The following is a 288,358-nucleotide window of genomic DNA, read 5'->3' on the forward strand; positions in this document are numbered from 1 at the left end:
ATGTTGGAAGTCTTATAAAAGATTTTGAAATGCACAAAAGAAATTACATTTCATGAACTACAGGGCATTTTGTGAGATGTATACCTTTGCTTTGACTACATTACTATATAACTGTGTAGAGACAAAGATTACGTTTAGGAAGTTGATAGGTACACATAAAAATCTGATACCCATAACAATGAATATGATTCCTAAACACAGGATGAAAAAGATATTGTGTGATAGAGAATATAAGTTTTTACAAATGGTATTTTCTTAGAATCATTTTGAATATCCCTATTGGTTTCCTTATTAATGGGTGAGTTTGGTAACTTATTTGGAACATTTTGTTTGCATAATATTCTTTAAAAAAAAACTTTAGAGTATCTTCTATTATTATTATCATTATTATTATTTTATTGTGTGGAGGGGTACATGTGCCATGACATGGGGTCAGAGGTCAACTTTGTGGAGGGGGTTCTCTTCTTTAATAATTATATGGGTTCCAGGGATGGACCACCAGGTCATCAGGCTTTACTTGCTAAGCAATCTCACCAACCCTACTTTTACCTCTTTGAAAAATGTTTTTCTTTTCATTTAAAAATTATATTAATTAGCTAGGTGGTGGTGGTACACACCTTTAATCCCAGCACTCTGGAGGCAGAGGCAGGTGGATCTCTGTGAATTCAAGGCCAGCCTGGTCTACAGAGTGAGTTCCAAGACAGGCAGGGCTACACAGACCTTGTCTTGAAAAACTGGGGAAAATTTATTTAACACACATGCAGTGTATGTGTGTGTGTGTGTGTGTGTGTGTGTGTGTGTGTGTGTGTGTGTGTCCATTTCCACCCATGCTTGTGGGTGCCACCCTGTGTGGGTGGAGGTCAGAGGACAACTTTCTAGAGTTGGATCTCTCCTTCCATTACATGGATCCTGGAGATCAAACACAGTCCACAGGCTCATAGGCAAGCACCTTTATCTGCTGAGCCCTCTAGACATGTTCTAAATTTATCATTTTCACTAAGTTTCCAGAGAGAACTCATACACCATATTACTGATGAGCACATTAAGGTTGTTTAAACTTAAATGTCTTTTCCCCTTCTTGGGTCCTAGAAGGTGAATGCTAAGTTGAGGGCACTGTTCCTCTAGCTTCTTTTTCTTCTTTCTAATGATTTTCAGTTCTTCTTTCTGATTTACTCATGGCTGGTTAGTTTACTTCCCTTCCACTCATAGTAACAACAGTCAGAAAATTGGTTTTACCAGCCATTTGGTAATCCTTCTAAGGGAACTAATAGTTTATAGAAGGATGATCCCTAGGTGAGAGGTGTCAGCAAATCTAGTTTAGTAGTGTTCTCTGGCTGTCTCTGTCATTTTATAAGACTCCCATACTAGCTGGGAAGAACAGTTTCTTTTTCTCTACTGCACCAAACTCTTTAATGTTTCCACATTTCTTTTTGACCTGGGGCTGAAACTGTAGAACTAACACTACATTCTTTATATGTCAATGTGTCTGGCTAGAATGAAAAAAGACTTGCACCCATTACTATGAGAGGACAGGAGATCGTGCTACCCTTGTCAAGTCATAATAAGTCAAATCATCATTTCTCCAATTAAAGGAGGATCTTTGTTACAGAAACAAGTACACTCTTTTTGTTTCTTCGGTTTTTCGAGACAGGGTTTCTCTATGTAGCTTTGTGCCTTTCCTGGAACTTACTCTGTAGCCCAGGCTGGCCTCAAACTCACAGAGATCCGTCTGCCTCCACCTCCCGAGTGCTGGGAATAAAGACGTGCGCCACCACGGCCCAGAGTACAAGTACCCTCTTATATAAATCAAATACTTCTAAAATTCCCCCAAATAAGGACATTCAATCTCTAGTATTTTGAACATGCAATTTGAGAAATACTCTTCCAACAGAAATTATTGGGGCAGAAATAATCCAGGTTCAAAAACTTAAGGGAAATCTTTGACAAATAAAATATTAATTTTTGTTATAAAAAGGTTATTTGCAAAGAAAATCTATTACATATAATGCACTATTATATTTTATTTTACTTGGACATGAAGAGATTACTTTGAGTTTCCCAAACATACTTAAGGTTATAAATAAGCTATTGTTAACATTAACTAATGTTTAAGATGATAAAAAAATGTACATTTGTTAAAAAATGAATTGTTATTCTGATAAGATCATTATGCAAATAGTAATAACCCTTATTAATGTCTACTTAAATAAATCCTATGGTTTGTAGTACTTTAAAAACTTTGACTTACCTGGGTGTGATGGCCTGCGTTTTTTAATGCCAACACTCAGGAGGCACTGGACAGCAGCGGAAAGCCGATTTTTATGAGTGCCAGGACAGCCAGAACTACAGTTAGGCCCTGTTTGAAAGAACTTTTTGAATTAATAAAAAATTGGGCTATTTAATGGATACTCTTTGTATGACTAAACATGTCAGCATACATTTAAGATTTTAGAGTTTTGGGGTTGGAAAGTTGGTTCAGTGGTTGAATGTGTACTACTGGAGTTCAGTTCCCTGCACCCATGTTAGGGGGTTGGCAACTGACTGTAACTCTAGTTCCATGGGGTCCCATGTTCTCTTCTGGCCTCTGTAGGCACTGCACACTCATGCACACACAAGCATACACTGACACATAGGTAGGCATAGTTAAAAGTCAATGTTTAAAAAAGATTTGAGAGTTTTGTTTCTTGGTTATTTAGAAAGACCGCATCTCTGGTTAAGATGAACTTTTTTTTTTTCCACTTGTAAGAAAGTGTAAAATGACTGTGGCAGTCACAGAAATTTGTGTTCCCCATACAAACGGACTCTTTTAGTCTCCTAAAGTGCTTGAATAGGACTGTACCCAATTACACATCCTTGTTGGAGAATGACAGGAAGATGAAAACAGTCTCTTTTGGGCAAAGGAGAAGGGCAAGTTTTGTTATGTGAAAAGAGAGTAACTGCACCTGCCAAGCCCCTTCCCGATGGCTGACCGCCTCTTCCGGACAACTTCGGGTTCTTCTGGGGCTACACGTCACTGTTCTCGCTTCCCGGTAACTAAGGTGACAGGAGGGACTTCCCTCTGAGGCAAACAGGAGTCGTGTTGTGTCAGGGCGGACGCCCGAGGAGCGCGGGATGCGTTTGGATGAGGGCCCACAGGCGCCGAGCTTCTGTGCAGGAGAAACTTTTAGGGATATATTCGAGAAAGTATGCACCCTAAGAAACTCTGAATTTCCAAGTTTGAAGTGTGAGAAACTACGGCTTTGCCCTATTCAAAGATGGCGGCGCAGCGTTTCTGACTGTTTCGCTTTTACTCGTCAGCCAGAGAAGCGCGCTCTGATTGGCTAGAACATGGCGCCGTAGAATGACGTATTGGAGCACTGACCAATCGACTGTGAGCTGAGGTGGACTTGGTGGTGGAAGCCAGAGCCGAGTTCTGGGTGTCCGTGGGGCGCGGAAGACTCTGTCCAGGTGAGCGGCTCCGGACAGGTGAGCGGCCCTGCTCTGTTGAATGGGCGCTTAGGAGGCGAGAGATGCCGGGGCAAGGGGGGCTGCTTCTGGGAGGAGTCCTGTTCTCGTCAGGCTGAGCAGTCAGAGGAACTTGATGAACCAGAAGCCGGATGAAATGCCTGATGGCAGAGGACCGGCTTCTGACTCCTTAGCCTGCGGAATTGGGGTGGTGGTAGTGGCGTGAACATCCGGAAGGACCGAATCCCCATGAAAACCTTGAGTTTTGCTTTTTGATAAGTAAAACCAGAACCCAGATCTTCAGTACAGGATTAGGTGTTGTTTAGCCGTGTCTACAGATGGTTACTAAGTCCTGGAAAGTTATGTCCTGGAGAGGTGAGAGCCTGGAGAGTGGCTCAGATGTTTTATTGGATGCCTTTCTAGGCCTTTTATTCATTCATTCACTCATTCATTCATTCACTCACTCACATATTTACTTCTTCAGATATCCTTACATGTTGAGAATTTGATATGAGCAGTGGACTTAAAAATGTACATTTTCTCGACACATAGAATTTAATGAAAGAAGCCGGGCGGTGGTGGCGCACGCCTTTAATCCCAGCACTCGGGAGGCAGAGCCAGGCGGATCTCTGTGAGTTCGAGGCCAGCCTGGACTACCAAGTGAGTTCCAGGAAAGGCGCAAAGCTACACAGAGAAACCCTGTCTCGAAAAACCAAAAAAAAAAAAAAAAAGAATTTAATGAAAGTACATAGAACTAAAAAGGATTCATGAATTCATTGGAATCGTCTGTGCGTTATGTGTGCAGTATTAAGAAACCGTGGTCTAGAAGGGTCAGGAAAGGAGGCCATGGGAAACAGGGAGCAGATTTTAATATGTAGATACTTGGGGACCTGTACCTTTAAATAAAGAACTTTAAAGAGAGGTTACCGTTATTTAATGGGGTTTGCTGAAGTAGTTGCTAAAAGTGGTGATATTAGAATGTATGTACCTGTGATTTATTTATTTATTTGGCCCCCAGGAAGGTACATAGTGCTTTCTTCGTAGTCAATGTTTCAGCTTCCTGTGTTTGCCAGAAATAACAAATAGATGCCTTAGAGTCTCAGTTGGAACAGACATTTGGGATTTTTTGTTGTGTGGATTCTGTATGGTAGAATAATTAATTTGCTTTTCTGGGCATGTAAAATTGCCCTTATCCAAGTTATTTGTAGTATGGTATTCCTCAAAGGAGACAGTTGTTATCAAGCACTTTTGTCATTAAAAGCCACTTTAGTATTTTATATATACAAAATATTACACACACACATACACACACACATACACACACACATATTTCCTTTTTTTTTTTTTTTTTTTTGGTAGGATCCCCCTGTGTAACCCAGGAGGCTTTGAACTCCTTTGGTTCTTCTGCCTCAACCTCTCAAATATGGATATTACAAGAATTTGTCCCTCCACCCCCATTCTCATCTTATAGATTCCATTTTCTTGCTTTCCTTTTTCTTTGTCTTATTTATTTATTTATTTGTGTGATCATGTGCATGATGTGTGTGCACCTGTCAACTCACCCATGTTTAGGGCAGAAGGGTAATGCTGTAGTATTGGGACTCTCCTTATACCTTTATGTGGGATCTGAGGACCAAACTCAGGTTGTCAGACTTGTGGGGCAAGCACTTTATCCACTGGGCCATCTTGCCAGTCCTTGCTTGTGTTCCTAAAGGGCTTGTTCAGTGGAACCTCAGTAACTTCTGGGACAATCAGTGTATTTTAGATCACAAAAGGATGCATCCACTCAACAACATTGGGGTTATCTGAGTCTGAAAGCTTAGTGTGAAGGACTGATTTACCAGGGTCTTTCAAGGATGAGCATGAGCAAACATGGTCAGGAAGGAGGACAAGGTGAGACCCAGTACAAAAGCAAACTCCCCTTCATAGTTTTGGTATGCACACTAGAAATGCTTGAGTGCCTGGCTGCTCCCATTAGTAACCGGTTTCTCAAATCAGCATGCAGTTCTTTTCTCCACAGTGAGCAAAGTGTTTGTATGTGTGTGTGTGGGGGTGGGGGGGGGCAGCACAAAGGCTAAGGTTACTTGGAATGTAACATTTCATACAGTGTTTACTTTGATTTATAAAGAAAGGAAGGGAAGTAGGAAAATTGCTGGCTGATGAAACAGAGTTTGAGACTTACCTTTGGACACGTGATTGAAATTGGCTTGTATGAGGAATTTAGCTCAGTGGTAGAGTGCTTGCCAAGCATGCACAAGGCCCTGGATTTAACCCTTAGCATCACAATCAAATAACTAAATAGTAGTAATATCCAACTACACACAGCTGACAAATGGTCAAGCAGTTCAACCTTTAATCTCTTTGACTAATTTTCTTTTGAAGTTCTGCAGAGATGGTTTGAGAAAGTGGCCTGATTAGTTTTTTTTGCCAACTTGACACAAGCCATTGTCATTTGAGAAGTGGGGGACCTCAATTAAGAAAATGCTCCTATCAGGTAGGCCTGTGGGGCATTTTCTTGATTGATGATTGATGTATAGGGGTCCAGCCCACTATAGGCAGTACTACCCCTGGGCAGGTGGTCCTAAGTTGTATAAGAAAGCAGGCTGAGCAAGCCTTGAGGAATGAGCCAGTGAGTGGTGTTCTTCCATGGTGTCTGTATTAGTTCCTGTCATGAGCTCTTGCTCTGGCTTTCCTGGAAGATGATGGACTATAGGAGTAAACTGAAATAAACCCTTTCCTCCCCACATTGCTTTTGGTCATGGTCTTTTTTGTTTGTTTGTTTTTTGAGACAGGTTTTCTCTGTGTAATAGTCCTGGCTGTCCTAGAACTTGCTTTGTAGACCAGGCTGGCCTCGAACTGCACAGAGATCCACCTGCCTTTGCCTCCCAAGGGCTGGGATCAAAGATGTGCACCACCATACTCGTCTTGGTCATGATCTTTAGCATAGCAGTAGAGAGCTAAGTATTCAACTTTGGGGTTCTGAGAGAAGAAAGTTGCTGTTTTCCTACAGTGACAGGTTTTTCCATACTATGTTTGTGAAACACTATGTTGTAAGATCATCTCTTTGTTTGGGATTGAGTGCTGGATTTCTGGTGTGAACCACTGCACCTGGCTTGGGGCCTTCTTTTATTTTTTGAAGATCAGCTGAGAATGTTGCATATAATAATTAAAGCTTTATTTTTAGTTTCTTCTTAGACTATGGCAACATATCTGGAGTTCATTCAGCAGAATGAAGAACGAGATGGCGTGCGTTTCAGTTGGAATGTGTGGCCTTCTAGCCGCCTTGAAGCCACAAGGATGGTTGTGCCCTTGGCTTGTCTCCTCACTCCTCTGAAGGAACGCCCAGACCTCCCTCCTGTGCAGTACGAACCTGTGCTTTGCAGCAGGCCGACCTGCAAAGCTATTCTCAATCCCCTGTGGTACGCATTCCTTAAAAGCACTGGTCAAAATGATAAGTGCAGTAAATTGTCATCTTTATGCAGTCCTCATAAAAGTCACTTGATTGCTATAGAAGAGTTTCCAGTTTGAGATGAGAGTAAGTAGATGTTGAGATTCTTAGAGGATGAGTGCTCATGGAAACTTCTGCTGTGATACTTCAGAGGAAATTGGAATCTTTTTTTTTTTTTTTTTTTTGAGGCAGGTCTCTCTACCCAGCCCTGGCTGTCCTGGACTCATTATGTAGACTGGCCTCCACCTCACAGAGATCTTCTTCCTCTGCCTTCCAAATGCTGGGATTAAAGTGTCCCTTGAAGGAAATTGGAATCTTATTTGAACAAGGGGAGGATAGAACAAGGGGAGAGTTTGGAATTGTCCCTCCATCCATCCCTCCCTTCCACCCCCCAGATTAGCAGTTTGCTTCTGGCTTTTTTTTTTTTTTTTTTTTTTTTTCTGTGACAGGGTTTCTCTGTATACTTTTGGAGCCTGTCCTGGAACTTGCTCTATAGACCAGGCTGGCCTTGAACTCACAGAGATTTGCCTGCCTCTGCCTCCTGAGTGTTGGGATTAAAGGTGTGCGCCATCGTCGCCCAGCCAAGGGATGGCTTTTAAAGTATTAAAAAATCTTTTTGTATATACCCTATATGATGATGTAGTATGTCTGGAAGAAGTAGTAGACAGAAGAATTTGTGTGTGTATGTGTGTGTGTGTGTGTGTGTGTGTGTGTGTGTGTGTGTGTGCTTACATGAGTGGACATGCATATGTGTATGCCATTTGCATGTAGGTACCTGTGGAGGGCAGAAGAGGGAGTTGAATTTCTTGGAGCTGGAGTTGCAGGAGATGAGGGTTACCTCGCATGGATATTAGGAACTAAACTTTGTTTCTCTACAAGAGCAGCAAGTTAACCACTAAGCCATTGCTCCAGCCTGGCAGAAGAAATTTTGACTCCCAATAATTTTACTGTTGAGTGAACTTTTTTAAACCTGAGATTCTATTCTATTCATATTTGGGCACTATTGGGAATAAATTTTTCCATTATTTGTTGAGGTAGAGTGTCCATGTTGCATAACTTGGTCTCAAACTCTAGGGCTTGTGTGGCCGTCTGGCATCTGGGAGGATATGAGACTGCAGAAGTGTACCACCATGCATGGCTGAAGGAACTTTGACGCAAGTTGAGAGTGTTAGAATTTTGTATGCAGGAGCGCTCTTTCCTTTATTTCCCTTTGCTTTTCTTTCCAAGCCCATATTAGGAAAGTCTCTACCCTGCTTATAAAATGATAACCGTTGCCTCGTAATATCCTAAGTGCAGGAAGGGAGAAGAAGCAATAGAAGCTTTATCATGAACCCTTTCTAGCAGCTTTACCCACCTGGAAACATGCTTTCTGTGGTCTTAGTGTGAAATGTGCTTTTATTATTGAAATTAAGAGGTTTTATATAGGGACTGGAGATAGGTGGCTCAGTGGTTAAGTGTACTTGCTACTCCTGCAGAGACCCATGGTCATGTTCCCAGCACCTACATGTTAGCTCAGCCTTCTGTAACTGCGGTATCAGGGGATCCTTTGCCCTCTTCTGGCTTCTGCTAGACAAGAATGTGCTGCATATACATACAGGCAAAACACAGATACACATAAAATAAGACTAAACAGATCTTTTAAAAAAATTTTTTTCATTGTTGAACAATAAAAATGTTGGATATATCTTGACAAACAGGTTAAAATGAAGGCAAAAGGAAATAGCTTATAGTTTATGTGAGTGAAAAATATCTTAAAACATGATCATAGAACTGGAAAATAGAATTTACTAAGTACAAATATTTGAGGGAAATTTTTGGTGTACTTGATAGCCAGTTTTCCCTGCAGCGCAATTTCACAAACCCTTCTGTATATGCACACTCATAGAAACACATTCCTGTTTAATTTATGGAACTTTAAATCTACATGTGATTGCTTTCTAGCTTGAAAATAAATATAATATCTGTTTGTGATATTTATTTATCTTTTTTACAGTCAAGTTGATTATCGAGCAAAACTTTGGGCTTGCAATTTCTGTTTTCAAAGAAATCAGGTATGTAATTTAAGACTCCATATATATTTATATTTATATGTTTTGTCTTTGTTGTACTACACTGGAAAAGATTACATGAACCTGAATTTCTTCTTCTTTTTTTTTTTTTTTTGAAATGAGAAAATTTTTTCATTCATTTTACATACCAATCAAAGATCCCCCTCTTCCCTCCTCCTGCCCCCCGCCCCCAGCCTCCTCCTCCTGACCCACTTTCCTCTCCCACCCACAAGAAGGCAAGGCCTCCCATGGGGAGGCACATTCAGTAGAAGCAAGTCCAAGCCCTTCACCCTGCCTCAAGGCTACACGAAATGTCCCATCATAGGTAGTGGGCTCCAAAAAGCCCACTCATGCACCAGAGATGGATTCTGATCCTACTGCCAGGGGGCCTCCCAAGCAGATCAAGCTGCACAACTGTCTCACCATGTAGAGGTCCTAGTCCAGTCCCATGTAGGCTCCACAGCCATTGACCCATCTTTCATGAATTCCCTCTTGTTTGGTTTAGTCATCCTTGCTTGTTTCCCCATCATGATCCTGATGTACTTGCTCATAGAATCCCTCTTCTCTTTGACTGGACTCCTGGAGCTCTGTCTGGTGATTGGCTGTGGATCTCTGCATCTGCTTCCATCAGTCATTGGAGAAAAACTCATGTTTGTCCTTCTGAGTCTAGGTTACCTCACTCAGGATGATATTTTCTATTTCCATCCATTTGCCTGCAAATTTCATGATGTCATTGTTTTTCTCTGCTGAGTAGTACTCCATTGTGTATATGTACCACATTTTCTTAATCCATTCTTCAGTTGAGAGGCATCTAGGTTGTTTCTAGGTTTTGGCTATTACGAGTAATGCTACTGTGAACATAGTTGAGTATGTGTCCTTGTGTGGTTGAACATTCCTTGGGTATATGCCCAAGAGTGTTATAGCTGGGTCTTGAGGTCAATTGATTCCCAATTTTCTGAGAAACCGCCATACTGATTTCCAGTTTGCACTCCCACCAACAGTGGAGGAGTGTTCCCCTTGCTCCACATCTTCTCCAACATAAGCTGTCTGCAGTGCTTTTGATCTTAGTCATTCTGACAGATGAACCTGAATTTCTGTCTACACTGATAATTAGCAGTTTTTGGTGATCTCAGGTAATGGCTTTTGTTAGGCACATTTGTGTTGAATAGTAGGGGACATAGAATTCTCTTATTTTTGTAAGTTTTCTATAGGAAGTGAATATGTTACCTAAAGAAAATAGATCTGCTGTGTAGCATGAATCTTAGAAGGTCTTATTAATAAAATCAAACCTGAGGCCAGTTATTGGGGTTAACACTGGAAGTTCAGAGAGACAGAATAAGCCACAGCTAACCTCACTTGGCCAACTTCTCAGTTGGTTTTGTTTCCTCAGCCTGGAAGCTTCTGTGTCCTTATCCCAATGGCTCTCAGCTGAACTGCTGCTCGAAAGCCTGAAGCTTAACCAGCTAAAAGCTTAACCAGCCAAATGCTTCTAGTTTCTGGTCCTCACACTTTATATACCTTTCTGCTTTCTACCATCACTCCCTGGGATTAAAGACTCGCTTTCTGGGATTAAAGGTGTGAGTCGCCATGCTTGGCTGTATCCTTGAACAGATGGATTTCTGCCTCTGGAATGGTAGGATTAAAGGCGTGTGCTACCACTGCCTATCCTAAGTATCTAGTGGCTTTTCTGTTCTCTGACCCCAGATAAGTTTATTAGGGTACACAATATTTTGGGGAACACAATACCACTACACTGCTGTTTATATTTTACTGGACTACATTAATTTTCTAATTAGATGGTACATAGTATTGAATTTTCATCATCTTGTAACTTTAGGGTTCCAGTAGCAGTGTTGAGCTCCTTCTGCTTTAAAAGAATTGCTGGGCGGTGGTGGTGCACACCTTTAATCCCAGCACTCCCAGGTGTATCTCAGAGTTTGAGGCCAGCCTGGTCCACAGAGTGAGTCCTAAGACAGCCAGAGCTACAGAGAAACCCTGTCTCAAAAAAACAAACTAATAAGTGTCATTGTTGTCCCTCCCTGCAATAGGGTTTTTCTGTGTAGCCCTGGCTGTCCTGGAACTCAGAGATCTGCCTAGCTATTGGCTGTTTAGCTTTTAATTACACCATTCAGGTGCCTTGGGTAGGCAAGGTGAAACAGTAACACATCTTTACATAATTAAACAAATGCAGTATAAACAAATGCACCACATCTTTACACAGTTAAAGTACTATTCCACAGCAGTGCCCTTGACCTCTCTGGCTCCTATAATCCTTTTTCCTCCTCCTTCAGGTTTCCCCCAGCTTGGCCTAATGTTTGCCTGTGGGTCTCTGTATTTGTTTCCATCAGTTGCTGGATGAAGCCTCTCTGATGACAGTTGGGCTAGGCACCAATCTATGTGTATAGCAGACTATTGTTAGAAATTATATTGACATTTTTTTCCCCCTCCAGTCATATTTGGTTCTCTCCTAGATCTCTGGGTCATCCAGCCTGTGGTTCCTGGCACTCCAGGCAGTGTCAGGGGTGGGCTTACTCTCCTGGCATGGGTTTTGGCTAGCCTTTTGGCTAAGATCAAGTATAGTATCTGTTTTTATCAGTAAATCTTTTTGAAGGTTATATGGTCATAGACATGTAAGAGAATTAGAAGCTTTGAGTGCTAATATTTGTGTTTTAGCAACATGTTTTATATTTTGTGCATTCAGAATTAACATGGTCATTTTATAAATGACCAGTTTTATAAATGGAAAATAAGTGTATCATGCATAGCTGGGGCTCGAGCTGGCGCTCAGTAGTGGTGCGCTTGCCCATTCCTAGGCTTAGTCTCCAGGATAAAGAAAAAAGTGGAACACAAATCACTTTTAGCCCTTATTAAATGTTGTTTTGTTTTCTTATTAGTTCCCTCCAGCATATACAGGCATATCGGAGATGAATCAGCCTGCTGAATTGATGCCTCAGTTTTCAACAATTGAGTACATGATCCAGGTAATTTTGTCATGTGTTTGATGAACACCGTTAAAATTGAGTTTCTTTTGAAATACTTGAAGTGATACAGATCTCTAATCTGTCCGTGAAAGGTAAAGCTGGTGTCCTAGGAGCGGGATTCTAGACAGTATGTTATAGTACATTTGTGTTACTGCATTATTTTCAGGTCTGAAAGGCTTCAAAAAATGTGGAATTGACTAAATTTAAAGCCTGTCTCCACAACCTTCTCCATTTCACCTGAGACACTTCATCAGCTTAAAAAATGTATAGCTCCTTTCCTGTCTGAGGGTCCTTGTATGCTAGAAGGAGAGATGGGCTTGCAAGGATCATCTTGCCCTGAATGTAAATCCTGCAGTCTGTTTTCTTTCCCACCTCCCTGCTCTTAGCTGCATCCTCTGGATCTCCCTACGCATTCTGAGACTTAGGCTCCTCACACACCCTGCTCATGATCTTCCTATCTTGAGAATGAGTTCAGTGAAATCAGCAAACCAAATGCATCTGAGGAGATGAATAGTAGTGGAGGCTAGCCTGGGCTAGAAAAGTTAGACCCCCTCCTTCCTATTCTCATCATTGACTTCTTTCTTCCACATCCCCTATCTCATTTAGTAGACCATCCATTGACATACTATTCAGAACATACCTAGATTCCATCTGCCATACCTTCCCCATCCCTAGCATCCTGGGCCACCTACCTCCTCTCACTAGATACACTGACAGTCTCTTAGCTGTTCTCCCTCATTTACCTTTGCCTGTTTGTATTTTATTCGTAACCCAACAGCCAGTGTAACTCTAGAAACATATGTCGTGTTACTTCTCTGCTCAGAAGCCTCCACTGATGGACTGAATTGGCCCCTCCTCACTCAAAGCAAAAGATAGTCTTCAAGGCCTCGTGTCTCATCTCCCCCTAGTGTCCTTGTTCAGCCCCATGGGCCTTCTTGACTCCTTAAGTGTCACACCTGCCAGAGGGTGTTTGATCTGTCTCTGTCCTCAGGTTGGAGCTCTTTTTCACTCTCTTTCTGTGTTGCTCCCCACTGCCCTGCCCTCTTCCTCCCCATAACCATGATTTGTTAATGTATTTGTTTGTTTATGTGTGTATGTGTATGGATACACATGTGGAGGTCAGAGGATAATTTGTGGAAGCCAGTACTTCTACCTTGTGGGTTCTGGGGATTGAATGCAGGTCATCAGGCTTGGTTTGGCTTTTATCTGTTGAGCCATCTTGTCCCCTCAAATTTTACCTTCTTCCTGAAGCTACCCTTTTCTCTCTCTTTCTCTTTTATTTTCATTTTTTATTTATTTACTTTTTGAGACAGGGTCTCACTATGCAGTCCTGGCTGCCCTAGAACTCAGCCGATAGACCAGGCTGGTCTCACACTCACAGATCCATCTGCCTCTGCCTCCTAAGTGTGGAGATTAAAGGCATGTGCCACCATCCCCGGCCCTGATCTCTGTTTAACACAGGGGTCTGCCACCTTCCTCCATCTTAGATGTGGCTGCCCCCTGGCCTCCCCGCCCAGGTTTGTTCCTTTTGGCTGGCAGGAATCTGTTCTTTCTGTTCAGTGATGTTTCCCAAGGTCTGCAGTAATGCCTGGCACATAGTGGGTATTAAATATTAAATACGTTTTTAGATATATGTTTGTTTTGATGTACTCTGGGTCATTTGATGAGGTAATTAGAAGCTGGTGTGGATCTTTAGCTACACAGTTTGTATCCTCCTGAATATTTACAGGTATAAAGACTGGCTGTTTTGTACTGATTGGCTCTGTGCTAGCTGGTTATATCTATGTATATACTGATCATGATGCCCTTTTTCTCTGCCCAAAGCGAGGTGCTCGAACCCCTCTGATCTTTCTCTATGTGGTTGACACATGTTTGGAGGAAGATGACCTTCAAGCACTCAAGGAGTCCCTGCAGATGTCCTTGAGTCTCCTTCCCCCGGATGCTCTGGTTGGTCTTATCACTTTTGGGAGGATGGTGCAGGTTCACGAGCTAAGCTGTGAAGGAATCTCCAAGAGTTATGTCTTCCGAGGGACCAAGGATTTAACTGCCAAGCAAATACAGGTTTGTGCCTTGTACAGAAGCAGGACCCAGGGCAGATCTATGATGCTTATTATTTCCTTTTAGAGTTAGTGGAAACTGGATCTTCCTGTTTTTCCTTTTCAGGATATGCTGGGCCTGACCAAGTCAGCTATGCCCATGCAGCAAGTGAGACCTGCTCAACCTCAGGAGCAGCCTTTTGTTTCCAGCAGGTGAGCGAGATATCAGTATAGAGGGTTACATGTTCTGTGGTGGGCATGCCCGACAGCTCAGGAGAGCAGGAAGAGCGATGCTGGAACTTCTGGTTCCACAGTTCTAAGACAAAGAATTAAAGACTAGGCCCGGTTGTTATTCAGTTCCATTGGTCCCCTCCTCTTTGGCACATGGCTGTTGTCCTTGATCTTTAAGTAAAGCTGACAAAATAAAAAACACTTTTTTTTTTTTTTCTAGACAGGGTTTCTCTGTGTAGTTTTGGTGCCTGTCCTGGATCTCACTCTGTGGACCAGGCTGGCCTCGAACTTACAGTGATCTGCCTGGCTCTGCCTCCCAAATGCTGGGATTAAAGGTGTGCGCCACCACCGCCCGGCTAAGAACCACTTCTTTTGGGTACTTTCAAATGAACCCATGAGCAGGCACTCACTTCATTCAGTTGACTGAAAGCCTATGGTTGCCTCAGGCCAGGTTAGCAGCCAGCAAATTCAGTACAACACATCTGATGTGCTAATATGCTGGAGACAGTCTTCACTCTGGTGGGAAAGCAGAGTGTTTCTCTCTACACAGCTTCTAAGGCTCAGGAGGCATGCAAACAGAAGCTTCAGCATGATAGAGATAAACAGACCTAAACAAACCGGATCCACACTAGGTTAATTACTAGGATTAAAATTTCATCCTTTAAATTTAATCCAACTGACTTTTTCCTTTTCAATTTGATTTTTTTATGATACATGCATCAATTTGTGATTAAATTAGATTTTATAGTATATTTCACATTGAAATTGCTTAGGATTGCTTTTGTGTTCATAGAGATAATTTTGAAGGAAAAAGTTGGAGTTTTTCCTATTGGATACTTGTTTTGAAAAGCAGTTAACTGCTGACCTAGGGTTGAAGGTCAAGGTATTTATTAAATCACAACTGATGTGCCCTTTTGAAATCCTACAGATTTCTGCAGCCCGTTCATAAGATTGACATGAACCTCACAGATCTTCTCGGGGAGCTGCAGAGGGACCCATGGCCAGTAACTCAGGGGAAGAGACCTCTGCGATCCACTGGCGTTGCTTTGTCCATTGCTGTTGGCTTGTTGGAGGTAAATCAGATTTGTCCAGCGACCTCTCACATCATACAAGCTGTTCTCGTTAGCTTTTTAGAAAATTTCTTGTGCCTTAAGTCAGCCCGTTGTCTGTGCATCAGAAAGTGTTTTAGTCATTGTTGTTCACACTGAGGAGGCACTCGGTATTTTGAAAATACCAAAAAGTTTTTATGAAGAACTAAGGGGATGGGAGCAGTGGAGAGTGCTTTCACTAAAGTGAGAAAAGTGTAAAGCCATCTGGCTGGGAGGAAGTCATCTCTGTCGTGTGTGTCAGCGTGTGTCACTCTGCAGCGCCACTAGTGCCGAGAGCAGGGGAGGAGGCAGGAAAGTGACGAGTCATCTTTGGAGTATTTTATACATAAATGGAAACCACACTCAGAGGTGGAACTGTATGTTTCTGCCATGATCTTTACTCTCTCTTTAGGGCACTTTTCCCAACACTGGCGCCCGGATCATGCTGTTCACTGGAGGCCCTCCCACCCAAGGACCTGGCATGGTGGTTGGAGATGAACTGAAGACTCCTATCCGCTCCTGGCACGACATTGAAAAAGATAATGCACGGTTCATGAAAAAGGCAACCAAGGTAGGTGCCATTGGAGTCCAGCTGTGAGCGTAGTCATGCAGCAGTGTGGACTGCTCTGGGTGAGTGATGGCTGCTTTGCTGACGTCAGAAGGTGTGCGTAGAGTGACACTCCTCCAGATCTTGGCTCCTGTTCACTTACTGTCCCCGTCTATTTCTCCGGTTAGAGAGAATGGTTCTAGAGTGTTTAAAGAGCTTTGAATCTAAAGCTGTATTCTTTTTCATGGCTGTTTTATAGGCAGCAAATTCCATGCTTCTATTTTTGATTACATCCTTAGGTGTATTAAGGCGTGCCTTGGGAACTCTGCTTCTGTTTTCTAAAGACAGTTTTCTTTTTTTACTTACAGCATTATGAGATGCTGGCTAATCGGACTGCGACAAACGGTCACTGCATTGATATTTATGCTTGTGCCCTTGATCAAACTGGACTTCTGGAGATGAAGTGCTGTCCGAATCTTACAGGGTATGTTGACATTGAACACCTAGGAACTGTGTTGAGGGAAGAAATGAATGATGGAGTCATAGGGGTGAGTGAGGCTAACTTGGGAGTTTTCAGGTCACTCAGTTTTGGGTTCACTGGCTGGAAAGGGGGTGGGGCCTGTGGAGGAAGAAGCGGTGCTTAGCAGGAGGAGGTCTTGGTGTCACTGGAAACAAGCCCCATCAGAGTAACTGTTTCTTCTTTGGAGTTGTCAAACTCCGAAGACCAGGCGTAGTGCTAGTGTGGAGTCCCCAGTCTTCGGCTGTGCACTTCGTTGTGATAGGCGAGTAGTAGCATCTGAGTGTCAGAGTGTCATGCAATTAGAAGAAACTTGACCTGGCTAAGAGACTCTGTGACTAGTGCAAGTTACACACCGAGTCAGTACTGTCCTCAACTGAAAACGTAGAAGGAATTCTCAGCTTGCAGTGATAACTGGACTAGGAACCGTAGGGCTCATGGAACAGATTAGAAATGTTCTTTGGCTTTCCTCAGACCTTCTGAATCAAAAGCTCTTGCAGCAGCTGTCTAGATTTGGGTGCTTATGAAAGCTCAAGAAGCACTGAGGTGAAGCCCTGATCTGAAGCTCAGCTACACTCTAGTGTCAACTAGGGCACTTCCAAGACTCAAGTAAAAAAGAAAGTAAGGAGCCAAACAAGCTACTTTGTCTGTCTTGTCCCCTGGTATAATTAACATGGGGCATGGCTTGGGCATCAGCGTTCTTCCAGATTTTCCTCCAGTGAGTCTAACATGAAGTAGAGTTGGAGCACACACAGCCTTGGTTTCTCTGGGAGCTCATTAGAAGTGTAGCCTCTTGCTGAATCAGAACCTACATTTGCCCAAGATCCTATGGACTGGAATACCTGGCAAAGTTTGAGGAGCATCTACAGAGAGCCATGGGTGGGGCCGGAGAGTCTGCATTTCTTTCCCTTAACTTAAATTTTATTTATTTATTTGTTTGTTTGTTTCTTTTTTTTTTTTTTTTTTTTTGGTTTTTTTCGAGACAGGGTTTCTCTGTGTGGCTTTGCGCCTTTTCTGGAACTCACTTGGTAGCCCAGGCTGGCCTTGAACTCACAGAGATCCGCCTGGCTCTGCCTCCCGAGTGCTGGGATTAAAGGCGTGCGCCACCACCGCCCAGCTTGTTTGTTTCTTTATGTGTGCACATGTGTGTGTGTCAGTGCACACATGTGGAGGCCTGAGGACACTTTGCAAGAGTTAGTTGTCTTCTTCCAGTGGGTGGAGCCCAGGGATTGAACGTAGGTTGTCAGACTTGGTGGCAAGCACCTTTACCTGTTTACCATCTCCCTGGTCCAGGTTTCTGCTTTTCTAATCAACCTCCTAGTGGTTCTTCTGTGTTTTCTTAGGGGAGGGCGTAGGAAGAAGAATCTGAGCCACTTGAACCTGTTTTGGAGAGCAGGACAGATTATTAGACGTGGGATTAGGTCCCTCTTGATATGCATCATTGGATCAGTTGTAATAAGTTGAGTTCTCAATGGACCTGGTAGGCACAGCTGTAAAACTTAGCACTCTGGAGGATCTTGAGTTCAAAGGTAGCCTGGGCTGTATAGCAAGAAGTTGACTTTAAAAAGAAAAGCCTCCCCCGCCCCCCCCCCCCCCCCAAAAAAAAAAAAACAAACCAATAGCATACGTGCTGGCAAGCTGGCTCAGCAGGTAAAGGTGCCTGCCTGCCACCAAGCCTCAGACTTGAGTTCAGTCCCAAGACTCATGTGGAAGGAAACAACCAACTCCTGCAGGTTGTCCTCTGACCTCTGTACCCTCTGTGGCATATGTACACCTATACATAAACGTACAAACACACATACATAGAGATGGAGACATGTAATCCCACCCCCACCCAAACCCCCCCAAAAGAAGAAGTTTCAGAACGATCTTGAGAACAAGAGAAGCCCAGGTTCTGGTTGAGTAGGAAGACCTCAGGCAAAGGCATGGTGAGCCCAGGCTGGACTAGAGGAGTAGTAGACGGTTTTCCAGGAAACTCAGTGATTCCCTTAGTGCTTGTTCTCCCTGCTGAGATGATGCGCTTTGCCCTTTGAGCATTCAGTTTAAAGGGGCCACATGAGGACCTGGAGGTACCCTAAGGGGAAGGAGGGAATGCTGGGAACTGCTCAAAACATTTTAGGTGGAGAATGATGAGAGAGAGAGAGAGAAAACGAACCCCAAACATGTTTACTGTCTGCAGCCATGTATGTGCATGAGTGCACATGTGTGTGTGTGTGTGTGAGGGAGGGAGGGAGAGGGAGGGAGAGGATTGTACCGTCTCTGGAGATTGGTTGGCATCTCAAAATCTTTTAGAATATTTTTACATTTACTTTTTTGGTATATGTGTGTGTGTGTGTGTGTGTGTGTGTGTGTGTGTGTGTGTGTCTGTGGATGCACACATGTGTGGCACTTGTATGGACGTCTGAGGGCCATCTGTGGGAGTTGGTTCCCTTCCTCTACCATGTGGGTCCTGGGATTGATCGAACTGAAGTTATCAGACTTAGCAGTACCCTTATGCGCTGAGCCACCTTCCCAGCCCCCTAGAACTGTTTTAAGGATTCTTTGTTTAATGTTTTTGAGGTAGTTTCTTTCCTAAGTACCAGTTGAACTTGGTATTTTTCATTTAAGTTAGTCAGTAGCACGTGTGTGGGCATGGTTTTCTTTGTGTGTGTTAATTATCGTTTGTGAATCCTAAGGGAACAACCAAATGGTTTCTAGTCCTCTTAAATGTGTACTTTCTCCCTTTCTCCCTTAGAGGCCACATGGTGATGGGAGACTCTTTCAACACTTCTCTTTTCAAGCAGACATTCCAAAGAATTTTTAGTAAAGACTTCAACGGAGATTTCAGAATGGCGTTTGGTGCTACATTGGATGTAAAGGTACAAGGCTTTTAGAAAAGTTTTATTTTAAATTAGCTTATATAATTAGTTTATGGAATTTTCATATATACATGATAAACATTTATTATTTATTTGAGGCAGGGTCTCACTGTGTATCCTCAGCTGGCCTGGAACTTGCCATACAGACCAGGCTGGCCTCGAACTCACAAAGATTCACCTGCCTCGTGCTCTACTGTACCCAACCATATTATAGACTTTTGAAACTCTACTGGGTTTAGTGTTGTGACTGGTTCAGTTTGGACACTGGCAGCCTCAGCCCGTAGATACAAGCTTTAAAGACCACTTAAAAGGATTCAACAAGATGGCTATCACCAAGTATATTGCCTGCCGTGGTCCTTTTCTTCTCAAGGATGACATATGTATTGATTAAGTTCTAAACAGAACGTTCCTTGTCCCCCTCAGGCCCTGCTCCGCTCTGCTCCGTCCCACTGTAGGATAGGTGGAGTTAGAGGGGCTTGGGGACAGGCAGTCACACATGGTCAGTATCCACCCAGCCATTGGTGTGAGTCCCTGCCTTACAGTGTAGTCAGACTTTTCTGTGGGCCACCAGCTCACAAATAATGACATGGAGACTTACTATTGATATGAAAGCTTGGCCTTAGCTTGGGCTTTTTCTCAGCTAGCTCTTGTAACTTAAATTAACCCATATTTTTCAGTCTATGTTCGGCCACGTGGCTTGGTTACCGGGTTACCTCTCCTCTGTGCTGTATGTCGGACTTCTTCAGTGTCTTGCTTGTGTCTCCGCCTCTCTTCTTCCAGAATCCCCTCTCTCCCCAGTAGTCCCGTCTATTCTCTCCTGCCTAGCTATTGACCATTCAGCTCTTTCCTAAACCAATCACAGTGACACATCTTCACACAGTGTGAACAAATATTCTGCAACAGCACAGAGTAGGGTTTGTATTTAAGAAGAACCCAGGTGTTCTAAGAGCATCATGAGCTGAAGTCTGTATTTCTTTATAGGAATTCATAGTCCTAGACGGCTGACTCTTAAGTCATTGAGAAACCTTTGAAAGAGACCCTTAGAAACTATGATTAGAATTAGAGAAAAGCATTAAGTTATCTAGGATAACCTTTAAACAGCATTTTTAAATGTTTGAGGGGTTTATTTAGCAGAGTTGGAGGTAATGAAAAAAGAAAGGGGTGGAAGACAGCTCAGTAGGCCAAGTGCTGTTGTTTAGGTGTGAGTACTGGGCTTAGTACCCCAGCATCCATGTAGAAGTGTGTGTGTGCTTGAGGGCTTTTTCTTTTTAGATAAAGAGGAATAGACTGAGCACAGGCCTTTAATCTCAGCACTCGGGAGTCAGAGGCAGGTAGATCTTTGAGTTCAAGGCCGGCCTGGTTTATAGAGCAAGTTCCAGAATAGCCAGGACTACACAGAGAAACCCTTTCTCAAAACCTTGCCCACCCCCAAACAAAAAGGAATGGATGGAATTCACCTTATTGTGTAAGTCTGAATTCACTTCAATAAAGTGAGTTCAGTCTTAAAAATCTCCATTTTTTGGGGTTGGAGAGATGGCTCAATGGTTAAGAGCATGGGCTGTTCTTCCAGAGGACCTGGCTTCAGTTCTCAACACCCCCACGGCAGCTCACGACTGTCTGTAACGCCAGTTCCAGGGGATCTGACACCTTCACACCAATGTACATAAACTAAATAAACAAAACAAAACAAAAAAACAACTTCATTTGTTTAAAAAAAATCCAGAGGCAGGAGAATCTGTGAAGTCTAGGCCAGGCTGTTCCAGTGAGTTCCGGAACAGCCAGGACTATAGAGGCCCTGTCTCACCAAAAAAAAAAAAAAAAGGGTGGGGTGGGGTGGGGAGAGGAAATATCCATTGGTCTTATCATTATGTTGAAATTTGTGAATTAAATATTTTTAAACTACTTTTACTGATCAGAAATATGTAAGTAAGTATGAATATGCATGGTGTTTGGAAAAGAATGTAGTATATTTGGTAGAATTGTTATCTTTAATGAGTATAATAATTTCAAAGGTTCAAAAGTGATTTAAGAGTTGAAAATGTCCCCTGGCCAGGAGTGGTGGTGCATACCTGTATCCCAGCACTTAGGCAGAGGCAGGAGGATTGTGAGTATGCGCTCACTTGAGCTGTGTAGGGATTTCCAGGTTAGTCTCAGTTACTTCTTAGGGATCCTACTTCAAACAAATGAATGGTGTGAAAACGATACCATACTGTGTCTTTGTTTGTTTCTTTGTTTTTTGAGACAGGGTTTCTCTGAGTAACCGCCCTGGCTGGGCTGTCCTGGAATTCGATTTGTAGACCAGGCTGGCCTCATACAGCACAGAGGAGAGATCTACCTGCTTCTGCCTCTGAGTGCTGGGATTAAAGGCGTGCGATACCATACTCAGCTACTCTTGGTTTGTTTTTGTTTCTACTGTGCCTTTTTGTCTTGATTTTTGAGGCAGTCTCATGAATTCAAGCTGGTCACAGATTTGCTGTATAGTGAGACTGGCCTTGAACTCAGGATCTTTTGCCTTAGCCTGCTGAGTATTACTACCACACCACTACACCTGTTTTTTTTATGTTTTCCAAGGTGAATTTTGTTGAAGCTTTGATCAATACCTAGTGTTCCTGGAAAAGCTGGAGTGGGCATTTGGATAGTGTAATTCATTAGCGATTTTCTCTGTGGGAATTTTCTCTAGGCTGTTATGTGATCATGGTGACAGCAGATTGGCTCTTAACTTACTGTGTAATTTGTTGTAGACCTCTCGGGAACTGAAGATTGCAGGAGCTATCGGTCCATGTGTATCTCTGAATGTGAAAGGACCATGTGTGTCAGAAAATGTAAGGAAAATCATCACCCTCACCTGCCCTGGAGTAAACTCATTAGCTAAGTCACACACTGATGATCTTGCTTTGTGTCACCTGTGAGGTGTACCTGTGTGAGAGCTCTAATCCTCATTGATGACAACTCCAAGAGGTAGTGTCATCTGTCTTTCTGTCCCTCAGTCTGTCTGAAAGACCAGAGCGGTTAAGTTAACCCTTGCTCAGGGTTGAAGCTGACCCAGAGGAGCTCTGTCTTATGTTCCTCTGACTACATGTGATGTATGGATGCTGTCCCACTGAGAACAAAAAGCCATTCCCTTCAGCAAAGGCAGACATTCAGAATTCTTCCAGAATAACCTGTGTGCCTCATAACTTACAGTTGGTACCCTTGTCTCACTCAGCTGATAAGGAGCTTACTACAAGGGACCCTGAGTTGGTCAGACAGTGGATGACGCAGATACATATGTTATTATATTGTTAATATATTAGAGCAAAGGTCAGTCATCCCTTGGGGTAAATGGCTTTGCTGATGGCCCACATGCTGGGAGTATGCTTTAGCTGAAAAGGCACAGCATCTGGTTTATGAGGTTTCTTCTGCATTGGTCACATGCTTTAATTATAACCTCAGAAGTATGAAAATGCATCAGTGTTGCATCAAGGAATGAAATCATAGACATCCTCTGTGATTAATTTGATCGAGAAGAAGCCCAAGTTTGAATTCTCCACTTCTCTCTTCTGTGTCTTTTGTCTGTCTGTAGTTTGTGGTTACTGCCTATCTGTAATCTCAGCAGTATGTGTCTGTGCCTGTCTGAATGCTGTCTGGTGTCTCACTGTCCCTGTGTCTGTCTGTCTCTGTTGTATTTATTGAACAACACAGAAAGGATCCCATTGGAAAGTAATGAGGGCTTCTTTACAGAAATCACTAACTGTTTTACAAGGGGAAAGGTCATTTTACTGACCCCAACTGACCCGGAAGTGCTCAGTACTACAAACAAACTGTGTCTGTATATTGTTTCTAACATGTATGGTAAATATTTGCTGTATAGGTTGTTTCCAGCCTATTGGGTGTTTTCAGCAAATGATTACAAATATGTATGTTAATACGTACATATATACATTACTCTGGGTCAGGGGCATGGAGGCGTACTTAGTTTAAGATTAAAGCTATGCATTAGCTTAGGTTGTAAAAGCTCATTCTTGGGCTATCCAAGCCAAGTAAGGTTGGTTGTTCCATTGTTCTTTAAGGTTACACTTAAACAGACTGAACACACAGTAGGATGGTCTGTGACCAAGAGGTGTATTTGACTGTGAGGTCTGACAAAAGTTGAGTCTTTCTGAATGCAAGAGCTGTTTTCATGAAAGTGTATCACTGTGGTCTCTGAGGTAGTCTGGGGGTATTGTTCCACAGTCCTGTCTTCCTCTTGTCGTCTTCTTGTCATCCACAGTGGGAGGGTGGGCTCTAGAGTTGTTGCGGAGTTAGGGTGCATAGCTACTTCTTGGTAGCTGAGTAGCTTGGGAAAAATTCTTAATGCTCTGTAATTCAGTGTTTTTAGAAAATGGGAAAGTAACAGTGCCTGCTTAAGAACGTTAGGATTAGCCAGGCGGTGGTGGCGCACGCCTTTAATCCCAGCACTCAGGAGGCAGAGGCAGGTGGATCTCTGTGAGTTCGAGGCCAGCCTGGTCTACAGAGTGAGTTCTAGGAAAGGCACCAAAGCTACACAGAGAAACCCTGTCTTGAAAAACCAAAAAAAAAAAAAACGAATGTTAGGATTAAATGAGGCTGGTCAAATGGAGCACTTTGAATAAGTGGAGCCCTATACGAATTGTCTGTCTATGTCAGAACAGACATTGACAGTGATTATATAAATGAAAGTTTTGCCAAGTTTGGCAGGGGGTTACTGTTTGTATAAACCTCTGTAGTCCTTGGATGAGGCAGTTCTTCCCCAAAGCCCATCTGAAGATTATCTCATTACCTCAGTGTGCTAAGTGACTTGCCCGACCCCTGTTTTTCTGGAAGGGCTTTGGAAGGCTGCCCCATCTGTGAGCTTTAAAGTCTCCCTGATGAAACTTCCTGGAGTAGTTTAAAAAGATACTTTAAAAAATTGGAAAACACTGATTAGCCTTCCAGTCAAATTCAGCATTGTAAGTTTTGGTTGGGGGTTAAGGATGCAAGCAAAGGAAAGCATTCTTCAAGCATGCGGTGGTCTGAGAAGGAATACACTTCCTTTAGCACCCCAGGTGGTGTTGGTATGCCACAGCTGTTGGTGCCACAGCTGCCCTCCCTGTGGAGTTACGATCTCCTGGTGTATTTGCTTTACCAACACTATTTACAGAACCTTTGAAAATAATTTTCAGACATCATGATGCTTGGTTCTTAAGTAATACAATGTGCATATTCTAAAAATAAGGATGTTATACTCTTTTCTTATTGTCAAGTCTGAGAAAATGAACAGTAATCTCGCAGAATGGCATTTAGTCTGCATTCTTTGCCCAGTTTCTTCCTGATGGCCCCCTGTGGCGATTGCCAGTCCCATTCCTTTCAGCATTCCTTTCAGTACCATGTCCTTAGTTTTTGAAACCCTAGACTAGCCCTCATCTTTTGGTTTATTCTCTGTTTCTGTGACACTGATGTGTTGAAGGCAGTGTCCAGTGTCTTCTCTAGAGTAATCTACAGTCTTGGTGTGTCTGCTTCCACACAGTGGTGTTTAAGCTGTTACTCTCCTCCTTGTACTTGAGTGAAGTGGAAGTTAGGTTTAAAGATAAAACTACAGTGTAGATGGGCGAACCTCTCCCACCCTCCTGTTCCTGAATAACCAGTCAGAGGCTTACTATTAATTACAAACTGTTTGGCCTATGGCTCAGGCTTATTACTAGCTAGTTCTTACATCTTAAATTAACCTATTTCTATTAATCTGTGTATTACCACGTGGCCAGTGGCTTACCAGTGCTTTCATGTCTTGCTTCTGGGGTGGTTTGCTGGCATCTCCCAGACTCTGCTCTCTTCTCCCTGTATCTTGGCTTAAACTTTCTGCCTGGCTCTATTCTATCTTGCCATAGGCCAAAGCAGCTTTATTTATTAACCAATGGAAGCAACACATGTTCAGAGTACAGAAAGACAACCCACAGCACTAAAGTCTGATAAAGCTTTTGTCTGTTACATGTATTTTCTGGGTGATTTACAGCTCGCTATTTCTTATTCTAATAGTGATGCAAAAAGCACATGCAACTTTCAAACCAATAGATTATTCTTCCTCTGTATTCCTCCAACCTTGATATGATTCTTTGTTGACTTCAGTATTAATATACTATATATATAGATATGTTATATGTATGCTACATTAAAATAATTTAGAGTGTCAGTATAAAACACTTAATTTAAAAGTGCTGTAAATATAAACATTAAGATCCCGACTGGGCCATAATTACACATTTCCTGGACATTTAACATTTTCACATTTTCACTGGAATTTAAAGTTTCAGCTTAAGTAAATGTTACGAGTGACCTGCTGTGCTCCTGTGTGGCTTTTCACCAGTGGTTTGCTTTGGGGTTTGTTTTTGTATATATCTTTTTGAAATTCCACTTCTCTTCTCTAGGAGCTTGGTGTTGGTGGCACAAGTCAGTGGAAAATCTGTGGCCTAGATCCCACGTCTACTCTTGGCATCTACTTTGAAGTTGTCAATCAGGTGGGCGTCCATTTTTTTTTCACGTTATAATATCTTCTGATTTATTAGAAGGTACTCTCTCTCCATCCTGATAATACTTTGGTATCATATTAGACATTATGCTAATCTGGTGTGCTCTTTTTAATTCCCTCCAGCATTTAGTGAGAATCAAACAACAAATTACTTTGTCCCTTTACTGTCGAGCTGACAAGGCCTTCAGATGAGTACTGGCTTTTCCCAGCCATCTTAATAATACTCATGAATTTTTGAGGGTGTCAGTCTTTCCCCAATATTTTGTTATGAAAAATTACAAAGACTTGTACATGCAACACCTGCAAAAACACTAGCTAGATTCTGTAATCAGCTTTTTACTACAGTTGCATTGTTAAAGTTAAATATCTGTTGCTCTGTTTTATTTTTGATGCTTTTATGGGTAGAGGGGAGATGAGACAAGGTGTCTTTGAGACCTGGGTGGCCTTGGACCTCTGATCCTTCTGCTTCCATGTTCAAAATGCTGGGAGTACAGGTGTGTGTCACCACACCTGGCTTGTTTTTGATGTAATTCAGAGCAACTTGAAGTCATCAGTGGTTTTTACCTCTAAATAGTTTGGCACCAATATCATTAATTGGATCCATTTTTATTCCTTCTGTTCCTGAAGATGAGCCCAGGGCCTCTTGAGTTGTATGCACATGAGCCACACACCCAGCCCCAATTCATATGAATGTACTAATGTTCCTCCTCCTCCTCACTTCTGCCTTTTAGGTAAGAGTTAATGTACAATGATCCCATGCAGGTTTTAAGTGTACCATTGAAATGTACCAAGAACCCTACCTGAGTGCTTTAGAAGGGCTGTGTTTAAGTCATGTCTTTGACAGTAACCAGATGTGGTCTCCCACCCCACAGCACAATGCTCCAATTCCCCAGGGAGGCAGAGGTGCCATCCAGTTCGTCACACAGTATCAGCATTCCAGCACTCAGAAGCGCATTCGAGTGACCACCATTGCCCGCAAGTGAGCATCTTGTTTCCTTCTTCTTGAGCCAAGGCTGTGAGAGTTAACTTCTTTGAGTTTGTCTTTCTGATTCCCTTAGATGGCTCTCCCAGCTCCTCACTGACTCATTGATCAGCCACGGATCAGCCATTCTTGGCTAACCCAATTGAACTTTTACACACTTACCTAGAAGAATCAGCTTTCAGTAGAAATTTAGTTTATTAAAAATTATCTTTCATATTTTATTTGCTAGATAAGTAAGTCATGCTTCCTGTTAAAGATGTAAACAGAACATAAGTGCTGTTGGCCCTCTGTATCCCTCAGTTTCACATTCATAAATTTAGCCAAATTGGAATGGAAAATATTTTTTAACCTTACATCTGTATTGAACATGTATGGACTTTTAAAAAAATTATTATTGCATAAGCATTACAGTTTAACAGCTGTTTTGTATAGTATTTACATTGTCAGTGATAACATAGAGATGAGTGAGTGTATGTAGGAGAATGTATTTAGATGTTACAAATACCATGACATTTTATTTACAGTTACTTATTTATTTATTGAGATAGGATCTCACTATGTAGCCCTAGCTGACCTAAAGTTACTGTGTAGACCACACTGGCCTTGAAATCACATAGATCTGCTGTCTCTGCCTCCTGAGTGCTGGGATTACAGACATGTACCACAATGCTCAGGTGTACTATGCCATTTTATATCAGTGGCTTGAGCATCCACAAATTTTGATATCTGAGGAAGTGTGTCCTGGAATGAGTCCCCAGTGGATACTGAGAAATAACTATTTACTTATGAGTATCTTTACTTTCCCTTCCCAGAGTTAAGTCTATGTAAATTTAACTGCACACCCCATTTCTGTGCTCCTGTATACCATATATGTATGGCAGCTTATTTCTCATGTCTATGTACTTACATCTCTGTGTGTGTTTATCTCTGGTTTGCATCTCGTTTATATTAATGCTCACACACTATTGCGTAGGTTGCAAGCGATGCTGCCTTTGTTAAAGGGACTTCATGTGCTTCTCCAGCAGTGCTGCTTTTGTATTTGATTTTTAGGGATTCACATATTCTAGTATTTTTTCTTCTCCTTTTTTAAATATTTTTGGTGATATTATTCTCCACATGACTGGGGATTGAACCTAGGTCCTCTCTCTCATACTCTTTCACTTTACCATTGAGCTACAGCCTCAGCCCCAAGTATATTGCTTGTCGGCCCTTTCATAGGTTGAAATTTTATATATTGCAAACCTACTATCCTCAGAGGCTGATATGTTTTCCTTGGTATGGTCAGGAGAGTACCCACTACCTCATTAGTAGTGGATATTAATATTTAAATGCAAACAATAATACCTCATTTTCGTTTGTATTCCCCATTCATCAATGAGCCGAGTACTTCATGCTGTTTCTTCTGAAAAACTCTTAAACATGCTCTTATTTCATTTTTCCAAGGAGATGACAATGAGAAGTCATTTTGTAAAGTTGTAAACGCTTAGATTTTTGTAAGGATTGGCCTAGAGGAAGGGGCATTGGATTCAGACTTAGCTTTTGGGTGTCTACTGTTGTGTCTGCTGGATTATGGGGAAGTTTTTCTTTTGTGCTTCTAGCCTTCAGACAGCACCTGAGGGTGACCAAAATGATTGTCAAACTTCCTTATGAATATGTAGTGCCACCTTGTCTTCGACAAAGGAACGGGATCTGGGCTCACCTGAGCAGAGGTCTAGCCTCTGGTAGCTCCTGATCAGAAGTGCAGCACTAACTCTGGATTGTCAGTTGGGCAGATGCACAGAGTCAGCTGAGGCACATAGAAGCAGCATTTGACCAGGAGGCTGCAGCAGTCTTGATGGCGCGGCTTGGAGTGTTCCGGGCAGAGTCCGAGGAGGGACCTGATGTGCTCCGCTGGCTGGATCGACAACTCATCCGACTGGTAAACTGGGAACAATGGCATTGAGTTTAGTCCTTGTGTCTCTTCTACCTTTGAGAAAAGAAAATTCCCACTTAAGCCTGTTATTTTTTAATTTTTAAAACCACTTATTTATTTATTTATTTGTGTGTGTGTGTGTGTGTGTGTGTGTGTGTGTGTGTGTGTGTGTGTGTGTGTGTGTGTGTATGCCATGGTGTACAAGTGGAGGTCAGAGGATGATCTGTGGAAATTGGTTTTCATCTTCCACCATATGGATTCCAGGGATCAGAACTCAGTTTGTCAGATTTGGTGGCAAGTACCTGTCCCTGCTGAGCCATTGTACTGGCTTCAGGAGATAGTTTTAAGGAGTTTGGAAAGCCATGAGGCTAATACTGCTAGGAAGCTAAAGAAGATGAGAACTAGGAAAGGTCATCAGCTTTGACAGGAGAAATCTAATTGTTAGGAATAGGGCTTTCTGAACACCCCAGGGCCTAGTCTCTAGTGTCTGGAGGGAATGTTTGATCAGAAATAAAGGCAAGGCTGGACATGGTGATGCATAACTATAATCTCAGCACTTGGAAGGCAGAATCACCTTGTCTTTAGGCTAATATGACCCTGTCTCAAAAAGCATAAATAACTAGCTAACTGACTAACTAACTAATTAGCTAAATATATAAATAAAGCAGGAATACATTCGGATTCAGAAACCTACCATTGAAAGGAAGAAGAAAATTGAGTTGTAATAGCAGAGAACAGCAAGGTTGATCTGTAATTGCTAGTTTTCATGGTCTCTCAGGGTTTTCATATGGAGAGGTGCCTCCGAGAGCTTGCTGAACACATGTGTGATTAGGGTGGTCCTCAGGCCACCATTGCCTCCCGTTGGTTGGAGATTTAGAATCTCCCACTCTTCCCCTAGAGTGACTCCCTCCTACCTACTTTGAATCCTGGGGATGAATCCGGGGCTTTGAGCATGCTAAGTAAGTGTTCTACCACTGAACTCTCTCTCTAGTCATCAGGGTCTGTGTTTTAACAAGACCTGGTGATTTGTCTGCCCTTCATGCCTGAGAGATGCTGGTCTAGAATTTATGAGAAGTAGCACACTGCGTAGCTCTTTGGTCTGGGACTTTTCTAGGTGACACTAACTTAGACTCTTTTTTTTAAAATTTTCTTCCCTATTTTCTTTCAACAGTGTCAGAAGTTTGGGCAGTATAACAAAGAAGACCCCACGTCTTTCAGATTGTCAGACTCTTTTTCTCTGTATCCTCAGGTAAGAAATATGGTTTTAAAGTTAACTATAGAAGAATGAATTGTTAGAACTGAACTTTTCTGTGCTTGAGAGCAAAGGAAGACTTGTAATTTGAGACTAACTAATAGCAGGCTATCCCACCTCTTTTGAACCACAGTTGAAGCCAGCCAAGTGTACAGCACTTGCATTGTGCTTTGTACTTGTAAGCAGCCAATAGCTGGGGTGCTGGGACTTTCAGGTGCCTGTGTCTGAGCAGGTGAGGATGGGTAGTGGTGTGAAAGAACCCTGGCCAGTCGGGGTGATGGCCAGCACTGGCCCTGTTGCTGCTCCTGGATGAGACCTCTGTGAGTCCTTGCTTCCTCCTCTTTAGAAAGAAGGAGTTGGTCTGAAGCAGTGATTTGAAGTCTCTCTAAAGCTGTAAAATCCTTACCAGCAGAGGACTCTCCTTCAAAAGCCTGTGTGAAAAGCAGACAGATCTGAAGCTTCTCTGGTTGTACCTAACACCTGGATCCACTGGATACCATCAGAGCCTCCACCCTCTAGGGTCCCTGATCTGGAGAGGCCCTACACTCTCCAGTGACTTACTCAAGAGAACGAATATCTGTTCCCAAGGAAAATAAGCCCAGCGGGGCAAAGCACATTTGAGGTTTTGAGGGTTGAGCACAGTGTAAGAGAGTCCTCCTACCTTAGAATGCTCTGTAGATGAAATCATAAAAGCCTTCTTAGCTGGTGTTTCCATACTGTGCTCCTTCATGTGGGAGTTCTTTAAAAACAAACAAAATAATTTTAGCTGGGGGCTGGGCAAATGGCTTAGACTAAGAATGGTTGCTGCCTTTAGGGGACCTAAGTTGGGTTCCCAGTACCTACATCAGGTGGCTCACAACTGCTTGTGGCTCCAACTCCAAAGACCCAACACCCTCTGTGGCGTTCTTGGGCACCCACATGTGACATACAAACACACAGGCACACATATGTAAAATAAAAATAAAGTAAATTTTAGAAATCTGTCTGGAAGGGTTAGAGAGGTGGCTCAGTTGTTAAAGAGTGCATACTATTCTTTTCAGAGGGCCTGAGTTCAGTTCTCAGCACCCATGTCAGGTGACTCACAATTACAGATAACTCCATCTCCAGGAGATCTGACACTTTTGGACTCTGGACACCTACACTCACATACACATGTCTCCGCCCCATAATTAAAAGTAAAATAAATCTTTAAGGGGTCAAAGAGATGGCTGAGCAGTTAAGACCACTGATTGCTCTTCTAGAGGATACAGGTTCAATTCCCAGCACCTATATGGCAACTAAGAACCGTCTATAACTCCAGTTCCAGGGGATCTGTCTTCTTGCCTCCTTGGGGACTGCATGCACATAGTGCATGGACATAAATGAAAGCAAACACCCATACATGTAAAATAAAACAAAATAAAATAACAAACAATCGAACAAATACTAAAAAAGGGCCAAGTCATTAGAAAAACAGCTCTTTCCTGGGCATAATTCCATACACCTATAATCCTAACACTTGGGAAGTGGAGGCAGGAAGATTAGGAGTTCAAGGTTAGCCCAGGCTACATGATCCTTGTCTTTAAAAAACAAAACTAAAAACCAAAAATACCCAAAAGTGACACTTAAAGCAGCAATTGTAAGACATTTTTAAAATTGTGGTTAAAAAAAAAAAAGACAAAATTTATCATCTTGGGGCCTAAGGAGATCCCTAGTCCCCATGTAAAAGCTGGGTAAGTGTGGTGGCTAATTATAATCCCAGTGCTCAGGAGTCAGAGATGGGATCTCCAGGGCACGCTGGCTAACTAGGGTAGCCTATCGGCAAGCTCTGGGTTCAAATCCGAGAAACTGCCTCAATAAGTAGAAATACACCACATGTTTTTGCCTAAAAACTTCCCTTTTTTTTTTCTGATTTTTTGAGATATGGTTTCTCCGTCCTGGAACTCACTCTGTAGACCACGTTGCCCTTGAACTCAGAGATCCGCCTGCCTCTGCTTCCCAAGTGCTAGAATTAAAGGTGTGAGCCGGGGGCTGGAGAGATGGCTCAGAGGTTAAGAGCACTGACTGCTCTTCCAGAGGTCCTGAGTTCAATTCCCAGCACCCACATGGTGGCTCACAACCATCTGTAATGAGATCTGGCACCCTCTCCTGTATACATAATAAATAAATAAGTCTTTAAAGATGTGAGCCACCACCACCACCCAGCAAAAAAAGTTACCATTTTTTAAAAAAGATTTAATTTGTATGTGGAGGGATATGTGTGGTTATGCACACAAGAGTGCAGTGCCTTCAGGGAGGGCAGTGGATCCCCAGGGTAGTTGTGAGCCACCTGACTTGGATGCTGAACTGGGAGCTGAACTCAGATCCTCTGCAGGAGCAGCAACTCTCCAGCCTCAAGTTTATCATCTTATCCCTTTTGAAATATATAATTGTGTGCTATTACATCCATTTACATTCTTTTTTATGATTTATTGATTTTTATTTTGGTGCATTGGTGTTTTACCTGCATATATGTCTGGTCCCCTGCAACTAGAGTTACAGACGGTTGTGAGCTGCCATATGGGTGCTGAGAATGGAACCCTGGTCCCCTGGAAGAGTAGCCAGTGCTCTTAACTGCTGAGCCATCTCTTCAGTCCCCACATTCACATTCTTGTGTACCAGAGTGCTGTAATTTTCTTTTTTTTAATCTTTACTGAGCCAGATGTGGTGACACATGCTTGTAATTTCAGCACTTGGAGGGTTGAGGCAGGACCATCTCAGGTTTGAGGCCAGACACATAATATCATTATGTCATAAAGCAAGCAAACCCACTTGGAATTGTATACCCAGTAAAGGTACTCCCCATTTCCCTCTTCCACCAGCTCTGCCACCGCCCTTTGGTGTCTCTGTGAACCCACAGATAATTATCTCAGAGTCCAGGTTTCATGTTTTCGAGATCCAGAGTAGATGGCTCTGCATGTCCAGCATCACAGATGGATTCTTTTGTCTTTCTTTTGTGAATGCAGTTCATGTTTCATCTGAGAAGATCTCCATTTCTTCAAGTGTTTAACAACAGTCCTGATGAGTCCTCCTATTATAGACACCATTTTGCCAGGCAGGATCTGACTCAGTCCCTCATCATGATCCAGCCCATTCTCTACTCTTACTCCTTCCATGGACCACCAGAGGTAAGGCTGGATGGACATGCTTTTCTGAGAGTGGATGACTTAATCACAAGGGGTTTTGTTTTCCTTTACCAAATATAGTCTTAGAGCAGAACTGTAAAATCTTGAGTTTATTGTAACTTTATATTGTTTCTAAGTATTAAAAAACAGGAAAAGTCAGAAGATATACTAAAGCTGTTTTTGGTGTGGAAAGCAGAAATAAACTGAGGAAAAAAAAACCCACAATGTTATGAGTTCACATTCTTTGCCCAGTAATTCCAGCCCTTGTAAAGTATCTAAAAGAAATAAGAGTATGAAAATAGAAAAGGTTTTATGCAAAGAAACAAGAAAATGAACAACTATAAGAGAATTTGGGGCGGGTAGAGAGCTTGCCTTGAATGCATGAGGACCTGGTTCTGGCACTGAAAAAAAAAGAGGAACCAGAGGGCAATCCAAGTACTCAGTAGAAGAAAAATAGTTAAGTATTCTAAGAAATAGTCACATAATTTATATAACATAGTAAAATGTAAAAATGTTACATGGTAAGAAAAGAAAAAATTCAGTAGAAATTATTTAGTATAGTAAAGAATGCCTATTGAAAACAGGCTGGAAAATGCCATAGCCTTAAAACCTAACTGTGCAATATGTGAGCAAAAGCAAAACCATCCTGAGACAGTGCAGGAGTGGAGACAAATAATGTAAAGGAAGAAGTGAAAAGATGCTTGTGGAGCGAATCACTGGCACACAGTGGCAGATTGCCCTGGCTCTAGCAGGCTCCACTTGGTGCTGTTGGTGAGGCGAGTGGAACCAAAGCAGAAACGCCTTGAAAACTTTATGGAGTGGAATGTTGCCCAACTTGCAAATAAAACTAAGAAAGATTTTAAACTAAAAAGGAATAACAACAAAATAGATTCTAAGTTTACATGTACTAAAAGCCTATAAAAATAAAGAACAATATTGAAGTAAACCAAGATAATCAGTATTTCTTGTTTTCAACTATAGATTTTCTGAAACGTGTACAAGTATTGTTATTATTGAAATAAAAATTTGTAATGAAATATATTTTGTGGTAAACTTTGAAAACTTGCATTAAACATTAAATTCTTTCATAAGGCACTCTCTTTTTTTAAGATTTATTTTATTTATTATGTATGCAGTGTTGTTTTCTTTTTTTAACGTATACAGTATTCTGCCTGTATGTATCCCTGCAGGCCAGAAGAGGGCATCAGATCTCATTAGAGATGATTGTGAGCCACCATGTGGTTGCTGGGAATTAAACTCAAGACCTCTGGAAGAGTAGCCAGTGCTCTTAACCTCTGAGCCATCTCTCCAGCCCTGTACAAGCATTCATTTCATTCTAGCTGTAGCTGCAGTAGTTGAGAAAAGATCAGCTGACTAAGAGTAGTTCTGGCCGGGCGGTGGTCCCAGCTCTCGGGAGGCAGAGGTAGGCGGATCTCTGTGAGTTCGAGGCCAGCCTGGTCTACAGAGTGAGTTCCAGGACAGTCAGGGCTACACAGAAAAACCCTGTCTCGAAAAAACAAACAAACAAACAGACAGACAGACAAACAAAGAACAGAAGAGAGGAAGCTCTTGTTATGTTCTGGCTTCTGGACCACAAGCTAGCCTCAGTGTCTGTCCCCGGTTGATGGAGGAGTGTCAGTGGCCTGTGTCGTCTACAAAACTGAGATTTAGAGCTGTCAGTTTGGGGAGTGGAACGTAGCAATGTGTGAAGAGGGGCAGCCCTGTGCTGGAACCATTTGTAAATAGCTTCTTAGCTCTTTTGTGGATACACATGTGGGGCTGGAGTGGCTGTTGTGTAGAGTGGGAGGACCAACGCCATCTGTCCTCTTCCGTAGCCTGTACTCCTGGACAGCAGCAGCATTCTAGCTGACCGAATTCTGCTGATGGATACTTTCTTCCAAATTGTCATTTATCTTGGTGAGGTAAGATGATATCATCAGTTTCTCTCTTGACTCTTGTTTTGTTTTGTTTTCCTGTTATTTACTTTGATGTATTGTGCATGTGTGTGAACCTATGGTCAGAGGACAGAGGGGGAGTTATTTCTCTTTCCAACATCACAGACTTCTTCACTGGCAGCCTGTTTCGGATGGTGCTAGTGGAAGAATGTCACAAGTGTTGGTGAAGGCTGCTGTCAGCACTTCAACAGCAGTTTTGGTTGCTTTGTTTTGGTGTAGACCATAGCCCAGTGGCGGAAAGCTGGATACCAGGACATGCCTGAGTATGAAAACTTCAAGCACCTTCTGCAGGCACCACTGGATGATGCGCAGGAGATCCTGCAAGCACGCTTCCCAATGCCGCGTTATATCAACACAGAGCACGGTGGCAGTCAGGTGGGTGGGCCCCATTCTAGCTCTAATAGTTTTTTTTTTATTGTGTGATGATTTATTTTATGGATATTAATGGTTATAATTTTATGTGGTGGCATAAATTTACATACAGATATTCTTTCAGCTATGATTTTTGTTTAGATTTAGTTGTTTATTTTACTTCCAGGCTGGCCTGAGACTTACTGTGTAGTGCAGGTTGGTCTCAAACTCATGATCCTCATACATCAGTTTCCTATGTGTCTTGGTGAGTGCTCTATTGCTGTGAAGAGACACCATGACCATGGCAATTCTTATAAAGGAAAAAAATTTAATTGGGTGGCTTACAGTTCAGAGGTTTAGTCTATCATCATTATGGTGGTACATGGTGGCATGCAGGCAGGCATGGTGCTGGAGAAGGAGCTGAGAGTGGAGATGGAGCTACATATTGATCCTCAGGCAACAGGAAGTGAACTCAACTAGGCATAGCTTGAGCATAGGTGACCTCAAAGCCTGCCCCTCCAGTGATACACTTCCTCCAACAAGGCCACACTTACTTCAACAAAGCCACACCTCCTAATAGTGCCACTCCCTATGAGCTTATGGGGACCAATTACATTCAAACTACCACACGTGTGCCTCACTATGCCTAGTGGTGACTTCTTATTAGATGAATGTACTAATATGAAAGTATAAGATTATCAGTATGTCTGGATCATTTGTAGATGGGGAGCCAGTGGATTTAAGATAAAAGCAATAGATTTCTAAACAGCAGAGAGAGAGAGAGAGAGAGAGAGAGAGAGATAAAAGAAATCAATTTAAACAAATAATATAAAATCTTTACTTTTTTGTACACTGATACTACTTTTAATTTTTAAAATCTTTTTATTTTTAAAGGCTCGATTCCTGTTGTCTAAAGTTAACCCATCTCAGACACACAATAACTTGTATGCTTGGGGACAGGTAAGAATTGCTGGGTTTCTGGGGAGAAGGTCAAATTGCTTTCATTTAAAGCTTGTTTGAGCCTATAAATTGAACCTGTTTTGGTTCAGACAGAATGACTGTTGGGGTGTTGGCTGCAAGTAACACAGTTATATTATGGGTGTGAGTAGGGTACTACCTGTGTGAGTCTCCTGCACACAGCTTACTGTGTGTTCCAGGGGCAGCATGCATCACTGTGGCCTCTGTGTACAAGTACACATAGCTTACTGTGTGTTCCAGGGGCAGCATGCTCCACTGTGGCCTCTGTGCATCTCTCCTCATGCACGTGGAGGATGGTATTAAGTCCTATCTCTTGCCTACAGGGCATCTCCTGCTCCCTATTGATCTATTGTCTCTTCACTTTCGGCCTTACTTCTTTGCCTAATTATTCTCTAAATTTGTTTCTCTTTCAATGATTCTTAAAATTTTTAGATTATACTTGGTTTTTGAGATAACTGTAAGTTTATCTGCAGTTATAAGAAATAATACAAAAAGTTGAGCATGTGGCACATGTCTTCAATTTCAGTATCCAGCAGACAGAAGCAGGTGGATTTCTGAGTTCCAGGATAGCCAGGGCTAGTAATGTCCTGTCTCATGAAAATCAAATCATAATAAACACCAAGAGATCTCCTGTAACTAATTTTTAAATTAATGGTTACATTCTGAAAAATAATAATTCAATATAGTACCCAGGATATTGTCAATGACACAGAAATTTCCATCACAATGATGATCTCTCATATTGCCTTTCATAACCATTACCACCCTCCCCCATCCTTAGCATTTGGCACTTACTAATCTGCTCAGCGTTTCTATATTCCTTATTCAGACTATTAGGTAGGGCTAGAAATATAGGCCAGTGGGCCAGTGGTAGAGCACTTGCCTAGTATGCATAAGTTCCTGGGTTCTATCTTAGCAACACACACACACACACACACACACATACACACACACACACACATACACACACACACACACACAAACACATATACACACATACACAAACACATACATACACACAAACACATACACACACACACACTAAAAAAAACACTATACGGTCATACAAGCTGTTAGGTTGTTTTTTTTTTTCACTCAAGTGTAATTATCTATAGATTACTCCATGCCATTATGTGTGTTAATAATCCATTCCTTTTAATTTGCAGAGTAATAATCCACAGTATAAATACACATATCATACTTTGTTTGGTTATGCATCTATTTAAGGACATCTAAGGTGTTTGTAGTTTTGAGCTCTTAGGAATAAAATTGCTACAAACAAACAATTAAATACAGGTTTCATTTGAACAGGACTTCATTTCTCTGAGATAGAGGCACAGAGTATATTTGATAGATTCTGTGATAGTTGTGTGCTTAGTGTTTTAAAGAAACTGCCACACTTTTGGAGAGCAGCTACACCTCTTCACATCCCTACTAGCAGTGGGATGCAGTGATGTAGTTTGGTGGCCAGTATTTGGTGTTGTCATTTCTTGTATTTTGGCTATTCATGTAGCTGTCTAGTGCTCTGTCGTTTTGGGTATTTTCTTTTCAGTGCCAGAGGTTGAACCAGGGCCTCTGTAATACGTCAGCACTGTGCCACTGAGCTGCATCTCCAGCTCTTGGCTATTTGAGACAAAGGCCTCACACTGTGATTTTCTTACCTCAGCCTTTACTATGCTGGCATTCTAGGTGTGTGCCCTAACTCAGCTATCACTGGCTTTAATTTATATTTTCCTAATGACTGATGATGTTGAACATCTTTTCTTGTTCAACACAAGTGGCTCATGTGCCATCTGTTTATCTTCTGTGAAGTGTGTCTGTATCATTTGTGGTCTAATCAGATCATTTGCTTTCCTACTGTTGTTGAGACCAAGGGTTCCACTGCATAGCCCTGGCTGTCTTGGAACCCACTCTGTAGACCAGGCTGGCCTGGAATTCACAGAGATCTATCTGCCTCTGCCTCCCAAGTGCTGGGATTAAAAGTGTGCACCACCACCATCCAGCTGAGACTGAGGGTTCTTTACGTGTCCTAGATGCTCCTCCTTTTTCAGGTGTGTCACTTGTAAGTACTTTTATTTGTAACTTAGCTGTTCATTCTCTTTACAAGGCAGAAGTTTTAAATGTTTACATAGTTTACTTATCCGTTTTCCCTGCTGTGGATTGTGCTTTTGGTGTAAGATTTAAGCTTAAGATCTAGTCTTAGATCCTGTCTAGTTACTTGTGTATTTCTGTCACAAAACACAATGATCAAAGCAACTTATAAAAGAAAGCATTTGCTGGCCAGTATTGGTGCATGCCTTTAATCCCAGCACTTGGGAGGCAAAGGCAGGCGGATCTCTGTGAGTTCAAGGCCAGCTTGGATGGTGGAACAAAGGCATGGTGGCAGCAATAGGCGAGAGCTCACATCTTGTTCTGCAAATAGGAAGCATAGAGATAACTGAGTGGTAGTCGTCTTTCGAAACCTCAAACCCAGTTACATACCTTCTCCAACAAGACCACACTTCCTGATCCTCCCCAAACAGCCAGCAACTGCAGACTAAGAATTCAGATATGGCCAGGCGGTGGTGGCGCACGCCTTTAATCCCAGCACTGGGGAGACAGAGGCAGGCGGATCTCTGTGAGTTCGAGGCCAGCCTGGTCTCCAAAGTGAGTTCCAGGAAAGGTGCAAAGCTACACAGAGAAACCCTGTCTCGAAAAACAAAAACAAAAAAACAAAGAATTCAGATATGTGCCTTTGGGGGCCATTCTCATTCAAATGGCCACAGATCCCAAAGATTTTCTTGTTTTCCTGTCTTTCCCCCCTATAGTCTTTTAAAAATAGTTTTATGCGGCCGAGCGTGGTGGCGCATGCCTTTAATCCCAGCACTTGGGAGGCAGAGCCAGGCGGATCTCTGTGAGTTCGAGGCCAGACTGGGCTACCAAGTGAGTTCCAGGAAAGGCGCAAAGCTACACAGACCCTGTCTCCAAAAAAAAAAAAAAAAAAAAAAAAAATAGTTTTATGTTGCATTTTAGGCAATAATTCATTTTGATTTATTTATTATTTTTATTATTATTTTGAGACAGGAGTCTCTCTTCATATCCCTGGCTTTCCTGGAACTCACTATGTAGACTAGGCTGATCTTGAACTCACAGAAATCCACCTATCTCTACCTTCCAAGTGCTGGGAGTAAAGGCGTGAGTCACCATGGCCAGCTTTGAGGAATTTTTTTTTTTAATGTGAAGGTAGCTGGTGATTTCTTCTCCACATGGATATCTAATGGCTTTGGTATCATTTATGGGAAAGGCTGTTTCTAGGATTGCTTTTGTATCTTTGTCAAAGATCACAGTAGGATGTAGGAGTGAGTCCATTTCTTGGTTTTCTGTTGTTTTACTGATCTGTGCTTATATCCCAATACCAATACTAGAGCTTTAAAACCACAGACTATATATATTCTTTGCACTTTCTTCTTTTGAAAAAAAAAAGTAAAACAAAAAAGCCCCTCTTATTATAGTTCTTTTGCTTTTCTTTATGAATTTTAGAATAATCCTGTTTATGTCTTTAAACATACTAGTAGAGGTTTTGTAAGGATTTCATTAAGCCCATTTGAAGATAATTTGACTGTGAACTTGGTTTGACTCTCCTTGTACTAAATCTCTTGATTCCTTTTTTTCAATATATATGTGAATGGATATAAAATGGAAATATACATGTATTTCCATTTTAAAAGGTGGTTGTGAGTGGTGTCTCACATTTTTTTTTACTTACTTTGTTTTGTTTTGAAGCAAAACCCTGGTAGTTGTACAGCTGACCTTGGACTCAATCTTCCTGCCTTGGCCTCCTGGGTCCTGAGATTACTGGTGTTCTCTATTCCTTGCAATGTTTTATTTTTAATTTTAATGTCTGATTTCATTGCTAATACATAGAAAAACAAGCATGGTGTATGCTCATCTAGTATTCTGTGAACTGTCAGTGGTTTCTTGAGATTGTCTTCTGAAACAGGCATATTATCTGCAAGCAGGGACGGTTTTATTTCTCTTTCAGTTGGAATGACTTGTTTCCTTAGGAACTCTTGCAGTGAGAACTGCTAATACCAGGGCATTCTTCCCGAGACCGCAAGCTTATGGGACAAGCATTCTGCCTTTCACCACTGAGTACAGTGATAGCTGTAGGCTTTTCTAGATCTCTTTATCAAATTCTGGAAGGCCTCTCTATTGGTATTTTTCTGAGATTCTTTGTCATAAGTGAGTGTTGAATATTGAAGTATTTTTAAATGTATTCTTTGGTATAATCATGATTTTTCCTTTTTAAGCCTTTTACTAAGGCAGATTATATTGATATTTTTTAATATTAAGCCAATCTTCTCTCTCTCTTTCTGTTTCTTTTTTTTCTTCTGTGTAGCCCTGGCTATCCTGAAACTTGCTCTATAGAACAGGCCAGCTTCAAACTCAGAGATCTGCCTACCTCTGCCTCCCAAATGTTGGAATTAAAGGCATAAGCTGTCATTGCCCGGCTTTTTTTTCCTTTTTTTGAGACAGGGTCTCACTGTGTAGTTCTGTCTGTCTTAGAGCTGTCTTTATAGATCAGGCTGGTCTTGAACTCACAGAGATTTGCCTCCCTCTGCCTCCTGAGTGCTGGGATTAAAGTCATGTGCCATCATGCCTGTCTTGGGGATTAATTCCTGAGAAATTTGCTGGAATTTTCCAGTGAAACCATCAGAGCATAGAGATTTCTTTTACATTACTAATTTCACTTTCTATAGTTGTTACAGGGGTATTCAAATTATCTTTTCCATATTGAGTAATTTGGCAGTTGTATGCTTTCAGGAATTGTTTTTGTTGAGCTATCAAACGCATACACACACAGACATACACACACACACTCTTATAATTCCTTAGATGTCTGTAGATCCTTTAGCTTCATTCTTTATGTTAGTAAGTTTTATCTTCTTCCCTGTCTTGCTAGAAGTTTGGAAGTTTACTTATCTTCAAAAGTACTGTTGATCCCACCAGTTGAGGATAAGACCACTACCATAATTTAAAGCCAAAATTGAAGCAAGCTTTAATTAAATACTGACTAGGTTGATGGGCTCTGGCCAGGTCCATCTCTGGGTTTCCAGGAAATGGTCCAGAATCAAGAATAGGAAGGATTTAGGAAGGAAAACCCATAATTCATTGCATTTCTCATCAGGTCCAATCGGGCAAGCATATATCCTGACATGCCTCCAGCCTACCATCCAGTCAGGGGCAAGCATACATCCTGATGTATTTCCTGCCCATGAACCTCCTGCCCACATGTGACCAAGCACATCTGGTGCAGATGGCTCAAACAAGCTTGTTTAGGGAGTGAAAACATGTGGCTTGTTATCTCCCATAAACAGTAGCCTCCAGCATTTCAGGCTTGGGCAGGAGGCTTGCAGATCAGAAACATTTTTGTCTCATGGATCTCTTAGGCATAGTAATTAAAACTTAAAAGGTAACTTTGGCTCTCACAGTACCAGTGCTTAATTTCACTGACTTTTTTAGTTATCTCTTTATTTTCAGCCCAACTGACTTCTGTTGTGTTTGTTGTTACCTCCTTCTGTTTGCTTTAGATTTCTTTTACTCTGATGATAGAGCTTAGATTGTTGGGGCGTGGGCCTGAAGAGATGGCTCAGTGGTGAAGAGCACTGACTGCTCTTCAGGAGAATCCCACTTTGGTTCCCAGCGCCCATATGGTGGGACCAACCATCCTTAACTCCAATCCTATGTGATCCAGTGTCCTCTTCTGGCCACCAAGGGCACTGCATGTGCATGGCACAGACATGCATGCAGGTAAAACACCTATACATGGAAATAAGTAAGAAATGAAAATAAATGAATGAAAACTTGTCAGTGTGAGGCTGTCCCCCTTCTCATTAGTGTTGTTTGCTGTCAGCACTGCCACAGCTGTGGCTCTCAAGTTCAGTGCATGTTGATTGTCTCCAACTACGCAGCGTTTTCCTCGTTTTTTGTTACTGATTTCTCTGTAGATTCCATTTTGGTTGGGAACACACTTTGTATGATTTCAGTTCTCTTATACTTGTTGAAGTTTGTTTTGTGATCTGGGACATGATCTGTCTTGGTTTCCGTTCCATGGTCACTTGAAAAGAAAGACTGTTGTGCAGCTATTTGGTGGACTGTCCTATCAGTCAGTGTTAATTGGATCCTGTTACAGTTGGTGGCATTACTGAGTTCTCATACATCCTTACCAGTTCTCTGGGTTGTTCTACCGGTTTGTGAATGAATTTTCCAGCCCCAGCTCTGGCTTCTCTGTGACTCTTCTTCACTTCCATTAGTTGTTCCTCACATGCCTTGCACCTCTGTTTGATGTGTACTTAGTGTGTTGGCCCATTTATCCTAAGTTATGTCCTTCTGTGTCTCTAATAATTTTCTTTGCAATGACAGTAATAAAGGCATTGCTTAGGTAATGCAATGTGACTAGTTTGTGTCTGTGACTGTGGTGCTATAATATATTTGGAATTGTTGTACCTCTATCATCATAGCTTTTTGCTCAGGATTACTGAATTTTAGGGAAGAAAGAAATAAATTACCTATAACCACTCTTCCTAGCTACTTCCTAGGTAATGAAAACTAAATATTTCATGATGTACATATGTTGTTTCTTTAGAAATTTGAGATCTTGCTGCAAACTGCCCTTTCTACCCAGTCTTTTTCCCCAGAGCATTACTTAAATCGTGTTTCTGATGTTACAGATAGCATCTGTTGGTGGTGTCACTCATTCACTTGCCTGTGACACCTTTCTGTTATAGCACAGTGCTTTAGAGATAGGTGTGGTGCTGGCAGTGGTGTGCCACAGAGGGGGTGGTGTACAGGCCTTGGAGGGCTCACAGCTGGTGGGAGCTCTGGATGGTTTGAGACGGGTCTGAAGGACTCTGGGAAGGGATGAAATAGGCAGCCATATACTCATATACTGTCGGCAGTGGGCAGGCATGGCCAGATCTCAGGAAGGGGTTTAGAGAAAAGTGTGCTTCTGGTGAATGGAATTAGCAAGACAGAGGACAGGGTGGTGAGGAACAAAGGTGGCACCCATGGATGTCCCCAGGCAGAAGGTACTGAGCAGCTGGGGATCCTAAGTGGCTGTTGAGGTCTTTGTCAGTAAGCCTTTGTGGTTGTCTTTCAGGAAACTGGAGCACCCATCCTGACGGATGATGTCAGCCTGCAGGTGTTCATGGATCACTTGAAGAAGCTGGCTGTGTCCAGTGCCTCTTAAACTGACAGTGCAGCCCGGCAGTGGAGGACAGCACTGTCAGATTCTGCTCACACTGTTGATATCACCTTAGCAACATTCCTTTCACCTTTCTGGAAGATTCTAATAAATAACCCAAGGAATTTTTTTATATGTATGTCTTCAGGTTATAATATGTCTTCAGGTTATAATTTATTTGTGTTCCTTCTCTGCCTGTTTTCCTACACATGAAATTGTATAAGGTCATACATGTTCTGCTAATTGTAGATGTTTACTTACTTTTTGTACCTTAATGTTTTAGAGTCTTTATAAAATCAGAGTTTATGTATTTTTGGCTGCTTAAGTGAGCCTTAATGATCATAAAGGAAATAAATCTGGATGAGAAGACCATTGGCCAAAATAATCATGCAGATTTTATCTGTGTGTGTGTGTGTGTGTGTGTGTGTGTGTGTGTGTGTGTGTGTGTGTGTGTATGTGTGTGAGGGGGGGGGGAGGATGTATGTATCTTGGGGGTGTTCCTCAAGGGCTATTTTCTGACTTTGATCTTCATTCATCATCTAAATGTTAAGGAACTATTGTATGAAATGTGTGAAGCAAGATCTTTGTCGGTGTGGTTTGCAGGGCACATCCCTGATTCACTGGTCACTGCCGTATCAACAGTCCAGCCCAGGTGGACCTCAAGAGATGGCTGATGGGCCTAAGACGCTTCAACGGAGTAATGCTACATTTGTCCTGACACCAAACAAACTACCTGGAATGAGTTCTGTTTTTAATAAAAAATTTTACACACACACACACACACACACACAAACACACATATATATATATATATATGCTTCTATGTATATGTGTGTGTCGCACACACAAATATGTCAAAACAAAATCTTTATCCTAAAGAGCTTATACTAAATAAATACCCTCCATTTCCTAAACCCAGGCCAGTTCTTCAGAAGTAACAGTGTGCCACCTTCTCTTCCATGTGTTTTGTTGGTGATGTATTTGGTTTTAGCCACTGTCTTTCAGTTCCTGCTTTTGTTCCATGAGGATGTTAAGAAATTCCTCCCTACCCTCCAGTTTTTGTTAGTTGTACTTTTACTTTTGTATTATCAAGACTTATATAATGTATGTTTTAACCTCTAGCCATAATTCTATTTTTCATGTGGAAGTTGATTGTAAAATCTAAAGAAAGCATTTGTCCAGTTGTGATGATGTAAATATCGTTCATGCTGGGGCCAGGTATTACTGTCTCACCCCTTGTTCCTACAGTGGTTTATCAGTCGTTTCTCAGGCCACTTGAAGGAAAACTTTCCAGATGATCAATGTCACTTTCATTTTTAACACTGATATGTGTGTGTAACAGAGGGAGGGGAGGGAGAGGAGGAGGGAGGGAGAAAGAGAAAGAGAGGAGAGAGAGAGAGAGAGAGAGAGAGAGAGAGAGAGAGAGAGAGAGAGAGAGAGAGCATGCATGCTCATGGAGATGAGGGAACATTGTATAGGAGGTGGTTCTCGTCTTCCACCTTGTGGGTCCCAGAAATAAAACTCCGGCCATCAGTCTTGGCAACAAGGCCTTTACATACTGAGCCATCTTGCCAGCCCCAAAGGGAAGAGGAAAGTGAGTCCTAAGTAGAGACTGAAAGAGAACCATGAAGTGGATGTTAGGCCAACCGGACTGATTGTAGCTTTCTGCCTTTTGAGTTCATACTTGTGCTCCTTTGTCTCTGTGTTTTAGAAGCATTTACTGTGTAACAGTTATATTTTAAATTAAAGAGTTTATATAATATTTCCTTTTCTAGAGGATATTTTTATGTAATTTTCAACTACATAAATGTAAAAGGAACCCTGGAAGATAAGAGGGAAAATGTTTTTGAAGCCACCAAAGAAGCATGCAGGGTCAATGGTGTCATTTACTTTAGAAGTCAAATTTGGGTAAGGCTGAAATAGTCAAAGCAGGTTACCCAGCCCGCTCCTGGTAAACACCTCAGGCCTGTTCTCGGATTATTCAGTCTACTGGCGTGCAGGCAAATTATGCCTGGAAGAAGTGTATGAATAAGAAAAGCAGTCGATGAAATCGAAGGCTTTTATTTTTTAAGATCTTTGTATGAAGGAAGATGAAAGCCAATAGGAGAAAAGCCGCAGTGGTGGGCGATAGAGTGCAATTGGGAAAGGACCAAGGGAGCCCCAAAGAACTGGACCTGGTACATCAGAAAAAAGCAAGTTGCAGACACAGTGTCTTCCAAAATGTGACAGCCGTTAAAGGAAATTGGAGTTGCCATTTCAAATACCGTCCGACATATGGAGAGCAGGGATTACAACTTTGCAAGTGAGGAAGTTCAAGTCGCCATCTGCTCCCCATCACATAGTGTATAAAGAGTAGTCCCCAGCTGGCAGCTGAACGCCTAAACTATGGTCCCCTAGATTAAAGCCTTCAGTTCTAGCTTGGATTAACTGTGGACTACGAGTCCCTAAATGCATCGCGGCGGAGCAGGAAGTAGCTAGGGGTGGCTACCTATTAGTGGCTGGTGCGACACACTGATTGGAAGGGCTTCCTCCGCGCAAACTCTGTGGCTCTCCCCTATGGCGCCATGCATCCTGAACAGGCTACGGTGTGGTACCGGCGGATGTCTGTGGTCTACGCAATGGGCGCCTGGTCAGTGCTGGGCTCGGCGATTTTTCTTACAAGGAACCAGAAAGCTTCAGGTAGGGTCCCCCGGCGAGATCGGCCTCGCAGCCGCCGCTTCCTGCTCATCGCCCTGGGAGTCACCGAAGCGACCTTCAGGGCTTGAACCCTGGGGTAATGCAAAACTGCTGCAAACGGGTACTTAGATAATTTGCGGCGATGGAATCTGCAAAGAGCAAGACTCTTCCAGGAACTATTAAGTATTGTCGCCTGGACCTTATATATTGATTGACTAACACTGTTCCCATGTTCACTTGGAACATGTGAATTCACCTTAAGTGCCTGGGGGATCCCAGGGGCTCGGACAGTGGCCCGAATGCTGCTCATTTCCTTGAGACCCTGTTGCATACGGCGAGCAAGCAGTTTAAGGCCTTAACAGCAACCGAGGAGTATTAAAATCATCCCAGTTATTGGGTGGAAAAGGAATTCCCTGAACCTTCAAATACGTGCTGGAAATCGAAGGAGCCCGAAAGTCAGTTGGTGTAATCGTTAGTGGCTGAAAATACTCTAAATCAGTTGTGGTGCTGGGTTGCCCAGACCGAACAGACTAAAAGCCACTGAATTGTGCTTTGTGAAAGGAATTTGTTTGATATGTTAGATATATCTCAATAAAGCCATTGTGTAAAAACTGGAAATTCTACTTGGTCAGGAAGATCGTTAGTGGTTTGAAAGTTCACACGGTCATCATGTATGCCGGTTTTTGTCTCTGCTTTTTCTTTTTGAAAGAAAGATAATGACAATAGACATCCGATATGCATAATCATACCATGCACTATGCCCAAGACTTTAATGACTGGTGTGTAAGTTAGTAATTGAGGCTCTTTTCTGTTTTTAAGGTGATGGAGCAGAGCCAAAGGATGATGGCTCAAGGAATGAATTGCCTGTGTCCGACCTAGAAAGGGACATAAATGAGCCTATTGAAGGGCTTTCTGTGAAAACATATGTAAAGTATTCAGAAAATTTTGTTCCAGTTACTCAAAGGATCATGGACTATCTGCGGTCATGGACCGGCGGGCCTGGACCAGAATCTTGATCGGCTACTGAATTCGGAAAACAAGGACTTGGCTCAGTACTTGATAGATGCCTTGATTTTTTTCCATTTCATGTTTGTGGAAAGAATGTATTTGTTTTGATTTTACAAAATATAATCACTAATGTGCAACAACTGAATTCTTGGGGGGAACTGAATAAATTCAAGAAGCAGCCTTCTATGTTTACATGGCTGAAAGGTTGATAAAAACCATTACATTTTTTTTTGTTGTTGTTCGAGACAGGGTTTCTCTGTGTAGCTTTGGTGCCTTTCCTGCAACTCACTCTGTACCCAAGCTGGTCTCGAACTCACAGAGATCCACCTGCCTCTGCCTCCTGTTGCTGGAAATAAAGGCGTGCGCCACTACCGCCCAGCTAACCATTAAATTTTTAAAATTATAGTTATTTGTGAATAATGTGTGTGTGTGTGTGTGTGTGTGTGTGTGTGTATGTATGTATGTATGTATGTGTATGCATGCTGTATGTGTGCATGGAGGTCAGAGGACAGTTTCCACTGTGGTTCCAGGGATCAAACTCAGGTCATCAGGCACCTGCTGAACCATCTCACTGGCCCTGAAATTTCAGTTTTGAAAAATTTACTTATGGGGTTGGAGAGATGGCTCAGCAGTTAAGAGTACTTGCTGCTCTTCCAGAGGACCAGGGTTTAGTTCTCAGTATCTACATCAGGCACCTCAGTCATCTGTGACTCCAGCTGTGGGGGATCTGATGCCTTTGGTCTCAGCGGGCACCTGCCCTCAAGTGCACATACCCGATTGCAGATGCACACACTTGTATGTAATTAAAAGTAATAAAAACAAATTTAAAAATTTGTGTGTGTACATGTTTGTACCTGAGGGCAGACACATGCCACAGCATGGGTGTGGAGGTCAGAGGACAACTGTAAATGCTGGTCCTGGTCCTAACCTTCCACCTTGTTTGAAATAGGATCTCTCTTTGTTGCTGTGCTGGGTACCCTAGGCTAACTGTACTGCAGGCTTTGGGGAGATTCTCTTGTCTCTGCTGTAGGAGTGCTGGGATTAGACACAAGCTGCTGAGTCAGACTTTTCACATGGGATCACAACATCAAACATGTTGATTTACTGAGTAATCTCTCTGGCCCTGATAATGAAAATTATATCAACTTCTATAAGCTAAGTTTTCCGAGAGTGGCTTATATAACGTATATTTTTCACGCTACTATCAGAAAATACTTTAGGTGTCCCACTAAGGTTAGACTGAGGAAAATCTCCATGTTCAGCTGGGGCATTCAAAGCAGCCCTCTACCAGGTACCAGTGGGTACTGGATAACTTACAAATTAGAATATAACTCCTAGATTAGATAGACTTGACCCGTTCTTTGGTACTTTTGCCTGCATAGGTATATATGCGTACCACATGCATGACTGGTGTCTAAGCAGGTCAGAAGAGGGTGTCAGATCCCCTGGAACTTGAATTGCAGACAGTTGTGAGCTACCGTGTGGGTGCTGGGAATTGAGCCTCTTAACCACTGAGCCATCTCTACCCCTGGGTAGTGTCTTCCTTCCTTCCTTTCTTCCTTCCTTCCTTCTTTTTTTTCTTTTGGTGTTTTTGAGACCTGGTCTTTTCTCTGTAACCCTGTAACTCGCCACGCAGACTAGGCTGGCTTCAAACCTTCCTGCCTGCCTCTGTCTTTCAAGTGCTGGCATCAAAGGCATGCACCCCCACCGCCTGGATCTAGGTAGTGTTTTAAACTCACAGCTACATGAGACCCTGTGGAACAGAGGGATGAATGGTCGTAAGACTCTCAACTGTTGGGCTATCCCACCCCAGGCCAAGTAAGAATCTCAACTGTTGGGCTATCCCACCCCAGGCCAAGTAAGAATCTCAACTGTTGGGCTATCCCACCCCAGGCCAAGTAAGAATCTCAACTGTTGGGCTATCTACCCCAGGCCAAGAACCAGTCGGTACTAATTGAATATATTGGAACAGTGTGGTGGGCATCAAATTGAATGACCAAGAAGCAGCCTAAAACAGGAAGGGGAGCATGATGGGAAGAAGGGGTGAGCTGGGATTGTGCCTCTGGTAGAGTGCTTTCTTAGTGTAAACAAGGCCCTGGGTTAAGTCCTCAGTACTTGGGAAACATTTAAAAAAAAAAAAAAAAAAAAAGTAAAGCAAGGTTGGGGATAACAACAGGTACCTTACAAAAATGTCTCCCCCATCTTTGGGGATTTCCAGGATAATAAAGGGCAAGAGCTGAGGGGCTGTAGCATCTGGAAGGATAGAGCTGTTAAGAGATCACTGTAGGATAAACTGCTGGACCAGTTCTACTCACACCAGGCAGTAGAATAGTGTGAGAATAGAGCATAAGGGGCAGGAGAATGGCTCAGGGGTTAGGAGCACTTGCTGTCCTTCCAGAGGACCTGAGCTAAATTCCCAGCACCTGCATAAAACCATTTGTGACTCCAATCCGAGGGGATCCGGTACCCTTTTCTGGTAGGCACTACAAATACTACTACTGACAGCAAGCTAGATTTTTTTTTTTTAAATTGGGAAGAACCAAACTGATAACACCTGTAGGCCAGTTATTCAAAGAAAGGTTCTCTTTCTAATCAGATAGGAATCATTTGTAATGAAACCACATTTAATAAAGAGTGCTTTCCTGAATTCAGTGGATTGGTTATATCAACTCAGAGGGTGTTACTGTTATCATCTCAATGATAACTCTCTCCCTTTCCTTTTTTTCTGGCCAGGATGTTCCCAAGTCCATGCATAGTACTCCTCTTTCATATATTTTATTTCTTTATTTTGTGTGCATGTATGTGGACATGAATTTGCATGTGACAGGATAATTGTGGAGCTCAGAGGACATCTAGTGAGACTTGTCCTCTCCTTCTACCTGTGGGGGCCGTGGGATCAAGCTCAGGTCATCCGGCTTGGCAGCATGTGCCTTTACCCATTACTCTTTGACACCCCTGTCTCTTCTAACTTCTCATTTACTCTGGAACAGTCTTTAGACTTTCTTTTCCTGGATGTGAAAAACTGACTACTTGGTAGAATGTTCCTAATTTAGGTTTTTTAAAAATTAGATTTAGGTACAGAGTCTCATGCAGTCCAGACTGCACTGCCCTTGCTGTATGGTCGGTCATCCTTGAACTGGTCCTCCTGCCTCTCTATCTCGGGTTCTGGGATTCCAGGTAGGCGCCACCATCCCTGGTTTATGTAGCACTGAGGACTGAACCTAGGACTTTATACATGGTAGGCAAATACTACATCAACTGAGCTCCATTTCTAGCCCCAGGTTGAACTTGGTTGTTGCAGAATTACTATTGTGTTCTTCAGTACAGTATCAGGAAACACGTGAAGCCCATTTATCTCATCGCTGCTGCTGGTTTATCTTTGACAATTTAATACAGGCAGTTTTGCATTCAGTATTTAATATTTAGGCATACTGCAATAGGTTGCCAGACCTTAGTAGGCACCCAGACCTTTGCACATTGACTCCATGATGGAAGTGCCATTCAGGCCATAAAACTCAGCATGTAGACAGTATCACCTGCCAAAATGAAAATAAAGACCTAATCCATCAAAGTCCATAGTTCTGGGAAAGTCTCTAAATGTACTAACCTTGATTTTTGGCTTCTGTAGTTCCACTTTGGGCTAACTGTTCTTGTTAATTGAAATATTCAACCCAGGATATTTTTTTTGTGCATAAAAGCTCACCCTGGGGGCTGGAGAGATGGCTCAGCTGTTAAGAGCACTGACTGCTCTTCCAGAGGACCCGGGTTCAATTCCCAGTACCCACACGGTGGCTCACAACTGTCTGTAACTCCTGTTCTAAGGGACTCAACATCTGAACACAGACATACATGCAGGCAAAACACCAATGCACGTAAGAAAAACAAAAACAAAAAAAACCAAAACTCATCCTGAAAAAGGGTCAGGGCTTCATTGGGATCCTGAACACCCAGTGTAGTTGCTGGCTGGCTAATAAAGACTTTCTATTGGCTTAAACCCATGTCTGAGTAGTCTTCTCTGGTGGACACCTGACAATAGTACTAGTTTGTAGGCTTTTTTGTTGTTTTTGAGATAATGTCTCACTCCATATCCCAGGCTGGCCTTGAACTTCTGCCTCCAGAATGCTTGGTTCACAGACATTGGGCCACCATTCCTTGGGGTCTTCTGGGCAAATGACAGTTCCTTGCTTTCTGTCAAATGCTTTTCTGAATATACCAATCCTAGTAGAGGCCTTCAAAGTGAAGACATTCTGAAATAGGTGAACTTTTTCTGATATCCCCATTTCTTTTTCTAGGAAGAGTCTCATCATATTGCCCACACTGGTGGTCTTCAACTCATGGCCTTAAAACACTCTCCTGCTTCATCCTGAGTAACTGAGATGCTCTCTGCTCTCTTTCTCCTCCCTCCCTTTCTTCCTTCTCTTTGTTGTTTTCTTTGTAAACACGTGCTCTACAACTGGGCACAAAGATACTTTTTAGTAATGAAAACTTGCTAGAGTAATAGCTATAGCCTTCTAAGCACCTTTACAGTCTCTTTCATTCAAACTTCCCAACAATTCTATGATTGGTCTAAGTATTAGATTTGTATTAGGAAGGAATTAGAATTTTGGACTCATATACCTATTTGCAATTGTGATGTGTCTAAGATAAATTAATAGTTATATAATTAAATTGCTATTTTAGCAGCAGATCCTTTTGTATTTAGCAACAGGCTTGCTGCTGAAGGCAAAGTTGAGGGAGAAAGAAACTGGAGCAGAAATTAAGGTGTCATCTCGGCACAGTGAAGTCTGGGCTAGCAGTTTGGGACTAGCCAAGGGCTTAGGGTGCAGCTCAGCTGTGGATGGGGCGGGGCCTAACACGGATGGGCGAGGTTATGGATAGGTGGCAGGTGAGCGTGATTGACACGGGCGGGACCAATTGGTGGGTAGGTGTGGCCGACGTGGGCGGGCCGCTGCTCAATATAATGGGTCTTCCCGGAGCGCTTCCGGGTGTTACCGGCAGAGGGCGCCGGCCGAGGAGCTGCCGGCGGAGTCGCAAGGTCTGACCACACGGCCTGTCCCAGTAGCCACAACCGCCGCCATGAAGGCCGTGGTGCAGCGCGTCACCCGGGCTAGCGTCACAGGTCAGTCGGGCGGGGCCGGGCCCGGGAGGAGCAGCCTCTGACCCCCGCGACCCGTTGTTCCGTGTGAGGGTTCCCCGCAGCCCAGAGTTGCCGGGCAGCTCCGGGGCAGCGCCGTGGCCGAGAAAACCCGGCACGTGCTTGGCCGCTCACGGGCTCAGGCTCCGTTGCTTTGGGTGCAGCATAAATCGTCGTCATCATCATTATAATCATCATCATCTTTGTTTGTGTGTGTGTGTGCGTGTCTCGCACAGACAAGGTGGCCAAACGTGCTAGCATCCCTAGGGCCCGTTCATGAATGCACTGTTGCACAAACAACACATTTCTGGAGCGCACTCCCTGTCGAAATGCTGTATTTTAGTACCTCCTTTTGCGTATCTTTTCTTTTCTTTTTTTTTTTTTTAACGATACTTGGCTCATGAAAAAATGTACAGATGAGGAATAGCTTATTGTTTGAGCTCTGACACTTGTGTGCAAATACATTAAGGCATCCCAACTAGATGCATAAGCGTCCCTTGCATCTGGATGTCTGTCTCTGAACCCTTCCTTCAGCCATGGTTCAAAACCACAGAATTCAAGATGACATCTTTCTTTTTCGGCTAATTAATGTGGACCAAGATGTTCAACCGTTAGCCAATGGTTGAATGTGGTAGTCTAGTTGAAGCAACCAGGTTCCAGATGATTATTATACCTACTGTAGTTATTTGAAAAGTATTAAAAAAAAATTGAAATGACAGGTGTCACACTTTTAGTTTTTTAAGTTAAAAAAAGACATTTATTTAGTGTGTGTGTGTGTGTGTGTGTGTGTGTGTGTGTGTGTGTGTGTCTGCATGTAACAGGACACTGGTGTCTGGACCAGAGGACAATTTAGAAGTGTCACTACCTTGTAGGTCCTTGGGATTCAACTCAGGGCATCAGGCTTGGCAGCAAGTGCCTTCACCTGCTGATCCATCACCTATCTATTGTTTTAATTATATATATATGAAGAATTACATTTTTAGGTCAGATGCTGTGGCAAGCACATGCACTCACAGCCACTTTGGAGGCTGAGGCAGGAGGATCCCTTAAGCCCAGGAGTTCAAAGCAGACTGGACAGCAAAAGAGACCCAATGACCCTCCCTGCCACAGTTTCAGTTCAAGTAATAGAATTATCTTTTTCTTCAAGCCATTTTATAACAAATTCATGTCTTTGAGTCTACAAAGTATAAATTTAAACTCAAGATTCCTCCTCTACCAAGTACCTAAAGCATATATTTATGTAGCATGAATCTTAGAAGGTTTTACTAATAAAATCAAGCCTGAGGCCTGTTATTGGGGTAAATGCTGGAAGATCGGAGAAGCAGAACAAGCCACAGCTTCCACACCTTGCCAATTTTTCAGCTGATCCTGTTTCCTCAGACTGGAAGCTTCTGTATCCTCATCCCAATGGATCTCAGCTGAACTGCTGCTCGAAAGCCTGAAGCTTAACCAGCCAAATGCTTCTTGTTTCTGATCCTCACACCTTATATACCTTTCTGCTTTCTACCACCACTCCCTGGGATTAAAGGCTCGCTTTCTGGGATTAAAGGCGTGTGTCACCATGCCTGTCCTTTCCAATGTGGCCTTGAACTCACAGAGATCCAGAGGGATTTCTGTCTCTGGAATGCTAGGATTAAAGTTGTGAGTGCCACCGTTTTCTAGCCTTTGTATCTAGTGGCTGTTCTGTCTCTGACCCCAGATAAATTTATTAGGGTGCACAATATTTTGGGGAACACAATACCACAACATATTTAGGCCTAGGAGTCCACGTTTTAGTTCCACTTAGTGGTTTGCAAGTTGCTCTGTAAACTTTGGTTTTAGGAATCATCCTGATTAATAAGGAGTAGAATAGGACTTGAGTTTATGGGACTTTAATAATATTTCGGTAAATATTCAAGTACATGAAAACTGGGAGAATTCATTGATGAGAGATTGTTTTGCTCTTTTGAGGAAAATTTGTCTGTTTTATGTGGTCATCCCCAACATACTTAAATTTTGAGCTTTGGTCCCTTAAGCCTCCATCCTGCTGATCTGGAGTTCGGAAAATGTACCTTTGATTGTAGATGGTGGCCCATCTCGATTCCAGCACTCTGGGGGCAGAGGTAGGGGGGCAGAGGTAGGAGTCTCTAGTTTGAGTCCAACATGGGCTAACTGGTGAGTTGAAGGCCAGACTGAACTACATAGTGAAACCCTGTCCTATAAAACCAAGGCCTGGGGGTGTGCTGGTATAGCATGGACAAGGCCGTGGGCTGGTACTTGCATGAAGTGTCTAACACCCTTAGAAATTCCCTTAGGGAGCCCTTTGATCATACCTGAGCTTAAGCTAATGAGACAATTCAGGATAAGAGTTAGTGAGTGACCTGAATAACAGTCAGTTGCCTAGAGTGCTTGGACCCATTGCCTGTAGTTTCCAGATGTTTTCCGGGTTGTGTTTGAGTAGTAATGGGGCATTATCAAGAAGTTGCCAAGGAGAGCAACTTATTTCCATTGTTTGAAGCAATTAAACAGGGCCTATGTGACGGCTTAGCCAGGAAAAAACATTTGCCACCAAATCTGAGGACCTGAAGAAAGAACCAACTCCTACAAGTTGTCCTTTGACAACTTGTGCTGTGGTACAAACATGCGCACACATCTGTGTCACACAAACTGATAAATAAATGTATAAGAAATCAGTCAGTTGTAATAATGTAAATAAATCGCCACAGTTAACAAATAAGTCTGGTATACATGCAGTCTGTGCAGGTGGGGTCCTAGGCTGCTAAAAGTTTGCTAGGTGCATTGTTCAGAGAAGCATGTGTGCAAAGTTCGAACCAAGTAGAGTCCCAGTTTGCTAAACTGTTCCCTATGCTTGCCTGCCTCGTTACTTTGATACTTATTTGCTGAAGAATAATAGTAGGAAATACTAGAAGTCGTTCTTTGCTATAAGCCATGATGTTTTTGTAAGAGCATAAAACTTGGTGTGTTCTATAAAAACAATACAACTGATGCATGTGATAGTCTCAAATCTGAGTAGAGGTGTTTCGGGCAGTGTTTGTTGTTGCTTGGCATGTATGCATGTTGTGTGTTCAGAACCAAGGCTGCATTAAAGGGGCATGATGCAATGATGTAGCATGAATGAGTACTGCCAGAAGCACTTTGGACACACGTTATATGTTCAGTTTTGCATTAAGTTTTGATGTTTGCACATTCAGAAACCTGTTGTTGCCAGTTTTTTTTTTTCTTGTGACACCTGCCTTTGGTTATGTGATTCCATATGTGATCACAAGCCAGAGCTTAGTCCACACTCTCTTGTTAGGGATATTTGCAGATATTATTGCATAACAGAAGCAAAACACACACACACACACACACACACACACACACACACACACACACACACACACAGATGGCAGAGTTCATTCTTCTATTCCTGACTGGAACATTAGGTCAGTACAAAACAAAACAATAGTAATATAATGAAGTTGGGCAAAAAAGAGAAAATGATCAAAGTTGCCACTTAAAATATGGGTGTAATTTCACCATCATAATGATGAATGTTAGTCTAAATACTGTGCCAACATTTGAGATGTTGGCTAAAGGTAGTAGGGAGTACATTTGACTATAAATACATACACAGATATTATCATGATGTTCTTAGAGTTTTGTTTTGCTTTTTTTATGGACAAAGTGCATGATTCAAAAAGCTTTAGAGGTTATTGGCTTAGTATGCCACTTTGTTAACATGCTGGGAGATGACAGCAGTTTCTGTAGTGACACTTAACGTGTAAGTCATAGTGTTATGGATAATGAATTTACCTTTGCAGTAAGCAGGAAAACATATTTGTTTTATGCCATGGACATTTTCCATTCTATGCCGTCTGTGTTTTGTGTTACTAGATTTGTTGATTTACAAGAAAATCCGATATCTCCTTTCTGAGAATTAGTCTTGCTTAGCTGGAATCTCTGGGGGAGGAAATCAGTGTTCTTGTTTTCAGATGTATGAGACTGTGGAAAGTTCTAGGTATTGTATCCAAAGTTGCAGATAAGATCCTGTGCTAAAATCCTGCTTAAAGATTATTCACCTTCCAGCTCTCATTTGTTCCAGATAAGAAACCAGAGTGAGGGGCTGGAGAGATGGCTCAGCGGTTAAGAGCACTGGCTGCTCTTCCAAAGGTTCTGAGTTCAATTCCCAGCACCCACATGGTGGCTCACAACCATCTGTAATGAGATCTGGTGTCCTCTTCTGGCCTGTAGGCATACATTCAGGCAGAACACTGTATGAATAAACAAATAAATCTAAAAAAAAAATAGAAACCAGAGTGAATGGGAGTTATTGGCTCATATACTCACTGACTTTAACAAAAGAAGTTGTAAGAAGGATGTGTGATGTTAAGAATGGTCGTAGAGTGACTGAAAAATGCTTCACAATGCCTGATTACATCTAAGTCTTTTCTCCTTTTTGGTTCCTGGTAGTTGGAGGAGAGCAGATAAGTGCCATTGGACGGGGCATCTGTGTGTTGCTGGGTATATCCATGGAAGATTCACAGAAGGAACTGGAACACATGTAAGATTTGGATTTCTAAGTCATTGCTAAGTCATGGGCTATGTGCTGGCCATGCCAGCCACTTCTGTAATATTTTGTGCTAATAATCCGAGCCTGTGTTGATTTTAACCATTGTTCCATGTAGGTAAGACTGAGGAAGAGCAATGTGCCCAACCTCGGTCACTGTCAGCAGTGGAGTAGGACCCCAATTTGCCTTATCCCCCCGTGCAGACAATGTTTCTTTCTCATAGATGTTGGGCACCTTCTGTCTGATTTCTCTTTAACGAGGGGCAATATGACTTGAGTACTCTTTAAGCAAAATGCCCAGTCGTTCACCATCATGTAAGGCTTGGAGCTCAGGTTCATTTCCTTGTTCCAGGGTGTGGTGGACATCTCGTCCCATAAAAACTTGAACCTGAATTAGAGTCTGGGCCGGCCCCCATGAAGCCAGTGCTGGTTTCACTCAGGCAAGGAAGGGAGTGTGCCATTGCTGCTGCCAGGCTGGCTGTCTCAGTAGATCAGTCTCCATCTGTAACTGCTTTTCCCCTAGCACCACCGGCTGTATCACTCCATAGGCTGCCCCTCGATGCCCAGAGCCTCAGTATAGCTCTGTCCTACTGTCCTGTTGTTATTACATTAAAAGTCAGGCTCAGAACCTAATCCCTGCTAAGATGGTGATGCCTAATAAGGGCAGTTTTGATGCTTCAGAGATGGTGGTATTGATAGAGTGAGTCCCTTAGGAACTCCTATGGAGTAGAGTGGGAGAGTGGATAATAATTGGTTCTGGGTCTAGATTTTTTTAATGCTGGGATGGCTAATCTTGATCATCTGTTTGATTGGATTGAGATGTTCATAGGAGATTAGTGAGGCACACCTCTGAGTATGTTTGTGAGTGTCTTTCCAGAGAGGAATAACTAACGGAAAGGCCCCTGAGTAGATACAGATAGCTGTTGCACGAATCTTAGTTGGTGTTAAAATGAAAACCAAGAGCCAGATATTGGGGTAAATTTTAAAGATCAGAGGAAACAAGCCACAGCCACTTCTCACCTCGCCGACTCCTCAGATGAAAGTGAGGCAAGATCCTGTCTCCACGAGTCCTCTGACTGAATGTCCCTGAGCCCTCAACCGAAAGGGCACTGAACTCCTGTCTCCTCCTGCCTTATATTCCTTTCTCCACTCAGCCGTATCACTTCCTGTCTCAACCTTCCTAGTGCTGGGACTAAAGGCGTGCGCCACCACCGCTTGGCCTTTTTTTAGTTTTTTATACAATCCGTTTTTACCATATTCTTTCCCTTCCTCCAACTCCTCTTAGATCCTCTCCTCCCTTCTCACTCAACTTTGTTCTCTCTCTCACAAACAAAAACAAAACAAAAATAAAATAAAAAAAAATCCACCCTAAAACAATAGGACAAAACAAAAAGTACACACACACACACACACACACACACACACACACACACTCTCTCTCTCTCTCTCTCCATGGAGTCTGTTTTGTGTTGCTAACTGCTTCCTGGAGTGTCATTGATAAACTCAGTGACTCTCTAGTGGGGAAGATAGGTTTTTCCTTTCCCACAGGTATCAATTGCCAATAGGCTCTTGGTTAGTCCACTTGCCCTTCTCCATGCTGGGATTTTGTCTTGATTGAACCCGTGCAGGCCCTGTGCATGCTGTCACAGTACTGTGAGTTGATATGTGTGTCAGTCCTGTTGTGTCTGGAAGACGCTGTTTCTTGGGATCAACACTTAAATCTTTCTGCCTGCTCCTCTGCATAGCTCCCTGAGCCTTGAGGGAAGGGGTTTGATGAAGACATCCCACTTTAGGACTGAGTGCTCCAAAGTTTCTCACCCTCCGCACATTGTCCAATTGGGTCTGTGCGTTAATTACTACCTCTGTGATGACTGAACGATGCACTGATCTATGGCTAGAGTGATATGTCTGTCAGTAAGTCATTTTATTTCTATGTTCCTTTAACAGTAGATTTCCCCCTAGGGCCCATGGCCTACCTAATCTCATGTTCTTGGTCACTTTAGCAATGTCAGATATGGGCTCCATTTCATGGAGTGGGCCTTAAATCCGGTCAGAAAGTGGTTGGTTCCTCCCATAAAATTTGTGTCCCTATTTCATGAATATGTACTACAGGCTGCTTGCTATTGCAGGTCACATGGTTGTAGCTGGGTGATATTGACTATTGCTTTTCTCCTCCAGTAGAGTGCAGAGTACCTTCCAGCACCATATGCTAGTCGAAGCTTCTAGTAGGGCATTAGTTTGATTTCTCCATGTTCAATGACATAAGTAAGTGATGTCTTCAGCAATGGGGCATCAGGTTGTGGAGAGTAACCAATAGCCTTGGCAATAGTCTGTGATGTTTGGAGGGGTTTGTGGAACCCTTAACCAACAACTCAATAAGATATAGCCCATTCTTGGCCTGGAGGTTTTACTTGGTGGCATAAGGTATCTAGTTGAGGCATTGTTTCCCCCATTATATTGCAACTCCATTTAAATTCCTTTCATATATGTATATATCTTAGGAAGCTTCTACAGAAGTAGGTTTCCACATGACTTAAAAAAATTTTTTTTGTAGATTTGTTTATTTTATGTGTTTTGTCTGCATGTATGAATTTGTATCATGTGTGTTCCTGTTACTTATAGAAGCCTGAAAATGTATATTCCTGGTCACTGGGTTTAGGGATGGTTGTGAATGATAATTCATATGGCTTTTCTAAAGGCCTTTAGGGATCGGCATGGTGGCTCAGGCCTTTAATCTCAGTTGGGAAGGAAGAGACAGGAGGATCTCTGTGATTTCAAGGCTAGCCTGGTCTACATAATGAATTCCAGGATAGCCCAAACAAACAAACAAACAAACAAAGAAATCCTTTAGTGTTACTTGTCCACATTCCCTGCTCTACCCTGCCATCCCATCACCTCCCCCATTCTATCCCTTTATAACATAATATTCTACGTCCTCTTCCTTGGAATATTCCCCTCTTTTCCCCTGGTCCCTTACTACCTACCTAACCTCTGTGGATATTCTGATTGTAGCAAACATATCAAAAGCTTAAATGCTAGCATCTACATGTAAGAGAAAACATGTAATCTTTGTCATTTTGGGTCTGGTTTAACTCACTCAGGATGATTGTTTCTAGATCTATCCATATACCTGCAAATTTCATAATTAACAGCTGAATAATATTCCACTGTTGTAACTATACCATGTTTTCATTATCCATTCATCAAATGATGGACATCTAGAGTATTTCTAGTTTCTGGTTATTTATGACTAGAACAGCAGTGAACATGGATGAATGGATATCTCTGTAGTAGAATGAATAGTCCTTTGGGTATATGCCCAAGAGTGGTATATTGGGATCTTGAGGTTGGTCTATTCCTAGCTTCCTAAGGAACTGCCACACTGATTTCCATAGTGGGTACCAGTTTGCATTCTTGTCAATGATTAAGTGTTCCCCTCTCTCCGCATCCTTGCTGGCATGTACTGTCATTTGTTTTGTTGATCTTGGCCATTCTGACAGGGGTCAGATAAAATATCAAAGTAGTTGTATTTCCCTGATGACTAAGGATTTTGAACATTTTATTTTGTTTCTCAGTCATTTGTGTTTCATCTTTTGAGAACTCTGTTTAGTTCTATACTCCATCTTTAAATTTGGTTATTTGCTTCTTGATGTTCAGACTTCTTAGTTCTCTCTATATATTCTGGATACTAACCCTATATTAGAAATATGGTTGATAAATATTTTTTCCTATTTTGTAGGCTGTTTCTTGAATTTGGCTTACAAATACTTATTGAGAATTTCTGCATCTGTGTTTATAAAGGACATTGGTCTATAATTTTCTTTTTTGTTGGGTCTTTTTGTAGTTTTTGGTATCAGGGTATTAGTGGTTTCATAAAGAGAATTAGAAAATGTTCCTTTAGTGTCTATTTTTTGGAATAATTTGAGGGGTATTGGCATTAATTCTTCTTTGAAGGTCTTGTAGAATTCTGACTCCATCTAGCCTTGGGGTTTTTTTGTTGGGGATATTTTTATTTACTGCTTCTATTTCACTAGGAGTTATGAATCTGTTTAAATTGTTTATCTGATCTTGATTTAACTTTGGTAGGTGGTATATAACAAGAAATTTATCCATTTTTTCTAGGTTTGTTTTAGGTTAGTTTGGTGGAATACATTATTTTTAAAGTTATGTCCTTATGAGTCCTTGGTGTCTGTTGTAATGTCTCCCTTTTCACCTCTATTTCTTATTAATTTGAGTTTTCTCTCTTTAGCTTTTGGTTAATTTAGCTAAATATTTGTCAGTCTTGTTGATTTTCTTGAATAACCAACACTTTGTTTCATTGATTCTTGGTGTGTCCATTTCATTGATTTCAGTCCTGTGTTTGATTATTTCTTCCTGTCTACTCTTTTTGGGTATTATTTCTTCTTGCTGTTCTAGAGCTTTCAAGTGCATCTTTAAGTTACTAATATGTGATCTCTTCAGATTTTTGATGTAGGCACTTAATGCTAAGAATTTGCTTCATAGAACCACCTTCATTGTGTCCCATAGGTTAGAGTATATTGTGTTTTCATTTTAATTCAATTCTAAAAAGTTTTAGCTTTCCTGCTTGATTTCTGTCTTGTCCCAATTTGTAGGTAGACTTTTCCTGTCTAAACAGCCACTCTCAAATAACCACTTAGAGATTTAATATTAATTATAAATGCTCAGCTGATAGCTCAGGCTTATTACTAACTAGCTCTTACAAATTAAATTAACCCATCTCTATTAATCTATGTGTTGCCCCAAGGCATAGGGGACAGGTATTTTAGACATCAATTTAAATGTTATAGGGACAAGTGTCTCCTTTGGCAACGTGCTGGTGGGCAGTCTCCAGACCTCACCACATGAGTAGTTTGGTAGAACCATTAAGTATAGGTTTCTTGAACCTTTGAAATCTTAATATAACAATATCATAGAGGAAGAAAGAAATCTGAAACATTTTTTCATTACCTTAAGACACTTTCTTATACCTTTAGAACTTTCATAAGCTCTCGTATCCTCAGACTGTACACTGTCTTAGACTCTCAGAGCTTACGAGAGCTTTCACCAGTAGTCTCTCCTGGGCTGTCTTTAGGAACTTCAGTCCTGCTGCACAGTGCCAAGTCTTAGTTTCTCTCCATTACCCATTCATGTCTTTTTAAAACTAATACCACCCAGATGACTCTTATAAAGTTCGACTACCAGTATAAGGTACATCCTTGCATGAGTACATGGAGGTGCAACTTTAATACCTCATTAAATAAGCATTGTTTTAAAAAAATCTTATAATCTGTGTTTTTATGATTTTTGTTTTCAGGACAGGAATTATTATACAAAAATAGAGAAAACAGGCATGGGGGTAAGCCTCAGTGAAGGAGAGATGGATAAGGGAGTTATAGGGAACTGAATCTGCCTTTGACAGCCTGATATAGAGCAATTTCTCTGCTCTGTTAGCATGGGCAGTTGGTTAGAGGTGGGGGTCTCCTTATATAAGAGCTACCCTGGACAGGTGTAGACAGGAAGAAATAGAGGAGGGGAGAGCAAGTCTAGATATAAAAGATTTTCAGATCATTTGTGCAGTGGCAGAAGTTGCCACCATTGAAAATTGAGCATGCCACTTTAGGTCATCGAAATGTCCTGAGGCCAAGCTGTTTGTGGTAACAGCGTGAGGCCTTACTAAAATCTGAGTTTGTGGAGGAAAAGAGGAAAGGTTGCAAATGAACTTCGCTGGAGGGAGTTTCTGTAAGCTCCAAGTGGGAGCTGAGAGGCAAGAGAGAAGCCCAGGAGGGCTTCTAGGATGGAGCTGAGAGACAGGAGGGACAAGGTCACAGAGGCCCAAAAGGGCTTAAAGAAGCTGCAGGACATAGCAGGCAGCTCCTAGGCAGAGGAGGCAAGAAAACAGGGAGGGTTCTAATAGAGAGAGAGGAGAAAATGTCTTAGTAACTAGAGGGTTGCCCATAGGGTGGGTCCTGGAGGGTGTAGCAGGCTCCAGGAGCCAGAGAGAGGACACTTACTGAGTAGGGGAGGAGAGATGGAAGGATAGAGTAGGTGGAGGGAAGAAACGGCTGAAGACTTGGTGGACTCTAGAATTTGGAATTGAAGATGGTGGAGGCAGAAGCCAGCAGAAACAATAATCTATACACACCTTAAGAGAGTCAAATCAGCAACTTGAGTCAGTTTGAAGTGTTGAGATGTGGGCATGAATGAAAATAAGTGTAGCATCTTCTGCCAGTGCTACCTGAAGAGAGAGAACTCTGGAAGTGAGTAGTGTTTGGAGACTCATATATGTTAGGAAATGGGACAGGTGGTGAAGAGAGAAGACAGTTGTAACACAAATCTTTTTTTTTTTCATTTTTTTTTATTAAGAAATTTTCGCCGGGCGGTGGTGGCGCACGCCTTTAATCCCAGCACTCGGGAGGCAGAGGCAGGCGGATCTCTGTGAGTTCGAGGCCAGCCTGGTCTCCAAAGCGAGTTCCAGGACAGGCGCAAAGCTACACAGAGAAACCCTGTCTTGAAAAAAAAAAAAAAAAAGAAATTTTCTACTCACTCCACATGCTATCCACAGAACCCCCCTCCTTCCTCCCAACGCCCCACCCTCTTTCCCAAGCCACCTCACATCCCCACAACCCCAAATCAAGGTCTCCCATGGGGAGTCAGCAGAGCCCAGCTCACTGAGCCTGGGCAGGTCCAAGCCCCTTCCCACTGCACCAAGGCTGTGCAAGGTGTCACACAACAGGCACCAGATTCCAGAAGCCTACCCATAGACCAGGGACAGATCTCGATCCCCCTGCCTGGGTGCCCCCCAAACAGTTCGAGCCAAACAACTGTCTTCCGTATCCAGAGGGCCAAGTCCAATCCTATGGGGGCTCCACAGCCACCAGCCCACAGTTCATGGGCTTCCACTAGTGTAACACAAATCTTAAAAGGTCTTATAATAAAAAACCCACAGCCAGATATTGGGGTAAAAGCTGAAAGATCAGAGAAGCAGAACAGCCAGCCACTAGCTTACCTCTATGAAATCCTCAGCCTTAGGAGAGTGGTTTACTGTTTCCTCATGCCTTATATACCTTTTTGAAGGCATAGGTCACCACTGCCTGGTTCTGGTTCTCTTATGTAGCCCAGTGTGGCCTTGAATTCACAAAGATCCAGACGGATCTCTGCCTCCCGAGTGACAGGGTGAAAGGTTTGTGCCACTACTGCCTGACCTCTATGTCTAATTTAGTGGCTGACTCTGTCCTCTGATCCCCAGACAAGTTTTACTGGGGGTACACAATATATCAATATATCACCACAGACAGTAGTGGTTGACCTGAAGATCAATCTTTTTTATTCAAATATAAGAAGTTTGGGGATGGCCAGAGCATACACTCAAGGTGCTCATCCTTGGACAGTATGCTCTAATTTTTTGCTAAGTATGCAACAGACATAAAGGAAGTTCCCAGTTAGTGACCCAGGACCCTGATAGTATATCATCCCTTCTTTTCTGTAACCTGAAGAGAGGAGAGAGTTAAGTCCAGAAGATGTTGGGCCGGAGCCTGGAGGAGGGCCTACTGAAACTTATGAAGTGGCTTAGTAATGGGTACAAGAAGGGGTTAATGTGAAGGGTCGAGGGCCACTTTATGTAGTGGGCAGTCTAGAAGAGAGAAAGAAGGAATCCAAGAGCGTAAGAAGCTGGCCTTTCCTAGGAAGGATAGAATTTCATTCTTGGTGGTAGGGACTGTGAGTGACTGAAATGTTTTCTATCTAGGGTAACAGTCTTGTGAGTTGGAGTGATAGCTAATCCCAGATAAGTAACAGTAGGACCTTAGAGAGTGAGACCTCACATTCCTGGCTGGACAGAAAGTTTAATAAGGTAGAGGTGTTGGCCTGGCTAATTTGTGAGGGTGGACTACAAAGGAGAAGATCAGCTGTGTATTGTGTGAGCTTGGCTTTAGGAAGAGACAGAGAGGACAAGTCAGAGGCCAGAGCCTGGCCAAATAGATGTGGGATTTTCTAGGACGGGTAGGACAGTCCAGGATAGTTGTTGTTGGGATGGACTCTAATTTGGTGAGAGTAAGCTCAAGTGAAGAGTAAGCTTAGTAAGTGAAGTCACCCATTGGTACCTTGGTATTATTTTATCTTTGTCTTTGTTGGGTTGTTTTAGTTCCCCTATCTTATCTTCAAGCACTAATTCTGTTCTCTCCTTGGGCCATTGTGTTGCTGAGACTTTCCACAGAGTTTTGTTATCTCCAGAATTTCAGACTGGCTTTTCTTCACTATTTCTACCTCTTTGCTGAATTCCTCTTTCATGACTTCTATTATGTGCCTTGTTTAGCTGTATGTGTCTTTGAACATACTCATAATCATTATTTTGAGTTTGCTGTCTGGAATTTCATCTTACTAACTGCCATTATTGCAGAGTTAGTCATTTTTTTGAGAATTATGTGTCTTGGCTTTTATGTACCTTGCTATTGTATTGAGATTTATGCATCTGGTGTTATTTCTTTGCTTTTTAAAGTAGCGATATTCTTTCAGTTGAAGTATTTGCAGTGTTCAGACGGGACATGGTTGGACATGGCAGGGTTAGTGTAATTGAGAAAACAGTTCCTTAGTCCAGGAGTTCAGGATGCCTGGTACAAACTCTGTGTTGTTCCATCAGAGCAGCCAGTTGGATATGACCACTGTGCAGCTGTTGTACTAGCCAGTTAACAGTAGTGGCCTTTTGACTTCAGTAACTGTTGGAGGATAAACATCCAAGGACAGTATGGAGTACACTGGGGTTTTAGTAAGATTAGGATTGAGAGGGAAGTAGAGTGGGTGAGGATAGGGATGAGTATTAGGTTGACTTTGAAATGAAAAAAAAAATCCACCAATGACTGCTATGAATTAGAGGAGCTGTCAAAAAGAAGTCACAGAGCAGGCCTCTCTAGCTAGACTGTTATTACCGAGAATATAGGTGAGGAAATGCGGCATGGCTCACTAATGTGCCGGTATTGCAGCTTCTGTGAGTGATGGAGTCATTGAGAATCCTTCTTTGGAGTATGGAACATGTTGGTGGCCTTGTGATTCTTCAGGTAGCTCTCACTGTTCTCTTTCCCCATAGGGTTCGAAAGATTTTAAATCTGCGTGTGTTTGAGGACGAGAGTGGGAAACACTGGTCCAAGAGTGTGATGGATAAACAATACGAGATACTGTGTGTCAGCCAGTTCACCCTCCAGTGTGTCCTCAAGGGGAACAAGCCTGACTTCCACCTGGCGATGCCCACAGAGCAGGCGGAGAGCTTCTACAACAGCTTCCTGGAACAGCTACGCAAGAGCTACAGGCCAGAGCTCATCAGAGGTAGGTGGGCAGGCTCAGGAAGCTCAGTGGCAGGACACCCAATAGACTGTGTGAGGCCCTGGGCTCACACTGAAAAAAAGACACTAGAGCAAGCAAGGTCCTGGGTTCAATTCCCCGGCATCAAAACAACATCCCTTCCCCAAATAAAAAGAAACAAGTGAAATTAATTATAAAAATGTTTAGAAGGTTTATTTTAAAATTATGTGTGTGTCTGTGTACGTATGTGCATGTGAGTACAGATGTGCATGCAGGTCAGAAGTGCATCAGATCCCACGAAGCAGGAGTTACATACAGTTGTGAGTTGCCTGACATGGATACTGGGAACTGAACTCCAGTTCTTTGCAAGAGCAGCAAAAGCTCTTAAGCCCTGAGCCATCTCTCTAGCCTTGTAGACATATTTTTATTTGGTTTAATATATGTAGAATATTGTGGTATTAGGGAGGTAATCAGTAATAGGTTTTTTTCTACCCCGACAGTAGGTTTCTCCACAGATGCAGCAAAGCCAGATCAAGCCAAATTGAAAAAGTAAAAGAACAGTTTTATTTTGAGCAAAGCAACTTCTGGGTGAGTCCTCCAGCCCCCAGAGATGGAGGTGGGAGAAGGAGCAGGAGAAAGTCACATGGCTGAACTAAAGCAGGGCACTTCTGTACCCTGTAGTCAGCGGTGATGACACAAGCCTGAGTATAGTACTCTTCTTCGGGTGGAGACTTGAGGGGAGGAGCTACAGTAGCCACCAAGAATGCAGGACTGGGCTTTTCGGAGCCTTCCCTTTGTTGAAGATACTCTGAGAGGGTGGGGTTTAGAGAGGCAGGAATGGGGCTTTTACAGGGGTGAGCTGGAAGTTGCAGCTGAACAATCAGTACAAAAAGTTCTGAGATTCTCTGTCTCTGTCTCTCTCTATATATATTCTGCATGTGCTTGAAGACAAGAGTGGGAAACACTGGTATAATGGGTAAGGTATAAAGTATAAGGTGCTGTGTGTCAGCCAGTTCACCCTCCAGTGTGTCCTCAGGGGAACACACACACACACACACACACACACACACACACACACACACACATATGTTTTAAATGTATGTGTGCATATGCACATCTGTATAAAAAGGACTTTTTAAAAGAATAGTAGAATTCAGAGGCTGGGGATAGGTTAGTGGGTAAGAGTGCCTGCCTGCTGTGAAAGCAAGAGTTTGGATCTCAGCACATACATAAAAAAGGTGACCATGGTCATGATACAGCTTAGGGGGTCTTGATTGAGTTCATTTTCTCTGCCAGTTAAAGAACTAAAAAGCAGGAAAAATCTGAAGCACGACAGGCGGCCGCAGAGAAATCTCAAGCACCGCAGACAGGATGAGCAGTTGAAGAAAGGTGTGCATTGGGGGTGAGGGAACAGGCACATGGCAGACACACAGAGAAAAAGACCCTCTGCCGAGCAGAGCGGGGATCAGGAAGCTGAAAATCCAGTATCTGCTTGAGGTCTTGGGGTTTTAAATCCCCTAAGAGCGTTCTTCCCTACTTTAGGGCTGGTCAATTTGAAGATAGATAGGATGCTTGATTAGTCCACAACTGTTGTGTGCTGAGTGAAAGGGAGCCCCCACATAGCAGGGGCTCCCTTTCAGACCCAGGATTAGGCACAAACCACACCCAAACACCTGTTTTCACTGAGAGATCCCTTATTAAGTGGGAAGAAAAGTTAAAGTGGCTGCTTTCTGACTCAGGCAGAAAACAGCAGCAGATGACCTTGCAGGGGCCATTCTTAAGAGGAGAAGGAGGGGAGAAAGGGTAGAATGGGCTAGGATGTGGTGGGAAAGGAGATGGGGAGAAGGGGGAGGGGACAAGGCGAAGGGGACAGGGATATTTGCCCTGCAGGGACAAAGGACTGCCTCTGGGTAGAGGGGAGACATATGGCACATAGCAAATGGTAGTTTGTTGTTTTTGGTATTTTACTCTTTTTTTGGGGGGGCTACTACCCAGCTCCCAGAATAAATCACACACAGAGGCTTTTTCTTAATTATCAGTGCCCGGCCTTAGCGTGGCTTAGTTTCTTGCCAGCTTTCCTGACTCCGTGACTTAGCCTGACTACGACCTTTTGCCTCTGGGCGTTTCCTTTTCTCTTTCTTCTGTAAATCTTAAAATCTTACTCTTACTCTGTTGCTGGTTATGTAACTGGGTGGCTGGCCCCTGATGTCCTCCTCCTCCTCCTCTGGCTCCTTCTCGATCTCTCTTTCCAGATTTCTCCCTTTATATATTCCCTCTGCCTGCCAGCCCCACCTCTCCTTTCTCCTGCCTTGCTATTGGCCATTTCTTTATTAGACCATCAGGTGATTTAGACAGTTACAGTAACACAGCTTCACAGAGTTAAACAAATGCAACATAAACAAAAGTAACACACCTTAAAATAATATTCTACAGCGGTTTATAAAGGTAAAGGGGAAAAACCCCCGTGTTAGGATGAGGTGTTTAATTTTAATTGGGCATGTTAATTAGGTGAGCCAAATGGGGCTTCTGATTGCTGGATTTTGGTAGTCAGCCTCAGGAGGAGGAAGTGGCCAAATAAGGGAATAGACCTTGGTGGCTAGCTTTAGGGATAGTTTTTTAGCAAGACAGAGGGAATGGGGAGAAGGGCAAGACCTGCCAGAGCCACATGTTCGAGTGGGCTGGTGTCCCTTCAACCGGTCCTGAGCAAGCCTTGAACTCATTGAGACAGTTCATCAGCAGGAGGCCTTTGTTTTAAGCTGCCAGGCTTTTGTCTCAGATGGGGAGGGTGAGGAAGAAGTTGGCCATTTTCTTCTAACTGTTTCACCCTCTCTTTATTATTGTATGTATGTATGTGGGTGTGTTTCTTTTAATTCTCTTCCTTGAAAAATGTGTCTATTTGTCATGAAGAAACATAATACAGCATTTTTGTGCTTTAAATCAAATCCCAGCCTTTTCTTGGGTTCTGATAGAGGAGAATAGTTCTGCCTCTTCTGGAAATGGCCTCGTTTAGAACCCCATTCATAAGACAGCCCGTGCATACATCTCTTGGGTCCTCTGACCTAGCTTTGCTAAGCATGCTTCTTTATTGAGTGAGCGATTAAGTCAGGTCCCTGAGGGATTACTTCTTTGCAGAGCCAGGGATTGGGAACTGTCAGCGTTGTCGTCCTTGCTGCTGGATGTTCATGGAGTCATCCCATTTCCGAGAACTCTCTGATGTATTTCAGGGGCACTTTCAATGGGGGGCATCGGCACTGCTTATGAAATGCTTGACTGAATGCAGAACAGCTTTCATCTAGTCCTTAGAGAGGAGTGCTTCCTAGATTATTAGATGCTTTCGGTTTTGGAGTGGTGTGGATTTTTATCCAGGACATTATATGAAGGGCCTGCAGTAGTATGCTGTAAACAATGTCATTTTATAATGGGTCAGAATTTAAACTCACGGGATATGATTTGTCTAATTACTTTTATGAAACATGACCTGAATTTTTAATCAAAAAGTGCAGAGTTGTAGCCAAAATCTCTGTAACTTTTGGACTTTCCGAAGGCCTCTGGTTTTGTCAACAGAGCTTCTCTGTCTTCTGGCCTTAGTTCTTCTCCAGCCGCAGTGGAAAGAGTGTAGTATGTTCTCCATGCTCTCCGCCTTTGAGACTTTGTGAAAATCTGGCTTCCAGCTTCATGGGAAGCCTTTGAGCTGAAGAGATGTGTGAATGCAAACGAACTGCTGAATATATTTTCTTCATTTTAGCATTTTTCAGGGCCACTTCCGCAACTTTAAAATGGAAAGTAGTTTAACTAGTTTTAACATTTTTTCCCCACTTCCTTCTTCTTTCATGGTTGAGCATTTATTTTACATTTATAATTTGTTCCTTCACATTCCCAACAAGTGTCCATTGGATTGCATTCATTTTCTTGACAGTTAGATTACATACATTTTCTTCCCACTCAGACCAGCAGTGAGTGGTTCATGTGCTAGGCAGTGAAGTCTATTGTCTCACTTCCCATTGTTTGTGATGTTGATGTAACCTTGAGCTCTTTCCCTGGATCTACATAGAATGGGAGCACCCACGGGCAAGCTAGTTATATTACCCCCACTTTATTATTGTCAATCCATAGCATGTCTTATTAGGGGTTTGGATCTTCTAGGCTCTGTGCAGAGTTAGCACTTCCCATTGATTATCCACTTGTATTTTCACAACAAATGAAGAACCAGTCTGTCTCCATCTTAGGCTTGAAAGTCATCTTACAGTAAAGACAAACTTGGTTCATTCCTGTTTATGATTAAACCTGTTTCCCAAGGATTGGGCTCTGCCCTGCCTCTTAACTACACATGGTTCTGTGCTGCTTGTTCCAGGAATGACAATCATCTCTTTGTTTCAGAAAGTTGTTTATAACCATCTTGCAATCCTATCTTTGCTTCAAAAGGGTTGTTATGTCTACCTTGTTATGCTCACCTTGCAACCATGGCTTTGTTTCAGGAGGTCATTATGACTAACTTGTTATGATGTTCTTCTACTGTAACCTTATTTGCCTGCCAAATCTGCCATTTGGAAACCCCCTACCCCTGAGCTATAAAAACTTTGTCTTCCTCACATCCAAAGTTGACTCCTCGAGCCCCACCTTAGGGGAAGGCAGCCTATGGTTGCGAATAAAAAAGCTTGCTTTAATTAATTGCTTACTTTAATTAATTTGACCACAATGATTTGAGTGGTGGTCCTTCTGTCATCTTTGGGATTAACACAACCCTATTAGGTAGGCAAGACATTACCTTCATTTTACAGATGAAGATGCTGAGGTACATCAGGTAACCCATGGGAGGCTACTCAGTGAATGACAGAGCCTGAGATCAAGTGAGCATCCATCCCTAGAGGCTGATGTCACTGATGTGTTCAGTTCACTGTGAAACGCACACCTGGCCTCTCTGGCCTTCTCTCCTATCCTTCTGCCTTCATCAGGTCTATGGGGACTTTTCTGCCCTCTGTGCTGTGCTCAGGGAATTCAGCGAAGGGTTTGAACCCCATGAAGGTTTTGTAAGAGAGCAATAAGCCTGGTTTGTCTTTTAACTGAGAGATTTTGTTTACCCAGGTTTTTAGGTCTTCTTCCTACTGCAAGGCATTGTACTGTTTCCACTAAGGTAGCTGTTGTGATTTCTCTATCAGTGAGATGCTGTCCAGCAGGCCTGGCCTGGGCTGGGTACAGAGCACAGCAGGAAGGAGACTGTCCTTGTCTAAAGCAGCTTACTGCCTGTGTGGAAGACAGACACTTGAGTGCGTGGAGCTAGTCCTCACCACGGCATGTGTTCTGAAAGCCTCATGCTCTGCAGAGCTGCTGGAACTCCCAGTGCTTGTGGGGAAAATGGGAGAAGCAGCAAACTGCTGAGCCAGGTGGTGGTGGTGTACACTTTTAATCCCAGCACTCGGGAGGCAGAAGCAGGTGAATCTCTGTGAGTTTGAGGCCAGCCGGGTCTACAGAGCAAGTTCCAGGACAGCCATGGCTACACGGAGAAATGCTGTCTTGAAAAACCAAAAAACAAAAACAGCTGAGGACTTGTGATTGCGCTGGCAGCAGGAGTCGCTTCCTTGTCTTTTTCATAAAATACAGTAGAAGCTTCTGTCAGAGCTGAGAGCTTTCTTCTTTCCTCTGCAGGTGGCCATTTTGTTCTTGTACTGCCCTCCTTGCCTAAGCAGCTGACCTCTGCTTTCATGTAGCCTGTGTGTAAATGCACTCTTTAGTATCTATTTATTTATAGACATGGTTTTGCTGTGTAGCTCAGGCTGGCCTTGAACTTGTGATCTTATTGTCTCAGCCTCCCTTTCCCAAGTTCTGGGGTCTTAGGTGGGTGTCACCACATCTGGCTTCTGTAGTCTTTCTTTTTTATCATTAGGTACAAAGAAATTCTCACATCAGAAACCATTGTCATGGGAGCCTCCTATAATGACTGGTGCTCATGCCTTGAGCAGGCGTAGGTGCAAGGAGGCCTGGCTGTGTTCTTGTTTTTGTTCTTTTTTAAAAAACTTTTTATTGATTCTTTGTGGATTTCACATTATGCTTCCTGATCCCACTCATCTCCTTGTCCCCTTGTATCCACTCTCTGCCCTTGCAATCTCTCCTCCAAAACAAAACAAAATTTAAAAGAACAACCCAAAACCAACCAGCCAAACAAGCAAACAAAAAATTATCAGCATGGAAGTTGTAGTGTTGCCCAGTGAGTCACACATTGTACCTTTTAGTTCATACATCTTTACTTCTAAGTGTTCATTGCTATGAGTCATTGGTCTGGCTCGAGGCCTCTGGCTTCTGCTGTACTATTGATAATGGGCTCTTTCTGAGGCTCCTCTTGGATATCCTGTTGTTGTCCTGTGCCATGGAGATCCTGCAGTTTTGGATCTGTAGGTCTGGCCCCTTCATATGCTCCTGCAGTTCATAGATGAGGTGGATGTTGGGTGGGTTAACTCATAGCCCTGGTTCTGGGTCTGGGTGGTAGCTGGGTTGGTCACCCTGCCAGCTTTCTCTAGTCATCTAGAGGTGAGCTCTCCAGCACTGCCTCAGCTAGCTCATCCAATGCACCAGGCAGCAAGGGGCAGGGCAAGTTCTTCCGCTCTCACATCCTCTCAGGTCTGGCTCACCTGCACGCACATCACTAGGGCCAGCTCACTGTTTTGCAAGGTGCAGGGCCTGCTCTCCAGATTGCTGTATAGAGCTTATGGAGTGTGTATGTGTGTGGGGGGGTCAGCTATCCTGATGTCATATCCTCAGGGCAGCTCACCTGCATTCCCAACAGAGTCAGCTCTAGTGCACTGCCTAGGCGAGGTGTAGGACTCACCTAGTGCTACACCTCCTGAGTGCTGCAGCCGGTGAGGGGCGGGGTCAGCTCTCCCACTCTCGTGACCCATGGACCAGCCTTTGCCGCATGCTGTAGGTGTCGAGGAGTGGAGGGGTGTTATCTCTCCCTTAACCCCGCCATCACGTGACAGACCGTGGGGCTAGTTCTCTCACTCTCCCCCTTTCAGGGCTGCTTCACCCCTACCCGGCCAATGAAGATAGCTCTGTTGTGTTGCCCAGGTGAGGTGAAGGGCTCACTCTCCCAAGTGCTGTAGTTGGTGAGGGGCAGGGCCAGTTCTCCCTAGTGCTGCAGCCAGTGAAGGGTGGGGCCAACTCTGTACAGCCCTATCCTTACTGCCTTTGGTGGTAACAGGAGCCACGGACTTCAACATAGACTACGACTGCAGCAGGGCCACAGACCCAGACATGGCCCTTGGTATCAGCTCAGGCCCGTACAACGCCATGGTCACTCAGGTCTGTATGGGCCCAGTAGTGGCACAGACCTTGGACACCAATGTGGCCAGAGGTGGTGGCCCAGATCCCATGTGGCCTTTGGTAGCAACACGGGCCATGGACATCAACATAGACTCCAGCTGTGAAAGGACCACGAACCCAGACATGGTCCTTGTCAGCAGCCTGGGCCTGGATGTCATTGTGGCACTACTGGCATCACAGGTCACCCAGATGAGCATGGCCCCAGTGGCAGCGCAGTCCCCAAATGCCAACATTTCCCCAGGTAGCAAGGCATCCTCTTGTCCTTTGATAGTAAGAGGAGTCATGGCTATCAATCAGACCGTGGCTACGGTAGGGCCACGGACCCAGACATGGCCTTTGGCCACAGTTTGGGTCCAGATGACACTATGGCCCCAGGTGGCAGCACAGGCAATCCAGATCTTTATGGTTCTGAGGGGCAGCTTGACCCTCAAAAGACCAACATGGCCTCAGAACACAGAGAGCCTGGCTGTACTCCTTGGTGGACCCCGGAGCAGGTGATAGCCTCAGTGCAGCATGCACAAATGCACTCCTCTTTGCATTGGAGCTGAGGTAGGGATTAGGATGAGCATCAGAGCAGGAGGAATGGGGGTGTACCTTTGCTGGAGGAACCACAGAGCACGTGGCCAAGTCTCTAGGAAAGTTGCAGGCATGCCACACTGGCCCATGTGTGACTGGCCCGAAGGCTCCGAGAGCTTCAGAGAGTTGTGGACAGAGATGTTGAGAAGACCACAGTGCTGAAAACATGGTTGGAAATATGACAACTTGGCCTCTATATTTGTTAGCAGCCAAGACATTTAAGCTGAGACCAGAGGGTAAGGGAAGATGCAAACTATGCTCTTAGAGTGTGTGTTTGTGTGACCCGTTGAGAGGTTTCTGGCGTGTTCCAGTGAGCTTCCTTAGGTATGCACACTTTTCTCTTCCCTCCCTGCTGTCTGCTTGCCTTCCTGCTAAGGTGGCCTTGTTACAGTTATCTACTCCCTCTTTGGAGTCATGCCTGCCTCACCTCATCCCCCTGGGCTCCCTGCATTGCCAGAGCTTCTCAGAAGCGGCTGATCTCAGTGTACTTGAATTCCTTATGTGGTGCTGGCTTTCTCTGGAGCAAGGATTCTGAGAACAGGTGTCCCAAGACAGGAAATGGAAATATCAGGTCTGGAAAGTGGGGGCAGCTTCACTTCTGCCACATACAATTGGTCCCAGCAGTCTCCCAGCTCACTGGGGAGGGAGATAGAGAGGGAAGCGAGCCCGGTGCTGCAGGAAGTAATGTCAAACTGTTTAGGGCCATCTCTTCCATTTCACAGCTCATGACCCTGGTGCTTTCTCACTGTCTGGCTCTTCTGCAGATGACTGCTTAGAGGAAAAAATCCTAGTGCACCAATTTGACAAGCTTACCCCTCTGTTTTAGAATGAGCTACAGTTATGAAGTAGCAACGAAAAGAATTTCATGATTGGGGAGAAACTGTATTAAAGGGTTGTAGCATTAGAAAGGTTGAGAACTACTGCTCCAGATTGACTGAGTGACCCCTGGAATGAAGTCAGTGGTGGCTTCTGCTGCCACCCAGGGGTCTCCAGCTTGGGATGAATGTTGGAAGCATGTTTGGCAGGGGGCATGGAACACTCTAAGTTGAGTGCTAAGTAGACGTTGTTTTATAATTATGGAGAAATAAATGTTATAACAGCCTGAAGTGGTTGAAAAGAAAGGGCCTACCCTTCTAAGCTTCTAATTCCAGTGCTGAGTCATGTGTGGCAGGACCTAAGAAGATCTCACAAGGAAATCAGAAGTTACTATAGTGTGAAGAGCTCCCTATGCACTTGCTGTAGGGTCTTATCTGTCATGGGCAAAGAGCTAGAGCAATGTGGACAGGCACTAAAGGAAGGTGGCAGCTAATGATTGGCCAGCTCTGCACCCTGCATGGAACATCCATTATGTCTAAGCCTCCTGCAGCTTCATAATGCAAGGAGAAGGTGCTGGGAGCCAGGAGACCACATCTTGTTCTTGCTTTGTGGTTAGTAGTTAATGCCTATGGATTTGTCTAATTTCCTACCCTTCTCACTACTTAAATCATTTTAGCAGCATGAGTGAACTTTCAGCAGATGCTGGCTTTGGCAAGGACTGGGAGGCAAAGTCATTATTCTGAATATAAATTTAGGAAATTACAGCGTGGGTCTGGTCTTTACTGTTCATAAGTGGCAAGGGTGGCTGACTGTGGGATGGGCACATGCCCCTGGGAGGAAGTTTGGTACCAGTGTGTGACTGCCTTTTCTTTTTTTCTAAATTGGTTCGTGTTTTCTGTCACTCAACTCTTTCCCTTCCCTCCTCAGTAATTGCTTTCTTTTTTATTCCTGCATGTCTCTGGTTTTAGACTTAGCTCACATCATTTCGTGACTATACTTCAGCCTTCTTCCCAAAGGGGGAACTGCTTCCACTTTCGTCCTTAATGCCTATCTTTCGATGATTTCCTTTACTGATTTTGCGTAGTGAAGAACAACTTAATCTTACCAGTTCCTTTTCTTACCTACAGTAGGTGTCTGTGGTGGCCTTCAATCCGGTGCCCCTGTTGTCATGGTCTTATCTGGTGTGAGGGGATGAGGACAGGCTCATGTGGGTGATTGCTGTCTCATGCATTTTTTTTCCTTTGGAAGTTTGGAACTTGAATGTCTCCCAAAGGCCCATTTATTAATGATATTAAAGATTTGTTTTCTAGCTGTGACTCTCATGGGAGGTAGTGGAAACTTTAGGAGGTGAGGCCCAGTGGAAGGAAGTGAGGTCACTGAGGGGCATGCCTTTGAAGGGGATACTGGAACATAAGCCCCCCCTTAAAGAATGTTTTATTTTACTTCATTTGTGTGTGTGTGTGTGTGTGTGTGTGTGTGTGTGTGTATGATATATATGTGTGAGTGCCCTTGGAGTCCAGGAGAGGTGTTTGAGTGCCTGAAGCTGGGGTTACAGGTGATTACGAGCTGCTGGATGTAGGTGCTGGAAACCAAACACAGGTCCTCTGGAAAAACAGGAAGTTCTACCAATCTCTGAACCCCTTACCCCTTTCTTCCTGTTTCCTTGAGATAAGCAGCTTTGTTCTGTTCTGTGCTCCCTGTCATGGTGCTTTGTCCTGCCACAGGCTCCTAGTGCTAGGAATTGGAGACCATGGCTGGAAACCTCAGACCATGGCTAAAGCAGTCTCTCCTTGTGAGGTGAACGTCTCAGGTGTTTTGTTATAGTAGCAGATACCTGACAAACACACGCCTCCTCTTCCTTTCTGCTCTCCTTTTCCTCCATCTTTTATTTGTTTATTTTTAATCTCATATCCTTAGCTCCCTCTGCGCTTCTGATCATGAATTGCAGGCCCAGCTCTTTCTTCACAGTCTATAATGGTAGTTCAGTTTAAAGAAATAAGGACGGTATTTTATTTCTTTTAACTTTCTTTTTTATTTATTCTTTGTGTCTTTCACGTCATGCATTCTGATCGCATCCATCTCTCATTCCCTCGAATCTGCTCTCTGCCTCTGCACCCTCTCCACCAAAATAAAAGAAAATAAAATTTAAGATTAAAAAGGGGGGGAGAAGGAAGAAAGGGAAAGTCTTGTCATGAGAGCTGCAGTGTGACACAGTGAGTCATGCAGTTAACCCCTGTACGGGACAGTATTTTAAAAGACGAAAGAGGCGTAGGTGGGAAGAAACTGCTCATCACTGTAGAGTTCAAGTACTCCACAGACTTGGGATGAGGAAACAAGACTCACTCACTCAGCAGGAGTCATAAGAAGGATTCAAAACCTTATTGATCCAGAGTCTGGAAATACAGAACTATTGATGAATTTGTTGATTTTTTTATGTTCTTCACACCCACGCTTTACTGAAGAAGTGAATGTACATGTGCCTTTTTATCATTCTTTACTGTGTCCTGAGGGATCCACCCGGTTGGTGTGTGGGTTCTTCCTGTTGTTTAGCCCTTCACCATCCTCTGAGTTAAACACCAATCCTTTATTTCTGCTTCTATGTCTGCGAGCACACACACAACCTAGGAGTCCGTTTAGTGTTGTTTGTCTGTGTGTGCTTAAGGCTGACCACTTGAGATGGGGTAGCCTATCGGTGGCGGCGGGGGGGGGGGGGGGACTGTCTCTAAAGATTCTCTTCCTCTCTGTTGCCAGTTGATTGCCTGTAGCTCTTTATCTGGGGCTGGGACCTTGTGTAATTTCCCCTGCCCTCATTGGCATGTCAGCTTGTGTTGGCATTAAGCAAGTCTTGCTTAGGCAGCCATGTTGTTGAGATTTCCTGGGTGTGGCTTCCTTGCCGTGTTTAGATGACACTATCTCACAGCAGGTGCCCTGGTCCTCTGGTTCTTACAGTCTTTCCTGCTCTTCCCTTCGGTGAGTTTCCTGAGCCTTTGGTGTAGGGCTGCATTATAGCTGTGTCCGTTGGGAGTGGGTCCCCCCTCCACAGTCACTGATTCTCTGCATTTTGACCAGTTGTTGCTGTCTGTAGTGATCTCCATCCACTGCGAAAAGAACAGTTTTACTTGAAACACCTATGTAGGTTCTTGTTTGTTTTGGTTTTGGGGGTTTATTTCTAGACTCCTAGTTTCATTTCATTCTTCTGTCCTTATGCCAGAATCACCATTTTGATTTGTAGTAAAATTTGAAATTGGGACATCTGAGTCCTCTTTGGTCTTCTGATTAGTATTTGAATAGGTAGTTTGATGCTGAGGTTCAAACATGCACAGTCCCACAATGGAAAGTTTACCCCCCTTATCCCTGCCCAACCTTGCTCCTCTAGCTTTCTACACATAATTAATTTTGTTACTTTTTCTGTTTATCTATTGTCTATGCAGATGCAAACAAATGTGAGTGTTTGGTTTTTAGCGTAAAAGGTAGCATGCAGTCAGCCATTTTTATGTCCCGTTCTCATGTGCCCTAGGCGGTCTCCCACACCAGTTTAGCCCGATGTCCTCACATCTTTTTGTTGTCAGCCAGGCAATGCTTACAGCAGAGCATACTGTGGCTTACTGGTGCTTCTGTTGTTGGATTATTGGATTTTTAAAAATTTGGGTCTTTTTCATCTGTATTCTTTGACAATGTCACACATGCATGAATGAACGCATGTATGCCACATGTCTTGATCATATCTACTCTCAATCTCATAACAATTCCTCCTGGGACCAGACCAGTCACATCTTCCTCCCAATTTTATGACCCCGTTTTATAATTACTTAGTTTGATTTATTTTTTAGCTCCCTGAATCCTGCTCATGTGCCTGGGGTCATCCACTGGGGCACGTGAAGCCTTCCAGTGGCCACCCTCCTAGAGAAAAGTGATTCTCCCTTCCCCAGCAGCCAGCAGCTGCCAGAAGCTCTTCAACTAGGGTGGGATCTTAGGATCCTCTTCTTCCTTGCTGGAACTTGGAACTGGCTTGATCTTGTACAGACCTTGTGTAGCTAGCCACTGCTGCTGCGGGGTCATGTGTCGTGCCCAGAGTAGTTTTTGTCTCTTAACAACAGTAGTGGGGCCAGTGAGCCGGCTCCGTGGGTTCAAGTGCTCCCTCCCCGTAGTCCTGGTGACTTGAGTCTGATCTTCAGAACCCACATGGAAGGAGAGGACTGACTCCTGGGAGTTGTCCTCTCATCTCCATGCCATTCGCTCATGTTCGTACCCCCCCCCCCCCCCGACACACACTAAAACAATACAACCCCCAAAGTGATGCAAAAAAATACTTTTGTATATACACCACTTTCTGTGGAGGGCGTATACCCAGGATGAGATTGACGGATGTGTCAGAAGGGTGCTGGTGACCTCCTTCCTTTCTTCATAGCTCTGTCAACAGAGTGTATTTTAATTTCTAAAATCTTTTCCACCTGTTTGATAATCTCACTTTTTTTGGGGGGGAGTTTCAAGATGGGGTTTCTCTGTGTAGTTTTGGAGACTGTCCTAGAGCTCACTCTGTAGACCAGGCTGGCCTCGAACTCACAGAGATCTGCCTGCCTCTGCCTCCCGAGTGCTGGGATTAAAGGCGTGCGCCACCACCGCCCGGCGCTCATTGTAGTTTTAATGTGCAGAATGTGGTTGAACATTTTTTCAGATTATTTTTAGTGTTTTTATTATTTTTCTTTTCTGAAAAGTACCTCTTAGTTGACCTGGTACTTCTTTTATTCCATTGTTTTACTTTAATCTTCAGGCTTCTCATGTCTTCTTCACTTTTTTTGTTGTGTGGTCTATTTGTTGTCGATTGGTTCCTTATTTCGTTTAGTTTTTTAGTTTTGCTAAATAATAAATTCGTGGTCTGAAAATGTCAGAATTTTGCATGGCTCCTTTTTACCACATCTGATCCCTTAGCAAATTGTCCAAGGCTCTCTGTTGACATGTGCATGAAACATGATGCTATTTCTTGCTGGAGCTACTCCAATCCAAGATGTCAGAGTCTACCATCTTAACTATTGTGACAGCTTCTCCCTCCTGCCTCCAGCTGAGTCTCCTTCAGGCAATACTCCCAACAGTTAGCATTTCCCTGTAGAAGTTTAGGTTGGGAAAGCTTTGAATGATTATGCTTACTTCTTAACAGTAATTACAAGGATAACTCTGTGTGTGTGTGTGTGTGTGTGTGTGTGTGTGTGTGTGTGTGTGTGTCAGGGTGTCTCTCTCTGTGTGTGTGTGTCTGTGTTCATGTGAGGGGTGGGGAATGGGGGAGAAGGCATTATGCCTTCTTGAGAACTGATGTTCTCTTCCTGGGGGGACAGGAACAGATGGAGGGTGGTTCTGAGCAGAGATGCCCTCTGGCCATGGGGCCTCCCTGTTTGGGAGATGGACACAGCTCCAGTCCTCTTGGTCCACCTTTGAGCCTCTGAGGTTATTCCTGCCGTGTGTCCTTTGTCCCTAAAGTTCTAACCTGGTCTTGATGTGAAGCCGCTCCGAGGCCACATGCTCCCCAGGGGAAAGACTTACCTCTAGGTGGTTTCCTGTGCTGCAGCCAGCCATCTTGACCAGCTCTGCCCAGCTCTGCCCAGCTCTGCCCAGCTCTGCCCAGCCTGGCAGAGGTTCTGCTGGGAGGTTAAAGGACTGTTTGACTAGAGCACACCTCTGAATAAGATCTATGAGCCAACCACCTTCAGTGTCAGCAGTGTGGACGTGCGTCCAAGTTGAATGTTCCCCTCTACCTTTCTCGTAGACCTGGGGAGAAATGACAGACCAAGATTAAATTCTGTATCACATTCAAGTTCAAAAAAATAGAAGTCTGAGCTCAGAAGAGCTTCCCCGGTTTCTTACCCAGTTTCTGTCAGAGGAGGGGTGTCCATGGCCGGTCTGATGTGGGTTCATTCAGCAGCCATGTCCAACATATTTGCATACTTGTGTTACAAAGGTGTCCTCATAGGTCCTTCAGGGCCTTGAACACTGCAGCATTCCCACATAGGCTCCTGTGTATCTCCTTTAGCAGGTGAGGTGGCCTTATACTTTCTGTGAGGCTTTCTAAACAGAATGTTGTTAGGGACTGCAGAAGAACACAAAGATGTCTGAGCAAAGGCCAGTAGTCAGAGACATTGCCTAGAATCTCCACTTCCCTCCTTCCTTGGTGCCTCCCCCACCCCTCTGTTCTTAGGAGTTGGACCCAGCCTGCTCCCAGGCAAATGCCCGTTCTAATGATCTATGATGTAACTCTTTCCCAGAATCATGTTCTATGACTTTAACTCATCACTGTGACACTATAGGGCCAGGGGTCAGGTGTCACTGCCTCCCTTAGCAGACTCATCTTAAGGAATCTCGAATTGGGTGGTCAGCAGGTTTTCCCTCTATTAGACAAGATGAGCTTCCTTGACGTTATGAATCCATGATTCCAGCACCTAAGCTCAGTATCATAACTGCACAGCTGAGCTGAATTTTTGCCCTAGGTGTTTACCAGCCAAATGGTTATTTCCTTCAGAAACAAACTTTTGGATTTGTGGTTTATGGTTGAGGGTGGCTCCATCCTATAACTTGGCATTTTTTATCTTGGACCACAGGTGTATCCCCTTCTCTAGTACCTCTTGCCATGAAATCCTGGGCTTGGGACACCTCAATGCACAGAGGTAGCACAGCCAAGCAGAACACTTTCAGAAGGGGAGCTTGGGCCTGGAAGAATCTGCAAGGGTCTAGGGTTTGCCCCTCTTGATCCCTCCATGGCCTCCATTATAGGATGGAGTTCTATACTCAGGCGGGCTCTGAGAAGCTCTGTTACCCATACTGTCCCCATGTGCTGACAGGCCTGAGGAGGTGTCTTTCCTGGAGACTGGTTTCTGCTGAAGGTTCCTAGAGCCCTCGCCACTGCCTTAGGTTGCCTGTGTTGTAATCATTGTCCCAGTGTGGTGCACGGCTGTTGCCATGTCCTCTGAGGAGGCAGGGATCCTGAGAAGCACTGCTGTCTCCATGGAAGCAGGCTCTGCTCATGAGGATAGAGCTGCTCCAGATGCCAGCAGCCTGCCAGTACCATTCCCATGAGCTCTGCCCACACAGTCCCGGGATGCAGATCAAGCTCTGCAGCTTAACTTTCCATGGCCTGATTTTTGAATGCGCTCTTTTTCCCCATGCCGTTCTGCTTGATGTTGTCATGTCTCAAACCTGTGCACCTAGTGTTGGGGTTTCCAGTAGTGACTCCTCCTTCCCCAACTGGGCTCTGAACAGATCCAAAGTGGAACAGAAAAGAAGTCTGGCTGGTGAGAGCACTTCCTGGGTGGCAGGGAACTTTCTATAGGAGATGGGCTTGGTTCAGGCTAGTCCAAAGCTCTTATCTAGTATCATGTCCCCTAACAGTCTTAAGAGTGGGCCAATTCCCCGTGGGTCATGGTCATGCTCTGGACAGTAGAGCGTTCATTTAACCAGGCCAAGAAGCAGCAGCACATGCCCTTGGTTCACTCCATTTTTCTTCAATGACATTCATTGTTGTTTTCCTGGTAGATTGACTGGGCTGTTCTCCAGACTGACCGCATACTGTCATGGCCAGTGATAGGCATGTTAGTACTAGTGACCAAGGCTTCTTGTACTCTCATTGCATTCATGATGACTGTCCTGTTGGGTCACAGATGAGCAGTGTGGGCCTTCTTGGTGTGTGGTGAGAGTCAGAGGGGCATGGATACTAACCAGCTGCACAGGTAAATAGTGAATCCTGATGTCAAGTGCTCAACTTCCAGCCTGCTTGGGAGGGGCCTTGACCAGCTGCTGTTGGAGGCCAGTTTGTCGATGCTGGACCCCAGCTGCGTGTTTTCGTGCTTGAAACATGTGGCATAAACATGTTGGACATGTGCTTGTCCTGTAGCTCTGGGTGGAACCCTGAGACTTATATTTAAGAACAACTCGATTATATCACCACATGAAACCAGATGTAATTTTGTAGATATGTTCTTGTCTTATTTTTAAAAGTGTATTTGTTTTCCCTGGCCAGTGTAATTTTTCTTGGGGACTTTACCCTTTGATCTGGACTGGAAAAAATGTTACCATTTTAAGACCTCTTAAAACCTGTCTTAGGATTTAGTGTGTGTACAAATGGAAATTCAGATAATAGTTCTGTTCCCAACTGAAGAAAAACAGGAAAAGAAAAATAATTTCTCACCACTTGGAATGAGAACCATGGTGAAGCATGTGCCGTATATCCTGGCAACAGAAATTCAAGGTTGTAAGTCATTTCCTTCCTCCTGAGTCTGCCTGCAGCTTCCCGGAGGAGTGTAGATGGTGAAATTTGCTACTAATTGTAGCCATAATTTTAGCATGCAATTAAACACATGATTTCCTTCCCAGCTGATGTCTTTTTAGCTAGTGTGACATAGATAAAACAAAGGCTCTGTTGATTTGAATGGCCACTTTAATCATAGGAGGTCACAGAAAGTCACTACTATTTGGGCACATTTGGCTCCCCATCAGGAACCAGATTATCTTGCCTATAAAGATGGCGGACTGATTGGGTGCTTTGACTACTGTCTCCAGTGTGACTGTCTGCACTGAAGAACACCAGTGTTGGTTTGTCTGTTTTTCCTCTCGAGATCAGGAGGAAGCAGACTGGGTGGGAAGAACCAGGGGGAAAACTGTGATGTGGTGGTGGAAGCCATGGCGCCTGCAGAAAGGAGTCACAAGGCTGCCTCAAGCCCAGTGGGCCAGAGAGTGGGGATGGATGAGAAGAGCCTTTACCAGATAGGGGGCTAAAATGGCCTCCCTCAGTGGCTGTGCCAGTTTGCCTTCCTGCCAGGTACACCTGTTCATGCTGTGTGTCTTTCTTGGTGTTACCAGGTCTTTCTTGCCAGTTCTCCAGGGCAGGCTGTAACATCGGTGCTGTTTACCTGCCTCTCCCTCCCATACCCTCCATGGGCTGGCCATGGGCTGGCCATTTTGCCTTGTGTTGACTGGCAGGTCCCACTGCCCAGGTTTTTTTTTTTTTTTTTACATTGTTGTACATGTGGTCTTTGGACAGATAAACCTGGGGTCTCCAACTCTTGAATTTGTTTGAATTGTTCTTTCAGATGGCAAGTTTGGTGCCTACATGCAGGTGCACATTCAGAACGATGGACCAGTGACTATAGAACTGGAGTCCCCTGCTCCTGGAGCTGCTAACTCCGACCCAAAACAGGTAAGCCTGAAGTCTGGAGATGGCATCTGTCTCATGGGTGTAAGTAATGTGCCTTGCCTTGACTTGGTCTCTGCAGTAATCCTCATCTTGAAGTGGAGGAAACACCTCATGGATGCAGCCTCAAACTTATTTTAATTTCACTCTTCTCAAGAATGTGTGTTTACACTATCACTCCTGAGCATGTGGCAGGCTTGAACATGAAGAGAGAGTGTTTTTAGAAGGGTCTGGTTCTTCCTTTTAGGTTGCTCTTGGACTAGGTATGGCACCCGATTGCCACTAGGTGGCAGCAGAGGAGCAGCCCTGGCCGTACCCAGTCAGAGTAGTTACCTGGATTGGGTTTTGTCCAAGGTGTGGGTAGATGAGCCACTCAAGAGTCTTTATAAATCTTTAATTACAGTTGTCATTTCTCCTTTGTCTTGTCTAATCTGTGACAGTTCCTTGGTCTTTCCGTGTGCTTCATGACCTTGACACTTTCCATATGTGCTGTATGTTTTATAGATCATTTCTCTATTTTGTTTTTGGGGTTATAGCAAGGCATTGTGGTATGGCAGGAATCACAGCTTGTTCAAAAATGATCTTCTTCTCTTCTTAGTGCCTATTGAGGAGGTATATGACACTGGTTTGTCTCACCATGGTGATGTTAACCTTGCCATCTGGTTAAGGTGGTGTCTCACCATGGTGATGTTAACCTTGCCACCTGGCTAGAGTGGTGTCTCACCATGGTGATGTTAACCTTGCCATCTGGTTAAGGTGGTGTCTCACCATGGTGATGCTAATCTTGCCACCTGGTTAGAGTGGTGTCTCACCATGGTGATGCTAACCTTGCCACCTGGTTAGAGTGGTGTCTCACCATGGTGATGCTAACCTTGCCACCTGGTTAGAGTGTTGTCTCACCATGGTGATGCTAACCTTGCCACCTGGTTAGAGTGTTGTCTCACCATGGTGATGCTAACCTTGCCACCTGGTTAAGGTGATGTCTCACCATGGTGATGCTAATCTTGCCACCTGGTTAAGGTGATGTCTCACCATGATGATGTTAACCTTGCCACCTGGTTAAGGTGGAGTCTACCAGATTTCTCCATCCTTTTCGAAATCCTTACCCCTCCTCCTATCTGTCTTCCTTCTGGTCATGACAGACAGTTCTCTTTCTTCTTTGCAGGGAAAAAGGTCAGCAGATAACATCAGTCCTGCTCCCCCCCTGCCCCCCAAGTATAGCAGCAAAGCTTCCTTTCCTGTACCAAGGCCAGCCTCTCCTTTTGGGCCAGAGCCAAAGTGAACTGAAAATAAGGACCCCATTCAAAGCATCTTAGGATGGGCTGGAGAGATGGCTCAGAGGTTAAGAGCACTGACTGCTCGTCCAGAAGACCTGAGTTCAATTCCCAGCAACCACATGGCAGCTCACAACTGCCAGTAATGCCAGTTTCAGGGGACCTGACACCCATGGCAAAACACCAATGCATATTAAAATAAATAAATACAAATAAAATTAATACTAAATAAAAACTTAAAAACAACAATAACAGCAAAAACGAAAACAAACAAACAAAAAAACGTCTAGGATGGCTTCCTTCGTACCACCTGGCTTCTCCAATAGCAGCTTTTCCCTTCTTCCTAGGTAGTTCTCTTAGAATCAGAGGTTCCTTCATTAAGGATTCTAAACTTTGTGATATCTCTGAGAAATAAGACAATATGTTTGAAAAAGAAAAGAATTTCAAGGTGGCAACAGAGTAGGGGCTTCTTGAACATAGACCTTTTGTGGTGGTAGAGGTCACATCTGGTGCAGCCAGTATGGCTTGGGCTGGACTCGCCCTTTCCATGCTCTCAGCAGCCTGGCAGAGCTCCCTGGCCATGTTTACTCATCTTCTTGTTCTTACTGGCTTTCTATTGGGTGATTTATTAAGGCAACTCCACGTAGTTAAAAAGGACGTTTTATTTTGGGGTAACTTAAAGCCAGTAAAGGGGTTGGTTATAGGATCCAGGAGAGGTGAAGTGCAGTTTAGCAGTGTTCTCTGGAGAACTCTGCTCGGTCTACCATCCAGGATCACGAGGAACCAAGAGAGCCAGCACATCCAGATCGCCTCAGGGGCAGGTCATAGGTAGTCGTGGCAGTTACTGAAGCCTCACTGGGGTGGTACTTCCAGGTCAAAGCTGGAACAGCTGCCCAGTGCAGCTGCCCCTCCTCTGGTGCTGGGAACTGATCCCAGTGTCCCATGCATGCTAGGCACGTGTTGTACCACTGACATTCTTGGTCCTCCATGGGCTTTCAACTGTGCTTGAAGACCTAGAGCGAGCGCCTTCTACTCTGCCCTCAGAGGGCTCAAGGTCCCCACTGTCTTCTGGTGGCCCTGCTTCATGACAGCTTTCGTGTCCTCTTCCTTGTCCTTCCTCCCAGCCATTCCCGCCACTGTGGTCTGCTTTGTCCTGGAAGCCACCTTTTTTACAGGATGGCAGTCTGTCTGGGCTTTCCTCCTGCTTCCAGCTGTTCCTTTGGTTTTATGTGACTGATATGCTGTGGTTTTTGATGCATTGTTCTATTATAGCTGTATTTGGGGAAAATTTTAGTTAGGAAGCTTTTTTACTCATTCCCAACAGTTTTTTTGAAATGGCATGTTGTACACCTATAATATATACCATAAACCCCGCAAAGAACCCCAGTGAGATTCAAATGGTGTCCTTTAAACATCTAAGGGAATTATGTTAATTTATTAGGTCAAGGAAGACTTTCTGAGTCCTAAAGGTCCTCTCTGTTTAAATTCATGTATTGTCCAATTTCACATCTGTAGCTTTTCCTGACCCTAGAAATTCATGCAGGTTTCCATCCTCTGGCTCTCCAGCAGGTGGCAGCCATCAGGCACAGAAGGGCCAAGGTGACCATGGTGCTTTTCTCTGCCTGTGGCCTCCCTTGGATTTTCCCCTTCAGCTAGAGGGGCTTCCTCCCACCGCAGACAGTGTTTTGGCTTGCTTCTGTGTGGGCAGGAAGAGCACAGCCAAATTTGTTTTACTGATAGAAAAACATGTGTTTCTGTCAAGCAAGCTTTTAATTCTAAGTGTTTTATTTCCCCATTATATTCCAAATTTCTACAATTGCATTATGGAAAAAGCATTCATTTGGCAAGTTTCTGTGTTACAGAAAAATGATTCTTTTGGCCAGTTCTTAAGAAATATCAGCTCTGTAAGCCAGCTGTGCAGATGAATAAGGTGTGTTTGTGTGCAAGCTTGGGAGTGCCTGTGCGTGTGTGTACTTTTAGGTGTATGATGGTGTGCTGGGTACTGTGAGGAGGGGCAGACATGCTGTCTGCCACCTGATCCTTGCTCTTGGACATGGATTTAGAGTAACATAAACCAGGAAGGTCAGAGACCATGAAAGAGATCCAGTTAGCATTGGACACCACAGGGAATGTCACAGCCATACAGCTCAGGCCTTCCTAAAGCATGGGGTAGTTAATCCTAGTTTTTTCTGTCCCCAAGGCTGGAGGGTCTCTCTGGCCTCTCTGGCCATCCCGTCTGGTGTGCACTGGCGTGCTCACCTTCCCGTGCTGCACTCACGTGTTCCCTCTCCAGTTCAAGCAGAGGACAAGCAGGTCCGTTTCTCAGAGGAGGAGCTTCTCCATACCCTTCAGTCCAGTGACGCCCCCAGGCACTGTCACACTGCCTTGGTGACTGCCCCGAGGACTTGTTGCCATCTGTCAATGTCTTCTTGCTTCTCTGCTTATCCACCTTCGTCACCGCTCCTAAGATGTGTGCGTTGTGTCTTGTTTAATGCCACGCGGGCTTGCAGGAAGTGTGTCAGGGATGTGTCATTTGAGTGTGTAGGCTGTTGGTCTGTGCTGTCTGTGAATGTCCTGAGGTCTTTCTTTTTAATTCATAGAAATATTTATTGCATTGAACACATAGTTCAGATATAAAGGTTTCTTTAAAAATTTATTGACAATTTTATAATTCATATAATGAGTTTTGGTTATTTTTACCCCATTACCTTATCTTATCCCTTTCCCTGTCCTGAGAAACCCTTCCTCTTCCCAACAAGCTTCTCACCTGTGTGCATGTGCGTGTGTGTGTGTGTGTGTGTGTGTGTGTGCGCGCGCGCGCGCGCATGTGTGTGTGCGTGTGCGTGTGTGTGTGTGTGTGTGTGTGTGTGTGTGTGTGTGTGTATGTGTTACACTGAATTTCATTATGGCTACTTGCATAGGCATGAGTGAGGCGTTATTTACTGGAGCATGGACAACTTACTATGACCAGAAATGATACTCCTTTCTCAGAGTCATTGCTCCCCCGTTTTCCCTTAATGAGGGGTGGGGGCCTCACAAGCTCCTCCCCTACGAATTGTCTTGAGTTCTAAGAAGGCTACTACCATTGCTGCTGCTACTGAGCTGGGCCAGCCTCTCAGGGAGCAGGAGGCCTCAGCTGAGGTTCACAATGAAGAGAGAAGGGATTCTCAGTTGTTTTCAAACTTGCACTCGAAGCGAGGGTAGATTGTTGTTTTCAGAAATCCCAGGGTTTCACTAATGGGCGGTGAGTGGGTGGAGATTGAGCTGGTAGAGGTAGCCAGCAGAACTCTGCTTGTTTCTGAGACTGACCACTGGAGTGTCTGTGTCATCCCTACAGTCACACCAGCAGCATGCGTGTCTGTTTTATAGGCTGCAGGATGGGTCCCATGATATGTCGTGGTGGTGAGAAGACGCTGGAAGAAGAGCATCCATTCTTCCTTTGTGTGGCATTTGCAAAGGTCCAGTAATGCTTCTTTGAGTGCCTCTGTTGCTTTGCTTACAACTTCCTCTGTATGCTTCTCAGCCAAGGTCTAACCCTGTACCGGGACCTTGGAGTGTGGACCTTGGAGCCTGTCAGGAGGATCTGGAGAATTTGTAGGGTAGAACAGGGAATGAACTTTTTAGAAAAGTCCTTTTGGCTCATTTGCTTATCCTTCTGGTTATGGGAGCAGCCTTTAATCAGTGCTATGGGATTCAGGTGATACAGACAGACTAGGACAGTATGGCTTCTGCCAGACAGCCTTGTGCAGGTGTCTAGACAGCCTGTCCTTCTGTGGAGCTGCAGTTGAGGGACCTATCCAGTGAGAAGTTCTGTCTAGAAGGAAGAGTCACATGGGTGCCTGTAGTGGATACCTGTTCTATCTATGTATGACCTTGAAGTACCAGCCCCTGGGGCGTGGCCTTAGGGCTACCCTTAAAACCTCAGATGCACTTAGGCTGCTCCCTACTCTCCCTCGTGGGCTTGGATGGTGTGGGACAGTACCTCAGCCTTCCAGGACCCCGTGACGATTCTCTTACTCTGTTTAGTGAGTTTCAGTCTTTTAACCCCATGTGGACAGTTGTCCCGAGTCACTCCACTGTAGTCTTAAGTCTTTCCAGGACTCATGTGACTGTGCCATCTGCTTGAGAGTCCGCTGATTTATGGTTGGATCAATTGACTTTCCTCCTACCATCTTGAATCTATAGCGCATGTTAATACAATTGCAGAAATTGAAGAGTTTGTTCCTAGTGATTGGAATTTGGATGGCTTCACTGCACCGTTTCTAATTGCACTAAGACAGAGCATCTATTTTGCTTTAAACTATCTCTCAGGACACTAATGGGTTGGTGCCTGAAAGTTAAAGCACTTCATTTGTTCCTGCATGTGGACTTGGGGCAGCGTTTTAGTTATTTTGTCCTCTGGTTTCAGTTGTGGTAGGTGAACAATGAACCCTCATCTGCTGACTTGATCTGTCCAAGAGTACAGCATCCTTTTTGTTTCTAAGGATTTGTCAATTCTGTTTTTCCCTGGGCTCATGTTTTGAACATAGCAATAAATGCATCACAGAGACTCAAGATTTTAGTAATGAATCCTTAACTTTGTAAGTGATTTATCAGGAGTCCTAGGTAATTGTAAGAGCTGTTCTGCCGTTCAGTGGTGTTTTGTAGAACACTCACTGTGTTAAAGCACCTCAGCATGGGAACAGGAATGGTCTGGAAGGGATAGGAATGCAGTGTTTGCTATAGTTGCTTTAAAGATGTGCTCAATACATAAAACACTGAATTGCACAAAGGTTTTTGCCAAAACAATACATTTTGGGGTCAGTTTAATGACTGAAAAGGCATTTGCTATTTTAAATTTAGCCAATCTTTAAGAGACTATTGGCTAAAGTGGGCTTTTGGAGGTTCACAAACTGTTCTGAGCTCAGCCTCGTGTGTGTGTGTGTGTGTGTGTGTGTGTGTGTGTGTGTGTGTGTGTGTGTGTGTGAGAGAGAGAGAGAGAGAGAGAGAGAGAGAGAGAGAGAGAGAGAGAGAGAGAGAGGAGTTTCAAGGACTTCTGTCACATTTTCCAATGGCCTGGAAAATGCTCATGGACTGGGGGCTGCTGTGGTGTCTCTGGGGGCTGCTGTGTCTCTCTCCATCAGAGTCATCAACAGGCTGCTGAGAGCATTCTTCGAGGGGTGGGCTCAGGACTCAGGCCATACAGGTACCTGGGGTACTTGCTAAAATGCAGAGTTCCAGGCCTACCCACATTTTCTGAACTAGAGCTCTGGGCATGTGTGGGTGTAGGGTACAGAAGACGAATAGATTTCTGTTTCTAATCATGTTTTCCACAAGCACACAGACATTTAAGAGCAGCTGGACCACAGGGAATCTGACAGTGCCGTTTCCATCTGGTTCAGGTGTTGGTCTCCTCCAGGCTACCCTTCCCTCCCCCCCTGCTGCATTGTGTCTAAAAATACTCTGCAACCCATGTTTGTGCAGCTGCTGTGGAACAAGATGGCTGGCTGGACTAGATTATTGAGGTCACACATGAAGCTGTTCTCCTTTGTCTGTGCCCCCTGAGTCTCCTAACTCCATTCCCATCCATGCAGTGATGAAAATGCCCCCTGCGTATGGTGCCTCTTGCCCGACTACAGATGTGTTCGGGGAAATCCAGTAGAGCACAACAACCTCCTACATTAGTGACTGAGGAGTGGCCACTCCCCTGAGTGACACAGGCGTGTGCTAGTGCAGCCACTTGCTCCTTGAAAGCAATGAACTCAACATGGGCATTGCTCAATGGCCACATGGCGGGGGTCGTTTCTCAAAAAGTGATGCATAGTTCTCTCTTTTTTGGATGGAGGTACTGGGTATTGATTGCCTTACTCTTCTGTTGACTTATTAATGGGACTAGAATAAAACCCCTGGATGATCCACATCTTAGTCTTTGCATGGAAATTGCAATTTCTTGAAAGCCATGAATGCTGATGTTCCCCTGGGCAGTTGGTGATCATTTACATTTAAACTCATACTAGGCGTTGTTAAATGTTCCTGTTTTATAGGTATTGTTACCTATGAAGTTCATGGTAAAAGCTTTCCTCAGCCAATTGTAAACCAGGTTCCTGCAGTTATTTGCTGGTTGTTAAACAAGCATTATGATTTTTTTCCCACCAGCGTATTTCTATTCATCCATGTGAAGTGAATTCTGTCTCATATTGACATATTCACTTTTTATTATTAGTGTGTGTGTGTGTGTGTGAGCATGCCACAGTGCATGTGTGGAGGAGGTCAGAGGACAGCTTTTGGGAGTTGGTTCTCTCCTCCCACCATGTTTTGAGATAGAGTGTCTGTTGCCTCTGATTGTCCTTGTGCTGAGTGTTCCAGGCAAGCGGCCTCCAAGCTTCTGGACCATTTCCCTCTCGGCCTCCCATCTTATTGTGGAAGTACTGGCATTACAGATGCATGCCACTATATCTGCGTTTTACTTAGTCTGTGGGGATCCAACTCAGGTCATCAGGCTTGTGCTTTTCCCTATGGACTGAGCCATCTTGCTGGCCTCAATATTCCCCGTCTTTTAGAATCCATTGCAGATAGTGTTTCATTCATGCTGTTTACCTCGGTTCCTCCAGATGCACGTTCCTTGCTTTGAATCTCCTCTGTGTGGTGCGGACTGTGTTCCCTAGCGGAAATGCACTTGGGTAGAAGTCCACATGCATTCACTTTTTAGTTTACTTGTTGACTTATTCACTTATATATATATATACCCATGTGTCCAACAAGCTGTCTACTCATATATCAGTCACTTAACCATCTACTTATATAGCCCTTCAACAGCTGCTTATAAGATACGTACTCTGTGCTGGTCCTACATGTAGGTTTAACACTGAACCTCAAGCATGTTCTAAAGGGACTCATGTACTAGTGGAGAAACATACAAAATGAGTAAAATTAAAATTGTGACAACATTAAGAAATAAAATGGAATTAGATATAGAAAATGTTGCTATCTCAAAAGCACCAGTGCTGAGGAGGGACACTGAGCTCAGAGGAGCAAGCTACATGCAAAGCTGGAGGAAGAATGTGCATGAGCAAATCCAGACTCCAGGCCAGTGTAACTGGAGCAGTAGGTACCATGGAGGCAGTAGGAAATGAGGCTCTGACTTGGTCTGATGGAACAAGGCATCTAGGACCAGGTGGCGCAAGCAGTTTTGATTGTGGCATTAGTGGGCTGGAGAGTTACTAGAACAATAAGAGCTTGCACATGTCCATGGATGGGTGATGCTGTGGATTTAGGAAGATGGGATACGTAGACAAGGTGTCAAGGAGAACACTGAAAGGTTGCAATAGCAGGTGGGTGAGTGAATGAGATTCTAAGTGTAATGTGGAGGCGTATAATCTCCCACAAAAAAGTTTTTTTTTTCTTCAATGATTCATGCCAGAATTCTTTCATACTGTGGTCTGAACATCAGGACAGACTGTGAAGTCTTACCTTCCATGGTTCATTACAAGAAAGACCCCATTCCTCATGGCCAGGGTACTGGAGGTAGTCCATTGTGCATCTATGACAAGATCATGCGTTTGGAATCAAGGGTGTATTTTTGTATGCCCTGGGGCATAGGCTGGGCACAAAGTCAGAACACCCATCTGATGGAGCTAAGCAGGCAGTTCCAGGGATGCAGCTCCTCCTTTAAGTTCAGTGGGAAGCCAGATGTCTCACTGCTGCCCACTTCCCCTAAAATGCAAACCAACCTTTGAATTATACAGAGTATTATAAAATACATTTATATTGAATTTGATTTATGTATACCATTTTAGCTGATATTGTCAGAATCTAAATTTTTGGAGCTTGTCAGAGAGAGAAAAAGAGATTTATTTTCAGAAAAGTATGTTCCCTGGTGTTCATTGATCTTGGAAATTGCAGGAAATAATTATCAGAAGGGAGGTGGCAGCTAGAGAGGTGCAGCAGCCGTGCAGGACGGAGGCCATGGGCTCTAGAGTCCTTCCTGCAGTGGCAGGTCCAGTCTTGGCCTCACAGGATGCTTCCTACCCCACTGGTTCTGCCATCTCACATTCCTGCCCCACTGGTTCTGCCATCTCACAGGCCACTTCCTGCCCCACTGGTTCTGCCATCTCACAGGCCACTTCCTGCCCCACTGGTTCCGCCATCTTGGTGATTTTTTTTTTTTTTTTATTGTCAGTGTGGAACACAAAAGCATTGCACTTTTGTGAAGATTCTTCACATGAAATTTATTCCTTTGACTACTTTCCATAAAATGTGAAGTCAATTTCTTTTTCTATTTTTAATCATGAAAGTGAAGCCCGGAAGCCTCAATTTCTGTGTAATGGAAAGATCTAAGTTTGTGGCCTTGTTTCCATTCTCTGCCCCTCCTCCTCCTCTGTCAGGAACACGATACCCACATCATATCCCCGGGCAGTGGCTCTGTTAAGAAATGCCACCGCTGTTAGACTGCAGAGGGAGGGCAAAGGCTTTTATTAACTGCTGGTGTCATTGTTGGGTCACGAAACCTTCGGGGGATAAATACAGTTCCTATAGAATTTCGTTCAAACTCCAGACTGGGTCTCTGGGGGGGTTTCCTGCCCCCCCCCCCCCATTTTCATGTTGTCCCTTTACCCCATTCATTTCCCCTGGGATGAGTCTCTTATTATTGTAATTATTATTATTTTTAAATTTGTAATGAGCAAGCATGTAATGAATGGAAAGTACCAATTTAGAAAAGTTATTTTTAACAGTGAGCTTTTAATAGTATTCCTGGGTAGAAAGGTATTTTTATAGAAACAGTTCTTTTTCCATCATTTATTTTTCTTGTGAGCCCAGAAGATAGCATTTTTGTATCAGTTTTTTTTGTTACACATAATACATAAAATCAATATCTTTGAAAAATTAAGGAGTTTAAGATACATCAAAAACACTTGATTCTAATCTTTCATTCTCTGAGGTAGCACTATTGATGAGTGAGTGCCATTGATTTCTTTCTAGACTTAATAAAATATGCTGTTTTTCTCTGTTCATGGAGAATATGTAGTGTCCCTTGGTATATAGACAGAAGTTTTATATGTTGTGGTGGAACATAGATAACACAGAACTTGCTGTTCACCCATTTTGAGCACACAGTTCAGTGGCAGTAGTCCACCCATGTTGTCTGCAGCATTATTACAGCTGTCAGTCACAGAGCCCTGCCAGTTTTCAGAACTGAGACTGCATTCATTAAGTAATAATTCCATTTCTCCTCTCTGCCCTGGCAGTGATGACTCCTCTTTGAGTTTGGCTACTGTATGTATCATCTGAGTGAAACCACACAATACATACCATTTTGTAACTGGCTTACTTTATCATGATGGCTTCAGGGCTCATCCATGTCAAACCTTATGCACTGGTCAAAATTTTAATGGCATAATAATAGTCCACTGTATATATATTTTGTATTTTGTTTATCTGTCATGGCTGTTTGAGTTAATGTTCATATGTGAGGTCAACTATTCATACTTTTCTACTTACAGACAAGTTGGCAGAACATTGCTGAGAACTTTTCTTTTTTTTTGTGGGACCATTTAAAAGTAAGTTGTTGATGCTTCTGGCCCCTACACTCATTAATATATTTCCTGAAAATAAGGACATTCTCTCATAGAACTCCTAAACTCCCACAGAAATCAGAAAATTATCATTATTTTACTAGAATTCAATCCTCAGATCCCTTTCACATCTCACTACCTTTACCAAAAAGTCTTTTATAGTGGAAAGCTCCAGTTCAGAACCATGCTTTGTACTGAATTGTCATGTATCTTCAGTGGCCTCCATTCTGAGCTAGTTTATCCTTTTATATGACCCTGATTTGGTAGGATACAGCATTGTTTTGAAGACTGTCTTCCGGTTTGGTTTGTATGATGTTCTTCTAGGGTTCGATGCTGTGGGCATCTCTGTGTGTGCGTGCACACATATGTTGTGTGTCTTATGTGTGCACACTCAGAAGCTCTTGGCCTAAGTGGTACGGTACCATGACAACATTGTTCTAAAGCTTGCTCTCGCCCACCCTGCAGCATCACTTGTTCTGTTCTGCACAGCTGGTTCCTTCATCTCAAGTGCAAGACAGGTCCATTTTATGAATGGACTGTGTTTTGTTTAGCTAGTCTCCTTTTGGTGGATTTTTGGAGTCATTGGAAAGCTTTTGCTATTATTAAAGTGATGCAAAAATTATTGTGGATATTTTCCTTTGTAGATTTAGATTTTCAATGTAATAGAAAATTGCTTCTCTGTAATATTTGTTATTTAAAAAAATCAAGATATTTAAAACTTGCTAAAGGTACAGAGAAATATAACAACACCTAGCTGTACAAATGCTGATATTGGCTCTGGAATCTTTAAGTTGTTAAATTAGCATCCCATTCAATAAAGGATGAACCAAAGAGCTTTTCTGGGTCTTATTCTAAGTTAGTATCTTACTGAGTGAGAATTGTTATTAGTGATAAAATTGCCTCAAATGTGCATAGCCTTTTCAAAAGAAAGATATTTTGGGGAAGTTAGTCAGATTTAAAAAAAAAAAAAAAAAAACTCAACAGAAAATGTGAGCTTACTCTCCAGACACGACCTGTGAATACAATACCAGGTAGGCTCAGCCAACTTTTCCTTTAGATTTCTTTCATGTCTATCTTAATAGGATTTAATAAAATGAAACAGGAGGAGAATCCTCAAAGGTTAAGAATAACAAGCCTGAAAGAATTGCTTGGAACCTGCCTAGAGTCATTCCTCATCTTGGATCCTTTGCTTGCTTGATGGTGAGATGAAACACACACAGGAAAGCATCCTGAACCATTTCAGTCCCAGGATAGACTTGTGGTAAATCAGTTTTGTAACCATGAGTGGCAGCAGGCAAGCCAAGGGAGGAGAAGAACCAGGTTGGCCTTCAGCTTAACCATGGGAAATGGAATTCTCTGGAGATAAGCAAATTAATTAATTGGTCTGGGATTTGGAGAAGTGGTAATAACAGTGTAAGGAGTTGTACTGAGCTGAAGGAGGATCCTGTTTCCTAATTTACACACCTGCAGGAAGAAGTGAATGTGGCCCACCATCGCTGAACTGCCTGCAGCAAGCACATGGCTCCAAGGACATCATATTCCCCCAAGTTCTGGACAAAGGCCATTATCACTTAGGTACCAGCTCTAACCAGCTTTGGAGATGTGTTCTCAAGACCTAGAACAAAGTTTGCACACCTGCCTTAGTGGAGGTTTTGTAGGTCTTTCAATTGCTGTTTTGAGATGTAGCAATCATACATATTTATAAAGTACAGTGTGACACACACACACACTCACTCACGCTCATGTACACAAATATGAGAGAAGGACAGAGAGAGAATGAATGAGAATAAGAGTGAATCCCAGGCTTGCCTGTAACTTGTAAACCTACTGCTTCAGCCCTATGAGTGTCACATACCACTCCATCCTGTACAATGTGACATTTCAATGTATACACTATATAATGATCAGATCCAGGTAACTGGCATAGCTACCACCTTCAACATCTGTTATTTTGTTGTGTTGGGAGCGCTCAGAACCCTTCCCATTGGCTGCTTTGCACTGGATGGTTAGTCATTGCCAATCATAGCTGCTGCACTGTGCTACAGAACATCGCAAGTTCTAGGAACCTAGCATCTGCTGACCTATCCCCAGCACGTTCCTGAGACACTGGTAACCACTGTTTTCTCCTCCCCTGTGAGGTCAACTTACTGTCTTCTGCATGGAAGTAAGAATATGAAGTGTTTGCCTTTCTGTGCCTGACTCATTCCACTTGACATAATGCCATTCAGTTCCATCCATGTTGCCACAAACCACAGTTCCTCCTTTAATGGCTGAATGATATTCTGTTGTATATATGAATTCATGGCACGCTTTGTCTATTCCTTTTCTGTGGAGGACAGTGATGTTGAGTGTTATCTTGGCCATTATGAATAAACACAGGGCTATATTTGCCTCTTCAATATACAACAACTTCCTTTATAAGAGGCTAAATTATATTGTAAAAAAAAAAAAAGTGTCATTATGGACTTGAAACGAATGACCTTTTTCATGCTGTAAAACACACTGGGATGCCCAGACCTTGCTTGTTGTCAGTATGTTGGTGCAGTGGGCCACAGACTCCCTGGGCTCCTTGTGGCCTGGGTACAGTATTCACCCCATTTCCTCTTCCAAAGACTGGGGGAATGCACACAATGTCCAGTGGATCTTCCCCCTTTGTTTTCCCTCATAAAGGCCATTCAGGAGCTGAGAGCAGAAGAGTCGATCAAAGCAAGGCTGATAGCTAGGTTCTTAGGAATTCCAGGCCATGTGGCCCTGTCACAGACCTGCTGATTCCTTGTCCTAGCATCAGGATGGAGGTTTGGGTCTCTATTGTTTAGAAACCTGCCTGTCTGTGGTGTTGATTCTTGGCCTCATGAGGACTTCTTGGTTGCTTAGCTGCCGCCTTTTGCCTTCTGCTGATACATTTTCCTTGGGCCGTTGTTCTCAAGAAGAAACGGACAGCCCAGAATGGCTTCGAAATCTCCTCAGGGGACTCTTGTGGCTTTGCAAGCTTTAGTCTCTATACCTTGATGGAAATCAGATGTCAGAAGAGAGGGGCATGCATGTTAATGAGCCATATGGGCCTGATTGCATTTCAGGCTCATCAGCCCTGACCTTCTGAGATGAACCACTTATACTTGGCGTTAACTCGAACTCAACAGAACAAAGTGAAGCCCCGAATGTGAGGGAAAGGAATTCCTACCTTTTTTACCCTTCTAATTAATCAACCCCAAACTCTCAAAGGCCAAGTATTTCAGAAATAGCCAATGCAAATAACTTTACGTTTGTACTGTAAATGTATTTCTCCCAGAAGAGATCGGTGCTTTCATTGGCCTTGAGTTGGAGTCTAACCTCTAAACTTGACCCACAACCATATGTGTACAGATTGGCACAGTTGCCTGTATTTGTTTCCTTTTACAAATATTTGCTGGCAGCTTTTTTTTTTTTTTTTTTTTGGAATATTTATTTACTTACTATGTAGAGTGTTCTGCCTGCATGTATGCCTGCAGGCCAGAAGAGGGCACCAGATCTCATTACAGATGGTTGTGGAGCCACCATGTGGTTGCTGGGAATTGATCTCAGGACCTCTGGACGAATAGCCAGTGCTCTTAACCTCTGAGCCATCTCTCCAGCCCCATGCTGACAAGCATTTTATGTCAGTTTCTTCATCATGGAAAGAGAAGTACGGCATGGCTTCTTTCTCCAAGAGGCTCCTATTTTAGTGGGACAGAAGTCATATTGAGGAAGTTCTTAGAGGATGCTCTTTGGGCTTAGGGAGCAAGTGGATACACAGAGCGTGCAGTGAGATGTGGTTGTCAGGACAGGTGTGCATGAGCCTCTAATAGACATGGGTGAGAAGTAGCCAGGTGTGTTGGTTAGTCTTATGTCAACTTGACACACTAACTAGAGTTATCTGAAAGGAGGGAACCTCAATTGAGAAGATGCCTCTATAAGATCTGGCTGTAAGGCATTTTCTTACTTAGTGATTGATGGGAGAAGGCCCAGCCCATGGTTGATGGTTCCATCCCTGGGCTGGTGGTCCTATGTTCTATAAGAAAGCAGGTTGAGCAAGCCAGAGGTCACAAGCCAGTGAGCAGCACCCCTCCATGGCCTCTGCATCAGCTCTTACCCTCAGGTTCCTGCCCTGCTTGAGTTCCTCTGCTGACTTCCTTCAATGATGAACAGTGATATAGAAGTGTAAGCTGAATAAACCCTTTCCTCCCCTACTTGCTTTTTGGCCATGGTGTTTTATCACTGCAATAGAAACCTTAACTAAGTCATCAGGAAGTGCTATGCCTTTCTGGAAGAGTGGGAGCAAGGATTATATGGTGGAAGAAGAAATAGTAGGTCTGTTGGTACAAGAAAGCTATAGATGGGGAGAAGGACAATGGCTATCAGATGATTGTGACATTCAAAGTGTTGGCATGGAACTTTCACTTGGCCCTTGGGTGCTCTGCAGCCACTGAAGAGAGTTAAACAGGGCTGAGTGGGCAGATGTGTTCTGTAGCTATCACCTTGCAGCAGAGTGTCAGACGGGTTGGACTGGACATGGCAGGGCACCTGCACCTGAAGGAGAGTGGCAGAGCAGGAGACGAATGGACTGGGATGACAAGCAGAGTGAGATTGTCAGCCTAGATAATCCAGGACCTAGATGGGGTCCACAGTGGGTGCAGTGCTCTCTCTCTCTCTCTCTCTCTCTCTCTCTCTCTCTCTCTCTCTCTCTCTCTCTCTCTCTCTCTGCATATATGTATGTCTGCATGCATGCATGTATGATTTTTAACTATTTTCTTTTACGTGTATGGGTATTTTGCCTGCATGTTTGTCTGTACACCATGTGCATGCCTGGTGCTGTCGACCAGAAGACAACATCAGATTCCAGGGGACTGGAGTTACAGATGGTTTTGAGTGGCCATGTGAGTGCTAGTAATCAAACCTGGGTCCTTTGGAAGAGCAGACAGTGTTCTTAACTGCTGAGCTATCTCTTCATCCCTGGGCAGTGCTATTCAAAGGGCTCTGCTGATCTCTGAATTGATGTGGCTCCTACAGGACCAATTGTTCTTCTATTCTTTTACTGTCATTACTGGGGTGTCCCCCAACAAAACCACACTGCCTGTGGGTTGGTAAAGGGATAGGAGAAAATAAACCTACTCCAGAGATGGTTTCAGGGAACAGTGTCTGCTTTATTGCCCTTGAGCAACCTCTTATAAAGTGGAAGCCTATCGACTGTGATTGGTTAGTGCATTACCTTGGACTGGATAGTGAGCACTCATACCACCAGAGTTTCCATGCAGAAGAAGCACATTAAAGGAGACATGGAGAGTGCAGACTCATCCGTAGACCAGCTACTGGCTACTCACGCTTCCTCAGAATTCAGTGTTCTGACTTCAGGAGCATGGTGTGCCATGCTTCTTATTTAGAAAGTGCAATGTGCCAAGTAGGTGGCCGCCAGGTCATGCCTGCATTTCTCCTACATCCTTTCTGTTTGTTTTAATTTTTTTCAAGATCTGCTGTAATCTGGACACAAAATGCTGCCCCTCCATGTACTTAAGACTTGCTCTCTAGCTAGCCACCTGTGGCATAAGTGTTAGGTCGAGACCTTTAGGAAATGATGCTTGGTGGAATGCAGTTGGTGGTATGCTCTTACATGGGATATTGGGACCCCAGCCCTTTCCCATCTCTGTTTGCTTTCTGTTGACCAGGAGGTGAACAAGCCATATAATTCTTGTCATGCTTTGCTGCCTCACTCCCAGCTCAAAACAGTGGGACCAAACAACTTTGACCTAGATCTCCTGAAACTGAGTCAAAATGATCTTTTCTTCCTTGTTGGCTGCCCATCTCAGGCATCGTCACAGAGTGCCCAGTGGCCCTTGTTCCCTAGGATTTGTTTGTTTCTGTTGTTATGACAAACACATGAAAAAAAAGCAGCTTTGGAAGGAAAGGGTTCATTTGGTTTACAGCTTGCAGTCCATTATGAAGGGCATTCAGGGCAGGAACTTAAGGCAGGAACTGAAGCATAGACCATGGAGGAGTGCTGCTTACTGATTTGCTTGCTAGGTCACATTCAGCTACTTTTCTTTATTTTATTATTTATTAATTAATATGAATTTTTTCATTTATTTTACATACCAGCCACAGTTTTCCCTCCCCCACGTTCCATGTACTATCCCTGCCCCCCCCTCCATTCAGAAAGGGGCACGCCTCCCATAGGAGTCAACAAAGCCTGGCATATCAAGTTGAGGCAGGACCAAGCTCCTCCCCCTGCATCAAGGCTGGGCAAGGCATTCTAGCGTGGGGAATAGGTTCCAAAAAGCCAGCTCGTGCACCGGGGACAGGTCCTGATCCCATTGCTAGGGGCCCCGCAAACAGACCAAGCTACACAACTGTCACTCACATACATAGGGCCTAGGTCCTGTGCAGACTCTCTAGCAGTCAGTCTAGAATCCCTGAGCTCCCACAAGCTCAGGTCAGCTGTATCTATGGGTTCACCTGTCATGATCTTGACCCACTCCCCTTGCTTGTACAATCCCTCCTCTCTCTCTCTTCAACTGGACTCCCAGAGTTCGGCCCTGTGCTTGGCTGTGGATCTCTGCATCTGCTTCCATCAGTTACTGGATGAAGGCTCTCTGATGACAATTAGGGTAGTCACCAATCTGATTACAGGAGAAGGCCAGTTCAGGTACCCTCTCCACTATTGCTAGGTGTCTTAGCTGGGGTCATCCTTGTGGATTCCTTGGAGTTTCCCTGACATCAGGTTTCTCCTTAAACCCGAAATGGCTCCATCTAACAAGATATCTCTTTCATTGCTCTCCCTCTCCATCCTGCCCCTAACTCGACCAACTGGATCCTGCATGTTCCCAATACCCCATCCTCTCCCCCCAACACTCCCCACCCAGTTTACCCAGGAGATCTCATCTATTTCTCCTTCCCTGGGAAATCCATGCATCCCTCTTAGGGTCCCCCTTGTTACCTAGCTTCTCTGGGGCTGGGGATTGTAGCCTGGTTATCCTTTGCTTTACATTTAATATCCACTTATGAGTGAGTACATAACTTATTTGTCCTTCTGTGTCTGGGTTATCTCACTCAGGATATTTTCTAGGTTCATCCATTTGCCTGCAAATTTCATGATGTCATTGTTTTTCACCTCTGAGTAATACTCCATTGTGTATATGTACCACATTTTCTTTATCCATTCTTTGGTTGAGGGGCATCAGGTTCTGGCTATTACAAATAATGCTGCTGTGAACATAGTTGAGTGTCCCGGCCAGCGGGATCTTCAGCAGAGACCCTAGAAGGGGGAATGGCAAATGAAGGGACAAGAGACACAAAGAATTGACAGCAAGACAGTATTCTGATCAAGCTGCAAAATTTTATTTTTCTCAGGTGGGTTTTATAGTAAGCAGACCAGGAAACTTTCTTTGGGAAAAGATCAGGGGACTGTTGAGTTGCCAAGCAACCCAACCAAGCAACCTAACCACAAAACATTGTTACTAATGGTCACTGTAGCAGAAAGATAAGGAAATGTTAAGTTATTTTCTAATAACTCAGGACTTGTCCAGGCATGTCAAAAGTTTCTGGTTAGTGGCTCAATACTGGACAACAGAAACTTAACTCAGGCAGGCAATATGGCATGGCTCTTAAAATTGTCCTCAGCAGTTGAGCAAGTGTCCTTGTGGTATGATTGAGCATCCTTTGGGTGTATACCCAGCTACCTTTCTTATACATCCAGGAGCACCTGCCTAGGGGTGGCCATACTCACAGTGGCTATTCCCTCCCATATCAATCATTAATCAAGAAAATGCTTCATAAAGTTACATACAATCTAATCTGATGGAGGCATTTTCTCAGTTTAGGTTCCCTCTTTCTAGATGACCCTAGTTTGTGTCAAGTTGACAAAAACTAGCCAACGCATCTTAGGTGTGGATAAAGGACCAGAAGCTATTGTGTTTTTCTTCTGGTGCTACCGTAGGCCTTGCTAGAAAGGCTTCTGTTTAAGCTACACTTTTTAACCCTGGGTATGCAGTTACCGATCACCAAGGCTGCACCCTAAACCAGTGGCAGCAGACTTTCTGGGAGGGGCCAGACTGGTTCCAGTCAGAAGTAGAGTTTGAGATCACAGATCTGGGTAGGACAAGGATGGACCATGAGGATAGGCTGATGCTCTAACCCAGTGTCTTGACAGGGTTGAATGGATCTTTTTCAGGGCTCACTGAAGAATGAAAATGCCAGATTCCTTGATCAAAAGGCATGGGGTTGTGGTGCTGGTAGTGCCCCTAAATGCACTAAAATGCCAACTTTCTCTTTCTCTCATGAGCTCCTCAGTATTTGTCATGGTGCCTTTTCCATTAATGTCATTCTAGCAAAAGAAGAATAAAACATTGATGATATTAGCATGGGTTTTACCCTTAGAGTATGCAGTGACAGTTTTAAACGTATTTGTTAATCATCAAAACTATACAATTTGTATTTTGTAGTTCAAGCATGGAGATTGTGCAGTTCATTTCTACCATAATGGTAGGAATTGATTTATCTGGTTTGGCTCATTACTCGTCGCACACATGTCTGACCAACAGCCCCCTCCATTTACTAAGGAGTAATGAAAGGAAAGGGGCCAGAAAAGGAGCTGCAAGCACCTTGTTTTCCTTCTGTGTTAGTGCATCCAAGGTGGGTAGTAACTCAGACAGATGGCAGTGATTGGTGGAAAGGCAGTGCCGAGGCTTGGGTGTCTTAGAGCGCAGTGGCCCTTTCCGGTCAGGCAGTTCTTTTTTTTTTTTTTTTGGAGATGGGGTTCTCTGTGTAGTTTTGGTGCCTGTCCTGGATCCTGCTCTGTAGACCAGGCTGGCCTCGAACTCACAGAGATCCACCTGGCTCTGCCTCCTGAGTGCTGGGATTAAAGACATGTGTCACCACTGCCCGTCTCTGTTCAGGCAATTCTGATTCAAAGGGAAACTGTGGCCCTAGGGCTTCCAACCTTGCTTTCTCCATCATGGATTTGACTCTCCTATACTATACTTAATTTGAGTGTCGCAGGCATTGTGAGTCCCATGGGGACTCTGTTTGTGACACACCCCGAAAGCTGTGTGTTGACCAGCAGCAGGGGAAGACAGAAGAAGCTCACACTGTGGATGTCTCCTTTGTGCATGAGCGTGTGTCATGGCTTCCTAAGACTTCACCAGTGAGAAGCAGGTTCATAGGTAAGCATTAAGAATTTCAAGATGGTAATGGTGGAGCAGTGAACAAATGCAGACCTTTATGAGTGTGGAGACTATGTGCTTGTCCAGTTCCCATGCCTGTGAGCTCAGCCCTGCCACCCTCCCTCCCACTGGCCTCCCTCCCCACCCTCCTGGCCTCTCACTCCATCCTGGGGCTGCTCTGTGCCTCATTCCCAGGGTCCCACACTATTTCCCCCATTCTTTTGTCAGATTTATTACCTCTAAATGTTTCTTCTGGTTATTTCACCTTTGAAGTTTGTTGTCTAGAATGTCAGTTCTCCAAGAGAACTTAGCCCACTTAGGGGTAGACAAGAGGCAGTTTAGGATGGAATATATGCCCCTCCCTACAGAAGTTTGGGCTGTGTGACAGAGTAGGCATCATACATTCATGGCAGATGGAAGATTTCTCAGGAAGTCGTAACTGGGCAACTGGTTGGCAATTATGGAAAATTAATCATTTCAGATCCTTAGTTTATGCTACCCCTTAGAATACATTTGAGCGGAGTTAAAGAGATAAATGTAATTTAAAAGAATCTCACAGAGGGTCCTGGCCTTCCTAAATATCAAAATGTATTACACCACTGTAGTAATGAAAGCAGATGGTGCTGGCAGAGTGGGAGAGAAAGCCATTAGAAGACTAGATGAAAGACCCGAGAGAGAATCCGATTATTTATGTAGAGTTGGACTCTCATAAAAGGGGTAGTATTTCAGATTAGTGGTCAGAGGTGGATTTTCAGAAAAGGCGTTAGGACATCTATTCAATGATTTTTAAAAATTGAGTGAATAGTAGGAAAAATACAGTATATACACCATTATATGAAAGAAATAGATCTCTAAAGAATATATGTAGTGCCATTCTATTTATGTCAAAACAGAAACCATCTGTTGGTACATAATCAGTCTGGCTACCTCTCACTATTGTGGATCCCTCGTGTCTAGCACATTCTGGTAAAGAGAGTTTTTATTCCACCCCGTTTTTTTGAGATACAGTTTTAGATATGTAGCACAGGCTGACCACAAACTACGGACTCTACTGCCTATGTGTTCTGAGTGCTAGGGTTGCAGGTATGTGCTGCTGTGCCCAACCAGGAGAGGGTTTACTGTGAACCCCTTATGGCCATCCTGTTGTGAGTTGCTGTACTGAATTTTATGGCCTTTCTGCACAGCTCTGCTGTTGTACTCCTGGTTGGTGTTAGAATTCCCAGGTCCTAGCACAGACAGGGCTGAGCCTGGGTAGCTGAACTGCACCCTGACAGATCAGTGTACTCTGAGTGACTCCTTTGCATAGCTAAAGCTATGCTCTTATCCATCTGGCATCTCGAGGGGGTGTAATTCAGGATCTAGTCTAAGAACACTGTTTAAAGGCTGAAGTCATCAAACTAACACATTTTTTATTCATACTGGGATGCAGAATGCCTGCCAGTTGTCTGTCCAGAGGATTCAAGATGAAGCCTAGCCACTGATTCTCACCCTCATGGTTTTCATGGCTTCTGAGAAAGCCTTGTGACAAAAAGATCAGTGATCAGGCAGCATCTACATGGAGCTGTCTGAGGTGGATGTGATGCAGGAGACAGGCTGGGGGCACTCCTAAGTATCCATATTTCAGTATTTATACATAAGTATGTCATTCTTAAAGTTAAGGCTTCTTCTAGGCTTTTGGAGGGTCCTCAGTAAATATCTGGTTGCAGAAAGAGTTTCTAAAGTGATGAGAGAAACGCCCTTTTTAGCTTTCCGTTCTCAGTCTGGTGGAGTAGCTCCTAGGAACAGTAAATTTCAACCAAAATCTCAGGAAATCTCTTCACAGAAGAGTTCCTACTTGCTCCTGTTCAGGAACTATCAGGCTGTCCAGAGAAGCCCCTCTAGGTTTTGGTCCAAGCTGTGGACAGCTCGAGGGCCTCAGGGCTAGCACAGGGTTGCAGCCCGCCCAGGGAAGCAGGAGACAAAACTCTGGCTCCGGTTGTGATGTTGTCTGGGCTGCTTTATCCTTTCATCCCTTAGATAGGGAATCAGGTGTTGACTAGGCTGTCCTCAAAGTCCTAGGCTCAAATGATCCTCCTGCCACAGCCTCTTTGAGTGGGTGGGACTACAGGTGTAGACCACCATTCATCTTGGATGTAGCTTTAAGGAGCAGCATGTGAGGGGTGCTGTGTATTAGTTGTTTTTCTCAATGCTGTGACCAATTACTTGGCAAGAAACAGCTTAAGGGAGGAAGGGTTGTTTGGCTCTAGTTAAGAAGTGATAATCATCCGTGATGGCAGAGAAGGCGTGGTGGCAAATGTCAAGAAACAGAAAAGGACAGAAGATGGGCAAACTCAGCAAACTCCGTGCTTACCCTCAGGGACCCACTTTCCCAGGTAGACCCCACCACAAGGATCCCCTCAGCTGGGGATCAAAATGGGGAACATTTCACATTTCAAACCACAGCATTCTGGTTTCATGGGATCTTGGCCATCTCATCTAACAAAATGCATTCATTCCAAATTCGAAAGTCCTTGTAGTCTTTAACACTTCCAACACTGTTAGAAACCCAAAGTTTCTTTTGACACTCGAGGCAGCTTCTTCATCATAAGCATGTTTTTTAAAAGTAACTTTTTAAAAATTTGTTTATTTTACCTTATAGTATATGAATGTTTTGCAAGCATTTGTGTATGTGCACCATGTGTGTGCCTGCTGGAGAGCTGTGAGTCACCATGGGTGCTGGGAATCTAACTCAGGTCTTCTGCATTTTGTTTTAAACAACTACAAGCTATACATCCCAAACATAATGCATAAGGTGTCAAAGGAGGTATTGGTGGGGCGGCAGTGCACATAACAAAGAAGATCAGACCCAGTAAGACTGAAACCCAGCAGGGCAAACACCAAATTCTGCTCTCTATGTCTGCCTAGCACCTGGGGCTTGTGACGAAACTCTGAGCTCCAAAGGGTTTGGGTAACTAGCACCCCCCCCCCCCCCCCCCCAGCTCTATTGCCTGTAGAACACATAGCTTCTCTCTTGGGCTGACTCTGTTCTATGCTTACAGCGTTCCTTGGTGGATATCCCCTGGTCCTGTCATCTCCGACATTCTGGACTCCTTATTGTAATTTAGACTTTACCATCACAACTCCATGCAATGGCCTTTTCAGCCCTCTTTGTAGGAAATCCAATGCTACCACACATTGTCTGGCCTTAGAGGCTTTCTGGAACCTTGGTGCAAGCCTCCTTGACCTCCTCATTCTTGCAGTTTCCATTCCTGCAAAAATAGTAGTGTGTGAATATTACCAAGTTTTGCTGACAGCTCAAGACAACAGTGGTGGTGGCTTCTGTATGCTTTTTGTGCAGCAAGTCCCTACAGCAATATTTTCAGTTTATACTCTCTTCTTTCAAATACATTTGCATTTTTTTTACAAGATGGAACCTTTGTCCCAGTGCAGAACAATGCTTCTCTTTAGAGCTGTCATCTTTAATAATTATAGCTGCTTTCTCACCATCCACCCTGTCTATAACTTCACATTCCCTCACAGTATTTTCCTCACCAAGCTAGACACTTTTTACATTTTTCTGTTTCACTTATTGGTGTCTCTTATCACAATTCAGTGAGCAGAGGCTGTCGATGCAGTTCATTTGATAGAGTGTTTGCCTTTCATTCACAGAGTTCTGGGTTTGATTTCCAGCATCACATAAAGCTAGGCACAGTGGCACATATAATTCCAGTACTTAGGAGGTAGCTGGCGGGAGGGTGAGAAGTTCAGTGTCATCCCAGGATACATAGCAAGTTTGAGGCCAGCCTGGGCTACATGAAACCTTGTCTTAAATAATCAAAATCAAAACCAAAACCAAGAGGCAGGCATATCTCTATGAGTTCGAGGCCAGCCTGGGTTACAGAGTGAGTTCCAGGAAAGGCGCAAAGCTACACAGAGAAAACCTGTCTTGAAAAACCAAAAATCAAAACCAAAACCAAAAACAACAACAACAACAACAACAAAAAACAAACCAAACAAACAAACAAGAAAAAACCAAAAACAAAAAGCAGTGTGCAGTAAACCTGGACATGATCCTGTCTTGCAGTTCCCTCTGGAAAAGTCTATTATTTAAATTTTTAGATTTTATTGTACACATATGTATGTGTACCACATGTGTGTCTGCAGAAGGTAGAAGAGGGCTTCGGGCTCCATGGAACAGGAGTACAGATGGTTGTGAGCTACTATGTGGGTGCTGGGGATTGAACTTGGGTCTACTGTGGAAGAGCAGCCTATGCTCTGAACTGCTGAGCCATCTCTCCAGCCCCCAAGCCATTTCTCTTTAAGTCAGTCTCACTTTTATTTCTTAGGACATAGGCAGAGCAAAGCAGTCACTTGGTCAGAATATGACACAAATGTAAATGGTCTCGAACTCCATTCCCAACAAATTCCTTGCCTACCCCTCACCCCCAACACCACAAACCTTTCTCAAAGGCTGGTAAACTACATGCTCAGGTTTATGACAGCAGCAACCTCTCTTCTCGGGGCTGTGACCAAATTCCTGACAAGGAACAATTTAAGGAGGAAGGGTGTGTTTTGATTACACTTTAAGCAGAGGTACAATTTGGGATGGTGAGGAAAGCGTTGTCAGCAGGAGATTGAGGCAACTGGTTCCATTATGTCTGCAAAGAGAGGACAGGAAATGGCAACAGGCTAAGACAGGTCAAGACCTGCCCTCAGTGACCCATTTCCTCAAGTAGACCCTACTGCAAGAGCCTCCACTGTCGTGGACCAAGTGCTCAGACACAGAAGCCTATGGGAGATGTTTCACATTAGATCAAAGTAGGAGCCTATGCTGTAAGCAGTGCTCTGTCACTGTGACAAAATGCCTGAGCAAATCACTTTATAAGGAGGAAAAGTTGACTTTGGCTCGCAGTCTGTGGTCAGTTGGCTTGTTGCTTTTGGGCCTCTAGTGAGACATCACAGCATGATGGGAGTGTGAAACAGAAGAAGCCAAGAAAGAAGAAGAGGGGCGGGGGTTATATCTTTTTCATGGACATTCCCCAGTGACCTAACTTCCTCCCCTTAGGCTCCATATCCTCAAAGCTCCATCAGCTTCAGGTAGCAACACAGACTAGGGCTCATGCTTTAGACATTCAAGATCCAGACTACAACACCCACAAAGGAGCCCAGCATGAGGTTTCCTGCTTGTTGGAGCCCTTGGGGGAGGGGATGCACTGACTTGAGTTTCTGCCTGGGAGGAAGCACATCAGAACCTGCTTCAGTATGAAGCAGAAGAAATGGGACATGGAAGGAAAAGCGTTGTATAGACTGCAGAAGTCTATGGCTATGCTGGGTATCATTGAAAACAAGAAGGGAGATGGCAGGCTGTTTCTAGAAGGAACTATTATGTGTGTGCTCACATGACATGTGCATGTGGCTGTGTGTTCTATGCCTGTGGAGGTCAGAGGACAACTTTGTGGAGTTGGTCCTTCCACCTTCTCCTGGCTTCTGGGGATGGAGCTTAGGATTTGTGTGGCAAGTACCTCTCCTGGCTGAGCCAACTCCACAGCCCATGGTTGGATGGGGTTGAAAAAGAACTGTGGAAGCTCTCAAATGTGCCTGGGGACTAACTGACCTCAGGGTTTGGAGCACGGAGGTGCTTGGGAACAGGTGTTGACTCACTTTCTTAAGATACAATTTCTTTTGCTAGCCTGCGCGAGACTTCTTTAAGCAAGAATGGTGTATTAGCCATGTCTGGGGTTCTTTTTTTTTTTTTGGTTTTTCGAGACAGGGTTTCTCTGTGTAGCTTTGCGCCTCTCCTGGAACTCACTTGGTAGCCCAAGCTGGCCTCGAACTCACAGAGATCCGCCTGGCTCTGCCTCCCGAGTGCTGGGATTAAAGGCGTGCGCCACCAATGTCTGGGGTTCTTAACAATCAAACTGTGGCTCGATCCCATCCTACTTGATAAATTGAAGAACAATTAGAAGATTCATAAATTAGTTTTCTTTGAACTTAACTATTAATTTAAAGTATATTAATATATGAAAGTAGTTGTCAAGTTTGACTTTGGAGTATGAAATAAGAATACTCCAAAAATTAAAGCAGCTTTTGAAATCTGAATAATTCTACTTATTAGTGGCTTATAATTAATGTAAGAGGAGTATAAGCTGCAAACAAATGGCATGTTTAAAAATGAGCTTCCAACTCATAAAATGCTAATTAGCTTTCTCTCTCTGGATAATGGCTGTGACATTCTTCCCCCAAATTTCCTTTCTGTTTTTAAGTCAAATGTTAGGGGCTGTTTTGGAGAAATTTATAACTTTAAAATTAAGCTTTGCCTTTGAAAAAATGGAAGTAATTATACCTGAAAGAGGGCATTATTAAAGAACAGATCATGGTTATTAATAAGTCACACTGAGAACCAACAGTTTATAGGTTTCATAGCCTCATAGCCACACACCAGACCTGCGCAGTCACTGTGGAAGGGAAAAGTTTAGTTATCCTTGTCAACGACTAGGTCAAAGTCAATGGCGTAGCCGTTAGGTGAGAGAGAGGCTCTAACGGAGACATCTTTCAGGCCGCATTGGCTCAGTTTCTTCTGCTTGTGCCTTTCTCATTTTGAAGACAGTCTATTTAGACAGCTAGCGTCTTGTCACCGCTCAGGTCAGCAAGTGGCAACTGATGCCCTAGGAGTCAGCTGCTCCACAAAGTTTTTATGTTCTTGCTGTTTGTCACATGGGTGGTTGAGTTCCCTTAAAGTGCAGGGGGTGGCCAGGTCTGTGTGTGGCCTTCCTCTGCAAAGGCGGGGTGAGGCTGAGAGTCTCTCGGCATCTGCTTGTGGATCCTCTTCAGCTGTCACTTCTGCTGTGTTTCTTCCAGGCCAGAGCCCGGAGAGTACCACTGGCCAGCCCCCGGCACTGTGCATCCCACTGTGACAACACTGCCTGTATTTGACAGGTTGGAAAAAATGGTTGAGGGAAAGGTTAACTAAATTAAGGCCTGCAACTTTATACATGTACAAACAAAAGCTTTTTATGGTATTAAAAGAACCACCTCTTTTGAGCATTAGTCAGTATCAGTGGTGTTCTTTTGGTGAGGTTACACTGTTACTTAAAAAAAGTAACCATGACTTAGAAAATGAGTGTTTATGGTTCATACTTCTGCCTTTCATTTTAGTGTGAATTTAAAATAGGAAGTTATTTTGAAGGGTGCTTTTGGTTGTTAGAATGTTTACTATGTTATGATAATCCCATTTCAGCTTAATTTCAGTAATGACAAAACAAGAATCCAGAATTTTAGGGTCAATAATAGTCTAGGGAATAAGCATCTAATGTGGATGTTTCCAATTTGGTGTCCCTGTTTTTCAAACAAGGTCATGAACTCTGGTAAATTAATCTAGATACAAATAGCTTCGATTACCCACAGAATTTATGTGAGTGATGACAGTAGGCTAATGAGCTAATCCATTAGAAGCCTACTCCAACCACGGATGCCTTCGCCCAATCGCTTTCTCTGCCTGAATTCATTTTCTTGCTTCTTGTAGTGAGGGCAATAATTTCTGTTTATCACAAGGGTTAGTCTGTTTTAATTATAGCAATTTTTCTGAGATACTTATCTTTCTAATTCTGTATTATAGAAAGCCTGAAACTAGAAGTAGAGAAGATAATGTAACAGATTGCCATCCTTGTATCAGTGATTATCTGCTGTCCAAAAATGCACACTTGAGATGTCCCTGTGTGTGGCAGGGCTGTAAATACTAATGATTGAAGCCCAATTAGAAGAAGTGTGGTCAGAATCCATGGTAGGGGAATGGGAGGGACCTCAAGAGAGTATTTCATTGAGTGTATTTCTATGTTTGATGTATTTAGTTTGTCTCAATAGATAGCCTTCTCCATAAATATTTGTATTTTCTAGGCTAGCAGAGGAAACATCTATTAGTCTGGGCGGCCTGGATAATTTCAGTCTCCCAGGGAGATGTTATTATGGTCTGGTAACTTGGCAAATTAGGGCTTTATCTTAGAAGTTCAAGGTTAATGGTTCTCTGAATGGATATACATTTATTGTGATTATGATAGATGTTAGCTGCTACAGCAGACAAACCTGGACATCTCACTGGCGTAACACTGTGTAAGTTCATCTTATCAATGCACTACCTGGCTCACATGTTTTTAAACTTAAACTTTTGATTCTTTTGAGAGTTTCATACATGAGTACTGTATTTATATAATTTCTATCTCTTCCTTCCCCCTTTCAACTCAACTCCTCCCATGTCCCCCTACTCCTTTTCAAATGTATGATTTATTTTTCTTTAATAAACACACATACAATGTATACACACAAATGCATACATACATACACACACAAACATACACGTATACACATACTTAGTTATTTTAGTGTGCTCGTATACACATGTATGTAGGACTTACCGTTTGTGATTGGTTAACCTATGGAAGGGGACTTGTCCCTGGAGAAAACTCATTCTCCCTCTCTCAGCAGCCATTGACTGCCTTTAGCTCTTCAGTTAGGGATAGAGCTTTGTGAAATTTCTCCGTTCACGTTGGCTTGTCACCTGGTGTTGTCATTAAGCAGGGCTTGTTTAGACAGCCATGTTGTTGAGATTTCATGGGTATAGCTTCCCTGCCATGTCTAAATGATACTATCTTGCAGCAGGTGCCCTGGTCCTCTGGCTCTTTCCTGCTTTCCTTCTTCTGTGAGTTTCCTGAGCCTTAGGTGTAGGGCTACATTATAGATACATTGTTTGGGGTAGGCACCCATGGTTGCTTGTTCTCTGCATTTTGTGAATTTCTGTAATGACCAGTTGTGGATTTCTGTAATAACCTTCATCTTCTGCAAAAAGAAGCTTCTTTGATGAGAGGTGAGAGGACACAAGGATAACTATTTAGAATGATTAGAAATTATATTGGTTTAGGAAAATGGAAGTAGTTGGTGCTCCTCTGGGATCTGTGACCTCTTCAGCTACAGGCTGTTGGCTAAGTTTCTAGTACCAGGCACAGATTCTCTCCTGTTAAGTGGGCCTTGAGTTTAATTAGATGGCTGGTTACCTTCAAGCTAAAAGTGCCACCGTGGCACCACTGGGGCTGTCTTGCTATGCCGGTCATTGCTGTGGTTCATAGTCTTTAGTGCTATGTAGGACTACTGATTGCTTCTCTCCCTTGGTAGCTTGCACAACACCTTTAGATACTATGAGAGTTTGTCTGTAGGGAGGCGGCTTCCAGGTCATTTCCAGCTAGATTCCTCTAACTCCTGTGTCTCGAGTGTATGGTGTCTTCAGCAATAGGGGATTACCGTCAAGTTCTGGGAGGCAATGACAGTAGCCATATTGTTTCAAGAGTCTTGTGATCTCCCCTGACCAACAATTGGAGGGAGGTTTCCCATCCTAGCTTTAATTTAAATGGCATTAACCCTGTTCCTTGAAGGGCTGTGGTACCAGTTTTCCAAAATGTACTTTCGGGAGTCTCCTTCATCTGCTTACTCAGGAATCCCCCTCCTTTCAGAGTGCATTGCCCAGCTTCCCTGCCAAGGTACCAGAAGGTTGGAAACACCTTGCCAGCTGTTAGAGTCGCCTCTGTTCATGTTTCCCTGTGACTCCTTTATTGCATGAGAAGGGGTACTTGACTATTGGAGAGGGGGTTCTGCATCTGAGTTCTTCTCCAGTTGTCAAGGTGCTGTGCTGTGATGTGGTGGTATTGTGTTCCCCAAAATATTGTGCACCCTAATAAATTTATCTGGGGTCAGAGAACAGACAGCCACTAGATACAGAGGCTAGAAAATGGTGGCACTCATGCCTTTAATCCTAGCTTTCCAGAGACAGAAATCCCTCTGGATCTCTGTGAGTTCAAGGCCACATTGGAAACAGCCAGGCATGGTGACACATGCCTTTAATCCCAGAAAGCAGCCTTTAATCCCAGGGAGTGGTGGTAGAAGGCAGAAAGATATATAAGGCGTGAGGACCAGGAACTAGAAGCATTTGACTGGTTAAATGTTCAGGCTTTCGAGCAGCAGTTCAGCTGAGAGCCTTTGGGATGAGGACACAGAAGCTTCCAGTCTGAGGAAACAAGACCAGCTGAGAAAACAAGACCAGCTGAGAAGTTGGCCAGGTGAGGTTAGCTGTGGCTTGTTCTGTCTCTCTGATCTTCCAGTGTTCAACCCAATACCTGGCTCAGGTTTGATTTTATTAATAAGAACTTTTAAGATTCCTGCTACACTGTGAGGCCCCCACATATGACACAACACGCACACAATTAGTAGAGAATGGGAGGTTTGGAATCAAGCTGAAACCCCCACATCTCAGAGCCTTCCATTCTGGAAAACTGTCGCCAGAGTCCTTCAAAGAATAGCTTAATGTTGTTTAAATTTATTCCAATGTTTTTGTTGTTATTACTTTAAGATGAATTTTGTTTTCAAAACTTTTAAATTTCAAAATAGCTGATTATAGGCTGGGCGTGGTGGCACCTGCCTATATCCCTACTCGGGAGGCAGAGGCAGTCGTATCTACACGAGTTCAAGTGGTTTACAAAGAGAGTTCCCAGACAGCTAGGGCTACACAGAGAAACCCTGTCTTGAAAAACCAACCAACCAATCAGTCAACCAACCAACCAACCAACCAACCAAACAAAAACAAAATAACTAGTTGTGCAAAAAAAATTACAAAAATAGAACACAGACTACCTGTGCACCTTCACACACTTCATTTTCTGCTACTGTCCCACAGCTGTAGTATAACGATCCAAAATAGAAAATTAGTGTGGATCTGATACCTGTAGGTCTTTAATGAATTTTGTCAAAGGTAATTCTTTCATAAGTAAGGTCATGGTCAGGTTCCTGTTTGTGTTCTACATTACTCTTGAGTAAATACACAGGACACATTGAGAATCTCTCAAAACGTTGCCCTCTGTGACCTGTGCCCCTTAGTAACTACAGCCCTAGTACTGGGCCTCTTTACATGAGGCTACGTGAATCTGTGACTGTTGGCAAAAACCAAACCAAACAAAATGAACATGGGGGAGGTGGGGTGTGTGGCAAAAACAGCCTTTTTTATTTTTAGGAAATAGACAAAGAATCCCCAGTAGTTTTTAAGATTTTTAAGATAAATACTGCCTAAAACTCTACTTTGACCTTTATTTTTTCATAATCTTCTCAAGTTATATATGGCCACAGACAACACCTCTAACCTTAATGAGTTACACAGATAGTGGCTTGGTCACAAATGAGGAGATGAAAGTATCCAGATGAATCAAAAATTATTTTGGTATTGCCTCATTCAAATCAACAAGCATTTATTGTCTGTTGAGCTCCTGGAGTCCTAGAAAGATATGGGTATGCTTGCCATCATCACACTAACACATTCTAAACTTACTGACTCAAAACAATTCATATGTACTATCTCATACTGTTTCTGTAGGGAGAAATTTAAGAGAGGTTTTGCTTGGGCCCTCTAGGACTGGGGGGTCTCGTGAGGATGCAATGAAGCTCTCTGCTCTTTGCTTGGCTGCCATTCTCTGATGATTTGATGAGACTGGAGGCTTCATCTCCCAGGTAGCTCATTCAAATGGGGCGTAGTTTGTGGCTGGCTATTGGTGGAAAGCTTCAGTTCTTTTCTACAAGAGTCTCCATGCAGAGAGGCTTCATGTGGCTCAAGAGACAAGGTGGAGGCCACAGTGCCTTCAGGGTCTATCTCACAAATCACTCATGTGTCCTCTTGGTTACATACATCAAGGTCATTCAGTATTGGGTGGGACTACACAGGCCTGAATGTCAGAAAGTGATGGACCTTGGGGTCCATTTTGGAGGAGGCTACAGCAGTTGGGAGAAAGAAATGACAAGGCCCTGGCCACTGAATTTGCCATTTATTGAAAAGATTGAAGGACTGGGTATGTTGATTAGCAGAGTGCTTACCTAGGATATGTGAAGCCCTGGATTCCATTCCTGACACTGCAGGGGGAAAATAAAATATTCTATAGCTGAGGAGGTATGCCTTTGTGGGCATTGTGGTATTTTGAATTTAGTGAAAAAATGAAACCAAGCCAAGAACCATCCAAAGATGGTAAGAAGGAGACTGTTCAGGATAAGAAGGGGCCTGCAGGATGAGGCATAGTGGACTGGAGGGGGCGGTGGGGTGGTAATCAAAACACACTGTTTACACATATGAAAACGTCATGGTGAAACCCATTACCTTATGTGATTCAAATATACTAATAAAAATAAATTGTCATCACTCTAGAGGTGGTGGGACCTGGAAGAATGGAGTGGAAAATGAGGTGAACTAAAGCCTCAGGCAATAGTCAACTTTATTCATAGCCTCAGACTGTTTATGCTCTGAGGGTTAAGGATGGTCATGTGAGTAAAGTTCTTAGGAGTTCAACCTGTACTTGAACAAGGACAGGTTGCATGTGGCAAAAACATGTTTTTCCATAAAGACATATAAAGGATAATTTAAATATTTATTTAAATATGTAATTTAAATAAATAACATTCATTTGAATTATATGGCAATATAACTATATTGTTGTATAAATCATATCAATTATATAACAATAATGATGAGTAATCTGGAATAAACTCACTCCTATCAGTTACACCTGAGAAAAGCATGAAAACACATTCTAAGAACAATTCTGTTGGTGTGTTCTCACAAGCACTCAGAATTCTCCTTACATAACTCCATTCCTGGGCCTTGTCCCAGCAATAAATAGCATGAAAACATGAGATTCTTTCATAGTGGACTTTAAGTCAGAGGCTTGGGTATCATCATCAGCTTCTGCTTCCTGCAGGTGAACATAAAGGACCAGCATTTCCTAAGGCTTCCTCTCTGTAGCTGGGGTGGTAATGCTGGCCCTGCAGTTTTCACAGACTGATGGGAAGGAAGTCATGCAGGAATGGAGCATGAGTGATGCAGTGTGTTCTGGGAAAGTTAATTATGATAATAAGAGTTTTTCAGTGCATGCAGTTGTGCTTGATATCTAAACCTGAAGCAACTGCGAATATTTTTCAAACTGAGTATTTTAAGATTGAGCTTTATTTTATTGTATTTTTTTGTGCTAGATGAACATACCAGGGACTGAATTCTATTGTTTTGAAGAGTTGTATCATCCAAACCTTAGGGCTGGGATGAGGTGTTCAGGAAGGAGACTTAAATCTTTTTGACAGCTCCATTAGAGGCTTCTACAAAGCCTTTCCATGGAGATGGACCTTTACCCTGCCCACCACTACCATCTGGGCAATCCTGAGTTCTTGTCTGATGTTCCTTCATAGGTCAGTGTTTCAAATTTAAGAATTCTGTCAAGATTCTTTTATTATGAGGAGGCAAGAACTCAGTGGTGTCTGATAGATGGGCTTAGCCAGCAAATTGCTTCCTGGCAGCATGAGGATCCAAGGTCAGATTCCCTAGCATGCACACACAAAAGCCAGGCATGGGTGTTGTATGTCTGTAACCCAAGTGCTGAGGGAACAAAGACAGGCAATCCTCAGACCTGGCTGACCAGCCAGTCTAGCTAAATCAGTGGACTTCAGTTTAGTGAGAGATGCTATCTCAAAAAAGGTAAAGATGAGTTGAGAAGATGGCTCATGTGTTAAGAGTACTTGTAACTCTTGTAGAGTATGTATGTTCAGTTCCCAACACCCACATGGTGGCTCACAACCATCTGTAACTCCACATTCAGGGATTTGATGTCCTCTTCTGAGCTCTGTGGACACTAGGCATACATGTGGTTCACATACTTACATGTAAAAAAATAGTCATACAAAATAAATAATCTAAAAAATAGATGGAAAACAATAAAGGAAGACATTTGATAGTAACCTCTGGCCTCTGCATACATCTGTGCACTAACATGTACACATGCACCCCCACCAAACTCACTTAGGACCCTTACCCTCATGGTTCATAATGTTGGTCACTGAGCATGTGAAGGCAATGGCTGTGATATCTGTCACCCCACTGGTGTGATTTAGCAAGCTAGACATGTATGCCTTTCATTCTACATGGTCCCATGTGCATCCCTTCCTCAGCTTCCTGCTTGTTCAAAGAGAACAGTCTTCTCAACAGAGGAGGGCTGTTTGGACAAAGGTGTCCTGTTGCAGAATATTTGATCACACTGTGAGCCCTGAGATTGTGCTATTTACTGGAAAAACCTGTTTCTAGTTATGGTGTGGCTCAGCCCTAGCATACACTTTTAATTCAAGAGCTTTCTGCTTATTGTAAACAGGATTAAATAGAGTCAACCTCAAGAAGTGGAGCAAGCAACCAGTTAACAGAAAGTGAACAAGAAAAAACCATAGTGAGAGTGAGTCAGGAGGATGGGTAGAGAGACGCACAGGAAGTAGAAGGGAGGGACGTTCAGTTTGAGGAGTTTTGTTTGAGATGGTAGAAGAAAGTTCTTTCTGGGACATTGGTGGAGGAGGAAGGTCAGCTGGGTGCTTTCTCTGCCTCTCTGAGCTAGCAGGTTTTCACCCTAGCATCCGTTTCCTGAGTCCATACAATTGAACAGTTGAGATTTTGTTAAAAACAACAGTGTTCACATAGCTACTGTCTCATTTTAGAACCTCCAAACAAACTTGCACAGTCCATGCTGTGGGTGAATGTTTCAGGGAGTTCTGAAAGCCAGGACTAATGCAACATGGATTTAATATTCCCTGAGGACATAGTATTTACAGTGGTACTCTTAATACCTACATCAGGTCAGAGTTATAACAGGCAAGGATTTATGAAAATGCATATTGTGAATAGGAAAAGTTTGAATAAATACATTTGGGGTCCAATATTTTAAGATAGATTTTCCTTATTAAACTTTATGTCTATCTATACAAATTAGAAACATTCCATGTTGATATCTGGGGTGGGGGGTAGGGGGAGAACATTCCAGGCATAAGGCACAGAAGTCTGACATGTCTATATTTTGTTATTGTTAAGAGTTAACTATAGGTCTAGATGTGAAACAGTAGTCAGTCCTTCTTTTGTTAGTAATTAACTTTTACTAATAAAAAGTTTATGCTTTATGTCTTTGCCATAGATACCAGTATATAAAACATGCTGGTAAAATTTGACTAAATTTTCTGAAATCAGAGGACACTAACCATTAATTTTCTGAATTTCTCAGTGGCCAATATAGTTTGTACTTTGGGGACAACCCTTGGTAGACATACTTTGGTTGGTTAAGTCAAAGAAGCAAAGGGTCTCTGGCTTCACATTTTATTAATTCTAAGGAGATTGATTTGGATATATCTGTGTTCTTATTCATAAGAGAGATTCAGCATAGCATACTCCTTGTTAGGATCAATGCAGGCAGCTTATCCAGCCGCTGCAGTTGCAGCTGCAGCTGAAGCACCTGAGTCTGTACTTTGAGCACCTGCACTGCAGCCCAGGTTTTCATGTGGCATCTGCTCATTTTGCTCAGGTTGCTCATCTGCTCATGTGGAAAGCAGGTGAAGTCGCTGGAGTAGCATGTGGTGCCTTTTCAAGTCTGGAAATAGAACTAGATTGTTTGTAGTTCTGATTAAGATTTGAAATATTCTAGTGTATGCCCTTTTTTTTTTTTTTTTTTTGGTTTTTTGAGACAGGGTTTCTCTGTATAGCTTTGCACCTTTCCTGGAACTTACTTGGTAGCCCAGGCTGGCCTCAAACTCACAGAGATCTGCCTGGCTCTGCCTCCCGAGTGCTGGGATTAAAGGCGTGCGCCACCACCGCCCGGCACCCTTTCTTTTTTAAAATAACTTTCAAAATTTATTTATTTATCCATCCATCCATCCATCCATCCTATCTACCTACCCACCTATAGGCATTAACCTCAGATGTCATTCTTCAGGAGCTGTTCACCATATTTTTTGAGACAAAGCTCTCTTACTGGGTCCTGGGGCTCACTGATTTGACTAGGCTGGCTGACTAGTGAGCCCCAGGGATCAACTCTCTCCATCTCCCCTGTGCCAGAACTACAAGCATGTGTCCATATGTCTGGCTTTTCATGTGAATGCTGGGGATAGAATTCAGTTATTCATGCTTGGAAGGCAAAATACTTTACTTACTGAGCTATGTCCCTATCTCCAAAATAATGAACTCTTACACTGTGATAGGCATATTTTACCAACATGGCATGCATTGTTTCATTAAAAAAAACCCTTTTTATTGATTCTTTGTGGATTTCACATCATGTATCCTGATCCCATTCGTCTCCCTGTCTCTTCACATCCACCCTCTGCCCTTGCAACCTAACCCCCAAAATAAAATAAAATTTAGAAGAAAAACAAAAACAAACAAAAAGTCTCAGCATAGAAGCTGTAGCAGGCAGCAAGGCAGCAAGGAGCTCTGATATTCTCCTGACTTTACAGGACCTTTCTCTTCCTAACCTCATGAGCTTATGCATGCAGTTTCCCACTGTGTCATGATGTTTAACTTCTCTTTTCTTGTCATGTCAACTTAAATTTGAAATTGAGATCACATAAGCATCATTCTCTCCAGGTCATAGCCAGGTTTGCTGAATTTTGTCTTTTATAAGGTTTGTTATAGCTAATTTTAAAAAGACTTTAAAAAATGATAAAAAGACTTTAACACAGAGATAGAGTTTCTGTTCATCAATCACATAAACACAGGGCACATAAAAATAAAAATAAATTTAACTATATAAACATTAAGCTTAGCTTTATCATAAACTTAGAAGAAAACAATTAGATATGAGAAAATATTTGGAATTTTTAAAAATTTGAGGCAGGGTCTTGTGTAGTAGTTTCCTCTAAGTTGAAATCTTCTGTCCTAAAGAAGGTCTCCTTAAGACTCAGGAAGTAAACAACTCACAAGTCTCAGGGAGTCCCTGAGGCTTTTCTAGATGCACAGGGTCTCTTTCCTTTCATGTTATATAAGTACAGACTTCTGAAAAGAAACCTTTTCTGTAGAGCCACCTGCAAATTGTATAGAGAGCTTCAGGGTTCCAGTTTTCACGAGTCACCACCTATGTTGGGTTGGGCTTTGGTGATGCAGCTGCCTTTGAGTTGTCCAGGCTTCTGTAAGTGACCTGACCCCATATGCTGTAAGTAGCCTCAGTAAACTCATTGCTTCACTAAGTTGGGTTTTGGTGGTATCATTATTTTTATTGATTTCCCATCCAGGGCCAGTAGACATTTCTTTATGTTTCTCCAGGACAACAGGTCTTGTAGCCCAGGCTGGCCTAGAACTCATTATGTAGTTGAGAATGACCTTGAATTTCTGATCCTCTTGCCTCTGCTTCTCAAGTTTTAGGATTATGGGTGTCTTTCCCCATGCTCAGTGTTGCAGTATTTTTTTTTTTTTTTCGAGACGGTTTCTCCGTTTTGGTGTCTGCCCTGGATCTCGTGCTGTAGACCAGGCTGGCCTTGAACTCACAGAGATCCGCCTGCCTCTGCCTCCCGAGTGCCACTGCCACCCAGCATGTTGCAGTATTTTTAGCTGAGTTTTTTTAAATTGATAATTATAGGATCACATAAATTTCTATGAAACAATATGCTGAGGGGCTGGGGTTTGACTCTGTCATAATATTTGTCTTGCATAGCATTCATGGGCCCCCGGGTTCCATCTCCAACACTACATAAAATGTGAGAACCTTTGTCCATTTCCCCCAATGGAAGCATCTTTTAAGCTGTGGTATAGATAGTATCACAGCAAGGATCTTGGCACTGATCCATTTTGACCAGAGCTTCTTTCTTGCCCCCGTCCTTCCAGCCCTGTGTCATGTCAGACTCCCAGAACTTCAACTTCAGCATTAGCCAACAGGCACCATTGCCTTCTGATTGGGTTGTATTCATTCTGTGACTCTGTCTATCCTTTCCATGTGGTCCTGTAAGGTTTTTCCATGGTGTCTCAAAGTTAAAGCTTTTTTGTTTGTTTGTTTGTTTTTGAGACAGGGTTTCACCTATACAGTTTTGGCTGTCCCTGGAACTCACTATGTAGACCATGCTAGCATTGAACTCACAGAGATCTGCCTGCTTCTGCCTCCCAAGTGCTGGGATTAAAGGCGTGCGCCACTATGCTTGGCTCAAAGTAAAAGCTTTAAGTGGAAAAAAAAAAGATTTGAAAAGATGCTCAATGTTATTGAAGATCCAGAAAATGCAAATCATTAGGTGCATTTGTTTTGCTTATTTATATTGGTAAAAACTGAAAATTGTTAATATTCACAAGACATTTGGACTGGAGGGATGGCTCTGTGGTGATGAGTACTTGCTGCTCTTCTAGAGGACCCAAATTCAGTTCTAAACACTCATGTTGGGTGACTCAACTGTGTGTAACTCCATCTCCAGGGGATCCTTGGGCACTGTACTCATGTGCACATGCCTGCAAACAGACACATACATTACACATAATTAAAATAAATTTAAAAAAGATTATTGACATACATGCAAGGAAATAGGCACTTTGGGACATTCTCGGTGAGCACAAGCTGGTGAAGCCTTTTTTGGAAGGCCGTTATTAGTACTGACCAAGGTGAAGAGCACACTAGTTAATCTGTCTTAGGTTTGTAGAGCCCACTAGAAATATGCAATATTGATATGAGGGTGCTCAGCCCAGTGTCCCTTAAACAAACAGTAGAGGAGACATTAGACACGTGCTGTCCCACACACAGTGGAGAATACTGTGCACAGTTAAAAAGGAGAAGGTTTGTTTACCCAAGTCCACTGACATTTCAAAATAGGGAAGGATGGGAGGTGGCAGCTGCTCCCACTTCTTCAGTGTAGGAAAGCCCTTGGTGAGTCCAGCCTTTTTGGTCCCATGCTGAACATACAGCTGCTTCAGATAACTCAGTTCTGACCAGGGAGGTGAGGTCACCAAAGTACAGTTTCTTCTCTGACTCTACTGGACAACCACTTTGATTGCTGTCACTGTGAAGGAGGGTCCGTGTCTGGAGGAGCCATGACTAAGGTGTCCAGCTGTGTAGAGTGGCCTTGTGCTCTCTGTTTTCGGTCCCTGGGGTTTTCTGCTCAGGGTGGAAGGGTGCTGATAGTCCCTGATGAACCTGTTGGGCTAGCATCCTGGAGTCTTGCTTTCACCATCCAGTTTGTGAAGAAAGTTCATAAAAAATATCCATTTAATAAGTAATTAAAAATAGTTCATTTAATTGAATAAATTAAGCCATTTTTTCATAAAATGGCTTCTGTGAGCCAAGCTCATTTTGTATGTGTTCTTTTCACTTTTTCCCAGTTAAAATCTTTATCATGAATTATTATTTAAGATATAGAACAAATGATAATGGCACATTTGTGCACTTACCTTTCAGTATGAGGAAGGGTTTTGCTCATTTGTACATTCTTCTAGGATGTCCTAATGACAAGCTAACTGGCCATTGTAATGCCTCTCAAGCTACTGCTTTCTAACCAAATACTGGTGCTCAAGTCTCAGTTTCATGCTGTTTCTTATAGCATCCTCAGTGTATTTTATGTGTATGGGTGTTTTGTGTGCCACATGAGTGCAGTGCCTCAGGAGGTAATGAAAAGGTACTGGGTTCCATGGAATGGAGTTACTGATGATTAGGAGCCTCTATGGAGGTTCTGGGAATGAAACCAGAGTCTTCTGGAAGCAACCATTGCTCTTATCTGCTGAACCATCTCTCTAGCCCCTTCTAGCTTGTTTTAGGCAGTGTGTGTGTGTGTGTGTGTGTGTGTGTGTGTGTGTGTGTGTGTTAGTAGTCTCCCATTTCCATGAGAGAGATATTCTAACATCCCTAGTAGATGCTTGAAAAGAGGTATAGTACCAAGCCCTGGCTGGGCACAGTAGTACATGCCTGTAATCCTAGCACTTGGGAGGCAGAAGGCAGAGACAAAAAGTAGGAGGATTTGATTTCAAGCCAGCCTGGGCTGTATAGCAAATCCTACCCCCTGAAACAGAAAACCCTATGAGATCAAGCTCTATCTAGTGTATACTTTTCTTATATACAGTGTAATATGGGTATGTTGGCAAAAGAATAATTCACACTCTGGGACTTATTTCATCATTTAATATTAGAATATCACACAATTTATAACTTATGAATTGTTTATTTCTGGAATTCTCCATTTGCTATTTTTGGACTGCAGCTGACCATGAGTAACCAAATCAAGGGAACCGGAGCCGTGGATACGGAAGAACTACTGTGTGTTCATGTCTGTGTGTATACATAAGGATATTCATGTACACTGGGGAGGGGAGGGAACGTGTGTGTGTGTGTGTGTGTGTGTGTGTGTGTGTGTGTGTGTGTGTGTGTGTGTCCACTCCAAGGTGAGAACTTACTGTGTAACTGAGAAGGGCAACTAAATTATTTTCTTTATTGCTAGGCAACAAAATACCTCAAAACTTAGTGACTGCAGAATGTGAAGAGCAGACTGGTGGGTATTTGTGTATCTTAGTCTCTATGGGGCTGCCATCAGGGTGTCAGTCAGGGCCACAGTCATTGAAAGTCCCAACCAGGGGTAGCGTGCCCACTTTCAGGTCACCATCCACTTGACTGGCAGGTGGACATTGGCTTTTGGCAGGAAGTCTCCCCTGGCTGCCTGAGCATCCCAGGACAAACTTCCATGGCTTCCCTATGGCAAGAACAAGGAGGAAGCTGTGCTGCCTCTTGTGATGTAGCCTCAGAAGTGCAGTGGCTGTCATTTCCTGCAGTGTCCTGTGACTCTCTAGGCCATTACTATGAATGGTGGCCATGCAGGGGGACTCCGTAAAGGCACAGATACTAGGAGTAAAGGCCCTTTCAGAAGCCACTGTGTAGAATGGTCCTGGGTCTGTAGCTTGGGCATTGATTTGGTTGATACCCTTGGGGCAGGGAGCATATAACATTTTAAGCACCTTCTGTTCATTGTTATGGTCTTGGGGAATGCTGGAAGGATTTTTAACAGAAAAATGACATGTTCACTTGGCGTTTTCAGCCATACTCAAAGAGGTGGGAGGCAGTTATGTGACTACAAGGCTGTAGATAGGCTCTCCTTAGAGGCCTACAGTCTTACCCAGCCTGAACATCTGGAGTGAGATAGAGCCTCCTAGTGCCTCAAATCCCCCTTCCCCATCTTCCTCAAGCAAAACCCAGGGTATAGTGAATGGTGCTTGGGACTTAAGCTAGCAGCTACTAAAGTGCCTTTGTTGGGAAAAAGCTGCCAGAGTGTGGGAAGTATATATCACTCCTTATATGTTGCTTATTTTCTAAAATTCCTATGTTTTAGATATCCTTTTATAGTGTCATTAAATGTAAATGGCATAGAAGACATTGTTTATAAGAACCAAATGTGTATCACTGGAACCATGAACACCTCTTCTTACTAGTAAAGTGGGGGCATCACTCAGTTTAGATAATGCTGAGAGCGCATGGGTCTGGGGGCCATTGGCAGCTGTGCTCAGTGTCTGCTTCTGGAACTGGCTGGCCCTTCCCTGGAGGACCCGAGCACTAGTCAGGCTTCCATCACTGTGACAAAATATGTGGGCTAGCAGCTTATATGGAGGAGAGCTTTATTCTGATGCACAGTTTCTGAAGTTTCAGTTCCTGGTAAGCTGGCCCTGTCACTGTGCCTGTGGTGGCATGGTACATCGTAATGGAGCACATGGTAGAGAAGCTTTGTACTTCATGACAGTCAGGATGTGAAAGAGACAGGACCTTCAAGGACATATTCGTATCAACCCAACTTTATTCCCAACTTCATTCTGCTAGGCCCCATCTCCTGAAGGTTCCACCACCTCCCATTTGTACCATGGGCTGGGGATGGAGCCTTCAAATGGACCTCTCGGAGACTTCAGAGATCCAAACTATAATACCCTGATATCTCCAGCAGCCATCCTCTGGTTGTGGAGTCAGAGTGGCAGAGTCCCAGCAGGCTCACAAGTGTCTGATTCTGCCTGTCAGGTTAGCTGTTTTGTGGGTGTATACCAAGGACCAGTGCAGACTCCCTGACAGTGCCCAAGGCAGGAACTTCAGGGGCTGGGAAGGAGCCTGCTGTTGCCTTTACCACCATGCTGTCTCTAGATCCTCAGGCCTCAGGAACAAGCTGAGTTCTAGGAGGAGACTGGTCCACCCACCTTAGTTACATTTCCATCAAATGCTGGGCTGAGCTAAAAATTCGACAAGTAGCTGGGATAATAGTGTGACATGTCCTTGGCATTTGGGACAGCCGCTCCTGTCATGTTTGATGAAGTACTCATACTTTACAGCCTCGTTTGCAAGGATTACTTTGAGAATTTTACAAAATGAGCTATGTCAGTTTTTGTAACCTTTACAGGAACTGTGAGATGTCTTTGTACAAGAATTCCTGTGGTCTGCTGGTATAGTTTTTAGAATCTTTTGCATGCTACATGCAAAGTGCATCTTAAAAAAAAATTTTATTTTGAAATAATAATTTTAGATGATGGAAAAGTTGCAAAAACACTAATAGGAATTTCCCATATGAACAAAGCTCATATCTTTCCTGAGCATAGCTGAATTATCAAAAGTAAGAAATTCATTATCTAGTTTTTGTTTGTTTGGTTAGTTTTTTTTGAGACAGTGTTTCTCTGTTTAGTCCTGGATATCTTGGAACTTGCTCTGTTGACTAGGCTGGCTTCAAACTCACATAGATCCATCTGCCTCAGTCTCCCGAGTGCTGGGATTAAAGGCATGCGTCCCTATGCCCAGCTCTGGCTAGTTTTTAACCCTTCTTCAAACTGCCCCCCAATGATTCTTTTTCTGCTTCAGGATTCAAAACATCTTCCTTCCTTCCTTCCTTCCTTCCTTCCTTCCTTCCTTCCTTCCTTCCTTCCTTCCTTCCTTCCTTTTACATGGGTTGCACAGATCTAACTGATTGCTGGGCTTGGGCAACAGGCTCCTTTACCAGCTGAGCATCTTGCTTGCCCTCCTCCGATTTCTTTACATTTGATTTGGCTTAGACAGGGCAGGCTTTTATTTGGGGACAAACCCGCACAGGGGATGGGGGGCTCTGTAAGAACCAGAACCCACATCCGCTTGTAAGCTGGGGCAGTTATAGGGTGGGAGGGGAAGGAGGTTGTAAAGTTTCCTTCTTGACTGACATTAGCTTTTGCTAGAAGAGACTGAAAGAATGTCAGGTGGATGGAGTCCATTTGATTTTTAAAAAAATAAATGTTTATTTTGAGTAATTTTGGATCAATGGGGATGTTGCTAACAGTGCAGAGGGTTTCCATACACCCATCATCCATCCTCTCCAGTTGGTACCATTTTATATCTCCTCAGCCCAGAATTCAGAAATGGACATTGGGCATATTGGTACCAATTAAAAATGAATTGTATCTCACTGGTTTTCCATCATATCCTCTTTATGTTTGTTCTAGGACCCATTTGGGCCACTACAGAGTACTTCCTTGTCTGTGGCAGTCTCAGTCTGTGGGGAGTACTGTGGCAGTCGTGGGGAGCATTGGCTGACACTGTGCTTTGGAGAGGAATGCTAAGATTAAGTGCCCTCTGTTTCCTCTTGACGTCCCTGCATGTTAATATTAATCACCTAGAGCATGCAGTATGGACCTAGTCCCTCCACTGTGAAGTCACTGTGATTCCCTTTCCTTATTCTGATCTTTGAGACCAAGTCACTAATCATAGCCTACCCTCAAAGAGTTTAGGAGGAGGACATGCCTACCTCCCAGAGGAGAAGTACCTATATCTCTTATCTGTAGGGTTGCAGGATGTCCGGATAAGTTTGATTTTCAGATAAACAAGGATTAATCTTTTTTGGGGGAGAGGTCCTAGGGAGCGACACTAGACTTTCTTATAAGCTAGGTAAGTGCCCTCACTGAATCACACCCCTTAGCCCAACAGTGAATAATTTTAAGTGTGTATTCCTTGTACTGTTAGAACTTTAGATTTAACTGAGCATCCTGTATTCTGTAATGTCTGGCCACCCTAACTGTTTGAAATGTGTTTGTAAGAAAGATTCTTCTCTTCCCCGTGGCCTTTGAGTTCATCATCTCCCTGTACAGTCTCCTTCCCACTCACCGTCTTCCTTTACCAGAGTGTGATATGCTTTAGTGGTGGTACTTTGTCTACTTAATTTCCTTTTAAAGCAACATGGAAAATAGCTTTGTTTCTTTGAAAAAGGAATTAGTTTGTGTGTGTGTGTTTTAATAAAAAGATTTTTCTCATTACATGAGCCAAAAAGCACATTTGTTTCCAGGCCCCATAAATGAAACCCGGAGTTGAAGGAAACAAGAGATTTGTGCAGAATTTCCAAGTGCTGATCATGGGTGGGGCAAGGAGGAGACACTAGTGTCTCTTTAAGCAGCACCGGAGGCTACAGCAGCAGCTAGCAAATGGATTCCCTCAAACTCGGCAGTGCGAGGCACTTGCGATTGCTTAAGATCCCGGACTTCTAGCAGGTGTGAGAGAATTCTAAGTGGATATAGAAATGAAGAAGTGTGTGGGGAGTGGGTGGAATGCTGAAGGGATCCGTGCAGTTTGCTTTTAAAAGAAAAGCAGACCTCTGATTTCCTGGAAGTGCACCTAGCCCATCAAATAGTGTTGCTTTTCATTAAAGCAGCAGTTTTGCAGCTGTGATTACCTTGGGGGTTTTGTTCTCAGCAGCTGGTACCCATCAAATCAGAGTCTGCTTTTCATCACCAGCAGGTGTTCCAGGAAGCAACAGTGACTGCAGAACTCAAAAGATGCCTCAGTTCCTCCTGAAGGAGAGATGGTACCGTCACAGGGTTCCCCGTGAATGGCTTGAGGGCCTGCTGATCAGGCCAGGCAGAGATGGATGTTTTGTTTTATCGGTTCATGTGAGAGAAGGGTGGTACTGGAGAGATGCCTGGCAGTTGAAGCTGGAACACTACGTGCATGCAGCAGGCATTTTATTAGTTCGTTGCTGCAATGAGGGCATTCATTTTGTTTTTGTTTTTGTTTTTGCCCTGTCACAATCCTTAGAGACTGTGATCTGGATCTGTCCACTTCACCTGCACTGTCCATGGGCTTCTGTGTTAAGGGCATCAATCATTTGTCATTTCTAACTTAAGCCAGTTTTTCTGAGCCCTGGGGCCTGGGACCTGACTCTGTTGGTCTCCACAGACACCCTTAGTTTGTCGCCCCCTTGCCTGGCACCTTTTAATCCTGGTGCTCGTCCCTTCTGCCCAGGCTTGTTCCTAGGCTTCTGCCTTGCCTTGCTCTTTCTGCTGCCATATCTTCAGTAGCTGACACATGACTTGATGTGCAGAAGGCCTTTGTCAGATACATGGTGAATTAACGACTCCCTACCTCAGGGTAGAACGCTTGCCTATCCCAAATCATAAACACTTAGAAGCCCGAGATGTCCAGCGCAGTGCATTCCAATGGCTGCACCTACGGAGAGTCGTTAATCAGTGCAGTCTGGGGCTGCCAGTTCCTTGTCGGTAAGAAAACAAGCATTGCTTACTTGTAGCACGGCTTCCCGAAGGTGTTCTAAATGTCTCTGTTTGGGTCTCATAATGCTCTTGAACAGAATAACATATGTTTGTCCATGTGTTTAGACTTTTAAGATGCCAGATGTCTGTAGTGCCAGTTCTTATTGTCTGTTTTTGAATTATGTTTTGAAGCTTAACACATTTTGGGATACTGCTATAGAAATGAGTACTGAGCACTACCTGATTGTAGGCTATAGTTTGGCAAGCATTTTGAATTTTCCTGAATTTCTGTTTGTAGGACACAAGTGTGTCAAATATGCAAATTGTAAACCATGAGGCCACCTCCTGATAATTCTAGAAAAAAGCAGGCAGTTGTGTTTCCTGTGAGGACTTTGAGTATAAATGTGACCTAAAGAATGGCAGCTGGATCCTGCCATTGCTTTTTTTTTTTTTGGAGGGGGCATCGTGTATGTCAGCAGACCATACCTGCAGGAAGCATCATCCTGAGTGATCAACAGAGGGCTTGGAGCAGGCACCACTGTCCAAGGTCGGGGGTAGAAGCTGAGGTCTCTAGGGATTGTAGTGAGGTGTGTCCTGGGTGGGGACCCTTCCCTTTGGGGTTTAGAGTGGACTTGTGGACAAAAGCGGGGTTCTTGTTACTCGGGCCACAGTGTGAGCTGAGCTACATGCTCTTCTATGAGGAAAGTTAGATAGCTTCACCTGCCCTTTCCAGCTGGTTCTGCTTCTCCACCTTCACACCTGCAGGTGAGGGCTTCAGGAGGGCTCCTTTTAGCTTTAATGGCATGGAATTGAGCAGTTTGCAGCTGTGGCCTCTTTGCTTTCAGGTATCTGCTTCCCTTTGTTCCAGCTAACAAGCTCTCTGAGGTCCTGCCTCCCCTGGTGTGTCTGTGGGAAGCGGAGCTTCATAGCTTCCAGTGAAGGAGGGGAATGCACAGAGCACTTATGTCTAAACTGTATTGGCAGGGGACCTTCACTAGACATCTAATTATATCTGGACCCCAGTGAACAACAGGAGCCATTCTTAGAGTGGAGATTTGGGGGTGGTGATGTGGCAGGAGCTCAGAGCCATGCCTTTGGGGATGTGCCAGCAAAGGGCTTCTCCAGAGTGACCTCGAGGAACCTTTGGTCACAATGAGACCAGATAGCCTCATCTCTGGAGTCAGGCATGCATCGGCATGTTGGTCAAGGGCCTGTCCTCAGTGCTGCCTCATACTGTCCCTCAGATTCCACTATCTGGTACAGCCACTGCCTCCCTCTGAGGTCTCCCTCTGGGCTGCATTAAATTATGGGCCAGCTGTCTCTGCTTAGAAGAAAGGCACTCTTGCTGTTCCTCTGCTGGCTTCCTCTTTCCCTGTCCTCAGAGCTGCCATTGGCTCAGGCTTCTTAGACCTACGCCACTTCCTTGGCTCCCTCCACCTTCCTCAAAGGCCTGTTTATCTGCATCTTGGTAATAATAAATACAGCTTTAGAAGTAAATGCTGGTTGAGCCCTTGCTCCCCGTTAGTGCTCTGCTCATCCGTCACCAAGCCTCTTGATGGTACATGAACACGCCCCACATTCTCCATTTTTGGTGTCACTGTTCAAGATGAGCGGAAACCTCTTCAGAACAGTTGTTCTAATTGCTGCCCTGGCTCTGCATGCAGGGACTCCTGCGATGCGCCAGCTGGCCACAGGCTCCTTGGTGCGCTTTGAGTTCTTGCATCATAACAGTCTCCCCTGCAAGTCCTTGTGGATCTGTTTCCTGGGGGTGAACATCAAACTGAAACCCATCGGGGCTGCGTCTCCAGTGCGTCCCCCACTGTTTCCCTGTGGGTGTCATCAGCACATACATGTTTGTCTTGTCATGAGCCTGCACCTTCAGCTTTCCCCTGCCTGGATGCATGTTTGTGCCCTTTCCTTCTGCCCTCCCTTTGCAGGCATGAGTGTGTCTCAGCCTTGGTTGCAAATGGCATTTGTGGCCACATGTGGAGACTACTGACATGAGCAGCTATTTGTTAACACTCCCTTGTCTCAAAATGTAGTCATCTCTATTTAACTTCTTAAGAGCACATCTCTTGTTATGCAATTAAATTATGGACTCCTTAAGACAAGAGTCAGCCAGAACTTAAACATCCCAAGGCACAGAGCAGGCATTGACAAATATTTGCATTCCATTTCGGTTTTAAAGCAATTTATTATGAGAGATAAAGAAGCCTTGTCTTTGGCTGTGGTAAGGCTAATTCTCATGCTCTTCTCTAGCCTGTGCTTCACGGGTTTACCAGAGCCTCACTCAGAGCTAAGCAAGCAGAAGGACAGAGGCTAGTGGCGCAGAGCCCCTTACGATCTCTGTTGGGACAGTGAGTCACTGGCGTCACCAGTGCGGTCTGTCTCTAACGGGAAGGCGTCTGCAGTGCTACTGCATCCATGATCGTCTGCGTCATTTCTTTCAGAGTTAGTCACGTGAATGGATTCTGCAGGCTCTTGGGTGTGCTGGCCATGGAGCTGTGGGTCACAACCTTGTGGGCGTGAGAAATGAGGGATGCTTTGTTACTTCTCAGTTAGTGCTGTGGGAGACAGTCTGCCCTGGGTAAATTCACTTGAACATATGGCACACAGGGGCTAATGTAGCTCAGTAGAATAAAGGAATAGGGCGGGGTGGGGGAGATGGGGCAGGAGAGACTTCATACACAGTTTTAGTCTGAGGGCTTCTTTTTCTCTTGCATTTACTCATCTGAGACCTTGGCTCATTACTGTTTCAAACTTCTTTTCCCACTTTAGCAGCTTGTTTAATTGAAAGCATTTCAATGAGAGAATGTTTAAAACATAGCAATTGTAAAGGATCTGGGGTCATTCGGAGGTTTTAATTGATTCCTGTGATGAACGTTATACTCCCCAGCAATGGCCTCCTTTTCATTATTTCTCAAGGCCCTTATCCCAGTCACAAGGCACGGAGCTGCTTAATGTTTCTGGCCGTTTGTGCTCTGAATTATATTGCCTTTTTTTTTAAGCATTGACTTTGCAAGCCAGAGTTGAAGCCAGAGTAAGCTGGATAACTTACTCCTATGCTTTTTATTGCATCAGGCATTAACGCAGCACCAGCATGGTCATCTGTTTTGCTTCTCACAGGCGCTGTCATCACTTTATTTGGCTGTTGTTAGAACAGATGTTTTAAAGGGACTATTTTGGCCTGGCCATGTTTGCTTAATTTCTGGTGACTGTAGTGTGAGTGTGTGTGTGAGTGTGTGCATGTGTGCATGTATGTGTGTATTTTTTAATGGAGAGTTGAGTATTGTGGAAACAGACTAGTCCTTTTGCCCTTAACAGACCTGGTCCCAGAAAGAGACAATGGGGTTTTTGGGGAAGAGGTTTGGGCACAGGATCCTGAACTTGAAAAGCTAGGCTTAGTTTGCAGCCAACAGAGTGTTCAACAGCAACTAAATGTCAAGCTGTCTTAGAAGATGGCTCTTAAGAAGTTTATGTCAAAGCCAAGTTACAGCTGTTTAAAAGTAAGCAAAACCCAAAAGAAAACTGTGAATCTGTTTAGAGAGAGCGTGTGAACTAATCAAGGTCCTACAATCTCACTAGTTTTGTGAAGCCATGAATTGTTCTCAGACTTGGATGTTCATTTCATACGCCACACCCAATGTCTTAGTGAGTTTAAATGATTAGTTTAAGTCTGAGTTTAGGCATTGACAGTGAAGTGTATCAGTACTGTTGTAGCTTCATTTCTGTTGCTTGATGAGATACCATGACCAAAGCAACTGAGGGGAGGGAAGGGTTTAGTTCCACTTCCAGGCTACAGCCTATCACTAAGGCAGTAACTCAGGTAGCTAGTCCGTAGTCAAGAGCAGAGGGAAATGCATGCGTCCATGCTGCCAGCTTGCTTGCTTCTGTGTCCAGTTAGCTTTCTTCATTCATACAGTTCAGGGCCCTGAATAGAGAATGGTGCTGCCCACAGTGAGTTCCATCACTTAACAGCCAGACAGTCTCCCACAGACATGCCTACAGGCCAACCTGTTCTAGACACTTTTTCAGTTGAGAGTCTCTTCTCTGGTGATTCTAGATCAAGGCAAGTTGACTAAAACTAACCACCCATCACACATACTAATAAAAAAAATAGGTTTGTTTCCATGCAGAAGTTGAAATGTATTCCCCAAATTGCTATTTCATATCAATGCTTGCAGAATAATATTATAACAACCAGAAGATTTAGATTCAGAGGAAGTCACTAAGGATGAAAGAATTATTTTACAGAGTCTTTCCCCTTATATTACTTGAATCATTTTCTATCTCCTTTTGGATCCTGAAGAGTCCAGAAAATTGCTTTTTAATTGATATAGGAGCTGATTTGGGCTGCACCATATGATTGTAAATTCTTGTAGTCAGTTATGAGTCAGACAGATGCTGCTAAATTCATAGTGAGACTTGTTACTGCTGACTGTGTACTGAGCAGGAGGATCATTTGGAGCATAATAAGCACTGAGTAACTGTATATTGAATTAGTGAATTGTGGAAAGAGTTAACTGGACAGATGTCATTGGTACATAGGGAACCACTTATTGATGAAGTGCCATCTGGTTTCTTGGGTCTCATTGTTATCTGTGAATGTTAATTGATAGCCTGGCTCTTCAGTCTGTTCAGAATCTTAAAGCCCCAACTTAAAGAGCTAAGGTTTGCCTGGCTGTTAGTGTGATTTGTTTTTCTTTGATGCCGTGAACCACTTGAGGTCCACCAATCAATCTTAAATTTTCCCTTATTTTGTACTTACCTGGTACCTTACAGTTAATAAGATTGACCTCTTCTGTTCTGAAAATGCCATAAAGCAAACCACATGGCAGAATGTTTCTCTGAATCACATTTCACTTGTGTCTGTTATGCATTTTTATATTTCAAGAAGGAGTGGGTGGCCAGGACTTGATTCTTACTAGGCTTCTGCTCTTCTGTAACATGAAAGGAATAGTCTAGAGTGATGGAGAGTTTTCATGTCAAGTTTATGATTCTTGACCTTTGTAGTTCTCTCAGTTGATTAGGAAAATGAAAGTTTGACTTTGGAATACTGTCATAGTCATCCTTACAAGAGCTGTGACTTGAAGGTCTGGTCTGTTTATATCTAAAATGATGTTGAACTTAACCATTGCAGAATGGGAAATGGTACTTCTGTTGTGCCTTGGGAATAAGCACAGAGTTTTTCTACCAGTGATACAGGATTAACTTGCTGGCTAAACCAGCTTTTCAGCATAGCATCCCACTAAGTCCCTGTCAGTATGAGTCTGATTAGCTTTGTGCCATTAATAATGTTTGTACACTGGGCTGAGGATATGGCTTAGCTGGGAGAGTACTTGCTTAGCATGCACAGAACCCCAGCACTCTATAAATTAGGAAGAGGGATAGATACTTTTAATCTCAGGAGGTGGAGGCAGGAGGATCAGAAGTTCAAGGTCATTCTCAGATTCATAGTGAGTTCGAGGCCAGACTAGGTTACATGAGACCACAAAACAAACAATTTTGTGTGTAAAATGATATAATACTCTACATTAAGTTTTTTTTTGACCCCACAGTTTAAAAGCTCTATTATGTTTATTTTGCTTTGGTGGAAATTGTCTCAGAGTCACCTTTCTAAAAACATTGGTGATAAAGGGGAGAAGACACATCATTTTTCTTAAATTACCTTAATCCACAGTTCTCCTCATGAGTGCATTTTCAAGTTTCCTTACTCCATGTAGATTTATACTAGAGATACTTTGGTGACTTTTCCCCAGTTTTTAAAACTTGCTGTGAAGATATAAATATACCCAGGAACCATTGCAACTCTAAGCAGCAATAGTTTATTGCCTTGGAAGCCCAGCTGTCTTGATTTCCAGTGGTGGCTTGCAGTGTTTAAAGTAACTGACAACCCTGCAATCATTACCAAAAGTTTATGATTTGGAAAAAAAAATAAAAAGGGAATGGGGAGAGTGGGGAGTGGAAAAAATGCTGTTTGAATTACAAACTGCTTAAAGCAGATCCATAGGGAGGGCTGTTAACCCAGGCCACTTAAAATATGGCCATAATATTGAGAGTTAAAAATAATTATCTTGGGAGAGGACCTTAAGAACAAATCAGCTGAAAGTCACACTGAAGGGGTTGCAGGCAGAATGCATGACTCCAGGAGTTTCTTTGTGGGAGGTTGTCTCTTCTGTGGGGTTGCTCCATTTTGGGGACACATGATCTTGTGACCCCAATTACTGCTGAGTGCCTCTGCTGACAAGGTCCTGAGCCAGGAGCGTTGGTATTTCCCTTGCAGTGTTCCAGTCCTGGGATTCACCACGGAGCCCTGGATTTTGGTGGTAGAAACCTGCTACCTCATTCCCAGGTGCTCCAGCCAAGTGTCTGAGTGCTTGTGCACAGTCCCAGTCAAGTGTCTCAGTGCTTATGCCAAGTCCTGCAGCTTCTCTTCAGCTACTGCTCCTGGGCGCTGCGTTCTGTGGGTGGCATAGATCTTCATTTTACATCAGATCAACTGAACTGCTACATAGCAAGTTACCCACAAACTTAAGTCAAAGTTCAACTCCACAGTTAGTGCTATTCACACAATTTCTGTGGGTTAGGAATTTGAAGTATTTCACTGGCTGGCTGTGGCCAGGACTACAGTCAAGGCATTGGTTTGGGGTCATGGCCCACTGATATTTTAAGTGACCAGAGAACTTGCTTCCAAAGTGGCCCACTTGAGAAGCTAGCAAACTGTGCTGACTGTGGGAGGGAAGCCTTGGTTTCTTGTCATGTGGACTTTTCCCCAAGGCTGATTAGATGTCCTTAGAATGTGGCAATTAGCTTTCCCTAGAAACCTGGCCTCTGAAGTTATAAAATATAACTTTTGGAAGCATTTTATTCAAAAATTTTATCTTTAAGTCAGTGTCAGTACTTAATCTTATTTTTATAAAGAAGCAAATAAGATTACCTTTAATTTCACCTTTCACAGTATCAAAATGCATTGTCTTTTTCTGGTACAGCCTGCCTTTCTGTCTACATATAGTATATGTGCCCTTCTGTACCTATATCCATATCTAACAAAATTAGATTCCATTGTGCTGCTTTGTAACTTCTCTATAACATCTTAGTAAGGATGACAACGAATAGGCTGTTTTAAAGGAAGCAGAAGAGCAAGGTGGCAAGGCTGCTAGGTGTGGAGAAACAGGGTAATAGAAAAACCAAGAAGGCAGCGCATGGCTCCGGTGCGGCTCTCCAGTAGGCAGAGGGGAAGCAAATGTCTCATCCAAAGGGTAAGCCAGGAAGCTCTGATGAAAAGAGGCTGTGGTACACACAGGACAAGATCACAGGACTGGAAAGCCTGGGGTTCTGGTGCCCTCCCTTGGCAAGATGGGTCAATAGTGGAAGGGAACACCATTTGTCACTCTGTTGCCAAGGGCTGTCGTGAGTCATCTTGGGAGAGAAGTTATTGGTTAAGACTGAGCCACTCTGGGGTCTGACAACCGTGAACACTCATAGGGAGTCTAGACTCCACTTACACAAGCACAGAGGATTTGGCCATGGGAAGCAGATTCCGGAGAGTAGGAGACCAAGAATTCAGGCAGGAGGAAACTCGGCCTAGGCAGTGAAGAGGATTGTCGTGATGGCCCTAGCTTGCGTGGCTAGGAGCTGAGTCTTCCACCTGAGTAAGTATAACCGTGGAATCTCAGCCATAAGCCTGAGGTTAGCAGGCGGCCCATACTCTGGAGCCTCCTATTTACTGTGAGATTCACTCCTTGTGGGACTGAGACCTCTAACGTTCTCACAGAGCAGTTGACTTCTGTAGCCTCATTCCTCCAGCAGGGAGTTGAACGCAGAGTAGGTGTGAAAGCATAGAGACTAGTCGACTTGGACAGATGTCAGTGCTGTCTGCATCCCCAAACCTACTGCACTAAGAGACGCCTCCTGACAAGATTGTCCGTCTTCCAGCTCAGCACAGCTGTGCCAGCAATTCACTTCATACGTATCTTTTTATTTCTTATTTTCTGGTATTTGATCTCCATTCTTGCGTTTACGGCTCATGATGGTTTGTTTGTCTATATATATTGCTCACTTAGGTTTTAGGGTTGTTGTTTATGTTTCTCCATGCAGTTAACTGTATGGCACTGTTTTCTATACTCACCTCTCTTCTTTATCACCTCCTCTTTTAACTTTTTTTCTTTTTGAGACAGGGTTTCTCTGCCCTGGCTGTCCTGGAACTCGCTCTGTAGACCAGGCTGGCCTCGAACATAAGAGATCCGCCCACCTCTGCCTTCAGAGTGCTGGGATTAAAGGCATTCACCACCAGCCTCTTTTGCTTCTTAATTGTAACCTTCCATAGCTTTAACAACCTCTAAAATCTGTGGATCCTGATAGCATCCCATGCACTTCCTCAACAAAAAGCTAGAAATAACTGAGGTAAAACTGATCTGGAAAGCGAGAAATAGAAAACATCATATGTTATCTAAAAGGCTTTGTGGAGAGTCTCAGCAATCACATGAATCAAGGAGAGGACAGGATAGCTGAGCTTAAAGAGGAACTAGAGCAATCCAAAAAGGACAAAGAGAAAATAATAAGATACCAATGGTAGTTCCACAATATATGTGATACTATGAAAGGACCAAATCTGTGGGTTCTGTGCATAGAAGGAGAAGAATCTCATTGTAAAGGCATAGAAAAAAATTCCAAAGGAAGTCATAATAGAAAATTTCCAAGAGTTAGGAAAAGAGATGCTAATCTAAATATAGAAGGCGTAAAATACCAAGCAGAAAAGAATCCCTGCAGAATATTATAATTAAAACACTACATATACAAAATAATGAGAGTATATTGAGAGTGACAAGAGAAAAACATCAAGTTGTATATAAAGGCAGGCCCATTCTTCTGAACAAAAACAAAACCCCAGCAGACTATTGGGCTGAAACTTTAAAACCAGGAAGGCCCAGAAATATGTATTTTAAGGTCTGAAATACCACAACTGCCAACCCAGGCTACAGTATACACAATGCTGTTTGTCACAGTTGAAAGAGAAATAATACAAAATTTCCATGACACAAGTGGGCTAAAGGTATTGTTGACCACTGAGCCATCTCTCAGAGTCCATCTCAAGCAGAAGATACTTGAGGACTATTTCAGACTGAAGAAAAAGTCCATATACAAGGCCACAGGAAGAAATAGAACACATGGTGTGAATCTCAAAGGGAGGCATACTGGGGGTAAAAGGGTTAATTAGGGTGAGGATGAGGGGACAGGGGAGAGGGAGTAGGAAATGGATCACCAAAACTAAGGATGTATGGAAAATCATTATGGAAACTCACTTATTTAGAAACTAATTAGAAATAATAAAAATGGAGGAATTTGAATATAGGTACTTTGCACTGGGGGAGGGGACACAACAATACACAATGCTTCCCACAAAAGACATGGGATATTAAATGAAAATCTCAGTATTAGTCATGGGATACTTCCCTACAAGTTATTGGTCGAAGAGGCCCCAGAGGTCTGCAAAACATTATAGTGTATTGCCATTGCTGATGATTATACACCAGAACTGGATGGTTAGATCCTATTTCTGAGTACAGAACACCCTTTGATTGCAGGACTTCAAGAAATCAATCAGGAGATTACTAGAAACTTCCTCCCTGCTGGCTTTCATAGTGCCAAAAGATGCTTTTTGGGCTGCTAGGGGAAAAAAGACATCAGTGTAATGAGCCAATGAATCAACCCAGCAGTGACCTACCAGACAAGATGGACCCACTTGTAATATGGCATGGAGGCTGTGGGAGTAACCAAAAGCTGTTCCATAGAAATTCATTCCTGGCACTATAAACTTGGTTAAAACACCATGGCTCAGGAGGTCCTAGAGGGAACCTACTCTTGTTGTCTTTCCAAATGGATGTGTTATCAAACTACTTTCTAAATATTTATATTTATTCACAATGATTATTGATGCCCTCAACCTTTGTCTGAGAAGCTTCTCTCTGTAATGGTCACTAGTCAATGCAGAGACTCATAACTACTTAAAATGTTGAGAAATGACTATTGAGTGCTCAGCACTAAATGGGACATGACATCTGTAACACACATATTCACACATACACTACCCCAGGCTCAGGACCTAGGGAACATTGAGGAAAAGGTGGTAGTAGAAAGAATGTAAGAGCCAGAGGATAGGGAGGAGAGCTGTGAAGTGCTGTCATGTGGACATGACATGGCTGTTATGTAGCAGCTGTATTTATCTGCATAAGATGGAGCCTGTCAACATTCCACCCCTAGCTGAGGAACTATTGGTAGTTAATGTCTTTTGGAGGAGGGAAAGTCTTTTTTCTTTAGAGGTGTGTCCACTGGCAAGTTACCTATGATCCAGTAAGGAACTTTACATCTATGCACATACAAACAGTCCTGATTAAATTTAGTGGGTTATTAAAAAAGGAAAAGACATGAAAGTAGACAGGGGACAGAAGAATTTTAAAAGGAAAGGGATAAGAAGGGGAATAGGGGTGGGTATATCAAAATACAATATATACATGTGTGAATTATTAAAGAAAAAAATCAGAAAAATAAATTCATAAGCATTTAGAATCCAACATAGACATGATCAGAGAAGAACTTCCTCACAACACATTAAAGTTGCCCAAAATAGCCGGGTGGTGGTGGCGCACGCCTTTAATCCCAGCACTCGGGAGGCAGAGCCAGGCGGATCTCTGTGAGTTCGAGGCCAGCCTGGTCTACAGTGCGAGATCCAGGAAAGGCGCAAAGCTACACAGAGAAACCCTGTCTCGAAAAACCAAAAAAAAAAAAAAAAAAAAAAAAAAAAAAAAAAAAAAAAAAAAAAAAAAGTTGCCCAAAATACAAAGCAAAGAAACAGTATTAAAAAATATACCGCCGGGCGGTGGTGGCGCACGCCTTTAATCCCAGCACTCGGGAGGCAGAGCCAGGCGGATCTCTGTGAGTTCGAGGCCAGCCTGGACTACCAAGTGAGTTCCAGGAGAGGCGCAAAGCTACACAGAGAAACCCTGTCTCGAAAAACCAAAAAAAAAAAAAAAAAAAAAAATATACCTCACAAAGGCAAACACTTCATTATAACTTCAAAACTCTTAACAGAAACCATAAAAGTGAGAAAGGTGTGGAATGATATATTTCAAGCCCCCAAAAGTAATTATTGCCAACCAAGATTGCTATATCAGCAAAGTTATCTTTTAAAATTGATAGAAATATAAAGGCATTTCAAGAAAACAAACTAAATCAGCAGTCATGATCACCAATTCAGTATTACAAAAGATGCTTAGAGGTCTCTAAACACAGGAGAGGAATAAAGTCTCAATTATGAGAACAAGGAAAGAGTAAATTACCTTAGAGGAACAGATGAAAAAGGCAAGATAGGCAACAACCAGTTATGTCCAACTTAGTAAACCAGCAAAATGCCTATCACAAAGGAGAAGAGAACAAACAATAACCAAGTCAACCAGAAAAACAACCAACAAGATTCCAGGAATCAGTAACACTCCACAGTAATAATCCTACATATAAGGTCTTAATTCTCAAGAGTTGCAGACTAGCTGACTGGAATAAAAAGCAAGGCCCAACTATTTGTTGTGTACAAGAAACACACCTCACTGGAAAAGACACGTAAGCTAAGAGTGAAATGATAGAAGTCAATATATCAAGCAAATGGAAGCCCCAAACAAGCAGGGTAGCTATAATATCTGATAAAATATACATGAGGCCAAAATTAGAAGAGATATGAAGGTCATTACTTATTAATAGGAATAATCTGTCAAGACAATGTAGCAATTATATATACACCCAACAATGGAATGCTTCCAGAACTTTGTATGAAGCCAATTATTCTGAACACCAAACCCATATCAAAGAATGAGAAACTATATAGATCAGTTTCTATGAACATACACATAAAAATTCTCAAGTATTTGCAAATCAAATTTAGCAGCATATTAAAAAAATCACACACCATAATATGTTGGTTTCATTTCAAGGATGCAAATACATACAAATCAATAAATGTAAAACAACAGAGTTAGGGACAGTAATCACATGATCATTTCTTTTTATTAATAAAATTTATTTATTCTATATATTTTTCACATCATGTATCTTGACCCCATTCATTCCCTGCCCCTTCACATCTGACCTCTGTTCCTGTACATCCCCTATAAAACAAAATTCAAGAGAAAAAAAATAAAATGAGAAAAATTTTTAAAAAAAAAAAGGGAAGTAATTAAAAATCTCATCATGGAAGCTGCAGTGCAACCCAGCAAGTCACACTGTATACTCCTTGGTCCATACATCTCTAGTTGCAAGTGTTCTTCACAAAGAGTCATTGGTCTGGTTTGAGGCCCATGGTCTCCACTACATGTTTGATGCTGGGCCCTCACAGGGACTCTTCCTGGACATCTTGATGCTGCCCTGTGTTGTAGAGACCCTGCAGCTTTGGGTCTGTGAGTCAGGTCCCTTCATGTGCTCCAGCAGACTATAGATAAGGTGGATGTTGGGGCAGGCAAAGTCATAACTCTGGGTTTGGGCCTGGACAGCTGTAGGGTTGGTCTGCTGCATGGGAAATGGGGACAGCTGTCCCATGCTCACAATTTTTGGGTTTGCTCACCCATACCTCCACTAACACTGTTACAGCTGGTGGGGGACTGGGATGGCTCTCCCACTCTTGTGACCACAAGGCCAGCTCTCTCACCTGCCTCAGGCATTGGTAGGTTATGGAGAGGGCTTCCTTTCCCCCTGCCCATGCCACCACAAGACAGATGAGAAATGAGACAGCTCTCCCATGCTCACACTTTGGGGCTGGCTCACCCACCTCTGTGCTGACAGGGTTGGCTCTATTGTGCTACCCAGGTGAGGTGTGGGGCCTGCTCTCCTGAGTGTTGCAGCTGATGGGGGTTAGGGATAGTTTTCCCACTCTTAATCACATGATCATTTCAATAGATGTAGAAACACTCTTAGACTAAATTCAATGTCCTTCTCATGCTAAAAACCCTGGAGAAACTAGGAGAACCTGAAGATCCCACCAGAAAACTCTGAGATCAAATAAACAGTTTCAGCTTAATTGCTGAAAGAGAAATCAGGGTAGGGGTGGAATCCCATTCACCATAGCTTAAAAACGATCTAGGAATAAACCTCGCCAAGGAAGTGAAAGGATTCTCTGGTTACGCCTGTAAGACCCTGATGAAGGAATTCCAAGAAGACTTCCCAGCTCATACACTGACTGAATTAACATTATGAGATGCTTAAATTACTAAAATCAGTCTTCTCATCCAATTCAGTCCTCATCAAAATGCCAATGATGGCGCCGGGCGGTGGTGGCGCACGCCTTTAATCCCAGCACTCGGGAGGCAGAGCCAGGCGGATCTCTGTGAGTTCGAGGCCAGCCTGGTCTCCAAAGCGAGTTCCAGGAAAGGCGCAAAGCTACACAGAGAAACCCTGTCTCGAAAAAACCAAAAAAAAAAAAAAAAAAAAAAAAAAAAAAAAAAAAAAAAAAAAAAAAAAAAAAAAAAAAAAAAAAATGCCAATGATATTCTCGACAGAACTAGGAAAAAGTCATAGGCATTCATATGGATGCACAAGCAACTTCAAAAAATAAAATAAATAATCCTCAGAAGAATGAGCAATGTGAGAGGTATCACCATACCAGATTTGAATTGTATTTGAAAATGTAGACATGGTGCTGGCACAAAAACACTCATGTAGACTATCGAAAAAGGATACAAGACCCGGAAATGTACTCATGCTTCAATAGCCACCCAGTTTTATTTTTCTATTCTTCTCTCATAAATTACATCCTGACCTCAGTTTCCCTTCCACTCCTCCAGTCCCTCCCCCCTACCTCCCCTCTCTCCCAGATCCATTCCTCCTCTGTGTCCCTTCAGAAAAGAGCAGCTTCCCAGGGATATCAACAGAATACAACATAACCAGTTGCAATAAGACTAGGCACAAACCCTCATATCAAGGCTGGGCAAAGCAACCCCATAGGAAGAAAAGGGTCCCAAGTGCAGGCAAGAGAGTCAGAGACACCCTCTGCCACACACACACTGTTAGGAGTCACATAAGAACACCACACTACATAACCATAATGTCTATGCAGAGGCCATCGCTCAGACACATACAGGGTCTGTGTTTGTCTCTTCAGTCTCTGTGAGTCCCTATGAGCCCTGCTCAGTTAATTCTGTGAGTCCTGTTCTAGTAGTGTACTGGACGCCCCCCTCCTGGCTTCTACAGTCCTTCCTCTCCCTTTTCTGTGGGGTTCCTCTGGCTCTGCCTAGTGTTTGGCTGTGAGTCTCTGCATTTGCTCCCATCAGTTGCTGGATGACAACTCTCTGATGACAATTGGTCTAGGCTATTGGTCCGATCTATGATCTATGAGTATAACAGAATATCATTAGTAATCATTTTATTGACACCCCCCCCCTCCCTCCCTGCCAACCACTAATTGTGTTTGGTTCTATCCTGGGTCTCTGGACTGACCTGCCTCTGGTTCCTGGACATTTATCCAGGCAGTGTCAAGTGTGGGCTCCCTCTCGTTGTGTGGGTCTCAAGTTGGACCAGTCATTGGTTGGTCACTCCCACAAGTTCTGCCCCACCATTACCCCAGCACACAGATTGTAGGTTGAAGGTTTTTTTTTTTTTTTTTTTTTTTTTTTTGGTTTTTCGAGACAGGGTTTCTCTGTGTAGTTTTGCGCCTTTCCTGGAACTCGCTTTGGAGACCGGGCTGGCCTCGAACTCACAGAGATCCGCCTGCCTCTGCCTCCCGAGTGCTGGGATTAAAGGCGTGAGCCACCACCGCCCGGCAGGTTGAAGGTTTTATGTCTGGGTTGATGTCCCAGTTCCACTGCTGGGAGCCTTGCCTGGTTATAGAAGATGACCAGTTCAGGCTCTGTATCCCCCATTACTAGGAAACTTCACTAGGGTCATTCTTGGAGGTTCCATGGAGTTTCCATTGCACTAGGTTTCTACATCACCCCCCAAATGCCCATGAATTCCAATCCCTCCCATTCCCCGCCTGGTCCTTTCTGTTCCCATCCCCAACTGCCCCCAGTCCACCCACAAAATTACTCTTATTTTCCCTTCCCATGGAGATCCATGCATCCTGCCTTGAGCCCTCTTTGTTACTTAGCTTCTCTATGTCTGTGGATTATAGCATGATTATCATTTACTTAACAGCTAATGTCAAATTATAAGTGAGTACATACCTCATTCAGGACGATCTTTTCTAGTTCCATTCATTTGCCTGCAAATTTTGTGATGTCATTGTTTTTAACAGCGAAGTAATACTCCATTGTGTAAATGTACCACATTTTCTTTATCCATTCTTTGGTTGAGTCAGTTGTAGAAAAATGTCATTTGCAGGCAAAATATAAAATATATTGTATATAATAAAACGATAAATAGTATAATAATATAATTATATATTAATATAATTTTATATAATACAAAGATAACAAAGGTGTCAGAGATAGTCTCTTCAATAGATAGTGCCAGGAAAACTGCATATGAATGTGTAGAAGAATAAAACTAAATCCCTGTCTCTCATTGTATGTAAAAATCAATTCAAGGCCGGGTGGTGGTGGCACACCTAAAAAAAAACTACTAGTACATATAACTCTATAACTAGAGCCAAAGGCTGTCTAACAAAACCCCAATATCAGACATCCAAGGCCTTCTTTTAAGTTGTTGGCCTAGTTGTTCAAGAGACTTCCAAAACATACTGTCTATTTCTGTTCTTGGCTGCCCCACACCCCCATAGGTGGAAGGTAGGTCCCTATTACTGGAGCACCATGCATTTCAGAAACAGGGCCCAGAAATCCCTGAGATGGAACTGACCTGAATGCCTCTTCTCTGAAGACTAGCTTTCATGGTACCAGAAGGAGCAAGGCAACTGGTATTTCTACCCAACTTTGGTGGCAGCACATAAACAGCCAGCATGGTATGATAACTTAAGGGTGCTGTAGTGGCATGCATACCTTAGTGATAACCAGCAGCTCTCTAATTGGACTTAAGACCTGCTCAACAACAGGGAAACTATGCCTGCTACTGGAAACCTACCTATCTACTTAGTGTTGGTGAAATCATGGTTACTGGAAGAGAATCTATAGCCACTGATGTTGTTTGAATCTTAGATGGTCTTTTAATAAAAAACCCAGAGCCAGTTATCAAGGTAAAAGCTGAAAGATCAGAGAAGCAGAACAGCTGGCCACTAGTTCTTACCTCTACTAAATCCTCAGCCTAAAGAGAGTGAGTTCCTGTTTCGTCACAACTTATATAACTCTCTCTGCCCTGCTATATTACTTCCTGGGATTAAAAGCATGTGTGCTTCCCAAGTAAAGGCATGAGATCTTAAGTGCTGGGATTAAAGGTGTGTGCCACCACTGCCTGGCTCTGTTTCTCTCCTATACTGGATCAATCTTATGTAGCCCAATGTGGCCTTGAACTTACAGAGATCCAGACAGATCTCTGTCTCCTGAGTGATAGGATTAAAGGTGTGTGCCACCACTGCCTGACGTCTATGTCTAATCTAGTGGCTGGCTCTGTCCTCTAATCCTCAGGCAAGTTTATTAGGATACACAATATATCACCACACACCACTTTACTAAACCAGCATAATCCCTAACAACAATCTATAAACATTTGTCCTTGTACCCACAGATGAGTGTAGTCATCATGCCTCATTAAGTAAATGTCTTTTTTACAACAGATAGAGACCACTACAGAAACCCACAACCAATCAAAATGCAGTTGTGGAGTCCAGTCCCAATGGATACATCTACAAAACATGCCCACCTAAGGCTCAGGGAACATCGTAGAAGAGGGAGGGGGTGGAAAGATTTAGAGTCAGAGGATCAGGGAGTTTGCTGTGAGGTGGTGTCTCCTAGTAACATTATAAGCTACACTTATAAAGTCTCACCAACATGATTGCCCAAACATAAGCTGAACAAGGATAATACCAATGGACATGCCAAAGTGGATGGACCTAAAGGCCTCATCCCTACAGAAAGAACTAGAGGCAGCTGAGGAAAGCTGGGAGTGGGAGAGGTAGTCTTTTCCAGGGAAGAGCACACCAATTGGTTATTCAGTACCAAGTGGTCAGCCCTGAAAACATACATGTAAGTAACATTATATGGACTGAGAAAGTTCTATCTAAGAATAAATATTATATATAGTATGTAATAGTATGTAATATACATATATACATACAATAACAATGAAAGAAGAGGCCATGCATTTGAAGGAGAGTGGGAGGGGTATATGGGAGGAACTAGAGCAGTGGCTCTTAACCTGGGGGTCAAAGGATCCCTTCATAGGGGTCGCCTGTGACCATTGGAAAACACAGATATTTACATTATGATTTGTAACAGCAAAATTACAGCAAAATGAAGTAGTAATGAAACTAATTTTGTGACTGGTAGTCACCACAACATGAACTGTAGATATCGGTGAAATTATTAAGGCCGCTCCACGTAGTTAAAAGGAGATCTATTTAATGGCATAACTTACAAATTAAGGGATAGGTAGGTCGCGGGGTCTGGGGAAGGTGTATCGCAGTCCAGCGGTGTTCTCTGGAGCTCTGCTTGGCCCACCTCCACCGTCCAGGGTCCCGGAACAGAGAGAGCGCGCTGGCCCATCCAGATCTTGGGTCTCCAGGCGCCTCCCTTGGCCCCGCCTTGTAGGCGTGACAGTTGCCAAAGTCTCAATGGGGGTTGGAACTTCCAGATCAAAGCTGGAATGGCTACTCAATAGAGTAGAAAGGGTCGCAGCATTTGGAAGGTTGAGAACCACTGATTTAGAGGGAGGAAAGGGGAGGAAGAAATGTAATTGTATTACAATTTCAAAAATTAAAAAAAAATGCGTAATAAAAATTAGAAACCACGCCTTTAATCCCAGCACTCGGGAGGCAGAGCCAGGCGGATCTCTGTGAGTTCGAGGCCAGCCTGGGCTACCAAGTGAGTTCCAGGAAAGGCGCAAAGCTACACAGAGAAACCCTGTCTCGAAAAACCAAAAAAAAAAAAAAAAAAAAAATTAGAAACCAAAAATTCAGCTAACTTCTAATTGCTCAGAGATATCTAGTGGGAGTGGGTTATATAGGGTGGGGTGTAGCACTCTAGCAGAATTGCAGCTGCCAAACAATTTAGTCAGAAGCCCAGAGGCTTCCCCTTCAAGAGCTGTGCTGTAGTCAATCAATTAGCAAATTGACTGTTCTATGTTTCAGCCTTCATTTCTTTTATCCTACCCCAAACCCCAAGGTTCTGCCAAGCAGCCAAACAGTCAGGAGCAGGAGCATACCCCCAAGTGATGGACGCCTCTGAGAGGAAGGGAGCGGATGCCCCGCCCACCTCTGCTCCAGCTGTTGCTGCAGTTGCTGGATTTTGGCTCACATCTTGTGTACTGGTTAAACTCTTGCTAGCCCTTTGAGTAATTCCTTCTTGTCCCCCAAAGGGCAAGAGAGTGGAGGGAACTAACATTTATCCAGAGCCTAGCTCCTTCCTGGCAAGCATTCTTTTGTTTTTATTCTTACTAATTGCCCTTCTTGCTTACCTCCCCACTCCCAAAAAGAGAGAAAAATAAGGAAAATAAAAAGCAAAGGGAACCAGGCATTTTCTTTGTATTAGCTTTCTAAAACTTCCTCTTGCATATGAATCTTTTTTTTTTTTTTTTTTTTTGGTTTTTCGAGACAGGATTTCTTTCTGTGTAGTTTTGTGCCTTTTCTGGATCTTGCTCTGTCGACCAGGCTGGCCTCAAACTCACAAAGATCCGCCTGCCTTTGCCTCCCAAATGCTGGGATTAAAGGCGTGTGCCACCACCGCCCGGCCTGGATTAAGATCTTTAGAGCTATTCATAGTCCTTCACAGCCCATGTGCATATTAAATGGTCTGAAGTTTTGTTGTGCTGTTTCTACAAATTTTAACAAAACACACATACATTTTTCCACTGAGTAAATGATAGCATGTTTTTCTGTGTGTGCGCATGTGCACACATGCATGCACATGTTAGAGCCTCACCTATTGGACTTGATGCTGTGGAACCCATGCAGTTTCTTGTGTGGTTGTAGTAATTTAGGGAGCATTTGAAGGAAGAAGCAATCCTGATTTACTTTTTCTCCCCCAGAGCCTTTTTCCATTATTTAGGAGTGTTGGACACAAGGATTTGTGGGTAGGAGGTGGAAACTGGCCACCATACTGGAATGCTTGCCCTGTGTCATTGATAGCCCTGTGCTGTGGTGTGACATGGTGGACATCTGCCTTCAGCGAGTCCCTGCCTCATGCTCTGGTGTTCAGCAAATATTGCTTAATGAGGACCCCTGCTTTCCAGTGTCCAGACTTTCCATACTTCTTGCTCTGTTGAACTCTCCCCAAGTCTCAGAGGTGACATGCTTAATTTTGCTGATGGGGAGGGTGGAGGGCATAGAGGCTGAGTAACTTGAGACCTGGGCCCTGAATTCTTTTCTTTTTATTCTCTTTTTCCTGGGACATGACCAAACTGTTACTCAAATACATCTACCAAGACAGAAGATTCAAATGCACTGACTCTATTTGTTTTATGTAGCAACTTGAGAAGCAGTTGCTTAAAAAAAGAAATTAAGCCTCAACTGTCGTTAGGGGACACACAATCTCAGCCTTAAAGGTGCTTCTGGAACCTTGTACCCGCTGGTCCTCTGGTCTTTACAGAATGAAGTACATATGTAGCCTTTCCTGAGACTTGCTTGATATGTACACATGGGACCTTATGAGTGGAGATACAAAAGGACACCCTGGAAAAGAATTTGGAGTCAATTCAAAGCCAGTAGAGCTATCTGGTGGGACTGTGTGGTGGATGAGGGGCCTGACGAGGGCAGCCATAGTTAACATTTGGTGCCTTCAGAGGGCTTGGGTCCTCTCTTGACTGCAGACGTACCAGATCATTACCTGGTGAGAGAAAGCAGCTGATTTTGAGAGGTTTCTCAGCATAGGATGGGCAGTTCACGTCACTGCAATTCTACTTTGTCCAGTTGTTCTTGTTTTTGAAACATGCATCTCTACATGAACCCAGTGCTTCATTTTCCCTATGCCCTGTGGTGGATGTCCATCTTCTGAGTTCCCACACTTGCCCATTTTATGAAAATTCATCCTAGACTCTTGCAAGAAGTTAGCATTTGGAAATGTGATTACAGTGGAGACCATATTATAAGTGATCTGTACTAAAAGAAAACATCAGAATCGTATCTCAAAAATAAGCTTTTAGGATTTGCAATGGATGTTATCTGCATACTCAGGGGTGAACGAAGCTGTCTTGGTTAGCTGTGTATCCCTTGGTGGCCTCCCTTCATCATCATCTCTCTCCACGTCCCCGTGCCTGTTCAGGCCCACCCTTTGCCTCTTCCTCTTCTGCGCTGTCAGTTGTCTGCCCTGTTCAGCCCAAGCTCCAGATAGACAATTGATCTTTTCAGTCTGTTGTGGGCTCGTCATCAGTCAACCTTTTCAGTCTTGGCTCTTTTACTTGTTACTCTGTGGTGCTTTCTTGCAGTGTGTATGTGTGTTGGCATGGCACAGGATGGGGGTGGGGGCTCTTCCTTTCCTACTTGTTTGTCTGGTGGCTTATGAGGAATAGCAGGAAAAGCTGGGGGGACCACAGGCTTTATGTTGGTGAGTACTCTGTGATGGTGAATTTGACATTTCCTAAGTATTCAGAGTTAATCCCACCAAGAGCCATCTCTTTATCCAGGGCTTTGAATGAGCCAGCAAGTTGTGAAAGCATTTCTTGATTTACATTTTCTTTGATTAGATCCGAAAAGACCTGTTGACCTGATAACTGTTACTATGGGAATGATACTTGTGGTTAGTGTTGGGCATCAATATTATCAAAAGCATCAGGTACCCATTTGTTCAGTGTGGACAAAGGCTCTGTTGGAAAGCTCTGCCTATTTAGTCTGAGGATGTATAGAAAACAACCACAAACTATGCTAGTGATTTTAATTCACCATGCATGTCTTTCATATTCTAGCAGTCTAGAACTTGAGATACTTTTTGGGGGATATAGTCTACTTATTTTCATTAAAAAATTAATTTTTAATTATCTGTGTATAGGCATGGGTATGTCCATATGTGAGTGCTTGGTGCCCTCAGAGGCCAGAAGAGGGCATCAGATCTTCTACAGTTGGAGTTACAGGCAGTTGTGAAGCTCCTGATGTGCTTGGAACCAAACTCAGGTCCTCTGTAAGAGCAGTGCATGCTTTTAGATACTGAGCATCTCTCCAGCCCTTCTGTGATGTCTGTGGACCACTGACCCTTCCGAGTGCCAGAATAGATAAACCACTGTAATAACTGACCGAATCAGTTTGTCATGTACAGCCCTTAGCTTCTTTCTGGTAAGATAGTCAGCACCAGACAGTGGAAGTAGGTGAGAGTTAGCTCCCCTTACAGGCCCCCCCCCCCCGCCCCCGTCCCATCAGAAGTGATGGGGAAAAAAACCACCCTGACCAAATTCTGCCCTACTTAACTTATTAAAGAGACAAGCATAAAAAGGAGGCACGGAGCCGGGCGGTGGTGGCGCACGCCTTTAATCCCAGCACTCGGGAGGCAGAGCCAGGCGGATCTCTGTGAGTTCGAGGCCAGCCTGGGCTACCAAGTGAGTTCCAGGAGAGGCGCAAAGCTACACAGAGAAACCCTGTCTCGAAAAACCAAAAAAAAAAAAAAAAAAAAAAAAAAAAGGAGGCACGGAAAAGTTCTGACAGCCTGCTCTGTAAGCTTGCTGAGGCTAGCTCAAGGTAAATATCTTTAGCTAGACTTAGGGAGCAGGAGCCATTAGCCTCAGGATCTCTGCATGAAGTCTGCCCTCAGAATGCTTGATCCAGGATGGGGATATTTAGCATTGAACTTTGGAACCTTTCCTAAGATGTAGAGGCCATAGGTGTAGGTAGATTTATATAATTTATTTATGTTTAGGTGTGCCTCAGATATGGTAGCCTGTGTGTATTTGAGTATCAATAACTTCCCTGGCAGGTGCATTTATAAGTCATCAATTCTGTTACTGGATGTCCACTTCTGATCTTCACTTTGTCATAGCGTGGTCACTTACCAAACTGTGGATAACTGAAGTGGGTGGTGGTGTTGCTGCCTTTGGAGTGTGGCCTCCTCATGAGAACAGGCTGTCTACTGCTGCAGTGTGAAGGAAGACCAAGGTCTTGGGGTCTCTGGGGAGGGGAGCCTGCAAGATATCCACATGGCTGGTTTTCCACTGCAGTGTGAATGAGGTGACCCTGGTGAACAAGTACAGAGTTGAGCAGAGTCCAGGAAGTTAGATGTCAAAATGAACTTGGTTCACTAAGGAAAATGGGTTTAAACTTTGGTGGCATTATTTTGTTTTTAATTTTCATTTTTGGTGTTCCTGCAGATTGAACTTAGGCCAGTACTCTCCCACTGAACTACACACCCAACCCTCAGTGTTACCTTCTTAAAAATGACTCCACAAATTAGTATGTTTGTATAACAGAAAAAGTTCTTTTTCCGGAATCTCAGTGTCCCCAGAATGTGATTCCTGACATACTCTGGGGATCTCAGCGAGGTCAGGGGTTAGTCGGGATCTTTGTTGGGCTGGAGTAGCTCTCACTCCAGCATGGTCAGCTTACAGTGTCCCATGGCAGCTCAGGCTAAGCCCTCATGTATCAGTGTACAGAGCTCCAACAGTGGATGGGTTCTTCTTGCACCCTCCAAGTGCTGCTCTGTGCTCACTCTCAGTCTACCTGCTGTCTACCCTGCTTAGGGCTGCAGTCCGTCCTCCTTTTCATGGCCACACAGGAACACATGGAAGTGCCAAGTGCTGTGGTTAAGGTGGGAATCTCTGCCCACCAGGTGATCAGTTTAATAAAGTGAGGTGGGGAGGTGCGCACCGATTAGAAATGTGGTCCATCTGAAGAACAGGTTCCGGTAAGTGGACACAACCAGGTCACATGACATCTGTCTCGACAGCCTACCTCCTCTACACTTTTGTCTTAATCCAGTCAACCATGCTCCCTCATGTCCCTCCAATCTAATTGTGGCCTCTCTCTGGATCTCACTTGTGAGTTTGGAATCACAGAGAATGGGCCTAGAGAAGTTTCTTCTTTCCTCCCTGGTATTTTGTCCACACATGTGCTTGCGTCCTCCTGATTGCAGCCAGGGTTAGGGCTAAGAGACCATGGTCCTCTTGTCAACTCTTACTCTGATGAGTAAGTTCTTCTGGTCATACAGGGTCAGGCTTCTTATCATCAGCCTTGCCTTCTGGCTTTTAAAATTCCTTTAAATCACAGTAAATAGATCAAGTTTGTTTAGGGCCTTTCATTGTTGGGGAAATCAGCAGGCATGTCCATCATATGGTCTGACTTTCACTAAAGTCATAGAAGACTTTTGTGTTGACTCTGTCGGTGTCTACTTTTTTTTTCTTCACTCTATTCCTTAATAACCTTTGAAAGACTTCCACTTTGGTAGCTCTCCTGTTTGTCTTTCCCAAGGTTCTTGTAAATCACTCTATGTAGCTAGAAGTTTTCCTGTGTCCCACCCGGTCTGCAGCCGCTCAGACCCACATAAACACACAAAGGCTTATATTAATTAAAACTGCTTGGCCGTTAGCTCATGCCTACCACTGTCTAGCTCTTATACTTAAACTCAGCCCATTTCTGTTAATCTATATGTTGCCACGTGTTCTGTGGCTTTCCCTGCATCCCATTACATGTTGCTCACTGGCATCTCCTCACTCAGCCTTCCTCTTCCCAGAATTCTCCTTGTCTGCTTATCCTGCCTATACTTCCTGCCTGGCTACTGGCCAATTAGCATTTTATTAAACCAGTGTACAAAGCATTATTCCACAGCAACTCTAATTTTATTTTTAAAAGCATTTTAAAGACTTATATTGGAAAGCTAAGACAGCAAATCTAATATGACTTTTCAAACCATTCCTTGATTCTGCAACAGAAAGACTACATGTAAAAGGGGACATGTAATACAGAAATTCTTCTCTCAGTAATAGCATTTTTAAAAATTTTATTTATTTATTTTTGTGAGCTGAACAGGAGCAGAGAAGTGGATGGACATCCTGGTCATCATAAAGTCAACCTGGAGTGATTTGCAAAGGCAGTTTGTTGTCCACTTACATGGTATGGGCATGGTCTCCTTAATTTCAGCACCCAGAAAGCAGAGGTAGACAATCTCTGTGGGTTCGAGGTCAGCTGGTTCAACAGCGAGTTCCAGGATAGTCAGGGCTACATAGAGAGACCTTGCCTCAGGAAACAGAATTTTTTTTTTTTTTTTTTAAAGAAGAAGAAAAAAGAGAAACACTATAATTCTTATTAGTCTGCTAGACTGGCTGTCCTTTTGGGAGTGGGCCATTGTGATTTGCATATTATAAAACCATCCTTCAGTAGACAGCTGTGGCCCAGCATTAAGCCCAGATTGCTGCTCCATTCTGTGGTATTCAGAACCTAACAGAACTGTTCTAAATGCATAAATATGACTCCTCAAATCTGGTGAGTTTTGTGTGTGCATGTGTGTGTGGGGTGGGGGCAGGGGCGGCAGTATTTTGCCTGTGTGTGTATGTCTGTGTACCAAATGGATGCCTGGTGCTTTTGGAGGCCAGACGAGGGCATCAGATACCCCAGCGCTAGTTACAGAAGGTTGTGAGCTGCTATGTGCTGGGAATCAAATCTGGGTCCTCTGGAAAAGCAGCCAGGGCTTTTAATTGCTGAGTCATCTCTCTAGCCCTTGTAGCTGGTTTTAGTAAAGGATCCTGGAGAAGCTGTCAGTGACTGAGAGAGTGCGTGTGTTTCTTAATCCTGTTCTAGGCTTTTTAAAAAAATTAGTTTATGTCTTATTCTTGCCTTGCCTTTTCTTTTTCTTTCTTTCTATCAATCCATCTGTCTAACATCTATCTATCTAACATCTATCTATCTATCTATCTATCTATCTATCTATCTATCTATCTATCTATCTATCTGTCTCTATCTATCTGTCTCTATCTATCTATCTGTCTATCTATCTATCTATCTATCTATCTATCTATCTATCTATCTATCTATCTATCTCAGGTCATGTCTTTAGTCCTATTAGAGCTACATTAGAGGCTAATGTCTTGTGGCTGAGATTTCATTAAGAATTGGGTCATCGCCTGCACACTCAATTCTCATACAGATACTTAGCACATACTTTGTACCAGCCACTTTCTAGACATTAGGATTCAGCAACAATCCCCTTGTGGAGCTGGGTGTTGGGGACTGGGTAGAGCTGTGGGAAATGATACAGAGATGGTGTGTCAGTTGGTAGTGAAATGATGGAGAGAATTGGGCAGTGTCTCCCTTTCCCTTCCTGTTCCTTTAATTCTCCTCTCTGTTAGTCCCGCCTATACTTCCTGCCTGGCCACTGGCCAATCAGTGTTTTATTTATTGACCAATCAGAGCAACAGATTTGACATACAGACCATCCCACAGCACAAAGGTCCTGAGAATAGACCAGGATGATTCCAGGGCATTTTCATAGACCCAAATAAATGATAGTCTTTAGATAAGTTAAGTACACTTTAGGAAATGAACAATGATCCTTTATGTATTCCCGTACCTGGAAACACCTCCTCCATTATACTAGATAGCACAGTGTTCTTTTGGTTGTCTGCTCTCATTTTAGTTTCTAGTGTTTGTTCTTTTAGCTTCCTAGCTAAATGATCTGAGCAGAGGTTTCCTTCTCAGGGATGGTGCCTTTTCTGGGAGGAGATGTCACATAGCATGGAGGGAGTGGAGATAGCAAGGCCTTGCTCTTCTTTGCTGTTGACTGGGGCTGGAACATGGGGCTGGTAGGGGTGGGGAGGCATAATATGTAGCAGGTGGAGCCAGCAGAGACTGGGACAGGGTGACGGAATGAGAAATCAAAAATTCAGAACCCTCTGAAAACATTACAGACCATTATGGGAATTGAAATTAGAAACATTGTATGCATTTTTAATATTTCTGGTAGGAAAAAGACTGTAGCCATGTTAATGTTTAATGCACGGGCCGTAATTGAGGGCCGAGCAGCTCTCCATGGCCCTATTTTCCCAGTCTTCTTTAAAAGAAGTTGAATTCTATTTTAGGTCCGTCTTTGGGAAGTGGGTGCTTCTAGGAGTGAGAGCCCTGAGGTCAGAGATGTCTTTGTGTCGTTTGTGAAGAAGTGCATCAGGGGAAACATGGTGTGCTCTGGGTCAGAGGACTGGCTCAGTGGCAGAGCACTAGCCTGGCATGTCTGCAGCACAGTTCATTGCTAGCACTGGGGGAGAAGGTTCACTCAGTGTTGTGTGGCCCTCCTCTCTTTCATATGTTCTGTTAAATGTCCGATGATGGCTTGCAGTTTCGTGTCTGGTGATTCTCTTTTTAACCAGATTTTTAAAGAACAAACTGGGTTTCCGTTAGGAACAGAAAGGGAAGTAAACTGAGTTTTAAAGCTTTTACTTGTCCTGCTTTTTTTAAACGTCACTTGAACAGTGGTACACCTGGAACATAAGTATGCTCCTGCAGTAATGTTTTCCTTTGTCCCTAGGCAGATTTGGACAGACAGGGCATGTACAAAGGGAAAAGCTGCTCAGAGGAGAGTTGTTTGTCACTAATATTGTCTGGAATTACCAATACATGTTGACAATACAAACCAAAATGTTTTGAGTCAATTTCATTGTTGTTTTGAAATTATGAAAACCATTGTTATCCAATGTAATTTCCACAGTGTTGAACATATTCTAAACCCCCACTGTCCAGTGCATTAATCATTAGCCAAGTGACTAGTAAGCACTTAAAAGCAGTTAGCAAGGCTATGGGGCTCAGAATTGAATTTCACTCAGTTTGAATTTAAATAGCCACCTGGGGCTAGTAGCTACCATCTTGGCCAGTGTTGGGCTGGGTAAGCAGCCTGTTCTTGCTGCCTGTGGACTGCCATTGCCCATTGTTCACTGTGTATGGCACAATGGTGAATGTATAGAAGTGCCACATAGATGTTGTATGCCAAAGGTATATGAGAAATCCCCAAACTGACCAGAATGGCCACCCTCAACACTGCAAAGCCAGGGGAATTTAAATTTATAAGCATTAAAGAAACTTAAAATTCTATGTAGTCATAGTAGCCATGTTTCAGGTGCTCCAGTGACATGTCCAGTGGCTGTCATGTTAGTAGCCATGTTTCAGGTGCTCCAGTGACATGTCCAGTGGCTGTCATGTTAGTAGCCATGTTTCAGGTGCTCCATTGTTACATGTGTGCAGTAGCTATTGTGTTAGTAGCAGAGATCAAGTGGAGTGTAGATTATTGCAGAATGAACATTAGTTATTTGGTCCCTTTGAGATCTTGTTGGAATCTTTCTGACCACAGGGACAATGGAGAATCTGAACGTCCTAGCCAGGCACTCATGGAGCTAGCATCCCTTGAGGAATGGTATAGGAAGCTAGTGTAGAAATCCTCAAGAATGATTGGCTGACTCCTGGGCAGATGTGCAGGGGAGGTTTATAGACATTCCCTTTCCTCAGCAGACAAGAAAGCACATTCAGCAATGCATTTTTCAAAGGGCAGACTGATTGGTGTGACAAAATGTAGCCTAACCCAAGCCCTGTGTTCCATCCCTTAACCTCTCTGAGCCTCCTATTCTGACACTTTCAGGGCAGGGCTTTTAGTATCTGCTTACACAGCAGTTGTGAGGGTTAAAAGAAAAACACTCTTCAACCTGCTGTTCCCCATCCAGAATTAAATAATTTGATGCTATTATTACCCCAACCTTTATATCATAAAATGACTTGGAAGCTAAAGAGCAGCTTCATTTGGAGGCAAAGGATGGTGGTCCTTCCCTGGGATAGAGCAGCCAGGTCTATGTGCAGCTGGCCTGGCCTGTGTGTGAGAAATGATGGCATTTCCCACCATTTTCCTATGCTCAGGAAAATCTTTATTGTAAATGGTACACATTACTCATTCTGGCCACATTCTCATGGCTAATTGCTATGTACCTAGGCCCCACTGTCCTCCGAGGAAAGGGTACATCTCTTTCTGAACATTCTTCAGGAAGGAGAAGTGTGTGGGCCTCTTGCTTAGGCTATCCACCTGCTGCCTGAACATGTGTGTCCTCACCTCCCGGAGGTAAGACTTGAGTGAATTAGGCCACATGTCTGGTTCCATCTCATAGGTCAAAGCAGAGATAAGTACAGTCTTGCCAAGACAGGGTGAGATGTTAAGCCAGGTACCACGTTTCTCATGAGATCTTGGGTTCCCCACCCCGTCAGGTCATCTTGATTGGAAGTCCCTCCAACCCCCACTTGTGGTACTGCAGTATGTGTGGTGAAAACTTTTATGGCATTGACCATCATGCCCCAGCAGAGTCTAAGAAAGAGTTACTGTGTTAGTGGTCAACTGTAACTTTTTCTTTCCATTTAAAAAAAAAATCGAGAAACTAGAGAAGAATTTTTATATCCTAAGTTGTGTAAATCTCTTAAAAGTGATTAGAATATAATTTACAGAAGCATTCAATGCAAGCTTAGTGTGTAGCCCAGTGGTAGAGTGCTTGCCTAGCATAATCAAGACCCTGAGTATGCACTACAAAGGAAAAAAAGAATACAATTTAAAGAGAGGATTATTTCATTCCTCTTTAATACAATTTTATTTTATTTTTTTATTAATTATTTTTCCCAGCCCAGTGACAGTTTCCCTTCCCTCCCTTCTCTCCTTCCTTCCCCCAACCTCCTCTTTTCCACCGCCATCCACTCCTCCTCCTTTCTCTTCAGAAAAGGGCAGGTCTCCCATGTATATTAGCCAGCCATGGCATATCAAGTTGCAGTGAGACTCAGCATCTCCTCTCCTATTAAGGCTGGTTGAGGCAACTCAGTAGGAGGAAAGAGTCCCCAAAGCAGGTTACAGAGTCAGAGACAGCCCTTGCTCCCACAGTTAGGAGTCGTACAAGAAGATCAAGCTATACAACTGCAACATATGTGCAGAAGGCCTAGGTCAGTCCCACACAAGTTCTCTGGTTGGTGGTTTGGTCTCTGTGAGCCGTATGAACCCAAGTTAGTTGATTCTGCAGGGTTTTTTTTATGGTGTTCTTGGCCCCTTTGGCTCTCATAGTCCTTCCTCCTCCTCTTCCACAGGACTCTCTGAGTTCCACCTAATGTTTGGCTGTGGGTCTCTGTTTCCATCAGTTGCTGGGTGAAGCCTCTCTGATGACAATTGGGCTAGGCATCAGTCTATAAGTGTAGCAGAGTATTATTAGGAATCATTTCATTAACTTTTAAAAATTTTTTATTTTTTTGCCAGTCATATTTGGTTCTATCCTAGATCTCTGGATTGTCTAGCATCTGGGTCCTGGTCCTCCAGGCAAAGTCAGGAGTGGGCTCCCTCTCATAGTATGGGTATAAAGCTGGACTAGTCAGTGGTTGGCCACTTGAAGAATTTCTGTGCCACCTTTGTCCCAGCATATCTTCTAGGCAGGGCAAATTGTAGGTCAGATGTTATATGGCTGGGCTGGGGTCCCAGTACCTCCACTAGAAGTCTTGTCTGGTTACAGGAGATGGCTGGTTCAGACTCTATAGCTAAGACTCCTGGCAATGGGTGATAGAGTCACCCAAATAGATTCCTGGGAGTTTCCATTGCACTTGGTTTCTAGCTCATCCCAGAGATGCCCCTGATTCCAGTTGTCTCCCCAGTATTCTCTCCTTCCACCTACCCTGTCTTAGTTAGGGTTTCTATTGCTGTGAAGAGACACTACGACCATGGCAACTCTTATAAAGGAAAACATTTAATTGGGTGGCTTACAGGTTCAGAGGTTTAGACCTTTATCATCATGATGAGACATATGGTAGAGTACAGGCAGACATGTGCTGGAGAAGGAGTTGAGAGTTCTACATTTTGTAAGCAACAGGAAGTGTACTGAGACACTGGGTGTCTCATCTCCATAATGACACACTTCCTCCAACAAAGCCACACCCTCTCCAACAAGGCCACACCTCCTAATAGTGTCACTCCTTTTGGGAGCCATTTTTTTTCAAACCACCACACTCCCCCAACCCGATCCTTCCTGTTTCTATGCCCATCTCCCCATCCAGACCTCTCCCCCATCCACCTGTGATGTCAATTCTATTTCTCCTTCACAGTGAGATTCATTTGTCCCCCTTGAGCCTTCCATGTTCCTTAGCTTCTTTTGTTAGGTTCTAGTTAACAGCAAGAACTTCATTTTGCTCCAGTTTGTTATACTGGAGCTGTTACTCACAATTTCCTGAGGCTAGGCTACAATCCTTAACTCCCTTACACAGCTGTCATTCCTCCTCTTAGAATGAGGCCAAACCACAAACATTCAGTCCTCTTCTGAGTGGTCAGTCCAGAGCTGAATCTGGCCCGCTAAACCATAAGGCTCCCTGATAGGCTGGAAGTGTACCACTGTGCAAAGTCCCCAACCGCTTCTCCCTGGATTACATTATGATTGGATAGGACTTGGAAACTGTCTTTTTGTGGGTTTTCCCTTTAAAACTGGCTGCTGACCCTGCCTCAGGGATGCAATTTGAAGCCTGAACCCTGCCGCCTCCCTGATATCAGTTTTTCTAAATAAATTTTTGACTTGCTGGAACCAGGACTTTTATGGTGGTTTATTCCCGGATTCTTGGATCTTAACTTTGGGTCTATGGATTGTAGCATGGTTATCCTATACTTTATGGCTAATATCCACCTACAAATGAGTACATACCATGTTTGTCTTTCTGGGTCTGGGTTACCTCACTCAGGATGATCTTTCCTAGTTCTAGGCAAATTTCATGATGCCATTGTTTTTAGCAGCTGAGTAATACTCCATTGTGTAAATGTACCACATTTTCTTTATCCATTCTTCAGTTGATGGACATCTAGGTTGCTTCTAGTTTCTGGCTGTTATGAATAAAGGTGCTATGAACATAGCTGAGCAAGTGTCCTTGTGGTGTGGTAAAGCAACCTTTGGGTATATGCCCAGGAGTTGTATACCTGGGTCTTGAGATAGATCAATTCCCAATTTTCTGAGAAACTACCATATTGATTTCCAAAGTGAATGTACAAGTTTGCACTCCACCAACAATGGAGGAATGTTCCCTTTGCTCCACATCCTCACCAGCATGAGCTGTCACTTGTGTTTTTGATCTTAGCCATTCTGACAGGTGTTAAGATGTAAGATTCTAATCTCAGAGTCATTTTGATTTGCATTTCCCTGATGTTAGCTAGGATGTTGCATTTCCCTTATGGCTAGGGATGTTGAAGTGTTTCTTGGCCATTTGAGATTCCTCTGTTGAGAATTCTCTGCTTAGTTCTGTACCCCATTTTTTAATTAGATTATTTGATTTGTTAATGTCTAGCTTCTGAGTTCTTTATATATTTTGGAAATCAGCCTTCTGTCAGATATGGGGTTGGTGAAGATTTATTCCCAATCTGTAGGCTGCTATATTGTCCTTTTGCCTTACAAAAGCTTTTTAGTTTCATGAGGTCCCACTTATTAACTGTTGATCTTAGTGTCTGAGCAATTGTTGTTCTGTTCAGGAAGTTGTCTCCTGTGCCAATGAGTTCAAGGATATTCTCCACTTTCTCTTCTATCGGGTTCAGTGTGTCTGGGTTTATGTTGAGGTCTTTGATCCAGTTGGACTTAAGCTTTGTGCAGGATGATAGATATAGATCTATTTGCATTCTTCTACATGCTGACATCTAGTTAGAGAAGCACCATTTATTGAAGATGCTTTCTTCTTTTCCATTGTATATTTCTGGCTTCTTTATAAAAAAAAAATCAGGTGTCCATAGGTTTGTGTATTTATGTCTGGATCTTCGATTCGGTTCCATCGATCAACCTGTTTTTTATGCCAACACCATGCAGTTTTATTACTATTGCTCTGTAGTACAGCTTGAAATTGGTGATTGAGATACCTCCAGAAGTTCTTTTATTGTACAGGATTGTTTTAGCTATTCTGTTTTTTTTTTTGTTTTTTTCATACCAATTTAAGTATTGTTCTTCCAAGGTCTATAAAGAATTGTGTTGGAATTTTGATGGGAATTGCTTTGAATCTGTAGATTGCTTTTGGTAAGATGGCCATTTTTTCTATGTTAATCCTACCAATCCATGAGCATGGGATATCGTTTCATCTTCTGATATCTTTCTCAACTTCTTTCTTCAAAGAGCTGAAGTTCTTGCCATACAGGTCTTTTACTTGCTTGGTTAGAGTTATACCAAGATATTTTATATTATTTGTGGCTATTTTGAAGGGTGCTATTTTCCTAATTTCTTTATCAGCCATATTTTTGTTTGGGCTACTGATTTTTTTGAGTTAATCTTGTATCCAGGCACATTGCTGAAGGTGTTTATCAGCTGTAGGAGCTCCCTAGTAGAATTTTTGGGATAGCTTATATATACTATCATTTCATCTGCAAATATTGATACTTTGACTACTTCCTTTCCAATTTGTATCCCTTTGATCTCCTTTATTTGTCTTATTGCTCTAGCTAGAACTTCAAGTCTATATTGAATAGATATGGAGAGAGTGGGCAGCCTTGTCTTTTCTCTGATTTTAGGGGAATTGCTTTGAATTTCTCTCCATTTAATTTGTTGTTGGCAATCAGCTTATTGTATATTGCCTTTATTATGTTTAGGTATGTTCCTTGTATCCATGATTTCTCCAAGACTTTTATCATGAAGGGGAGTTGGATTTTGTCAGACTTTTTCAGCATCTAATGAGATGACCATGTGTTTTTTTTCTTTTAGTTTGTTTATATGGTGGATTACATTGACAGTTTTTCATGTTAAACTACCCCTAATACAATTGTTTTAACTTCTTGTTTCTTTTTTTTTTTTTTTTTTTTTTGGTTTTTCGAGACAATGTTTCTCTGTGTAGCTTTGCACCTTTCCTGGAACTCACTTGGTAGCCCAGGCTGGCCTCGAACTCACAGAGATCCGCCTGGCTCTGCCTCCCGAGTGCTGGGATTAAAGGCGTGCACCACCACCGCCCGGCTAACTTCTTGTTTCTTTATAGTATTGTATAAACATCTACATATTCTTCCTTTTTGACTTAAAACTTTTTTAGACCTTTTCTTAGAGGGTGAACAAATTTTGTATATAAATGCTATTTATTAAATCTGCCTACTACAATTTATAATCTTTCCTTAATTGTTAGACATTAAGATCAATATTAATTTTTCATAATTTTAATACCTAATGGGATATGTATATTTTAATAAATTTTAATGTTTAATAAAAGAGGAATTCTTTGAAAAAGGTATTAATACCTTTATGTGTAAGCAAATCAGTAGAATTATAGCAAGATGTATAGAGTTTTATAAGTTGTAAGTTTTTAAAAATGTGGGTGTTTTTTGAGAATTTCATATATGAGTACAACTCATTTTCATCATAAACCTCTCTCTTCCCTCTCCTCTCATGTCCCCTCACATTCTCCACTCAAATTCATTTCTACTTCTCCCATTTCTTCTATATCATTGGGATATGTATGTATGTGTCATACCTACCTACCTACATACACACTACATATGATCCAATTAGTGTTGTCCATATGTATACCGGTATAGGACTCACCACTTAGGTCTTGGGCATGAGCAACTTATCAGGGAGCTTTTCCAGGAAGAAACCTTACTCTCCTCCCTTAGCAACTGTAGCTCATTGATTGGGATTGGGACCTTGTGAGCCCTCCTTCTTTCCATGCTAGAATATTGACTGGTGTGGTTTTATGCAGGCGGCCATAGCTGTTGAGAGTTCATAGGTAAACCATCCTTGCAATACTTTCTCCCCCTGTACGTGGTTCATGGTGAGCAAGAGGATTAACACTTTTCTTCATTTCATTTACTTTTATTTTTATCAAGAGGAGGATCTTTTCCAACACAGCCAGCATTCTCTTTCCTCTTAGCAGAGCTGGGTTACTGTCCAGGTCACTGGGGCATTTGGAAAGGGAGTTTCTGGCATTTTTGCCCCCTGAACAGAGCTGCAGCAGGAAGGAAGTGATGATGAGACCCTGCTACAGGGGGCTGTCATTTCAAAAGCTGCTTTATAAGTGGAAGGAGTTTTCCAAAGACACAGCTAGGGTGTGGAGGGGCGAGGCCTCCATCCACATCTTTTGGCAGTGTCAGTCTGTTCAGAGTTGGGGGTAGGGCAAATAGGGAGGGAGAGGAAGCCAGGATCGGGTCAGCAGGAGGGATAAAAGAGGGATGTATAGAAGTGCAAGGTGACAGCAGGGCTTGAGGAAGGGAGCAGCAGATTGACAGGGACAAGCTGAGGGCTCAGCCTTGGGGTTTTACACAGCAGCGGCAGGATAGATGTTTTGAGTGGAGAGAGGCTATGTTCTCTAGTAAACTGGGTTTAATGGCTTCTTAGTATATGAGACATGCCTACAGGCACCCATTGAGGACTGTGAATGCCTTTTTAAAATACTCCAGTGGGTTTGTTTTTCTAAATAAATTAGTTTTCTATGGATTCGTTATGTTCTTTGCCAGACTAGGATGATATTTAGAGCTTTATACTATTCCAAGATAAGGTAGAAGCAGGAAAGCGGAGTGACTTCCTCAGAGATCTTGGTTCTGTTGCTCTGTACCAGGCTCTCAAGGGATCCCTCTGGGGGATGCAGGAGAGCACAGGCTAGAACTGCCCAGGATTTACTCTGACTCCTTAAGGAACTGACATTAGCACTGGACTCCATGAACCTTCTCAACCTTTTCATCTATTGATAAACACATAAAGTGACCTGCTGGTTCTGAACAAGTCCCGGGGGCAATTGCAATGTCAGCTGAGTTGCTCATTTTGCGTAGAGATACCACTATGCAATGTTAAGGGTTTGTGGGGAGAAGTTATCGCCTGTAATTTTAAATCTCTTGCCTAGACAGCCTCTCACTTCCACTACAGATTATCAGTTTGTATGTCCTTCAGAACACTGGAGGGAGAAAATCTTGTATTGGCCCACTGTGCTGATAAAGCTGAAAGGGTTCAGTTTCCAATCCCAGTTTCTGGTTCATCTGCAGCTATGTACCCTCTCTCTATTTCCTTCCATTTTTGGTTTTAATTAATCTAGGGGCAAATTGAGCCATTCACTTGGCCGTAATTAGCTCGCTTCTATTCTAAAATTCCCTTTGTCTATTTTCTAGACAGGCAGTTATTGAGGCAAGATTAACCGGCTTTTCAGGGACACCATTTGGTCTTCCACAGGCCTCTCCCCTGACCATAGCCAGGCATTCACATATATGTGTGTGGACAGGAGCCTCAGAAAGAGAGTAGGAGCTCTGGCTGCCTTGGCTTTAAAGAGTTTTATGCAAGGAGTAGACAAGGACACTTCCAGGGGAAAGGAGAGAGTAGCCTAGTCCTCCTCTAAGACCAGCCAAGGTAGACATTCTAGGAGCAGAGTTCTGCTGTTGTTTGTTTTTATTAAAAGTCTCCAGCAGCTTCCTGAACATTTTGTACTTTGTAGGCATCTGACAGTGTTTGGAGACAGTTTGGGCTATCACAAATGGGAGGGTCAGTGCATAGGAATGGAGACCAGAGATACTCTTAATATCCCCAGATGTACATGACAGCCTTGCAACAGACTAGTAGCAGAAGCTGAGCAAGGACAGGGAAGCTCTCTTCTTCTGTGGCCTTGTGGTGGCAGTCCCTCTTTCTGGGGTAGGTGCAGTAGTGCATGATGGGTCTATCTGGCGTACCTGCTCTGTTGAGGTGAAGTGGGCCATGGGTAAGTAAGTGTTTCCATGTCAGTGAACTTGTCAAGAGAGGTTGTCTGTGGTCTAGCCCTGTGCTGCCTCATGTGGTGGCCACTAGCCACAGTGGTTATTTAAATGGACTAAAATTCAATAAAATCCCAAATAACTGACTTATGCTAGCCACATTTCTAGCCACTTGTGGTGATTATTTTGGACATTTTCCCTTGCACTTCTCTAGACTGTATTGGTGATATTTTAAGGAATTTGGAGTTAGAAAGAATACTGCTACATTTAAAAATTGAGTTTTTATATTTTATTATTATTTTATTTTATTATTGTTTTTTGAAATGGGAGCCCATGTAGTCAAGGCTGACCTCAAGCTTGGTACATAGCCAAGGATGATCTTGATTTTATAGTATTCTTACCTCCGTTTCCTGAGTGTTGGGATTATATGCATGCACTATCACACTTGGTTCTGTGAGGTGCTGGGAGTCAAATCCAGGACTTTGTGGATCCTAGGCAAGCAACTGAGCTACAACCTCAGCCCTAGAAGTTAAGCTTGTCTTTCAGCATGTCCCAGGCTAAGGATGTGTGTGTGTGTGTGTGTGTGTGTGTGTGTGTGTGTGTGTGTGTGTTAGTTACTTATCTTGTTCTTGCAACAACATGTCTGACAAAAGTCACCTAAGCAAGGTAGGGTTTATTTGGGCTCACAGTTTAAGTTTGCAGTCTATCAGGGTGGAAAGTCATGGTGGCCAGAGCTTGAGGTAGCTGTCACATGGCATCTGCAGCCAGGAAATGGAGAGTGATGAGTGCTGGTGCTCAGCTCTCCTCCTTTTTCATTCAGTCTGAAACTCTGGCCCAGGGAATGGTGTGCACTCCAGTTAGGTTAGGTCCTGCAATTTTAGTTAAACTGATCTTGAAAATCCTTCACAGCCATGCCACAGCGTTATTTCTTTGGTGACTCTAGATCCTGTAAGTTGACAATCAGTATTGACTGTTTACCCTGTGTCTTAGTTAGTGTTTCTATTGCTGTGAAGAGACACCATGGCCATAGCAACTCTTATAAAGAAAAACATTTAATTGGAGTAGCTTACATTTTCAGAGATTTTGTCCATTGTCAGAGTGGTATGACATGGTGGCATGCAGACAGACATGGTACTGGAGAAGGAGCTGAGAGTCCTTCATCTTGACCTGCAGACAACAGGAAGTGGCCTGAGTGTCACACTGAGTAAAACTTGAGCAAAGGAGACAGACCCCAAAGCCCACCCCACAGTAACACACTTCCTCCAGTAAGGCCAGAGGACCTAATAATCTCCCGCCAAGAAGGCTTTCTTGAATAGACAGTGACATTGTGTGTGCCCCTTTGTAAACTCACTTAAAAGAATGCAGTGTGGCCGTCTTAGCGATAATATGCAAATGGTAGAAATGTTGCTAGAATCTCATATGTGGTCTAGAAATGGAAGGTTTTGCTCTTGTAGCTGAGTGTGTGCTAAGCAGGTTTGCTGGGTTTGTGCCTGTGTGTTTCTGAATGGATGATCACTTGAACCTTCTTGTGTTATCTCCTTTTTGTTGGCTATCTTGGGTTAGTGGGCCTGTGACTGACCAAACCTGTAGCCAAAACTCTATTGCACGTGGCTCTCTACAGGTCTCTCCCCTAGATTCAGAAGAAGAGGGTAAGCAATGAGTGAGCTGCCGTTGTCTGTTGTGATTGGGTTCTAAAGATTTAGCAGATGCTGGCTCAGAGTGGGGACTCTTGGGATCATTATGAACCCAAGAGCTGGGATACTTTTTCCAAATGTGCAATTTCCTGTGTTGAGGCAAGATCAAGGCCGTTGTGTTTGTAGAGGTAGTGCTGCCCACCACACCCGTGCTCATGGTGCCAGGCTTGTCTTCTCCCACTCAGGTGTGTGTTCTTTAGGATTTGGAAAGTCCTTTATGAAGAGCATCATTGGAAGGCAAAGGCAAAATCAATAAATCAAATAAGCTCCCCCCCTCCCCCATGGTTTCTTCAGCTTTTCTTCCCGTCTTTTTTGGAACAATTATTTTCTTTTGATTTCTAATAGGGAACCTGTTAGGTAGGTGGCTTGCTCCTTAGTTTGGACAAATCAGGGTACCATGGTTGAATTTGTTACTTGTTTGCTTTTAAAGCAGGGTCTTGGAACTCACTGTGTGGCAGAGGATGGCCTTAAATTCCGAGGAGTGGAGTGCTTTATGAGCTGTCCGCATCCAGCTCGTGGTTGACTTTGGAAGAGAAGAAGTACTGGGCCCTTCTGGGCAGAGGAGCCCCTACCTTTAAAGAGTCAGGTTCCATGCTGTGGCAGTGATGCAGGAAGTTACCCCCACAGGGCTAGCTTAACAGCGAATCCCTTTAAAAAAACAAACCCAAAACAGCACAGAACGTGACCTTTGCTTCTGCTCTGAGGTGGGTCAAGTGAAGTGCATTTCTAGGTGGCAAGCATTCTGGGTGAATTATACCCAGGGAAGCAGTGTGCTGTAACTAGTCCTGCCCTGGTATTCCAGCCTCAGAAAGGCAGTGCACATCCTGTAATTGAGTTTTTTCTAATCTCTTTAGTGGTTCATTTACATATTTTAATTGAATGTTTCCAAATGCAGAAGGTGAAGCATTTCTGAGTGTTGACATCATATTCATCAGGTGTGTCCTATGCAGATCCAGTCTGTTGAGGGGAGGGTCCTAAACAGAATCCAGCCTGTACATGAGAAGTGGCTCAGGGACACAGTGACCTCTCTGGGGTAGCAACGTAAGTATTTTGCTGTCTCCATGCAGCTTGTCATGGTTTACTTGGGTGTTCATCACCTTGAAGCCTTTACCTGATGCCTCCTCCCTGGAATGTCATCAGGCTTTCGGTTATATTCAAAAGATGGAACTCCATTGGTCAGAACACATACTAACAGAGGAGATTAGGTACCTGCTTGATCTCACTTGCAGTTTTTCCAGTTTAAGTAACAACTGTGTTAGCTGTTTAGAACCTTACATTACCTGTTGTGTGTTTAAAATGACCAAGGAATGCTTTATAATAAATTATTTCTTGAATACTCTGTCTGGGGCTAGCCATGCCTACCCTCTCATACGTACATCTGGTCTCTCACATGTACCAAGCTATAGTAGTAAATGTCTCTGAAATATATCCGATCTCTTGGCTATGTGTCCTGTACAGTACTGAGGCACCAGAACTCTGAGGCTTAATGACTCCTTTCAAGGAGGACTTGTGGCAGGTTCTCCATAGGAAAGTCTCCCCAGGCATCAGAATTGGTTCTTTTCTCTCTGGATGAGTGGACTTTGCCATAAAATATATGGTACATGATAAATCACACACATATGTAGACACACACACATATCTTCATGCTGCCTTTTTTCTCACATTGGCTGAGGAGCAGAGTACAGGGCATCTGGCAGAGATAGAGTGAAAGGTATGGCTTCTCAGAGCCCAGCCTGGCTCCTTCCTTATATCTGCTTGTTTTGGAAAGCTGGTGTCCTGCCAGGGCTAAGACAGAACTCCTGCAGTCTCTATTTGTACCCATCCCATTGGTCCATGGGCCTTGCAGGTCAGAGGCCTCTCTTGTAAGTAAGTCTAGGTGAGGACTTGTACTTATGTACAAGGGACACCATTATAGGCCAAGCCAGTGTGACTGATGTTGTGTATGCATGGACAGGGCTTAGAGCCGTGTGGCCCAGGTACCTGGGGGTTGGTGTGTGTGTGGGCGGGATCAGGGTATTTCTCTACCTCTTTTTTTTGAAAATTTTTTTTTTTTTTTTTTTTTTTTTTTTGGTTTTTCGAGACAGGGTTTCTCTTGTGTAGCTTTGCGCCTTTTCCTGGAACTCACTTGGTAGCCCAGGCTGGCCTCGAACTCACAGAGATCCGCCTGGCTCTGCCTCCCGAGTGCTGGGATTAAAGGCGTGCGCCACCACCGCCCGGCGAAAATGTTTTTAATTGTAATAGAATTACACCACTTTCCCTCTTCCTCCTTCCAGCCCTTCCTAGCTACCCTCCCCTGAACTCCTCCTACAGACTCTCTGCTTTTGATTATTATTGTTACACACACACATGCATGTAGTGGTGGTGTGGAGAAGGAGAGTTATTCTCACTCAGGGATGAGCCCCTTGTTGGTTGTCCAATGTAGAGCGCTCAGCCTTGAAACCGTATACACAGCTCTCTACCTCTGATAAAATAGCTTATTATTAATTTTCATATAATGTTATTAACATTTCACCTTTTTACTTTCTCAGGATGCCTACTGGCAAACATAAAATTCCATTTGTGGTTTGTCTTATATTTGTAATGGTCTATGTTGGTCTGAGGCCTGTGGGCTTTAACTGCAATCTGGGACAGTCTAGTGAACAAAATATGTTCTGAGACAAAGCTATGTATGCTAGCCTCTAGTCCTCAATAAAAGGGGATTTTCTCCAGGCACTCTTAAAAAGGAAGTTATAATAAAATCAAGGAAGTAGTGAGAGCAAGCACATGTGTGTTTGTATAAATACATACTTATGTAGCTATAGGTATGTGGACGTTACGTGGTATTTGAAATGAAAATGACTCAAATCTTAAACCATAAACTTTATTCTTTCTGTTTCTCTCTCTCATTAATGTGTATTATGAGAAAATTGTATGAGAATTAATGGCTGTAATAAAATGTTTCGATCTCAGGAGAGAGAGAAAGAACATTTATTGTTGAAATTAAATCTTGTTTAAATAAACATTTTTTTTATATACAAGGAGTGATTTGACTAGCTTATTACTCACTTTAAAGATGCAGTGTGGTTTGGGATTCCTCTTAAATGATACTCTTCATGTCTGTAGAAAGTGACTGTTGTCTCTGCTTCAATAATTCTGTGCCACCGTTGGGATAAACAGTGTAGCTTGCTACCCAGAGGGAAGCGGTCAATAGGGAAAGCAGCATTTTTCATAGTAATGGGCACATTTCACTTTTGAAAAAGTTAAAATCTGACTGTCACACAAATGAGTAGTGAGCAGGCACTGAAGATTGATTTCTCATTGTGAACAGGTCACAGGAGGCTGGGAGAGGCAGGAAGGACGTGAACCTCATTAAGGATGAATGTGTGCACCATCAAGAATGCTTTCCAAAGCTGCCTGTGTGAACACCGAGTGGTTAGTCACACTCAGCCTGCAGACTTTAGTCCTTGCCTGTTTGCATAGGTGTCATTTGCTCGTTCTCAGTCCTTTAACATCCAATCTGACAGGGTCTGGGCCTTAAGCAGAAGTCATCATCAGTCATATCTACAGATCAGGCTGGGTTTACCTGACTGTGCTCCCTTTGAGTTTGCTAGGACACCTCTTCTGAATCTGTTCTCTGTAGAACAGGCTCATCACCCCCCACTGCCCCTTGTGTTTTCCCAGGACTGTTCCTTCTCTCTCACTCTCTGAACACACAAGGCTGCTGCTATTTCCTATCTTCCCTTCTCCATCTTCCCACTCCTTCCAGATCAGAGTAGACCAGTCCCAACCACTAACTGGGCCTGCCTGTCAGAGCTAGGTGGACAAGATGGAACACTTGGTCACTGCTTGCCTGTGTCTTCATAGGGAAAGCTGCTTTCTCAAACTTGTTTTAGTTGCTGATCTTCCTTGGCCAACAGTTAAAAAGCACAGCAGCATCAAAGTGTTGTGACCAACTGTAAATGTTCCCCTCTCTACCCTTTTTGTTCGCAGACCTGCACCTGCAGTTTAGGACTTGGAGGGTTGTCTTCCTGGTCCTCCTACCTGCCCCTGAGGTGGCATCAGGAGTAGCTGTGGAGAACCTAACCCTCTACTTCCTCTAAGTGGTAAAATTAAGTATATGCATTGCAAGTACAGTTTCAAGATAGTTGCCCTACATCTCAACTCTACTTTTAACCAACTGGGCACCTCCAGGTCCCTTGTTTATGGAACTTCTGGAGCCATCCCTGCCCACCTGCCTCTAGGGAAGGGTCTTGCTTTTGGATTTCGGTCTTCACATGTTTTGCAAGGAACACAAATGTTCAGAGTAGACTATTTCTAAGCCTCCATTATAGAATAACTCTTTGAAGAATTTATTCACAGTAAATACAGTGCCCATTTGCCCAAGGATATTTCTTGTGTTTGAAAGAAGCTAGCCTTCCTTTCAAGGGCATCCCAAACCCTCTTCAGCCATTATGTAAAAATGGACTTAAGTTACTTTACGAACAAATCAACAAACCCCCTGCTGTCCAGTAAGTTTGAAAAAGAAAGCATTTTCCTTCTAGCCAGTTTCCATCTCCTTTTAGCCTCATGTACCCGTGATGCAATTTATAATACTGGTGTGCATTTGCCATAAAAGTTCCCCGGGGAACCTGCCGCATGGAAAAGGGGCTGAAGCAGCTGGAGAGGGTTTAACAAGCTGCCTTCCCACCAGGAGCCAGCGCAGGGAGGGCAGATTTCCTGTGTGTGTGTGAATGCGGGTTCTTAGTGCTGGAGAACAGTATAGAAATGGACAGTCGGGAGACCTTCGGCCTCAATAGCTGTTTTGATTCTAGGATATATTAGGTAAATTGATGACTTGATTTGAGGATCTGATCACTTTTAAGGGTATAATATTTTCACTTTCATTATGAAAAAGGGCAGCCCTATAAAATGCACTGTCCAACTTGAGACACTTGGAGTCTGGAAAGGGCAGTAACTGTAAACTTTGTCTTGTACAAACCAGATCATAGAGTTACCTTAATTCTGAGGACTACTTGGGGTTATTCATCTTAAATCATCCCCTTTGATGGAACGGAGAGAAGGGGTACTATATCATATAGTGAGAAACTTTCCTATCGAAATTAGGTAAGTCCAGATTTGTGGAAGAAGTCTTTATGGTCACTTCATAAAATAATCAAATTGTGACAAAACCCAAAAAGAACCGTATTTTAAGAATTGGTTACACATCTGGCATTTTTCTCTATATGGACAGTATCTGAAGTATTTGAAGTATTGATCAGTACTTGGTCAATGCCCTTAGCCCTTTGTCTTGAGTCCTCCCATGTAGCTTTCTCTGTCCAGTGCTTGGTCCTTGGTTTGCTAACTACCGTGGCCTCCAGGACACCCAGCTCTGTCTCTACTCGGGGACTCTGCAGGCTCCCCCTCCTCCCTCTGTGGTGTGTGACAGTGACAGTGAACTCTTGATTGGCAGTCAGCTGCAGGCGCTACCAAGTGTCCCTTCCTGTTTCCTGGCCTTTATTTTCGGATATTCAATGTCTGGAAAATGGTTGCTCTTTTTTTAATGTATTTTTTCCCCTCTCTTTCTAATTTTAGGTATAAGAGTGAATTTGTTTGTTGTTGTTCTATCTTGTACAAAAGCACAAATCTCAAGGTAGCGTTTTGTTGTTGTTACTGTTGTTATCTTAACCATGCTTTGTTATTATTTGTTTTTCTTTCAGGCTGTCCTCAGCTGTGTCACAGTGTGGTTTCTAGGTCAAGGACTTACCAAGTCCTGTTGGTTTCTATTTGATTTGAAGTTCTATCCTCCTTCATGATGTTTCTTTAGGACCAAACCTTTAACAAGGCAGTTCCTGGGCATGGTGGCACATGCCTTTTATTCCAGTAGAGGCAGGTGGATCTCTGTAAGTTCAAGGCCAGCCTGGTCTACATAGCAAGTTCCAGGACAGCTATTGTTGTTTCAAAACAACAATAATAAAACAATACAACAATCAAAACAAGGCACTTCAAATTTAACTCCCTGTGCGACTTGTTATCAGCTCATGAGTCTTGGTTTCTTGGAGCAGTTAGAAACTAAAGCGATGAATGGCACATTGCCTGGTAATCACTCATCTTTGTTTTATAGTGTTGAGTTTTGGTTTCCCAAACTTCCCGAGTCAGGGGGCCATGTTTGTACTTATGTGGTATTCATTGAGGTCAGCACAAAATAATAATAACAATCCCTAAACTATTACAAGTGCCCTTTGCTTTTATGACTAAAGGATGAGAGGAAGTCATTTTGCTAAGCACTGTCTTAGTCCATTTTGTATTGCTGTAACAAAATTACTGAGGCTGAGTGCTTGATAAACCAAAAGGCTTTCTTAGCTCACAATTTTGGAGGAAGTAAGTAATTCCTGTTTGGCTTCTGTTATGGGCCTCCTGGTTATGTTACAACATGGTGGATAGTGTTGCCTAGTGGGGACAACTACAAGAGCAGATGGTGGGTGCAGAAAGAAGAGCTTCCAAGGTAAGAGTGGGAGCAAGAGGAAGAGCATGGACAGCAGAGTTTGCCTAACAATAATCCATCTTCATGGCAAGCCGTTCGTTGTTGTGAGACCTAACCCAGTCTCTTTTGGTGGGTATCGATTCTTTCTGAGGGAGGTAGCCGCGTTGTCCCAGTCACCACCCCTGGCACCACTCTTAAAGGTTCTGTTGCCTTTCAGTACTGTTCTGCAATGCACGAACCTTTGGGGATAAAGCATATTCACGTGTTGCAGGGTTGCTCTCTAGTGCATATGTGTGCACATGTGCACACATGTGTGTTGTGTGCATGCACATGCAAGGATGAAGCAGCAGCAATTTACCCTGGGGTCAGATGGCTAAAGTCAGCTCAGTCTGTGTCAGGTGGCCTTGCACTACTGCAGGGTCATAAGTGAGCACTGACACAAAGTTAACATGTGATAAAGACAGATGCTATAATGCCAGGTCATTTTCCTCCCATAGCATTAAAAAAGATTTATTTAATTTTAACCAGGGGCTGGTTAAGAGTGTAAGAGTACTGCTCTTACAGAGGACCTGAGTTCCCAGCACCCATGTCAACAGGTTCACAATTGCCTGTAACCCCAGCTAGGGGATTTGACTCCCTCTTCTGGCCTCCAGAGGTGTCTGTAAACATGTGGCATATACTCACATAGTCACACACATAGACTTAAAGAAAGCTTAAAGGTTTATTTTTTGTGTATGTGTTAGAGGGTGTGTGAACATGTGGGTGTGTACACACAGGGGCCAGAAGAAGGTAATGGGTCCTTTGGAGTTGGAGTTATTAGGCAGTCGTGAGCTACCCAGTATGGCTACTGGGAACCCAACTTGTACTGAAGAAGCACTACATGGCCCTTTAACAGCGGAGCCATCTCTAACTCCCCTTCCACAGCCTTCTTAATATAGTAGCAGTGGCCTCACTGTGTCCACATTGGTCTCTGATGGCAATAAAAAAAAAATCCCAAATATACCTGTTTAAGACCCACAAGCTTGGCAGACAGTTGTCTACTGTGGCTGTAGCTCAACATGCAGCAGTCTTGAACCTCATTGCCTCATGTAGGGAAACTGTCTTAGCAGTAGCTGAACTGATGCTGTGTGTCCCACATCACCCCCATTTTTTTCAGCACACCCAAACACACACACCATCTCCCTCCTTCCTTGCCAATGAAGATATGGACATGCACCTATACCATGGCTTCTACAAATCCTTAGCCTAGAACCAGAGACTCAGTCCCCCCACTTCTTCTCTCTCTGGCCCTAACACTGGGCACTTGAACCAAACACTCAGACATGCGTGTCTATGCCTGTACACACACACACACACACACACACACACACACACACACACACACACACACTTTTCTAAAGGAAGTGTGACATGCTCCAGGTGTAGCTCATCCAATCATACAGCAGAGTCAAGTCCTCAAACAGACACAGGAGCCCTGAGAAGATTTAATAAGATGTTTCAGAAGGAGCAAAAAGGTTTAGGGAAGAAAGTGGCTGTCTGAAAATAAAGCTTTTTATCACCATGTGGTCCATGCCTACAAATCTAGACACTGCACGGAATAGCTCCTGAAATGCCAAGAGCACAAGCATGAGAGAGAGAGTTGCCAGAGATGCACAAAAGAAGCATCTTTCAAAGAGTGGCCTCTGCAAAGGATGCCCGGCTGGCCTGCCTTGGTGGGAGGCCTGGGGACCGGCAGAGGCTGCAAGCCTGAGCCTCAGAGCAGTTTTCCGACAGCCTTTTCCAGTCAAGGCCAAAAGAGAAGGACTGTTGGGGAAAATGGAGATTGTGGGGCAGGAGAGAAAGCAGGTTAAAACAGAGATTGAGAGACAGGCAAACCAAGAGAGTCATGCCAGCCTCCTTGGCTGACAATGGCAGCTGAGATGGCATGGCAATCTAACAGATTTCTCCAGAGGGGCTGATGGGGGGGGGGGGTTGGTAGAGTGCTTATTTAGCAAGCACAAGGACTTGAGTTCAGATCCCCAGTTCCCACGTAAGAAGTTTCCATCTATAATCCCAGTGCTGGGGAGGCAGAGGCAGGAGCATCCTTGGAGCTCATTGACCAGCCAGTCTAGTTGAATCACTGAGCTCTGGGTTTATTGAGAGACCCTTTTTAATAACAATAATAGTAATAAACAATAATAATGTGGGCAGCAATTAAGGAAGATATGTGATACAGACCTTTTTGGCCTCTGTATACATGTATACATGTACCCATACCTGTGTGTACCATGTACGCACCACATATACATGTACACACAAATACATATCACTCACATGCACACACACACACACACACACACACACACACACACACACAACTTTCCTGTAGAGCAAAACCCATTGTTTGTTTCAGGTGGAAGATTTATTAAAATAGGGGCAACCTCCAGCACCTCAAAGAGAGACTGTCAACACACCTGTCCCTTCAGCCACACCCCTGTCCACATCAAATAGTTACTATACAGTCTGTGTCCAGCCCTCAGGTTCATCCTGGGTCTCAGGTTCCACAGGCCTTTCTTTCTCTTTTATAGGCTCAGAGACAACCTGAAAACCAGAGAGGACCATCTTGAACTTGACAACTCTTCCATTGATCCAGCTCTTCAATTGGATGTTTGCTCTGAGCCCTGGGTACTTACCAGAACCCTGTGTCAACCGCTCGTTTCCCGGCTCCTCTGCCCTTAGGACCTGATATAGCGAGTTCTATCCTTGGACTTACCCAGGGCACCCTGTGGGGAAAGACTGCTTGTTCCCTCTACTGCTCCCTGTGTGGGGCCCCAGCTTGTTTCTGAGGTGTCGCAGTCTGGGCAGCTTCATACCCCATACGAGTGTGGGTCTCCACTGCACATCTGCCTCACCTGTGGATGTGGCTCTCCACTGGTGCCTACCAAGCAGGGACTGGTGGGCCAGGGCATTATGGGAAGAGGAGCATCAGAGGAGGCTAAAGTCAAACCAATGTGTAGCAAAGCAGTTTGGCATTTCTATTTTGTGGTGGAAGAAGCCACCATGATTCAAAACTTGAAATGCTAGGACTTTCTGTGGATTCAGTCTATAAAGCAATGACTAATAAAATCTGGCAAAACCAGCATTAAAATTCCTTACACCCTGAAATTGAAAATGTTCCCACCAGCTCTGACGACTGACTGGTATGTGAGGCTGTCATTTGCAGGCTTTCTACTCTGGACAGGCAGCAGTTTCCCCACTGTTCTTTCTTGGGGGACTCTGCTGTCCAGGCTTTGGTTGCAGATATTCTGAGTGTGTCTGCCGTCTATTGTTATTACCAACTCTTGTCTGGGTTGAGTTCATATCATGTTCAAAACACATGTTGTGTAATTAGGTTTGTGCTAAGAAAAGGTCATGTGCTTGTGGCTTACTGGATCCTTCAAACATACTGCTTGGGCCTTTGACAACCACTGAACTCCAGCATCCATCAATAATATCTTCTCCACCAATTTTCAGAGCCATGTGTCTTCTCAGAGGGACTCCTGTGGGTCATTTCACTTCATTTATCCAAGTATTGGTTTGGCATCTGAACTCTCCATAACCCAGAAGCATTTGGATTCTTAAAAACAAAGGCTACATGGTGGTCCCCCATGCCCCAAATGGGAAAATCATGTTTTAAGACAGAAAGGAATCACCGATCCTACCTGTCCAGATTCTGATCTATGGTCTGCTCTATGGACTGCTGGGATTACCAGGGCAGTAGGTCACACCTTTCCCTCCAGGGGTCACATGCCGCCACTCTTTTTGGGCACCTGTGTGGCCAGCCTATCCTTGCTGGGGAGGCCTGTGAGCACACCCCTCCAGTTTGCTTCTTAGCTTCTAAAGGAGGAGGTCACCTCTCGGGTGGGTGGGGCCTGCTTCACTCTTATTCTAAAACGCTTTTAGAAAAGAGTTATCCCAGTCTCCTGAAGCAATCCAATTGGCCAGCATGTGATTTTATATAACTGTCAGTTTAGAGTAAAGAGACGTTCATCTTCAGTGTTGAAATTGGTTTAGCAGTTGTCAAAGTTTACTGTTACTTAATCATCTGGACTCTTCCCTCTGAAAACAGAGCGGAGCTAAATGCAGTCATCTAGAAACTTTAAACAGTTGCTGATGCATGCTGATTCAGAACCCCCTCTACAGAGGGGTGCCGGTGGAAGCAGAGAAACTAGCATGGCATTCTTTAAACTGCACAGGAGATGTGGTGTTTGATAGCCAGGATTAGTAATTAGACAGTAAAGGGGCTAAGTGGATGTAGACAAAAGGTGACATTTGTCTGCAGTCAGCGAGTCATCTTTGTGAGCCTCCCAAGAAACAGCCGAGAAAACCAAATGGAAAGAACAACCAAGGATTCAGTTTAAGCCTTGAGCCAGACTTTTCTTTTCTTATATACATATTTTTATATTATTCATTTGCTTAGTGTGTGTGTGTGTGTATGTGTGTGTAGGTCAGAGGACATCTTGTAGGAGCTGGTTCTCCTTCCATTATGTGGGATCCAAGGACTGAACTCAGGTCATCAAGTTTGGCAACAAGTACCTTTACCTGCTGAGCTATCTTGCTCAGCATTATTGTCTTCTATTTTGAGTTTATTAAAAATTATTCTTCAGAGGGGAAGGGCATGCATAGACTGTGAGATGGCTTAGTTGGGAAAGTACCTGCCATGCAAACTTACCAGAGGCATTGTTACTTGTCTGTAACCCTAGTGCTTGGGAGATGGAAACATGTAAATCTCTAGAGATCTTTGGCTCACTAGCCTAGCTGAACAATGAGCTCCAGGTTCAGTGAGAGATCCTGCCTCAAAAACTAAGGTGCATAGTGATCAGTAAAGATACCCAACATCAACCTCTGGCCGTTCTGTACACACACACACACACACACACACACACACACACACACACACACACACACACACAGAGAGAGAGAGAGAGAGAGAGAGAGAGAGAGAGAGAGAGAGAGAGAGAGAGCGAGCGATGGACTTAGAAACCTTGAGTAATAATATATTACCATAGGTAGTTACGATATGGAAAGCTGGACATCCATGGCTTTTAATTAGTGAGGTGAATGAAATTGGAGAACTCTTCATATTCTTTAGCAAAATGTGCTGGGGATCTACAATTATAGAGTGGTGGTGTCCCCTGGTGACATTGAGGTCTGGTATGACATCTAGAGGCAGTTGTCCCTGAAGGTGCTGTCATGTGGTAGACTTTGATTCATCTCTTAAGGCAGTCATATGGTCCTTGTCCCTCTTAACTTGTTAATGAAACATACTTTCTATTTTCTTTCTTTCTTTCTTTCTTTCTTTCTTTCTTTCTTTCTTTCTTTCTTTCTTTCTTTCTTTTTTTCTTTCTTTTTTCTTTCTTTCTTTTTCAAGACAGGGTTTCTCTGTGTTAACAGCCTTAGCTGACCTGGAACTCACTATGTAGACCAGGCTGGCATTGAACTCACAGAGGTCCACCTGCCTCCGCCTCCCAAGTGCTGGGATTAAAGGTGTGCGCCACCACACCTGGCTTGTTTTTTTTATTTTCAGTGTTTAGAACTGAACCCAAGACCTAGGTAAGCACCCTACCACTGGGCTCAGCCTTTGATTTTTTTGGAAACATGTTCTTATTAAGTAGCTGAGTTCCTCCTGCTTCTGCCTCCAGAGTGCTGTGCTTACAGGAAGAACTACCTCTTCGTCCTCCAAGTATACTGATTTCCATTTGTTCTTCTCATGTGCATGTGTGGTGTGTACATAGCTTTATGATGTCTGCATAAGTGAGAGGCCTGATGATGATGTGGGGATCTTCCTCCATCACTCTCCACCTTATTCTGGAGGAAAGGTCTCTCAGTTGAACCCAGAGTTCACTGATTTGACTGGTCTCAGTAGCCACCTCACTCAGGCATCCCCATCTCTGCCTTCCAAGCTGGAATTACAGGTGAACACCATGCTCACCTAGAGTTTACATGGCCCCTGAGCATCTGAACTCTGGTTCTCTTGCTGAGGCATCACCCCAGCCCCAAGGATACTAATTTTCTAATGTTTAACTATCCTTGTAATTTTTTTTTTTTGCCAAGTTTGGTTATGATATAACATCTTTTTGACAGATTTTGTTGATCTTTTATTGAGGATTTTTGTGTCTGTCTACATTTATGAATGGACTTGGCCTACCATTGCCCTCTGCCAGTCACTATTTTGTAACTGAGTTAATATCCTCCTGTGGGCCAGGAGTATTTTTTATTCTTTTCTCTTCTCTTTTTCTTTGGAAGTCTACATCTGTATAGAATGAGCATTCCTTTAGTGTTGGCACAGTTTACCCCAAACCATCTGGTCTGGTGGTCTTTTTATGGGAAGGTTTCAACCTCTTACTTTCAAAGCCATGTTTATTTGCTAATTTTAGTTTCCTAAATTTAGTTTTTCAAACATTCTGTGGACTGTGAAGGTATTTTAGAACACTGATGGAGACATAAATGGGAAACTGTGGGGGCTGGGCTGAGTAGTAGCAGCTCTGGTCCTGACCTCTGTTGTGCAAGGGCCACAGGCTGTCATGCCTGCGGATCAGGGGAGCTTAGGTGATGCCAGCCTTTCAAGTGGCTCCCTACAGAGAATCAGAATATTCCTTGGGCCTCATGAGGACCCTGGCATTGTTTTCACCAACCCTCACGTGTTAGCTGGAGATACTGACAAGCGTGCTCAGGCTGTTCAGAGGGAATGCATCAAACTCAGGGCCATTCGTTTCTTTACCATTTACATGCACTTGTTCTCTGGGTCTAGCCGTAATCTCCCGTGCTTGTCTCCCTTGCCACCAGCATGCATTTGTACGCTCCAGCCTGCATCTGTACGCTCCAGCATGCATCTGTACGCTCCAGCATGCATTTGTACGCTCCAGCATGCATTTGTATGCTCCAGCATGCATCTGTACCCTCCAGCATGCATCTGTACACTCCAGCATGCATCTGTACGCTCCAGCCTGTGCTGTAGTTGACACCCTGCCCACCTAGCAGCTTGCATTGCCTGGAAACCCAGCATATGTAGGCTGCTTGGCTAGAGACCAGCAGGCAGACAGAACTGGCAACACAGGGATAGCATGGCACACAGCTCACATATTCAAGCCTCTTTGTGTTTTAATTAAGTAAAGGGGTCTAAGGTGGTCGTGGAGGGGAGATGGGAAAGATGTTATATTTACGTTTATTAAGAAAGCACACCCTATTTGATAACTTTTTTGAGTTTACATCTGGTTGGTGGGGATTTAAGTTTTATATTGGGTTCTTCTGACTTAGAATGCATTTCTTGACTCATTCATCATTTGCATCAATTTTATGACTCAAGGCAAATGGTTCAGCTGTATTATTGGGGTCTCTGCTTGATCATTCTGGGCACACTCAGAAAGTTTCACTATTGAGCAGAATAAGATATCACACTAGGTAGGTAGACTTGCTGAGGTTGCAAAGTACTCTTAAGGAATGACCTATCTCCTGTGTAGTGGCAAGTTGGTGCAATAAAAAAAAAAAAACAAAAAAACATTGTTCAGAAAGAGCAGATTCTGAGCATACTCCAATTTGTGCTAGGTTTCCTTGAACTCTGAAAATGCTATCTTAATATTTTGAGCTTCAAACATGTAGCAACAAACATCAAAATCAACATAGAACAGTTAGTTATCAACTTCCTTGTGGAAGGAATTGTATCACATTAGACCAAGGTTTCTGTACCTCACACCATTGCCATGGTGGATCATATGATCTTTACTGTAGGAGGCTGTTGCATGCATTATAGGATGTTTTTGTATCATCCCTGCCTTCCCCACTAGCTGCCAGTAGTCCCTCCCCACAGTGTGACAATCCAGAACATCTCCAGACATGGCCAGTGTCTGAATGGAATAGAAGAGAAACGAGGTGCTGGGCCTCCTCCAGTGGACAGCCACTGTTTAGATGCCTTGGTGCATTTCTGGGCCTATTGCTTACTAGTGACAGATCCAAGTGCCCTCACCTACCTTGCCCTTCTAAGACACTTACAAAGACAAGAGTGTTTCAAAGGACTCTGTATCACCAAAGGTTTAATTTGTGAATTAGAGCTGTCGCCAGGTGATAATCGTATTCCTGAGGTCATCTTCTCACAGCTCTGATGTTCAGAGCATAGTTTTCCCACTGTCCCCTGGGTTTTACAACCCTGCTTAACCCTGTAGGAACACCATATAATAAATAGTATTTGGAAATTACTTAAAAGTAAGAGGCTGTTAGAGGTGAATTATATGTAGGATTGCATGTGCTGCAGTTCCATTATAGAAGATAAAGGCATTTTAACCTGTTGATTCCTATACTAGACAGTTCTATGAGTTCAAATATTTGGCAATAGGTCCAAAAATAGTAAAAAGTTAACTTAAATGATGAAAATTATTACTTTAATTTAAAAGATTTGTTTGTCTTTATTTTATGTGTATGAATGTTTTCATACACCACATGCATTCAGAGCCTGTGGAGCCCAGAAGAGGGTGTCAGATCTTCTGGAACTAGAGTCACAGATAGTTGTTAGCTGTGATGGGATGCTGGGAACTGAACTCAGGTCCTTTGTAAGAACAGCAAGTGCTCTTAACCATGAAGCTGTTAGTCTAGCCCTAGGTTTTTATTTTATTTTATTTTTGAGACAGGATCTCACTCTATAGCCTAGGGTGGCATTGAGTTCAGTATGTAGCAAAGACTGGCCTGAAACTCATATTTCTGCTGTTATTACTTGTATAACTGGTATAACCACACTTAGTTCTGTAAGGACATTTGTTTATCACAAAATTATATTCAAAGGTTGAGTTTCATCTGTCCAGAGTCTTGTGATACTCTCAGGAGTCCAGATTCCTTCTGATTCTGGTTTACTTTTCTAAGTGTGTTGGCTTCTTTCATGGTTCCAGAATAACTGCCACATTTGCAAGTATTACATGAAGACAGACAGTAGTGTCCAAAGGCAGAAAGAGAATGTTCCCATCTCAAGTCCCTCCTAAAGACTTTCTCAGAATCCCTTGCCAGTTACCTCTCCTGTGTGTTGTCTAGATTTCTATCCCATACAGTCTTTTGGCTCAGCCAGTATGTGGCAGGAAGACTGTAGAGGGAGCACCTGTTGGTTGAGACTGTGACCCTGGAAAGGCCTGTCTGTCAGGGGGTGATGTGCTGTGCTGAGGTGCTATAGTGAGGAGAATCTGGGATAGCCATGCACGTGAGTGTCCCACCCTGAGTACCAACAGTGGAGCACAGTGTCTAGAGTCTAAGGAGTTGCACTCCTGTTCTAAGTAAGAGTAGTTGTCACCCTAGCCCAAATATCTGAGCTTTTTACATTTTTCTACTTTCGTAAGAGGTCTTAATTATAATTCTTAGGATCACACAGTGATGCAATGCCAATTTTAGCTACAGCACAAAGAATTCCACAAAGACTGGTGGCATGATGGGAAGTGATCGCAACAGCAGTCGCACTGGCAGTCATGAAACCTTGTTGGCACATATTACAGTAGCTATTCCCTAAAGGACAGCATCAGGCCACCAGGGTTCAGAGTCCCTACATGATCCCAGTGGCTTGTGTTGATGATAAGACCACTACAAGCAAGCCACCCAAAGCATATGGCAAAAGGAAGCGGGGGGAAACAGATGACTGTATGAATGCATGACTTCATACACCCAGTGAAACATTCAGATTATAGTAAACCGGGTCCAGGAATCGCCTCGAATCTTGTTAGCCATGATAGCCTCTTGAGAAGAAGCCCAAGAGAAAGGGAGCAAGGCCTGCAGATGACTGTGGCTCTTGTTCCCTATGCTCATGGTCAAGATGTCTAGCTTTAAACTTTCTGACTTTGTTCAGAGGATTCCACCCAATAGATGCAAACCCCACTCTTGGTGGGAAGGGAAACATCCCCCCTCCTGTTCAGGAGGCCTGTAGATTTGAGTATTTGTGGAAAATATGTGGTGTGAATTTTAGAAATGACTGGTGTTTGTCATGAGATGTTCTTTTTCTGTAAGGAACCTGGGGACCACTCCCCCCCCAAACTCTTGCCTGCTGTAGGTCCTCACTTGCCAAAGACATGTGTAAAGTCTGCTTTTCATGGAGGAGATAAAACATCAAGTTTCAAGTTTCAGCTGAGGCATCTGCTCAGTCAGAAGATAGAGAACTCCAGCGTCCATGCAGACTGTCGTCATCAGAGAAGAAAACAGAGTGCAAAACTTGTATAAAATGGATTTTTACATTTTTTAATGTGTCTTGAGAGAAGGAGATGATATGTCTTTTGTCCTCAACTGTCTTAAATTCCTTGGCCGAAGTGTTACCATAATACTAGTTGGTTTTATTTTTATTTTATAAATTGGCTTTACTGGGTGATAATAGACTTTTGGAATTTAGTCTTTTTTCCCCCTAGTAATACAGAGGTCAAGACTGCATTAGAAGAATCTTGATTTTATATAAAAATGCTGCATAATGTGTGAACATCATCTTACAACTCAGTCACAATGTATATGGCATGTCAATGTAGAATGTGATCCAGGCTAGTATGGACACTCACTGTTCCAAATTCTTTTATCTGTCTTCAGATAACTTGAAAAGAGCAGTACTACGTCCCCAGTTTGAATTGAAACATTTGAACATGTTTCAGTTTATATCATCCCTGTGTAAGGCTTCCAAAGAATCCATTGGCTGTTACCTTCCCCAACAAGAGCAAGCTGGGTCTTGACTGAGAGACAGCCCATACTTCCTGCTGTTCTGGCAGCAGTAGAATAGACCATAACAGATGTATCATTGTTGCTAACCCATAGGAAACAGTTCTGAAGCCACCTTCTTTAGCCTCTGGTCTGAGATCCAAGGTTCACATTTTTTTCTCTTAGGTCCAGCTCTATCAGGTTTAATTCTGTTGGCTCTAAGTCTCCTGATATGACCTAGTAGAAGCCACTTTTAATGACACTTATTCTGTAAGATACCACTGTAGTCTCACTTTGGTCATGTCTCCAAGATGCTCCCTGGCTTAGCTCACCTCTAGAGCCCAACTCCAAGCCACCTGTTTACGGTTGGCTGACATCTCTATTTGGGACATTGTCAGTATTACCTGACTTTACCTGCATTTCCATATAGTTGGTTCTAATTGGGCTGACAAAGTCATGAAAGCTGTCACCAGCATTTCCTTTTTCAGCCTGTGCTATTTTGTCCCTTAGAATTCAGACAGGCCTTCCCAGGTGTTCAGAGGGTGATACCTAGAAGCGCCGAATACCTCCCTCTTCCTACTGGTCCTGGTCTTGCCAGGAAGACAACACAACGGTCAGTTCTAGACAACTGGTGCCTTGGGTGTGTGGCTTTCTCTCCCTGGATTGTTTTGAAGTGGGAGAGGAGGTTGCTTTGTGCAGAGATGTTGGGCTGTCTGCAGGTTCACTTGTTCACAGTCCCCACAGGTTCAGGGGAGGATTAGAATTTATAGGTGTGGAGTGGAAAGCCTCTGGCTTAGATATCCTCTGCATAACTGATTGAGCCTGAAATTTAAACATTTATCTTGATGGCCTGACCTTCTCAGTGACAGCAGAGGCATTTTCTTCCCATGCTTTGTCAAGCTTGTTCTTCATCTATTTGTCCAGGAATGGTCCTGATCTCGATATAATGACAGGAAATCATGTAATTTATTTGTTGACCTCTGAGCCCCGTATTGACATTAATTCTCATCACAGACTCACACTGCACAAGTAATCTCACATCATAAATTTAGCCAAGGTGGAGGGGGTGCTTAGTTGCAGTGAGGGGTTCCTTTGCCAGGTTCTCCATATAATTTGGCCAGTTTCTCAGTGTAAATGTCAGCTGTTGTCATCAAAATTTAATTGCCTTATGATGGACATGAGGAATCTAACAATCTCAGGGATGTTTCTGAGGGGAATTCTCCTTGTCATGAAGTCAGCCAATGGGGCTTCGTCTGGAGGCGGGGATACCATTCCTAACATGCCCCTCCCTTTGTCTGCTCTTTCTTAGGGGACAAAGGCCTGCCACATTGTCCCTTCCATCTTGTGTTAATTAGTTCCATATGTTATCTTTTGCTCATTGTCCAGAGAAGAGAGTTGGGGACAAAGTGTCCTAAAATGTTAATTACTTTCAGGGGCCCAAAGGATCTACCAAAGGTTGGAAAGTACCTTTGCATTCCAAAGCCTGGGCTTTGGCTGTTTGGGAGCTTGTAAGGAATGTGTACTCCATGCTGGACCACGAGGTCCAGAGATTTGAGCAGTGTGATAATGTTACTTTCACAGACACATTGTGATCAGGTAGTAGATATAACCCAGGACTCAGCCACTGTGCCTGTAGGCCTGTTCAGTCTGTGGGTGGACACCAAGAATAGTGGCTGAGCTTTGGAGTTGCACAGCAGACTGTGGCAAAATTGTGCAGTGGCTCCCAGGAGGAGAGACCTTAGCCCAACTGTGAGACAGGACTGGGATGTATGTGAGGCTGAGGCTTCAGTGTTGGGATAGCAGCTAGAAAGGAGAATTGCATGGTAGGGAGGGTGAGAGCTTGGAATTCCAGAGCATGAGACATAGGGTGAAGAGAATTGAGAAGTGAAACTGGTTAGGTATTTGGGGCCAGATCATGGAAAATATTCTGTGACTCTGAGGAGCCATGGCTTGGCTCAAGGTTCTAAATGAGAAGGAGCATCATTTTGAATGCAACCGTGCTGAGATACAGTTCTCCCACCTGAAATGTACTGTTCACTGGCCCATAGTCTTCAGGGTTGTATAATCGTCACCACATCCTCACCATCATAAAACAAACCTGTCTTCAGCTCCTTCTTCCCCCACCCTCCTCAGCCCTAAGCAACTGATAACCTACTTTCTGTCTTTAGATGGCCCCATCCTGGCCATTTCATATAAATAGAATCATACATTACGTTGCCTTTTGTGACTGGCTTCTTTAGCTCAGAGAGAGATGTTTTTAATGTCCATGTTGTATCATGAATCAGTGAGTTGGTTCTTTTTATTTCCAAATAATATTCCATTGTATGGATAGACCATACTTCATCTATCATTTCATCAGCTTATGGAAGTGTGCTGTTTCCCTTTTTTGCTTGTTATGAATTATGCTGGTAGGTGGTCACATTTACAGTCCACTGGGTCGGCATTCTGACTGCATCTCTGCAGGGTTGAGTACCAGGGTAGATTTGAAAGAGCCGTTTCTGTGAATGTTCTTTAAACTTCTTGAGGTGTGGAATCTTGGGTTTTGGCTAAAATCTCATGCGGAATCAGCCACTTATGGGGAGGGAGGGAATGCAAGAACTGCATGGTGAGATTGCTGCTGATGGACTGCAACTGGAATAGTGTCACTCAGGAGACAAGCCTCAGGCCAGAGACCTGGACAAGCAGTCCTGTGGAAGTCAGTGAAAGGGTAGAAGGTGATGTGGGTTCTGCCTGTGAATTCTAGAGAAGACCTTTCTGAGATGGGACAAGAATGGGGTTAGGAGTTGGCAGGTCTCATTTCTGGGTGGGGTGCAGGAAATCAAAGTAGAGTAAATAAATATACAGGCTGCCAGGTTGGTGGAGTGTGTTAGAAAAGACTATGATGATTTATATTGACTGTCAGTTTGACAGAATCATCTCGAAGAAAAATCTCTATTCACATCTGTGAGAGATTTTCTAGATTTAGGGAATGTGGATGGCACTAATCCTTGGGCCACAGTACAGGATCGCATACAAAGGAGCGAGTTTGGTAAGCAGGAACATTTGTCTCTCTGCTTCCTGACTGTACACAATGTGATCAGCTGCCTCTTGCTTCTGCCACTACACCTCCTCAGCCAGGCTGGGCTGTACCCTGAAACTGTGAGCCAAGTTAAGTCTTCTGCTGTGGGATGCTCTGTATGTCAAATTGCTCTGATTGGTCAATAAATAAAACACTGATTGGCCAGTGGCCAGGCAGGAAGTATAGGCGGGACAAACAGAGAGACTTGAGAGAACAGGAAGGCGGAGGGAGACACTGCCAGCCACGACCATGATAAGCAGCATGTGAAGATGCCGGTAAGCCACGAGCTACGTGGCAAGGTATAGATTTATAGAAATGGGTTAATTTAAGATATAAGAACAGTTAGCAAGAAGCCTGCCATGGCCATACAGTTTGTAAATAATATAAGCGTCTGTGTGTTTATTTTATAAATGGGCTGTCGGACTGCCAGGGCTGGAGGGACCGGAGAGAAGCTCTCCAGCTACAGTCCTTCCTCCCTCCCTCCTTCCCTCCCTCCCTCCCTCCCTCCCTCCCTCCCTCCCTCCCTCCCTCCCTGTCTCCCTCCCTCTCTGTCTCCCTCCCTCCCTCCTTCTCTGTCTTTCTCTCCCTCCCTCCCTCCCTTTCTCCCTGTCTCCCTCTGTCCTTCCCTCCCTTCCTCCCTTCCTCCTCTCTCCTTCGCTTCCTCTCCCTCCTCCCTTCCTCCCTTCCTCTCTTTCTCTCCCTCCTTCCCTTCTCTTGTCAGGTATTTTGTAGCAGCACTGAGAGAAGTGACTAATAGAAGGACCCACTGGAATGGGGGAGATGAAAGACAGTCATAAGGGTTGGCTTCTCATTGATAGTAACCACAAGATGTAGCTGGATAGTGGGACTTAATTCCTTTCATCTTCCACCAGTCTCACTCCAAAGACCCTGGATGCAGTCTTATTTAATACAGTGGTCCTGGTGTAGCTCTCCTTACACCAGGCCTTTGGCTCAGTGAGCTCACATTTGCAAGTGCATAGGAATGCCCTGAGATTCTGATTGTAGGTCTGGGTAGATAGAGCCCAAGGGTCTTGTAGGCTAATAGGCACTAGGACCAGCTCTCCCTCCTAAAGAGCTGTTCTTAGTATCTCTGCTTTGGTGATGTCTGGATGTGGGAGGCTGTAAGTAGAGAAAAACAGCACAACCAAGGTGATGTGGGGACAGTGGTCATGTGGGGATAGTGGTCAGGCTTCTTAGGGCTCTGAGGAATTCCCAGCAGCTATGAGCAGAGCTGGTGTTAGGAACGCCCCTGCAGGCTCTCCTGGGTCTGTCCAGCAAGGTGAGTGTTTTGAGACTGGAACATTATGTTTCTCCTCTAATTCCATCATGGGCAGATTTCCTCCAGGAGGTGATACTTCTTGACAGCTTCCCATTGCTCCAGTTGTGGCAATATCTTGGCATAGGAGTCGCAGCTTCTGTTTATACCAAAGCCATGGTTGATGCTTTTGTGAACCTGTGTTCTCTCACAATGGTGGAATTCTCGAGAGGTCTATGGTATTTTGTTAACATTTCCTTTTAGAAGTGAATGGTGAGAGCCAACATTAGATTTTTAGAAATTTTGCCTTCTACACTTCTGGTTTCATTGCAGTGTCTGCAGTTGGAGACCAAATAGGCTCAGAGTGACCTGAAGGCATTCAGTGAAATATGCAGAAGTGTCACCTTCATACTTTAGAGTGTATAGTCTGAATAACACTGTTTTCTCTGACAGGCTTGAGAATGGTGATGGATGTAGATTTCACTCAAGTTACTTGCAGAAAGACTGGTTGTTGGGGAATATTATTTTAAGATGTGTTGCTTTTGTTTATGTTGCATTTATTTAACTCTGTAAAGCTGTGTTACTGTGCCTGTCTAAAACACCTGGTGGCAGGCAGAGAAAAGAAATAGAAGGAGAAATCTGGGAGGATAGGAAGAAAGAGTAAGAGAACAAGGAGAGGAGGATTTTAGGGGCCAGTCACCAGCCACCCAGCTACACAGCAAGACACAGAGTATGAAATAATGAAAAAGATACAGAAATAGAGAAAGGTAAAATCCCAGAGGCAAAAGATAGATGGGATAATTTAAGTAAGTAAAGCTGGTTAGCAACAAGCCAAGCTAAGGCCGGACATTTATGATTAAGAATAAGCCTCCATGTGTATTTATTTAGGAGCTGGGTGGTAAGCCCCCCCCCCCCCAAAAGAGCAAAAACAAACAATAACTGGTTGGTTTTTTTTTTTTTTTTGAGCTGTTGGGCAAAAGAGGACTGAGAATGAAGTGGCCTCACTCACATGTGCAAACAGTGTGACTAAATGGAGCTGAGGTTTTTTCTCCATGTAACAACTGGGGTAACATCTTTATGTAGGATCCTCACTCCTTCTTCCCCTCACTGACCTTCCATGCCTCATCTGCCCTGCATTTCAAAATCCTGCTTCTCTCTTCTGTCTGAGTGGCCCCTGGAGCACACTAAGCCCCTAGCAAGGGTGTGTGGTTTTCCTGATTAGGCCCCTGTTCCCTGCCACTGCTCTCACATTGTCTATTCTCAGCTCTGTTCTCTCAGGTTTCCATGCCTTCCACTACCAGACAGTCACTCAGAATGACTATGCTGTTTCTAAAAATATGCTGTTTCTAAAAACACAATGAAGACATGAGAGGAGGCCTCATTTGATACTCTAACCACTATTGTCTATAGCAACGCCTCAAATGGCACATCCCCCTGTACAGAAGGTCTCATAATTTATGAAAGAATTCCCCCTTTATGGATGTTTAGATCACTCTAAAGATTTTCCTAGTGTGAAAAAGGAAAGTACAGTGAATATCCTTTTACACTTGTCTTTGTACTTAGTAGTCAGGTGTTTCCACAAGATAAATCCTGAGGGATGAAATTACAGAGTCCTGATGTGTATGCATGTGCATAGATGTATATATGCTTACATGTACATGTGCTTAGATGTGCATATGCTTACATGTACATGTGCTTAGATGTGCATATGCTTACATGTACATGTGCTTAGATGTGCATATGCTTACATGTACTTGTGCTTAGACGTGCATCTGCTTAGGACTTTGAAGTCCATTGCAGATTGTGTTTTCTAGTTTTACAATCCTCATCACCAACATGAAGGATCTTTTCCTTAAACCCTCACAAAGGCTCAAGGGTCTATTTGTTTAACTCTTGTCAGTTTGATGAATCCTAAATTATAGTTCACTTATATTTGCATCATTAGTTGCTAGTGAAATTGAACTTTTTTGTGGAGGGAGCTTATTAGGCATGTGAATTTCTTCACATTTTAAAAATTGCTTTTGGAACTGGATTTTTAGATTCAGAGAAGCTTGTGGTTTTGTTTGAATTATATATTTTCTCATTTAAGAATTAGTTTTTAAATTTGCATAACTCATTTTGCTGGTTATATTACTTAGCATAATTTTTCTTAGAGGCTGGAATTCTTTTGTGAGTAATTTATTCTTTAGCTTTTTAAGTGTAGAGGTGGACATAATAGTTTCTGAATGCTTGCATGTTTAGGAATAGTCTCAGTTGACACAGAGCGTTTGGGCCATCATCTTTGATGTTTAAACCCTGGAGACATTGTCGTGGTGGCTGGTTGTTGTTTGTTCCATCCTTCTTTCCATTTGGCCGCTTGTCTGTCCCCACACAGTCATTCTGTCATCTGTTCAACAGTAGTTGGTCAGGAGTCTGCCAGGACCAGACTGCTGGCTGTTGCGGTGGAAGGGGAGGGGCCCTCATCACACCTCCCTTTCATTTTTGTGTAGACTTGAGCAGTAGGAGGGCCTTCCATGATGTCCTTTCCTTTTTCTGCATCTGCCCAGATCCCTCTCCCTACAACTCCCACTCTGCAGATAGCTGGACTCCTGTGTTAAATTTCCATGTTCTACTCTTTTTATTTAGTGTCTTTTCCATGACTATCAGGAGAACTTTATGAACTGTATTTCTCAGTCACTGATGTTCTTTTCTTTATTGCTGGATTTAATGGCTATATTGCTTTATGTATTTTCTGTCTTAAATCAATTTGCAAGGGTTTACTAATTATGCACATAGTTAAAATAATACCATATCTGAAGGTGTATATTGAAAAATAATCTATGCTGGTTCCTCCCTGTCCCTTTCCCAAGCAGCAATCTTTAGCATATTTCAAGGTATTTCAGAACTTTCTCCTCTATTCTACACTAATGGGTCTTCACTAATTTTGATAGTTTTTCAGGCTATTGCAGAGGAAGACTAGGCTGTCCTGTCTTCTGTGCTAACCTCTTGTTACTTCTCACTGAAGCAGTCCACAGCGTCTGTCTGCATTGTGGTGGCTCAGGGACTGGAAGCCACAACAAAGCCAGGTTGGACCCTGTGGGTTTTGTCACTGCTCTGCTTGGACATAAGTCTGCAGACATGTTTGCTTGTCTTTCTTCTCTTCCTACAGTCTTGTTGAAGGCATTTCACTTACCCCTCTCTGAGCCCCTGGCCTTCCGTCTGGTTGCCCGCCCCCCACACCCAGAAGCCTGCATTCTGTATCCCTCTCCAGCTCCATTGTGCACAAGACAGGCTTTTGGCTGTGAGCGTTCACCTTGTTTGGCCTTGGCCTCAGCTTCTTCCTCAGGTCGTGCCCACCGCTTTTCTGGATCCTGTGTCTTCCCCTTTCTGTTTATACTTATCCTGTGCAACAATTCTTCATTGTTCCAGATCTGCTCTCTTGGCATTTATTCAACATATAGACCAAGTGGGAGAGAGACCCCCTTTTTTTCCTTAAGATTGTTGTAATTAAAGAAACATTTTGAATCATTTAAAGAACATTATTTGCTTAAAATGCTCATGAAGTGTTTTCTGTTACCAATTACACATTGGAAAACCGAGCTGAAATTGTTCAAGTGTCTCTTTAAACTTTACCTGTGTTAATGATTTTAAACCAGGCATGTGCCAAGTATGCCATAGATGTTGACTCAAGTCAAGAGTACACAGTGACTATAAGTGCTTATGATTATATAGTAGTTATATTATTTTGTGGTCAATTGTCTATGTCCTGAAAAATGATGGGTCCATAAGAAGATGGAGCAGTGGATGGAGGTGGTCTCTGCCTGCTCTCATCCATAAATGGAAAGGAAGTGGCTACTTCTGTCTTATAACTCTGCTCACTCTGGATGAATTGTATGATCATCCCTTACTGAGAGAAAACCCCAAGCCACAGGTGTAGGGAGAAAGCAGCTTTGATACTAGCAGGGTAGAAAATGCCATCAACACCTTGTCTCCAGTAGGGTCGGGGAGTCCATACACAGTAATAAAGTCCTCACCACTAGTGTGTATAGTTTGCCATTTATGTGGATAACCAATTTGCAGAGAAGGTTGCATGTATAGTAAAACTGTCACAGGATTATACTCCAAATCACTCAATAATCTCTTTGGTTTGTAACACTTTCCAGTGCCTTGTAAGAGAAAGGCAGTGACCAAAAATAGCCACATGGTTCTCCAATGTTGAGACACATGAAGAAGCATCAGATTTCGGTTGATAGATGGCCAGCTGACAGACAGGTTATGCCTAATGAGTGATCACGTTAACATGGGTTTATTACAAAGCACTTAGAATACCTGTGGTTAGGTTCCCCAGAGTGAAAGTACTTAGGGACAGGTAGTTTTTATTTAGGAAGTTGCCTCAGGAAGTGTATGAAGAATAGAAAGGGAGCCAGGAAGGAGAGCCTGAGAAGGTACACACCAGGGGATCCAGCAGGTTACACCTCACAGTTGGTCCTTTTAAGAGTGTTAGTGGCCTGACCCTCTGTGGTTGGCCAGAAGGACCTTCATCAAAAGGGACTGGAGATAAGCAGCCAAAACTCTGAAGGGGACATGGGGACCCTGACATTGAAAGGTAGCTGTTCAGAGGAGCTGCAGGCGGCCTCTGGGCTGGGGACATGGGGACCCTGACATTGAAAGGTAGCTGTTCAGAGGAGCTGCAGGTGGCCTCTGGGCTGGGGAATATGGGGACTCTGACAGCATGTGCTGCAGCTGCAGGGAGTTCACTTAGGACCTCAGGGCTGACTGAACTTTCCACATCTCGCTGTAGCCTAAAACAAGTGGCCACTGAGATGGGAAGACTGGAGCGGATCCAGCGATAGCCTGTGAAGCCAAGGCCAGCGGACTGAGCTAAGTAAGAACAAGAGGAAGGCACCACACCCTCCTAGCTTTGCATGCTGAAACAACAGGGAATTAGAAAATAAAATTAGCTTGCACGATTTCAGATGGGGACAGATGCTTTTTTACTTGATTTTTTTAAATTCCCACAAAAACCTCAAGCAGAGTTAATAATGTATGAAAATTAGGTACCATGTGTGCTCTTTACTTCGTAATGTTTTTATTAAGCAGCTAGTTGATTTAAAAATAACAGAACATGACAGTTGACACAATGGCAGACTCTGGTGTGTATGGAAACATCCTCTTAAATGTTCCGTCAGGTTTTCCACTACATAAGAATATTTTTAAAGATGTCTTCCAAATTATCACATAAGATAAAATTATATCAAGCTGCAGTTTGATAAAATAAATTGTTCAACTATAAATTCCAGTTCTGTTTTTAAAAAATGGCTTTGTCAGTTACAGGTTACACATGGGAATATGTTTCTGCAGACCTTGTCAATGCTTGGTAGATAGAGATGTGCACCTTTTCAATGTTTTGCTGGTCATTTCTCAATTAGAACCTCCCTCCCTCCTTTCCTCTCCCATCCCTTTGTCACCTGGCCTTTGAGTAGAAGGATAAGACAGGAGAAAGAGGAGAGGTTTTGGACCCATAGACTTTCCAACAGTTCAAGAGATGCCTCAGTTCTGAAAGCAGAAATGAATGTGTGTGACGTTGACCTGTAGCCATTGGGCTAGCTGGTGAACGTTCCTTCCCCAGAGTTTGAGTGCAGGTTTCTTTTTGTTTATTCTTTGAGAATTTCACACATGTATGCAATGAACTATGATCATATACACCCCCAGTCACCATTTCCAGTTCCTCCATGTCCTCTAACACCCCCTCTCCTAACTTCATGTCATGGTTGTTACTATGCTTTCCTCTTCCTTCATACACATAGTGCTGTCCATATGTGTGTGGTGCCATCCACCAAGCACTGGAATCCTACGTGGGGCCTTCTCTGAGAAGAACGATTTGCCCTCTTCTGGCAGTTACTAATTGCTAATAGCTCTTGATTGCAGGTTCCTGTCATTCCCTCAGTGATCTACTCCTGAGGACATCATGCACTATTTCAGAGGACAGTGTTCCCCTGGTGCTATCCCAGTATTGTTTGGGCCTTACTGACCCATGTGGCACTGGTAGAAAGGTGATGTCCACACTTGTCTGGCAGAGGAGATACCATGATCAAGAAAGGTGCTGTGCAGAAGTTTCTGTGGTCTAAGAGCAAACGGAAACAGAGTGAAGTTTAGTAATGTAGACTGCAAAGCTCATGATTTAACTTTTCTCTGCTCTCCAATGGGCTTTACTTATGTGTTGCCTTGGAATAGTTAAGTATTCAATAAAACAAACAAGTAAGGACAGCATCTGCTTATTTCTAGGGTGAGAAGGGGACTCTGTGTAGCTGAGATGACTTGAGTCCGGGTTTGTTCACTGGCATTCTTTATTCGTGGACACTTAGGAGATGGCATTGTGGAGATAAAATTCTGAAGCTGCTGAGATGAGTTAATAGGATGATGTATTAGGCATTCTGTCCTTTTGCCTTTAACTTGTACCTGTCTCAGAAGACCTGGTTGGGCATGTCCTTCCTCCCAGTGTCTCGTGACTGCCAGTGTTGGCATCAGCTGAGTCACAGGCGTGCGCTAGCAACTTGGAGGAGTAATGCTTTGTGCGCATGTGGGGGTGGGCACATTTGAGCTGTATGATTTGCACAGTAAGATGTTTTTGGAATCTCTGTAAGGGGTTGGTTGGAGCAGAACTTTCCCATCTACATCAGGGTCTATAAAAACCACAGAACTGACTTCATGGGCTTAAGTTTTTCTTTGTTATTTTCTTCTTTCTCTAATTAGGTTTTGCTCATATGCAGGACAGAACAGTCTGGCAGGAAACAACTGGCATTAAAATAACTCAAAGGCAGGACTGTACCTCACATTAGCCTAGCAAGAATGGGAATGGGATTTGCTGCTCCAGACCCTGGCAGCCTCAATAAATCCCGGCATAGGTAAGCATTTGCTCCAAAGAGAAGATGGGTCAGATGGAGGCTTGGCCGGCAGTCCTGAAACCTGGCTCCTGCTCAGCCTGCCCAGCCTGGACTTTGGGCAAGCTCTCTCTTCACTGACCTCATTGTGCTCAGAAACAATCTGGGAGCAATAATGTCTGCTCTTGAGTTCTCAGAAACCTAAAGGGGAGCAGTGGACTGTCAGGATCTAAGGGTCGTTTGTTTCTCCAGTGTGAAGATGGATGGAGTTTAGGGAACTGAAGTAGAATTTCACCATATGTGCACTGGGCCTTGGAGGACAGAGGCTCTCTTTTTTGTAAGTTATAGATTCCAATAAGAGAAAGGATATGACCAGATTTGGGGTTTGTGAGACGTACCACAAAAATGTGCTGCAGCTCATCTATAGCCTCGCTGAGTTTTCACTGTTGATGTCCCTAATCATGTTGAAAGCATGTGTAAGGTACCCTTCCCATCTCATTCTGACTATGATCCTTCCATCAAGTGTGAAAGAGTACCTGTCTGTTCTGAAATAAGCCACAAAGAAGCCAGTTCCTGGGGATCCCTGCACTGATGGGTGTTCTGAAATAAGCCACAAAGAAGCCAGTTCCTGGGGATCCCTGCACTGATGGGTGTTCTGAAATAAGCCACAAAGAAGCCAGTTCCTGGGGATTCCTGCACTGATGGGTGTGGTGCTTTAGTCTGGTGGGTTGTCGCCAGGGAGGCAAGTGGGGTAGGAAACAACACACCCAACCCTTCCTGCTGACTCCTCTTGAACCCTTCCAACCTGTTTGGTGTAGCTAGCTGCAGGTCATTTGAATGTGCCATTCCCTAGAGAGAATGGAATCTTCAAGATTATAGGGTCTGACTGAGCATGAAGGACTAGGACTCAAATCCTCTGGTTATTAATGGAGACAGCACCACACAAGCAGGAGTCACCTTTCATTTCATAGTTGCTGTCACCATGGCACTGTATGTCCTCAGCATAAAGAGATAAAGATGCCCCAAGTTATGGTGTATGTGTGTGAAAGAACAGTGTATTGGTAATAGTTCCCTGGTGCTTTGAGCATCCAGTGCCCTGAGCACGTCATTTATGGTGAAGCACTGGGCATCAAAGGCCTGCATAACTGGTTTTCTCTTGCCAGTGAAGTGCTGCCATCATTAGCGACAGATACCCCAACCCCTCATCTGTACAGTGCCGCTCATCTATCTGCAGCTGGCTGAGTTCCTCTTTTCCTTGTCATGGTACCTGTAGATGAAGGGTTCTATAACCACTCTGCTAAGAACCAGGAGCCTGAACCTTCCTTCCCTCCATGGCCATTGCCTGGCCTGCTCTTCCAAACAGCATTGGCCTGTTCATTTGGTATTTCTGTATCTGACATGTTGTATGTGCCACAGAGCAATGACATATCCCTACCATTGTTTTAATGAATAGGGCACCCTGACTGCTACTCAGTCTTGGTGCCTTATCCTCTGTGCCACTGCTCTGTTCAAGAGCTTTGGGATGAGTCCACCAGCAGAGTTTTGACGTCCTTCACTCCTGGAAGATGCTCCTGCCTGAGGGGCACTACAGCCCCAACTCACCCCTCACTCATCCACTTTGCTGGCTTGGTTCACCTTCACTGGGACTGGACCTCGAGTTTTCAGGCTTTCCTGGTATGGCTCCTTTGGCTTGTCTTCCTGCATATCATTTTCCACTCAGACTCTGCACTGCCTTCTGCTTTCTACCATCGTAGGCCTGACCATGAGCCACATGTTCTAGGCAAATGGGAAGGCTCTGGGGGAACTGCATTTAGGTGGGCTTATGATGGATCCACATACACATGTCAAGTGTTTAGAACAGAGACTGGCTTCGGCACTTAAGTGGGGTTACCAACTATTTTTCTGGTGGACAGGAAGCTCCAAAGATGTGCTACTCTCTGCCGTGACCCTGGCACCAGACTAGAGCGAGGAATATAATCTGTGTTCAGGGAATATCTGTTAAATGAAGTTAATATGTTGAGGGAGAAGGGTTATGTGGCTCCCTGGACAGAAGGTGAGGTTTAATGTCTAGAGCAGTGGTTGTCAACCTGTGGGTCAAATATCCTGGATATCAGATATTTACATTAGGATTCATAACAGTAGCAAAATTACAGTTATAAAGTAGCAATGAAATAATTTCATGGTTGGGGGGTCACCACAACATGAAGAACTGTATCAAAGGGTCTCAGCATTAGGAAGGTTGAGAACCACTGGTCTAGAGGCCTCAGGATTTCGCATGCTGCCAAACTGTAAAAAAGCCCATAGCCTTGCTGGTTTGCTCTCGGCTGCAAGTGTCCCAAACGACACTGTTTTTTAACAGTAAGCAGCACAATTGCTCTCCCTAACAGAAGCTCACCAGGGGCTTCTGTGCACCCCAGGAGCCCTTCCTCATCTCTAGCACTCTGCAGTGCCTGGGTTCCCCTGTGGCCAAGGTCAGGAAAGAAGGAAGGTGGTGTCACCTCACTCCTGTGTGTATCAGTGAGGTGAACCCTTCTTTGACACCCCTGCAGCTCCCACAGGTCACACACCACACGCCATAAGGTCAGACGCTATTCCCCTTGAAGCGGGAATCAGCTTGTGCAGCAGGGAGGGAAGGGGAGAGGGGCTGGGGGGGGGGGTGACTAGTGTGGTGCCGACAGTGGCTTCTGTATGGCTTGTCCACAGAGAGGATGGTGACAAATTGTTTTGGCATCTGAAGAGTTAGCAAAATCATATGGTAGCAAAGTGGGGTTCTAGCAGGTGATATTAGCATGACATTTGTTCAGACATATGTATAAAAAATGTGCACACCCTTGGGTAGGGCTTGCCCTCTGAATGATAGCCCTGTCTCCACCATGTTCTTTATATTTAGTTCTGTGCTCCCTGTGTACCTGCTGGATGCTTCAAGGTGTTCCAGTTTGCGGGCTTGGCTGCAGGGCATGTAGAGCCTATGTTCACATAATCTTAGAGAATGCTCTTAGAGCTTGGGGATGTTCATGACAAAGAAAGTCCTTCTTTTAGAGCCCCTGGAGGGCTCTTGGGCCCAGAGCTGCCTTTGGAAGGTTGGATTTGTCTCCAAGGCTCTAAAGTCAGTCCTTGGGACTTTAGACTTGTGGACATCTTTTCAGTGCACCAAACAAGCGGAGCGGAGAGAAGCTGAGAAGCGCTCAGTATCCGCACGCACTCTGGATGCTGTGCTCACAGAGCCCAGTGCTGGTCTTCTCTTCGACACGGGTGTCCTGTTAATTTGAAAGCCACACTTTCTATAGGAGCCCGTGCACATTACCATGTTGTTCTTTCTCTTTTTCCTTTCCTCATTAGTTCCCAGGAGGGAAGCAGGGGAGTGAAGAATGGGAAGATCCATCTGCTTGAAAGAAGAAAGGGAGGGAAAGAAGGAGGGCGGGAAGGAGAGGGAAGAGAGAAAAGGAAAGGAAAACAGCCCATCTGCTTCTTTGCCCTGAGATATAAATTCCACCTCCTGGATGTGTTGGACCCAGTTTTCCGAGAAAAGGCTTAAATTTATTAATTTGGTTCACAGTGTTCTCACAGGGAACTTTATTTGGTGGCCTGGAGCCATGTGGGATTGGGTTATTTTAAGATAAGTAATGTAAGAGAATCAGCATTGCATGCTTGGCAGAAACATGACTGTGCCTATTGCTTAAAGAATTATCACATGTGATTTAAAAGCTTGGCTCATTGTGGTGGGGGGACAGGGTTAAGGTGAAGTTCAAATCTGTGTCTCTACATTTGTGCACTGTGGGACAATGCCTTTGTATCAGAGCTGCATCTGATGGGTGTTGCTTGGAGCTGTGATGCCCCAGAGCAGCCCCTATCCCTTGGATCATGCCTCTCTGTTAGGACCTGTTACAAAGAGCGGGAAGCAAAAGGCACAGTGAGACTCACATGAGATCTGACAATAAGCTGGTACCTGTAATATTCATTTTTGGCACCCATAATGTTTACGTTTCCCGTGTGTTACCTCTAAAAAGGAGAAACAAAACTGAGAAGGGCCTCTTACCATCTGAAACAAATATCATACTTTCAACACTTGTCTTAAATCATATCTGTGATTATCCACTTATGTGGGTATCTACCTATACCTATTGAATACAGGAGTGTATATACACCAAAAGGCAGCTTAACATAGTGTGCTGCAGAACACTGACTCCCAAATTTTTAGGTTTTATGAACCACAAATACAGAAAATAAAAGAAATTGGGGAATCCAGCATGTACTGTCAACTTATGTTTACCAAACAATAATAATAATATTAATATAATGATTATTATAATGTATTATTATATAATTATGATTATTATTTATTTGGTTTTTTTGAGACAGTTTCTATGTGTTGCCCTGGTTATCCTGGAACTCACTCTGTAGACCAGGCTGGCCTTGAACTCAGAGATCTGTGCTCCTCTGCCTCCAAAGCGCTGGGATTAAAGGCATACACCACCACTGCCTGACATACCAAAATTATTCTTATGAAACATTATTTTATGGGTATGGGTGTTTTGCCTGAATGTATTTCTGTATGCCTGGTGCCCATTGAGGCCAGAAGAGGTTGTGGGGTGCCTGATACTGGAGCTTCCATGTGGGTTCTGGGAATGGAACAGGGTCTTCTACAAGATCAATTAGTGCTGTTAACTACTGAGCCATTTCTCCAGCCCCTGAAATTATTGTAAAATTTTAGCAAAATGCACATATAATTTGCCATCTTAACTATTTTTTAGTATGTATTTCTGTAGCACCAGGTATATTTACAAGCTAAGATGATTTTTTAAAAAAAGAGTAAGACAGAGGGACTCATGCCTGACCTCCTGCTGTCAAAAAAGAAAGAGATTTTCAACACCAAGAGAGAAATGAAACACATTCTTAGTGTAAAAAGCCCTTCCTTGTCTGTGACAGCATGTATAAAGAAAATATGGAGCATAATGCTGCAGTGAAATTCAGCAAACGTTCATGTTGCCACTTCCTCAAGTTGTAAAATGCTAAGATGGTGTCACCTTTTCTTTTGGTCATTCCTGTTTAAAGGCCTGGAACACGAGCTGTTTGTTACCAGGCCACGGTCAGACAATGAGCATCTGCAGCATGAAGTCAGCCGCACACCTAGAACCCAGTGGAGTAGGGATCACCTTTCATTGGCTGACTGTCGATGAAGGAAGCTCTGTGCTGACGTACACTCTGCCATCTGTGCTCCAACTGTCCTGTGCAAATAGCTCATGGCCTGGCCCTAGTCAGAAGCCAAACTCTAGGTCTGGTTTTGTTCTTAAAAAAGTGAAAGTTGACAGTTATAGTTGAAGCCTGTGTCTCTTCATTCCACCACGTTTCCCCTCTCCTCTCCACTGCACTGGATCTAGTGTCTGCCTTCCCACCCATTTTCGTGAACTTATCCCAGTGTGTAGTGGGTAAATTCATCACAGTGTGTAGTGTGAGCTCATCAAAGCTTGCAGTGTGCGAGCTCATCACAGTGTGCAGTGTGTGAACTAATCACGGTGTGTAGTGCATGAACTCATCATGACATGTAGTATAAGAGCTCATCATGGTGTGTAGTTCTGTCTCTGAAACTTTATTTTTGCACAACATGATTTTAAAGACTCTTCTATTTTTATACTTGCAAATTTGTCTGTCCTACAGTATTACTTCTTGTGACTTTAGCATGTTATATTTATCTGTCTTATTAATGGATATTTGCATTGTTTCTAGTTTTTTTTTTTTTTTTGCTAAGATAACACTACACATTCTTACGAGCCTTCCTGTGTACATGGGGTGCTATGTATCTTTTATAAAATATCTTTTAAAAAATAATATTTTTACTAAGTTTTTGAGAATTTCATGTATTTTATCATATTCATCCTCTTCCCCAAACCCTCCCAGATCCACCTCCATCTTCCTGCCCACCCAACTTTGTGCTGTTCTCTCTCTCTCAAAACCATTGTTCAGCTGGGTGCTAGTGGCACATGCCTTTAATCCCAGTACTCGGGAGGCAGAGGCAGGTGGATCTCTGAGTTTGAGGCCAGCCTGAGCTATAGAAGGAGTTCCAGGATGGCCAGGGCTACACAGAGAAACCCTGTCTCAAAAATAAAACAAAACAAAACAAAAAACAAACAAACAAAAACCTCAGCCAACCAAAACAAAACAAAACCATTGATCGATCCAATTTGTTTCTGTAAATGCTCTTGGGTGTAGGGTCTGCCCTGGTGAGTGGTTGACCTATTAAGGCTCACGCCCTTAAAGAAAATGAACTCTTCCTATCAATAGCCAATAGCTCCTCAGCAAGGGGTTAGACTTCATGTGCCCCTCCCACTGTTCCATGCTGGGATTTTGTCTGGCTTAAGCTGACACAGGTCTTGTACATGCTGACACAACCACTTGATTTATACGCCCACCTGCCCTGTTGTGTCTGGAAACATCATTTCCTTGTAGTTATCCACCACCTCTGGCTCTTACAATCTTTCAGGGGTGGAATCTTGTAAGGGAAGTTACCTGGGAAGAAAGTCTCTGGATCAATGATGCAATTCAGCACAAAATCATACAGCATCTCAACCAGTCTGGTTAATTTGCTATAACTTTTCAGGTTAATGGAAATTGGGAAGGATAATACTGTAAGCCAATCATCAATAAATTTGGTTTCTTGGACCAGAGTGAAAGCTACTGATTGTTCATCAGTATAAGGTTGAGTTCAAAGTCTGTATATAAAAGAAGCAGTGCTCTGGAAGGCTGTGCGCAGTGATTGCATCTCTGGACACGGGGCAGAGGCCAGCTGGGAGAGGCTAGCTCTTCATTGAATTTCTTTCCATGTGATGGAGAAAATGCCTGCAGACTTGGTCTGGGAAGCAGATGGAGCTGGGTGTTTCTGTCTCTCAGGGTTTGGTACAGATGCCTTTCTTGGTCCAAGAAAATCTCGTGAACCAAAACTTGGCTAGTATTCTCTGCAAGCCTTTTTTGGAGTGGCTGTACTGTTGCTCAGAGTGTGAGATGACCTAAGTTTCTTCTGACTGTCTAGTCTGTGGTTACTTTGAAACTGTTGGGGAGATATCAAGGGAAGAGATGGGTCCAGGTCACATCAGATCATGTGTCCCACCCCAAAAGTTGGAGGATGCTCCAGTGGCTGGTGGCCCATCTGTAACTACCATTAGCATAGTAGGAGCACATGGCTGGGATGAGTCAGGCTTCAGGCTCAAGAATGTAACCGAGACAGTGTATTTTATTCCACAGTCTTCTTTGTTACCTTCAGCAAACAGTGGAATGCTTTGAACACTCTTTAAAAAATAGTAAATGGGAAGGCAATGATGAGAAAAGCTACAATGCCATCAAAGAAAATGGTAACAAGCTAAAAAAAAAAAAAAAGCCTTTGTCATTTAAGGAGTTCTTCTGAGCAGGTGTAAGAAGCCTGGACATGGCTATCTTCACATCCTCCACGCTGGGTGATGAGAAGTCAGAGCGGCATTAGGCAGGTAGCAGGTAGAGAATCTGTGCTAAGGATTCAGGTGCTGTTTGATCAGTGTTGTTCATAGTTGGATCTGTGAGCAATTGGGATAAACCAGGCATCAGGCAGGAGCATTGCCTGTGCTTTCCATATGGGAAGTTCTCATGCATTGGCTACCTAGTCGCATCTTCACCGCTTCAAAATATTTTCTTTTTTGATCAGCTGTCAAAGCTGGAGAAGCAGCAGCAGAGAAAAGAAAAGACCAGAGCCAAGGGGCCTTCAGAGTCAAGCAAAGAACGAAATGTACCGCGAAAAGAGGACCGGAGCGCCAGCAGCGGGGCAGAGGGCGATGTGTCTTCGGAGCGGGAACCATAGATGCAGGAGCAGGAGCTCAGGTAGGAGGTTTCCACCTGCACAGCTTTGTTCCCCACATTGTAGGGGAACAGAAATGAATTAAGTTGAGATGGCTGCTAAGGTAGCATCCATCTTTGAACATTCATTCCTGGCATTCTTGAGTGTGCTACTTTGCAGCTCGGTGAAGGTCACTGCTGTAAGATTTTGTTGTAGTCATCAAAATGTGTACAGCCTGCTACATGCAGGCTGAGGGATGCACCCAGTGGGTGGTGTGTGTCCCTCCTGCATAGTCTGTGCCAGCCATACTGCCTGGGCCTGACAGGCATCTGTGTGCTCTCCTGCTGTCAGGCCCCACCTCCGTCTTACTCTACCACCCTGTCCACCATTGCTACTCTTACTCTTGGCAAGTCCAGTGGTCAGTGTCCTCTGAAGTAGTCTTTTCTCACCATTGCCTGGTTTGTGTTTTACCTTCATTCCTTTCATATTGCATGACACTGCCATTTGTTTATTTATTATATCAAGAGAATGTCTTGCTATGTGGTATTGATTGGCTTCAAACTCAACTCTGCAGCTTGGGCTGTTTTCATACTCACACAGCATTATTTCTGCCTCTGCCCCCCAAGCACTGAGGCTCCAGGGATGTACCATCATGCCCATTGGATATTCTTCATTATTTCCATGCCCAAGATTGTGTTGACTTGCCTGCAGCATTAAGTTCATCTTCCAGAGGCCCCAGTGGCCTCTGTCTCAGTTTCCTCGTCAGATATACTATCAAAGTCCCTTATTGAATGGACACTGGGAAAAATATTGGAATACAGATGTGAAGGATCTATGGCCTGTCTTTACAACGTTCACACATTCAAGAAGAAAATAGAAACAGTTGTGTCACAGCAAAGTGCAGTATGGCATGGACAGAGCAGAGTATGGGGTAGAGAGGACTCTAGAAGTTGACCTTGAAGGACACATGGAACTGGGGAGGTGAAGGATAAGAGCAGGGAATAGCTGCCAAGGCAAGAGGAAGAAGTATGTGTTAGTTTTTGGTCACTATAATATGATGATATTTTATTTGTATTAAAATGGTATTTGTATGTTAATAAATAAAGTTGCCTGGGGGGTCAGAGCTATTAGCAAGCCATAGGAAAGCAGGGCAGTGGTGGCATACGCTTGTAATTCCAGTCTCTCTGTGTGCAGGGATACAGCCAGTATTGGATACACTTGCCTTTAATTTCAATACTAATCATAGAAAACCTGGAGGTCTATATAGACAGGCTGTGACGAGGCAGTCATGTGGTTGGGTTTACAACCAATGAGAAGGCAGAACAGGAACTCTATATAAAGACTTTAACACAGGGGTAGCTCTGGTTCGGAGAGGTAGGACCACCGCAGGAGGAAGGGTAAGGTTTTAGCTCTTAGCTCTGACCTCTTGGCTTTCTTCTTTGCATTGGTTCTGTGTTTCTTATTTAAAAAGACGGTTGGTTACATCTACACTATAACTAACGAAAACATCTGCTTTTGGAAAGACTTATTTTGGCTCACAGTTTTGGAAGTTTCAGCCAATGATTTCTTGACCCTGTTGACTTTTGAGCATTTGGCAAGGCCGTATATCGTAGTAGGCACATATGGTGATGCAAGCTGTTCACCTCATGGCCAGGAAGCACAAAGAGGAGAGAGGGGAGGAAGAGAAGGATGGGATTCCATGGTCTTCTTTAGAAGCACACCTGGAACAACCTGAAGACATCCTACCAGGCCCCATGTCTGAAAAATTCCACTGCCTCCCAGTAGTGCCATGGTGCAGACAGACCAAGCCCTGACTATGTGAGCCTTTGGAGGACACTCCAGATCCAACATACAGCAAGATGCCAGCATTATTTTGTTGGAGGAGTGGAAATGACAAAATAGAGAGCTTTGTAAAAGAGGAAGTGAAGATTAACTGAAGGGTTGGTTACCAGTGGGGAGAGCATAGAGCTTCTTAAAGTTATAACTCCCAGGAATGTGGACTTCTTCCTAGGGTAATGACAAACCTCTGAGAAGTTTTAGTATGCAAGTGATGTAGTCAGGCATAACATAAAACCATCCTCTGGCTCTGTGGAGTGAGACTGGAAGTAGAGAGGCCAGTTTGGAAGATCTGCAGAAATCCAAAGAAATAGTGAGATTAGAAGACAGAGGTGGGCTGGAAGATGTGAAGATCAGCTTGGTTATCAATGTGAGTGTTGGGGGGCTTCTAGAATGATGTAGGGACAGGGTGAACTCACAGAAATAGGAGGGAAGACGAACAATAACTCTTTGGGTGACAGTCTTGTGTCTGTGGTGCTGGAGCTGAGAAGAGGTCTTAGGCATGCATTTTGGAGCCTTCAACTTATACAGCAATTAAACCATGTCTGAAGACAAGGTCAGTCTGAAAATACTAAACTACAAGAGGAGCGGCTGCTGGCAAGGCCTTCTCTTCCCTTCTAAAACAGTGTCTATAAGATGTCTATGGCTTTGAGGATGTTCATGTACAGCTATTATGATGCATCAGTAATAGTTGGGTGCAGTAGTACCCACTCCCAACAGATAAAGGAATGAATAAAGAGCTCAGAAAGACTGGGCCCTGGTAGTTTGGATGGCTGTGATGGAATCCTCCTGCCTCTGACTTCCCCTATACCCTACCTATAGCACTATGCTGTCTTCTAGTGTACCTATGGGAAGATGGCGGCACTACAGTAGCTGGTCTTGATTGACTTAACTTCACACATTCATGTATGAGTGACGTGGAGTCAGAGAAAGGTCACATCACATTGAGCCTCTTTGATCACAGCCACCAACTCACCAGTTTCTCATTTTGATGCTCAGGTCTAAAGCCATTGGTTTTCACTCATGAACTGAAAAATGTGATGTGATATTTGATTTCTAATTAATGTTAGTATTCATGTACATGTGATAACATTTTATGTGACTCATGTATTACATAAAATGTCCATTCCTACTCTTTCTAAAACTTGATGTTTTTTCTGCCTGTAGTCAGTTTCATCATACAAATATTGCTGATGTTACTGGTTAATAATCTGTTTAAAGGTGGGAATTGTGGCACATGCAGACAGGGCACAGAGGGCAGGGATGAAGAGGGATGATGGAGAGGAGGCCTATGCCTGGCTGAGGCCAGAAAGCGTTCAGGGTATTGTGTAGCCAGTGGAAAGAGCAGAGGGCCAGCCAGATGGAGAGGAAGCCAGAGTCCAGTCTCATGTTCAAATAGACAGGGCAGCAAGAAGACATGGTTGGGTTTAAGACACTCAACAAGAGGGAGACCATGCCTGGTACTGGAAACCTCACCAACCACTCAGTGCTAGTGAGGTCATGGTTATGGAGAAGAATCTACAACTTCTAATTTACCCAACCAGCATAGTCTCTAACAACAATCTATAAACATCTGTCCTTGTACCCACAGATGAGTGTAGTCTTCACCTCTCACCAAGGAAACTTCTCTTTTCAACAGATAGAGACTATCACAGAAAATCACAACCAATCAAAATGCAGAGTTGTGGAGCCCAGTCCCAGTGGTGACATCTACAGCACACTCCCACACCTAAGGCTCAGGGAACGTCATAGAAGATAAGGAAAAGAGTGTAAGAGTCAGAGGATCAGGGAGTTTGCTGTGAGATGGTGTCTCCAACCAATGTCAGCAGCTTCACCCATAAAGTGTCACCAACATGATTGCCCAAACATGAGCCGAACAAGGATGACACCAATGGACATACTAAAGTGGACAGGGGGTGGGGTGTGGGGGAGCCCACAAGGCACAACCCTACACAGAGAATTATAGGCAACTGAGAAAAGCTGGGAGTGGGATAGGTGGTCTTTCCTAGGGAAGATCACACTAATTGATTTATCCAGTGCCAAATGGTCAGCCCCGAAAACATACATACGAGTAGCATCACATGACCAAACAGGTTATATTTAGGAATATATATGTGCATATATGTATACATATATGCATGCAATTAGTGAAAAAAATAGACTCTGAATCTGAAGGCAAAAGGGGAGGGGTATATGGGAGGGTCTGGAGGAAGGAAAGGGAAGGGAGAAATGTAATTGTATTATAATCTCAAATAAACAAACAAAACAGAAGGCATGGATAGGCCTCAGGTCTGTCATGCTCATTAGAAACAGGCCCTAACACAACACTGGGGTTCATCCAGGACTTCCTCTCATCTTGCTGGTGACTTTCGAAGTCTTTATGTGATTTCAGCCTCCGTGGTGTCTCTTCCCTTAAAACAGTCAGGCCCACTTCCTGTAGCTGTTGCAGAACAAGGGCAGAATACATGCAGCAGTCAGAATGCATGCAGCGGTCGTCAGAATGCATGCAGCAGTCAGACTGCATGCAGCGGTCTGTGCAGGAAGGAGGCACTGGCCTAAACCCCAGTGTCTGCACATAGTCAGTCCTTTTAGGCTTCCGCAGAGGGAAGCATGGAAAGACGGGCTCCTCTGCCCTCGCTGACAAAGGTCAGAAGGACCCTGTCTGTCAGCTCAGTTGTGCTGGGAAGCACTTAACTTGGTTCAGAAGTGGACATCAGCCTGGCCTCCAGTCGTGGATCCTAGGACTGTGGGCAGCCACCCACATTCTCTTAACACTTGTGGACACTGTCTTTCCTCTTGACTTTTGTTAGACTGTAAACTATAGCCTTTTCTGGAGAAGTAGGACTTCAGCTACAAGTTTAATACAAATGAAATGTTTAAACTACCATGACAAAAATGATGGGAGAGGGCTAAAAACATGAGCACTCATCTCAAAGAACCAAACCCAGATTATCAACCTAAACACACATGCTGTGCACACAAACATATATACACATGCTGTACACACAAGTGTCTAGACACATGCCTGTGCACACAAACATGTATACACATGCTGTACACACAAGTGTCTAGACACATGGTGTGCACCCAAACATGTATACACATGCTGTACACACAAGTGTCTAGACACATGCTGTGCACCCAAACATATATACACATGCTGTATACACAAGTGTCTAGACACATACCTGTGCACACAAACATGTATACACATGCTGTACACACAAGTATCTAGGTACATGCCTGTGCACACAAATGTATACACATGCCTGTCCACACATTAGAATATGCTTTGTGCTTTCAAACATCTTGAGCAATTATAATGCCAGCTAGATGATGACTCTGCATTATATTGTTGACCTATCAGGAAATTTTACAAATACAATATCTTAAGTTTTGCTTTAACTATCTTAGAAAATCTTGGTTTTACTTATTGAGGTATAAAGAATTTGGTTACTTTTTAAATCATCACAAAACAGAACAATTTGACAGCTTTTATTTGCTTTGAATTTGGCCTCAAAATAATTCTAAAAAACGATTTTTGGAGAACTTTATATGCAAACAGTGTGTCCATCAGTCCTACCCTCCTCCCTATCTCCAACCCCAGTGTCCCTCCTCTTTCTCAAACTCGCAGCCTCCTCTTTAATTATTACTGTTACGTGCATATTCATACACAAGTCATTGAGTCCATTTACTATTGTTTGCATGTACACGTCCAGGGTTGACCATTGGGATTGGGTAACCTGTGTCATCCCTGGAGGAAACTAATTCTCCCTCTTTTAGCAGCCATTGGCCACCTGTAGCTTTTCATCTACGGGTGAGAACATGTGGAATTTCCCTTGTCCACAATGGTATGTCAACTAATATTGTCATACCACTCTTGTTTAGGCAAACATATTGTTGATATTTCATGGTGAAATTTGTCATGTCTAGCTGCAAGTGTCTTAGGTCTCTGGTTCTTACAATCTTTCCTCTTCCATGATTTTCCCTGAGTCTTGGGTATAGGGGTTGCCTTAGAGATCTGTCAGTTGGGGTTAGATCCCCCACAGTGACTTATTCTCTGGATTTTGAGCAGTTGTGGATCTCTGTAGCAGTCTCCATATGTTGCAAAAAGAAGCTTCCTTGGTGACTAGTAAGAGCTATACTTACCTGTGGATATAAGAGTAAATATTTAGAACACAGTTAGAAATTAGATTGGTTTAGGAAAGTGGCAGTAGTAGATGTAGCTAGAGTTTTCCTGCCTGGCCCACGGTCAGGGCAAATCTCTCTCACCTGCCAGCCCCACAGCCGTCAGACCCAACCAAGTAAACACAGAGACTTCATTGCTTACAAACTGTATGGCCGTGGCAGGCTTCTTGCTAACTGTTCTTACAGCTTAAATTAATCCATTTCTATAAATCTATACCATGCCACATGGCTCGTGGCTTACCGGCATCTTCACATGCTGTTTGTCATCGTGGCGGCTGGCAGTGTCTCTCTGACTCAGCCTTCCACTTCCCAGCTTTATTCTCCTCCTTGTCCCGCCTATACTTCCTGCCTGGCCACTGGCCAATCAGTGATTTATTTATTGACCAATCAGAGCAACACATTTGCCATACAGAACATCCCACAGCAAGTAGATTTTTCTCTAGGGTGTAGGATCTCTCCAGCCATGGGTAGTTGGCTAGGTTTACAGAACCAGGGATAGATTCCCTCTTTAAGTCCAACTAGATAGCTCCTGGTTACCCCCAAGATAAAATGCCACCATTGCACCACCATGGATACATTGGCAGTTCAGTCATTGTTGTGGTTTATAGGCTTTACAGCAGGGTAGGACTACTGATTGCTCTTTCTTTTGGCTGTGTGTGTGTGTGTATGTGTGTGTGTGTGTGTGTGTGTGTGTGTGTGTGTGTGTGTGTGTGTATCACCTTCCAATGCTATGAGAATTAATCCTCAAGAGGAGGTTTCCAGATCAGTTCCAGCTTTATTCCTCCAGGTTTATGTCTGCCGTGTGTGGTGTCTTCAACAATAGGGTCTCACCGTCAAACTTTTGAAGATAACCAAGGGCCATGGCAGTCGCCCATATTGTTTGGGGAGACTCTCACATTCCAGTTGTAATCCAGATGAGAGATAGCTGCAACAGAGCCTGACAGGGAGACTTCCTCTGAGCTTGTGTGCTGACAACCAAAAACCAGTGAGGGGCTGGGGTTTACCTACCTCTGAGAATTTAGCCACCTTTCTGGATTTGAAGATGTTGACGGGCCCAACTAAAGGACAGGTGCTACTACAATTGCACGTTTAGGTTTTGTGTTGTCACTTTGAAGAAATTTGTCATCTCAATAGGCCACAAAATTGCCCTCAGACATGTCAGATACTGGTGAGAGCAGAAGGAAGAATGGCAGAGGGTGACCTTGCGTTTGTTTAGTTGTGTGGAAGAGCTGGTCCAGAAGGGAGCTGCAGTTTTCTTTCCCTTTTCTTAAAAAGGAAAGAGCCCTGGGGAGCCCGGGGCGGGGGGGGGGGGGGGGGGGGGGAAGGGGAGCAGCTTTGAATTTTCAGGGCTTGAGAGGGAAAAGGGAAAGGCAAAGAAAAGATAATGAGAAACTCATACCATTGGCTGTATTTTTCTTTGAAAATGATTAAATACCCTTCGTGGTTGGGAGGGTATTCCCAGGGCGGGGACATTTCTCTGTCACATTGCAAATGGTTCCTTTCTATTTCATCAAACAGACCTAAAAATGCTAAAATTAACATTTGTTCTGTGCGCGGTCTCATTTCTTCTGGTTCCTCACCTCGCTCCTCAGGACCAGAGGATTTGTGGTGAGGCTGGTGTTAGGGCAGCCTGGGCTGGAAGACAGTTTTTGCTTCTGTGTCACCCATGGCTTCATTTGAGTATTTACTTGGCTGCTGTATTAGGGTGTGAGAAGAGCTCCTGACCAGTACCCCACATTTCGTCCTCAAATGTCAACACACTCAAAAACAAACAAGGGAAATGTTTTGGAAGCTGCCATCTGTTTACTTTGCCAGCTTGGCCTTTTTCGGAATAGTGAGATGCAGCCATCTTGATGGGGTGTTCTTCTTCCTAATGAGCAGAGTAGTTGAGCAGTGCATGCACGTAGGTGTGTGTGTGTGTGTGTGTGTGTGTATGTGTGTGTGTGCATGCGCGCGCGCTCTAGAGTTTTCAATGTGCATTTTCAGCGTCTCTAATTCTACTTTTAAACAGCACCATACTAAGTTGTCTGCACAACACTGTCTTCCCAGTTCTTCCTCCTGTGGCATTACTGCCACCGCCCCCACGTGGCACATGGTATGAGCACTGGTGCATTGATTTTTACTGATCCTCAGTGGCTATTTGTAAAATGAATTAAGGTTAAGAAAAGTTGGTTGCCTTCATTTCTCTGATTATGGTGTTTCCTTTCATGCTGTGAACACAGGTTTTCAAACTATTTCATGTTCTTTCTGTCTAAAGAATTGCTTTCCATATTTTTTGAAGCACATATTTGAGGAAATCTTTAGTTTTTTCTTTTGTTTTTGAAAGATAATTTTGTTGGTCTAGAATTCTAACTGATACTTTTTGTATTTTCAATATTTAAATGTTTCATTTCTCTCCTTTTAAATTTCTTTTCAAATGTACTTTTAGTTTTAAAGGACATATAGTGGTTGTACGTGTTTATGGTATGTAATGTGACCTTTCAATATATGTATACATGTATAATATATATATATATAAAATATGTATCAGATATACTAGCATATTTGCCACCAAAGACACATAATTGTTTTGTTGTTGTTTAGAACATTCAAAGTCTTCTTCACTAGCTACCAGGAAGCATCCTGTTATTTGTTGTCGGTTGTAGTCACCCCACTGTAGGTGTGGTAGTGGACTGTAGTCACCCCACTGTAGGTGTGGTAGTGGACTGTAGTCACCCCACTGTAGGTGTGGTAGTGGACTGTGGTCACCCCACTGTAGGTGTGGTAGTGGACTGTGGTCACCCCACTGTAGGTGTGGTAGTGGACTGTAGTCACCCCACTGTAGGTGTGGTAGTGGACTGTAGTCACCCCACTGTAGGTGTGGTAGTGGACTGTAGTCACCCCACTGTAGGTGTGGTAGTGGACTGTAGTCACCCCACTGTAGGTGTGGTAGTGGACTGTAGTCACCCCACTGTAGGTGTGGTAGTGGACTGTAGTCACCCCACTGTAGGTGTGGTAGTCAACTGTAGTCACCCCACTTTAGGTGTGGTAGTAGTCTGTAGTCACCCCACTGTAGGTGTGATAGTGGACTGTAGTCACCCCACTGTAGGTGTGGTAGTGGACTGTAGTCACCCCACTGTAGGTGTGGTAGTAGTCTGTAGTCACCCCACTGTAGGTATGGTAGAACAGTACTAGTTACTATAATCCAACATATTCTTAGCTAGCTGCACCCCTGTGCCCATTTATCACCTGCTAGTTTAGGGGAAGGGGAGGGAAAGGGGCTCTGGGGAAAGGCACCTGGTAGAATTGTCCTTCAGGCAAGAGATTTATTAATGTTTCGGGTAAGGTCTGAAGTAAGAAGCTTCGGTTCTCGTGGCGCAGTGCCATATCTAGTCATCAAGGTTTCTGAGGGAGGGGGTGGTCCTGCACTGTGAGGAAGCAGGCTTAGTTAATATGTAACCCATGTTCCTGACCAGTCACACTGTCTCTGGATTCCTAGGCAGCATGAAAAAGAGCTCTTGTGGCCTGCCAGCTCTTTGCTGCAGTGTGAGAGGGGTGAGGCTGGTCCGTGAGGCTCTTCATACTAGCATCTGGGGACTGGTTCTAACACCATCCCTTTGCATTTTCTCTCCAACGCTCTTCCCAGATTCTAGTCTCATTCAATCTATTCTCTATCTCTCTGAGATCAACTTTGTCTTCTCCATAGAAATAAGAACATGCAACATTTGTCCTTTTACATATGACTCATTTTTCTTACATAATGTCTGTTGCTTCCATCCATGTTGTTGCAAATGAAACAATTTCATTCTTTTTTGAATGGGTGTTGACTATCCTATTATGTATATAAAATACATTTAAAAAATCCATTTATCTATTGATAGTCACCTAGGTTGATTTCATTTCCTGGCTATTGTGAATAGTGTGTTAATAAACATATGAATGTACCTTTGGGCTACTAATCATAATTCTTGCAGATATATTCCTGGTAGTGGGATTGCTAGATCATATGGTGATTTTATTTCTAGTTGTTTGAGAAACTTTTATACTGTTTCCTATAATGGCTGTTCTAACTTACATTCCCATAAAAAATATGTCAGATTTCCTATTTCTCTACCTCCTCACCACCATTCATTATTGTTCTTTTATAACAATCATTCTAACTGGGATAGAATGACATCTCATTGTGGTTCTTATCTACATTTCTCTGATGATTGCTGATGATGAGTTTTTCATATGCTTATTGGCTATTTGGATGTGTTGGTTTTGGGAAATGTCTGTTCAGGTAACTTGCCCATTTAAAAATCACATTTTTTTAGTGGTTTGTTTGAATTTCTTATATAGCCTAAAAATCATTTCTTGTCTTAGAGTTTGCAAATATTTTCCCATTTTCTAGGTTGTCTCTTCACGCTGTTGAATGCTTTGCTTTACACAGAGCTTTTAGTTTGACGTGATCTCATTCATCTTTTTTTTTTTTTTTTGGCCTATGCTTTTGCAATCACATCCAAGTGTTTATCCCATGATGCCCTGAAGTCTTTTTTCTCATAATTCTATAGTTAAGAGTTTGATTCACATTGAGTTGGTTTTTGTATATGGTAAGAGATGGGGGTTTAGTTCTTCTATGTGTGGACAGTCTACCTTTATCAAAGACTTTCCTTTCTTCAATGTATGCCCTGTCAAAGAAGTGTCTATAAGTGCATGTTTTTAACTCTTGGTGCTTTGTCTGTTTTGTTGGTTTATTTAATGTGCACATGTACCATGTTGTCTGGGGAATTATTGCTCTATAGTATATTTTGAGGTCAGATATTATAACTCCTTCAGCTTTGTTCTTTTTCCTTAGAATTACTTTGGTTATTTGATTCCATATAGTTTTGGAAAGTTTGATTTTTGTATATTTATAAAGGATGATTTTCAAGTTCTATAGTCTTTAAAAAATTCAAGCACTTTAAAAGTTCCAAGTCTCTTTAAAATATCCAGTTTCTTAACTGTGGGCTCCCATCAAATAATAATAATAATAATAATAATAATAATAATAATAATAATAAAAAAAAAGCCATTTTAAGTACATTAAATACTTCTTACTCCAAAATGGAAAAAAAAAAACAGGTCATGCAAACAATTACATTCAAACAAAACCAAATTCCAACAGTGTAACAAGCCCAGTGTCTGATATCTGGAACTCACTCATGATATTCTGGGCTCTAAAAGACTTTGGGCACTCCCCTTCACTAGCTCTGCCGTCCATAGCATGCACAATTGGTCTAATGTTTAACAGGTTCCATTCCATATCTGCTGTTGTCATCCATCCCATGATGGTCATCTCATGGTCCTAGCATCTCAGTTATGCTGGGGTCTCCACTGTAACTGAGGCTTTACCTAGTGTTGTAATTCTTGGGCCTTGGGTGTCAAGGTTCCCTAGACCTTAACAGCAGCTATTGATATAGTTCCTAGGCATAGAATGTCTGAAACTCTTGGTTCTCAAGACCTGGCTGATCTTTGAGACTCTTCCAGTGACCATGACCTGTAGTTCCTCTTCTTTGGAACTTTGAAGCTTTCGAGCCTTCTCCAGCCTCAGGTCTTTGTACTCTTTTACATCCTCTATAGTTCCAGTTTCTCTTGTTACTGTCTTCGCTGCTTTCTAGAACCTTCGAGCTGCATGTCTTTGCTGTCATGGCTGCCACTACTGGGTAGTAGCTACCCATTCATTTTGCTGTTTCCACCATTTCTGTTGCTACAATACTGATGTTACAGCCATTGCTTTTGCTGTCTCTGCTGCAGCTGTTTCCACTATAGCTCTGCGGCTGCCTCTTCCCACTGCTGCTCTTCTTGTTGTCCCTCTCATTCTGCTGTTACTACCGTTGTTGCTGTGACTTTCATGGTACTAGCTGAGTCTATTCAGCTAATGACTATCAAAAGTAGGCAAGAAAAGACCACTCAAGGGCAATGAGTGTTAGATGATGCCTAGAGACAGAACGAGTAAACTGTCAAGGAATACAGACCACTGAGTACTTGTTACTTGGACCAACTTGAGGAATCTGATTTATTGGTTCAGTTGGCATCAGAAAATGAAAAGTAATATGGCACACAGGAAAATATGCCAAATGAAATGTTTCCCTGAGGAGCTATTACTCTGCTATTACAATAGATTGGACTATTAGTGTTCAAGAAGATGTTTTCATGCTGGCAACATGGAATCACCAAAACAAACAGAGAAGGAGAAAGATACCTGATCAGAGGTCCTGGAAACCCCCATCCCCTGGAAGAAGCCCAGGACCAGCAGTAACCCAGCTCCACTTGGGATGAGCCTACTACAAAGGGAGAAAAGGTGAACTGTATCCTCTCCTCACTTGCACTGGGGGAGTAGACCACCTTCACAGCTCAGGATGATGCAGAACATATTATAGAGAAAATCAGCCTAGCATACCAGAGGATGAGCAGAGAGGCTCTAAGAAAGATGGTCAGTGGTGAGGCCACCAAAAAAGCCAACATCTCCAAGATGTTTTATTATCTAAGAACTTTTTAGAAAACATAGTTTGAGGAAGAGGACGTTTTCTAGCTCTGTTTTGTAAGCACAAATTGCTTCTTGACTTGTCACCCAAGCTTATGCAGCTTTAGCAGCAATTACCAACTCAAAAGTCACAGTTGGAAAATAAATCCTCCTGAGACTAATTTTTAATTTTCAGAAAGGATATTAAAGAAATGATAAGTGAATTTGTCGAGTACCTCAAATTTTGTTGTACATCTTACTAAGCAAGACATGGGACATGAAGTTCTATGCATAGAGGTACTCATTTTACTACTGGGAAGAACAGCGGGTGATAGTCTTGAAGTAGCCATCGGCTTGCTCAAAGAATGCAGCCTCAAATGAACACAGACGTCACCAGGAGGAATCAGTGCCTGTTTTGAATTCCTTCAAAATGTTCTACACAAGTCTGAAATTGACAAAGGAGGACAGCATATGATTGAAGTTATGTTTGCTATACAGAAAGATGGAATTGAGGACCACCCTGTTATTCTAGAAGGACTTGACTCAGTTCACCCACATGCTCACTTTGGAAGGTGACTATAATCCAGAAGATACTCTAATGTTTTCATGATGTTCCAGTCTTACAGAGAATGAAGAGAAGTGCATGCTACTAAGAAGGCAATTTTTTTTTCTTATCAAAATACTTTATTTTAGGAGATCACTCAAAAAAGACACTCCACATTGGAAAGACACACCAACAATAACCTTGACCTTTTTTTTCTGTTTTGTTTTGTTCTTTCTCTCTCTCTCTTTTATAAACTAAAACAATTTTATGCTTAAAGTAGAAGACAAGAAATATTTTCCAATCAGACTTTAAGATTATGTGTGTGTGTGTATACACACATATATAATCAGCTTAGCAAACACACACACACACACACACACACACACACACACACACACACGCACACACACAATCAGCCTAGCATGCCAAAGGATAAGCAGAGAGGCCCTAAAGGAAATGATCAGTGGTGAAGCCACCAACAAAGTCAACATCTCCAATGGCAGTTTTATTATCCAATATGTAATTTATATATTATATAATATACAATACATATGTGATATATTTATATATATGATACATTTTAATATATTAATATATATTTCTGATCAGGGGAAGGGAGGAAGGGATGGAGCTGCCTGTAGTTCAGGAAGTGTTTGGCTTTTCTGTTCTTAGTGAGGTGGCTCTCTGCTAAGAAGGAAAAATCTTAATGAGGACCATGATTCAAACAAAGACCAAGACGCTGGCAGTAGTGAAAAGGAGGATGATGCTGAAGGACAGAAAGTGACTGTTCATGACAAAACTGAAATTCATCTGGTTCTCAGGGATAGGTGATTCGTTGTCATATGACTCGTTCCTCAGTCAGGTTTAGAGTTTGAGGAAGGCACTTACAAACGGCTGACAAAGGGAGTTCCCTAAACGTCCAAACAAGAATTCTGCAGTATGATGCTTGACTGCTGTGCCAACAGAGGGCCGAGGAAAGTCTTCTCAGTTTCATTAATGGGGTGATTTTGCATGCTGATGAAGGAATACATGGAATCATTTGAAAGAATATTCGGAGAACAAGATGATATTGCACACCAGTTAGAAACAAGTAAAGTGAGAAATGTTGCTGAGATGTTTGCTCACATTTTACATGTTTGTTTCCATGGCATGTTCTGGAATATATGAAGGTGATGAAGCCATTATGTCACCTTGTAGAATTTTTGTCAAAATATTTTTCCAGGAACTGAGTAAACTTAATGCAAGATTAAAATATGAGATCCCATAGTCATTCTTTGAAGGATTATTACCTCAAAACAATCCAAGGAACACATGCTTTGCCATCAACTTTTATATTTCTATAGGCCTTAGAGCCCGGTTCCCAATTTTCCTAATGCTGTGACCCTTTAATACAGTTTCTCATGTTCTGGTGACCCCCAACAATAAAATTATTTCTTCATTCAGACGTCTTCCTTTCCTTGTGTACCAGGGGCTTCGGCTGTCCACACTTAGCTTTGTGGTCTGTGGTTCTCTCACCCTGACATTCCTCAAATGGTATCCTTAGGGTGTTAGCTGAGGGGGCAGAGGTCTCCCAAATACTTTGGGAGTTATGGGAAGCACCCACACAGCACTGAGATCTGTACAGGCAACAGACTTGGCTTAGTTCCTTCAGGACCTCCTGATTATTAATCACTGTGCTGGAATGACGCAGCTGTGGGCATCAGGTACACTGCTGAAACGTCAGTGTTCTCAGTGATAGGTGATTCTGGGCTTGCTCCCACCCACTGGCCTCAGGCTCATGGCTATCAAAGTCCAGCTCTCAGTTGATGAGTCCTGATTCCATCTGCTGATGGTGGAGTCGTATGCTTTACAGCTTGAGCCAAGCCTCGAGAAGCCCCTGCTCTTCAGCTTCTCGATGTCAGGCCTTCCTGCTGTCCACATCTATCCCCAGAACTGTCTTTTGCTCTGGGGCTGGGGCTGGTTAACTTCAGACTTCCTCCCTGACTTGTGGATTGCTCACTGTTCTCAGGCCCCAGAGTGGGTCAGCTTTGAACAGGTCCCCTCTCAAGATGGTGGGCAGCCCTTCTTGCTCCCCAAGTCATGCAGACTGACAAAATGGAACTCTGATTTATTCCTGACCCACGAGTGGGAGGAATTTTGGTCTCACCAAAAGCACCACTGCATTTAAGGCTTCTGAGGATGGAAGGCTTGTTTCCAGGGTAGGGCTGCCTCTCTCTTTCCACCTCGGACCCCTAGACTAGCTTTGAGATGAGGGCTGTGCTTCCCCTCACCCCACCGTGCAGCTGTACATCAGGAGCAGTAGTCAGCTTTGGCTCTTTGGGAGAGACACTGCCCAACTCTTTCACTACCTTTGTGAGTTTCCAAACCTCTTCACTTTTCTCTCTTTGCAATAGGCAATTCTTTCTTAAATGGAGATTTCACCTTAAGGGGTCATAAGGAAAGGTAGATTCTAATCTGCCATCTTACCCAGAAGTAAGGTATTGATTGGATCATAGCCCTTAGCTTTTTGAAACAGGCTCTTACTATGTAGGTCAGGCTGGTCTTGAACTCTCTAAGTCACTCAGGCTGCACTTGAATTCTTGATTCTCTGACTGTTTCCAAAGGGCTGAGATTGTAGTAGTACACCGCCGCCATTCCTTAAAAAATTTCCACTCTTTGTTTGTTTGAAAGACCTAAGTCCCCTTGGCAGTTCATTGGAGGGCTCCCTAGAACCTCTAAGAGTGCCAACAGGTAGAACACCTCACTAATAACATTGTGTTTCTCAGAAACTCTTAAGTTTTTGCAAAGAACAGTCCTACTCTCTAGGTAAATGATGCCAGTGGGATTCCCAGCTGTGACATGAAATTAGTAAATAAATAGCAGCTTGGGGTTTGTTTTGAATAGTGAGTTGGAGAACACCTGTTGTGTCCTGTATGTTCTGAGTTTAGAACTTGCATCTTATAGTTAGACAAATGGCCTGAAGCTGGAAACTGGTCAGCTAAAAGTCAACAAATAGGAACATCTTGTGGGTCCTTTTTCTTTTCATTGAGAGGGTATCATTCTTTAGTCCAAGGTAGCCTGAAACTTACTATGTAGCCCAGGCTGGCCTCAAACTCAGGGCAATCCTCCATCCTCAGCCTCCCAGGTACTAGGAGTACGGATCTGAGCTACCACATCTGGCTGAGAATCTCAGTGTTTGAACAGGCTGTTGAAGCTTCCAGTCCTGCACTAGCCTCACTGAAGATGTTTCTTACTCCTTGGTATTTGAAGGCAGTAAAAAGAGAGGCACTTGCACATCTTGAGGGAGCTGGTAGTCAGAAAGGCTGTCAGTTGTGGTGCTCTTACAGCCTTTCAACATACAGCATCATCATCATCTCCAGTCACTCCCAGGTGATGGACAGCAACCAGTTCCCAAGTTTTTCTGTAGTTGGGTTGAGGAAACTGAGGTGGAACATTTTAACAAACAGGTTAGAAACCAAGAGCAGCATCCACTGGCCAGTCCTATGGTGGTGGGCAGAGGCTTCAGCTGGGACAGAGTCTGCTGCCTGCTCAAGGCTCTAGGCTTTGTTGAGAGCATGTCATTCATGGTATTAATGATGGTATATGATCGGGCCCATTGGGACTTCCAGTCATAGCAAGATCGACTCTGAAGATACACTTAGCTCCTAGCCCTTCAAGACAGATGCTTTGTGGAGTCATTCTGCCTTGAAGCATACCTAAAAGCTTGGAGAACTCTTGGACCAAAACCTCCAAGATTCCTTCTGGTTCTATGTTTCTTTTAGTAGGGAATCAGAATTCATAAATAAGTTTTCTCTTTTAGAACCTATTTTGAAATAAAATTTTATTACAAAAATTTTCACTTAGCACATTTCAGAAATGCCAAACTGCTCAAAGAAGAAGAAGGAAAAAAAAAAACAAATCCTGACAGCTCGTCATTCCAAGACAGCTGTTACTGGCCTGACTCCTTTGCAGCGTTTTCCCAAGCAGATCATTTTGTGTCTTTTTCATCTCATTTCAAGAGCTCAGGACTACTCACTACACAGTGTCAGCTGCTTTATTTCCTTTGAAAGAGTGTCGTGAATGTTTAAGTCATTTATTCTTCTAAAGTAAACTTTATATTTTCCATCTGTATGTCATACATTTGAATCATAAAATTATCCTCAAGAATTTAAAATATTATGAAGTACTTAAAGTTAATCTAGAAAGGAAAGGAAAATTTATTTAACCAGAATCTTAAAACTTAAGTTCAAAAACCAAGAGTGCAGTTTCAGTGTGTGCCAGGAGGATGGACTTCTCTGAAGGTCAATGTGGGAAAGAGTTTCAGTTTTGTGTGTTGCTGCTGCAGCTGAGGAGAGAGACTTCCAGATTCTCTGGCCTTGGGTTTGAGCTGTCACCTTTGGTATTGTACAAGCACAAGAGGGTTCTTTCCTTTCGTTGACTAAAACCTGGAAATGGTGAGGCACTGAGAATGGTCTGGTGTGTTTCCATCTCTTGGACTTTCAGCTATTTGTTCAGGGGTGCAGGACTGTAAGAGGGGTGCCTTAGAGTGTGAGTGTGGCCTGAGGAGAAAAGTCAATTCTTGACACATTTCCAGACAAAACCAAAGAACACAGACTAGCTCTCTTTCTAGCTAGCTTTTCTTTTCTTTTAACTTTCATTTTATTTATTCTATGTGTCTTTTGTATCATATATCTTGATTCCATTCATTTCCCTATCCCTTCACATCCTCCCTCCCCTCTCTGCACCACCCCCCAGTAAAATTTAAGAGAAAAAGGGGAAAATTTTTAAAATCTTATCATGGAAGCTGCGGTGTGACACAGTGAGTCACACAGTAAACCCCTTTGTCCATGTATCTTTACTTGCAAGTGTTCATTGCAAAGAGTCATCGGTCTGGTTCAAGGTCTTTGGTTTCTACTACACTATCAATGCTGGGCCCTCACTAGGGCTCTTCTGGATATCCTGTTGTTGCCTTTTGTTGTGGAGATCCTGCAGATTTGGGTCTTTGGGTCAGGTTCCTTCACATGCTCAGACAGGTCATAGATGGGATGGATATTGGGGTAGGCCAAGTCATAACCTGGTTCTGGGCCTCGGCAGCTGCAGGGTTGGTCATCTTGACAGTTCTCCCCTGTCCTCAACTACCCAGGTGAGCTCCCCAGCATTGCCCTGACTAGTTCACCTCTTGCAGCAATGAGTGAGGGGTGGGATCAATTCGCCTGCTTTCATGCCCTCAGGGTCAGCTCTCTTAAACCTACACCATCAGGACCAGCTCTATTGTTGGTCCAGAGGCCACTCTCCTGAGTGCTGCAGCTGGTAGAGGCAGGGACAGCCTTCCCACTCTTTTGACCCCAAGGACAGCTCCTCCACCTGTCTCAGATGTTGATGGGCATTGGGGATGGGGGGTATCTCTCCTCTACTCATGCTGTCATATGTCAGATGACATATGGTGACATCTCTTTGCTCACAACCTCAGGGCTGGGTCAACCTTACCTCCGACCACTGTGCAACTCTGCTGTGCTATCTAGGTGAGGAACAGGGCACACTTTCCTGAGTGCTGCAGCTGGTGAGGAGGAGGGTCAGATCTCTCATCTGTTGCAGGTGGTAAGGGGTGAGAGGTAAGGGAGGATATCTCTCCCCCACCCACACCAATGAATGACAGATGAATGGGGACAGCTCTCCCATATTTAAAACTTTGGAGCTGGCTCAACCACACCTCTGTCAACAGGGTTGGCTCTATTGTGTTACCCAGGTGAGGTGCAGGGCCTGCTCTCCCAAGTGTCGTAGCTGGTGGGGCTCAGGGACAGTCTGTCTCCCACTCTTATAACCACCAGGCCAGTTCTCCCACCTGCTTCAGGCGTTGATGGGGGAGGAGGAAAGGGCATGCCTCTCTAGTCCATGTTGCCATATGGCAGATCAGTAATGGAACAGTTCTCCCATGTTCACAATTTTGAGGCTGGCTTACCCACACCTCTGCTAACAGGGTTGGCTCTATTGTACTATCCTGGCAAGACACAGGGCCTGCTCTCTCGAGTGTTGCAGCTGGTGGTAGTCAAGGACAGCTCTGCAGAACTTATGACCACAGGGCCACCTCTTCCACCTGCCTAAGGCATTGACAGGTGGTGGAGGAAGGGCATCTCTCCCCAGCCCATGCTACCATATGGCAGATGAGGGGTGGGACTAGGTCTTTTGCACTCGCTACTTTGGGGCTGGCTCACCCACACCTCTGTCAACAAGGTTGACTCTATTGTGTTGCCCAGGCAAGATCCAGGACCTGCTCTTCTTCTCTAGTGACCACAGGGCCAGCTCTCCCACCTGCCTCAGGTGTTGGTGGGAGGAGGAGAGGGAGAGCATCTTTCCCCTGCCCATGGCACCATGGGACAAATGAGAAATGGGGACAGTTTTCTCATATTCATAACTTTGGGGATGGCTTACCCACACCTCCATCAGCAGGGTTGGCTCTATTGTGCTGCCCTGTAGAGGTGCAGGACCTGCTCTCCCGAGAGTTGCTGCTGGAATGTGTGAGGGACAGCACTCCTGCTCTTACGACCACAGAGATAGCTCTCCCACCTGCCTCAGGTGTTGATGGCTTTTCTTATTTGCATTCAGGGGCCTCCATAGTCAACTGTTAACTCCTCAAGGTATCCATTCATGGGTGGTATTGAAGATATGAGAAAGCACACTCACAGAGTGGTATTACCTCATAGTTTTGCTATTAGGATCTTAGGCTTTCCCTGAAGTCCATCTAGGTAGCATTTAGACATGAGGGAATAGAAAATGCTCTGTTAAGCTTTGGAATTTAGTTCAACTTTTAGATGAGAAATCCTCTAATCATTAATCTTGGAAGTTTGTCAGCTAGATTTTATTGTACCCTCAAAATCACAGAGGGAAACATGAGACATTTGTTCATATTTTTTTATGGGATCACAGTGTGTAGCCCAGACCAGCCTGGAACTCACTATGCAGCCAGGGCTGACCTCTAGAAATGCCCATGGAAATCCCCCTGAATTGCTCTCTCCTACCTTGCATACTGGGGCTATAGACATCAGCCATCACAGCTGGTTTTAGGATTAACTGAGAGTTCCATATATAATTGAAACTTTTTTCTCACATAAGTCCATTATTATCTTATAATTTAAAGCTCACTTGGACATTTTATATCAAAAGACAACTATCTTTTGAGTGGTATTAAAAATTATCCCAAGAACAAGTGCCCAGTTTATTCCTTCCTTGTGCTATCTTTAGGTCCCCAGTCCCCAAACTCCCATTGATATTAAAAAGTATTTGTACCTGTTTTTCAAAAAACATTTTTTTACCCTACATGAATGAAATTGTGATATATAGATTTTATTTTATTTATATTTAATTTAATTAACTTCTTTCAGGCAAGAGTCTAAACAGCCTAGGATGTTCACAAATGTATGCTTCTCCTGCCTCAGCCTCCCAAGTGCTGGTGTCACAGACATGTGCCATCACACTTGCCTCCTTATTGTTTTTTTTAAATATCTATAGGGTCTGCTGTAGATGTAACCAACCTTCTTATTAAATAAGAAACACAGAACCAATGCAAAGAAGAAAGCCAAGAGGTCAGAGCTAAGAGCTAAAATCTTACCTTTCCTCCTGCAGTGGTCCTACCCCTCCAAACCAGAGCTACCCCTGTGTTAAAGTCTTTATATAGAGTTCCTGTTCTGCCTTCTCATTGGTTGTAAACCCAACCACATGACCGCCTCGTCACGGCCTGTCTGTATAGGCCTCCAGATTTTCCATGATTGGTATTGAGATTAAAGGCATGTGTATCCAATAATGGCTGTATCCCTGAACACACAGAGACTTACCCAGCTCTGCCTACCAAGTGCTGGGATTACAAGCATATGCCACCACTGCCCTGCTTTCCTATGGCTTGCTAATAGCTCTGACCCCCGAGCAACTTTATTTATTAATATACAAATAGCATTTTAATACAAATAAAATATCACCATAGTCTGCACTGATACTTGCATTTTTATCCCTTATATTGATAAGAATTAACCCAGTTAAAATTATTGTTTAGTTAACTTACAATTCAAACACCCTGGTATGACATCTCAATTGTTGATTTATTGTATTTACTTTCAGATTATTATATTATCCATATCTTATATGCTGTTTAGTTTTATGGCAATTTGACTCAGTCTAGAACAGTGGTTCTCAATCTATGGGTTATGACCATCAGAAAACACATATTTACAATGGTCTTAGGAACTCCCAACTATAACTGCTACTTCCTAAGTGTAATTTTGCTACTGAGTGATTTCTCAGTTCCTAAGAACTGAGAATGGGGCCATCCACTGAAGCATGGCCAACCTACTAAGGGCCGTACCCTTAAAGAAAAACCGACTCTTCCTCCTCCAGAAGCAAGCATCTGTCAATAGCTCTTTTGTTGGCGTGGGGGCTCACAAGCCTCTTCCTCCTCTGTGCTGGAGTGATGACTGGCTTGATCTGAGGACAGCACAGCTACTGTGAGCTCCTGAGTGCAGCGGTCCTGTCGTGTGCAGAAGACACTGTTCCACTCTGCTCTTCCCCAGCCTGACTCTTACAGTCTTTACACCTTCTCTTCCGCAATGGTCCTGGAGCCCCATTTGTGCCTGAGTTCTCCATGTACACTCATTCTCTGCACTTTGACCAGTTGTTTCTGCATTAATTGCTGATCACTGCACAAAGAAACTTCTCTGATAAGATTTGTGAGCTGTACTAATCTATGGGCATAGAGATATGAATTAAAAAACAGTTTGATGCTTTGTCCATTTAGCAAAATAATAGTAGTAGGTTCACTTCTGGGGCTTATGAATTTCCTAACCATGGCTTGTTGGACAGATTCATAGTACTAGGAATGTGTTTCATCCTGTGGAGCGAGCCTTAAAACTAAACAGAGAGTGGCTGGTTATTCCCATAACATTCATGTCACTGTTGCATGCACAGGCATATTGTAGGTCCCAGGGTTAAGAGCTGGATTAGACTACTATTGGCTTTTTTTTTTTGAACCCCCAACAGTCTGCAGGACTATGAAAGCTAGCCATCAGGGAGGAAGCTTGCTAGTCAGTACCAACTTGATTTCTCCATGCCTTGTGACCAAAGTGTGTGGTTTTTCAGCAACAATATCTTATAATCAAGTTCTGGTGGGCAACCAAAAATAATGGTTAATATTGTTTTGTGGATTCTTGGACACCTCTGACTTGAGGGAAGGTATCCTACACTGAGCACTCAGATAGGAAGGCAGGCCAGAGGAGTGGGTTAGGGGTTAGGAGTAAGTAATACTAAGTTTGTTTGAAAATTCATATAGAAACCTATTACTTTATCATGGTCAAATATACATACATACATATATTACACACACACACACACATATATAACAGAATTTAATTGGAGTTACTTTACATAAGGGATCATGCTCCTTCCATAAGCCATGGGTTGCCAAATAAAAAGCCCAATGCCAGGTTTATTGGTTTTATTGATGTTTTAATTTATTTTTCTGTCATTTTCCATTTGAAATTTCATTGGTTTCTGTTTCTCTCTTGGTTATTCTTGCGATTAGATTTATTTTGAGGATCATTCTGTCTTTAAACTCAGATTATGGATTTGACAGTTTTCCCCCCTAGTATAAATATAAAGGCTATGAATTTCCCTCTGAGCAATGACTTGGTGAATATTACAGTTTGGGTATATTGTATTTTTCTTTTCATTTACTTCAAATACACTTTAATTTGCCTGAGAGTTCTCTTTGATGCAAAGGCCACTTAGAAGTATGTTCTGATCTGGGCATGGTGGTTCAAACCTGTAATCCTAAGAGATTGAGGTAAGAAAAATACTGCAAGCTCAGGGCCAGCCTCAGACTACATAGTGAGTTCTAGGTCAGCCTAGGCTACAGGATGAGATCCTGTCTCAAAAAAATGAAGACAGAACAAAATTTAAAAAAACAAGAACCAAAAACTAACCAACCAACCAATCAAAGAACTGTATTTGGTAATTTGATTTAGTATCTTTTTGAGCTCAAACATTGAGGTTATTGTGGAGATACTTTGGTGAAAAGGTATTTGGGTTTACATATCACAAGTTGCTAGATTCTTCATAATAAGTGAGGCAATGTGATCTTGTGTCTTTGTGTGAGTTTGTGGGATTTTTTTGTTTGTTTTTGGTTTTGTTTTTGGTTTTGGTTGTGGTTTTTGGAGACAGGATTTCTCTGTGTAGTTTTGGTTCCTGTCCTGAATGTCCTGGTCTACAGAGCACTGTAGACCAAGCTGGCCTCAAACTCACAGAGATCCACCTGGCTCTGCCTCCTGAGTGCTGTGATAAAAGATGTGCGCCACCACCGCCCGGCCTTTTGTGTGAGTTTGAAGTGATGATTGAAGTGAAGAGCTAATTCTTTACGCTTCTGTGCCTAGTGGTAGGTTTTGAAAGCAGGTTTTGCAATTTGCCTTAGCAATGTCTTTTCTTTCTTCTTTTTAGCAAATTACCATTTGGCAGAACCGGATCCTGAAAAATTCAAGATGCTAAGCCCCTACACCGCTTTAAGAATTCAGGACTCAAATATTGAAAAGAAAATCAGAAATAAGACACTGGGAACATGAATATCCCTGCAGAAAAACACCAAAGGACCATTCCATTTCCTGTAATGCTGTGGTCTGATGGGGTAGTAGGTATTGTGGGATTGGGGAATGCTCATGATTGGTACACACCTGTGCCTCCCCCATGGAGAGAGGTCCATTGATTTTCTTGCTTCCTATCATGTCTTGGCTTGCTTTTGGAACAGGCTGGCCCAGCATCATCTGTCCTCAAGTCTCTTGTGTTTTCTTTGTGCCCATGATCAGTCTTCAGCACATCCCTGATGTCCATGTTGTCTCCATCACTGAGTCACAAGGCAGGGCTGGTGTTAGGCAACTAACAGTACCATATTGTATGAGACTTTGCATCTTGTAAATTTTCTCCTTTTTTCTAAAAATAAATAATAATAAAACCGCAAATCTCAACACACTACTTTATTATTAGACAAATTCTGCTGTGTTGGTTTAATGATGTTGTCTGTAGAAATGTGATATGTCTGAACCCGCCATATGTATCCATACTTCATTTCAGATAGGCCTTGCAAAAGTTCTTCCATGAGTGGTTCACCCAGACCTCTGGTTGCAGAGTGAGAGGCTGTCTGTGGTACTTGATGACTGATGGCATGCTACCTGGAGAAGTGGTGGCAGGAAGGGGGATACAGATGGGCTGGGGATCCACCTTCAGTATGGCCAGAGCTTTCAGATTGAGAATAGAGGCACCTGCTCCACCTGGGAAGTGGGACAAGGCCTCCCACATTGGCACTGGCTGCACAGAAGCCCTTGTCCAGCAGCTGCCCTGTTGTGTGTACATCCAAGCCACTACACCAAGTCATGTGAAGAAAGAACCACATGCTGCCAGAGGAGTTAGCCGACGAGTGCACATCTATAGCAGTCATTTTTAACTCTATTTAATGTTGAGAAATACTGTTATTGCTGATGGTAAACAGTGCTATTAGCTCTTAAAATGTATCTTGTCTTGCCCCCCCTTTTTGCATTTTGGTAATGCTGATACTGTCTACCCATGACCTTTATAATGACTTGAGTCCCTTTGGTCTGACCCACTTGTCTCCTTCAAGTGACAACATTAGGAAGTATGGGGGAAAAAAAAAAACCTCAAATGGCATTTAAAACCCACCTTCAAGGTACATTGAATGTACAGTTAGGAAAGGATTTGCTGCCTAGTGAAATCTGTCTTTGTTCTGAACCAGTACAGACATCTGACAAAATGTATGATAGTTTAATATCCACATTTGAGGTTGAAAACTTTGCACCCCAGTGCAGATCCAGGTCAGTTTTCCCAGCTCATGGACAGTGAGGTCCAAAAAGCTCCCACCCCAACTTCGTCTGATTTACCAAAGTAGGGTTTGACATGAATACATGTACTAAGATCCCTTTTTTACATGCATCGCTGAGCAGATTTGTCATGTATTTTTCCTGCCACCACAGTTTATCAGCACCAATTAATGCTCGCCGAACAGCTGCAGCCTGTCCTTGGAGTCAGCGGAGATGAGAATTGAATAGTAATAACTAAGAGCTCGATGTTTGGACAGTGCTAAAACGGCATACTCTCCTTGTCCGCAGCTCTGTTTCTGGGCCCCATTTTACAGGGGCTTAGGCCATCTGGAGCGTGAGCAGCAGAGTGGCCAAGCGACTGAAGTGGCTGATGAGGAAGAGAGTTGGAAGAGCTGAGGCTCTTTAGCCTGGGGGAGAACATTTGTGAGAATTTGAAAGATGGAGGGGAGACCCTGGGTCAGCAATAATGAGAGGAACAGTGGGTATAAGTTGCATTAACTGGAGGCTGGCTTTCTAACAAAATAATTCCAAAGTGGATTGTAATGTTGGGAGCTTCTGTCATCTGAGCAGAAAACCCGAACCTACTTACGTGAAGGGAGATCTCCTGTTTCAAGTAATTGGCTTAAAAATCCCCTTTATAAAATGCAGGGTATATGATGACTATGAGAAAAATGTAGCATTGGATGGAAGGAAGTATTTCCACTATCACGAAGATCATTTCCAGCTCCTGGGATCAGAGAGGCAGTGAACACTCTCCAGAGTGGCTTGGGAAGGTCCAGTGTAGCAGGCCACCATGATGAGACACAATGTGAGGTCAAGAAGAAACCCCAGAACAGCCAAGGATCCATCAAAAGCAAAGCACCAGTTTCCACCCGTTAACCCTCCTTTGAAAGAGAGGTTGTTTCCAAGTCTGTCTGTGGGAGTAAAGGCTAAAATTAGATTTTGGGCGCAGTTCTGCTTGCACAGGATAAACCCTTCTGTCTTTACATCCTTTCTAGCATCTCTGCTTACTTATAAAGCTTGCTGTTTACTGTCTGTTAAAACATCTTTTGTGTGGGGATGGGAGAGGAGAGTCATACCATGTATGGCTTTTTTGAGAAGCCTTGGCAGATCTTAGGTCCAGCTCTTTAAACAGAGCAGTGTGCCGACAATGCTAGGAAGCAAGATCCGTTTAATCTTGCCTTTTGTGGTTTACTTTATAGCAGAACAAGCACTTGTGGCTACACAAAACATAGACCAAATAAAGGCATCCTCTGAGGCTGGATGCTCCACAGTCTCTCCTCGTGGTTGGTGGTCCTGGGGAGGGAGGCAGGGCAGCTCCTCTACCATGCTTCATTGAGAGGATGGATGGAGCTGTGCTGATGGATGGATATAGACAAAACTTGATATCCATTGATTTGATCATAAGGAACAAACACACCTGCCAGTACTCCACTCCTTTTGAGCCACTGTCATTTTAGTGACTCAGAACCCAGAGAGATGGCCTTGGCTGTTATTAATTGGTCATTGCCTGCCCTCTTCAGCCAGGCACTGCCAGAATTCTTTGTAAACTCATTGCTGATTGGAGTCCTTTTAAATTAGAGCAGAACAACCTTGTATCACAAACTGGGCAAGCTTCAAGTCAGGCCTCTCTCCACTGTATTAGGAAAGACAAGGGAGACTGCCGTTTGAGGGAAGCCAGCCTTCTTAAGTGCTACCGAGTTTTCATTATCTTCTGAGGTCCAGACAGCAGTGCATTTAATTTTGGAGCTCCTAAAAACCAGCCCTAAATGCCCATTAAGAAATTATCTGATACTGTGGTATTTTAAACTGCCGAATCTAAATTAACAGATTACTTTAGGATAATGTGTTTGATATTTATAAGGGCTTCACAACCTGTTTTAATTCTTTACCAGGGGTGAGTAAGCATCAAGGCTCCATCCTTGAACAGAAAGTAGTTTGGAATGGTCCCCTGAAGGAGCTTCAGCTGACAGCCCTTCTATAGGAGAAGATGGCTCAGGCTTAGATACAAAAGGGCCTCTTCCTAGCGGGGAATGAGAGCTCCGTAGGAAGAGGTAGATGGCCAGTCACAGTGGGTGATGGAGGAGGGTAAAATGCAAGTATAATGGTCTCAAAGTGACAGGAAGGATGTTCGGACAGCTGCCAGCAGGTTGGTAGAACTGGTTGTGGACACACAGAGGGCTAAGGACCTCTAGACCTTAGAGTAGTGAGACCTGCTCATTCGTAGTTATACCTGTCAATGTCCACATGGCTATCTCCCGGTCTTCCCGAGACGGATGTGTTCTGGTATTTCAGCAATGCTTCCTGTAACTGTGACCCTCGAAAATTGGTTTGTAGCTCTGCCATTGTATGCCCAAGGCACCTTGATGTGAGCATGTGCATGTTGGTCTCAACAGGCCAAGGGATGGCATAGAACTGGCTACCAGGGAAACCTTGGGATAAGCTCCTGTTCCAGCAGCCAGAGAGAGAGGCCTCCCTCCCTCCTGTGTCAGGTGGAGGCAGTACTTCCCTGTGCAGTGTGGTTGGAAGACTAAACAAGAGGGTACTCAAAGTCCCAGCAGCACCCTGCATGGGTGCATCCCGTGGGTGAACAGACGCTGTTGCTGTATCTACATCCCGTTCTTGGATAACCTGGAGCCTATAGGTAAGTGAAATCCCTAAACTCATCCCATACAATCACTGCAATCCTACTGGACACAGCCTGGGGTCTGTTGAACTGTTTCTGCAGTCATGTTGGCCCTTCCTCACAGCTTCATGCCATCTTCAGACCTGTTCTAGTTTTAATTCTTGGCTAAATCCAACACTCAGGAGGGACTGGTTGTCCACAAGAAGTCGTCTTTCAGATCAGCAGGTATATTATCTATCTTATCATTTAACCCACGTTCCTCCTGCCCCTGTTGTCCATTCCTGCTGAGACCAAACTATGTTCTATTTTACAGCATTTTGGTGATTAACCTAATGATCTTGTCAAAAAATATAGTGTAGCACAAGGTGTTACTTTATGAACTCATTCTGCCTCCCAATTTACTGAGTTCTTTCTCACAGTCTCTCAAACTGTCTGTATAATCATCTATTCTAGAGTGTTTTAGGAGCTCATATCCAACTGGGATGTTTGTAGTATCTGCCATCCATTCTTGAAAACTGGTTTTGGATGTGTTTGGCTTTCTGTTTTCTCGTTTTTTAGCATTAATCTTTTAAAGTTACCCCATGGCAATCCCAGTCTGTACCACACCTTTAATATTATTTCAAAGCCCCTTTGAAACTTTATTTCATTCAAATTTATAATCGTCTCCTCACCTACCTTGGGCTTGAAGGCTACTTTCATGATACTTATTTTATCCTTTCTGAGTTTCAAGTGTTTGTTTATAGGAGTAGATAAAGTAATTAAGTTGAGCACTTACCCATGGCCAAAAGCTAGCCTCAGCCCTTTGCAAGCATGAGCTGATCACCACAGCCCTTCTGTTTTTCCCATGTTAAGTGGAGAAACAGACTTAGAGAGGGGAGTGGCAGTCAGGAGCTGTGAAGGGCATGGCACTTTACCTGACTGACCAGCAGCCAGTGGGCCTGCTTCAGTTTGGGATGGGGGGGGCAGTATTTGTTGGAAGAACACGGGGTCCCTGAGCCAGGACAGGGCTGAGCATACTGCAGCAACTGCAGTCAATATTTGTGTCATATCCATAAACCAGGTGACACTGAGGGTCCCCAGGTTGTCTAGACTGCCTGATCTTTGCTTTGAGGAGACACTCTCCTGTGGGCTATGTGTGCAAACTTGGAAATGGAGTCTCAGAGCCAATTTAGTTGAGGAAACGCTGGAGAGAACTGTCTCTCAACAACTATATTTGTTACTTTTCTCATTACCGTGTCCAGATACCTGGTAGAAAAACAAGTTAAAGGGTTCAGACCATGATCTCTTGACCCTGTGTGCTTGGGCAGAATGTCACAATAGCAGGAGCACGTGGCAGAAACACACATGTGCACGCACAGAGGTGGAAGGAAGGATGGGAGGGTGGGAAGGGATAAGATACCCTCAGTGTCCTGTTCCTAGTGACTCACTTCTTCCAGCAAAGTCCTGCTTCCTAAAATGCCAGGACCAGCTGGGGACCAAGCATTCAAAACAAGATCCTATGAGGGCATGCCATACTCATACCATAATACAAACCTCCACTAGGTAATAGAGCCCCAGGATTTGAAACTTAGGATCCCACTCTTCTGGCCCACATGATGACCACCAAATGCATGAAAATAGCATTGGCTACAGTGCCATGTTTCACTGTTCCCCTGCTCCTTATGCATAACTCTCACCTGCAGTCATGATCTGGACACTGTTCTTGTAATTACCCCTTTCGAGCATTGTTCTTCCAGATGATGACATTTTGTAGATCTGCAATGCAAGCTGTGCCTTGCTCTTGCCTGGGAGGCTGTGCCTTGCTGCTTCTTAGGTTTGGCCAAGGTGACTGCTGGTGGGCAGGAGCAGTGTAGATTGAGGGAACGAGGGGAGGGTGGCTATATCTTCCACAAAGACTGTAGCAACTGCGGACAGTCCCTTCTCTCCTGCAGAATTTTCCAGGATTCACCCTCGTCAGGTGCAGGGGAGCTGACAGCCTTCATGGCTACCAGCTCTAGGTCATGCTGCTTCTCTAGCCTCGTGGACTTCTGTTAGCCATTTCTTTGTCAGCTTTGCCATCACCTACACGGTTGGCTCTGTTGCCTCTTCAAAATCCCAATGTGTGCCTGGCCGTCTTGTCCCAGTGATGTCTTTCCTCCAGAAATGAACTTCCCTCTACTGCTTTATTCTTTGGGCTTAAAGTCACGCACACTGACACCGTTTCTCTCTCTGTACATTTCTTTGGAACATTATGGGGATTTTCCTACTCTTTTTTAAAAATTGCTTTATTGCTCTCTCGGAGTCATGTAGGCTGCCCCTGTGGCTAGCTGAAAGTGCTTTTTGAGTACACAGCCCCATTTCACTTCAAAGCCTGGTTTGAGGTCCTGAATTTTCTGCTGGGTAGGTGAGTGCCCTGTGTGGACACATTGTATTATGCTACAGGCCAGACAAGGGCATTCATTTTTCCCGTACTTAAAAGAAGGGATGCAAATACCTCATGGGTCTACAAGTCTCTGGATTTCTACCATACCATGCTATATAGTCGCCACCCAGCTACGTGTGCCTAAATTCATTTAAAAAAAAAAAAAGTGAAAGGTACCAGCAGGCCTTAGTTGGAACTTGTTGAAAAAGCCACACAGTGTTTTGAACCCAGTAGTTCTCAGATTCTCAGAGAGGAGACCCCAGAGAAGCAGAATTGCGTAGGAACTTCTGAGAAACAAAGTCTCAGGCTGTGCCCCAGAGCTTCTGAGTCAAAAACTTGGGTGCAGTCCTGCACTCTGGGTTCAACAACCCTCCAGCTGATGCTGATTTAGTTAAGCTTCAGGAATTCCTTGCCTTTGCTTATTCCAAGAAGACGACTCAAGTGCTAGACACCGAGGTGAAGGCATCGTGTTCCAGGGTCAGCCAGCGTTCTCAGTCAAAGCGGCACATTATAGTCGGCGGGGGTGGGGAGTGTGGGGGGAAGATGTGAAAATCCCAGAATCCTGTGTCAAAAGCCAGTGAAATTCCCCAGGCAACTTCAATGAGCAGCTGAGGCAGAGAAGTTCAGGCATGCTAGATCTTCGAATAAGCCTCCCCCTCCGGAGTTCCTCAGCTGTCTTCTTCCTCCATTAAACCATAATGTATACGGGAATTGTTTTGCTGGAACAGTTAGTTCTGCGCTAGAGAAGATCCATCACCATTGCATAGGTGAGCCATCAAGAAGGCAACTGACTTGTGTGAGATTAAAGAAGCACTGACTGGTCCAGGGCTTGAAACAAACCACCCTGATTCTTGGGTATCATTCGTTCATTTGCCATTGTTAGTTAGAGTGATAGTTTCTGGGCACATAAGCATAAATGCCACCGAGGCCTGGAGCCAGGATGCACAGTCTACTAAAACAGACAAGAAAGAAAGCCACAGCACTGGAGGGTGCTTCAGTAAATGTAGCAACAAGCCAAGCAAGCATCCCAAACTCTTGGGAAGGGATGGATGTCTGAGGGAATTTTCAAGGCATTGATTGGCATTCTAGGGCACACAACTATTCAGGTAATAGCAGATAGCTTGTCTCAGGATGTATCCAGAGAACACACCTGGAGAAATGGAGCATTCTGGGAGCCTCAAGGAAGGTGCTTAGACATAGTGCAAGTCTTTCGTTTATTAGTGTCCATTGTCAGGGTATTCAGAAAATCAGAGCAGTTGCCTTAGAGCAATGCCAACACACCAGATCCTGTATCAGTTTTGGTGACATCTTAGAGAAAATGAACTTTGGTCTGAGGATCTTAGCCGTCTCTTGACTGAGCACAGAGTTGGTTTCATTGTGGCGTGACGTTTAGGGTGGCATGCTGAAGAAATGGCTGGAGATAGTCTGCGCATAGGGTGGGAAGAGCTTATGTTGCTCCAGAACAAAGCATGAGCAAGAGGGAGCGACTCACTCGTTATCTGCTCGGAAGCCTCTGCTCCTGCTTCTTATTTGAAGCCAGTGATGAAAGGTGTGACCCTCATCAGGCCACCTGACTTCCAAGTCTTCTGCCTATCTGTTCCAGTAGCAATGCTTCCTCCAAGGAGCACTCTGAGCCCTCCAGGTGATAGCCCCAAGGACATACAGCTCAAAAGCCTGAAGCTCTGCCCATCCTGCCACAATGAGAGAAAAATGGAGGTGGGGGGTGGAGTATTATGATTACTCTGTAGCTTTCCATGTAAGCTCTTGGTTTAGGCTTGGGTTCCAAAGACTCTGGGATCAGGTCAGATCTGGATACAAGGTGAAGAGAGGTTTGGTGGCTCTCCGTGGGTACACTACTCCTTTCAGTGTTTGATTTTGTTTTCTTCTGGCACAAGGAGATATGAATGTTGCAGTTGGAGTTTCCTTTGGACCCCCAGCCAACTCCCAAATAATGACATGGAGACTTACTAATTATGAAAGCTTGGACTTTAGCTTAGGCTTGTCTCAATTAGCTCTTACAATTTAAATGAGCTCATTCAAATTAATCTATGTTCTATCACATGGCGTCACCTCTCTTCCATCTTGAACCGCCTGTTTTCTCTCCATGTCTCCTGGCTTCTTGCTGGCATAATCCAAGCACCTAGATTCCTCCTCCTCTTCCTCCCTCTCCCTGGAAATTTCACCTATCTATCCTGCTTAGCTATTGGCCATTCAGCTCCGTATTCAACCAATCAGGAGGTACCTTAGGCATAGACATATCTTCACAGTGTACACAAATATTCTGCAACAGAATGTTCTGTTCAATAAGAAGACCCCAGTACCAGAAACCATGCTAAAAAGTATGAGAAACCTCCATTCAAGTTGTTGGTCAGGGGAGTCCAAGAGACCCACCCTCCCCCCAACAATATAGGCTATTGCTGTTGCCCTTGGCTGCTTCCTAGAATTAAGAGGTAAGTCCCTATTGCTGAAAATACCATACAAGTTGGACACAGGACTTGGAGGAATTGAGCTGGAACTGGCCTGGAAACCTCCTCCTTCAGGACTACTTCTCATAGTACTAAGAGGTGCTATGCAAGCTTCTATGGGAGAAAAGCAATCAAAGGTCCTACCCAGCTGTGATGCCTCTGAACCATAACAGTGACCAGATACTCTAAGATATCCCCAAAGGTAAAGGAGTGGAACTTATATCTCAGAGGTAACCAATCATTGTCTAGTTGGACTTAAGGTTGCTCAATTAGGAGAGAATTCATTCTTGCTAATGTAAACTTAGCCAACTACCCATAGCTGGTGAGGCCATGGACCCAGAGGAGAACCTCAAGCCTCCACTTTGCTGAACCAGTACAATTTCTAACTGCACTGTAAGTGCTTAGCCTTATACCCACAGCTAAATGTAGCTCTCGTCCATCATCAGAGATGCTTCTTTTTGCATCAAACAGAGACCAGTACAGAAAGCCATGCTGGTCAAAATGGAGAGAACAACTGAATGTGGGTGTCCAACCCACAACCAATATATTTACAATGCAATCCTTGCAGGAAAGGTCATGGAAGAAGGGACAGAAAAACTGCAAAAGCTAGTGGACCATCTACTGTGAGATTGTGTCTTCTATGTAGAACAGGGAAGCTATACCCATGAAATCTCTATAATATGGAATCCCAAACAATGACAACACCTGTTGACATGCCAACATGGATAGGGGAAATTGCACCGGGCCCTATCCCTAGATGAAGAGCTACAGACAATGACTATTAAGAAGGAGAGAATCAATTTTTCCCAGGGATGAGCCCCTAATTGGTTATCCAAGACTAAGAGCTCAACCCTAAACAACATATGTACAAGCAATAATAAATAGACCCAGCAAGTTGTATTTATATATTTATATGTATAAATCTAACAACAATAATAATAATAAAACTAAAAAAAACAGGTGGAGGGAGGTGGTGGATATGGGAAGAGTTGGGGAAAGAGGTGGGTAGGGAGCAAATATGATTAAAAATACATTGCATGAAATTCTCAAAGCATTAAAATAGTGCATTAAAAAGAAAAAAACAAAAATGACACACGGATACCAGACAGCAGGGAATAGTCTCCTATGTTTCTCACTACTTCCTGAAGATGTGTGCTTCTCAAGGACAAGGAAGGAGGGCGCCCCCTCCCTGCCCAGATACAATCCCAGAGGAAGCTGAGCCTTGGTTGTACTCTGCTTGGAGAGCAAAGGCCTTGGGCATAATCACAATCCTCTAATTCCAATAGTTGACTACACAAACAGGCTTGTCTGATACCAATCCTTCCCCAGATCAACAATCACCTACTTCAGAAAAACCACCCTGAATGCAGCTTCAGCAACAAAAATAGATTATATGTTGGCAATTTTAGCTCATTGATACAGAGAACTCTGAAAACATGGAGGGAAATCCTGGGATTTCCAGGCATGTAGGGTTAGAACCTGTTATATTAAAAGACTAAAAAGATCACTTTAAAAATTTTGAGTATAATTTTCACTTACCAAAGAAAAGCTACAATAACTACAAAGAATATCTTATATAACTTTTCTGACTTATCTGTGGCTAACATTTGGAGCCATCTACTTTGTCGTTTTGCTCTGCCCCTTTTTTCTGAACTGTTTGAGGCTAATAGTGCTCATATCTGAGCTTAAGTTGCCTAGGAACCCCTTCTTTCATAACTACAATTGCCACTCCAATGTGTTTAATGCTCTGTTCTTGAATTTATTGTCTATGTTCTAATGATATGTCAGTTTATTTGATAATGTCTTTCGTAGCATTTCGTGCAGGATCCCAGTAAAGGATCCGGCAGAGTTTCTGTACTTTTGTCTCTTCTGATTAGCCCACGAGCAGACAGTCGAGTCATCATTTCCTTATCTGTAAGCTGTGGAGGTCGGAGCCACTTGTGTCTGAGTTCTGCAGTCATGATGTCCCTGCAGTATCCAGTATGGTACTTAATGCAACAGGGCTCTTTCAGTGTTTAATGGGATCCTTGCTCTCCAGAGGGGACTGGGAGTAACTTCCTATTTAGGAGAGTTAGAAGCCTTCAAACAGGACTTCTGGGTTTGGAAACAAACTCTAGAGTCTGTCCCGGTCTCTGAAACAGTCAAGCATACCCATGGAAAGCAGCACCAGCACCAATGTATTTGACAGCAGATGGATAAGTGAGACAAATGGCAGCAATGTCACAAGGCACAGGAGGGGCTTGAGAATGGCCCTCACAGGGTGCCTGCATTATGGGTGAAGTGGTAGGGAGCTACCGGAGGGAGACTTAGATTAGTTTAAAATGTATTTTCTAAGCTCTATGGCAACAACTGTAAGAGTTCTATAAGAAACCTCTATATTGGTTTATTTTGTGGTGCTGGGGGTCATACCCAGGGCCTTGGACATGCTGGGCAAGTGCTTTACCACTAAGCTGCACCTTAGAACCCCCAAGGCCCACTTAAAATATGAAGACTGATAGCTTGAAAATAAAAAGATGAGAAAATATATACCATGGTAACACTAATTGAAAGAGAACTGAAGTATCAGTGTTAGTAGCAGACATCAGAACAAATAAAGTTGCCATGAAAAAAGAAGGGTGCTGTGAAATGGTAAACACAGTCAATTCTCTGAGAGGACACAGCCATGCATGTGCCTACCAACACAGCATCAAAACACAGGAGGCAGAACTCCAGAGAACTGAAAGGAGAAATAGATGAATCCACTTTTGTAGTTGGAGTCTTCAACATCTTCCTGGTAGTAATTTATAGATCCAGAAGTCAGAAAAGCAATACAGATAAAGTTGACCTCAACAGCACTGTTAATCAACTTGATCTAATGGATTTTCATAGAATACTCCTTTCACAGAGAGCAGAATCCACGGTTTTGTTCAAGCATGCATGGAACATTCACCAGGAGAAATCATGTTCTGAATCATTAAATATGCCTTAAACATTTAAAATAATAGCAGCCATATAAAGTCAGTTCTCAGACCACAATGGAATTACACTCGAAATTAATGAAGGGCCAGTGTTGTGATACATGTGTATGTATAGTGAGTTCAGGACAGTCAGGGCTATGCAGAGAGACCCTGTTTCAAACAAAAACAAAAACAAAAACAAATAAACAACAACAAAAATAAATTAATGAAGGAAGAATCTTTTGGAGTAATCTTCAAATATTTGAGCATTCAATGACATACTTTTTTATTTTAATTTTTAAATGCAATATATCTTGATCATTCTCCAACTCTACAGGTCAAAAAAGAGTTCTTGACAGAGTTGTAACATATTTAGAAAGAAATGGAAATGAAAACAACTTACCTAAATGTGCAGAATGGAATGAGTAGTGCTCAGGGGGAAATTCATAGTGTTAAATAAGCAGAAAAAAAGGAAGAGATAAGACCAGTTGCCTGAAATGTCCATCCTAGGAAACTGAAGATGGAGACACAAACAATTAAAGACGTGGATAGTTTTCCCCTTACAAGGTATAAGAAAAAGATACCCCTCCTGGGGCAGATGTCTGCTGGAATAATGGGAGCATCAGCAACAATGGTGATAGTGGTGGCAACGGCCATTTCTTCCACAGTGCTCCGTAGGTGCTGCACTCAGCATCCTCACACGTTCACATTAATGCTCACAGTGACACTGTGAGAAAAGCACTCCTTTCCTCCTTCCACAGGTGAGACATGGAGGCACAGAGCCACGAAGCAACTTGCCTAGGGGCGCACAGCCGCTAAGGGCAGCAGCCATTATTGAATGTCTGGCCAAAATCTGGCCCCAGAAGAGGCAGAAGCACCCAGTTCCCTTCCCCTGCTCCCCACTTTCCCCAGGAGAATGCTGGGCTGGCTCCTAGAATGATTTGTGGAAACTAGGGAAAAAAATAGCAGGGGGAGGCCTGAGATGCCGTCACAGAATGTGCTAGAAATACAGATGCTCTTACAACCCTAGAGCAGCTGTGAGGGATGTTGGGGGAAATCGTAGCGATAAGGACGCTGCCAGGATATTTGTGGCAGATAAATCCCTCACAGGAATTCGCTGGGAGAATGCCATAGGGCTCTTCTCCAGACAGAACATTTATCAACAGCATTGATGAAATTGAGCCCGTGGAGTGTTGCTGGTGCTGCTTGGGGTGAGACGAGGGCCTGAGTGACCACAGAATCTGCAGCCTGGATCTTTCAATATGATGCAATGAAATGAAGTGATTTGGATTAAATGGAAATTGCAAAGTGTAGGCGAGGGAGGACCTAGGTAAGGAGTCGCTGATAATGAACTTGTGGTTTAAGAAACCACAGGCTAGAAATGAGTTACACATGGGAGACGGCTGTCAGGACATCTGGTCCTGGCTCCAGCCACAGTGAAAGGGGTCTGGTGTTCGTGGGAGAAGCTCGCAACCTGGACATCCCATCAGAAACCTTCAAAAATTTCAATCCCCCAGAGATGCTGGCTTGGGTCCAGCCTGAGATGAGTGGCTGATGATGTTTGAAATCTCTTGAGCTGTTTTGAAAGACACAGAGATGGAAAACTAAGGGTCTCATGGGCAGTTGTCCCAGAAAGGAAGGTAAACTGATTTGCATAATACAGTGGAGGAAACAGAGCCCACCCTTTCAGGAAAAGTCTGATACAGAACAGAGGCCAGAAACCAAGCAAGCATTAGCTGGTCTGTTCAAAGATGCCTCTTACAACTGCTGTTCTCAGTCTAGTCTTGGGCCTTCCAAGCCTCCTTACCTTGGCTAACTCCATCTGCTAGAGGGATCCTTTGCAGTACAAACCTTCTCAGCTGTCATTCAACAATAATAATAATATAAATAATATAATAATAATAATAATAATAATAATAATAATAATAATAATAATAATAGTGGGAGACAGAAAATGTCTTGAGTGACTGTCAGGTCCTTCCCTTCAGAGATAGCAGGTCCCTTTTCTTGATGTCCAGGTATATGGCATGTACTGTAGCCATACACTTTTCAGATGTCTCTCAATGTCTGCCACCTCCTTGTATTATGGCTCTCCCAAGCTGTTATTTCATTGATTTGGAGCTGACCCATGGTAATAAAAGAAACACAGCAAAATTAATAGTTTGAGGACATTAAAAGTCACCACAGAAAGCATTGAAGCATTGCTTCAACTCTGTTTTCTTGAACAGCTTTTTCTGTGGGAACCCAGCCTCCATGTTGTGAGGACACTCAAGCAGTGCTACAAGGAAAGCCACCGACCATTGTTCCACTTGTCAGTCCTGAGTGGACCACACAGGAAATGGATTCTCCAGCTCTCCTTGAGTCTTCAGATGGTGGCAGCACCAACCAGCAGCTTGCTAAACTGTCGCAGCTGCCTGCTTCAGGTCTTTGTGTTGCACGAGGAAAAATAAATCACTGATCTGCCTAAAGCAGGGGTTGGCGAACTCTGACCCATGGACTGGCTTCCTGGTTTTGGGAATAAAGTTTTATGAACATCATTCATTTGCTTCCTTGCCACAAGATATCTTTGGGGACCATACCCAGAGTACCAGAGCTTCTGCAGGATGACTGGCCCATCCATCATTCATTCTGCAACTTGCCTTTCTAGTTATGAGTGCTGTCTAATAAACCACTCCACAGCACAACCACTAAGGCATATGGTTAATGAGTGCAGTAGGTCAGTTTGGGCAAAACACAGGGATGATGTGTGTCTGATCACCAGTTTCTATGGTCTTATTGGGAAGAATTCAAGGATAGGATGGCTCAACAATCTTGTCCAATGCTTGGGGTAGATGTGGCTTCTCCATGCATCTGGGCTTCTTCACAATGTGGGGACTACTGCATAGTGGGCTTTCTTTTTAAAGTTTATTATTTTTAAAGGTTTATATTTATTTATGTGTAATGATGTTTTGTCTGGACACATCGTGTATTCCTGGTACCCAAGGAGACCAGAGGAGGGGGTTGGGCCCCTTGACTCTGGAGTTACATATGGTTGTCAGCTGCAATGTGGGTGCTGGGAATTGAACCCTGATCCTCTAGAAGAGCAGCCAGTGCTCCTAACCACTGGGGCATCTCTCCAGACCCTGGGGGTTCTTCTAAGGAAGCTCAGACTCTAAGTTTTTGTTAAAATTTATTTTAGTGAGTATCAAAATACTCTGACAGATTGTTTTGTCAAGTAATTTTCACTAAAAAGTACTAAATATAAAAATTCACAAATTAATTCACATATACAACTGAAGAGTCCACAAAACATTCTCCTCTTCAGAATGTGTTAAATACATTGCTATCATTATCTGTATTTTTGCCATTAATCTCAAGTGGTCCATTGAGCCTCAGTTCTGAGACTGTCCTTTCACTGATTAGGACTGAGATAGCGGCTGTTAGGGACACTGTTCATTCAGACCTCCAAGCTTTCGCAGGCTCCCCCAGTCTTCTCCATGCTTTCATGACACCCACAGTAACTCAGTCTCATGAATGGTAAAGCGACATAACACAATACAAGGACTTTCCAAGAACCATGTCAATTGTGGGCACAAAGCTAGTTTTCAAGAATTTAGTTCCAGCTTCCAGCTTCTCTCAAGAATGGTAGTCATTTTTTCTTCTTTCATTCAGTAAACTGAGAGCCCTGGCATCCAGGTGTGAGTCCAGGACAGAAACATGGGCAGTTCTGATGTGGACTCCATGTGCAGGATGGTCGTCTGAGAACTAAAGCCAGTTGCCTTCATTGCTGGGCCCTTTAGCCTGTTACTAACCATCACTACAGCAAACATCTGTGGCAAGCAAAGTCTTGACTTGAAGTCCATGTTGAATCCATGGAGAACTTTATTCAAAGTGCCATGTTGCATTTTAAATCACCTCAGTTGGGACATTAACTGAAGCTACCATGGTGAGTTTGAGTATGCTAATTTCTACTCAGCCCATAGGGACAGTACCTGTCCCACAAATGTAAGTCATGCTTAAGTGCCTTGAGCCAATATTGTTCTTCCCCAGAATGATAGAGCTGTGTGGCTTGAGAACACTTTCAGCTCTGCCCTATATGCCACTCTAATTACTACTCCAATTACAGTAGATACTTTGAAGGGAAGACAGGTAGGGGCCTTGACAATTATGCAAAAATTCAACGGAGACACAGCATGTCTCCATTGGCATGTTCACATTTTGGGGAGGTTTTCTATTCCTTGGACCAAAGGATGTTGGTGGTTGGCTCCAGTAGGTTGTCACTAAAAAGAAATCGGTACAATGCTATCATGTTAGTATTGGATGCAATTTCTTATTACAGGTGCTTCTTACAGAGTTATTTAACAATATCCTTGTGTCTCTTCTGGCTATAGGGTTGCTCAGTGGGGTTAATTTTCTTGTTTAACACCCAGTGTATAAGCCAGTAGGCATGGCGTCAGGTTTGCTTCAGATTCACCACCAGCAACAATCATCAGGCTAGCACAATCTGAGATGTGTGCTGTGGGATATTCTGTGTGGCAAATGTGTTGCTCTGATTGGTTAGTAAATAAAACACTGACTGGCCAGTAGTCAGGCAGGAGGAAGTATAGGCAGGACAAGGAGGAGAATAAAGCTGGGAAGTGGAAGGCTGAGGAGAGAGACACTGCCAGCCGCCACGATGACAAACAGCATGTGAAGATGCCGGTAAGCCATGAGCCACGTGGCAAGGTATAGATTTATAGAAATGGATTAATTTAAGCTGCAAGAACAGTTAGCAAGAAGCCTGCCATGGCCATACAGTTTGTAAGCAATATAAGTCTCTGTGTTTACTTGGTTGGGTCTGACGGCTGTGGGACTGGCAGGTGAGAGAGATTTGTCCTGACTGTGGGCCAGGCAAGAAAACTCTAGCTACAGATGTGACTGTAATCATGTTTTCCCATAAAGTCCCCTTGTTCTGGTTTACCAGTAATGCCACCATAGTACCTGCTCTCAAATTTCAGAAGGGTGACACCCTGTTTGATCATTGGCAATGTCACATTTATTCTTGGCTATCAACAAGACCTGGCAATACCTGAGGGAGATCTTTCCCAGTTCAATCAGCATGCTTCTCAAATTTTGATGGTTCTCCTGTCAATCTGCTTACACTAGAGTGGATTCTGTAATTAAGCACACCACTTAATACAAACATTCCCTTGCTCCTGACATTCTGCAAATATTTAACAACTGTGTGTGTGTGTGTGTCCTGTTACATTTTGCATCTCTACCAGAAAGCTATGAGAGTTCAGACCACTTTGTATTCTTGCCACAATGTGCTTTATCTGCACTTTACCGATGTTGGTAAAAGGTGTTCCAATATCACAGTAACACACACACACACACACACACACACACACACACACACACACACACACACTACCTTTTCAGTAGAAAAGCCTGCTTGAGTTCAACTCCTCACTTTTTTTTGACCTACATAGTCACAGACAAAGGATTTAGGGAGGCCTTTCCCTTGAGGCATTTTTTGATTTAAACTAGGAAAACCTGAATGTGTGGGCTTAAGGTCCCAAGATAATTTCTGTCCTTCCCTTAGTGGAGTGTGGGTGGAGGGTGATTTTCTCCCTCAGTGGAGTGTGGGTGGAGGGTGATTTTCCATGCATTTCCTGATTGCCCTGTGGATGGGGGAGGAGACTGGGGGTGAAGTAATCCAGGGATAGATGCTCAGTCCCAGGCCTTCCTCTAACTCGGTTGTCATTTGCATGTTGAATTAAGAAGCATGTTGAAAAACAAGAGGCATATGGCTAATAGCTGATTCACGACCTTGGTGGAATTCTTGTCAATTTGGAGACTGTCCTTTGAAACCATGGCCAGCTCCCTCTGTGAGTGTGCTGTGCTCTATCTCTTCTCCGACTCCCAGAGTGCAGCAGAGGCAGATGGAGACTTCAGCTTGCACACCCGCCGAGAGCCACACCTTACTGCTGCTGGAACCCCAGCTCAGGGCCTGGGCTTTGGCCTTTCATCGACAGGGAACTTTCTTCTTTACCTTCTCAGGCAGTGTTCTCAGCACACTGTCCCACACCTCGGGAGGACTCTGGTCTTCAATGGCGGCACTTCCACATCAACAGTGAGGTAATACAGGTCACATGGGAGGGGAAGGTGGAGAGTGGGGCGGGGCAGGGAGGGCAGAGGTGGTGAGTTCATGTCGTTTTTAGGGAGCAAATATTTCTTTTTTCCTTCTCCTTGACACTGATGACTAGGACTGTATTGGTTCAGATGACTGGAGCAGGACATGTGTATGCTGAATGGGTCTGTCTCAAGCTGAGAGCCTCCTACCTTCTTTGCTAGTAAACACCTGAATTCTCTCCTCTCTCCTCTCCTCTCCTCTCCTCTCCTCTCCTCTCCTCTCCTCTCCTCTCCTCTCCTCCCCTCTCCTCTCCTTTCCTCCTCTCCCCTCCCTTCCCCCTCCCCTCGCTTCCCCCCTCCCCTCCCTCTCTCTCTTTGACAGAGTTTCATTCTGTACCCCCAGGGTGGAGGTCATGGCAATCCTTCTGCCTCAGCTTCCCAAGGCCTTTGCTAGCACATCTTGCTATGTTTCTTTCCCCTCATAGAAAGAGACTGCTTTTGTGACCCAAAACAGGCTCTGAAGAATGTGGGTCTTAGTAGCAAGTTTGAATTCATAGCTGTAGTAGTTGCTCAGGCCAAACAGTAGATCAACCTAGGGCCTCCTGTGTGCTAAACAAGTACTCTGCCAGTTAACTATATTACAAGTTCTCAAACAAAAAGCAAACAAACAAACAAAAAAACCCCAAACCCCCAAACAAACAAACCAAAACAACTTTTTGGCTCAGAATGATGGCTCACGCCTTTAATCCCAGAATTTGAGTGGCAGAGACAGGTAGATCTCTGTGAACTCAAGACCAGCTTGGCCTACATGGAGAGTTCCGGGACATCCAGGATTACATAGTTAGATCTTGTCTCAAAAAAATTCTCGTTTTTGAGACAGGGTTTTCCTAAAGTTGCTTAAGCTGGCTGGTAACTTGAGATTCTCCTGCCTCAGCCTCATACGTACATGGGATTTTTACTATAAGAGCCACGGTGGAAGGAATTCCTCCCCTTAGAAATAAGGATTCAACAGAAACACCACCCAGGGGCAGACAAAGTGAGTCTTTCTTCTAAAATGGCACCCATCCTGGATTGGTTTTAATGAACACTCCTAATTAGAAGCATGGGCAGCGCTCACGCCAGAGTCCACCCGTGTTTTTCTAGTGTGCATTTTTCTGGTTCTGGTTTGACCCCTCCCCACAGAGTCAATGTTTGCTGTGTGTTGTCTAGCTGTTTCCTTAGCTCAAAGCACTCCTGGAGGAGTTCTGATAGCTCACACTCTGATAGGAAAGTTACAGGACTCACGAGATAAGGGGGCATCAAGGCTCACAAAGCCCCTGCTCAGGGTTCCAGTAAATGATTGCTGACGACAAAGGGGACAGGGGGTGATGCAGTTGTCTGGGAGTCCCACAGGAAGGTCTGGCAACAGGGCTTTCCCACCATGAAGCTGCTTTGCTCCTTAACCCGGATAATCTCATTGGTTCTTCAGGCTAGGCTTGGATGGCATTTTCTTTTTTGTCTGTCTGTGAATAGGGGTTTCTGTACATCTCCTCAGGAAAAGTAACCAACATTATGTAAAATGTCATTCTAAACCTAGAGGCTTACAGTAACTCAGAGTCTTTAGAATGGATGTAAGTTTCTAGCTAAGCTTTAGGTTCACAGGTAAATGGAGCAGAAAGCACAGAGCATTCCCATTTGATCCTTGACCCCTTTGCTCCTGTCCAGCCTCCCCACTATCAATACCCTGCACCAGAGTGGTGTGTCCATTAGAACCAATAATCCTACACTGACACACTACCACCCAAAGTTCAGAATGCCTTGTGCATGCTGTATCTATTGCCTGTCATGTAAGCTCCTGTCATGGAAGCTGCCTTTACTTGGGAATGTGCAGTAGAGGTTCCTCTGTATAGGACAGTTCGTTGGATTTTGATGCTGGATAATAGTTTATTGTCTGGATTCACCAGGCTGTATTTGTGTGTTCATCTACCCAAAGGTCTCCTGGTTGTTCCTAAGTTTCATCAGCTAAGAATAAAGCTGTAATAAAATAGTGTACAGTACTTTCAATCTGTTTTGATAAATGCCAGTAAGCATGATTGCTTGGTAAATAGTAAAACTATGTGCAAATTTATTTTTTCTGTTGTTTTGCGTTTGAGACAGAATCTTGCGATATAGTTCAGGCTGAACTTGAACATGCAACTCTCCTGCTTCAGTCTCTTAAGGGCTAGAATTACAGATGAGCGCCACCCTACTTGGCCTCATTTACTTGTTTGCAGTACTGGGGATCGAACTCAGGGCCTTGTGCGGTCCAGGCAAATACTAAACCACTGAGCTACAGTGCCACCTCTTGGTTTAGTAGGAGGAACTGCTGATCTGTCTTCAACAAGATTGTGGCATTTTGTACCTCACCTTCAATGAATGAGGGTTTCTTTTGTTTACACTGTGGCCAGCATTTGATGTCATCAGACTTTTGCTGTTCTAAAGTGTGTAGTAGTAACATATTTTTGTTTTCATGATCCTACAGGAAATTTGTAGGATTTTCCCTCTGGGCTGACTACCTGGGCACAGTGGCCTTGGATGATATTAATTCTATCTAGGGTGTTGGTTATGATGGCTGGCAGCTTGCTCAACTTCCATATGGCTAGCCCAGACTTCTTCACCTGGTGATGGAAGGTTTGCAATAGCAAGAAAGGAGATGTCCTAATACACAGTTCTCCCAAGCCTCTATTTTTACTACACGAAGAGAGCAAGTCATAAATCTAGGCCCACATTGAAGGGAAAAGGATACAGAATGTTCTAGTTACACTTTCCCAATCAGGAGCAATTGATGACTGTGTATGGTACCCAATGATCTAGGGGAGGATTTAATGTGTACAATAGGGCATTATTCAAATGCCACAACCTGTTATATGTTTTAAACTACATAGGGGTTGTAAAAAAGAAACTCCTCTATCTTCTCAGAATTGCTAACATAGGGACCCTGGTACCTGATTGCCAGCTGTGGTACCCATTTCCTTCTCTTTTTCATTGCTGACCCACTGAGACTGACCAGAGGTTCTCTAACAGGAGAGGAAGAAGCACGCCCCTACAGAAAGTGCTGGGAAGGATATTGCCATCTCGGAAGAAAATAATATTGAGTTTACAAAAACTTAAATAACTTCTCCTCAACAAACCATCTCAGCTTAAAAGAGAATACCGACACACGGGAAGAGACAGAACCATCAAGCAGAGACTTCAGAAGTGGACACTGTCAGTGTCGTTGGTGAAATTGCAAGGATAACAGATAAATGGTGGTAGACACTCCACTGGAGCTCCTTCCTGAATTTACTGCAGGGGTGGGGTGGAGGAGTGGGGGTGAGGAGCAGGGGTGGGGTGGGGTGGGGAAGTAGCCCCTGTGTGAAAGAAGAGGCAAGGATTTGAGTAAGTTTCAAATCCCAGAAGCAGAATGTTTGTGGAGCAGGTTGTCTCTCTCACCTAGGATTCATCTTTCTTCCTTAGCTTGACAGCTGTAAATGTTTGCTGCCATTTTGTTCAACAGCTCCCCAAAGAAGCACTCTTCACGGGAAGGTCTTGTGCTTTGGAACACTGCAGTCAGTGATCAGGCATGACTCAAGAGCAACATTTGCTGCAAAAGAATAAGAGAGAAAATTTAGAGCACAGGTTTAGCTCCCGTTATTTAAAACTAACAAAATTATTAAAGTGAGGAACATATGCTAGACTATTCTTGCTTATTGAGACAAGGTCTTACCCATTAGGCTTGGGGGGAAGTGCTTTTCCCACTGAGCCATCTCGCCAGCCCAACAAACACTTTCAGATGAATTTATATATGGTGGTAGAGGTAGACAGTTGGGGTCGAAGATGCTTTTATACTGATTTGAATGGGCTTTTTTCTTCTGCAATGTTAGATGATGATTATAAATATTCCTAATCCAGTGAGGGACTTTTCTCTATTGTAGAAAAGGCCTTCCGTGAGATGTTGTTGACAGCAACATTCAGTTTTCCATACAGGGGCTCTCCGATCTTCACAACCCAGTTGCTCCCCCCACTTCATCTCTCCACTTCACCACCCTCAAAACACTCTCCGTAGTAAGAGCCCCAGGATAAAATGTTAGGACTAAGCGCTTTGAATTCTTTCTAGTATTACAGTTGATTGCACTCTGAAAACATGTCCACAGAGGCAGAAAATAAGTTTCCTTGTGATTGAAAAATACTTTTTATGAAACTTCCAAGGCGCTGGGAAGATAGCTCACCAGTAAAGTACTTACCATGCAAGCATGAGGACCTGAATGTGATCCCCCAATACCCACATAAAAAGTCAGCCATAGTCAGGTGTGTTTGTAATCCCAGCTCGTGGGAAGTGGAGACAGTAGGATCCTTCATGTTTACTGGCCAACCAGTCTGGCCAAACTGGTGAGCTCCATGTTCTGTTAGAGAGCCTGTCTCAAGAAATAAGCTGATGAGTAATGGAGGGAGATAACTGATGTCTACCTCTGGCCTACACACACACACACACACACACGCACGCACACGCACACGCACATGCACACGCACACGCACACGCACACGCATACGCACACACACGCTCACGCACACACACCCAGAGACACACACACAGACATACATACACAGAGATACATACATACACATACAGAGACACAGACACACAAGGATACACACATAGACACACACACACACACACTCAGAGACAGACATATACACACAGAGACACAGACACACATGTATGCATACACACACGCACACACACATCATTTTAAAGAAGTATCAATTTTACTTTTTTACTGTATTTGTTAGGTATGAGCAGGAGAGCGATTTAGAGTCTAACTTTAGAAACTGGAGATGATCCCCACATCTTAGTTCTGTTGGGGCAGGGGCTGTTTCTGCAGACAAGACATTCCCTTTACAGAAACAGTGATAAAGCTCCAATTAGTGACTGCAGCAATGAAGTGGGAATGTTTAACCTTTCGGGTGTGCCAACAATGTGCTTCTTAATTTGAAAATAGGGTACGCAGCGTTTGCAAGTGGAGAACGGCGATGGTTCGTCACTCAACTTGACATGCCTTCTTTGCAGCAGAGGCAAGGGAAGGGATCTTCTCTGCTCCATTTGTTCTGCCTTTTGCCTAAATTCTCTGAGAAAGAGCAGATGCTCTAATTAGGGGTACCAGACACTGAAAATATCTGGCACCTGGGGAGAGCATGCTGCCAGGTTCTCCTGCAGAAGCCAGCCTTCCTCCGGAGCACCTTGTGTGCGTCGCCAGCAGCGAGCCTTATTATCCCCTTTTTGCAAATGGTGGAAAAGTGCGGCAGGAGATTCAAAAGGCTCACTTGAGGCTACAGGGGAAGCCAAATGCTCCTCTCAAAATAGAAACGGAGAGCTCTGGGAAGCTTAGACAGCTCGAGAGGGTCCTTTAATCTCTGGACCCTTCTGCATCATTTTAGAAGCTTCTTTACCTCATGAAAGGGCTGCCAACTCTTCCTCCAGGATGTCGTAAAAAGGTGACATTTAGAGAAGGAAATTGAAACTCTAATTGACTTCTACTAAAGCAGGAAAATAAGTGTCCTGTGTTTCTTCTCGTAGCCAGATTTTTGTAATTTTCCCTTGGGACTCTACCCTGAGGGGAGCTAAAGAGGCAAAGCAGAATAGGCCACTTGAGTTGGTCTGTTTATACACTCAAGATTTGATTAATATTCTTCTCTTTTTTTTTTACTTCATGGTGGGAGCTATGGACAGTCCATTCAAGTGAACAGATAGAGGAAAAGGGTTTCTAGCCCATTCCCTGGATGTTGAGATAAAATAACCCTTGAGTGTCTTGCAATGATAAATAATAAGTTTGAGATGAATCCTCCATTTCCAGGTCTGGGTATACAGGTACCTGTGATTGTTTGTGTGCATTTTTATTTGCTTTGGATAATGTAACTTTAACACAGAGGGTGGAGCACTTTTTAGATGCACTTATGCAGAATGTCCTGTTCTCTTTTGCAGTCATCATCACAAGAAGAGCATGACCCAGGGTGCCTGCTGGTCCAAGGAAGAGGAGAGACACATGAAGCCTGGACCACAGACCAACTGAGCCCAAGCACCTGGCCTGGTCCCTGGCCACACTGTACAAACATATGCAGGGCAACATTGTTTACTGTTGTGGGTGATTGTAATGGTTTGCTCTACAGCACACCATGTTACAGCTGACTGATACAGAGCCATTGAAAGAGGAGATGGTGAGAAATTCTTAACAGAACATGAACAATGCTTGCAAAAGTGTTCAACTTAAGGTAATGACATAGTACTTAGCAAGTGCAAGAACTCAACAAAGATTGTATTTGATGTATTTTAACAGAATAATGTTCTGAATGTCTGGCCTGCCCATTGATATCTTCCTCACAGGTGACAATACCTTTTATATCCTTTTGTAGCTGTTCCTAACAAATTCTTTACTCTTTATTGCCCTGCCAGTATTTGGCATTTATCTAAGATTGAATTCTAGGCTGAACTATAAACCTACTATCTACATTCTACAATTAACATTTTGATGTATTTTTTTGTACATTTCTGCCTAGTCACTCCTCAACTCATTTTAATTCTAAAATGTATAGTTGTTATTATTGTGTGCATATGCCATGTACATAGACATATTTGAGACACAACACGTGTGTGGGACAGAGAAACCCCCTGTGGAACTGGATCTCCTTTTCTACCCTTACTTGTGTTCTTGGCATCCAACTTAGGTTGTGAAACTTCCGTGGCGAGTGCCTTTACCTGATGAACCTTCCCACTGGCCTGTCCATTTTTTGATGTTGTTCAAAATCAGTTGCAGGTGTTAGATGCCTCACCAACAAATGCACGTACTCACTACTCTCCAAAGTTTCCATAGACCCCTTCCAGTCCACTTTGCCCCTCTGCCTGAAGGCACACTCTCTGGTTTCCTTTCACAGTTTACATTAGTTTGGCCTGCTTTTGAACTTCATATAAATAGAAGTATGCACTGTGTAGCCCCCTGTGTCCATCCAGCTTCTTCTTCTTGGCTTAACACTTTTTTTTTTTAGTGAGAACATCTTTATTAGGATCTACATCTTAGATTTTCACATGGAAATTGAACCCAGAGATGCAAAAGACTTGAGGACTGTTCTGATGAATGAACATGCCATTTCCTGTCCTCTCCTCCCACCCAGTGCCCCTAAGCAGACAAAGATTAGGCATTTCAAATGATGTAGGGAAAGATTCACAGTGACAAAGAGTTAACGTTGTCTGCTAGAGACTCTCCCATGTTGACCTCATCTCAAATGAGTAATTTAGACAGTATCTTTGAAGATGGCTCTTAACCTTAAAACTTTGTGCTTCTGTGATGTGTCCCCAGCAACACTCATCAACTTCTCCTGCCCCATCTCCCTGCCTCGGGTTGATAAGTCTTTTAAAACCACAGAGGGGAGTTGTTGATACTTGTCTCTTGGGCACAGGGCTTTTGATTTAGTGAGTTCAGTAAGATGTAAGGGCCGACCAAGCTCTTAGGATGAATTGAACTGGACTTTCTCCTGGGGTGTTGCCTGCAGGATGTACCTAGGGGTCCCACCACAGTGTGAGGAAGCTGAGTTAGTGGGATCAGTTGAAGAACTTGGCCAGCTGTCTTTCTCAACTCTGCTCTGGTGGGCAATCCAGCACATGGGAGGGGGGCGGGAATGAAAGTTAAAGTGTCACAGGTCAGTTCAGAAGGGCTGAGTTCCAGGCCTGAGGCTGTTGAGCTGCTTAATTCCTTAGACTTAACTTGAGGTTTTACATTAGGCCAGCTGTAAAAATGAAAGGCACTGTCGGGCTGCCACTATCTTCATTTCCCAGAATCCCTTTGTGTGGGGACTTCCAGCATCAGCAGGGACCAGGTGACTTGTGTTAAGGAGGCACGGGGCTGTTTTGTGTTCATGTTTAAAAGGTCAGGACAAGGGCCAGGCCTCATTACTGTTAACAGAACTGCCAGCCTGCTTGGTCGTCTTGTGGGCATGGAGCTTTGTCTATAAATTCCTGTCTGTACAGTTCCTTGGCAGCCAGGAGACTGCACCAACATCACCTAGCTGGGCATCTGCCTTCAACTTCCTGTAGTTCCGGGCCAGGCAGCCTTACCTGCTAACCTAAGCCCATCACATAGACTTGCTGCTGGATTTAAGATCACATCTTTTAGGTCCTGAAGTGAGGTGAAGCCTTAAGTAGAGGGCTTGTCTAAGCAGTCCTGGTCAAGGCATGGTCCTGCCCATCCTTGTTTGTCAGGTTGACTGACAAGTTGTAACTTTCTTTGGCAGGGTGCGGGGTGGAGTGGGGGGAGGCTTCTCTTCTGGCTGAGCCAGGCTTCAGGCTTTCTCTTCTCCCCCAAGTGAATTTAGAATTCTTACCCCCTGGGTAGCATAATTCCAATTTCTTGGGTCCATTGTTTCAATAAGAGAGCCTTAGAGCAGTGGTTCTCAACCTTCCTAATGCTGAGACCCTTTAACACAGTTCCTTGTGTTGTGTGACCCCCCCCACCATAAAATTATTTCATTGCTACTTTGTAACTGCAATTTTGCTACTGTTAGGAATTGTAATGTAAATATCTGTATGTAAGAGATCTGATATGGGACCCCCCAAAGGGGTCACAACCCATAGGTTGAGAACCACTGCCTTAGAGTATCTTCCTCCCTGCCAGGCTGTTACAGAAGCAGCTGCCCAGAAACTCTCACTCATCTCATTTTCTCTCTGATGTTCTAGATAAGGTCAAGGCACACATTGCTGGAGCATACCTAGGGCTTCTGGGAAAGCTGGCAAAGCCCTACGTCAAAAGCAACTCTAGGTGAACACAAGCCACTGTGGAGAAACAAAAGTCACATGACCCAATCATGCCAATTTCTGTAGTTAATAGGAAATTACCACACATGTGCTTGAGCTCCAGAGAACAGGATAATGACCAAACTGACCACAGCCTAAGCTGCTGACTTATTCACACATGAAATAGTAAATGCATATTGTTTTAAGCCAGTGAGTTTGGGCATGGTTTGTTCCATGGCATTTTTGAGGTAATTGATATCTAAGACATATTTTAGCTACCCACTGAGGACAATGTGGTGCTAGTAGTCAGAAGAAGTTGAATGTGTTGCTTCATAATTAAATTATAATCAATAAAATGACATTATATTTATTATATATTGTAACATGAATTTATAATTGGTCTTTTTAATAAAAAAAATCCCAAGCCAGATATTGGGGTGAATGCTGAAAGATGAGAGAGACAAAGGAACAAGCCACTGCCATGTCTAACCTTGTCAACTCTACAAATCCTCTGACTGAATATTTCTGAGTCCTCAGCCAAAAGCTTTCCAGACAAAAAGCTTCAGTCAAAAAGGTTTTAGTTCCTGTTTCCCCACACATTATATACCTTTCTCCGCCCAGCCATCACTTTCTTCCTAGTGCTAGGATTAATGGCGTGTGTGCTTCCCACAATACTGGTAGCAAAGGCGTGTGGTTCCCAAGTACTGGGATTAAAGGTGCGTGAAACCACTGCCTGGCTCTGTTGCTCTCCTAGACTGAATCAATCTCATGTAGTCCAGGGTGGCTTTGAACTCATACAGATCCAGACAGATCTCTGTATTGGTGAAATTATTAAGGCCACTCCACGTAGTTAAAAGGGAGGTTTATTTTGTGGGGTGACTTACAAGTGAATGGATAGTTTACAGAGTCTGGGAAAGGCGTAGCGCAGTCTGGCGGTGTTCTCTGGAGAACTCTGCTCGGTCTGCCTCCAGCGTCCAGGGTCCAGGAACCAAGAGAGCTGACGCATCCGGATCTCGGGTCTTCAGGGTCCTCTCTTGGCCCTGCCTTGTAGGGTGACAGTTACTGAAGCCTCATTGGGGGTTGGAACTTCCAGATCAAGGCTGAAATGGCTACCCACTACATCTCTGCCTTCCAAGTGCTAGCATTAAAGGTATGTGCCACTACTGCCTGGCCTCTATGTTTAATCTAGTGGCTTATTCTGTTCTCTGGTCTTCAGGCAAATTTTATTAGGGTACACAATATATCACCACATTCCCCTTTTTTGTCTACAATAGTAAAAGATGGTTATAACAAATATAAAAGGTTATAATATAAGAAAAACTGGGCTGGAGAGATGGCTCAGAGGTTAAGAGCACTGCTTGTTCTTCCAAAGGTCCTGAGTTCAATTCCCAGCAACCACATGGTGGCTCACAACCATCTGTAATAAGATCTGGTGCCCTCTTCTGGCCTGCAGGGATATGTGCAGGCAGAACACTGTATCCATAATAAATAAATAAATCTTTAAAAAAAAAAAAAAAAAGAAAGAAAAACTATATACAATAAGTACAATAAGTATATACAATATATATAGTCAAGAATTACATTAACAATGTCCAGTCCATAAACATGTGACAAATACAGAGAAAATACTCCACTATCTATCCTATTTTGGTGAGTCCAAAATGTTGTACCTAATTCACTTTCTGTCCTAACTTCTATTACCAACTGAATACTATTTTTTGATGTCTTCCAAATTTACACACTTCACACTTCTTTAGTGAGTTTCTTTTCTGAGATTGTTAATAAAGAAAACTGTAACTATAACTATCTAATCTTCAACTCCCTCAGAGTTGGAAATGAGAGGGAAATAATATTAACTGAGTAAGCAGGAAGTGCAAATAATTGACTTCAAAAAATGTAAGAAATGACAGAAACAGCTGACTGACTGAACAGTCATCCAAGTTTCCTCTGCAATGTTGGGGCATCCATCTTCAGTCTACAGGCCTAGCATATCTGACCAAATTTTCTGTGAAGCAGGATTTTCTGAAGGGCTGTCCTACTTTGTCTTGGCAAGGTTTGACAGTCCTTTCTTTTGTGTTCTGCTTGTCTACTTTGGACAGCATACTGTCAGCAGTTGAGGTAAGGGCACTTTCTTGCCCAGTGGCTAACTTTTGCCACAAAGAAAGTAAACTCAATGTGAAGTTTCTTTGATGACCATCATCTTCTCTGAAGTAGATTGGTGCTATTAGGAGCAGACATGTCTCATTGTCATAAAAAAGAATCTATGTTATTAAAACATTTTAAAAGCCATATTCTGTAGATCTCTGAAATGTTTGAAGATATCCTGTTTATCTAAGATATATCTTCTTGACCTTGAAAACATACCTAACCTGACTACAAGTTCAGTTGTAATGACTAACTACTAACTTGCTTTTCTTTATATACTAATTAGTTGGTAATAACTTTCAAGGACTAGAAAATTGCATTACATTGTTAAATGAATTGTATAGGTACAATACCTTGAACAAGCTTAGAAACATGTGTATAGTATGTTCTAACATAAATAATCTCAAATTTGTATCAATATACAAAATTTGTATACAATATACAAAAATCCAATCCAATGTAAAATACTTAAAACTAGTAGTTGCTTTTAAAAAGTAGATTCAATAATCTACCTTTTTATCTTATTATATCCACATTCCCCTGCTGTGGGATATCTTTCTGTATGCTGTGAATATATGTTGCTCCCATTTGGTTAATAAATAAGCTGCTTTGGCCTATGGCAAGGCAGCTTAAAAGCAGGTGGGAAAAGAGAGAGACAGGAAAGAGAAAGGCAGAATCTGGAGAGATGCCAGCTGCCACCGAAGGAGAAACAACATGCCAAGAGACCAGTAAGCCATGGAACATGTGGCAAAACAAAATTAATAGAAATGGGTTAATTTAAGACATGAGAGCTAGCTAGCAAGAGGCCTACCATAGACCATACAGTTTATAAATAATATTAAGCCTTTGAGTGATTATTTTATAAGTGGTTGTGGGACCGCAGGGCCAGGCGGGACTGGAGAAACCTTCTGACTACATTCTCCTTCTTTTCTTTTCAGAGTAGATTCAATAATCTACCTTTTTATCCTAACATTTCTATATCTTTTCTTTTCAGAGTAGATTAAATAATCTACCCTTTTATCATATCATTTCTATATCTTTGTTTTTTTTCAGAATATATTAAATAATCTACCCTTTTATCCTGTCATTTCTATATAATACATTTCTTTATCATATCCCCCTTTCTTCTTTTAGAAAGAGATTGACTATGACCAATAACAACTTTTAACAAACCCCTAAACAGAACAAACATCCATACTCCATTTTTTGGGAATGTGGGTGTAGTTTTCTAGGCTACTCCCTGCTGATTGGGGGCAGTGGTAGTCTTATGGGGACACAAAGAAAATTTAGGATTGTGGTCAAGTCCTGATTGGAGTAGTCTGTGAGGCTGTATCATCTCAGCTAGCCATCTTGATACTGTCCTGAGCAGTTTGTAGTCCAAAGCCAATCTTTGGGTAGTGTTTGTCAGCTTGGTGGCATTATCATACTCCATGTGAAATTGTTGTTGTGGGATAGAATCACCTTTTCAAAGACTTCAAAGGTCACTATTAGGCATGGTCATGGTTCACTGCAGAAAATCTTTCTTGTGAGAAATTTTTTTTGGATGATTCGTCCTTTTTCTTCAGATGTCTCATTTGTCAAGTGTTCTTCAGATTCCTTAGCCTTTATTCTCCTGAAAGACAAAAACAAAACCTTTCCACAACTCTAACTTTGGGGAGGTTCCCTTTTGGCAATTTATACCTGATCAAATAAAAAGCTTTTGTTAGTTGTGTAAGTTAATTTAAATTGAATGGTCATGCTGGTTGATGAACTATCACCTCTCTTGTTCAAATTGAACCTTTATCAATTTTGATGGTATCCATAGCTTTTCTTCTTCTGTGGAAACAAAAGCAAAACCTCATCTCCAATGTAACACATATCCTGGTTTCCATTCTGAGGTCAGCACATCTTTAAAGTATACAGGCTGATTTTAATTCTGTAGTTTTTTCTATTATCTAATGTCGCTCCACAGCTGTTGTTCCTTTCTTATTAGCATTTAGAAAATTCCAAGATGATAAAGCATTATGTAATCTATTTCTGGGGGTTTTTGTTACTCCTTTCTATTTATTTAGCATATCCTTTAGAGTTTGATTTGTTCTTTCTATGACTGCTTGGCCTGTAGGATTGTGTGGTATACCTATAATATGCTTTATATTGTAATAAAAAAAAAGCTGTTTCATTTTACCAGAGACATATGCTGGAGCATTGTCAGTCTTAATTTGTACAAGTATACCAATGATGGCCATAACTTCTAGCAAATGTGTGACTATAGAGTCAGCCTTTTCAGAACTCAAAGCAATTGCCCATTGAAATCCTGAATAGATATCAATGGTGTGGTGTACATATTTTGATTTTCCAAATTCTACAAAATGAAGCACATCCATCTACCAGATTTCATTCCTTTGAGTACCCTTTGGGTTACTTCCTGCAAGTAGTGGAGTTTGATTAGATAAAGAACAAGTAGGACATTTCCTTATAATTTCCTTGGCTTGTTGCCAGGTTGTAGAAAAATTCTTTTTCAAACTCTTACTATTAATATGATGTTTCTTATGAAATTCTGAGGCCTCCAGCACATTTCCTATCAATAGTTGATCAATCTTGTCATTACCTTGTGTTAGAGGGCCTGGCAGACCCATACAGGATCAGATGTGAGTTATATATAAGAGATGATTCCTATTCCTGATTATTTCTTGTAACTGAATAAATAACGAAGTTAATTCTTACTCATCAGAGATAAATTCAGCAATTTCAATGTGTAAGACCACTTTTCTGCATACTGAGAGTCAGTAACTATGTTGAGAGTTTTTGAAAACATCTGTTAATACCATCAGAATGGCATATAATTCCAAATTTTGGACAGAATTATAAGGACTTTGAATCACTTTACTTCAAATTTCTGATTTGTAACCTGCCTTTCCTTGTTTGTTTGCATTGTATAAAATGTAGGGACTCCAGATATTGGTGTTTCCCATACAATGTGAGGCAGGATCAAGTTAGTTCTCTTTATAAGTTGAATTATATTGCTTTTGGGATATTTGTTGTTAATCTCTCTCAAAAATTACTGCAAGCTCTTTGCCAAGGTTCATTTTCTGACTATAATTCATAAATTACATTATTAGTTAAAGGTACTACAATTTTTGCTGGGTCTATTCCTGCTAATTGACAAAATCTCAATTTTCCTTCTAAAACTAACTCAGAGATCTTTTCCACATAAGTTTTTTAATTTTTTACTCTGTTTATTTGGTAGAAATATTCATTCCAATATAATATCTTCCCTCTGCATTAAAATTCCTGTAGGAGAATGCTTAGAGGGTAAAATAACCAAAATGTAATCAATCTTTGGATCCAAATGATCCACATGTGCATCCTGTATTTTCTTTTCCACCAAAGCTAATTCCCTCTCAGCTTCAGCTGATAATTCTCTTGGACTGTTCAAGTCCTTGTCACCCTATAAGATTTTGAACAAATTACTCAGTTCATCATTTTTTACCCCAATAGTGGTCCATAGATTGGAAATGTCTCCTAATAATCTTTGAAAGTCATTAAGAGTCTGTAATCGATCTCTCCTATTTGCACCTTTTGGGGTCTAATTTTTTGTAGATCTATTTTATATCCTAAATAATTAATAGAATCTCCTCTTTGTATCTTTTCAGAAGCAATTGTATTCCCCAACAAAGCAAAATTTTCTTTACTTCTTCAAACATTCTTTGTAAAGTATTTACATTTGAATCAGCTAGTAAAATGTCCATGTAATGGTAAACTATAGATTGAGGAAACTGCTTATGTATTACTTCCAATGGCTGTCATATAAAATATTGGCACGGGGTTGGGCTATTTAACATTCCCCCTGGGAGAACCTTCCATTAATATCTCTTAACAGGCTTAGAATAATTATAAGTAGGCACCATGAAGGCAAATTTTTCTCTGTCTTTTTCTTGTAAGGGTATTGAGAAGAGACAGTCTTTTAAATTGATAACTATAAGAGGTCATCATTTAGGTAATAGAGTAAGCAAAGGAATTCCAGATTTTAGAGAGCCAATTGGCTGAATTACCTTGTTAACAGCTCTTATATCTGTTACCATTCTCCACTTACCAGATTTCTTTTTAATAACTAATACAGGAGAATTCCAAGGGCTGATTGATTCTTCAACATGCTGAGTATTTAAGTCCTCTTGTACCAGCTGTTCTAAGGCCTGTAGTTTCTCTGTTGTTAAAGGCCATTGCTGAACCCATAGAGGCTTTTCTGTTAACCATTTTTTTTTTTTTTTTTTTTTTTTTGGTTTTTCGAGACAGGGTTTCTCTGTGTAGCTTTGCGCCTTTCCTGGAACTCACTTGGTAGCCCAGGCTGGCCTCGAACTCACAGAGATCCGCCTGGCTCTGCCTCCCGAGTGCTGGGATTAAAGGCGTGCGCCACCACCGCCCGGCTCTGTTAACCATTTTAAAGTTACAGCTGTTGGTGTCTTTGAAAGATCAGCAATTGTTTTGCCCTGATCTTGTACAATCTGGATGGTCAGTGACTGTTCTTTATAATACCTTCTAATATTTTCCCCAGAAACATATGTTACTTTATGGTTTGTTTCTGAGATTGGAGGAATGTTAATCCAGGTATTCCATTGTTGTAATAAATCACGACCCCATAGATTCATAGCTATATTAGCCACATATGGCTTTAATTTTCCTCTCTGTTCTTCTGGCCCTATACATCCAACCCATCTCGTGCTCTGTTTCACTTGAAATAATGTTTCAATCCCTAAAAGCTAAACATTTACCTCCTGAAGAAGCCAATTTGGATGCCAAGATTCTAGTACAATTATTGTTATATCTGCACCTGTGTCTACAAGACCTTCAATGATGTCATTTGTTTGTATTTTTAATTTTGGTCTTTGTTCACTTATAGAAGTTTGCCAAAAAATTTGCCTTATGGTTTCTCCCAAATTTTCTGTTCTCTCTACTATAGCTGTCCTATCATCCTGAGCAGTATGGTTTTTTACAATAGGCATTAGGTTCTTTAATTGCTCTAGGAAGGAGTTTTCTCCATGATGACAGGAAGGGACTGAATGGACTTTGACATGGAGGCCTGTGAGAGGCCCCTCAGGGAGTTTTCCAATGGCAAAGGATTACCTTGACTATCCTTTGTTGATCTACATTCGTTAGTCCAGCGTCTGCCTTTACCACACCTTCTGCATAATCTAGAAGGGAGGGGCATTCTGTTGGGATTATTCCTTGAAAAAACATTGTTTCTAGAAATGCCCTGTTTACAGTCACTATTTAGGTGATCTTGTTTACCACAACTGAAACAGTTGACATTGCTATTTTTCTTCAACCTCTGGAAATCACCTCTCCTATCCAAGCATCATCATGATCATGAGATTCAATATTAATTGTATCTCTGATACATTCCTCCATGAGTACTGATCTTGCCTTTAATGGCCTAATTCCCCGTTTGCATTGTGCATTAGCATTTTCAAAAGCCAGAGATTCAGTTATTATCTGTCTAGCTTCTGAATTTGGTATCATTCTATTTATTGTTGAAGTCAGTCTTTGTAAGAAATCAGTGAAGGTTTCTTTTGGGCCCTGTATAACTTTAGTAAAATGACTCAACTTTCTTTCCTACTTCTTCAATTCTGTCCCAAGCATTCATGGTTGCCATGCAGCATAAAGCTTGGGTATGGTCATCATATAAAGATTGTGTTTGTATATCAGCATAATCACCTTCTCCAAGAAGTTGATCTTGGGATATTTCAAGACCTGAGCCATAGGCCAAACAGTTTGTAATTAATATAAGCCTTTATGTGTTTACTTGGGACTGAGCAGCTGCAGGACATAGGAAAACTTCCGGCTACAGTTTCCTAAAGTGCTGGTGAGGAATCCCACATGACTACATTTCAATTAATTGTAATAAAATAAAATAATAAAATAGTTCCTCAGTGACAGTCTCCAAACATCAAGCTCTCAGTAACCATGTACAGCCAGTAGCCATTGCTCTGGAGAGACTGATATAGACCCTTTTCCAGAATCCCAGTAAATCCTACTGGGTGATAATAGCCTCAACACTTATGCTATAATTTCTTTAAGAAGTTTTTCTGTCTAAACATCTGGCTTCTGTGGACCAGTTATTAATTCTAACAGCTCCTCACTCTGTGCCCACAGGAAAAGTGAGCTATTATTTCCTAGAATATATTTCTTGAACTCAAGCTAGCCTGGTTTGACACTTGCAGTATTGACTGTTCTCTTAGCTTACAGGTCTCAAAGCTAGCCATTAAAACAGAGTCTTATTTTTTTTTCTAGTCCACGTACAGAGGGATTATGGCTCTTTCAGGACAGAGTCAGGCTGTGGGAGAGATTGCGGGCTTTAGGGAGAAGCTCCACTTTGAGTTGTAAAGTCCCTAGCCAAACCATAGGGGAAGTAAGAGAAGAAAATGAGACATAAAACGAGCAGAATCAAGAAATGTCCATGCTCTACTGGGCAAAACTTCCCCATGTTTACCCTTCACCTCAGCCCAGCTTGAACTCAGATTCATTAAAGGGAGGGTCTGTGGGCATTCTATGGTTTTCTCAAAGAAAATCTCGAAAATTCTCTAAACCACCCTTGGCCTCTTTCTACCCATTGACTCACTCACTGTGCCTTTTTTGAGTGATGAATAAACCAGGAAGTATAAACAAAGCTCCTGCACATCTAGAACTTTCCTTGGTGTTACATTTCCAACTTTCCTGCAGAGGTCTCCAAGTGATGAGAACAGTTAGGGCAGAGGCCCCAAAGCAGCAGTTCTAAGAATGTCCGAGCTGAAGGCCAGGAATGCTAAGAAGAGAGTTCCAGTTCCTGGTTCCATGTCACCTCTTACCTCTGTCTGGAAGCTATATGTGAACACATGGCTGAAACTGAGAGAAGGCATCTGGACACCTCATGGTTGGGCCCCTTGGACTACCAGTTCACCCCCTCCCCATGCTTTACCTTAGTTTCCACTAAATTGTATAAAATTCCCAGACTATCAGCTTGTTGGTGCCATATTTCTTGAACCACTCCTACTATTCGGGAACTCTGCCCCAATCTCTTGCTCTCTCTTACGATTCCAACTATGATCCTATAATGAACTTCTTAAACTTCATAGGCTGTGAATTTCACTCCCTTCCCATTGCTAGTTTAGTGTCAAGTTGACACATGCTATAACCAATGACCTCAGGGTAGGAAACCAAAACTGAGAAATTTCCTTCATATGGTTGAGCTGTAGGCAAGCCTGTAGGGCATTTTCTTAATTAGTGATGTCAGAGGGCCCAGCCCATTATGGGCTAGCTGTTGGTGAGGGTTCTACTGGCTGCTACTGGTGGAGGGAGGAGGGAGAGGGGGATGCTTGACAGGAGTCAACTCAGCTGAAGGTGAGGCTTAAAGGAAGAGTAGCTTGAATAGAAATAGAAGCTAGGAGGCAAAACAATTCTAGAAATGGAAAGCTCAAGAAATGTTCAGGAAGGTTGAATGAAACCTTAGCCTGTCTGAAGTGAGAGGTTCCTGCAAGGGCAAGAGGAGGAAAAAGTCTGAGCAGCTAGGCAGGGCTGGCTTTTCCACCTCAAGGTCACTGCATCTCCTTGCTGGACAAGAGTAGGGCTGCACCTCTCTGAGGCTGCCATCTTACCCCTTCCTACTTCCTCCAAGATCCATTGTCTCTGGCATCCAGTGTTGAGTGTCGTTGAGAGTACTGTGCTGGGTACTTGATGGCTATATAACTCTTGTTCTGTTTACAGCCAAATCTGTGACATGACATGGACAATGCTTTTATTCTCACTTTGAGGATGGAGTAAGAGGTGCCAAGTAGTTGGCTGCTCAAATGGGGTACCACTGCTGAGATTCAAAGTCAGCTGAGTGAAGCTCTTTCAGTGCACTATAACTTACTCCTGTGTTGAGAGGCACTTTCTTCTTGTTTTTTTTTTTTATTCTTTTCTTCATAAATTACACATTTCCCTCTCCTAAGAAATAACTTCTATTAACTTTCTGTGCCTTCGATCCCTGCTCCTGCCCCATGCTCCCTTTTCAGACACATTCCTTGAGGAATGTGCTTGGAGTCCCCTCACCCACCATCACTTCCACTATGCTCAGAAGTGGAGGGTGAGCACTGTCTCTTTCTTGATTTGCTTGTGCAGGTGTCTGACATCATTTGACTGTCTCGACCATTTCTCTTCTTTCCTTCTCACTTCTTGGCTTCATTTAAATTCAAAACTTAGAGTTTCTTCTCTGCTCTTTCTACCTTTCCCTAGAGCCTCTCTTTGAGTTTCCATAACAGAGAGGAATTGAGAGCTACCATTTATATATATATACATTTATCTTTATTAGTTTATATTAATTATACCCAATGGGATTTTCATATACTTATATACTGTGTTTTGAGTGTATCCACACATATACCTCATTATCCCCATTTATCTTCATTCCACTCTGGCTAATCGTTTTCCTCTTCCCAAGTAGTCCCCCTAAGGCTTTTGGATTTTTTTGATGACCCAATGAGTTACATTAGAGTTGCTTATATGAGTGAGGGCTTGTTTATAAGAACACAGGCACCTTACCAGTGGCTATACCACTGGAAGAGAATGTGCCTCCCTCCTCCACCAACCATAACTGCGTATAGGAAGGGGTGAAGACTTGTGAACTCCTTTCCCCATTCATGATAGGCTGTCCACAGGTTCAATATCTTGTAGCTCTTTCAGGTAACCACAGCTTTTGTGAGTTCAAAAGCACAATGGCTATGTCATGACTGGAAGCTGGCATCCTCCACCACTCTACCACTTGTCCTGGCTCGTACATTATTGTATGACACTCCACCTGGGGAGACATGAGCAAACATCTATTCACTCCAGATTGGGAAATGATGACGGACCAAAGTAAGGATACCACCAAATCCAACTTGGTGACACAATGCGTTTATTAGGAATACTTCAGGAGTATCAGGGGTCACTCACAGGCACAGGGATAACTCAAAGATGGCTGTATTGCTGAAAGCCCACCCCAGCATGGATGACAGCTCCCAAAACCTGGAAATTTAGAGCTCATTGTGCAGCCTGCAGGCAGAGTGACAGGTTATAGAGTGACTCAGGCAGCTTGGCTGGTCTCTTAGCAGTTCTTATTGCTTATTTAAGCATAAAGAGGGAGGGGTCTAGTGCATCTGGTTAGTTTCAGGGATTTCCTGAGATTTCTGAATTATTTCCCAATTATTAACAGCCTCCCTTTAGTATTAATGAGCTTCCCTCTAAGATGGAATGCATTATCTCAGAGGAAATTGCCACACAACACATGTACATTCCCTGGTGTGTTGTGTTCTGCAGTGTTGCCTGAGCCTTGGGGCAGGGAAATGATATAGATGTCCTGTTCTCCATCTCTTGAACTTTTTCAGCTTCTTATAATGAAACTATGTATCTATTAAATAATAACTCTCCTTTCTCCCCTTCTACACACACACACACACACACACACACACACACACACACACACACACACACACACTGTAACCACTATTTTACTTTTTGTCTCCATGAATCTGAATCCTCTATGTAGCTCAGGTAAGTGGAATTATACAGTATTTGTCCTCTTGTGCTTGGCTAATTTTACTTAATGAAACAAATTCAAGTTTTAACCACATTGTAGCACACATCAAAATGCCATGCCTAGGACACACAACCTCACAATAAACTCCCTGTTCCACTGGCTCTTACAGTATTTCTGGCCCCTCTTCTGCAATGATCCCCGAGTTTTAGGTGTGGAAGTTATATTGTAGATGTAGTCGTTAGGACTGGGTTCCACAAATCTGAACTTTGATTGGTTGCAGTTTTCTGTAATGGTTTCCATCTGTTGCAAAGAGAAGTTTTCTTGATATGGGATGGGGACCAAACTTACCTGTGGGTATAAGGACAAACATTTAGAATATAGGTGGGATTATTCTGGTTTAGTGAGTGGCAGTTGCAGATTCTCCTTTGAAGAGCCATGATTTCACTAGCCCTGGGTAGTTGGCTAGGTTTCCAGTGCCAGGTATGGGTTCTCTCTTGTTGAATTGGTCTTATGTCCAATTAGAGAGCTGTTGGTTGTTGCCAAGATATGCATGCCACTACTGCACCCTTAGGGTTACCTAACCCTGATGGTCATCCTGGTTCACTGGCTTCATATCTGGGTAGGATTGTTGGTTGCTTCCTTCCTTTGGAAACTTGCTAGGAATGTCAGAAAGTCTCACCAGCATGACTGCCTACACATGAGCTGAATAAGAGCAGCTACAGTAGACACACTAATATGATGGGGCAAGCCAGTGAGGCTTCAACACTACACAAAGAGCTGCAGGCAAGGAATGGATGCTGAGAGTGGGAGATATAGACTTCCCCAGAAAAGACCCATTGGTTATCCAGTAACAAATGGCCAGCCCTGAAAACATACATAAATATAACATCATGCAGACCAAACAGGTTGTTTTTATGTATACAGGTAAGGGAAGGTTTGGAGGGAGACAAGGGAAATGAGAAATGATATAATTATATTATAATCTGAAAAATTAAAAAAATTGAATGAAAACACTTATAAAATTCCTTGCCTTTTAAAAGCTGGATGGTATTACATTACTTGCCATCTTTGTTTACCCATTTATCCATTGATGGGATATCTGAGGGTTTTTTTTTTTAGTTTGTTTGTTTGTTTGTTTTGTAACTACCATGAAAAATACTGCTGTGAACATGGGTACTCAAACAGTTTGAGATCCTACTTTCAAGTCTTTCAAAACAGCAGTGTTCTCATGGTTATTCTGCATGTGTGTGTGTGTGTGTGTGTGTGTGTGTGTGTGTGTGTGAGAGTGAGACTGCAGGCATGCATATGCTATAGTGTGAATGTGGAGGTCAGATGACGTCCTTTGTGGGGAGAGGATGTTTCTTCACTGCTGTGGAAGCCAGGCCAGCTGGTCTGCAGGCTCCTGGTGGGTCTCCTGTCTCCACCCACCTCTTCCCTGTAGACATGCAGGGATTGCAGATACTTGTGTTTTAGCGTGGGTTCCAAGGAGCCTACCTCCGGTTGTCAGGCTTTTGGGGCCAGTGCTTTTAGCCACTGAGTCATCTCTGCAGCTCACACTGTGTGATTTTCAAGGGTCTACAGTATTGTTTTTCAAGAGGCTAGAGATTTTACATTCCCACCAGCAATGCATAAGGGCTCCAGTTTGTCCATATCCTCTCAGGCACTGGTAGTTTTCTGTCATTGTGTGAATGCTTAGTGGCGCTTGCCCACAGGCGGCTGGGCAGTGCTTCCACACAGAAGTGCTCAATAAATATTTATTGAATGATTAGCTGCTATAAAGGAGTAGTTATAATTCACATTATCCAAATACAGAATTCACGATGAAACTAGGTGAAAAGATCTCAGGAATACTGGAACACTTCTTTAGAACATTTGACTTTTTGAAAAGGTCATGAGACCCAGATAGGTGGTGACGGTGAGATGTGGGAGTGAGGACCCCGCCTTCCGGAAGTGAGCAGCCTTTCAGTTTCCGTGCTGGTTAATTATTGTCAGCTGGGGATGCAGGTTGGAAGTGATGAGTCTTTGAGTGCAAAAAGCCAAAATAGGAATTTTAACAAATGACATTCTCCTCTCCTCCAAAGTCCTCAGAAGTGGTAGACTACGTTAGGGTCCCCATTTTTCTTTTTTCCCTGCCCCTTGCCGTGTTGCTTCACTGTGGCTGGACTGTATTTACCCAGCCTTTTATTTTCGCCTTGACCCTGAGCATTGTTTTCCCACCTGTCCCTGAGTGGGAGTGACCATGAGCGACTGTGGTTCTGCAGTTCTTCTGCTCTCCTGCCACCACCACAGGAAGAGAACACCTGGTTGATACACTAGCCCCACATAGAAATGCCTAGCTGCTCTCAGCCCAGTCAGCTGACCACAGCTACCCGACAAGCTGCCGAGAACTAAAACAGCTAGTGTTATAATGTGGTGGTTATTATTTCAGCGCGTAAGGTAGCAGGAAGGAACTGATGTGCAAAGCAACTGTAAAGTTAGAACTGTGCATCTCAGCGCCGTGAGAACCACAGGTACTGATATGGAAACTTTTAAAAATCCACTATTCAAGACCTGCTTGTCATGTCTGCTTTAGAAGGCGCTCACATCTGTAGCTCACATCTCGCATCTCTAGCAATGCCCCCACACCTGTGTGTTTTAAAACTCAGATGTGGGGTCTGGGGAGACAGCTCAGTTGGTAAAGTGCTTGTTGTACAAACACGAGGACCTGAGTTCTGATCCCCAGCACCTATGTAAAGTACTGGGCGTGGTGGCTAGATTAGCACCGGGAAAGTGGAGATGGGAAGATCCCCGGGGGTCCTGGGCCAGCTAGGCTTGCTGAGTCTGTTAGCTCTGGGTTCAGTCAAGACCTTGTCCTAAAAAGTAAGGGTTGAGACTGATTGTGGAAGGCCTGCGATGCCAGCCTCTTACCTTTATGCACACAAGTACCCATATGGTTGTTCACCTGCACGCATGCATGTGCATGTAGAGACATATGCTCAAACTGTGTTTCTTATTGTAGATATTTAATTACTCCCAGAATCAAGGAGACCCATCACTCCACCTATTTCCTACCTTCTAGAAGGCTCCTCTACATTTTTTTGTTTGTAGATAAACCTTCTTTCTACCCCCAACTTCTGCAAACTGCTAATTAGGTACATTTATTTATATAGTTTATTATTTTGGCTGTCATATAAATGTAGTCATATAGTATGCTGACCTTGGAATTTGGCTTTTTTCACTTAGCACTTGTAGTTAAGGTTCATCTGTGTTACCGAGGGGATCAATAGCACATGTATTTGACTGCCATGTAGTATTCCACTCTGTATTACCACAGTCTGTTTATCCAGCTCTTGGTGAATAGAAGATGAAGAGCAGAAGAAAAGGGATTGTATCTTTTTGAGGCTTTGCTTCAGTTGGTATTGCTGATAATATTTGGAGCATGTTTGTTGAACACATACATTTTATTTATCTTGTATAAATACCTGAGAATGGACAAGGGATTGTAGAGTAATTGTAAGTTTGAATTTCTTTTTTTTTTTTTTTTTTTTTTTTTTTTTTGGTTTTTCGAGACAGGGTTTCTCTGTGTAGCTTTGCGCCTTTCCTGGAACTCACTTTGGAGACCAGGCTGGCCTCGAACTCACAGAGATCCGCCTGGCTCTGCCTCCCGAGTGCTGGGATTAAAGGCGTGCGCCACCACCGCCCGGCGTAAGTTTGAATTTCTATGACACAACCAAGCAATCTGTCAGAGCAACAGTAATATTGTACTCTTGCTAGTGGCGTGTAAGGATTCTAGCCATTCCATATCCCAACACCTGCCATTGACAATCTTCAAGTCTAGTCATTCTAGTGCAGAGGAGATGTATTTCATTGGGCAGTTGTTCATCAGTATCCTTGATGAATTTGCTTCAGGATCCCCAACAGGTATGCAACTCTACATATGCTCAAGTCCCTTATATAAAACGTTATATTTGCAATAAGTTACACACATTCTCCTATATATAAAAACCTCTGTGATCTTACAATACCTAACACAATGTACAATATTACATCAATAGCTATTATTCTATATTATATATATTATATTGTATTGCTTAGGGATTAATCACTAGTAAAAAAAAATCTATGCATACTCAATATGATGCAATTAGAAATATTTCTGTTTCCCCATCCACCCCTTGCATTCTTTGTAACCCAGCCTTGTCTATAACTTGTGGAAATCCTCCCACCTTAGGCTCCTGAATGCTGGCATTACAAGCACATGCCACCACTAAAAAGAGTAGATTACTTTGTAAGTTGAATTGTGGAATTATGAGATCTGCAGATGTAGAAGTCTGACTGGAGTTTTAATTCACATTTCTCTAGTAATTAAAGATGTTAAATACTTTTCAGTGTGTTTAGTGGCCATTTGTATTGGGATTCCATTAATAATGAAGATAACCACTAACTAAAGATAGAAATTCATGAAGGGAACAAAACTGTGTTTATGTAAAGTTTATTATGTATATTTATTCAGTATTTTGTTTAGTTTGTAGCTCTCTCAGTGTATGTTTGTCCATATGTGTGCATGTGTTATGGTGATCATGTAGAGTTCAGAAGACAACTTGTACCTTCCACCAAGTGGGCCCCAGGGAATGCACTCAGTTTATCAGCCTTGGCAGCAAACACCTTTATCCACTAAAATATTTTGCTGGTTCCTGTTACTTTAGAAAGAAATATAAGTTTCAGATACAAATCCATAATGGCAATTCATCGACAAATATTATTGCAAAGGGACCAGGTAAAACAAAAACCATTTGCTGGGTGGTGGTGATTCAGCCTTTAATTTCAGCACTTGGGAGGCAGGGACAGGTAGATCTCTGTGAGTTCAAGGCCAGACTGGTCTATAGAGCAAGTTCGAGGACAGCCATAGTTACAGAGAGAAACCCTATTTCAAAAACCTAAAAAAACAAAAAATCAACCAACTAAAAACAAAATTATTGGTTTGATATTTCCAAATCCCTAAATCCAAAGTTATCAGCTATGTGCCTTTGGACAAGTCACCCAGCCTTCCAATTCCACACTTGCAAAATAAGATTTGTGACTACCTCAGAACAGTACGAGGGTTTACTGTGGAGGCTGGAGGATTGTGACTGTACAGCAAACAACAGTGGCAGTTGGAAAAGGACAAAAACTTACGTCCACACAGAGATTTGCATGTCAGTAGCACCTCTATTCATAACTGATAAACTTGGTAGTGTCAAAATATCCTTCAGGGCGAAACAGGTGAGCATCAGGGACAGCTTAGCCGACCAGGATGCTCCTTGACTTGGGCTGTACCCATGTCATTCTGCAAACATAGGGCCCATTCCTGAATAAAGCCATGGAAACAAACCACTGAAATAAGTGACTCCCTTTAGCAACCTTTCATATCACCATTTTTTTCTTTAAACAATATTTTTTTTTGATTTTCTGAAAATTCCATACAACTTATTTTGGAGATATTTACCTTCCTCCATCAACTCCTCCCATAACTGCCCTCTTACCCTCCATGCTTTCCCACCCACCTTTGAGATTCCTCTTCCCCCCAGTTAAGCCCAGTTCGTATTGTTCCACTAGTCTTGAGCATGGGCCTGCCCTGATGTGGGGTCAGCCTGCCAGGGTCATGTCATTAAAGAAAACTGACTCTTTCTGTCCCAGCAGCTATTGAGTGCCAGTCGCTCCTCAGCTGGTGATGGGGTTTTGTGCCTACCTTCCATGCTCCCCTCGTGTTGGATTTTGTCTAACCAAAGCTTGCACAGACTGTAGCTAGAGTTTTCCTGCTTGGTCCACAGTCAGGACAAATCTCTGACACCTGCCAGTCCCACAGATACTCAGACCCAACCAAGTGAACACAGAGACTTATATTGCTTACTAACTGTATGGCAGTGGCAGGCTTCTTGCTAACTGTTCTTACAGCTTAAATTAATCCATTTCCATTAATCTATACCTTTTCACATGGCTTGTGGCTTACCGGCATCTTCACATGCTGCTTGTCATGGCAGCGGCTGGCAGTGTCTCCCCCCTCCTTCCTGTTCTCTCAATTCTCCTCTCTGTTAGTCCCACCTATACTTCCTGCCTGGCCACTGGCCAATCAGTGTTTTATTTATTGACCAATCAGAGCACATACAGACCATCCCACAGCACTTCCCCTTTTCTTTCTTTCTTTTTTTTAAAGGAAGGTTTTAACTTTTACACATCTCCAAAGTTAGCTTGGTATATTTGGGAATTTGGACATAGCTTCTCTTACTACTTCCTGCTGGAGGGGGGCGCTGTATCTTATGAGAACACAAAGAAAATTTTATGATTATGGAGTAGTCCATGAGGGAGTATCGTCTGAGACAGTTGCCTTGAAACGGTTCTGGATGTTGGATCATTTGGGCCTTGATGTCAGTGGAGACCTTTCAGCGGGTCTTGGCTGGTCAAACCTGATGTATCTTAATCTGGAACAAATCTATAGCCTCTTGCTTTCTGTGGAAACAAAAGCAGAGCCTCCTTTCCAAAGCAACATATCCTTACATCCAAATTTTGAAGTCAAGGTACCTTTAAAATATACATTTTGGCATAACTCAACAGCTTTTGTAATCAAATGTTTTCCTTCAGTTACGAATATCAAAGAGAACATAATCCAGATTCTCTGTGTGGTAGCCATCTTTACGTGGCTTATTTTTTTATATTACCTTGAGCCTATTGCTTTAAACTGCAGCATTCTAAGACTGAAACGGCACTGTGGCTGCTGGCTCTGCCCACTTCAGCTTCCCAACATGGTGGTGGTACATTTTCCGCCAGCTCTGGGAGCCATCAACTCTCAGAAATAGTGGGTCTATGCTTCTATCAAAGCAGCATGTAGCCCAGAAACCTCTTTTTTTGTTTTGTGCTAGCAAAGGCTAAATCCACCACACAGCTTAATGTGCCACTTGCAGAGGCCTCATTCCCGCCATACTGCAGGTCAAGCGCGCATGCCAGGAACTCGCCATAGTAGCTCAAACACGCAGGCTGCCGCTAACTTGAAAGAGACAACTAGGAACTGTTTTTAGCTCCATTTTAGTATCTTTTTTCTCAGGTTTTAGATGGAAACTCTTGCCCCACATTGGGTGCCATTTGTAGCTAGAGTTTTCCTTCCTAGCCCACAGTCAGGACAAATCTCCATCACCCGCCAGTCCCACAGCCGCTCAGACTCAACCAAGTAAACACAGAGACTTATATTGTTTACAAACTGTATGGCCATGTCAGGCTTCTTGCTAACTGTTCTTATATCTTAAATTAATCCATTTCTATAAATCTATACCTTTTCACATGGCTCATGGCTTACCGGCATCTTCACATGCTGTTTGTCATGGCAGCGGCTGGCAGTGTCTCCCCCCTCCTTCCTGTTCTCTCAATTCTCCTCTCTGTTAGTCCCACCTATACTTCCTGCCTGGCCACTGGCCAATCAGTGTTTTATTTATTGACCAATCAGAGCACATACAGACCATCCCACAGCACTAGACCTCATACATATCACAGTCTCTGTGAATTCCTATGGGCACCTGCCCAGTTGTGCCCAGAAAATACTGTTCCCTTGTTTTGAACTTTATAAAAGAAGCCCCAAACAATAATCAGGGTCCTTGAGTATCTTTACTCATGTGGTCTGCTGTTATTCTTGACAGTTTATCTGACCTGTTCCAGCACTTTGCTTTGAATGAAGGTTCCTTACTACATTTCAACCTGTGTGAACTTTGGTTTCACTCTTGTATAAGAGCCAAGAACCTGGAAATACCTGGTCTAGACCACTGGTAAAAAGGGGATGAGTAAACTATGGTAACATGATAGAAGATTATTTAATAATAATAAAAAGAGCTATAAAGATGTGAAAAGAGGTGGAGAATTCTTTCAAAGTTTTATTACCAAATAATGTGTGTGATGTGTATGTCTATGTGTGGGTATGTTTATAGTTTTTAAAAATCAATACCCTCCTCTCTCTCCATCCCCCTCTCTCCCTGTGTGTGTGGGTGTATGCGTGTGTGTACCTGTGAAGACCAGAAGAGGAGCCCCTAAGAGATGGATGTGAGCCCCCTGATGTGGGTGCTAAGAACTAAACTTTGATCTGAAAGAGTAACAAGCTTTCTTAGCTGCCAAGCCATCTCTCCAGCCACAGGAGACGTCATAAGTATATTTTTATAAGGAAAAGAAGATAATCTGAAAAGGCTCCATATTGTAAGTTTACAACTATATGAGATTCTAGATGGAGCAAAACTATTGATAGCAGAAAGGTAAGCAGTCCTCTTAGGTTGGTGGTGAGGGGTGGATAGATAAGGGGTTGTGACAGTATCCTGCATGATCCTGCAAGGATGAGTACATGACATTATGCATTTGGTAAAATCCCATGGAATGTACGAAACTGAGAGAAACCTACTTGGAATTATGAATTTTAATTAATAATTGTATATGAAAATTGGTTCAGTAGTTGTAACAAATGCACCACATTAATGCAAGGTGTAAATAGCAGGAACTTGTGCTAAGAGGAAGAGGGAATATTTGAGAACTTTCTGTACTTTCTGAAGCCTAAAACTGCCCTAAAGAATAAAAAAAGTCTGAGAAGGCTGAGGCAGGAGGATTGAAATTCAAGACCTACCCTGGCTACAGGGTATAAAGTTAAAAAAAGAAAGCTGGGGACATAGCTTGTTGGTAGGGTGCTTGTCTCACTTGTGTGAGGCCCTGGGTTCAATTCCTGGTACAGGAAAAGAACAAATGAATACAAACCCTACTGAAAATGCTTGAATTAAATGCTTTCTTAGTTTGTATTATATTATTACTAACTGTGTGCTTGCTATCTGTAAACATTAACCCCAGGACATATAAAATTGCTTTCATTTTCAAACCACTGAGGTTGTGGCAGGTGTGTGAGTGGGCATATGGATCCACCTACGCCAAGTTTTAATGAGCTGTGGAATCATTAGGGATCTTGTTAAAGACAGACATTGCTGTAGCAGGTCTCAGATGGGGCCTGAGATTTTGTATTTCTAAGCAGCTCCCAGGGATGCCACTGCTGCTGGTCAACAAATCACCTTTCCTGGAGCAACTGTGTAAACAAAAACAGCTAGGTTTGTTGCCTGGCTCAGGTGAAGACCTTTCTATTGTCTCAGCTGAGTTCTGGCGCCGGATATTCATATCTCCCTTGCAGAAAGATGGCTGGTTGTCATTGCCCAAGACGTGTCTGTTTCCAGACTGAAGATCCGGGTCCCAAGCCTCGTTGGCAGCTTCAGATTATATTTTCTGTTCACAAGTCAGCTAGAACCTCAGTAATGCCAAATAACAAACAACTCCAAAGCTCAGAGGTTTCAAAGGACTTGAATGTATTTCACAGGCAAACAGGGGAATTGTTGTTTGGCGGACCAAAGTTGGGTTCTGTTGGATTTGGGCTAGACCAGCTCCACGGATCTCTTCCCTGTACTCACAGCTGCCCAGGAAACAATATTCTAATGGTCACAACAAAAGCACAAGTGTACAAGCCCAGTCACCTTGACACATTTCAAGCTTCTGCTCATTTGATATCACAAGCATCCCACTACCCACAGCAGGTCTCAAGGCCATGCCCAGCTCCAAAGTGGTGGGGCCATGTCCCCACATACCGTGAAAGCCATTGCAAGGCTGTGGATGAATAACTGTTTTAGCTATGTGCAAAGTTGAGACCTGCAATTTGCTCTGGCACATTCTTTCAACAGAGTGGGAGAATTCTGCTCAGATAACCATTCCACCTACTACATGCAATCTTGTCATTTTCTAAAGCTATATCTAACATAGCAAAGTTGTTCCCCATACCTCTGAATAGGCTTTCTGTCACAGTTGTCTGTCTTAGAATTAAAAGACATGTGGGCTACATACCTATTAGACTAGCTAAAACAAACGCATCAATTCCCCCTACACCAAGCCAGATGTGTATGTGGAGTGTGTTTGCTTTCTTGGGCTATTGTAACGAAATGATAGTCTAAGAAATGGGATATGTCACCACAGCCTCTGCTCTGAGCCCTTGTGATGAATTCTAAGCATTCTACATGCTTTCGCACATGTAATTTTCACTACAACCTCTGAGCTAGGTACTCTTTTACTGCAGTTTAATGGATAAGAAAACTTGTAGAAATCAGTAAACAAGAAGCTAGGCAAGCTAGTAATGTGGCCAGGTTTGAACAGAGGCAAAATGACTCTAGAATCCTTGGCAAAAATAATGTCTGCAGATCTGGCATCGAGCTTCCCCAGTGTTAGCATCTCACATACCTACAGCGTGAGGATCCAATCTAAGAAATTAACATTGAGAATTTCTTGACATTGCTAATTGAACTAGAACCAATATGTGAGTTTTGCCTATTCACCCACTTATACCCATATTCTGATGCAGAGTTCAGATTCTGGCCCAGATTTTCATATTAATTTTGGTTGTGTATTACCCTAGTACTCTGAAATCTGTAACAATTCTTCAGTTTTTTCTATCATGACCTTGACATATTGGAGAAGTACCTGCTAATTACAAAAGTGTCTTTTGTTGAGATCTGTCTAATGTTTTCCCATAGTTATATTGAGCTTATAAATTTTCTTGGTTATGTACATGGGTGATCATGTGTCCTCCCTAGGGCAACATATCAGATGTACATGATGTTAGGTCATTTTTCTGCTGGCATTAACCTTGACCGTTTGGTTAAAATTGTTTCTGTTAAAGTTGCTGGGTGGTTGTTGTTGCTGCTGGTTTTTTGTTTGTTTGTTTTGTTCTGTTTTGTTTTTGTTTTGTATGCGTGCGTGCGTGCGTGCGTGCGTGTGTGTGTGTGTGTGTGTGTGTGTGTGTGTGTGTCTGGTGCATGCACATGAGTGTGAAGGTACAGTGCCTGTGAGCACATGCCGCACTAACAGGAAGACATTGGGTATCTTCATCATTCTCCACCTTATTGTCTTGAGGTAGGTTTTCTCACTGATCCCAAAGCTCACCACTTCAGTTAGGCTGGTGGTCAGCGAGTGCCTGGGACCTGCCTGTCTCCAGCCTGCAATGGTGGGGCTATGGACATGTGAAGCTTATGTCTTGCTTCTGTGAGTGTTGGAGAGTCAAATTCAGGTCCTCATGCTTTCTCAGCAAGTGGTTTGACTGATGGAGCCATCTCCCCATCCCCTGAGTTTTTTTTTCTCTTTATAAATAGTATATGTAAATAATTTGAGATTTTTCAAATGTCATGCTTTGCCTGTTCCTCTTTGCATCTACATTTGGCCCACACTTGGAACTGTGTGATGGTGCCAAGTGGCCATTTGATGTGTTCTCTGTTCTCATCCCTTTTTTTGGGGCTTGATAATTGGATTTCTGCTGTTGGGAGGAGCTGCTTCTTTCTCATGTCTTCTTTTGCTCAATTCCTTATCTCTTTACTGTCCTGCTAGGACCCAGGGAGCATCCCAGGGTATCTTTCCCTCTTTGCTTCTCCCTCTTTTTTCTCTATTTTCCCCTCTACTAGTAGCCTGATAAAACAAATCTACCACCAGCATTTGTGATTTAGGAATTATGTACTTTTAAAGGACTCAAAAATCTCACCAGGGCTGAAACCTGGGAGAAGTCTGCTTTGGAAAGATATAGTTGTTCATGTCACTAAAGAGCAATCTGGGGCCAGGTTTCCTGATCCTCACCTTGTGGCAAGCCACAGGAATATGAAATAGAAGTCCAGCTGTATATTATAAGCTGTACCTTGACCAGACCAAGGGTCAGTCAAGTGGGAAGCCAATTAGTAGGGGCTATTGGTGTTATGCAGCTTAATATTCAGTTGTGCCTTGCTATGAACTCCTTGTGCTCGTAATTCTCCTAAAATATGTATGTGTGTGTGAACCTCTATTTCAAAGTACCTGGAAAGTCATGTGTACAGAACCTTCTTCCACTGAGCTCCAGGCCCCTCTTTAGCATTTGTTTTGGGTATCTGCCTTTTGCAAATACCCTCCCTGAGCTACTTCCCAAGATAGAGTTAACCCCAAACAAAGCCTTAAAAGACAAACAAGGAGCAGATAGCTACCAGGCCATCTGTTAGAAGCTTGAACCGCCCCCCCCCCCCCGCTGCCCCCCAACTAAGGTAAAATGTCCTTTCTGAGACAACCTGTCTCACAGGCCAAGTGCCTGCCCACTAGGCCTGCCCACTAGATGAACAAGCTTTGTTTCTTGTGCAAATCAACCCCCCCCCCAACTTCTTAGATCAAAGGGATTTTCCTCTCAGCAGGCGCTTCAAGCTGTGATGCAGAGTGACTCACTGTCAGTACTCATTCCCCACCCTGTCAGGAAACTGGTGGCAGAGGGGAAAAAGTGACCACTTTAACTTTTAGTGACCTACAGACTGTCCCTACCCTATCACCCGTAAGTCTATAGCGGAACACATTTACGTTAGACTTGTCATGCCTTCACCCAACCACAGTGAGGATCTATTTCTAGCACATGCGTTCCTTTTCTGATTTATTCCAACTGCTAACTGACTCCACTCTTATCTCTGCCCTTTGGGGTTGCAAATAAAATGGCCAGGAAGCCTCTGGTGGGGACCATACAATCTCGCGTCGTACACAAAACATGAGGTGTTGCTGCTTGGGAGAGGATAGAGACCAGTTCTGAGAGAAGGAGGTGGAAACCAAGGGAACCAAGGGAATGAAATGAGAGAGCTGAACGGATGACTGAATGATGATGACTGACGAATAAACGAATTGTATGAAGGAGCTCCGTGCAACTGGATTCATTCCCGCGCCGATGGTAGTGTCTCTCCTGGAATTGTGTAATATTAAGGCTGGACCCTTAAATATTATACCAAGTCCCACCTGAAGAGTTCAGACCTTTGGCCTAGTGGCCTCAGAAGTTCTAGTTGATCGGGTGTGGTGGTGGTGGTACTGTGTGTGTGTGTGAGGGTATGAGATATTTCTGCCTCACAATTACTTGTCTGAGCCCCCACCCTATGTCATATTTTAGGATTTGTTTGGCCAATAAGATTGCAGCACACACTCTAGCTTCAGTCCCTGCTTGAGCCTTGCCTTTGATGTCACAATCTGACCTACAAACATTAATCTGGCCACAGCCACTCATAGACCAGACGGCAAGGTCAAGAGGACCGTAGTAAGATGTGGAAGAGAACTGATCCTCAAGCCAAGATCAAAGCTGGGGATAGGCCTCAGACTTGCCATTCTCTGGCTCTAGGATCGGCCACAGAGACGGCACTGCCACACCCTCTAGAACTGTCAGACTTCCAGGGCTTCTCCATGTTTGAGGACATTAGCCATCACATCAAAGAAGTAGGAGCCCAACTGGTAAAGAAAGTGAATGCCATCTTTCAGCTGGACATCACCAAAGACGGGAAGACTGTTCTGCAGTGGACCATTGACCTCAAGAATGGTTCTGGGGACACATACCTGGGATCTGCCCGGCTTCCAGCAGACACTGTCTTCATCATCCCTGACTCTGTCTTCATGGAGTTAGCTGTGGGTAAGATGAACCCACAGAAGGCTTTCCTGGCTGGCAAGTTCAAAGTGAGAGGCAAAGTTTTCCTTAGCCAGAAGCTAGAGAGGATCTTCAGAGACTGGGGCAAATTTTAAGCATGCAGAATACCCAGGCAAGATAAAGACTTCTGGCATCTTATAATGTTGAGTGGCAATCATGTTTAAACTGAAGATTAAAGGAAACAATAGCCAATATTTTTACTCAAATTCTTCCTATTCAAGTTCGATTGATTTCCTGCTGATGTGTGTACATTTGCTGGGTTCTGGGACAGTAAAAAGTGTTGGAGTGCAACACCTAAAACCTTTGTCCTTTCGTTTTCTTAGCTGTGTTTATTCTTTGCTTGAGGTGGAAGCTGCAGAGCTGGTGAGGTAGGGTTGGTTGGTGTGTGTCTCTCACTATTTCCCTGATCTCTAAGGCTTTCACCCCTGTATTTGGCTCTGTGTTTTTTATTTAATAAGACTGCCTAGAAATTCTGCTGCATTTGATATGTCAAGGTGAGGGCCATGTGGAGCTGAATGGATGGTTTTGTTTGGATTTTAATGCTGATCATTATTATATATATTATACATATATTAAAAATATAGAGCTTTTTTAGTAGTTTGGAACTTTGGGAGAAAGAAGTGAGCATATGGGCACTATGTGTGGTAACTTGGTTCCAGGAGGAGAACTTAACTCGGTCTTAAGGGTGATCCCCACCTGAGATCACCTGAGAAGTTGATCCCCACAGCTCTGTGCATGGAACCTGGCAATAATGTAATGGTATTCCTGGCATAGTGTAATCCTTTGATGGATTCAAGTGAGAAAAGTTGAAGGACATGAAAGATATTCAAGGTCAGTGGTTCTTAGGCCAGATCATGTAGCAGAATTGTCCAGAGGCGTAGTTCAAATTCAGATGATGGGAAACTCAGTTTCTTCTCAGTTGGTCTGGCTTGGGGACATGTGAATTTCTTTTATGTTTCCATTTCAATGGAACTTTTGCCTTTGGAGAACTTTTGCCATCCTTTGTTTCATGGGAAGGTTTTGGTATTGACCATTGTTGTTCTATGCAAAACCAGTGAGATGCTGTCATTATTTAAAGACAGGTTACATAGTTCTCTCTGAGCCATTTCTAAAGCATTCATGTTATTGGGAGTTTGTGCATTGAGCATTTTAATAATCAAGTTCATGCAGAGGTTTTCCTCTTTCTGGTAGCTTTTCCCACATGTTTTCTTGGACTGGTATGAAGCCAACTACAGCTGATTTGGTCTCCTTGTGAGTGAGTGTGTGCATATCATTGGTTCACATGTGGTCTGGGCATATCTTTAAATATGTGCAACATAGACACACTGGGCTCCTATGAAGGATATGTTAGAACTTTTCTGATTGATCAGGTTTGCCTTCTTAGTCTATTTTACACTGCTATAATGAAACACCCGAGATCGAGCACTTTATACAGAAGAGAGGCTTATTTGACTCATGGTCTCAAAGGCTAGGAATTCTCTGAGCATGGTACTGGAATATTCTTACCATCTAAGAGGGGCTTTCTGCTGTGTTGCAAAATGGAAAAGGGCATCACATGGTGAGATAGTGGTTTGCTAGACCAGGTGAATTTTGTCTTTTATAAAGTCACTGGTAACATCATGATGGTCCCACACTTATGACCTCATCTCATCCCAATCATCTCCCAAATATTCTACCTCCTAAGACCAGTATCATAAACTTGGGGATTCAGTTTCCAGGGCATGAAGTTTTGGAGACACATTAAAACCATGGTACCTACCCAGTGTCATTTCATTTTAAAGTAATATCCCAAGGCAAACACACACACACACACACACACACACACACACACACACACACACACATATGTATAGGTACAAGATGTGTGTGTGAGCCAGTGAGATGGCTCAGTGAGTAAGAGAGACTGCTGCCAGGGTTGACAACCAGAGTATGATTTTTAGAACTCACACAGTGGAAGAAGAGAACCAAACCTACTCCTACAAATTGTCCTGTCGTCTCTACACACAAATAAGAATAACTATTTTTAAAGTTAAAAACACTGGTTAAATGTAGAGAATAAGTGATTGTGGGGTGTCTAACCCCAATGGGTACAGCTACAATGCAACCTATATAGGGAATGTTGCAGAAGGGGTGTGTGTGTGTGTGGAAAGACTGTTAAGGGCCAGAGGACTGGGACTCCTGCCACAAAGTAGGTGTCTTCTATATATGATGTGGAAGTTGCACCCATGAAAGCTCAACCATATGGCCACCCAAACAAGACCTGCACAGTGATAATACTAGTTGACATGACGATGTGGATGGAGAAAATTTCATAAGGTCCCACCCCTAGATGAAGAGCTGTAGGTAACCAAAGGCTACTGAGAGAGGAAAATTCACTCTTCTTCATAAATCAGCCCTCTGAATTAGGTTATCTAATCCCATGTGGTTAGCCTTAACTAGACACAGGTATATATAACACTAAATGGACTCAGTTATATATACTTAGTGTATACACACACACACACACACACACACACACACACACACACACACACACACACACCACCACAATAATTAAAAAGAGGTCATGAGTTTGCGAGGGAGTGGGGGACATTGAAAGAGTTGGAGGGATAGGGGAGGGGTGAAATGATATAAATATAGTACTCACGTATGAAATTCTCCAGAAAATAAAAAATTTAAATAAAAAAGGAAAATAAAAAGCATAAAAGCTTGGTTCAAACATTAACTGTAGCTATGTTGGTAATTATTTAAAATTGAAAGCAAAGCAAATGTCCATCATTAGGTGATGGGATGAACAAATTGTGGCATGCCATACTATGGAATACTACTTAGCAATAAAAAGAAATGAGTTATTGTTGCACACCCAGCAAAGCAGATGGAAATAAAATAATTGCGTTGATGAGAAGAAGCCAGAGAGAATTGAGTAAATACTATACTATTATAAAATACTAGAAAATATGAGAAAATAACCATTAGAAAATGCAAACCATGGTGACAGAGTGACCAGTTCGCCAGGAGAGGAGAATGGGGTGGGGAAGCAGGGGGGAGGTGTCATAAATGGTCCTGAGGAAACTTGGGGTGATGGATGCAGTCATTATCTTTGCGTGGCGATGGTTTACAGATGCTCTGTAGACCAATACACCCAATTGTACACTTTATATATGCAATGTACAGGTACTTACCTTGTCCATATCTCAGTGCAAGCTGGTAAAGCTGCCTTTAAAGGCAGTCTTTGTTCACAGGAAGGATATTTCTGAAGAGGACTCAGGATTAGCCCTGTCTGGGGGAAATGAGACCTTTGACTGCCTCATGTGGAGGAGAAGGTCAAGCAATGGCTGGTGCTCACAGAGCATCTCTTCTTTGTGGGAAGGAAAGGTGGCTTGTCCAACTGATGCTCTGTTGAGTAGGGTCCACCCCATGGTAAGAAACTGCTAAGGGTCTGGGTGGTCACCTGGCATACATCTTGGCTTCTTTTCAACCGGGGATCATGAAATGATAACCACATGGTGGTGTTCCTGCTGTGTCCTGCTCTCAGGGCAGCTGTGGAGATCTTGGAGGCTTCGCTCTGTGAGTTCTTTGTTCAGAAAGGCCAGCCTTCCTCCAACTAGGCCATATGAAGGTGGGCAGATGTATGGGATACTGTGTGTTTACCTTCCCTTGAAAGGGAAATGGCCAACCCAAGCTCAGGTACTCTGAGAACCTCTCTCATGCCGTGAGTTGGCATTAGCCTCCACTGATTGGTCCTGAGGCAAGAGCTACATAGGACAGCTAAAGGAGAGTCTATGCTTGGAGTGGCATCTGACCCATGGCCCACTCTAACTTGAGAGAAATAAAACCAAAAATGAACCTGACTCAATTAAGATCCTTCTTTGAGAATCTGGAATTGAGAAAACGAGAGACTGTGCTATAAACACGCAGTGAGAATGGATCCGAAAGGTTGGGGTATCAGAGGAGCCAGCAAGCCCACACGAGACAGACTAACTCTCATGGCAGAAGCTGGAGACAGGAGTGAACAGGAGCCTTGAGTAAGCAGAGAGAGCTGGTCAGGGCTTAGGAAACATTGCAGGAAGCCCTTTGGAATTAACAAGAAACAGTGCCATGTCCTATCTGTGTCACTGATGGTTACTGAACCACACCTTGTCCCAGATGCCTCATCTGGAAGTGTTAGCCCATGCACTGCCAGATTGCCAGGGAGCTACAATCAGGACATGCCTAGCATGGCCACTCACCAAGCTGTATTTTCCATAAATGTGAACTCCCTTCTCTTCTGAAAGAGAAGCAAGGTGGGTGAGTGGGGGCTTTCACTGGCTCCCTTTCCTCTCTAAAATAGTCCACGCTTGGGGTTTCTCATGCTGTGCTCCAGGGACCTCTCTTCCTTTTGTCTTCTGCTCAGACAGTGCTCTCAGAAGGTCACATCTGGCTCAAGTACACATCTGTTTTGTTTGGTCAGCACAAAGTTGGCCAGGGCAGTGTTTTTAAAGATTAAGACATAAAAATGAAAAAAATTAGAATTTGTCCACATTGAGCCCATGTTTCTGCCAGGCAACAACTCAGGGGTTGCAGGGGGAGGGTGGGGAGGATAGTCCTCCAGAAAGACCCAGGCCCCACTCTGCTTGCTGCATCCTTGGTGCTGAGGCTGCATTAGTGGTCTGGTGCAACAATGTTCACACTGCCATTTCCTCAAGCTGTGCCTGCTCCCTGGGACCCTGACAGGGTTCATTTATGGAATAGAACACAATGGGATTGCATCTTGGGGAGTATTAAACCAAAAAAAAAAGCTTGGCCAAGATAGAGAATGGAGAGTTGCCACTTGCAGCAGGTCTAGAGAGCCCAGGAGTCATTCAAAGCAATGCCCTCCTCCAATAGAGGAAACTGGGGATCTTATTCTGGGGGCACTGAGCATATTCACATACAGCTGGGACCCATTCCTGAGCATGCTCAGTTTAAGGTCATATTTTTTTAAAGATTTATTTATTTATTTAAATTTATTTGTGTGCATTGTGCTTGTATGATTGTGTGTGTGTGTGTGTGTGTGTGTGTGTGTGTGTGTGTGTGTGTGTGTGGTATATTTGTATGCGTGTGTGGTGTGTCTGTGTGTATGTGTATGTGTGTGTGGTATATGTGTGTGTGTGTGTGTAATGTAATCACGCAACTGTACAAGTATTTTATATATATATATAATATATTATATATACCTGAGTATAGGCATGCAGAGGCCAGAGAAAGACACTGGGTGTCTTGCTCTCTGTTCCCCATCTTATTGCTTTGAGACAGTGTTTCTCAGTGATACAGTTCATCACCATGGTTGGCCAGTGAACTCTCAGGATTCATTTGTCTCTGTCCCCCCAGTTCAGGATTACAGGTGCTTACAAGCATACCTGACTTTTTACATTGACAGTGGGGACCCAAGCTCAGGTCCTCACACTTGCTCAGCAAAGTGCTCTTACTCATGGAGTTATCTTTCCGCCCCTATGTTTGAATTTTTGAAAATAGGTGTGTGTGTCAGTGTGTCTGTGTATGAGTTTGTGGACATGAGTGCAATGCTTATGGAGCCAAGAGAGTGTTAGATACCTAGACACTGGAGTTACAGGTGCTTATGCACTGCCTGGCATGGGTTCTGGGAACTAAACTTGGGTCCCCAGGAAGAGCAGCAAGCACTCTAACCATTGAGAAACCTCTCCAGCTGTGTAAGGAAAAACAAACAAACAAACGAACAAACAAAAACAAACCCAAACTCAAAACAGTAGATACATTTTGGGGCATGCTTAACTTAAGGCCCTGGGACATGTTTCAAAGGTTAAGATGGCAGACAGGGCTGTGTGTTGGGCCATGCTCAATTTACACTATAAAAATTTAGCTGAAAATAAAGGACAAGACCTTTTAAAGAGGCATTGATATAGTGGGTCTGTCCTAATAGGGACCTGTCTTGCTCAGTTGCTAACACAGCTCCCTACAGTAAGTGGCCTTATTTTTCCCTTAACTGAAGCACTCTGCTTGAGTTTTTTCCCATGGCCATATAACAAACACTGCAAATTTAATGGCTCAAAACAATATCCATGCATTAAGTCATGATTCTTGCTGACTAGAAGTCCAGGTGGGCTCAGCTCCCAAGGATGACATCAGGGAATTGGCTAGGCTGTGCCTTGTGTAAGACTTCATAGGAAAATGAACACTGCACTCACTCAGATTAGGCAGGATCAGCTTTTGGGGGTTCTCATCTGCAGAGTGAGAAGTGCTGTGTGGAGTCCTCATGCTCCAAATTTCTCTGAGTTGTTCCACCCCAGTCTTCTTTGTCTACTTTACAGGGCTCATGTGGTTACATTGGGCCACTGTAGTTCCAAGATAATCTCCCTTTTTATATCTTCACTGAAAAGTCAATTATATCCTTGGAATCCCTTTGGCCTGTAAGGAAACACTTATCCAGACCCTCTCCATTTCATGCAAAGCATATGGTTGGGGGTCATAGCTCAAGGATAGAAGTGTCACTCTGATTGGTTTAATAAAAAGCTGAATGACCAATAGCGAGGCAGGATTTCCAGGCACAGAGGATTCTGGGAAGAAGAAGGGTGGAGACTCTGGGAGATGTGAAGACACTCAGAGCAAACAGGATGGGCACTACGGAGATGAGGTAATAAAGCCATGAGGCAGAAAGTAAATTAATAGAAATGGGTTAATTTAAGTTAGAAATAAGCCTAAGCTGTTGGCCAAGCTTTCATAATTATTAAGTCTCCATGTCATTACTGGGGATCTGACTAGACAAAAAAGTCCATCTACATAAAAGAGCATTGTTTTAGGGTTTCTATTGGTGTGAAGAGACATCATGACCACAGCAACTCTTATAAAGGAAAATATTTAATAGAACTGGCTTACAGTTTCAGAAGTTTAGTCCATTATCATCATGGTAGAAAACAGTGGTATGCAGGCAGACATGGTGCTGGGGAAGGAGCTGAGAGTTCTACATCTTGATCCACAGGCAGCAGAAGAAGATTGTGAGCCACACAAGATATAGTTTGAGCATGTATGAGACCTCAAAGCCTACCTCCACAGAGACACTTCCTCCAACAAGGCCATACCTCCTAATAGTGCCGCTTCCTATGGGCCAAGCACTCAAACACACGAGTCTATGTGGGCATTCCTATTCAAACCATTACAAGCATTTAGGGGAAATTTAGTTCTTTTTACTCCATTCCTTCCTTCTCACCCTTCTATACAAAGCATTCTGTCCTTGCTTCTGTATAATCCCACAAGGACCAACATATAGGTTGGGTATGTTCAGCCCTCCTTTTGCTGTTTTTATTTTGTTTTGTTTTTCCACCAGAATAAATGTTGATCATAGCTGCTATTCCCTACCTTGTGTTTTGACTTATTTCATGGAGTACCACACAAATCTCTTTTTTATTTTTGTCATATATATATATATATATTTCTATATGGGTGCTGAGAATTGAACCAGGGTCCTCTGGAGGAACAGTCAGTGCTCTTAACCACTGAGCCATCTCTCCAGCCCCCACAAATCTCTTTTTTAAAAAAGCCTTAGAGGGTCGATCAGGAGTGGGTGACTTGACCATGTGGAAATTTGTTCCCATTTGCTGACTTCTTTGGAAAATTTGTCATGAGGTGCTGATTCCAAACTGAAGGAACAAGATCAGCCCCTTTTGCTTGGGGTTGGTGAGTATTTTCTCTTACTGTGTTCTTTGGGTCATCTGTGTTCTGGGATACAGGATGTGGAGAAGATACCTGCTAAGGGGCAGAAAAATAGCAGGATCCCCTGGAGGTGCCTGGGACATTGCTGCCTTTGATCCTCTTGTCTTATATGTGTGTGTTGGGGGTGGGGTGGGGGTGGGGCGCACATTCCCCTCTGTCCACAGACCAACAGAGAATGCTGTGGTCTGGTAGACTTAAGGTGAGGGTGGTAGGAAGTGCCTGTCAGTCGTTTCTTCCATCTGGTGACCTCAGAGTGTTCTGGTGTCTGAGGGGGAACCCAGGCTGAGAGCAGGAGTCAGCAGGTAGAACTACATCATCCATTATATCTGCCCTGTGAGGAACTGGCTGGAGCAGCAAAGCATGCAGTTGATTCTTAGATCTCTTCACGGGAATCTGGAGTTTTGTCAGGCCAGGAATATTCTGTTTATTTGCCCAAGGCAGGAAAGGAAGGAAATTTTATTCTGATGAAGGATTTTTGTCACTCTGTCAAAGAAAGGCACAGGGTGCTCTTTGGGAGTCACCTCTTCCCCTGTATGCCCAGGTTGCTGTTAATGAGGTTCACACTTGACAGTTTTTCTCTTTTTCTGCTGAGGGGTAGGGAGAGGGAAATCTGGCTTGGGTGATTACCCTGTGCTAAATAGGAGGCTCAGAGGTGTGTGTGTGTGTGTGTGTGTGTGTGTGTGTGTGTGTGTGTGTGTGTTTGTGTGTGTGGTGTATCACTGGAAAATAGCTCCTCATTACCTGTTTTTAGCTTGTACTAATTTATTTTCTGTTGTGATTAAAAAAAAAAAACAACCCAGCAATAGCACCAATTTAAAGGAAAAAAAAGATTTATTTTGGCTTACAGTTCTGGGGGGATAAAGTCCATCATGGTGGGGGCAGACATGGCAACAGGCACAGTAGCAGGAGCAAGACGCTGGTTAATCCCAGTGCATCTGCACGCAGAAGCAGAGAGCCAACAGCAGGTAGGGTCAGGCTATAAAACCTCAAATCCCTCTTCCAGTAAGGGACTTCCTTCAATAAAGCTTCATCTCCCAAAGGTTCTGTAATCTTCCCAAATAGTGCTGCCAGCTGGGGATTTTCATATGGAGACCACTACACAGTTGTGTAGCTAGAGTTTTCCTGCCTGGCCCACAGTCAGGACAAACTCTCTCACCCGCCAGTCCCACAGTCACTCAGACCTGACCAAGTAAACACAGAGACTTATATTGGTTACAAACTGTATGGCCGTGGCAGGCTTCTTGCTAACTGTTCTTACAGCTTAAATTAATCCATTTCTATTAATCTATACCTTGCCACGTGGCTTGTGGCTTACCGGTACTTTACATCTTCCTTGTCCTGATGGCGGCTGGCAGTGTCTCCCTCACCCAGCTTCCTGTTCTCTCAATTCTCCTCTCTGTTAGTCCCGCCTATACTTCCTGCCTGGCCACTGGCCAAATCAGTGATTTATTTATTGACCAATCTGCTGTGGGATGTTCTGTATGGAAAATGGGTTGCTAATTAGTCAATAAATAAAACACTGATTGGCCATTGGCTAGGCAGGAAGTGTAGGCGGGACAAGGAGGAGAATAAAGCTGGGAAGTGGAAGGCTGAGTCAGAGAGACACTGCCAGCCGCCATGATGAGAAACAGCATGTGAAGGTGCCACGAGCCATGTGGCAAGGCATAGATTTATAGAAATGGATTAATTTAAGCTGTAAGAACAGTTAGCAAGAAGCCTGCCACAGCCATACAGTTTGTAACCAATACAAGTCTCTGTGTTTACTTGGTTGGATCTGAGAGGCTGTGGGACTGGCAGGTGAGAGAGATTTGTCCTGACTGTGGGCCAGGCAGGAAAACTCTATCTACACCAATCAGCAACACATTTGACATACAGACCATCCCACAGCACAGTTGCTTTATGCCTTCCACTGACCATGCACCATCAATTCAATGAAGAGGACCTGGGAAACATTTTGGAGGATGAGATCTGGACACTGCAAGAACCTAATTCAATCCACAATCGACCTGTCATTGTTGTGTAGATTGACTTAATCATTTAGCAAACACTGATGAATCTTCCAGTGTTAGGTTTGTGTTGGCAACAGGATGTAATGGTGCTAAAATCCTTTCTCTCACCCAGGGTGGCAGCACAGCCCTGAAAGGAAAGGGGAAGCCAAGCTCAGAGACGCTAAAGGCCCATGTGGACTATGAGTTAAGAGCAGAGCTTAGAATACGTCTTCCTTCCTCCCCAACTATGGGTCATATAGTTAAGACCCTGCCTCACCTCATCTCTCTCTCTCTCTCTCTCTCTCTCTCTCTCTCTCTCTATATATATATATATATATATATATATATATATATATATATGTGTGTGTGTGTGTGTGTGTGTGTGTATAAAATCAGGTGGGACCTTTAGAAAGTGATTGGGGCATGTGGTCTCTGCTCATGACTGGTGGGGTATCCAAGAAGTGATTCATCTAGCTTAGTCTGTAAAGTCCTCATTGACAGGAAGGACCTCACTAGAGTCCTTGGACTTCCCAGCTTCTAAAACTGTGAGTTGAACAAAACTTTGTTACTCAGTCTATGGTTTTCAGTTATGGTGGTAAACGAATGATTCAAGACCAGGGGCTCCTTGGATTTGATGCTCTTGTAGCTGGTACCTGGGTCAAGA

The 288,358-nt window shown here is 43.3% G+C and overlaps 4 protein-coding genes, 1 long non-coding RNA gene and 2 pseudogenes across 7 annotated transcripts; all 7 read left to right on the forward strand.

The window, feature by feature from the left end:
- The first annotated feature begins 3,093 nt into the window (after window positions 1-3,093).
- Window positions 3,094-44,681, forward strand: Sec23b (SEC23 homolog B, COPII coat complex component). Of its 3 annotated transcripts, XR_008215396.1 has the most exons (21): window positions 3,357-3,465; window positions 6,629-6,863; window positions 8,886-8,943; window positions 11,835-11,921; window positions 13,746-13,982; window positions 14,085-14,170; window positions 15,117-15,261; window positions 15,689-15,847; window positions 16,192-16,307; window positions 19,075-19,198; window positions 21,940-22,020; window positions 25,597-25,686; window positions 26,570-26,676; window positions 28,444-28,597; window positions 29,763-29,840; window positions 32,828-32,989; window positions 34,822-34,908; window positions 35,161-35,316; window positions 36,187-36,252; window positions 41,841-42,060; window positions 43,409-44,681. XR_008215396.1 is itself a non-coding variant. In XM_052726199.1 (20 exons), exons 2-20 carry the CDS (start codon window positions 6,643-6,645, stop codon window positions 43,496-43,498), a joined length of 2,304 nt encoding a protein of 767 aa, XP_052582159.1. In that variant the 5' UTR covers window positions 3,094-3,447; window positions 6,629-6,642; the 3' UTR covers window positions 43,499-44,681. The 3 variants fall into 3 exon arrangements, 2 of the variants coding, with proteins under 2 accessions (XP_052582159.1, XP_052582158.1); XM_052726199.1 differs by lacking the exon at window positions 41,841-42,060 and having other exon boundaries at window positions 3,094-3,447; XM_052726198.1 differs by lacking the exon at window positions 41,841-42,060.
- Window positions 44,682-45,981: 1,300 nt separating this feature from the next.
- Smim26 (small integral membrane protein 26) lies at window positions 45,982-47,581 on the forward strand. The gene is made up of 2 exons (XM_052726202.1): window positions 45,982-46,171; window positions 46,988-47,581. The coding sequence occupies exons 1-2, from the start codon at window positions 46,057-46,059 to the stop codon at window positions 47,182-47,184; spliced, it is 312 nt and encodes a 103-aa protein (XP_052582162.1). The 5' UTR covers window positions 45,982-46,056; the 3' UTR covers window positions 47,185-47,581.
- Window positions 47,582-52,162: 4,581 nt separating this feature from the next.
- Window positions 52,163-226,720, forward strand: Dtd1 (D-aminoacyl-tRNA deacylase 1). Its single transcript, XM_052726200.1, has 6 exons — window positions 52,163-52,295; window positions 56,763-56,853; window positions 65,939-66,174; window positions 83,928-84,034; window positions 202,585-202,757; window positions 226,200-226,720. Exons 1-5 carry the CDS (start codon window positions 52,253-52,255, stop codon window positions 202,735-202,737), a joined length of 630 nt encoding a protein of 209 aa, XP_052582160.1. The 5' UTR covers window positions 52,163-52,252; the 3' UTR covers window positions 202,738-202,757; window positions 226,200-226,720.
- On the forward strand, window positions 209,893-216,428 carry LOC128100994 (pre-mRNA-splicing factor CWC22 homolog; annotated as a pseudogene).
- LOC128100995 (pre-mRNA-splicing factor CWC22 homolog) lies at window positions 216,201-217,125 on the forward strand (annotated as a pseudogene).
- A 20,772-nt stretch (window positions 226,721-247,492) lies between the features above and the next one.
- On the forward strand, window positions 247,493-253,254 carry LOC128101955 (uncharacterized). Its single transcript, XR_008215258.1, has 2 exons — window positions 247,493-249,598; window positions 250,086-253,254. It is a non-coding gene; the product is annotated as an uncharacterized LOC128101955 (long non-coding RNA).
- A 23,324-nt stretch (window positions 253,255-276,578) lies between these two features.
- Window positions 276,579-278,629, forward strand: Scp2d1 (SCP2 sterol binding domain containing 1). The gene has a single exon (XM_052725656.1). The coding sequence runs from the start codon at window positions 277,627-277,629 to the stop codon at window positions 278,095-278,097; it is 471 nt and encodes a 156-aa protein (XP_052581616.1). The 5' UTR covers window positions 276,579-277,626; the 3' UTR covers window positions 278,098-278,629.
- The last annotated feature ends 9,729 nt before the right edge of the window (window positions 278,630-288,358 follow it).

This window comes from Peromyscus californicus, unplaced genomic scaffold (assembly GCF_007827085.1).
Source record: "Peromyscus californicus insignis strain IS unplaced genomic scaffold, ASM782708v3 Scaffold_7__1_contigs__length_154581171, whole genome shotgun sequence".
NCBI lineage: Eukaryota > Metazoa > Chordata > Mammalia > Rodentia > Cricetidae > Peromyscus > Peromyscus californicus.

Excerpts from the sequence above, each read along its gene's own strand:
- Scp2d1 (XM_052725656.1), top strand. The coding sequence starts at position 277,627 with ATGTGGAAGAGAACTGATCCTCAAGCCAAGATCAAAGCTGGGGATAGG.
- Dtd1 (XM_052726200.1), top strand. The coding sequence starts at position 52,253 with ATGAAGGCCGTGGTGCAGCGCGTCACCCGGGCTAGCGTCACAG. Across the intron at positions 52,296-56,762 it reads CACCCGGGCTAGCGTCACAG|TTGGAGGAGAGCAGATAAGT; the intron begins GTCAGTCGGGCG and ends GGTTCCTGGTAG. Across the intron at positions 84,035-202,584 it reads CTAACTCCGACCCAAAACAG|CTGTCAAAGCTGGAGAAGCA; the intron begins GTAAGCCTGAAG and ends TTTTTTGATCAG.
- Smim26 (XM_052726202.1), top strand. The coding sequence starts at position 46,057 with ATGCATCCTGAACAGGCTACGGTGTGGTACCGGCGGATGTCTGTGGTC. Across the intron at positions 46,172-46,987 it reads AAGGAACCAGAAAGCTTCAG|GTGATGGAGCAGAGCCAAAG; the intron begins GTAGGGTCCCCC and ends TCTGTTTTTAAG.
- Sec23b (XM_052726199.1), top strand. The coding sequence starts at position 6,643 with ATGGCAACATATCTGGAGTTCATTCAGCAGAATGAAGAACGAGATGGC. Across the intron at positions 6,864-8,885 it reads GCTATTCTCAATCCCCTGTG|TCAAGTTGATTATCGAGCAA; the intron begins GTACGCATTCCT and ends TCTTTTTTACAG. Across the intron at positions 35,317-36,186 it reads CAGAGCACGGTGGCAGTCAG|GCTCGATTCCTGTTGTCTAA; the intron begins GTGGGTGGGCCC and ends TTATTTTTAAAG.